The 288,358-nt window shown below is 40.6% G+C and overlaps 1 protein-coding gene and 1 pseudogene across 2 annotated transcripts; both read right to left on the bottom strand.

Moving 5' to 3' along the window:
- Positions 1–45,049: 45,049 nt before the first annotated feature.
- LOC149141957 (adenosine/AMP deaminase family protein) lies at positions 45,050–285,928 on the bottom strand. 2 transcript variants are annotated; one of them, XM_089449110.1, is made up of 13 exons: positions 285,619–285,928; positions 145,987–146,057; positions 145,593–145,684; positions 145,442–145,501; positions 145,098–145,331; positions 144,864–144,940; positions 144,669–144,738; positions 144,362–144,475; positions 144,177–144,243; positions 46,469–46,573; positions 46,152–46,375; positions 45,977–46,016; positions 45,050–45,722 (listed from the first exon to the last, which is right to left on the bottom strand). In XM_089449110.1, the coding sequence occupies exons 1-11, from the start codon at positions 285,708–285,710 to the stop codon at positions 46,212–46,214; spliced, it is 1,146 nt and encodes a 381-aa protein (XP_089305236.1). In that variant the 5' UTR covers positions 285,711–285,928; the 3' UTR covers positions 45,050–45,722; positions 45,977–46,016; positions 46,152–46,211. The 2 variants fall into 2 exon arrangements, with proteins under 2 accessions (XP_089305236.1, XP_089305235.1); XM_089449109.1 differs by having other exon boundaries at positions 45,977–46,047; positions 285,619–285,927.
- LOC149141958 (kinesin-like protein KIN-4C) lies at positions 48,736–53,662 on the bottom strand (annotated as a pseudogene).
- Positions 285,929–288,358: the final 2,430 nt, after the last annotated feature.

Genomic DNA, 288,358 nt, shown 5'->3' with positions numbered 1-288,358 from the left:
TTTTGTTGATGCATGACAACATTATGATAGACAGGTTGATGTCTTAAATGATGATGACTTAATTAGCTTTCATTTAGGGGGAGAAACTGTCCATATTTTCTCAAAACTTGTTATTATTTATAGAAAATGAAAAGAAGATTTTGAACATGAATAACAATCTGATGTTGTTGAAAAAAAATTGGCAAGTTTTGATTTGAGCAGAGAAGGTTTCTCCTAGTCCAAGCCCCAACTGTTGGGAGAAAGGCTTGAGGGTGTGGTTATAAGCCTCCCAACCGCATGAAAGAAATCCTATGGGTTGGTTGAGCCTGTAATTTACAAAATCTAAATCCTCATGCACGGGATCAGGAGCACACCAAATGTATGACAGTCTTACAAACATGGAGTAGATGATGGAGAGTTCTATGAGCAAGGAATTTTTTAAGATCTACATAATGTTTGAATTATTATAGATGTATTGGGCAATCTTTTGTTTGCGAGGGACTGAAATATGCATATCAATCTGTTGTTAGTCGTGACTTGATCATTTGAGCTAGTATATGACAATATTTGGTAACAGTTGCAAGAACTTGACAAAATTTGGCTTATTGACTTGACTTAATATAGATAAGTAGTATTAGAATTTTGACATGATGCTTGACAGTTCATAGATAAGTTTTGGCTTATGGATTGATTGAAGTCACAATGATAACAAGTTAGGATTTGATACTTGACAATGGTGATTTTCCTTGATGTGACATGACAACATGGGCATAGTAACTCTCAGTGATTAATATTGGTATTCAATATTGATTCTATATTGATATCATTGGCATTGGCTCATTGGTTGAAGTATAAACAATTGTGATTTAGTATGCAATGATTTTTATTGTAGAAATCTCACAATAGATGGCAGAAACTTATATGACTTGTCCTTGGTATATGCATTCATATTTAGTGGCAAAAATTATTCATATTATGATCATAAGGATGACTTGATGAAGTCTAGCTTGATGTTATAAATGAAAATTGTTGACATAGACATGGTTTCACCCTGGTACTTGGATGTGAGCTCTACCTGGGGACTTGGATTGAAAAGCTAAACAATGATATTGGCATCAAATTTCATGGTTTTGATAATAGTTTTTTATTTGACATTTAAGGCCTAATAAGAAAACTTGTTTAATTTGATTGCACAATATTGATTTCTTTGAGGCTCAGTCTATTGATTTGGTCAATATTATGTTTGCAGAAAGCTTTGTATGGTTTTAAGCAAATCTTCCTGAGCATGGTATGTCTGCATTGACAGTTATCTCGTAAGGCCTAAAAGATGTGTTGATTTCAACCTCAACATCAAAGTGGTCCAAGGTATGCCTTTGATTTTGGTTTTATATGCCAACGATCTATTCTTGACAGAAAATGAGCCTCTGATGATCAAGGTAAGTGTTGAGAAATTTAGGGAATTACTATTATTTAATTTCTCTTCTTTGATGATTGCTTGTGAATTATTTTTATTTCTTTAGGTTAGATTCTTATTTACGTTAGATTCTTAGTGTTCTTCTTCATCAAACCTTAACCAATACAAGAACATAAATAAATAAGAGACACAACGTGTAGGCTATGAGCTAAGGAAAAAACCTCTCACTCGTTGAGAGGAAAACCTGAACAAATTCTTCTTATAGATATTTCAATTGATGAATACCAAGACCAAAACCCTTAACCTATTAGCCACTCCAAGACCAAGACACATATCCTCTGGATAGTCAACCTCCTTCTTCATTCTTCTTCGATTTTGACCTTCATGGCATCATCAAAATCTTCTTATTGTCGTCCTTCTTGTTGTCATATTATCTGGACCTTACTTCTATGATGGCACCGAGCCATTTCTCTTAACATAGCATTGATATCCTTCTTCTTAACATAGTACTGAAATTTATACTTAAAACCCACAAAATCACTGTGATACGTAGCTCCTTTAGTAGTCTTTGTTGTAGTACCATATTCTACCTTATCCGAACTGTTGTCTAGCTGACATGACATCGAGTTGTACTAAGATCTGAATGCATCACTGTAGTCAACCATCTGAACTTGTCATTTTGCTTTTGGTTACCTGAATTTCAAAGGGACCTTGACAGTAGTGACATCTGAATCCTTCACTATCACTATTCACCCGAATTTCAGAGGGATATCTAAATTCCAAACTTTTGTTACCCATCTGAAATCACCAAACTTCTCACTATAACTGTTATGTGAAAATCTTGGAAACATATATGAATTCTTTGTGTCCTAATGCGAAGAGCCTAGCTAGGTATATATAGTAGTTTGTCCATCCTATTAAGCTCGCATGAACCAGTGAACCGATGTGTCTTTATAATGCAAGTTGACGTGATCTTTACTTTGCTTGGAGGCCGACTTTAAGAGTGGAGGATTGTGCTTGTCTTTTGGAGGGTTTTCTAGACACTAGGTTGACTCATATACATTTTACATATGCTCAAGAAGAGCTCTTCATACATGACATTAATTCTTTGACCTTAATAACAAATCAACACTCTCAATGGGATCCATCTAAAATAAAATTACTTGCTCATGAAACCCATGAAGCAAGGGTTACAAAAATAATTTTATTTCCTTTATTACAGCATTTACAAAAGTCACAATTACATGTCATTATGAATACCAAACCTAGTTACACTTTTCAATAGTAAGAGGGAGTGGGCCTCTGAAGTTCGAGATGAAGGATCTTGGTTTGATGAATTACTTTCAAGGATTAGAAGATTGGAAAGAGAAAATATGTCATAAAGTTATTTGGCATGATGGAATACAAATCCTTGGACACCCCGATGGAATTGAATTTCAAGAGGATATGTAGAGACATTTTTGAATTGGAAATCATCATTTGATTAAGCATTGATGTTCCTTGTAACATACATCTAGACATATGTTGTGCACAGAACGACCTGATTCAATTCATGATTAAGACACTTCATACACATTGGGTTTCCAACAAGCACTTTTTGAGATATTTGCATGGGATGATCATTCTTCATCTAAGATATACTATAGGAGATGTACAATTATGTGGATGAACTAATGTTGACAGGGTTGAAAAGCATTATTGATATAAAGAGCACATCTAGGTGTTGCTTTAGCTTGGGATATACCATGACATTTTGATGAGCAAGAAATAGAATTTCGTAGCTTTAAGCTTGGCCGAGGTTGAATACATTGTTGCTAGCATGGCTAGTTGTGGGGCGGTTTCGCTGAGGAAGCACTTTGGAGAGTTGTTTGAGCAGGTTATGGATATGACAGTGATACATTGCGACAATAAAGGTGGGATCTGATTGGCAGAAAATCTTGTATATTGTTGGGACTAAGAAATCTCCTTGTGTTCAGACAACGTTGTTGTATGAGACAAGCTTTGGCTTGTGGTTGCTACCTCCTTGAGATGGAGAAAGGAAGAATAAGGTACCCTTTTGTGACATGTAGTTATTGTGACATAATATTTGATGTAACTAGAGGACTACTGCTCTTGGTAATGTATGAGGTAGTATGATTGAACTCTTAAGTGAGTTGTTTAAGAAAGTACCATATATGAGCATGTTGATATGTTTTTTTATATATCGAGAGTAGGGTTGATCGAGGACACTAAGCCATTCTTCCCCCCTTTCTGAGCTCCCAGGGAAAGGAATTGAGATGTAGGGCTCCTGGGGTTGAGGGATCTCTGGACAATAAAGTATCATCCCTATCTGTCACCCATAGGGTGGAATATGTTGCTCCCTTATCTTGGTCTAGCAGATTATACCCCAGTTTGCATCATACCCAAAATTTGGGCTTGTTGGGATTGTAGCTCCCCGTCCAGACAATGGGTTGAGAGGGCTTGGAGGTGTGTGATCCTTACCTTTGGTAAGTCAGGTATCTCACCCAAGCTTATGGTGCAAGGTGTCCTACGACATGACTCTTGAGGGTCATTATTAGGAAGATCAACTTGCAATAAGATGGATGATACATTGTATCTCCCTTATTGCACAACATAGGGTGGAAGGCATATGCTCCCCTATGAAATGACTTGACATGAGAGTGCCCCATAGGACCTTCCTCATTTTCATTGAATTTTGGGTTGAGATGTGCTCCCCGATGGATAGAGGGTGGTAGCTTGGATTCCCCTCTAATGTCAAATTCTTCTTCTTTTATATTCGAGAGTGTTCAACATATGAGCAGAGATATGAAGACAAGCAAAGATAAGCAGGGATTAGCAGATATGAGCAAGGATAAGCAGAGATGAGCAAGAGATGAACAAATATGACATTTGATGATGAGATACTTATGATGAGACATATGTTGCAGTGAGTAATTTCTCCCTAGCTGAGAGGGAGTGTTAATTTGGAAGCTCGGGGACATTCCCTCCATTGGACAACCTTCCTCATCAAGAAAGACCCCTCCTAACCCTTGGAAGAATTTAATTTGGTTAAGGGAAATTATATTTTTAATTTGGAATCCGACATGTGCAAAAAAGGATAGGTCGACCCTAGGAAGAATATGGAAACCCTTAAATGTCTATAAATACAAGTCATGTGACCCTCATTTGTAGATCATCAATCATTCTTATTTCTTTGATTTCGCTCGCATAGTTATGAGGTAGTTCACGGAGATTGGTTCGTACAGGTTTGAAATTACAGGGTTTGAAGCTCACATTTGTGATTAGGGTTTTTGGATCCTAGCTGCAGGAATGCTACATGATAGTTTTGGTCACAACCGCAGGTACGAAAGCTCATGCATGTGGTTAGAGAGTTTTAGCAGCATGTACGTACACTCTCTTTGTACGGATGGAAACTAGGGTTTGATTTTTACAGTTGCCCACAAAGTTCAACAATTGACCACAAAGTTTGACATTTAATCGTAGACTTCTGAATCAAAGTTTTAGTTATCAACATTATTGGGTTCATCTCTTGGATGTTGTTTAGTTGATTTTACCAGATAGTTTTGTGGGTGAAGATATGGATCATTATACTCTCTCTTTGTTGAACATTTTATGAAAATCTAATAAGAAGAAGAATTTGCAAAGGTTTTCCTTGTAGTGGGTTTTTCCCTGGTCTCCAACAAATCCTAGTGTCTCTATGTGTGAATGTTTTTCTTCTATTGTTCCTTTATGTTTCGTTGCATTGATGATGATATTGTTCTTTCTATATAATTGCATATGTTGTTGAATAATGTTGTAAAATTAAATATTGTTATGATGTTGTGGGGTGAATTCTATATGTAAATGATGAAATGCAATTATCTTAAGCAAAGAACAATATAGCCCTAAAAAAATTTAGCATGGTATTAGAGTTGGGCTAAAAAAAAGTCATTGAGACCACCCCTATAAAGACACCATTGATGGGAGCAAGAGAAAATGGAGACCTAAAAGAATACTAGGGTTCGAAGGAAACCCTAGGAAATTTGATTATTAGGGTTTGATGATATCATGAGGTTAGGGTTTGGAAAAAACCCTAGAATATGATAAAGGCTTGAATTTTGCAGTCTAGAAACCCTAACATGATCAATGAGGAGTTGTTCTAGCACTTGTGGCAGATTCAACATAACCCTAGTTGGGTTAGTCTCAATTAGGCCTTGGTTATTGATGAAGTCAATGGATGTATTGAAGGCAACATTGTTATATGGATAATGGATGGTAATGACTCTTGAAGGCTAGTTCAAGAGGGAGATGATCACCTCCCATTGAAGATAAGTAATCTTAAGATTTATGTTACTTCTTTGTGACTATTCTTGTTTAGATTTATTAATTTGATTATTGCTCATACTTCATGAATATTTGAGTATGTGAATACTTCTAACCTCTAGATGAGATGTGATAAGTAGATCATTTTTAAGGATCATCTAAGGTGCAGGAAAAGGGAGCTAGTGAAGAGAAGAGAAAGTGTTGGAAAATGAAAGAGGCACTTCATGAAAAGCTAATAAAGTGTTTCAACTGCCAATGTCAAATAAAAGCTACAAGATTGCAAAGGTATATGAATGCTACAAGGTATGTGTAAGCTACAATATTGGATGACAAGGTAAGTCCTAAGGTATGACGATAATATCACCTTCATAAATGACTCATATATGCATATGAAAGTAAGATTGATTTATGGTACATGTGGTGTGTTGGTGCAATTGGTATTGGGCAAGTATCTCACACTTTATTAGACATAGTGGATTTCCTAATTTTATAATGTTGACTAGAAACATTGATTGTTGATATATGGTAACTTGATGCTATTGTTAATACTTCCAACAAGCATGATAACCATGGTGATAAAAGTGTGACATATGATTGATATTCAGTGTTACCTTCTTTAGGTTTTGATAAACTTAGTAAATTTGACAATGTGATATATCTAGATGCCCTGACTCTATGGTTGAGTAATGTGATAAAGAACTGATGTTGTGAATATGATCCTTAAAGTATGATGATACACTTGTCAGTTATCCTAATTATATGACATTAACCCTTGATGAATGTATGTTGTCATGTTCATATGTGATGATAAAGTAGTTGATGCTGATATGCTATGAATATGATGCATATATGTTTGAAAACTTGATATAGTTTGATTTCATGATCTAATATTTTTTGTTAATGCGTCATATTCATAGAAAGGTTGATGTCTTAAATGATGATGATTGAAGTAGATTCCATTCAGGGGGATATACTCTCCATAAGATCCCAACACCTATTATTATTTATAGAAAATGAAAAGAAGACACTTGACTATTGAAGAAAGGATTATGAACATGAATAACCATCTAATGTTGTTGAAAACGTTTTGCTAAGTTTTGCTCTGAGTAGAGAAGGTTTGTCCTAGTCTAAGCCCCAACCAGTGGGAGAAAGGCTTGAGGTTCCGGTTATAAGCCTCCCAACCACACAAAAGAAAGCTTGTGGGTGTGGTTGAGCATGTAGGTTACAAAATCTAAATTCCCATGCACGAGATTAGGAGCGCACCAGGTGTATGAGAGTCTTACAGGCATGGAGTAGATGATGGAGAGTTCTATGAGAATGGAAGTTTTTAAGATCTACATAATGTTTGAGTTCTTAAAGATGTCTTGGCTAATCTTGTGTTTGCATGGGATCGAAATATGCATATCAATATGTTGTTCGTTGTGACTTGATCATTTGAGCTAGTATATGATAGTATTTGGTGACAGTTGCAAGAACTTAACAAAATTTGTCTTATTGACTTGACTTAATATAGATAATCAGTATTAGAATTTTGAGATGAGGCATGATAGTTAATAGATAAGTTTTGGCTTATGGATTGATTGAAGTCACAACGATAAAAAGTTAGGATTTGGTACTTGAAAATGGTGATTTGCCTTGATGTGACAGCATGCGCATAGTAACTCTTAGTGATTAATATTAGTATTCAGTATTGATTCTATATTGACATCATTGGCATTGAATCATTGGTTGAAGTGCAAACAATTGTGATTAGTATGCAGTAATAGATGGCAGAAACTTATATGACTTGTGCTTGGTGTATGCATTCACATTTAATGGCATAAATTATTCATATTATGATCATAAGTATGACTTGATGCAGTTTGGCTTGATGTTATAAATGACAACTGTTGACATAGATAAGGTTGCAATCTGGTACTTGGATGTGAGCTCTACCTGGGGACTTGGATTGAAAAGCTAAACCGTGATATTGGAAAAAACTTTCATGACTTTGATATTAGTTTTTGATTTGACATTTAAGGCTTGATAAGTAGACATGATTAGTTTGACTGTAGAATATTGATTTGATGCTGAGTATATTGGTTTGATCAGTTTTATGTTTGCAGAAAGCATGTATGTTTTGAATCAAAGCATCCCAATCCTGTTATGTCTGTGCTGACAATTATCTGGTAAATCCTGGAAGATGTGTCAATTTGAACCTCTACTTCAGTGTAATCCAAGGTATGCCTTTGATTTTGGTTTTATACGTTAATGATCTATTCTTGATAAGTAATGAGCCTCTGATGATCAAAGTAAGAGGGAGTGGGCCTCTGAAGTTCTAGGTGAAGAATCTTGATTTGATGATTTACTTTCACAGATTAGATGTTTGGAAAAAGAAATGATGTCATAAAGTTATTTGGCATGATGAAATACAAATCCTTGGACACCCTGACGGAATTTAATTTCAAGAGGATATGTAGAGATATTGTTGAATTGGAAACCGTCAGTTGATGATGTTCCTTATAACACCCATCTAGACATATGATGTGCAGAGAACGACCTAAGTCAATGCATGACTAAGTCGCTTCATACACATTGGCTTGCCTACAAGAACATTTTGAGATATTTGCATGGGACGATCATTCTTGGTCTATGATATACTACAGGAGATGTACGATTGCATGGATGCACTAATGTTGTTTAGGTTGAAAATCATTATTGATAGAAAGAGCACATCTCGGTGTTGTTTTAGCTTGGGATCTATCGCGACATTTTGATTTGCAAGAAATAGAACTTTGTAGCTTTAAGCGCGACTAACATTGAATGCATTGTTGCTAGCATGGCTAGTTGTGGGGCAGTGTGGCTGAGGAAGGTCTTTGGAGAGTTGTTTGAGAAGGTTTAGGATATGGAATTGATACATTGCAACAATAAAGGTGGGATCTAATTGGCAGAGAATCTCGTATATTTTTGGGACTAAAATATCTCCTTGTATTGAGATAGTTTCATTGTATGAGACAAGCTTAGGCGTGTGGTTGCTACCTCCTTAAGAGGGAGAAACAAAGAATAAGGTATCATTTTGTGACATGTTATTCTGACATAATATTTGATGTAATCAGAGGATTGTTGCTCTTGGTAATGTATGAGGCATAATTATTGAATTCTTTAGTGAGTTGTTTAAGCAAGTACTAGATATGAACATGTTGATATGTTTCTGATCTACATAGAGAGCAGGGTTGATCGAGGACACTGAGCCAACTCTTCCACCCTGTCTGAGCTCCCAGGGTAAGGAATTGAGATGTAGGACTCCTTGGTTGAGGGATCTATGGATAATAGGGTATCATCCCTATCTGTCACCCATAGGGTCGAAGATGTTGCTCCCCTATCTTGGTCTAGCAGAGTATACCCCAGTTTTCATCATAGCCCTAAGTTGGGCATATTGGGGTTGTAACCCCCGGTTTGGCCAACGGGTTGAGAGGGCTTGGGGGTGTGTGATCCTTACCTTTGGTAAGTTGGGCATCTCACCCAAGCTTATGGTGCAAGGCGTCCTACAACATGACTCTTGAGGGTCATTGTTGGGAAGATTAGTACGCAATACGATGGACGAGATATTGTATCTCGTCTATTGCCCGACATAGGGTGGAAGACATATGCTCCCCTATGAGATGACTTGAGGTGAGAGTATCCCATAGGACCTTCCTCATTGTCATTGGATTCTGGGTTGAGATGTTATCCCCGATGGATAGAGGGTGGTAGCTTGGAATCCCCTCTAATGTCAATTTTTTCTTCTTTTAGATTCAAGAGTGTTCATCATATGAGCAGGGATACAGAAACAAGCAGAGCTAAGCAAGGGATGAGAAAACATGAGAAAGGATGAGCAAGAGATGAACAAAGATGACATTTGATGATGATGAGATACTTTCGATGAGTCATATGTTACATTCAATTTCTCCCTAGCTGAGAGGGAGTGTTAATTTGGTAGCTCAGGGACAAATTCCCACCATTTGACAACCTTCCTCATCAAGAAAGACCCCTCCTAGCCCTTGGAAGAATTTAATTTGGTTAAGGAAAATTATATTTTTAATTTGGAATCCCACATGTGCACAAAAGGATAGGTCAGCCCTAAGAAGAATCTGGACACCCTTAGATGCCTATAAATACAAGTCAAGTGACCCTCATTTGTAGATCATCAATCCTTCTTCTTTCTTTGATTTGGCTTGCACAGGTCTAAGGTAGTTTATGGAGATTGGTTCGTACAAGTCCGAAATTGCAGGGTTCAAAGCTCGCACATGTGATTAGGTTTTTTGGTTCCCAATTGCATGCATGCTACAGGATATTTTCTGTCGCAATCGTAGGCACACAAGCTCATGCATGCAGTTGGAGAGTTTCAGTTGCACGAACATACACTCTCTTTATGTGGTTGGAAACTTGAGTTTGATTTTTAAAATTAACCGCAATGTTTCGTAGTTAATCAAAGACTTTTGAATCAAGGTTTTGGTTATCAGCACTGTTGGGTTCATCTCGTGGATGTTTCTTAGTTGATTTTACTGGATATTTTTGTGGGTGAAGATATGGATCTTTGTACTCTCTCTTTGTTGAAAATTTTATGATAATCCAATAAGAAGATGAATTTGAAAGGGTTTTCCCCATAGTGGGTTTTTCCCTGGTCTTCAACCAATCTCGGTGTCTCTATGTGTGAATGATTTTCTTCTATTGTTCCTTTATGTTCTGTTGCATCGATGATGATATTGTTCTTTCTATATAATTGCATATGTTGTTGTATAATGTTGTAAAATTGAATATTGTTATGATGTTGTGGGGTGACTTCTATATGTAAATAATGAAATGCAATTATCTTAAGCAAAGAACAATATATCCTTAAGAAAACTTTAACACAAACTCCAACTTGGTCTACTTCAGGATTCCAATCCTCTCAACAATTTAGGCTTTGACATGGTTTTCCACAAGGCTCCAACCTTGCATGAGGACTCCAATCCTCTACTTCAATTCTTTAAGATGGTTTTAGTGTTACTTCAAGCCTTCCAATATCTTCTTTAACAAGCCTTGAAAATGGCTCCAAGATCAACTTCAATAAGTGCCTCAAATACTCTCCAAAATACTTAGGGCTAATTCATCAAGGTCAACTCCAACAAGCTTAGTATGTGTCTCCAAGGCTCTTCATGTCTACTCAGAGTACTTCGCATTTCTTTAATTATTCAACAAGGTATCGAAAGCATCTCCTCAACAACTCTAAAGGATGTCTTCAATGATACTTCAAGAGAAAACTTCAAATATTTCCTCAAATGCTTTAATAGGTTGTTCCAAGGTTGTCTCCAAGTATCCTCCAACAAGATGTCTACAACGGGTCTTCTAGATGCACCAAGCATTGTTTCAACAAAAGACACATACCATATCAATAAATATTTAATAAGGATGCTTCAAGATATTCTCCAGGGTCTGCAAAATTCTTTACCACCTTTTTTTTTAGTGTCACATCATCAAAAGGGACTTCAACAAATGTTTAGATCTCCTTCAATAAGGCTTCTTTAATAAGCCTAGTTTTATCCAAGAGAAAGCCCAAACTCTACTCCCAATTGCCAACTCGATTGATGTTTTACAATTGTTTCTAAGTTTCCCAAGAAAGTTACCACCATAGTCCACATGGGTTTACCAGTTCTAAACTGTTATATAACCATAGGTCACAGTCTAAAAACAAAGGTTCCACAGTTTTGAAGTCTAGGGCTCCACAGGGCCAAAATTTTAGATGTTAAAGGCAGAGAAACCTGAAGTTGCAAAGAAATGAAACAGGTCTAAAGTTTCAGATAATATAGATCTGAAGTTGCAGAGATGTGCCTTAGGGTCAAGCTTACCTCAGAACATAGGTTGAAGGGTTCAGGTCCTTTAGTTGAGGTTGAGGTCTTATTTCTTTAGTGTCAAAGTCCTACATAGTAAGGACAAATTTCTACAAGATGACCATAGAAAAATAAACTTAAAAAAAAGAGAACTCATCTTATCTTCCTAATCCAACTCTATTTCCTTGAGTAGCTCCTAGTTTGAGTTGTGAACTCCCATTTCTCGCCTCAGACTTGCTTGATAGAATATATGGTGAAATGGAGGAATCTTAGCTCCTATTTATACTTGTTTGACTATGATGAATATTCATGAATTTTCAGGGGATTCGACCTATGATTTAAATATTGAAGTCGACCTGTCTTAAGATCAATTAAATTTTTGTATTTAGCTCATCAAATTATCTCAGCCAAATCTATCTCTGTGCTTAGGTTCATTAGTGGCCAACCCTGATATTTTAAGGCTCTAAAGAGGGAAAATGTACAGATTTAAATTACATTTAATTAGTAGGTGTACACCCAGTCTCGGTATCTTAACATTACTATACAATGTAATTTCAAACATCGCTGACATAATATCAAAGATGAAGGTTTGAAGGATAGTGTGGTGTCATCTTTACGTGAAGTTGTGCTTTAATATAGTGCCTTTCGGATTGGCCTTCAACTCTTGCAATTCCGCAACTAGCATGGCAATATCTAGTTGTTCATCCATATTTTGGCCAATTAGGGCACTAACAAAGTTGAATCATAGGTACATCACCACCCCCATTCCTCTGGCATTAAGCAAGAGTAGAGAGTTCTTGCATGACTGGTTTTGGGCGTGTTCCCTCCTTATCTCTCATTATTCACCATTTCAACCATGGCAATCCTATTTGTCATTATGATCATGCCACTAATTCGACATGCTTAGGGATTTTTCCATGCATTTCTTATTATCAAAGATTTGTTCTTTGTGCTTATGCCATCAATGTCAATAACATCTCAACAAACTCGTTGTCACAGAGTATTTTAAGCCCTACGGCCTACGATCTACCTGAATTGTAGACCTTTAATCTACCTCATACACACATTGAATTACCTTTGTTGCTCCAGATATTCATGGAACTAGCCCTTGTTTCCCTAACATGATGACCCTTTGGGATGCCTCAGAGATGACTCTCATTCCACATAAATGACTTCGATGTCTCTAAACAAACTCGTAGACTTCATTAAATCCACTTCCCTGCTTACCAAATAGATCAACATGCTTCAAAATATTATTATTGTCTAGAATAGAGAAGAAAAAAGGAAACTAGCTAGGGTGGGATCATCTCCACCAAAACTAATAAAGGGAAAAGGGATCTTAAAACCCTCAGAGATGTAGCTCAAAATAAATAGAGATTTCAATCTAAATCTATGATGATAAAATGATTCTCTCTCCTTTATCTATAGATTCTTCATGGGGGTCTCTCTTCATTAATCTAATGTGAGGGGTTACAAGTGTAGCCCCAAATTTTGGCTTTTTGCCCCAACTACCCCAAAATTTATCTAATGTCACCCCAAACATTGGATACTGGGTTTCTTCTTTTCTCAATGATTATAGCTTACGGGGTTGGATAGGCTACTTTGTCCTTCCCTTAGGCAATTAATCCATAGGGAACATTATAATCCCCCCTTTCTAACATTGCTTATCTTCAGACAATTGCACGTTTGAGTGTTGTACAATTTGTCCTTCTATTTTCAAGAATGAAAGATTGCTCACTAATCTTATATCCTTCCTTCTGGTCACTTTCAAATTTTACACCAGCATAACTCTTTCTCCAGCCTATCTTAGGGAATTTTGGGCATGTAAGAGGTATCTTCTTCAACTCAACCTTCGATGGAGTTACTTCATGATAGAATGATGGCATGGGAGATGCTTTAAATGTCAAACTTCTCCTAAGAATATTTATCTCTCCTTCTTGCATCCCCTTTATTTTAACTTGCAACTGGTTTTTCTTTGCTTCCTTTGCATTCAATTTTGCCTCTAATTTTGAAGAAAAACTATTTATCCTTCTCATCCCTCTCATTACATCTAAATCTGAAAACAACTACATAAGGAGCACTGCTAGACTTTCTCTTAGAATCTCTGATTGATTTTGCGCTTGTAGTTGAGGAAGAGGTACAATGAGCATCTTCCTTTAGCTTTGTACTCGCATGGAAAGATTCGCATTTTGGTCATGTAGATGTATATTTTTAGAGAGCAAAGGATTGCAAGAAACTTGTGTATCTAGTTTCACTTATATCTTGTCCCTTTTAGGAACTGAAGAAGATGGGGTACCTCGTGCACCCATCCACTTGTTCATGTTTCTTAGCTACAACATCGACATGTCCTACTTCTGTAGAAGCCCTTTTGTCAGTTGCAAGAACAAATGGTTATGGAACAATATACTTCAATCTTTGCAGTTCCATTTTTTGTTGGCAGACAAACCGAACTATCAACAGCTGACACTGTGACTTCCATATGTTCCAATCGAGACTTTCCTCTCATATTCTCATGTGAACTCAGTTTAATGCTACCTCTTGGTGTAACCTTTGCAACCCCTTTGATAGAAGCACTTAGATGAAATGGTATTGACTTCTGCATTTGAGAACATCCATTTCCACCTTTATCAATCACACTTGAATTGGGCCTATGTGAATTCAACTCTATGAAATGTTGGCTTGACATACTTAACTTACCCTTAAAGACTCCATTCTTTTTCTCATGTGCCACATTAGATTGGCCTACAATTGAATCATGTATTTTAGACTCTTCAACATTTATATGTTCTACAGGCTCAACGTTGTTCTCTATGATCCCTCCTTGGGGGAGATTAGGATTTGACTCATGACTAGCCAATGTGCTAGTATTTTGCAAAACATTTTTAGACTACATATTTTCAAATCAAGTAGAAGGTAATTGTTAATCAATAGAAAATATCTTATTATCATTAACCTCTGACTTGTCATCAAAACCACCAATAACCTCTAGCTTGTCATCAATGGCACTAGCATCTTGTGTTGTACTTAGCATCTCTTCAAGGTACTGACAAGAACCATTCTCCTCTTCTCTCATTGTTTCCCTTTCAGGTTGTTTTTAATCAAAATATTCCTACTCTTTCTTCAAAGTTTCGAGTCTACGTTATCTTTGATGATAATTTCCTTAGTCTTCTTTTATCACTACTCCATCATGTTGCTCATGCTCCCGAATCAACTATGTTTCTTCTTTTTAAGTTGATTAAGATGTGGTTGATTTTTTACAATTCTACTCACTTCAAGTTTTGTTGATACATTTTCTACACATTAAGAATTATCTAGAGTAACTTGATTAGCCTGCACAAGCTCCATTTGATCTCCATCACCACTACTTATTCCTTTCAAAGCTTCCAATCCAGACTCTTCTTGATTAGAGACTTCTTTTGTTGCTTTCATTGTTAATGTTTCAAGTCACTCCTCCTCCTCAAAAGACTCTAGTTGTTCATTTTTAGGCTAACTCAGATGTGGCATATCTTCTTGTGTTGTACTCACTAAATTTGTTGTGGGTACATCTACGTTTTGAGAATTGTCTAGAATATTTAACTGCATAAACTTCATTTTACCTTTGTCACCAATGCCAATATCAAATTCATCTTTAGCTTCACTTGCATTTATGGCATCAATTTGAGCCAATACGATTATTTTCTGAACCCTGGGCTTCGCCTGTATCCTTTATCTTTGTACTACTATGCGTTGATTATTCTACTATGGAATTTTTTATAATCTCTTCTTGAGGCAAGGACAATAAATAAGGAGCTTGAGCTTTTGCTTCTGACTCCACTAATGAATCACAAAAAAGGGTCATCATATTGAGGAAGAATTGATTTCACAATGTTCATATCAATTTGAAATTTGTTTCCATAGATCCCAGTGTCCCCAAACCTTAAGAAGCTCTCTAGTTCATGAGTTTTATCATAGTGATCTATTTTGCTTGCATAGAAGCACTCATGCACGCTCTTTTCCCTTTTAGAAACTAGCTAAGAGTTGTCTATTTTTGTAATATTACATGTTTGCAAATGTGGCAATGTTGCAAATTGTCTATTCTGAATTGTTTCTAAATGAGCATCCTCTTGTTTGTTAACCTTTATAGTCATGGCCTTTGGCAACTATCCTGAGATCTTATTATATACATGTATGCCTGCTCTGATTTAGGTTGGTTTCCAATCCATTTTGACTTAATATCATGAGTTTCAACATGAGACTACATAGTTCTGGAAACTGCGACCTCTTGCAAGGAGTTGGCACTATGAACTTCACCACTCTCTTGACCATGAGAAGCTTTATTACTTTTACTAATTTCACTTGAATTTATCTGATGCCAAGAAACAATTTGTTTTGCAAGTTTGTTTCCTACTATATGGTCTTTATTTTAACCAACCACTAGGTGTTGTTGTTGTATTTCAGCAATACCTGCATTTTCAGTTGTACCCTGTTGAATAGATGATTGATAAATTTGAACTTAAGTTGATATTGATGCCGCTGCATTTTGGTGGTAATTCTCAAGAATTTGTCCCTACTCTTTGAAAACATGTTTTGGGACATATCGCTCCATCTCGTCCTTTCAATTCTTCATAGGGTTTTGTACCACCACCTCACTACTAACTCCAGAAGGTCATACTTCGACACCAGTTTGATCCAATTTCTACTTATCAATGCTCATAACATTTGGATTCACAACACACACTAGTGCCCACACCATAACTTCATTTCCCTAGGATTCATCAACTAAACACTAGGGCTCAACATCACTAGCTAGATTTTGTTCATTGGATAAACATTGTTCAGACTTCTCATCATTTCTAAACTTATATTGAGCACCAACACTATCGTAAGGTGAAGATTTTGAGTTGCCCCATACCATCAAATTCAAGAGATTGAGGTCATTTATTCTTTTTAGGAGGGTATAACCATGACCAATCATTTGGGTGTGCCTTTTCCCATGCTTGAACTCCTCTTGCTAGGTACTTGTGATACTCTTACACACTTACAAAAGGACTCTACACACTCCTTCCCCAAAATCAATTCCAATAACTCCATATTTCAAACAAACCCTTGAGGCTAGTAAGAGAGCCAACTTTGATACCATTGTAGTGTTCCAAGGGGATTTTTGGCCTTAGGGTTACAAGGTTTGCGAGATAGACTCTAGACAAAGGTAATATTGAGTACACAACAATACAATTGAGCAATAAGTCCCACAACACATCAATACATCAGAACAATTTAGTTAACAACTAATCCAACAATTCTAATTGTATAAAAATGGCAGTGCTTCTACATAAACAGTAGCAACACATTGATCCTTCAATACAAGCCCAACTACTAAATGAACTCGCCATAGGTTTGTTGCAACATGAGGACAACCCTGATAATAATACACTAATTGAATCTAGTTTTGTTATTAATACAAATCAGTATTTATTGGCTTGTAGAGCTTCCAAGCACCTTGTGATCATCTTCTTCAATGTCAAGTAAATTTTTAATAGGCTTTGATCATTTTTTATCTTGTTGGTTGCAGTCTAGATTGGCGACTTGATATATTGTTGCCTCAGTTCAGTCTAGACTGCTTGCTGAGAGCCCAGATAGATTCTTGGAAATAATCGTGGCTCTAAGAGGCTCTGATTGCTAGTTTTCTACCTTAAGTGGCTTCAGGAATGACCTCATTGTCTAGAAAATGACCTTAGCCAAGAAGACGACCCTCAAACATACTTTCAATGCACTCATTGTCACGTAGAACTTTCGGCCTTATGGCCTATGGTTTGCCTAACTTACAAACCTTCAAACTACCTCACACCCACTGAATTGCTTTGGTTGCTCCAGATATTCATAGAACTATCCCTTGCTACCCAGACTAGAATTTCAGTAACCAGATAACCCTCAGAGATGCCTCAAAGATAACTCTCGCTCCACATAAATGACTTCGTTGTCTCTATACATACTTGTAGACCTCAGTAAATCTACTTCCTTGTTTGCCAAATAGATCAAGATACTTCAAAATATTATTTTTGTGTTAAACAGAGAAGAAAAAGGAGACTAGCTAGGGTGGGATCATCTCCACCAAAACTAATCAAGGGAAAGGGTGTCTTAAAACCCTCAAAGCCACAACACAAAAGAAACAAAGATATTCCAATCCAAATCGATGATGATAAAATGATTATTTCTCTACTTTATTTATAGATTGCTCATGGGAGTCTCTCTTCCTTAATCTAATGCGAGGGGTTACAAGTTTGGCCCCAAATTCTAGCTTTTTGCACCAGCTACCCCAAAATTTACGCAATCGCCCCAAAACATTGGATAATGGGTTTTGTTAGCTACCTATACCAATAGGTTTCATATTTCATGATTGGCTATGGAAGGTCCAAATATGCTCTGCTTTGATGATTCAAAGATCACATATTTCCTAGAGAGTCTGATCTGTGCTTATAGCTTGGTATGGACTTAAAATTTTTGATGGATGGCCCAACAGTCTAATCTGGATCATTCCATGGTTTAAATTTGCAGTTGTAGAATAGAGAAAGGAGTCTGTCCAAACTGTTTAATCTTGGCAGACAAGTAGTTCAGGTAGAGAAGAAAAGGCTCCCAACAGCTTAATCTGGGACCTTGGAAGAGATAAGGGTAGAAGTAGATAGAAAAAACAAAGAAAAAGCCAAAGAAAAGAAAAGGCAAGTAAGGGTTTGCAAGTCCAAGTGCAAGCTCTAAGAAGAAGCAAAAAATGTTAGGCAAGTAGTTGGGTAAGTAGTTGGGGGTTGCAGAAAGGTTATCTTTACCATTACAGATGTGTGAACTGTGTTTTCCAAGGCAAAGTTTATCAATTGACAAGGTGTTCACCTTCATCAAGTTACAGCAAGGAGCATGACTAACCTCCCTCTTTCTCCCTTCTATTTCATTACTAACATCCCCTCTCCAGCTGAGATCCATGGAAGAAGATCATGGTTTCATGGTGGTTCTTGTTCATTCAGAAGCCACATTTCTTGTGTAAAAATCTTTTCATTTTGATCTACTCTTTAAACCAAGTGTTTTGCAAACAAATTCAGTGTTTTCCCCCTTCATTTACCCCCATCCATATTAACTTTAACTTTACTATGTAAATCCCTATATTACCTTTCCCCTACTAGTATTAAACACCATGGTGTATAAACCCCAGAATTTGTATAAATATCCCTCCTTTTGGCATTATAGCCAATAAGTTCTCTATCAGGGATCAAAGTGACATCTGGCCACTTGGATGAACCTACACCTCATCTACCCTCCCTTTCCTCAAGTCATTCCACTCACTAAACTGCTATTTGCCAAGAAAAACCTTATAAAACCCCTTTACCCATGAAAACCCTTTGAAACTACCAAAAACCCCGAAAACCCACTTTTGACCGCTTAACCAAAGTTGGCGCATATGTTCGATTTTTGGAATATATTGAAAAAACATTAAATAATTATATGTTTATTCCTCCGCCCGCTGCCTTATCCACCTATCACGTCATCGCCCCGACAGCCGCCCGATCTGATCCAGAGCATCCAACGGCTCTTATCACATCGGAGCGGCTCCGACGTCCGCCGTTTACCCACCGTATATACCGGTCACGTCACTCCCCCGATAGCCGTTGGATCGAGCCCTCCAGATCCGACGGTCAGCATCAATATCGGAGCAGGTCTCACGTCCGACGGATATCGTCCGATATCCGTAAAATGGTTACGTCATTCGGCTGCCACGCGTCCTCGCCACAGCTCGTCGGAGGTACGTCTGACAGATTCCCCCCCCGTACCATAAGCGGTGCGATATGAAACCGCTCGCTGTTTCCGGTTTCGGCTTTTCCGCCTATGCTACGTCACCTCCGCGTCATCCCACGTCACTGCCACCATGCCGACACGTCAACCCTTGCGCCCGACCACCTGCCGACCTGGCATGCCACTTCACCATCCCCGTGGACCAATCAGAGCCCGCCACCTCACCTATGACGTCATCCGACCTTGACCCCACCAATGACGTCATGTTGATGTCATCACAGAAAAGGCGCCAAATTGTCAAAAAGTCTATATTATGGCCGAAAAACATGTTTTTACGTTCTTTTCGCTCATTTTTTCTGCTGCATGCTGTTCACGTCCGACTTACCGCCAACCTGCTAAATCAACCAGGAGACCTCCAGAGCACCAATCCTGCCTGCTCATACAAACTCTGCTCGCTATTTTACCAGGTATTTTTCATCATTTATCCTCCGTACGCATGGAATTCTCTATAAATAACTCAAAAAGCTTAAAAGACGGTAGAACTTATAAATTCACCGGTGAATTCCTCTGCAGAGCCTCTAAATTTCAACTACCACCTCGAAAACTACTAGCCGAGCCTTGTTTTACCTACATTTTATTGAAAAACTAAGTTCTGTCTGCGCAATCGCGGCAGACTCACTCAAACCAAATTTAACCACTGAGAGAGACAAGGAAAGGCCAAACATTGGTCCTAGTTGCACTATAAATAGTATTTCAACTGCTATTTCCTAGAACCACTCTCTATTCCTGATAATCTCACCTCCCTGGTACAGAGGCATTCCTCTGTACTGTCCTGCTCAATCAAAGTCACTTTGCACTTAATTCAAAATCCTCCTGTGCAATGGAGACACCTGTAGTACTAAATGTTCAACCTCTGAATGCCCCTCAAAAGAACTTGAAATGGCAAACCTTGGCAGATATGGATTACCAAATTACAGAAGAGAAGCTTATGAGCAGCAAATTCCACATTCATCTGTTGAATGAGTTAAAAGCCAAGCATGAAAATGGGACAGATATATTGGGCTTATGGGACTCTTTCCTCCCTATTTTCAAACTCCCTCAGGTCAACCAGTTCCCTGAACTAATCCACCTCTGTGCTGAACAATATGATGTTTCTCAGAGAGCTGTTGTTGACCCATCTGGTTCTGTGCTTTTCTATGTTACCCCTCAAGCTATCAGAGACATGCTTTGCTTCAACCCTCAGAAGAAGTTGGTTCCTTTATCACTGGTAAACCTGATAAAACAAGGGGATAAACTCACAGATGCTCAAATTGTCAAATTTAATCAATTATACATCAAAACTAAGATTGTGATGGGCCCTCCAATTCTTCATGTATATCTCAATGAGCTGGGCAGAGACCTTGCAGATATGATTTCTCCCATCTTGGGATATAGTTCAATTGAGCATATTGATGCAACTGTGCTGGTAATGATGCTTATGTTTGCTCCTGGCAAGTCACCAATCTGCTATGACTATGCCACCTACATATCAGACAAGATTCATGAGCAATTGATGAATTTAAGGAGAGATAGGATGTTCAGATACACCTCCTACATTTACCATTTGATCTTGTACCATCAACATGAGAAGTTTCACTTTTCAATCAAAAGAATGGATGCCCAAGGCAATCCCAGATCAGTGGTCTACTGGTCATCTATCTTCCACATTAGACCTGAGTCTCCATACACTTACTGTGAATTCATGGATCTGTTCATCCATCCAGCTATGGCAATGCTGATGAGCTCACCTCCTCCAAGACTCACTGATGACATGCAGAGAATTCTTCAGCTATCCAAAGCTTACAGCATTGGGGATTGGTACTTCTACCAAAACCACACTGTCATCAGGATATATGGGTGTGATCTACCTCCATTCAAACTACCTAAGTATGTGCCTATGAGGCTATTTGCCCTAGAGTACTTTAGGCAATTTGGCAGAGTTGATGTGCTTCACTTTTCAGGAAAAGGTAAAAAAGCACAGTTGAAGGTCAAAAGCCAACTTGGCCATTTTATCTATAATGAGAGGGAGCAAGGATGGAGGGAAGCAGAGAGAATGCTTGAGGCCCTTGGCCTGCAAACCAGTTTCCTATGGGTTCCCTATGACCCTAATCATTTCATATCTACGAGGAGGCTCAAATATAAGTTATCTGCCTATGATCACCATAATATCCCTCACATTGAAAAGTATGCAAACCAAGACAAATGGAGGAGAGGGACCTTAGAAGAGCCCTTGTCACAAGAAGAGCTGAACAAGAGGGCACTAAGGAATCTAAAGAAGATGGCTGACCTTGAGCTTTGTTCACAGGTATTCACACTTCCAAGCACACAAACGGGAGCAGCTGAATCCTCCTCAACTGCCAAGCAGCAAACTACCAAGGCCACTGAGAATATATCCAGCAGAGGCAAAGAAAAGGAAATGGAGATAGAGCAGACACATCAAGAGAAGGAGCAGTCACCTCCAGTGACTCAAGAGCAGACAGATAAAGAAGAGCAGCAGCAAGCAGAGCAACAACAGCAACAAGATCTGCAGCAAGAAGAAGGGCAACATGACAGACAGCAGCCCTTACAGCAGGAGAGAGTAATTGATACTCCAACTTCCACTGAGCAACAGGCTCAGAACATAGTGCCTCCTAGGCCAGAAGTCACTACCGATGCCTCGGTCCTCCAAACTCCTCAAAAGGAGGACGTAAGCAGAAAAAGGGATAGAGAAACTCCCCTCACTTCATCTATCAACCAGGGAGAAAAGAGACAAAGATTAAATGATTTTTCAGAGGAGGACATAGCAATAAGACAGGCATTGGGCATGGGCCCACCCAGCAGAGAAGCTTCAGCAAGTTCCTTCCAGCAGGAACAGGACAGGACTATGGGAGGGGAGGTCAGCTCCTCCAGCCAGCAAAGAGAAGGACAAGTGAGCATCAAACAACAATTTATAGACATCAAAAGGAGGAATGAGCCTATCAAAATACAGTTGTACAATCATCTGCTAAACATGGCTCCTACTAATCAGCAGAGACTTATGTCTGCCTTTGATGTAGGTGAAGGCAAAATGATTATGAGCCATTTTTTGCCCACAGCACTGCAGCCCCAATCTGCCTCAGATTACCTCAGGACCAACCTGGAGGTCATGGCCAAAGACATACACCCAATGGACAAAATTGAACTGCACAAACAAACTGGTGAAATGGTGTATGCCTCCTTAGCAGATGAAACATTGGAAAATTATAAGCTAAAGAGCAGCCTCAATGCCACAGCCTCTCAACTGGAATTGGAGAAGGCATCATCCCAGGCAAAGGACAACAGAATAAGGTCCCTGGAAGACATAATCACTGAAATTGGGCATGATCCCAAAGATATTTCAGGGATACAGGAAATCTTGAAGTTGAGGGATGCTGACATGGCTGCCATGAGAAAGAAAATCAAGATCTCAGCTACCATTCACCCTCAGACAGATGAGGTAGCCCAACAAAGGCATGAGAACGACACCACAGATTTGTTGATCTCCATTTATAAACAGCTGGTTCAAGCACAAGGGAAGTTGGGAGAATCAGAGGCTGCAAAGGCAGCATTACAGGCATCTCTGAAACAAAGAGAAGAAGGGCAGACTTCTCAGCCTCCTCCTCAGATCATCAATCTGGAGGAAACTGCTCCTATCACTGCCCCTCCTCCTCAACAGACCGAACAAACAGCAACATCTACTTCAGCAGCGCCAACAACTACAGAGCAGGCCCAAAGCCTAGATATGCAAAAGCTGAAGAACGAAATCCAAGTCCTGGAAGCTCAAATGTTGGAGCTCAATTCAGCCAAAGAATCTTTGGCTAAAATCAATGATAGATATGATAAATCCAAACAAACTGTGGCAGAGAAAGAAAGGGAGGTGAAAGCCCTCAAAAACAAAATAAAAGAGCTAGAGAATGAGCTCAAGTTGGATAAAGTGGTGGCTGAATTGAAAATAGTGCTATGGGCTAACATTGGTCAATCTATCAATGAGCAATGGCCATACATTGAAACTATCCATGAGCAACTAGAGCTCATCCCAAAGGCACAAAGGGAGATTCACAGATCAAGAGCTCAATTGAGCAATATGCCTGAAGTGGCCACTAGAATGATCAATGTACTTAACCATAGAACAAGTTCTCAGTTAACTGCCATGGGAATTGCAAACAGAACTGAGACTATCCAAATGGTCAAAAGGGTTCTCACACTGAGAAATTTAGTGCAGACATTGGAAAGAAGAACCCAGGATATGCAAACTGAGGTGAACAAGTTTCTGGAAAAATTTCAAGTGTTAGAAAGCAGAGGACTCCCTGGCTTACTGAACAGCGCAGGGAGATTATTCACACATGACCAATATGCTAAAAGGGTCAATACATTTGCCACTAGCCAGATCAATGATAAGCCCAGCACCGTAGAAGAAACAGGGCCAGCCACAGGACAGTCTCTTTACAACAGAGTCGAGAATCTGTTTTTTATAATGAATGAGATCAATCACCTGTTTGGGGTAGCTCCCAATTTCTTCAAATACACAGAGGCAGAGGAGACAATGGATGCTATTCTCAAGCATCAACTCCCTACGCAAGAATGGTGGACACATGCAATACAGAAGATTTTGTAAACAGGGAGCCACTTAACAATTTTGTTTTTTAAAGAGTATCAGTTGTCATGCAGAACACAGTTCAACAAAATCAGCGTGCATTATGAATTAAAGCTGAGCCAACTCAGCAGATGCATCGGCCAACAAAGCAGAAATAGAAGACTACAGGTGGCAGGGCCGAGAAAATACAGCGCAGCAAGAAATAAAGACGCATCATTCAGCGTTAAAGCAAAACGGCTCAACCGACTCAATGACCTCCAAAGGTCAAATTACCCTCTCACAGACATAAAGAGCACTTATGCTGCATTCAAAGTTGCAATAACTTCTTCTCCTACTTTCTGTACGCATCTATGAAGATATTTTCTCTCTCAGATGACTCAATACCTGAGATATTTTGTATAAGCATTGCTATAAAGTCCCCTTCGCATGAGCTTGCAAGGGTTGTTGTTGATTTCTCCTAAAGAAATTCTTATGTTGTAATCCTTTCTGAAGTCTAATAAAGAAAGTGATGGAATTTCTCGGATTTCTGAAGTGCTGAATGCGTTCTGGTGTCTGTTGATAACTGTTGGATTCCTGTGTATTTCACCATACAATAAGTCTCTGTAACTCTCATCTGTTAATTAGTTGTTTTGTTAAAATCCATATATGTTATCTGATTTTCAATACTAAGCAACAAGGAAAAAGAATAACTTTCAGGATTTATTCACTGAGTACCCTGAGTTCAATCTGTGTTGTTTATGAATGTTTTCTTCAGCTGTAATCTAGATAAGTGTAATTCTTAATTGCTGCACTTTCAGAATACACCTTTCACAGTGGCCTTTGTCACAGGAATTCAAGTTATGCTCCTGTGCAGTGTGTTCACCTTCACCTCACCAATTTTAATAGAAAATTCTTAAATGCTTTCTATTGGTTGACATACATCACCATTTAAGCTAATTTTGTTTGTCTAAAATACACAATAGGCCCTGCAGTTTGAACACCACCAATCCCGCATATCAAGTCATTTCACAACTCCAGACTCCATTGCCCAATGGTATTTCACTATCTAAACACTATATCATAAGACTTGAAAGAAATCCTTCAACCAAAACATAAACCAAAACCTGAGCATAATAACTAGCCTAAAACACCATCATAACAAAGATAAATCATAAAGAGAGAGCCCTCTCTGATCACAGTTTGGCTAGAAACGGTGATCCAAAGATTGGTTAGTGGTTACCCCGGTCGTATTCCCTTGGGAGTCATAGGGAACAACCTGGGTGTTAACAGGTTTCCCCCTTTATCAATGACTGCAGCCTACGGGGTTGTATTTCATCTTTCCTTGGGCCATTAATCCATGGGAACATTACATCAATCTATGTTAAACATTGGGTTGCTAGGATAGAGTTCTATTATTTTAGCATTATACTTGTTTCATAATTGAGTTGAACATCCGAGGGTGAAATTTGAGAACAAGACAAAGGAGGAAGAATATTCTCTAGCATACATTCATCCCACAATATGTCATAGGGAACTCCATAGTGAGTGCCCCCTTCTTTGTACTGGCATTGTCCATAACTGGAGAAAAGGAGAGGAGCATAGGCCTCACCTTCTAGCTAGGTTCTCTTTGGCTTCATGGTTTCCAAGATACATCTTGTGTTCATTTGTGTTGATGTGTTCATTAGCTTGTACATTCATTTTTGAATTTCAATTATTTATAGTTTTGAGTAATAAGCTAGTGATAAAAAATCTGAGATCTAAGGAAATAAATTTGCATAATAAAAGAGTTTATAATGATACAAAATCTATTGTAACGAACTATTCCAGTGGAATATCCACAACAAATTACAAATCACTAGAAGTTTTTAATCTCATTGCACTCAAAATGTGTGAAAAATCCTTCATTGCATTTATTGGAAAGTTATCTCCTTATTGTTTAGCAGTTTATTTGTTATTACGACAAATGTCAATAAACTCACAATTGCAATCTTCACCAAAAATAAAATATGTTGCAAAAAATAAACTGGACACTGAGAAAATATGCACACACAATAAAACAGACACCAATATTTTTGGACTAATTCCCCCATAAAAACCCTAAAGGGGAAACCAATGTAGTAGATGAGGGTTTATTTTATTAATATGCAGCAGCAAAAACCTAAGTATGATATTTGGATGTCCAACTAGCAATCCTCCAACAAATAATTTAGCAAAAATAATTAGGAAAAAAATTTCCCTCTACAAAATAACTTGGCCTCCCTCTGACCTGCTCGCATGCCTCTTGGTTGCTCGCATTGATGGCATGTGCAAGTCTAGACGACCCCTAAATCAACCTCAAATTGGGCCATCTAGCCTCCTCTTGCCTCTACAAAAATTTGTTTTGCCTTCCAGATGATCTTTTCCGCCTCCGACAACTGAAACAAACCCTTCCGAGCAATTCGCTCAACTAGACTACCTAACTCGCACAACCTAGACAACTTTCTCTGCAGAATATTTCGACCTCCCTCTTCCAGCCTCTCTGACACTGCAAAACTATTGAGAAACTCCTCCAAAATTCTCTTTGTTGCTCCCTCTCTCCAATGCTCTCCCTCTGGCTTGAACTCTTCCGTTCTTGAATCTCTACGCACTAGGTAGCTCAATCTAGCTCTTGCTCTTGCAATTGTAAACTGCATATATCTCCATCCCATCGACTTGCTCTTATAATCTCTCGTTAGAGCTTCAATGGCCATGATTATATCCTCATCAATGACTAATATCATCTTAGACTCGATTTGTGTGAGTCTCTAGAGCATTCTTGATCATCCTTAATTAATTCTCATTAATCAATCAATTTTCGTAAGTTAGACTTACGCATTTTTTTAATTATTGCTCAATTAATTTAATTAAAGTGTTTCGCAAGCTTATCTCGCAAAACCTTTTATGGGTTTTGGAGATCTTGTGTTCCTTGGTCTCTTAGACTCAATTCAAGACTATAACACTTGTCTGATGCTACCAAAATCTAACACTCCTTCTTAGTGAGAAAGTTGTTCTCTCCTAAACATCTCCCCTCTATAATTGTACCACGTTGTTGGTGTCTAACATTTGCAACATGTCCTTGTCCACCAAACTACTGCGCATACTTTGATTCAACTGCTAACCCTTGCTGACACTGCACCATACCATCCTGCATTGTCGCCAACACTACATGTGCTGCATTTGATCTCATGTTGTTGTTGTCCTTGCAACTACTACAACTGAGAGATGATCTATTATCCCTACAACTGGCTTCTGCAACTGTCCCTTGAGTTTATGACTGCAACTAGCTTTGCTCTGTCTACTGAGTATCTGTTAATTTTAGATAACAATGGTATGTTCTACACTTTAGCACAATTTGCTTCAAAGGTCCTTATCAGCGCAATGACAATTTCCAATTATATCCAACATTAATCACATTAATTTAAACGCACTGATAGTAAATGCAGATAGAACATAAAAACATGTGCAAAAGACAAACCAAGACAATAGGACACAAGATGTGGCAGATGCCAGGGACAAACCCCAATGTGGGGAAACCCTTTAATCAAATATTCTTGTTATTCTTCAATAATTGAGAAGAAAGAGAGAGAGAGAGAGAGAGTACAAATATCAAATTAACTTGCCCAAAACAATCCTATCAAATCAGCAATCAACAACAGTCAACTGTAGCCATAACCAGAAAGTGAATGGTGGTCAAAGCAATGCCAAAATGTCCTCTAAGTAGCTCAGTGAACATCAAAAAAATTTGGCCTTCCAAGAGGGTCAAAGTCAACCCCAAAATAGTTTAGTCAACCCAGTCAAACATTTTTGTAATTTCTATAGTCAAACGTTGAAGTCAAACCAAACAAACTGTCCCAATCACCTTGAAAATTGTGCCAATCAATGCGACCTTCAAAAACCAAAATTTTGCCCTCAAGATCGAAGTCAACAATGGTCAAAATTACCCAAGTCAACACTACCCTGTTTCTTGAAATTTTCAGCCTCCAAAACAGTCCTGAAATTCATCCTCCTTTCACACATGCGACGTACGGAAGGTTGCCGCCAAACTGTACGAACCAATCAAGAGTGGAGAGAGAGATGAGTGATGTCCAAATGAGAGAGGGATCACTCCTATCTATACACTTCGTTGAGGGTAAGGAGACATGTCTATTGGGCTTCATGACCCTACATTTGACAGAGGTCGACCTTGACAATTTGTGCATGAGAGAAAATAAATTCAAAATTCCATTTACGCAGGTCAGAATGTGATCTTTATATCAAAATTGGACCTCTCGAAAAGAGGAACTCAATAAAATAATTATCTCCATCATATGAGTTGTCCTAAGGTGGAATTTGGCCCTAGGGAGAATTCCACCTACCAATCCATCTGTCATCATCATGCCATCATGTCATCATGTACCATCCATGTCATCATTGCCCTGCTCTACTCTGCTCTGTTGAACAACGAAGTAATAATGAAGAAGTGATCGAGAGTGAGTCATAAGATCATACCAGTCTCCACTGACAAAAGTTAGTGCTTGATCCCAGATCAAATTGTTGAAAACCATGCATCATAGTCATAGGGAGTATGGCACTACATGATGCATCCATCAGTAGTGCTTTGGTCCCTAACCATCTTTTCCCAACTCATTGGCCAAATGAGAGATACTTTCCCATGAAACCCAAAGTCCATGGGTAGGATGTGTGTTGGGGCATCGACAGGAGAAGGTGAACCATTCATCCTACTCACATGCCATTAGGAGAAGGTGAACCACTCATCCTATGCATATGTCAATCATAGGGGAAAGTGGGCCACTCACTCTACATGCATGTGTCGGGGTAGGTGAAGGTGAACCACTCACCCTACACACATTTCAACCATAATGGGGTATCACAGGGAAAGGTGAACCACTCACCCTATGGTCACTCATAGCTCCAAGAAGTACCCCAAGCCCCCAAGAACTCCGAGAGCTCTGTGTCCAACTCATACGGGACCCTCATAAGTGGGTCATTCCACGACTTCAAGTCTCTCTCGGAAGGTTAAGAATTTGACCTTCCCCAAAGGCTTCGTGAGCATGTCTACGACTTGCTCATCTATTCTAATGTGTTGGAGCCTTATTTCTCCCTGCTGTACCATATCCTGGATAAAGTGGTACTTGATATCAATGTGCTTGGAGCGATCGTGGAACATAAGATTCTCTGATAGGTGAATCCCACTGTAGTTATCGTAGAATATTGCGTTGGTATCCTTCACGTGCTCAAATAGCTCACTGAAGAGCTTGCTCAACCAAACAGCTTCACAACAGGCCATACTCACAGCAATGTATTCAACCTCGATGGTGCTTAGTGCAACCAAGTTTTTCTTCTTGCTCATCCAAGATATTGAAGAAAACCCCAAAGAGAAGCAGCACCCAAACGTGCTCTTACAATCCACCACACTACTAACCCAATCAGCATCTGAATATCCATGTAGCCTCAAGTTTCCTATAATGTATCTCAACCCATAGTGGATTGTGTCCTGGAGAGATCTCAAGAGATTCTTAGCAACAATCCAGTGAATGTGATGAGGCCCAACCATAAATTGACTCAACGTGTTCACAGTGAAGCATATGTTAGGATGGGAGTTGACCAAAAACATCAAGTACCCCACAAGTTAGCGATACTCGGAAGGGTTCGCTAATCCGAGCCCAACAACACTTCCACATAGCTTCTTAAAGTTGAGTTCCATTGGAGTAGTCATGGACTTGCAATTCACCATCCCACATCTCTCAAGTAGCTTCACAATGTATTTTCCTTGAGAAAGGAAAATCTCACCTGGATTTTACAAGACCTCCAGCCCCAGGAAGTAATGCACCAGTCCTAGGTCCTTCATCTCGAATTCAGAAGCCAACTCCCTCTTGCGTTGATGAATGAGAGGGTCATCACATGTCAGAAAGAGATCATCCACATAAAGGACCAGAATGAGAAGTTTGTACTTTTCAACCTTCAAGTATAGGTTTGGGACAGCATCGCTCCTTGTAAATCCCAGCTTCATAAGATAGCTATCAATCCTCTCATACCAAGCCCTTAGGGCTTACTTCAAACCATAGAGGGCTTTCTTCAACCTACATACATGTGTTTAAGGATATTGAACTTCGAACCCCTCGGGTTGTTCCACATAGACTTCCTCTTTAAGCAAACCATGCAAGAATGCAATTTTGACATCCATCTGGTGTAGGCTCCATCCTTGCAAGGTAGCAATGGCTATAATCAAACGAATAGTGATACATCGAGAAACTGGTGCAAATATCTCATCATAGTCTACTCCTTCATTGAGAGAAGCCTCTAGCAACATATATGGCTTTGAATTTCTCAACGCTCCCATCAGCTCCATGTTTGATCTTGTAGAGCCATTTTGAAGTGACCACAAACTTATCGTTGGGTCTACGAACCACATCCTAGACATCATTCTTCATGATTGACTCATATTCCTTGTTCATTGCATCCTTCCAAACTTGTTGCTTCACGGTTTCTTCGAATGTAAAGGTTCAAATTGTACAATGGTACTCATGGCAGCTAAGTACCCTTGGTACCTATTTGGCTTCTTGCCTTCACGAAATCTCCCCCTCGGTGCAATATGTTTCTCAGCATCTTTAAGAGTATCTTTGAGTCACAAAGACCTTTTTCTTGAAGTAGAGGGTTCACTAGGAGGTGGATCAATGGGATCCATCAAAGCTTGAACATCGGGCATCGGTTCATCAGACAAAGGTTCATCCTGCTTTTCTACATCAGCATCATCATTATCCTTCCTAGGGATACGAAGATCTCAGATCTTTCTAAGAGAAGAATCTTCATCGAAAGTGACATCATGACTTAATTCCACTTCCCTTTGACCAGGCACATAGATCTTATATGCCTTAGAAGTTTCATTGTAGCCCACAAGCGTTCCTTTCTTCCCAGATGCATCTAGTTTATTTCTTTTCTCTTTCGGCACATGAAAATATACGGGGCAATCAAAAATTCTAAAATGAGAAACATCAATTTTCTTACCGGTGAAAACTTCTTCGGGTGTCTTGAAGTCCAATGCTTGATGTGGGCATCTATTTTGAACATATACATCGATGTTGGCAACTTCTCCCCATAAGAACTTCGGTAGACCTTGGTCATGAAACATGGCATGGATGGCTTCTATGATAGTACAATTCTTCCTTTCGGCAAGATTGTTTTGTTCAGGAGTATATGCAGTAGTGGTCTCCCCCTTAATGCCAACTTCTCTACAATAGCCTTTGAATTCATTTGATTCATATTTGGTCCCATTATCGGTCCTCAATAATTTAATCTTCTTCCCTGTTTGATTCTCAACCAAGGCTTTGAAAGAGCAGAACCATTTGAATACTTCATCCTTCTTTAAGAAATAGATCCATGTTTTGCGGGAGAAGTCATCCACAAAAATAGCATATAGTACAAATATCAACCCAGAGATGTCACAGGCAACATAACTGTGACCATTGGATTTGAAAATGAAGGTGACCAAATCTCTGGTGCCATAATTCGGATTGAAGAGAAGTATCACAAGTCATTGCTCCTAACAAAATTCCTCCAACCTGATAGAGACCTTCAACCCTGAATCCAAGAGTGAATGCATCTCTTGGGTTCCTTTGCCAAACACGAACTTTCCCATCAATGAATGTCACCTTGAAACCTTTGTCTTCCATCACAAAAATAGAGACCAAGTTCTTTTTCAGATCAAGTACATATAATACTTCTTGTAAGTGGAGGGTTTGACCTTGATTTAAGTGAAGAGTAATAGTCCCAATTCCTTTCACGGGATAAGTGGCATTATCCCCAAGTATAATCTCCATATTCGTCTTATTTTCAATCAAGTTTGAGAGAGCTTCTTTGTACCCAGTGAAGTGCCTTGAGGCACCACTATCAATCAACCAATGATCCAATGTATCCGGAGGAGAGGCGATGGTGAGGACAAAAATAAGATAGAATTATTTTTGCTTTACAACATTAACTTCTTCATAACTGGAGTTTCTCAACCTCTTGGGAGTACGACCATTTCCCTTTCAAGTAGTGGGAGCATTCCTCTTTCCTTTGTTATTTGTTGGAATTTCTATGTCTCTCTGTGAAAAAATCTCCCTGTACTATCTGATTTATTTCTTCCTACTTGTTCAGTTACTTAACAAGTTATTTACCATGTAAATATTGAAAATAAATACAAGTACAATATCAACACATACAGATCATCCACTGAAGGAAACAAGCACACAAGTGACACCGTTATTTTTGGGCTAATGTCCCCGGAAAAACCCAATGCGGGAAAACCGGTGCAGCTATTAGAGGGTTTTATTATTAAGCAGTTTCAGAATACAATATGAGTGTCAGAAATGGCTCACCCAACAGAGAATGCCCTCGGTAGTAGTACCTCTCAGTCGGAGACAGATATTTCGGCTAAATCACCGAATGAACAATCCCACAGCAACACTGCAGCACTTCTACTACTCTTTGTCACCCTGATAGGGACTGTGTCACCCTATCCAGCTCTCCAGCTCCAATCTGTCCCACAAAATCTGCCAGCGTCAGCCTCTAGGGTCTGTGTCAACGTCTAGGATCTGCGTCAACCTCTTTGGCCCAGCGTCAGCCTCTGGGACTCTGCGTCAGCCTCTGGAGCCTCTGCTTCTCCCATGATTTCCCTCCTCAGGCACTGCGCAGCTCCTAGTTGCCTCTGCATGGCCTCTGGCTATCTCTACGTGGCCTCTAGCTGGCTCTGCATCAACCCTCTCTCAGCGTCTGCGTTGATGCTCTTGGTACTATCTTTGCCTCTCTGCTACTGTATTCACTGCCCCTTAGTTGCAACTCTGATCACTCCTTCAATTTCCTCAGCAAGCCCTGCCCTAGAAAATCGAATTCTTAATCAACTCGGTGTGTTCTCCAATTGACCCTCAAGCCTCTTCTTATACTTTTCTCGTTGACAATTCAACGGCCGAGATTAAGTCCCTAATCAATGGCTAAGATTAGATCTGGCTTGATCTGTGACTTTTGGACCATTCTAACTCAGTTTTATATTAATTCACATTAATATTTTTTTCCTAAGTTTAGATTTAGGAACTCCATTAAAAATATTAATTATTTTAATATCTCCCAAACTGATTAGATTCTGCCAATTTTCGTGGCTAAAGCACATCTGGTGCTACCCCAAATCAACATTATTGAACCTGTTGTTCCTCTGATTTCCATTGCCCTTGAAGTTGTTGTTATGGTTGTCATCATCTCTTGGAGTATCCTTCTTGTGAGGACACTCTCTAGCGAAGTGGCCAAACTTGTTACAATTGAAGCATCTTCCTTTTCTTCCTTCTTTGAATCCCAACTTGAGCCCTTGACCTTGATTTCTTGGACCAACGTTGTTCCTCCTCTTAGAATGAGCAGAAAAGGCGGTAGGATTGTTTCCATTTGAGGGTTCGTCTCTTTCCATCATCCTTATTTCTTCTTGAGCGCATCTAGCCAATAATTCATCAAATCCTGGAATCCAATCATTGTTGAGGATGGTGGTGTTGAACACATCCCATTCTCTTGTAATGCCTCCAAGAGCAATAAGAGTAAACTCCCTGTCACCAATGACTTCTCCAATAGATAGGAGATCATTCTTGATCTCAGTAATCCTCATGAAGTAGGATTGGATGGATTCTCCTCTATCCATCTTGATGTCTTTCAACTTGTTCTTGAGAAAGAGAACTTGATTTGCATTATTTACTTTGAACATCCCAGCGAGCGTGTCATACATCTCCTTAGATATTTCCAAATCTGAAATATAGGCAACCAAAGGCTTGTGAATAGAATCAACAATAATTTTCTTAGTTTTAACCTCACGTTTCTTGTACTTGGTTTGTGCAGTTGTGGATGCATTTGAAGGAGGCTTCATTTATCTTCCTTTGACATAGTCCATGGCATCATTTTCTTCCACTGTCAAATCTAGAGTCATCTTCCATGCATGTTAGTCAGATTTGTCCTTAAGCTTGTCCTTGGATTTGAAGAAAGATGTAGTCGTCATTGGCACTAGTTCCAAGTCCTTGTCCAATAACTTCCCTTTGTGATTTCTTTTCCTCACTCTTGCTTGGGCTTTGTCTTCACCTGAGCTCTGATACCATGTTAATTTTAAATAAAAATGGTATGTTCTACGCTTTAGCACAATTTACTTCAATATTCCTTATGAGCCTAACGACAATTTCCAATTATATCTAGCAGCAATCACATTAATTTAAACACATTGACAATAAATGCAGATAGAATGACTGCATTCTCGTTGATTTCCGAACACTCACAACGCAGCGATGGTTACGATGGTCCTGGAGGCAGCCGGCGGAGAACATCTAGGAACAAGTATGGAGCTTGGCCTAGTAGACTATATCGAGGACTCGTTGGAGAATGTAAATATCTGGAAAACTCTTCGCCCCGCCGCGAACAACCTCCTACCCTTCTGTTGTGATCTATCGGCTACCATTGCGGGTCTACCCTCGATCTCAAGACCATCCTGCTCCACAGTGACTTTCTCTGAGCCTCCACCAATCTGGCTGATTCCTCCCTCGTCGCCTCAGTCACCCTTGGCTGCAAATTTTGCATCTGCCTGCTTCCACCCAAACCCTGAGGCTGCAAGCTCACAAACCCCCCTCTCATCCCTCCCTGTTGAATCCACAAGCGACCTCCCGAGACACCTCAACTCAGCTCAGGGTAATCTACAAGCTAATGTACCTGAGGCGCTTCCATCTAGTAGCTACGTGGCGGTACCTCCACTTTCGGAACCAATTTCAGTGGATGACCATCTTTGCCCTAATAACCCTGCTACAAACCCTAACCAACCAGAGGAACGATCGGACGCCCCTGAAGAACCGACCCGATTGAGAAAAAAGAGGAAGTGTTTCAAAGCCAGAGGCGAAGACGTTATTCTCAAACTCAGGGAGGATATACAGTGGGGCGACACCATGGACATGGCGGACCGAGTGTTGGTTGGAAGGATTCGCGGCCGAAGCTACACAGCGGCTAGGCTCAAGCTGTGGACCTCTGAGGTATGGGGTCAGCACCTGGCGGATCTCCCTTTTGTTCAAACCTTTGTTAGGGGTTGGTTTGCTCTGCGCTTTGCCAGAGTTGAGCACACAAATTGGGTCTTGTCTTCTTTCTGGCATTTTGAGCATGCTCCAGTTCTTCTCCGGCATTGGAACCCTCTTTTTGATCTGAAAAAAGAACAGATAGGAGTTGGGCCTATTTGGGTTCGGCTACCCGGACTACCCCTTCAATTCTGGTCGGAGGATATATTCCGGCGCATCGACAACACTCTGGGAACCTATCTAGAGCATGATAGATCATATCTGGCTACCGGCATGATGGCATATGCCAGGATACTTGTTCATCTAGATACTCGGGGCGGCCTTCAGGAGCATATCACCTTACAGTGGAAAACCTTCTCCCGTCAACAAATTCTAGATTACGAAGGAGTCCCTTTCCATTGCAAACATTGCCACAAGGTGGGACACTTGTTCAAAGACTGTCCTCTGAATAAGAAGGCGAGGGAGGGAGCTAAGGGGAAGGAAACCCCGCAGAAAAGCTCACAAGCTCAAGATAGCCCTACAGTGGCGGAAGAGGCTGCAAATTTGGCACATTCTGATGCAGTACCTGCACCTGCTAAGGAGATCAGAAAGAAGCGAGGAAAGGCACCCATCGGCACACCCTCTCCTCCTCTAACCAGGGCAAGGGCGGCTGCTGAGGCTGCTTTCTCTACGGGTATGTCGAATACAATCTCCTCCTCTGCTTACTCTATTGTTTCTCTACACTGCATTGATTCAAGTTTTGTTCAATCCCTTACACACACCTTCAACCCTCCCATAACTGTGGATTGCCCTATCAAGCCCTCCTCACCCATCATCTCCTGCACTCCGCCTTCCTTTCCCGAAGAACCTCTTCCCAAACCCCTCATCCATGCTCCCCCCCTCATCCCAGCCCTCCATCCTTCAGATACCCCACCCGCTCTTGGCTTCGATCACAGGCCCCTGACACTCTGGGTATCGGCCTGATCATCCCTCCCCCTCCTCGTACGCTGACTAGAGGCAGACCCTCCTCCCTATCCAAAGCTAAGCTACAAGCTGGGGAAGAGATTGTTGCAGGCAAACAACATGCCATCAATTGGGTACTTAGAGCAGTGAATACCCACGAGCACCCTCCTCCATGAAATTTCTCTCCTTCAACTGTAGAGGGTTGGCTAGCCCTGACAAAAAACTAGCCATGAGCAGATTGCTCTTATCTGAACCCTTTGATATCCTTTTTCTTCAAGAAACCCTAGGTCAGGGTTGTGTTATTACCCACCTTCTTGAATCATGGCTACCTGGTTGGACTTTTTACACCCTAGATGCAACAGGGCGTTCTGGGGGCCTCGCCCTGGGTGTAAACAATCGTTCCATCAGAATCTGTAATACTTGGGGGAGCTCAGGCCACCTAGGAGTAGACATATACTCCTCTGAACTCAATTCTGAGCTTAGGGTTATCAATATATATGGCCCCTGTCACAATAGGGAAGATTTTTGGAACAAACTGTTAGAATCACACATCCTTCAAAAGGACAAGCTCATTTTGGGGGGGGACCTAAATTTCTCCATTGGCTTTGCAGAATCATGGGGGCACAATGCACAAAGAGATAACCTCTCAGATTTTTTTGAGACCATTTTGGAGGATCATAATCTCATTGATATCCCCTCCTCAAAAATCCTACCTACTTGGAGGAATAATAGATCAGGGGAGAACAGTCTCTCCAGAAGACTAGATAGATTCCTCATCAAGGAGCAATTGCTAAACTTGGGGCAGGGAATTAGACAGTGGGTGGGCACAGGGGGATTATCGGACCATAGGCCGATCTATCTGGAAATCAGAGGGGGTATGAACAAACCAAAAGGACCCTTCAAATTCAACGCTGCATGGCTAAGAGACGCAAATTATATCCGTCTAGTAACTAATTTCTGGAAGGCTCATCCCCCTGCGGCAGAAAGGACTATCTCAGAAGGATTTGCAAAAAACCTAAGAGAACTAAAAATTATATCCAAAAAATGGCCACATAAGAAGAGAACACAAGAAGACCATATACTCAAATTCACTGAAGAAGCCATAAAGGATTATGAGAATGAATTTGGGGGGATCTTCTCTTCCCTAGAACACAAAGAACAGATAACCTCTCTTCTGGCTAAGAGAAGCCAGATTCTTAAGGATAGGGAGGAGAGTTGGAGATTGAGAAGTAGAGCCATCTGGCTCAAGGAAGGAGATGATAACACCAAGTTTTATCATAAATTTGCGAATGGGCACAAAGCTATAAATATTATTTGGCAGCTAGCAGATGAACATGGAGAATCGGTGAACACCTTCCCCCAATTAGCAGCCATGGCCACAACCCACTTCAGGAATATCTATAAGGCTCCCCCAAATGCCACCCTAGTGGAAATCATGAGGACTGCACAATTATTTCCAAGGTTTGTTGACCAAGAGGAAGCTTTGGAATTGACAAGGGAGGTCTCCCTAGGAGAACTGGAATCCACCCTTAAATGGTTTAAGCGAGACAAAAGTCTAGGCCCAGATGGCTGGAATGTGGAATTCTATCTAGCTTTCTTTGATACTCTGGGTGGGGATCTCCTACAAGTTATAGAAGAATACAGATCCTCTAGTAGAATGTATGAGGCCTACAACTCTACCTTTATCGCCCTCGTACCCAAATCAGATAACCCCACCTCCTTCAATGACTTCCAACCCATTCCTTGTGTAACTATATCTACAAGATCATAGCCAATCGCCTCCAGCGGATCTTATCAAACCTCATCTTAGCCAAACAATTTGCCTTCCTTCAGAATAAACAAATCCATGAAGCGGTCAGAACTACTCAAGAAATTCTTCATTCCATTCAGACCCAGAAGCTCAAAGGTATGGTCCTAAGTCGACCTCTCAAAATCCTTTGAGAGAGTAAATTGGCTATACATTAGAATGATATTAACACACCTAGGTTTTCCATTTGAATTCATAAGATGATGTGTTGTGTTACTAATGTAACATTCAGTGTTCTTATAAATGGTGCGGCCTCTCCTTTCTTCCACTCCAAAAGAGGTCTCAGGCAAGGATGTCCACTGTCCCCGCTTCTCTTCTTACTCATCATGGAAGGACTCAGTTTTATATTAAAGGAAGAACACCGACGAGGTAGGCTAAGGGGTATCCGCATCACAGAAGGATGCACATTGACACACTTGCTCTTTGTCGATGATGTGCTGCTCTTCCTAAATGGGAGTATTGGTGACGTGACTGCTCTACTCAACTCTTTCACTATCTTTCTAGCAGCTACTGGCATGTTGGTTAATGATACAAAGTCCACTATAACGGCTATAGGATGCTCACCATACGAGATTCAATATGCCCTGCGAAGATTCCCATATACCCTCCAGCACCTGGATGAGGGACTCAAATATTTGGGCTATAGATTAAAGCCCCTTGGATATAAGAACGCTGATTGGATCTGGCTTATAACCAAAATGGAAAAAAGGCTAAACATCTAGTTCCACAAATACTTATCAAGAGCAGGAAGGTTGATCCTCATAAAAGCAGTTCTGGAAGCAATCGCAGTATACTAGATGTCATTAGCTTGCATTCCAAGGGGAAAACTGGCCAGAATAAAAAAACTTATGTTGCAGATTCTTGTGGAAGGGCAAACAGCCGAGAAGGATATTTGCTTGGACCAATTGAGAATCCCTGGCACTCCCAAAGAAATGGGGAGGATGGGGAATCAAAAGCCTTGGCACTTTCTCCACAACCCTGGCAGCAAAACTAGGGTGGCAACTAGTCACATCTCACACCTTGTGGACTAAGGTGGCTATCTCTAAATACATAGCTCCTTTAAACCTCATGGATTGGCTTCGACAACCCCTGTGGATTCAAGCTGAAAGATCAAACATATGGAAAGCAGTCTTACAAGCAATGCCCCTCATCAGGGAAGGCCTTACTTGGAGAATAAAGTCGGGAGATGCCATCAGAATAGGGATTAACCCCTGGATTGGATGTGGGAACGCTCACAGACTCCCACAGGAGCTTAGAACTCACCTCACTTCAGGAGGATAACACATCTTAGTCAAATAGCGAACAATGAACGCTCTACTTTTTTGCAACAAGCCTGGAAATCTGGGGGGACTTTGCAGATCCCTCAACCATGGCAACAGCACTAGAAAGATTACACGGAGGCCCTCACGCAATCTCATATCAGGATACAGGAAGGGGAGGATGAGTTAATCTGGGCACATGCCAAGCATGGGAAATATACACCAAAAGTGGGTTATATAACTCTTATGAACCCAATGAAACCTCCACTGTGTGAACCTTGGTGGTGAAGCTTATGGAAACTAAAAGCACCTCCCAGAACGAGGCTCCTCATGTGGACCATTCTAAGATATAAAATCCCAACAGGAGAAAATCTTATCAAAAGATCCTTTCATGGACCCTTTTGGTGCGGCCTTTGCAAATCCGACAATGAAACAGTGGATCATCTCTTCCTAACATGCCCATCCATAAAAGAACTATGGACTGCTATTCACTTGCATATACCCTCGCTCCCACATTGGCAGGGCACTATTGTTTGGGAAGCCTGGGAGGGATGGTGGTCTACAGTACCCTCAGCGAAAGCCAAGAACCTCCCCTTACTTGTTGGGCCATATGGATTGCCCGGAATAGAGTTATTTTTCAGAACTCCCTCCCCCACTGGCCGGCCATCACTGCTCAAGTATTAGCTGACTATCAACTGATCCCAGATGAGGAACCAAATCCAACCCCAGACATATCATACCTGAGAGCATTAACCAATCTCACCCCTGGGCATATTTTGACGGCTCAGCACAAGACATAGGATGTGGGGGGGTGCGTTGTCTTACATCTTATATCTTCTCATTATTTCAAAATTCAAATGGGACTGGGCAGAGGGACGAACAATTTTGCTGAGCTTTTAGCAGCAAAATACACCATACATTTTGCTCTGGAAAAACAACGCAGAAACTTACAACTTTTTGGAGATTCAAAAATAGTATGCAATTGGATAAACAGAAATTCAAATTCTTATTTGTTTTCTACGAGACACATCATGGAAGAAATCCATAGACTCATAAACTTATTTGACACATTTAATTGTCAACATATATACAGGGAGCGGAACACAGCTGCCGATCTACTATCCAAGGAAGCAGCGCACAAGCCTATAGGAACATGGAGCATACTGGAGCAAAAGGATGGAACCTTCCATCAATACTATCATCGACCTTTTATAGACTTATCAGAATAGCTAGCTCCAAAGGAGCTTGAAACAAATTTTTGTTAATTTGTCTTTATATAATCTTATATATATGCATCATCAAGCAGACTTATACATGACAGTTATTTTTTGATACTCTCTGCGTAGAGTAAGTACATATCTTATATTGAAAATCCCAGTAACAGAGTAGTGTCTCCCTGCGTGGAGTACACCTCAAATTTTGATTTCTCAAACAAGATAGGCTTTCTAACCCAAAGTACAGTATATGCCATGGGCATCTGCAAAATGTAATTTTCCTCATTAATGAAAATTACGCCTTTTTTCCAGCGGATGAAAAAAAAAATGCAGATAGAATATAAAAACATGTGCATAAGACAAGCCAAGACAAGAGGACACAAGATGTCGCGAATGCTAGGGACAAACCCCAATGTGGAGAAACCCTTTGATAAATCTTCTTATTATTCTTCAATAGTTCAGTAGAGAGAGAGAGAGAGAGCACAAATATCAAATTAACATGCCCAAAACAGTCTTGTCAAATGAGCAGTGAAGTGCAACCCTAACCAGAATGCCAATGGTGGTCAAAGCTGCTCCAAAATTTCCTCTAAGAAGCTCGGTCAACCGCAGAAAAACTTGGCCTTCCAAGAGGGTCAAAATCAACCCAAAAACAGTGTGGTCAACCCAGTCAAACATTGTTGTAATTTCTAAGATCAAAGGTTGAAGTCAAACTAGACAAACTATCCCAATCACCTCGAAAATTGTGCCAATCAATGCGCCCTTCAAAAATTGAAAGTATGCCCTCAAGGTCGAAGTCAACGCTGATCAAAATCACCCAAGTCAACATTGCCTTGTTTCTTGAAATTTTTGGCCTCCAAAACAGTGTTGAAAGTTTTCCTCCTTTCACACATGCGAAGAAGGGAAGGATGCCTCCAAGCTGTACAAACCAATCAAGAGAGGAGAGAGAGAGAGATATGTGATGAGATGAGTGACATGTCCAAATGACAGAGAGGTCACTCCTATTTATACAGTTTGTTGAGGGTGAGGAGACACATCTAATGGGCTTCATGAGCCTACACTTGATTGAGGCCGCCCTTGACAATTTGTGCATGAGAGAATAAATTCAAAATTCCATTTCTGCTTGTCATATTGTGATGATCTTTATATCAAAATTGGACCTCTCGAAAAGAGGAATCCAATGCAATAATCATCTCCTTAATATGAGTTGTCCTAAGGTGGAATTTGGCCTTAGTTTCCAATTTTACTAGTATCTGACTATTCCCAACTGTCTTTGTGCCCCTCTAGTATTTAAGTGCCACTGGCTTTGCACTGTCTCTCAAGATCTGACTTCGCCTAGCTAACATCTCAATCTCATTGCTACTAAATAATGTGGGCCCCCAGTAGCCAAGGTAATGATCCAAGAGGAAACACCTGTCTGATGTTGTCCTCCATGAACTCGACCCAATCCTGCAACTCTGAAGCGCATCACGCTCCTCCTCCATCTAGAGGTATAATTGTTATCAATGCTTTCAAGTCTTGTCCTTACTAGGACCCTTCTTTGCTTTGCAACTCACACCAGACAACTCACACTTCCGGCACCTATCTCCAACAACTAGAATTCAATCTGCTGCCTAGTTCTCCAATTTGGCTAACTCGCATGGCCTCTTCTAGCAATCTTGTACGACCATCTCTAGAAAGTGGCAAAATTCTCCAATACTCAAATAAACTAGAGAACTCTCACTCCAACTGACTAATCGATATGGAAACCCTAGGTCTCCTGCAAAAACAAACCTAACCTCCTACTGCAAACTTGCACCCTATTCTTGCAGCTCACACTAGATCTTGCCACCTACACTAGACCTTGCAATTCGCACTACTCACTGAGAAATGCTACCAGAAAATAGATCCAGCGAATATATTGCCTACCTCGGCCTCTGAAGTTATTCACACCTCTAGGAAATAGGTTTGCCAACTGGAGATGGAATTATTGTGTCAAATGTGATAATTGGGTAATCTGGCTATTTGTTTGCCTACTTTAGTTGCCTTCTGTAGAAACTTGACCTTTCTTTGACTCTGAGAATATTGAAGAAATGAACTTGGAAATCTCCTTCCCTTTCATGCTCGGCCTTTCTTCTACTACTCACACTCCCTTAGGAATGCCCAAATATGCCTCTGGACGTCCTTCTTTGACTAATATAATGCCTTTAGCTTCTCACTAAGACTACTCGCTCTACCTTCTAAATGTCCTTCTTCGGGAACTGGTACACAAATTGCAATCTCTGCAACTCGAATTGGCTAGTCTGGAAAACTCACACTGGAAAATTAATTTGCCTGCTTCAGCCTATTGTTACTAGAAATTTTGGATCTCCTCCTAAAAGTTGGAACTGGAAACCCTCTGAGAATTTTTGGAAATTCCCCTTCGGTGTGCTTCTCTTCCTATCCCTGCACAACTCTGCAGCTGAAACCCTTGCTACAAAACTTCTGCGCCCATAACTACTTAACAAACTAATTGATCTGCTCATCGGAACCCTCTATCTAGCAAATCCATTGCTTGCTGGAATTTTGTTCTGGACAAATCGAACTTTTCCTGCACTCTGCTTTTGGAAATCGATTTACGCGCAAAAATTTGCATTGCCTAGTTGTCCTGTGCAAATCTAGAGAAAGTAGTGCCCAAATCTCCCTCTGAAACTGCACAATTCTGCTCATCTCACTTCTGAGCCTCTGGCTCTGATACCATATGAAAATTCCTTGATTGCAATTACTGGAAATTTATCTCCTAATTGTTTAGCAGTTTATTTGTTATTACAGCAAATATTGATAAACTCACAATTGCAATCTTCACAAAAAATAAAATATGTTGTAGAAAATAAACTGAAAGCTAAGAAAATATGCACACACAATAACATAGACACCAATATTTTTGGACTAATGTCCACAGAAAAACCCTGAAGGGAAAACTGGTGCAGCAGATGAGGGTTTATTTTATTAATATACGGCAACAAAACTTTGAGTACAATATCTGGATGCCCAACTAGAAATCCTTTGGCAAATAATCTAGCAAAAATAATTAGGAGAAAAATTTTCCATCTGCAAATTAACTTGGCCTGCTCGCACTGATGGTTTGTGCAAGTCTAGACGACCCCTGAATCAGCCTCAAACTGGGTCATTTAGCACCCTCTTGCCTTTGGTAAAATTTGCTCTGCCTTCCATATGATCTTTTTGGCCTTCGGCAGCTAAAACAAACCCTTCCCGACGATTTGCTCAACTGCATTGGCTAACTCGCACAACTTGGACCGCTCTCTCTGCAAATTATTTTGGCCTCCCTTTTCCTGCCTCTCCAACACTGGAAAATTGTTGGGAAACTCCTCTGGAATTCTCTCTACTACTCCCTCTGGCTCGAACTCTTCCCCAATTGAATCTATGCGCACTAAGTAGCTCAATCTATCTAATTCTTGCTCTCGCAATCGTAAACTGTGTCTATCTCTGTCCCATCAACTTGCTCTTATAATCTCTCGCTGGAGCTTCAACAGACATGATTAGATCCTCATCAACAACTAAGATCATCTTAGACTCGATCTATGTAAGTCTCTAGATCATTCTCAATCATCTTTAATTGATTCTCGTCAATTAATCAATTTTCCTAAGTTAGACTTAGGCATTTTTTAATTATTGATCAATTAATTTAATTAAGGCATTTCACAAGCTTATCTTGCGAAACCTTTTATGGGTTTTGGAGATCCCATGTTCCTTAGTCTGTTAGACTCAAATCCAGACTAGAACACAGGGTCAATACTACCAAAATCTAACAAAATGTTGGTGCATTTCTTCAATCAACTCCATCAATTCTTCTAAGTTTGAACATCTATGAACCTTTAGCATCTCCATCATCATTTGTGCTACTCCATGCTCTCTCTACATCTTCCACATCACTCTCATTTTCACCATATATTCTTTTTGGCATTGTTCTCCATTGAGCTAGTTCTATGGTTCCATCCTCTACATCATATTCTACAACAATGCTGCAATTGTTTTTCTTCTAGCCACTTTATCTTGTTCAATGCCTCATTATTTACAACCTCTATTGAATGTTCTTCAAGATTGGAGTTGTATCTCCTCTTCCATCTCTACCAAACCCTGCCACTAGAGGTGTGCTTCACTCATTTAGAATCCTCCACCCAATATCACACCCTTGCTATAGTTATCTACACTTTTCCTCTTTCATTGTAACTATTATTCCCTAAAATTCCCCCTTTTGTCATTGTAACAATTCTACCCAATGCCCTTCTTTCACTAGAAATGCCTCAATCCTTCAAGATTCTACTTTGCTTCAATACCACTTGATGCAATGAGGTCACAACCCCCTACAATATCTCACACACATGCAATGGAATTTCTTCCACAATTGCTACAAAAAAATTCAGTTCCATTATTAAATGCCACCATATTCTGCAATTCAACTGAAACAAGCATAAAATTTGCACCATACCACTCAGCATAAATAACTAAACAATTCCACATTTCAATTGAAAACAAGTAAAACCACCACAAAACAAATTTGCACAAGTTATTAAATAGATTGACTAATTTTCTCATGCCTCTTTATATTCGTCACAGATCTTTAAAATCTACAACATTCACACTACACAAACCAAATCAAAGGAAAGGCAAAATCCCTTTGCTCATTCATAAACTTCATATCTATGCTTGTTGCTCCATGGCTTTTGGCCTTGTGACTCTCCTAATCGTTCAAATTCCAAATACAATGGTTCATATTCCGATCATTGACAAAAATTCGCCAAAAACAGTATATACTTCACTACAATACATTTTTTATCACGAAATAAAACCAAAATTAAACAAATATAAAAAGAGGAACAAGATTGATATAGTGCCAAGGATGCTCTCACATTAGCAGTTGCTTTAAAATATACATCTTAATGTCGGGGACTACACTATATAGCATGGATTTCTTCAATTTAAATGCTATGTCTCAGAGGGGACTATTCTGCCAAAATCACCAAACACTTGCATCACATGAACTTCAAGAGGGACAAACCACAGTGAGAATGGAATCATGATAAAGACTTAATAGCATGAGAATGGAATCATGATAAAGACTTAACAGCATGTCACCCTCACTAATCAATCAATGCCCAATTAGCATAATCTAATGATAATCCCTTAAAATGTGGATTGTGCATATTAGTCTCTGGAATCACTTATTGTATTGAGAGAATGTTATAGATAGATATAATTTAAGGGGCGACAGAGATAAGTTAATCTTTTAAGACGAATAAGGCAATTTTCTTAGGATGTTGAGAACAGACCGCCCTCAACACAAGCTTTATCACCAATTTCATGATACGTGGGTGTTGAACTGTGACTGGGATAAAATATTTGAGACTGGGTAGAAAGGAAGCTAGGATTAGTCGATGAATGTGCATACTTAGACTCGGCAGATGTCTGTCCGGCTACTGCTAGATGGCAGAATACAGCTTTCAAAACATGCATGTGCACAAGCTAACCCAGCACACCCTTGCTCAAAAGCAAGTGTCGAGCCTGTAAAAATATAAAGTAGACTGGTGTCAGTTGGGCATATCACCTTGGATGTACAAGCCTATCAAGCCATATTTCAGTTTCAGCAGGCTGATAAAGGATACTCGTGACAACTCCCAAACATGACAGTATTTCCGTCATGGTTTCCTAGCCCAACTTTATTATTTTGTAATTAATTTCCTTTTGTCTTTAGGTGGTAAGCTATTTCTAAATCTACAAGAAATTGATTTGCAATAAATCTTGAGCACAATACTTACAGTCCAAGTTCGAAAGAGTAGAAAAATCCTTCTTCACAAACTGGCCAGAAATGAGTGCCTCTTTGGATCAGCTAAAAGAATAAATATAAGTTCCTTGGTGATGTAAAATAACCATGGAAAACCTTAAGGACACACCTTTTTATGCAATCTCACTGCCTTAAGTAATTTCTCTAACCTTGAATAAGAAAGACGATGCCATAGTCCAATATAATTTATCCAACTTGCCAAGCCTAAATTATTTTTCCGATGGCAAGCAATTTTCAACATCTTCATTGGGTATCAGCAAGTCACACTCTGCTGCATCAATTATGAGACTTAGAGATTGTTTCACTTTATCATCAGCAAATATGAATTTTATTGCGTCCTTTGCCAGTCGGAATAACTCCGGTTTTGTGAGTTCTGGGAAATGCAGCAAGAAAGAGGTAGTGAGAATATAAGCTAAATCAACTTTGAAACAAATGATTCTCAAAGTTCAGTCATTGGCAATCTTACCAAAACATGAAGCAGCCAGAGCATATTCGCAAGAGATTGTAGTGGAGAAGACACCTGGATCGTCTGTGCACAAGATCAAGGGATGTTTTTCCTGGTACAGATCAGCTGCAGAGTAACGCAATCGTGATTTACTTTCTGAACAATCCCATAATCAGGCGCACTGAAGCCATCACAATAATTAGAAAATAAATCGCCAGATTCAGATCTTCAGTATTTATGGTATTTAGAGGATATCACATACTTTTTATTCTAGAAACAAGATAGGTCACATGGATCCCTTTGCTAGATTCAATTATTGGCCTCGGATTGAAGCCAAATTCAGGCCGTTCAGGGGTCCATACAAGGACAAAATTATCAATTCATATCAAGCTCTAAAATCTTTGGAAAGAAATCACAAAGAGACACATTCAAAGAAAAACCTACATCAGGAAGATGACAATGCCCCATTTTCTTTTCTAACTAGGTGACACATAGGCATCTTGCTGGGTTTACCTTTGCAAGCCATAATGGAAAAGAAATACACTATATAGAAGACAGCATTTTCTACAGCCTGACTAAAACTAAATTCAATAGTGTAACTTTTCAGTAGAGACACCTAACCAAGGAGTTGATACATGGCCCTCTGTAAAAGAATCATCGCTCTCCTACCAAAAAAAAATCAGGTTTCTCTAAGATTTTAGAGGGACGAGAAAATACAACCTATTCATAAGAGAATTGTACACAAACTGGAAAGTTCAATAGATTACAAGTACTCAAAATGGTACCAGAAAAATCAGATAGGTTTCTTATGACAGATGGGTAAGGAAATAGAAAGAAATATAATATTTACATACTGATAACAAGAGTTGCTGAGAGAAAAGAGATAAATAGTTGTATTATGCAATAATGAAATAAGAACTAAAATGTTGGAATTTCCATGCACCCTAGGTCTGGTCTATGACTTGACCATAAACACAGTACAGATGCTCAACTATGAAGCACTCTGCACAGAGGAACATAACAGCAAACAGATTGTAATATTCTAGGGCAATTTTTTGTACTTTGGTTTTTCTTAGATAACTAGGGTTTTCCACAAATTTTCCTTTGCTCATTCAGACATGAAACAAAATAGAATGGTAATATCAACAACACAGTCCACAAAAGTAGTACTAACAGTCAATAAAATGTAATACAATATTCTGCAACTCCAGTAAACGTTCCAAATTTAACAGTGCTTCAATCAACCAACAATTTCACCCTGGTTCCTATTCACTGATCTGAATATGTCTGATATAAATTGGACAAGTCACACAGATTTAATCCTTCTGATCAGATATATACCTAAAGACCTTCAGACGAAACCCTAGCTCTACTATAGAAAATTTACCAAGGCCACTGACTTCAGGAATGAAAGCTGAGCTACCACCAGATGATAACAAGCTATTGGAGAGGATGATCAAGCCCGACTTTAGGACCTGCCTTTAATCTGTACTCTGAGATGCCTTAGGAAATCATTTCTGCGTTGATTAATCTTGATATGGCCTCGGGAGTTTGGCCTAGCTGCTACACGGGAGTCTTGGGTGCCTCAGAAGATCTGCATCTTACCTCAGTGAATCTCAGTCTGTCAGATACAGGAGAATTTTGGATTCTTTGGGAGACTTGCGCCCTACCTTGGTGAACTTCGGCCTGTCAGCTACATGAAACCCTCGCATACCACAGAATAATGCCGGCTTATTTTTCCACAGTGAAAACTCGGCTGTCACAGCAACTTGCGGATCTGCCTCAGGAAATTGTGACCTATTTTGTCACAGAAGGGTTTCGATTTCCTTAGAGAATTGGAGGAGTTTCCAGATAAATTCATTAGCTCTTGCCTTAGATCTATTGCCCAGAAATTGCTGTCCTTCAGAATGATGAATTCCCTATTTTGCCAGAACAGAATAGAAAAAATATAAAAAAGGTTTACTAACTAAGGTGGAACCTTTCACCACCGGAATTAGTAGGAAGAAAGGGGTCTTAAGACCCTTGGACCTCAGGCTCAAACAAAAACAGAGACAAATAATCCAATCCAATGATCAAATGAAGTCTAACTCTCTTAAATTTATAGTTTTCTCCATGGGCTACCATATTTGAAGGTTTGTGTAAGCAACCCCCCATTTTGGGCTCTTTTGCCCCAGCCAACCCAATATTTGCATAATGTTGCCCCAACATTGGAAAAATTGGACTTTTACCCCTTTATCAAGACTATAACCTATGGGGTTGGATAGGCTATTTCATTCTCCATTAACCCATCAATTTATAGGGAACATTACAGTCCCCCCTTCCTGACATTGCTTGTCCTCATGAAATGGCAAGTTTCGTTGCTGCTTCTCCAATTCCTTCCTCTTAAGCTAAAGAAGCTCCTTCTCACGAGAAGCTTTCCAATGATACAACTGCTCTGACTCTTGCTTCAGCTTATGTTGCAGTTGTACTTTGTGTCTTAATCCATTGTATTTCTTCTCGAAGTCGCTTTGCTTCTTCATCACTTTTTTGCTTTTGTTTTAGAAGCTGTGCCTGGTTTTCCTGTGTTTTTTTTCCAATTCTACTATCTGTGATTCAAGTGCCTTTAGCTTATGAAGATATCCTTCTCGTATATTTTGTGCATTTTCATCAGTTGTATGTGAATTTTTTTTAAGTTCAGCATTTAATCGATCCATTTCTTTCAATAGAGCCCTTCTTCTCTTCCTCAAGCTCCATAAACTTTTTCTCATAATGCAGCTTGAGCATTGTAGTGTCAACTTTGCTAACTAATTTCATTTCTGCCTCTTTCTTCTTCAGGATTTTGTCTAGTTCTTACAACTCCTTACTCATCTCATCCTGTAACAAAGAATGCTCAAGTTCTTTTGTCACCTCATCTTCTTCTTCACCTTCCCTAGATTCATCACCTCCAACATCAATAGCCTGCAAGTCTGCAATGTCTGTAAAAGCTTCATAAATGACACCACTGTATGATTATCAATATCAAGACAATCAAAAAAACACTGGATTTAGTAGCCCTGGTAGTTTGAGAATTCATTGCAGCTTCTAACTGTTGCACTTCATTTTTCAGCTCTTGTATTTTTGACAAGTAAATTTTGATCAAACCCACACCCTGGGAATCATCATCATCATCAATCTCTTTCCATATCTTTCCATTACATGATTGCTCCAGTTTCAGACACAACTTTTCTTTCAGTATCTGTGAATCCTTCATGCATTCTTCTAAAAGTTTGGACCTTTCATGACACTCTCAGAACTCCTGTCAAAGCTCTGCATTGCTTGCTTCAAGCTAGGAGATTTTATGCTTTAGAACCTGCACCTCATCAGATGAGATACCTCCAGCATGACACAAAGAAGCTCACCTTGCAAATACTCTAACTGATTCCCCATTCTTTGGTGTCACAGTTTATAATGGCCTTGTTCTGAATGTTGCGAGTTCAATTTGCATACTTCAGAGTATTGAGTGTTTTTTCAGCATTTGTGTTAGCAAGGTCGACACAGGCAATCATCACCATTCTGTTGTTTCCTCCAAGAGAATCCTGCAAGAGGCGAGTCAATTTACCATCTCTATAGAGAACATGACCACCTTCTTTGTGCTTTTTCTCATCTCCCAATGCACTTATGACATTTCTGAGTGCCAATAAACCCTTGTTAATGTGAACACCTTCTTTGAAGCAGAGACCATCTTCACCTGCCCTCTTGGCTCGTTCAGAACATGCAAGACCCACTAAGTGAAGCTTTGCACATACAAAATCTTCACATTGATCTTCTGCAGTACCTTGATCACCACTTAATGCCACATCCTATTTCCGCTTATTCACCTTGTTGATTGTAAAGATAGCATGGGAACAACTGGATTGATTATTCATGTTAGTGCTTCCAGTAGCTCGAGACAACGACCCTTGAGCTAAAACAGAAGCCAATTCTTCTTGAGTGGTGACATTTATCTCTATTACACTCGTATGAGTTATTCCACCATTAGTTGCTTTCAGAATTTGTATGAGTGCCTTGACATGGAGAGTTGGCTTTCCACCACCAGGACCATCTAGCTTCGCTGCAGCTGGAGGATTTGGGTCACGTACATCATGCACTTCTTTCAAAATCTCAATAAATGAAACTTTCAACATCATTTCTCCCTTGTCCTTCAACCCTTTGAATTTTTTAAATATGGCCTCCATAACCAAAGGAATAATTCCTTCTGTGTTTCCACCAAGTGTATATTCTGTTCCCATTGTGTACATCTTTCCCTTCAAGCATAACTGCATTGCCTTTGCTGCTCATTGATTTGCAGTTAAGCCTTGTACATTTGATGCACAATCAACAACACTCATCTCATCTTTATAAGAATCATGTGTTCTAGCATCTTACTGATAAGGTGGATTTGGTATAGGCATTTCATCCTTGCCACTGACTGACTGTGAAACTTCACTAATGCCTCTTTCTCTTTCCCTAGAGCTTCCTTGCATCTCGAAACCTACTACTGTTGAGGATATCGTGGTCTTTGTTTTGCAGCTTATTCATACTCTCAAGAAAACTGCCATCATTTGAAAATTTATTTAGAAAAGATGATGTTGTTTGGATAATTTCTACACCTTCTGAACGGACAACATTACCTTTCTTTTTGTTTCTCCAAGATAAGGATTCATTTATTTTAGGTTCTTTCATGTGTGATTCATGAACAGAAATATCCCTCAAATGATATCTATTGTTATCCCTTATCCTCCGATCATCCTTGTCTATTTCATTATAAGTACCTTCATGGCCTCCATTTCCATGTTCACCTCTTTGTTCTCTTTTCCTGTCTTTGATTGCATGCAAATGAGCATGACCAAAATCTGTTCTAGTAGTTGATACAAGTACAATCATTTGCGCCAGTGAACCCCATCACTCTTGGACTACTCCATCAGTCTTCTAACCTTCTCAAGTTGTTTGTTTTTGTGCTCGCTTCAAAGCTTTCAATTGCCAACTTGCACCTCCATCACCAACAGCAGGTGGTGGTGGCAACTTTTCTGCTCCTGCCTTTTCTGGTTCATCTTTATCTTCCTCTGGATAACCTGAACCCCCATCTTTGAGAAATGGATTCAATTTCTTTGGATTTATTTTGAGCTTCTCTTCTTGCATGTCTTGTGAAGGTTCTTCATCTTTTACGATGTTGCAGGTTCAGTCTTCATAATTATCATTGTACTTGTTTCATTGTATATTTCATGTACAAACAAAAGGAGAAAGAAAAATTATTGTTATTATTATTAATAATATTTCATTAGTCAAGCATGGTCTTCATGTTTCTTGGGTTTATTGAGTCAGAATAAAATTTGTCATGAGTCAATATACTGTATTCGAGTCATGTCCCATTTGAACTTTTGAAAGAAAGAGGGAAAATAATTTTATTTGAGTAAAAATAGTCAATTCTGTCCCCACAAGACCAAGTAGGACTTGCCTAGACAAGTCGGCCCTAGAAGGGACCTATTCAATCTCCTGGATGTGTATATACAGAGAGCAGTTCGACCTCATTTGGTCATCAATTGGCATCTTCAATTTTTATGCAAGCAAGAGCAAGAAAACAAGCGAAGGTCAAAGGACAAAGAGAAAATGTCGAAGGAGAGAGAGTGAAGGTCAAGAAGGAAGAAAACTGAGCTTTTTATCTGTCTTTGTTCACACATGTGATGTACTGAGGCAACTCTGCAAATTACAGGGTCAAAATTATATTTCTGCGAAGGTGTTGGGGCAACTCTACGAAGGTTCTCGGGCAACTCTGTGAAGTTGCAGGTCCAAAATTTTGATCTAAAAGAGCCTTGACTATCATTGACTTGGTTGGACTTGACCTTGTTAAGGAATTCTTGAAGGAGAGCTGACTTGGGTCTTGTGGAAGGTCTTGGTCTTGATTTTTGGGTCTTGGATTTCTCACTTTGGTCTGATTCTATAAGAAAAGAAGTTGGTTGGGTTTTCCCCCTGTTGAGAAATCTAGGGCAATGTATTAGGTGATTTCTCTTCTATTAGTAACTGCTTGTGAGTGCTTTTACTTCTTTAGATTAGGATCTTCTTTTACATAGGTTATAAGTGTTATGCTTCACCAAACAGCTACCAATGCATAAACTATAAAGAGACAAGAGACACAAAATATAGGCTGTTGGCCAGAGCTAAAACTTCTCACTCTTTGAGAAGAAAACTCGCACAAATTCTTCTTGTAGAGATTCCAACTGATGAATACCAAGACCAAGACCTTTGACCTATTTTCCCTTCCAAGACTAAGACACAAAACCTCCTTGATAAGATTCTTCTTGCCTTTCTTCCTCTTTCTTGGCTACCCTTTAGAATTTGGTTTCCTTTTCACTACTTCAGAACTGCTCCTTACTTCAGCTTCCTTGAGGACCTTAGAGGACTGTATTGTTGTCCTTACTGTTGCCCTTACCTTCTTACCTTTGCATTGCTCTGCTGCCCCTGCACTACTTACCATACTACTACCTTACCTCACACTATATTGTTGCTTCACCTCACACTACACCGTTGCCTTATCTCACACTGTACTACTGCCTTATGCTTCAGATTACGCACTTTCTTGGCTACCCTTTCTCTGTTGTACCTCGCACTTCTACTTCAGTACTTACCTTGCACTGAACCCTTACTGCAGTCTTATCTTCGCACTGAAATCTTGTCTGACTTGCATACCCCTTAAACTCTTGTCCGAAAATCTGTCTCTAACTGAAATTCGGATGGCTCTATTTATAATGGTTTGCCACTGAAATAAGCCGACCTAAAGAAAGTAAAGCCGACATGACTGTTAAGAGGAGATAATTAATTTCATTTGAAACCAACTTGAAGAGGGATGACTTGTGCTTGTCTTGGAGGGCTACTTTACATTTCGATTGACTTATACATAAGTGTAATATGCCCAAGAAGGGTACTTCATACATGATAGACTCAATTTGACTTTATGACCATTCCTAAGGACTCACAATGGGAGCCATTACTAAAATAGAATTCCTTGCTCATGAAACCCATGAGATTACATTACAGTAATTTTATTTTTTCTTTCTTTTCATCAATTACATAAAATCACAATTACACATGTCATTATGAAGAACGAACCTAGTTACTTTTCAACACTCCCTCTTAACTAGGGAGGTATTCATAATGGTACTTGGTCATTCTCAATCTGAAGTATTTCTCATAAGAAGAATTGGATTGCTAACCCATTTGTATAGCATCATATCAACCAACATTGTCACATAGCAAGGCCTTGACTAACAGCTCTATCTCTCCACGAGATCTGAGCACAATGCTGGCGAGACCAATGATGTATAGACACCCTCATCATTGTCTCTCTCGGAACATACCCCACCCGGGTTCTCAAGGTGTGTTCCACCAGGACTATTCTTATCTTGGATTCCCAGTCCTCAAAGAATATCGGTCCTCTACGACTACTCTTATCTTGGATGCCCTAACACATCCTCAAAGAGCATCAGATGCCAAATGTTTACCCAATCCTCCATTTTGTCTTCCCAAGTGAAGACAAGAATGATGTGTCTATCTCTCCCTCTTAATTAGGGAGGACATATCTATTCCAATAAAGGAATGTACTCATTCCTACAGAAGGAATGTACCTAAGCTCCCTCTTGGCTTAGGAATTTCTAAGTTTCTTCCAAGTAAGAAACTTGTTTCTAGGCTCCCTCTTAATTAGGGACCTACAGCAACTCCTTAGGTGGAGATGATGGGACAACCAGCTGCTTGAAGAACTCCTCACAATGTCATGAACTTATTTTATCTAGGAGTCTTCATGTTTGGGACTTCTACATAGGACACCGACCATCCATCACTTTCATCCATGAGTCAGCCATGTCATCATCGAAAAGTGATCCATTAGTCCATATATGGCCTTCCTTCATGCCATGTTGCCTTCTTTATGCCATGTTTACTTAAGGATCTTTCATCCTACTACATGTGCATCGGTGGTGGAAGACATCCATAGATCTTCCCTTGGCAGCCCTGCATAAACCCATCTAGATATAAAAATAAAGGAATTAAAATCAACATTAACTTTGTTTTGGTCTTTCATCATGACATCTTCTAGTTTGCATCAGCATCCTACATACATATCAACACATCTCCCAAAGATATATATTGTCAAGGGTCTCTTTCTTTTTTAGACTTCATTAGAGTCTTCATATATTCCATGGAGATATCCTACTCAAATCTTCTTGGTCTTTCGGATGTTGATTCCTTTAACATGGTTGCATATTCCATGATCTCTTCCTTCCTTTCTTCGCACATTACATTCCCAGGAGATTCCAATCAGAGTTCCTCAATTGATTATTGTAGTCAACCACCTCATACTTCATATGAGGACATTTTATGTTGATTTCATCTAGTGAATATCTGACCCATGCAATCTTGCATTCCTTTGTGGGAGGAGATCCTTACTTTTAAGTTTTGATCATGATCTAGAGCATTGATCCATGTTACCTGCAACCATATGACATGACTTCCACAATACCAAATGTAAGCATACAAAACCCATTGTTCCTTTGGGTCATCCAAACTTCTTGGAGCAGCTTCCTTGATTGAAAGAGCTTCAATCCCTTGAACTTCTTCACATTTATGTCATCATACCATCATCCCATGAATTCCACAAGATTCGAATTCTTGATGAAACACTTTCTTTTCCTAATGATTGGTGAACCTTTCAATTAAGATTCCATAAGAGAATATTGAGGATCTAAAGTATCCCTATCAGCAGGTGTTTCCTTTTGACAAATGTATGATGAACCTTGTACTAGATGACCTTACCACTTATGTTCCCAATTGAGATTCCCAAGAGCTATATTCTTGACTTCCATATATTCTAACCATCTTTCATGCTTTTTTATGTTGATGTCCCGAGCTCTTGCTTCTATGATGCCTTGATGCATCCCATTTAGTGAATCATGATAGCCATATCTTACAACAGAAGACTTAGGAACTTGAAAAGAACTTAGGTAGGAAGACTATCTCAATAGTGGAGATCTATTACTTCCTCCTTCTTGGATTTCTTCTTTTCAGCTTCCTCCACTTCCTTGGTGATGTGGGTTTCCTCTCTTCTTCTTTTGTTATTGTCCTTCTTGAGCTTAGGACAATCTCTTTTGTAGTGCCCATATTCTTAACACCCACAGCATTGGATTTTGTGCATGTTCTTTTTCTTTTTCTAAGGACCAAACTTTCCAAATTGTCCCTTTCTTCTTGTCATTGCAGCATAAGCTTGATTTTGATCCCCTGTTCCCACATCATATTTGGCCTTTAGTCTAGATTCTTCAATCTTGCATAGTGACCACAGATCTTGGAATGGAGTAGCTTCTTTCTTCCCATAAATAACTAAAGTAAAGTTACCCCATTCCTCCGGTAGTGCATTTAATACCACTATAGTCATTTCACTATCAAAAATGACTTCTCCCAGTTCTTGTAGTTGATCTCGGATCTCAGATATCCTCATAAAGTATGAGGCTATTCCATCTTCCTAGACATGGTCAGCTTGTAGAGTTCTTGCCTTAATGATATGACTTCTCTTGCAGTGCTTACAGAATAGAACTCTACCAGTTTGTCATAGATTTCTTTTGATGTTTCAAGTTTAGATACATATGGAATGAGAGGATCCTTGATGGATTCTATGAGAATCCTTTGAGCCCTAACTTCCCCTTTCATATATTTGGCAAGAGCTTGAGCATCTTCCTCTCCTGGTTTTGTGATAGATCCTTTGACATGATCCATGACCTCATTTTCAATGAGATTTAGATTTGTCCTTTTCTTCCATGCAAGATAGTTTGAAGCCCCAACCAATTTGTTGCTCTCCTTGAAAAAAGACATTTTGACAGATTCAGATAAGGTCATATACTTACTTAGTAGGATTTTCCTTTCTCCTTGTTGCTTCCTTGATGTTGATGATGATATAGAGAATAGAAAACTTCTCTTTGTTGAAGATAGTTTTCTACAATAATGATCCTTGATGTCACAAAGAGGGAGATCCGTTTTGATGGTGAAGTCTTGATGAAGATCAACGATGACTTCTTGGTGATGTCTTTAATGGTAAGGAACTTGTTTCAACGAGAAAATGTCTTGATGACACCGCATTTTGATCTAGCTTCCTTTGGATGAATAGTCCTTACAACAATTTAACTTGATTTGTAGATCTCTTCAATCTGAGTAGATGTAGGATTTTGGCCTTCTTGTCTTGATGATGATCCCAATACTTCTTTGTAGACTTCTTTGATCTAGGGTTATCATGCTTCCTTTGACTTCAAGATGATCTTTGCTTTGATGCCTTCCTTGAAATTTGATCCGTGTGTGTCTCTTGATAAGATGCCCTTCCTTGACTTAGTTACCTTAGCTCTAATACAATGTTGAGAAATCTAGGGCAATGATATTAGGTGAGTTATATTTTATTAGTAACTGTTTGTGAGTGCTTTTACTTCTTTAGATTAGGATCTTCTTTTACTTAGGTTATTAGTGTTCTGCTTCATCGAACAACTACCAGTGCATAAACAATAAAGAGACAAGAGACACAAAATATAGGCTATCAACCAAGGCTGAAACCTCTCACTCTTTGAGAGGAAAACCCCCACAAATTCTTCTTATAAAGAATCCAACTGACAAATACCAAGACCAAGACCTTTGACCTATTTGCCCTTCCAAGACCAAGACATAAAACCTCCTTGATAAGATTCTTCTTGCTTTTCTTCCTCTTTCTTGGCTACCCTTTAGAATTTGGTTTCCTTTTCACTGCTTCAGAATTGTTCCTTACTTCGGCTTCCTTGAGGACCTTAGAGGACTATACTGTTGTCCTTACTACTGCCCTTACCTTCTTACCTTTGCACTGCTCTGTTGCCCCTACACTACTTACTGTACTGCTACTTTACCTCGCATTGTACTGCTGCTTCACCTCACCCTACACTGTTGCCTTATCTCGCATTATATTGTTGCCTTATGCTTCAGATTACACACTTCCTTGGCTACCCTTTCTCGTTGTACCTCGCACTTCTACTTCAGTACTTACCTCGCAACCCTTACTGCAATCTTATCTTCGCATTGTAATCTTGTCCAAAAATTTGTCTCTAATTGAAATTCGGATGGCTCTATTTATAGTGGTTTGCCACTGAAATAAGTCGACCCGAAGAAGGTAAGCTAACATGACTATTAGGAGGAGATAATTAATTTCATTTGAAGCCAACTTGAAGAGGGATGACTTGTGCTTGTCTTGGAGGGCTACTTTACATTTCTATTGACTTATACATAAGTGTAATATGCCCAAGAAGGTTACTTCATACACGACATAGACTCAGTTTGACTTTATGACCATTCCTAAGGACTCACAATGGGAGTCATTACTAAAATAAAATTCCTTGCTCATGAAACCCATGAGACAAGCATTAAAATAATTTTATTTATTCTTTCTTTTCAGCAATTACATAAAATCACAATTACATGTCATTATGAAGACCGAACCTAGTTACTTTTCAACACCCCCTAAGTGGGGTTTTGCCCTGGCTTGGAGCCTATATCTTGTGTTCATTGTCTTTTGTGATCTTCATGGTTTATGTTTTGGTAATTGTTTGGTGAAGAGAACATAATAAAAGTAATAAGAAGCCAACACATTCACAAGCAATTATCAAGTAAGAGAAATCAACCCTAATTTGCTGCCCTAGTGATTTCTCAACATGGTATCAGAGCTAAGGTGAGGAGAAGGAAGATCACTCTTGTTGGCATAAGTGGAAGACAATTCTACAATAATTATCCTAGCTGCTTTAGACGACAACATTTGGGGCATATGGAAGAAGACTCAAAAACCATCATTCATCTATCTCTCTCTCTATCATTGAAGACTCTCGTTCACTGATCTTCATTCAAGAAGTCATCATAGCAGCTTGAAGACCTCTCTATAGAAGATGTTTGAAAGCATCAAGATTCTAGGGAACATCATCTACATTCTTAGAAATATCATCATTCATCATTGAAGCAGCTTGAAGATACTATTGTACCAGCCATCCTAGAAGTCATCATTCAAGGACATCTTTGAAGACCCTTGGAATAATCAAAATACTTGAGGGCATCATCATCAAGCATTTCACTCCTTTGACAAGTAAGTTCTATATTACTCTCCATGTCTCAATCTTCAAATCAAATGACATCATTTTGTAAGGAAGGCAACAAACTCGATGGATCATCAAACTTCCAAGCTTGGAAGAAGAGAATTGATTTGGTTCTCATAGAAAATGAAGTCATGGATCATGTTATAGCCAAAGCTTCAATACCAGATAAAGACAAGACTCGAGAATTGGCCAAGTACAATAAAGGAGAAGTTAGGGCTCAAAGAATTCTCATTGAGTCCATCAAAGATCATCTTATCCCCTTTGTTGTAGATTTGGGCACATCTAAAGGAATCTATGACAAATTGGTAAAATTATATGCTGTCAGTACTACAGGTTAGAAAATATCTTTGAGGAATCAACTTTACAAAACAAGGTTGTCAAAAGATGAAGACTTGGCCTCATACCTTGTGAAAATCTCACAATTGAAAGATCAAATACAAGGGCTTGGGGAAGATATATTTGACTCTGAATTAACTAATTGTGTACTCAACGCTCTACCTTCAAAGTGGAGTAGTTTTGTGCCCAGCATCTATTCAAGAAAGGACACTCCAAACTTCGGTGAGCTATGGGCTTCGTGTAATCTAGAAGAAACAAGAAAAGCCAAGGATGGCATTAAACCTAACAATGAAAAGTCTCAAGCTTTTGCTGCTAGGTCAAAGAAAAAGTTTGGAAATTTGGAAGATTTGAATTTTGAACCTCGTCAAAAATACAACAACAATCAACCATGTGGATGTCGAGACATGTCCAAAGTACAATATTTTGGGTGCAATGAATATGGACATTTTAAAAGGGATTGTCCCAAGGATCCTCAAAACAGGAAGAACAATAAGAGGAAGGAAAGATGTGGAGCTCAAATTTCTAAAGAAAATGAAGAACCTGAAAAAAAATCGAAGATTGAAGATCAGAAGGATCTCTATTATTGAAGAACTCTACGATTACTAGGTCTACTAGCAACTTGTTTTCTCTTTCATTAGAAGATGGCAATTAGAGTAGCATATGCAGTTACATTTGTAGAAGAGTCTTGGACTTTTGCAAAATACAGCATCATAGAAAGAAGCATATAGCATTGAAAGAATTAGAGTCTACATAGTCAGTGGCATTTTATTGGAAGTAGTCATCTAAACATCTAGCATGGAAAGAATAGAAGGATTTGGACCATCTATCACTTCACAGTTCATGCAACAACTACATTGTATCATAGAAGCAGTCTTTTAGCAAAAAAGGACCACAAGGATCTCCTATATTAACCGAACCATCTTTATAGAAAGTTTCTTCAGTGTATGGAAGAATCATAGTAACATGGCAGGAGTATATTCCACTAGAAGATCATGGAAGCAAGCATCAAAAACAATCTAAGAAATTTGAAGATAGTCGAGTTGTAGCGTGAAGGAAGGAATATTATCATAGACATCATCTTCAATGAAAGTTAAAGACGCAGTTCGTTCAAAAGGAAGTCAACTAGATGGCTATATGAAAGGAAGACAAAAATACTTGGAAACATAAACATGACATGTCTTGATCATATTGGAAAGTCAAGACTCTTCCATATGGTTATTCGATATATAGTAGCATGACAAATGGACAAAACACATGGTGATATCGATCAACATCCGATATGGTCTCTTAAAGAACCTAAGGTAGATAGTAATGACACCTTCAAAGGGAGCTAGAAGCACGAAGTAACTTTAAGGACCCTGCAATCTAAAATTTGAAGTAACAACACCTGTTTTGGCAATTCAAATGATGAGGAAAGATGTTTGGGATATGATATGACCCCCTGAAAGAATACATGGCAAAAGTACATTATGAAGGCGAGAAAGGCAACAATTTGATATAGGAAGTCATGAGATAGTTTGTTGATCAGTTGATGGTATGATAGACTCAACACTGATCTAGAATAAGTTCACTTTCCCCAAATAGATAAAGGGTTTGACAAGATACCTTTGACGACAAAGATACTACAAATGGTGGTTAATGGAAAGTGATATAAATAGATGATGGCAAAAACCCTGTCACGAAGATAGATTTTGAAAGAGTTTGGCATCGTAAAATGTTTAACATCCAGAAGGTTGAAACTCAGGTATAATGTGATGTGAGATAGGAGCCTTGCAACTACAACTAGATCTCCACGGAAGACCAGGTAGTTGATGATAGAGACAAGCTAAGGCTTGTGGTTATGTCTCCATGGTTGAAAGGGAGTAAGGATCTCCTCTCTGCTTGATAGGGAGTGATGATAGACACTGTATTCTCCATGTGCCATGCACTAGGCCAAGACTAACAGTCGTAAGTATAGTGAAGGCACTAGTAGGCAGAATGGAGGATTAGATAAGCATCTGGGACCGATATTTCTTAAGGATTTGGGATCCAAGATAGAAGTAGTCCCGTGGACTGATACTCTTTGAGGATAGGACAAGGTATCCAAGAGAAGAGTAGTCAAAGAGGATCAATATCCTTTGAGGATTGGGAATCCAAGATAAGAATAGTCCTATAAGGACATACCTGCTGAACATCCAGATGGGGTATGTTGTTGAAAATTGTAACTAGGTTCAATCTTCATTTTGATGTAAACATGACATTGTATATTTTTTATAAAGAAAGAAAATGAAAGAAAAAAAAATTATATTTTTGGAGTATGGGTTTCATGCTCAAGTTTGAGTCAAAAGCATGTTCTTCATGCTTTTAGGTCTTCTAGGTCTTTCTAGGATAAATAATAATATTGGTCATGTGTCATTGTCCCATTTGGACTCATTGTCATGAAGAAAAATATTTATTTTATCTAGGAAAAGTCGTGGATAACCCCAAGACCAAGTTGGCACGAGATCAAGATCAAGTCGGCCTAAAGGAGGGCTATTCGACCCTCAAGAAAGGTTATAAATAGAAGGGAGCTCGACCTCATTTGGACACACATCTCAAGCAAGTTCAATCTACAATAGTAAAGGAGAAGAAGAGTAGCTAGGAGGACGAAGAAGAATAGCGGAAGTCAAAATTTTGTCAAGGAAGCCTTTTCTCTTGTCTCACTAGGGTTTGCAAAGTTACCAATTGCAAGAGGACGAAATTCTATAGCAGTTACAAGGGGCTGAAATTGTAGGGCTGCAATTCTATTGCAGGGGTTGAAGTTGCAATAGCAGCGAAGCAGTATCAAAGTTTTGGAAGTTGTATCAAGGAAGATATTGCTGGGGGCTGACTTGGGGCTTGGAGGGTTTGTTGGCTTTGGTCTTTGGGTCTTGGAAGTTTGTTTTGTAAGCATATTTTAAAGAAGAAGAGAAGCTTTTTTTGGGTTTTCCCCTTGTAGGGGTTTTTCCCTGGCTTGGAGCCTATATCTTGTGTTCTCTGTCTCTCTGTGATCTTTATTGCTTTGGTAATTACTTGATGAACAAATATAAAGAAGTAATAAAGAACAAAATAACATCAAAAGTACTTATCATGATAAGGAAAATAAGCTATAATCTACAAGTCTTCATATTTTCCAACATGGTAACAGAGCTAAGGTGCAAGAAGGAGACTGAAGATCACATCTTTGTTAGCATTATGACAAGGGTTATAAGGAAGGGTTTCAAGGATCCTGGAAATCTCACTAAATCTATCAAGAACTGTCTATTGAAGATCATCTCCAATCACACAAAGTTAGTAAAAGATAGAAGCTTGTTCTCTTCTTTATCAAGCACATTCAAGGACGAGAATGTATGGGTTATTGACAGTGGTGCCTCCAAACATATGACAAGAGAATGCAGTCAACTCCAAACCCTATCTAAGGGAAACTCATTTCACTCTATTGTACTTGTTGACAACAAGAGCTATCCAGTGAAAGGAATTGGATCTACATCATTGGAGCCTGAGTCAAGTGGAAGCATTCACCTTAACATCTTATATGTTCCATGTTTGAAGAAAAACTTACGTTCTATTTCTTGTCTAGAGGAAAAAGGTGAGAAAGTTGTTTTTGATGATGGCAAGGTTTTGGTTTGGGCAAGGTTTTGGTTTGGGGTAAGCGCTCTAGTATTAATGAAGCAAGAGTGATTGGGATTTGTGAGGGGGCATTGCATAGACTCTATATACCTCTAACTCAAGCCCTACTTCACTTAGAAGTGAGTCCTTCTGAACTATGGCATAGAAGGTATGGACACCTTCATTATAATATTTTTCCATCTCTAAGTCAAATGGTCAATGGCATCCCCGAAATAAAGGAAGATCATGAAGTGATCTGTAAGGGATGTGCTCTAGGCAAGAATGTAAAGAAACCATTTGCAAGTAGTCATACCAAATCTATGGAAATTTTAGATCTCGTACACTCGGATGTTTGTGGACCTATGGTTGTAAAATCTCTTGGTGGCCATCAGTATTATGTAATCTTCTTTGATGATTACTCAAGGAAGGCTTGGCTATATCTTCTCAAAAACAAGGACGAGTATTCGAAAGGTTTCAGGAATTCAAGAATGAAGTGGAGAACCTAACTGAGAGAAAGATCAAAATTCTAAGGTTAGACAATGGTGGAGAATACACCTCCAAAGAGTTAATAGCTTTCTGCAAGGAAGCATGAATCAAGAGGGAGCTCATTGTTCCCTATAATCCTGAATAGAATGGTGTGGCAAAAACGAAGAACCGTACTATTGAATAATGTGTCAGGTCTATTCTATATGATCAAGATCTCCCTCAATTCCTATGGCGAGAGGCATGCATGACATCTATCTACTTATAGAATCGAAGTCCTCACGGATTCTTAACAACATGACTCTGAAAGAAGCATTTACATGAAAGAAGCCAAGTGTGGATCATCTTCGAATATTTAGGTGTCCTATGTATATTCATATACACAAGGACAAGAGGAAGAAGTTGGATCCCACCAATCTAAAGGGAATCTTTGTGGGATATAGTGCTTCATCAAAAGCATATAGAACCTATATAAAGGAGGATCCTCGAATTGAGGTAAGCAGGGATGTCATCTTTGATGAGAGCATTGCTGACAAGAAGTCAAGGGATGTTTCGGTTGACTATGATGATGAAGAGATACCTATTTTTTAGGATATCTCTAGGGATAATGACATTCAAGAACCAGGACTTGCTCAAGAAGATGTTGAAGGTCCTTGTGAGCCTATACAACAAGTAATTGTTCCAGAAAATCAGAAGAGACTTGTTTGGTTAAAAACTACTCTTCAAGAGGTAGAAGGACATACAACATCAAGGACAACTAGGGGAAGTAAGGGACCAAAAAGGTATTCTGGATATGTTGCATACATGACAAGGCCTATTGAAGCAGAATCTTCCTCCTATGAGGATGCGGCTAAGCATCAAGAATGGAGAAGTGCTATGCAAGAAGAATGCCAGTCCCTAGGCTAAGTGACAAATCTACAATCACTTCAAAATGGATTTACAAGATAAAGCACACTATAGATGCGAGTATAGACAAGTACAAAGCAAGGTTTGTAGCAAGAGGCTTCTCATAGAAGGAAGGAATTAATTATGAGGAGACCTTTTCTCCCACAACAAAAGCACATAGAATATATATCAAGGAGGATCGTCGAACTGAGGTAAGCAGGGATGTCATCTTTGATGAGAGCATAGCTTACAAGAAGTCAAGGGATGTTCCAGTTGACTCGATGATGAAGAGATACCTATCGCTGAGGATATCTCTAGGGATAACGATGGTCAAGAACCAGAACTTTCTCAAGAAGACTTTGAAGGTCCTTGTGAGCCTATACATGTTCCAGGAAATCAGAAGAGGCTTGTTTGGTTAAAAACTACCCTTCAAGAGGCAAAAGGACATACAAGATCAGGGACATCTAGGGAAAGAAAGGGACCAAAAAGGTATTTTGGATATGTTGCATACATGACAAGGCTTATTGAAGTAGAACCTTCCTCCTATGAGGATGCAGCTAAGCATCAAGAATGGAGAAGTGCTATGCAAGAATAATACCAGTCCATAATGAAGAATGATGTCTAGAAATTGTCCCGAGGCCAAGTGACAAATCTACAATCTCTTCAAAAATGGATTTACAAGATAAAGCACATTGTTGATGGGAGCATAGACAAGTACAAAGCAAGGTTTGTAGCAAGAGGCTTATCATCGAAGGAAGGAATTGATTATGAGGGAATCTTTGCTCCCACAACTAGGTATACAGCAATACGATCCCTTGTTTCGTTGGTTGCTACTATGGGATGGAACATTCATCAAATGGATGTCCTGAATGGGACCATTGATGATAAGGTTTACATTGAGCAGCCTCAAGGATTTGAAATAAATCAAAGGGAGACTCATATCTGTTGATTGAAGAAGGCTATATATGGCTTAAAGCAAGCACCTAGGCCCTAGTATTCAAGAATGGATGCATAATTATTGAAACTTGGTTTATAAAAAGAGTATTGCAGATCCTAACCTATATATCAAAGTGGTCCAAGATGAACCAATTATCATACTCTTGTATGTGGATGATCTACTAATTACAGGTGTAGAGCATCAAATTCAGGAATGCAAGAAGCATTTAGCAACAGAATTTGGTATGAAGGATCTTGGGATCATGCATTATTATTTGGGCCTAGAAGTATGGAAAAAGCCAAGAGAGATATATCTTGGTCAAGGCAAATATGTGATCAAGGTGCTTCAAAGTATGGCATGATGGATTACAAGCCTATGATGACTCCTATGGTTACCAACTTAAAGAAATTGAGTTCAGAATATAGTCTAATGGATCCTACTTGCTACAGAAAATTGATTGGGTCCTCGATGTATCTAGTAAATACTATACCAGACATTTGTTTTGCAGTAAATGTCCTAAGTCAGTTTCAGATAGAGCCAAAACATGATCACTGGATTCTAGACAAACATATCCTAAGAAATTTACGTGGGACTATATATCACTCCCTCCGGTACATTGGTAATGAAATCCAACTCGTGGGATATACAGATTCAAATTCGGGTGGCAGTGAGACAGACGGAAAAAGCACAATAGGTGCATGCTTCAGCCTAGGATCTTCCATGGTCTCATGGATGAGCAAAATGTAGGATACAGTTGCTTTAAGTAGTGTTGAAGCTAAATATGTTGTTGCAAGATATTGAAAAATGTAACTAGTGTCGGTCTTCATATTTGTATTTGAGTCATGATGTAATGTATTTGTCAAAAGAAAGAAAAAGAAATTTTATTGTAAAAGAAATTGACTTATAAAAGCATGGGTTTTATGCTTGGGTCAATGATTAATAGGTCAAAGCCTCCATTGTAGGCTTCTAGGGTTTGTATTAAGAGCCCTTAACCTTGTCAATATTTAAAAGAACATTGTTGGGATTTATCTGTCAAGAAATAAATTTATTTTAGTGTCAAATAAGTCATTTAGGCCTCTTCCACCAAGTTGGCCTAATTAGGAGGCAAAATCCACTATATAAAGGCAGCAACTCGGCCTCATTTGGAGCACATATTAAGCAAGTTTGATCTGCAGTGGCTAGAGGAAGAAAAGAGAGCAAAATTGTTAGTTTCTGGTAGCATCAAAAGTGCTCTAGCCTTGAAAATTAGTGGACAGGCTAAGGCACATGAGTTCTAAAGAACCCAGAACCGTTTGGTGAAATTCCACCTGAATTGTATTTTATTAAAATAATTAATATTTTTAATGGAGTTCCTAATTCTAAACTTAGGGAAAATAAAATATTAATGGATATTAATCAATATATGGGTGAGAATAATCTAGAAGGTGGATCAAGTCATGTTTTAATCTTAGCCGTTGATTAGAGATTTAATCTCGGTCATTGAAGACTCAGTAGAAAAAGTATAAAATGGAGGCTCGGGGTTCATTTGGAAATACAAAGAGAGAGAATTGATCTAGAGTTCGATTTCTAGTGCTAGGAAGTTGAGAAATTTGAACTAGGTGATCATTCAGCAGCACAGGGGCAGAGAGAATCCGAGAGGACTTTCCGAAGAATACTGACAGAGAGGCGGAGAGAGTTTGCAGAGAGGTAGCGCAGTAGCCGGGAGAGCTGACGCTGGGCTAGTATGGGCCCACGCAGCCCTGACACAGAGCCAGAATGGCAAGCGCAGAGTAGAAAAGCTATCTGTCACATAGAAGTCGGAAATATCAGGAATAGTCGGAACTATCGGGAACTACCGGAATAGTCAGAACTGTCGAGATAGCTGATGTAGAGGGGAGAAGAGGTGACGCAGAGCCTAATAGGCCAACGCAAGGCCTACGCAGGGCCAACGCAGAAGTAGCTGGGGTTAGCCAGTCTTGTGTTGGATCAGCCTGAATTATGCTGGGTGAAGTGAGGAAAAACTCACTCAGATTTTCCACCAGTAAAGGATTTTCTCTGTAAAGGATTGCTAGATGAGCATCCTAGATTTGTATTCAGATATTTCTCCTGCATAATAATAAACCCTCAGAACTGTTGTACTAGTTTTCCCGCATTGGGTTTTTTCGTGGACTATTGTGTCCAAAAATAAGTGTGTCCTATGTATCTTGTTCTTTGATCTATTTCTGTTTCATGAGATCAAATATTTAATTAGTGTAGGCTGCAGAAGTAATTTGCTTCAATATTCAGAAGAATAACTTGATGAATGTAATTTAAAAATCAAGTAGGTGAACTAGATTCAGATTTGCTGCAATAGGGGTTCCTTAGAGTGTAGGAATTTTCACATGGTATCAAAGCATTGATTTTGAAACAGGAAGAGCAGATCCAGTGCTGAGAAGTGAGGCCGAAAGCTACACTTGGAAGCAATTCGAATCCCCTTAAAGGGATTGCGTAGTCCTTAGTGGGAAGCAAATCCGAGGAAATATCTCTTTGAGTGAGATGATAGAGAGGTACGATTTCCAGTTCGTAAGTTTGCAGAGGCAGAGGGAGTGACGCAGAGCCTCAGCACAGTGCTTGAAGGGTGCAGTTCCTGCCAGGGTAGAAATTCGTCGGAAAAAAACAAAGACGCATAGCGGGGAATTTTCTCCTCAGAGAACTTTTCGCCAGAAAGTTCGAATTTCTCACTTGTTGAGTAGCTGAGCAGTGCTAAGCAGTGACTAGAGGAGTTAGTTCGACAGTTGGGTGAAATGGCATCGCATGGGCTCAGAGATCAGGACAGGTTGGAAGGTGCTTCCAACTATGTCATATGGAAGACCAGAATCTTAGTTGTTTAGAGGAATATGATCTCGAGGCCTACATCAATAGTGTTGTAGTTGTTCTTGTTGACAACGATCAAAAGAAAAAGTACAAAGCCGAGCAGGGGAAGACAAAGAGGCTCATTCTCGATGGAGTTCGAGATCATGTGGTCTCACAATTGCAGGGCAAGCATACAGCGAGAGAGATCCGGGAAGCCTTGTCTTCTCTGTATGAAGGATCTTCTGAACAGCGGAAAATGTATTTAGAGCAGAAGTTGCAACAGACCTTGATGCAGAAAGGAGAAGGGGTGAACCTCTATCTTCAGCGTCTTCAAGATGCTAGAGACCAACTTGCTGTAGAGGGGTCCACTCCTCAGCCAATCGCGATGGTGAGGATAGCCCTGAATGGAGTTTCGGATGAATGGAAAGTTTTCATCCAAAGAATAATGGGCAGAGAAAAACTACCTTCATGGGAGGAGATGTGGGCAGCTCTTCAACGGGAGGAGTTAAGGAGGGACCTAGTGAAGGCCAACCTAAGTGGCTGCAGTGGGAGTGGCACAAAGACGAAGGAGGAGGAGGAGAACACAACTCTAGCATCGAAGGGACAGCAGAAGCCGAAGCGAAAGAAAGACATTTCGAAGGTGAAATGTTTCAGTTGTGGCGAGCTAGGCCACTATGCATCCCAGTGCATTTTGAAGAAAAAGGTAAGGATGAGAAACATGATCCTAAGGCTTCTTCAGCAAAGATTGACAAGCATGAGTTTGCCATTAGTGCTCACGCATCTCCAGGAGGGAGATGGGGCAATATTAAGCTGTAGTCTGGAGGACTGCATGTGAGCAGGATCATTGAGGAGTCCACGTGTTGGATCAATTCCTTGATACAAGAGCCCAAGATTCAGCAGTAACAAGATGGACTTAATGTCAGATGATGCAGTGAAGTGTTTGGAGGACAAATGCAATGGCTTGGGACCAGCGACTGATCAACATAGAGCAAGGTTGGTAGCAGTGCAGTTGCCACATTGCAGCAGTCAGCAGCAGTGCAGAAGATTCAAAGGGTCAGAATTAGCAGCAGTCAGATTCCAACATTCATTGTATTATATTGAACATAGTTAAGTTCAGCTAATTTTGGATGTTGTTCAATTGCTTCTATCACCACATGAGTTGCAGTACAGATCTAGTGTTAACAGTGGCAGTGCTAGCAGCATAGCAAATGCTTCATTTGAGGGGGAGTTGTAGTACAGATGTAGCAGTGGAAGGGGTAGTGTCATGGGAAGCAGTACAGTAGCAATAACAGCACAACGTTGGTGGCAGCAGTAGTGTAGAAAGGAGGTGCTTCAGAAACAAAGCAGCATGCAGGTGGACAATGTTGCTAGAACACTTTCCTCACTAAGAGGGAGTGTTAGTTTTTGGTAGCATCGAAAGTGCTCTAGCCTTGAAATTGGTGGAGAGGCTAAGGCACATGAGTTCTAAAGAACCCAGAAACATTTGCTGAAATTCCACCCGAATTGTATTTTATTAAAATAATTAATATTTTTAATGGAGTTCCTGAGTTTAAACTTAGGGAAATTAAAATATTAATGGCTATTAATCAAAATATGGGTGAGAATGATCTAGAAGGCAGATCAAGTCATGTTTTAATCTTGGCCGTTGATTAGAGAATTTATCTCAGTCGTTGAAGACTTAACAGGAAAAGTATAAAATGGAGGCTTGGGGTTCATTTGGAAATACACAGAGAGAGAGAGAATTTCTCTAGAGTTCGATTTCTAGGCTAGGAAGCTAAGAAATTCGAACTCATTCAACAGTAGAGGGGCAGAGAGAATCTGGGAGGACTTTCCAGAGAATATAAACAAAGAGGTGGAGAGATCTTGCAAAGAGGAAGCACAGTAGCCGGGAGAGCTGACGTTGGGCCAGTCTGGGCCCACGCAGTGCTGACGCAGAGCCAGAAGGGCCAGCGCAAAGCAGAAAAGTTGTCTGTCATGCAAAAGCCGAAACTACCTAGAACAGTCGAAACTATCGAGAACTGCCGGAACAGCCGAGATAGCTAACGTAGAGGGCAGAAGAGGTGACGCAGGGCTGACGCAGAGCCTGAAAGGCTGATGCAAGCCCTATGCAGGGCCAACGTAGAAGTTGTCGGGGTTAGCCTGTCTTGTGTCGGATTAGCCAGAATTATGCTAGGTGAGGTGAGGTAAAACTCACTCAGATTTTTCGCCAGTATTTTCTTTGTAAAAGATTGCTAGATGAGCATCCTAGATTTGTATTCATATATTTCTCCTGCATAATAATAAACACTCAGAACTGCTGCACCGGTTTTCCCGCATTGGGTTTTTCCGGGGACTATTGTGTCCAGAAATAAGTGTGTCCTGTGTATCTTGTTCTTTGCTCTATTTTTTGTTTCATGAGATCAAATATTTAATTAGTGTAGGTTGCAGAAGTAATTTGCTTCAGTATTCAAAAGAATAACTTGATGAATGTAATTTAAAAATCAAGTAGGTGAAGTAGATTCAGATTTTTTACAATAGGGGTTCCTTCGAGTCTAGGAATTTTCACAAAAATCCCTAAGAAAAAGGAGGAAAACCTAGCGAAGGAGAAGGAAGTCTTTGTCCAGCAAAAGAAGCTGAATTTTCTCTGTCTACTACCAAAGTTTTTGGGCTGTTGGGAGGGCTGAAATTGCATCCCTGAAGCTAAGCCGAAATTCTTAAGCAACTGGGCTGAAATTCTAAAGCAGTAGGGTCGAAATTTTGTCTTTGATGCAGTTGATCTTTGGAGTTTGGAAGTACAGTTTGAGGGCTGACTTGGTGGAGTGAGGAAGGTCTTTTGGTCAAATCTAAGGTCTTGGTCTATCTCAATTTGATTTACTGGTGAAAGAATTTGACTAGGTTTTCCCCTATAGAGGGGTTTTAGCCCTAGCTAAGTGTCTATACCTAGTTTCGTTGATCTTCATGTTTTGATTTGATGATTGCTTGATGAAAAAAAGTTAAAAGAAGAACATAAATAAAGTTAATAAGACTACAAGAATATCAACATAAGAGAATCTTTCTACCTTTCTGATTTTCTAACACAAGTGAGGTCTATCGGGAAGTTGTTTGGATCAAGAAGTTACTATCAGACTTCTTTGAAGGACCGCTTAGCCCTACATGGATACATTGTAATAATCAGAGTTGCATAAGATTAACAGAAGACCTGGTCTTTCATGCTAAAACGAAGCATATATACGACAAGTACCACTACATCAGAAGCTTGGTATGAGATGGGGTCATGGAGCTGCATTATCTACCTACAGAGAACAGGTAGAAGACATACTAACTAAAATGTTACCAAACAAGAAGCTTGAGTACCTGAAAGGTAAGCTTGGTTTAGTGGATATCTCTTCCCTGATTGAGAGGAAGTGATATCGGATATTTCTTGTCTTTATGGATCAAGCACTAGACTAGGACTAACAGCTGTAAGTCTTAGTGAGGGCCATAAAGACAGTTTGGAGTCTGAATGATTGGATAAACATCTAGATTGGAACTTCTTATGGATTGTCGGATCCAAGGAAAGAAGTTGTTGGCCCATGCTCTTTGAGGATGAGGTAGGGCATCCAAGATAAGAGTAGTCGAAGAGGACCAATATTGATTGAGGATCTAGGTTTGGGAATCCAAGATAAGAATAGTACTAAAAAGACATACCTTGTAGATATTCGAATGGGGTATGTCCTTGAAAGGTAGTGTGGCAGCGCACGTAAAGCCTCCCAGCATAATGCTCATACTTAAAGATGAGCTTGTCTAGTTAAGGGCTTCAAGGATAGTGTTGATTATGATAAAGATGCTTGACAAAAGCTGGCTTATCAATCCGACTCCTGTTATGAGAATGCTTCAAGATTGGGATTCCTTGTACCACGAATACCTCCCTACTTAAGAGGGAGTGTTGAAAATTGTAATAGGTTCAGCCTTCATTATGATGTAATCATGATGTATATTCTCTATAAAGAAAGAAATTGAAAGAAAAGAAAATTATATTTTTGGAGTATGGGTTTCATACTCAAGTTTGAGTCAAAAGCATATTCTTCGTGCTTTTATGTCTTCTAGGTCTTTCTAGGTCTTTCTAGGATAAAGAATAATATTGGTCATGTGTCATTGTCCCATTTGGACTCATTGTAATGAAGAAAAATATTTATTTTATCTAGGAAAAGTCATGGATAAGCCCAAGACCAAGTCGTCCCAAGAGCAAGATCAAGTCGGCCTAAAGAAGGGCTATTTGACCCTCAAAAAAGGCTATAAATACAAGGGAGCTTGACCTCATTTGGACACACATCTCAAGCACGTTCGACTTGCAATAGCGAAGGAGAAGAAGAGTCACTGAGAGCGAAAAGAAGAGCAGAAGTCGAACTTTTGTCAAGGAAGCCTTTTCTCTTGTCTTGCTAGGATCTATGAAGTTGCCAGTTGCAAGAGGACGAAATTTTGTAGCAGTTGCAGGGGGCCAAAATTGCAGGGCCGAAATTTTTTTGCAAGGGTCGAAGTTGCAGTAGTAGTGAAGCAATATCAAAGTTTTGGAAGTTGTCTAAAGGAAGACCTTGTCGAAGATTGGCTTGGGGCTTGGAGGGTTTGTTGGCTTTGGTCTGTAGGTCTTGGAAGTCTCTTTTGTAAGCATATTCTAAAGAAGAAAGAAGCATTTTCTGGGTTTTCCCCTTGGAGGGAGCCTATATCTTGTGTACTTTGTCTCTCTGTGATTTTCATTGTTTTGGTAAATGCTTGATGAACAGATCTAAAGAAGTAATAGAGAACCAAATAACATCACAAGTAATTATCATGATAAGGAAAATAAGTTCTAATCTATAAGTCTCCATATTTTCCAACATATGTGCCTTGAGAGGTTGTGATGGTGGTGTCCAAATGTATGCCTCCCAGCATTGTGCTCTAATCTAGTGGAGAGTTAGAGCTTGTCAATCAAGGCATTGCTATTATTTGTAAATTAAAAATGTTGGTTAGGATGTTGATGCTTGATGATGCTTATCAATCCAAACTCTTCTTATGAGAATATTTCAATTTGAGAGTATCCTTGTATCCTGGTGTGTAATAATGAATACATCCCTAGCTAAAAGGGAGTGTTGGAAAATGTAACTAGGTTCGGTCTTCATAATTATCATTGTACTTATTTCATAGTGTATTTCATGTAAAAACAAAGGAAGAAAGAGAAATTATTATTATTATTATTATTATTTCATTATTCAAGCATGTTCTTCATGCTTCTAGGGTTTATTGAGTCAAAACAAAATCTGTCACGAGTCAATCTATTCTACTTGAGTCAAGTCCCATTTGGACTTTTCAAAGAAAGAGGAAAAAGAATTTTATTTGGGTCAAAATAGTCATTTTTGTCCCCACAAGACCAAGTCAGCCCTGCCTGGACAAGTTAGCCCTGGAAGGGACCTATTCGACGTCCTGGATGTGTATATATAGTGAGCAGTTCGACCTCATTTGGTCATCAATTGGAAACTTCAATTTTTGTGCAAGCAAGAGCAAGAAGACAAGCGAAAGTCAAAGGAGAGAGCAAAAGTCAAAGGAGAGAGAGCGGCGGTCAAGAAGGAAGAAAATTGAGCTTTTTATCTATCTTTGTTCACAAGTGCGAAGTACTGGGGCAACTTTGTGAATTACAAGGCTGAAATTATGTTTCTACTGGGGCAACTCTGCAAAGGTGTTGGGACAACTCTGTGAAGTTGCATGTCCAAAATTTTGATTTGAAAGAGCTTTGACTATCACTGACTTGGTTGGACCTGACCTAGTTAAGGAAGGCTTGAAGGAGGGTTGACTTGGGTCTTGTGGAAGGTCTTGGCCTTGATTTTTGGGTCTTGGATTTGTCACTTTGAGCTGATTCTATAAGAAGAGACGTTGGTTGGGTTTTCCCCTAAGTGGGGTTTTGCCCTATGTTGGAGCCTATATCTTGCGTTCATTGTATTTTGATATCTTCATGATTTATGTTTTGGTAGTTGTTTGATGAAGAGGACATAATAAAAGTAATAAGAAGCCAACACATATTCACAAGCAATTATCAAATAAGAGAAATCAACCCTAATTGCTGCCCTAGTAATTTCTCAACATCCCGAACACTCCTAGGGTGCCCCCATCGTGCTCCCTAGACGCTTCCTAGATGCTCCCTAAAGGTAATGTTAAATTCCCAAAGTAAAAGTGACATTCTTTCATTTTCATCCTTTTACTTAAATTTTTAACATTACCATGAATTAACTCAAGATATTCAAGAGTGGTTTCAACCTCATCAAACTTCATATGGAGAAAATAGAATTTCATATCCCATTCAAAATTCAGCAAACTTCACAGTGTTCAAGATATCAGGATCAATGGGATTGTGGCATTTCATTAGATTATATCATGTATAAGAGTATGTGATTGGCATTTAATCAAGAGCACCAAGCCCCATATGTACCCCAATGTTGGTGGTGTTGAATGTTGAACTCCTTTGTCATGGCCTTTACAAAAATGTACCCTTCACTCAAGTCAAAATCATTGATCAGGCTTTCTCTATCGTATTATAAGGCTTGGATTAGGCCGTTTGATCAAAATTGGGCAACGTTGACTAATATCCCTAGAGAATCAAAGTAGAGGCAAAGACTACACAAGAGGATAGAAATCTAGATTCTAGGTGGTTGATGCATCTAGATGGTTGATGCTCAAATAATTTATTATTGATGTACATGGGATGCCATATCTATCTTGATTTATGTACAAATATGCATGTTTTCATATCTTCTACAACTAATTTGGTATTTTGGATTTTTTTGATATAAAACTATAAATGCAAAAAATATATTAAAAAATATGTATATATAATAGATGCTTCTAAAATGCTTCGCTTCTTAGATTTTTGGAAAATGACACTTCCGATGCTTCGCTTCCAAAAAACATCTCCACTTTGTGCAACATTGATCTTTTAGTATCTATTTTGCAGAAGTTGGCCTTTCTGAAGCTTCTCTTGTACTTTGTTTTCAAGTCTTAGGTTCGCCATCAATGTCACCTAATTTGTTTTCTCGGTAACTAGCCCAAAAATTGTTCCATTTCCTTATACCTACTTTATGTTGTGAGCTCTTATCATTAGGGTCAAGCGATTGATGTCCTTTATTCTTTGCCTCTTCAAGTTGCATTCCTTCCAAAGAACTTTGGAGCTCCCTAATTTCTTGCATTAGATTCTCTTCATAAGAGGTTTCAGCAGCTGCAACCCTTAAAACTTCCTTCAGACAGTGTGCAGCAACAAGCTTCACCTTTTCATTTTTATACCTCCACAACTTATATTCATCCAAGTTTGTTGCTGCTAGAACCATAGTTGCTAGAGTCAATTGACAAGGTGGTTGCCCCAACATTTGTAGTTGCCCTGTCACCTCTTCCAACGAACAAAGGACATCTTTGGATGGAGAGGAGAGTTGATCTCCTGCTCTAAAAAGGTCTCCTTCCATCATTCTTCCCACCATCATATTGTTAATCTGATTTGTAAGAGTGTTGGTCCCTCACCCAAATATTCTAGATTCCATTGTCAATCCTCAGGTTGGAAGGATTCTAGCTCTAATACCATTATTATATTCTAGGGAAATTTTTTGCACTTAGATTTTTCATAGACAAACTAAGGTTTTCCACAAATTTTCCTTTGCTCATTGAGACATGAAACAAGATAGAATATACAGTAGTGTAATATCAACAACACAGTCCATAACAATCATATTGACAACGAATAAAATGCGATACTAAGTTCCCAGGATTCGGATCCGGATCCAGATACGGATTTGGATTCGGATACAGATATGCCAACTTTTTGAAAAGCCAGGATCTGGATATGACAAGGAAACGGCAAGCATAAACGAATATAAAATATTTATAATTATTAAATTTAAATTTATATAAAAATAAAAATAGAAACACATTATTTTTAAATATATAATTTTTAGTACTTATCCAAATAATTATTACATGAATAATATCAAAATTAATGTATCATTTATAAATATAATTAAATTAATATAAATATATTTAAATTTTAAATATAATATTTTTTTTAAAATTATTAATTTAATAATATTAAAATGAATGCATCGTTTATAAATCTTTAAAATTTAATTCATAGTTATTATATTTATACTAAATGGTTATGAAACTTAATTTATAAAACTTACTTTTTTACACTTCAATTTTTTTTTTAAATTTAATTAAAATATCTAAATAAATGTTTGGTGGCTTACCATATATGCATTAAAGCTTATAATAAGGAAAAAGTAACTAGCGGCAAACTTGTTTATTATTCGCACCTTTGATTTTTTTCATTTTGGTTGACGCTCAATTTTCTAGTTTCACGGACACCCGTTAATAATTCATTTCTTAACCATAATCCATTTCTTAACCCGATAGTGGTTTATTATTCCCTCTTCTGATTTTTTTTCATTTTAGTTGACGTTGAATTATCCAGTTTCGCTAACACCAGTTGAATAATGCATTTATTAACACATATTATCGGGTTATCCATTAACTCGTCCGCAGATTTTTTCATTCTGATGTTTGCACTGACGTCTGCTTCCGAATTTTGCGCTGATGTCTGACAACTTAACCCGCCGACCAATGTTGAGGGTGGATCTCCTCGAATCCAGATCCGAATCCATCTCTGATCCAGGGATATGTAGATCTAGCCCTTTGGCCTGGTGGATTCGGTAACATAGATGCGATACAATATTCGGCAACTCCAATATACGTTCCAAATTTAATAGTGCCTCAATCAACTAACAATTTCCCCCTGGTTCCTATCAACTGAAGTGAATATATCTTATACAAATTGAACAATTCACACAAATTTAATCCTTATAATCAGATATATACATAAAAAACTTTAGATAAAATCCTAACTTTGTTATAGAAAATCTACCAAGGCCACTGACTTCACAAATGAAAGTTGGGCTACCACCAGATGATAAACAAGCTATTGGAGAGGATGATCAAGCTTGACATCAAAACCCGCCTTTAATTTGTACACTGAGATGCCTTAGGAAATCGTTTTTGTGTTGATTAATCTCGATCTGGCCACAGGAGGCTCCTCGACCAGACTTGGGAGTTTGACCTAGCTACAACAGGCGAGTCTCGGGTGCCTCAGAAGATCTATGTCTTGCTCAGTGAATCTCAGCCTATCAGCCACGAGAAAACTTCAGATTCCTTAGGAGACTTACATCCTATCTTGGTGAACTTCGGCCTGTCAACTAAAGGAAAACCCTCGCATACCACAGAAGAAAGTCGATTTATCTTTCCATAGTGAAAACTCTGTTATCATGGGAACTTACGGATCTGGATCAGAAAATTACAACCTATTTTGTCACAAAAGAGTTTCGATTTCCTTAGATAATTGGAGGAGTTTCCAAATAAATTCATTAGCTCTTGCTTAGATCTCTTGCCTAGAAATTGTTGTCCTTCAGAATGATGAATTCCATGTTTTGCCATAACATAATAGAAAAAATAGAAAATAGGTATACTAACTAGGGTGCAATCTTTCACCACCAAAATTAGTAGGAAGAAAAGAGATCTTAAAACCCTCAGAGCCTCAAGCTCAAAGAAAAACAAAGAGAAATAATCCAATCCAATGATAAAATGAAGTCTAACTCTCTTGAATTTATAATTTTCTCCACAGGCTTCCATATTTGAAGGGTAGTGTAAGCAACCCCCAATTTTGGGCTCTTTTGCCCCAGTGAACCCAATATTTGCATAATGTTGCACCAACATTGGAAAATTTGGGTTTTTGCCCCTTTATCAAGACTATAGCCTACAGGATCGGATAGGCTATTTCGTCCTCCATTAGCCCATCAATTTATAGGGAACATTACACGAATCAACAATAGTACACAATAAATATGGCCCAAATCACGTTCCCTATTTGTCCATCAATAAGAAAACCTTAGGGCTCCTGTCCTAGGGATCATGGCGCTTTAGAAACCCGGATGCAATGTTATAGTACACAATCTGTCCTTTGACTAAAACCCTAAAGTTGACGCCTAGTCCGTCAGGTCCTCATCTGCCCAACAATATGAATAAAAATGGTTGTCCTTCGCCTACAAAAACAACTAACAATATACTGACTTACTTGGGTTGTTCCTTTAGCCCACAGACTCTAGTACTCTTTCTGTACTTTGTTGTGGCTCCTGTCCTTTGGTTGCTAGACTGCTACAAACTTCCTTTGTGCATGATCTGCTCCTTTAGATCACTGCCACCGTTGCTACCCACCTGGCAGACTCTCCTCAGCCCACAGACTACTTGTTGTCCACAGAAAACTCCTTGCTTCAACCCTTTGTCCTGTTGTTCCAGCCCTACACAACTAAGCAAGACAACTATTAGCCCTTGGTCCCCTTAGAATAACCAGCTATCATACTTCCCCACCTCGAACAGCCTTTTGCTCATCACCTTTGAGGCCCTAACCAAACTTTCTAGCCTTCTATCCAATCTCGGCTCATCTACAGGTGTCATTCGACCCTCCTATTCACAACATTTGAGGCCCTCGGCCTCCTTCAAACACTGAGGTAGCCTACGGTTTGACTTCCAGCAGCCCCGTGACAACCTTTCCTAGGCTTTTTAGGCCCTCAGCCTAATCTATTCACCTTGTGGCCCCTTCTCCCTTAGGCTGAGGCAGCCTGCAACCCTCGACCAAGCCTACAACCATGTGGTCGCCCTTCAACACAGAACAAACCCTTAACACAAATTAGAATCACAGAAACCCTCGACATGTTCACCTAATTGGCTATAGATTTCTCTTTCCCTACTAGGCAATCTACTCAGCCTCTTTTCCTTCAACAAATATCATGAACAGAACACTAACTTGATCTCTTTGCTAGCTGCGACTCTCTCGAGGGCATATAATCTTTCACAAGTGTAGTTCATCACATTTATGACTAGCCTCTCCTTTGGCTCTCTATTTATACTTTTCTAAGGCATGTGAAACCCCAAGGGTCATGTCTCTTGGCCTTGCTGGCCGACCTAAGCCTACATGACTCAAAATTAATTAAATTCTTTTTCTTGGGTTTCAAGCCCACACCTTTCGATCCAAAACCCAAACACGAGTAATTTGCCCAAAAAACTCCTTTTTTTGGGTTTTCTCGTCTCATAAATACCTTTCGAGCTACCCAATTTTAAACACTCCCTCTTAGTGAGGAAGGTATTTCCATATCCTTCTCGTAGAAATCTCTAACTCCATGACTTTCTTTGCATGCCCATGACTTCCTTGCATGAGCCATGACTTTCCCTTGCATGGCCATGACTATCCTCACATGTGCCACGTCTTCTTAATGCTTGATCTGTGAAAAATCGGTTACTCGATTACTACTCCAGCAACTGACGTTAATTCTTCTAATTGTTAATTCGATTAACCAATTTACTTGTTGTGTGCTACGGCAAATATCGAATTAAATACACTGTAGCCTACACAAATAAAAACTACGTAAACTAAATACAGCATAGGAGAGAAATAAACATCACACACATCTACACAGTTATTTTTGGACAAATGTCTCTAGAAAAACCCAACGCGGGAAAACTGGTGCAGCAACTCTAAGGGTTTGTATTATTAAGCAGTAGTAATTTGAATACAAATATATGGATGCTTCAGAACTAACAATCCATGCAGAGAAAACAACTAAAAAACGCCTAGTGAGAAAAGTCTCACTTCCACCGGTGATCCAACATTGGCCTTAGCTCGAGATGCACTGCCCCTTGCTACATCTGCATCAGCCTACGCAGTTCTGCATCACCATGTTGGGACCAATGTCTCTCTCTCTCCTGCTGTTGATTAGTTGTTGCTCTGGGAAATCGATGTTTTGGCTCTCCAAGCTCCCACTCTGGCTCCTACCAGTGTTACTTGGGAGAGGGAGCGACATTTTCAGAAGCTCCTGATTTGGGAGCAAGTCCCGGAGCATTTTTTATGTAATATAGATATTTTTTATATTTTTTATATTTTGATACATATATGTCAACAAAAAAATGTAGAATAATGAATTAGATATAAAAAACATAAAAAAACATAGATTGAACCATATAACAACAATCATCTAGAAGTTATAATCTTCATCAACCACGTCCACAAGTTAGTAACATAGTAACATACAACATATTGAGTCTCATGATTCATCAATCTTAAAGTTTCAAGCTTTCAAAATTCAATATATAACATTTATCACATTGATCACCAAAGTTGTACTTGTAAGCTAAGTGTAACCATTACAACAAATAATATCTAACATGAAATGAAATGTTATAAAATGAAATGAAATGAAACGAAACAACTTTCAACTTTCATGAAGCATCATATTCATAATTCATTACTAATGAGTTATAATTGCCAACTTCAAACTTAAATTTTTATATATTGTTTAAAAAATGTCATAATAAATATGAAAGAGTCAATAGTTATAAAAACTACTAAAAACTAGAAAAGAGAAGTGAATCTATTATCTTTTTCTTATGCTTGGGCCTCTTGCCACCACGAGAAATGTCTAATTTTTTAGTCTTGTTGGAAAATCAGGATCTTTGTCATTAATATCACCCTCTAAGCATTAATATCCAGAGGTATCTTTGTCATTACCTCTGTATCTGTATAGGGATCTTTGTCATTAATATCACCCTCTAAGCATTAACATAAGATAGAAAAAGCATAGCATGTCAAGTCAAGATTTTGTTTGAGTGTTGCGTACATTTTTAGGAGGGTCATGATAGAGGAGTTCAACAACCAATGTCACTAAAATCAAGGTACATAGAGGGATTGGTGCTCTTGATTAAATACGAGTTCCATACCCTAATACATGACAAAATTCAATGGAAACATTGCAATCCCCCAATCGTGAAATCCTAAAAAACTGATAAGTCTGTTGGATTTTGAATGAAATCTAAAATTATACTTTCTCCATTTGAAATCCAATGAGGCCGGAACCACTCTCAAACATCCTGAGTCATTTCATGGTAATGTTAAAAATTTAAGTAAAAAGATGAAAATGAAGATTAAGGAGAATGTCACTTTTACTTTAAGAATTTAACATTACCATGAATATCATATCAATACTAGGGACATAGACTTGATCATTAAGCTGCCCCAATCAAAAATTATTTGTTTCTTTCAAAAAAAATTGCATTTCGAATATTACTACAAAAAGAAAATTGCAAAAAAGGCAAAATGCTCCCAAAAAGGCAGGGAGCGAAAAAAAAATTAGGGAGCGCGCTCCCGGCCTGCTCCCGTGTCGCTCCCACCCGGAGCGCGCATTGGGAGCGGGATCGAGAGGGGGGGAGGCACTCCCCCGCAACACTGCTCCTACCTCTGAAACCCGACTTCTCAATGAATACGGATCTCCCTCTGAAGCTCTGCGCTGCCTCTCTACATTGCGTCAACCTCTCTGTGGAGTACATTGTCTCTCTGTTGTGCACTCCCCGGATCAGGGAAACTTCCTCCGACCTACTATCCCTGCCCCTCTCTCACTGCAAGAAATCACTTCGAATCTCTCTATGGCAACTGTTGCGTTGCTCTCTTCAAAAATTCGATCTTTGATCTATTACTCGATATATTTTCCAAATGCCCATCAAGCCTCCTCTTATAATCTTCTCGTTGAGAACCAATGTCCTAGATTAGATTCTAATCAATGGCTCAGATCATTTTGGCTTGATCCTCGTCTTCTTCTAGAAGTTTCAAGCTCAATTTGATTAATACCCTTTAATTATTTTAATTTCCTAAGTTTAGACTTAGCTTTTAGGCCTCCATTAAAAATAATTAATTATTTTAATAAAACTGATTCCGGGTGGAATTTCCCAAAACAATTTCTAGGTATTGTGGAATACATGTGTCCAAGCCTCCCTACAAATTTTGAAACTTAGAGCACATCCGATGCTACCAGAAATAAACATGATCAAGACTTATCTTGCATGGTGCATGATTGTCTTCACATGTACCATGACTTTTCCTATCCATGATTGTCCTCACATGTACCATGACTTTTCCTTGCGTGATCCATGATTGTCCTCGCATGGTCTATGACTTTCCTTGCACCACCATGACTGTCCTTGCATGGGATGAAAACTCCACTCTCTTGCTTGAATCTGAAGGTTAGATCCACTGGGCGGATGACTTTCCTTCACAATCCCCCTTTGAAGCTAGACTCCCTATGAGCCTACACAACCTCCCTGCAACTGAGCTTGTGTCCTTTCAAGGTCAATCCTAAGTTGTCGTTGAGCACTAGGCCTAGTCCACTCTAGACCACTGCAATTCAACTCTGTATGTGTCTCATCCTCCTAGGTCAAACACCTCATGTGGCTCCACTCTCGAATGTGCAACTCTCCAACCCAGTGAAGATACTATCACACAATCAACCTTCCATCCACACGAAGCTACATCATCCATGCCAAAGCACTACTTACCAAGGCACCTGAATTGTCCCAACATACTTTGACTAGTCAACGATGTTGAGTTTTCAATTGCAATAGATACAAACACTAATTTCTGAAATACTGATAATTACTTCAAATCATATAGATCTTTTTTTAACAATTCCAATTTATCATTAAGCATTGACACTTCAGAAATGTGACCATAAAACCATAAAGACAGTAGAGATCACAATGCAAAAAGAGAACAATAGATTTACCCTAGGAAAACCCACTGGGGGGAAAAACCCTACAACATTTTTCTTAGAGAAATTATTCAATTCAACAAGAGATACATCTAATGCAGCTAGTCAACTATGACATCCAACAAGCTATTGTCAAACCTAGCCAAGCAACCCTCTAGCTATGGTTCACATATTGACTAGATCAAATCAACATAATAAGTCCTCGTATGCAATATGAGGTGGTCGATCAAAACAAAGGAACTATGAATGGAAGTTCCTGAGAAGCAATATGTGAAGAAAGTAAAGAGAGATTGTGAAAGATGCAACTACTGTAACATAGAAAAGGAAATCAACATCTGATAACTAGAAGAATTGATTGTGACATCTCTATGGAAAAGGTATGAAGACTCTGAAGAAGTGCAATAGATACAAACACTAATTTCTGAAATACTAATAATTACTTCAAATCATATAGATCTTCCTTTAACAATTCCAATTTATCATTAAGTATTTACACTTCAGAAATTCGACCATAAAACCATAAAGACGGTAGAAATCACAATGCACAAAGAGAACAAGAGATTTACCCTAGGAAACCCACTTGGGGGAAAAACCTACAACATTTGTCTTAGAGAAATTATTCAATTCAACAAGAGATACATCTAATGCATCTAGTCAACTATGACATCCAACAAGTTATTGTCAAACCTAGCCAAGCAGCCCTCTACCTATGGTTCACATATTGACTAGATGAAATCAACATAATAAGTCCTCATATGGAATATGAAGTGGTCGATCAAAACGAAGGAACTATGAATGGAAATTCCTGAGAAGCAATATGTTGAAGAAAGTAAAAAGAGATTGTGAAAGATGCAACTACTGTCGCATAGAAAAGGAAATCAACATCTGATAACTAGAAGAATTGATTGTGACATCTCCATGGAAAAGGTATGAAGACTCCGAGAGTCCGAAGAACTCTGGAAAGGAAGATGACCCTTGACATTTAATATATTTTTGGAGATGTGTCAATATGAATGCAAGATGTTGATACAACATGCAGATGTCATGATGTAAGACCATCACAGAGGTAATTTGATGTTCATTTTTATTTTTGAACAATATATGGATGGGCTAATGCAAGGCTACCAAAGGAAGAGTTGTAGATGTCATCACCACTGATGCTCATGTGGTGGGATGATAAGATCCTGAAGAAAACATGATGTGGAGAAGATAGTTGCATGAAGGAAAGCCAGATATGGATTAGTGAATCACTTTCCGATGAAAGAAAGGATGACATGGTTGACATGATTCATGAATGAAAGTGATGGATGGTCGATGCCCTACGAAGAAGTCCCAAAAGATGTAGGCTCCATAACAAAGAAGAAATTCATGACATCGATGAGGGAGTCCTAAAAGCCTCTAGTTGACCCATGATCTCCACGTAAAGAGTTGCTGGAAGCAAGTCCCTAGTTAAGGGGAGGCTTGGTCAAGTCCCTAGTTAAGAGGGAGCTTGGGTACATTCCTTTTATAGGAATGGGTGCATTCCTTCATTGGAATCGATATATCCTCCCTAGTAGAGAGGGAGAGGTAGACACATCACTCTTGTCTTCGCTTGGAAAGAAAGAATGGAGGATTAGGTAAGCATCTGGCATCCGATACTCTTTGAGGATGTGGTAGGGCATCCAAGATAAGAGTAGTCATAGAGGACCGATATTCTTTGAGGACTGGGAATCCAAGATAAGAATAGTCCTACTGTGACATACTCTGCGAGAACCCGAGTGGGGTATGTTCTGAGAGAGACAATGATGACGGTGTCTATAAATCATTGGTCTCGCTAGCATTGTGCTCTGATCTTATGGAGAGATAGAGTTGTTAGTCAAGGCCTTGCTATGTGACAATGTTGGACGGTATGATGCTATACAAATGGGTTACCAATCCGATGTGAAAATTCCTAAATCGGAATTCCTATTGCAGCAACTGATGATATTTCTCCTATTTGTTAAATTCATTCAAATCAATTACTTGCAGTGTCCTACGAAAAATATCGAAATACATACATTGCAGCCTTCACTTAATTAAATATTTTGCGGAAACAAGAGACTGAGCAAGAAAGAAAATACAACACAATAACACTATTATTTTTGGACAAATGTTCCCGGAAAAACCCAATGCAGGAAAACCGATGCAGCAGATCTAAGGGTTTATTATTATTCAGCAGTAGCAAATTCGAAATACATCTATGAATACCTCACAGGTTATTCAGTTATAGAGAGAAATACTGGCAGAAATATTTGTGAGATTACCTCACACAATCACTGACAAAAATCCAGGTTGATCTGGTGATTTTGGTCATTGGATGAGGTGCCTCTAGTAGGCCCTGCGCTGCCTCTACGCAGTCCTCACGAAATCCCTGCATCAGCCCCTCTAGGCACTGCATCACCCAACCAGCTAATTGATTTGCTGCCTTGAGACACTGCGCTCAACCTCCCCGTCTCACACCTAGCTCCCGACTTCTGAAACTAACTCTGCTGCAAAATTTCAGACTCTCTCTCACCCTTTGCGTGGCCCTACATGGCCCTGCGACAGCCCCTGCATGAGCGCTAGTGGATCTCTCTCTGCCTCTCTCTGCTAATGATTCTCCGGCTGAGAAAATCTCTCTCTCTCTCTCTCTCTCTGGATGCTATCTTTGCCCTTCAACTGCAAGAAATCTACTCGATCAGAATTTCCTCCTAAGAACTTCTCACTTCAGAAATTTGATTTCTTGATCTCTCGGTGTTATTTCCAAATAACCCTCAAGCTCCCTTAAATAATCTTCTCGTTGAAATTCAATGACCCAGATTAAAAGCTAATCAATGGCTAAGATCATTTTAGCTTGATCCTCGTCTTCTTCTAGAAGTTACACCCACAATTAGATTAATACCCATTAATATTTTTAATTTCCTAAGATTAGACTTAGGGTCCCATTAAAAAATATTAATTATTTTAATAAAATTATCTCTGGGTGGAATTTCCCAAAACGCTCTCTGGATTCTTTGGAATACATGTACCCAAGCCTCCCTAGAAAATTTGAGGCCTAGAGCGCATCCGATGCTACCCGAAATCAACACTCCCTCTTAGCGAGGAATGTGCTCCAGCAATATACATTGCTACATACTGCTTTGACTCTGAAGCATCGTCCCTGTGCTGCTGATATCTAACATGTTGTCCACCAACTACTACATTGTTGTTGCAACTGTATTTCTAGTGACACTACCACTGTCAACACTGCATCCATACTACATATCCCTCTCCAGTGTTGCATTTGCGTTGTTGCTAGCACTGCCACTACCAACTGCCATTGCATTGCAAACTGTTGCTGCTACTCTATCAGCAACAGAAAAACATCCAAAATTATTGAACTAACTGTGTTCAATATGATACCATGTGATTGTTGGAGCCTGACTGCTACTAGTCTATGCACTGACCCTCTGAATGTATTGCGCTGCTGCTGACCTCTGCTATGTGCCATCTGCATTGTTGTCAACTCTGCTCTACGCTGCTCAGACTTTGGCACTCCTAGACACTGCAATTGTCTCACCGACACTCCTCAGCACCATCCAACACTAGTCCATCCTTCTACTTTTAATCCGGGCTCCAGTAGCAAGGAATTGATCTGAGAGGTGGGTTCCTCAAGGATCCTGCTCATCTGTAGATCTTTTGAACTACAACTCCAAATCAGCCCACCTCCCTCTTGGAGGTATCTCGGTTGTCATGGCTAACTCCTCTTTGATCTTCGTGGGCACAGCCTTCGGATCGTGCTTTTCATCCTTGTCCTTCTTCTTGAGAGGACAAGGAGTAGCATAGTGACCCATATCACCACACTAGAAACACTTGAGCTTCAAGACGTCCTTCTTACTTCTCCATTGCTCCTGTTGCCCCTTCGATGCGAGGGTTGCATTATCCTCCTCCCCTGGGGTTCAACCCACTGTTGTTGCTTTCGTCAAGCTTGGACTTGACCAAGTCTCTCCTCAGCCCCTCTTGCTTAAGAGCTACCCACATCTCGTCCCAATTCCGCAAAGCCGCCCTGCCTAGGATACTCTGGACAAAGACTTGCAACTTATCTGAGATAGAATTGAGGGCCAGTCTAACCAACTCTTAGTCTTGAGGTGTAGACTCCACAGCAGATGACTCATCATGGGTGTCCTTAAGCTTTGTGAGGAATGGATCCACACGCTCCCCCTTCTACATCTGAGCAGATCTCAACTTCTACTCCAAGTACATCTTCCGTTGCTCGGAAGATCCCTGATATAACGTAGACAATGTGTCCCACATCTCCTTAGCAATCCCTCTGCTAGCTATGTGACAGACCACATGATCCCTCACTCTGTCGAGGATCATTATTTTTTCCTTTTCCATTTCAACTCGGTACTTCTTCAACGGATTTGCATCTGCAGGCACAACCACAACGTTGTCAACATATGTCTTGAGGGCATGCTCATCTAGAAGGAATGACATTCTAGCCTTCCAGATGACATAGTTGGATGCTTCGTCCAACCTATCCTAATCCTCAAGCCATCAGTTGCCATCTCTGCCAAAAATAGAAAGTCGAATGACCTCCTCTCTCCTTTGTGTTGTTGTTGGGCTAGCCTACGCACTCCCTATTGGAGCTAGTAAACCTGCTGCCCCTTGTTGCTGCTCAGCTCTAGAGAATTCGAATTCCTTGGCTAGGAATTCTCTGAGGAAGAAATTCCCTCAGCCGTGCTTCTCCTCTTTCTTCTGACAATTTTCTGCCTAGCAAACTACTTGCAGAAAAATCCACGTCCCACCAGCGTTCCTCACGCTGAGGCTTCAGCGCTACTCCCTTTGCCCCAGCAAAAATTTGAACTGGAATCCCTTCTCTCAGTCGACTCTCTCGGAGAGAGACTGCCTCGAATTTTCAGCCCCCAGCGAAGAACTATGCAAACCCTCTAGGGTTTCGAATTGTTGCCTCCTGCAGCTTTTCGATCTCCTTCTTCTTCTCAGCGTTGAATCTACCGTCTCTGCTCTTCTTGCTTCACTTGCAACTCTGATACCATGTGAAAATTCCTAAACTGGAATCCCTACTTCAACAACTGATGATATTCCTCTTATTTGTTAAATTCCTTCAAACAAATTACTTGCAGTTTCCTACGGCAAATATCGAAATACATACACCGCAGGAAAACCAGTGCAGCAGATCTAAGGGTTTATTATTATTAAGCAGTAGCAAATTCTGAATACATCTTTGAATACCTCAAGGGTTATTCAATTACAAAGAGAAATATTGGCAGAAAGATTTGTGAGATTACCTCACACAATCACTAGGAAAAATCTCGGTTGATCCGATCACTAGATGAGGTGCCTCTAACAGGCCCTACGCTGCCTTTGTGCAGTCCTCACGCAATCACTGCATCATCCCCTCTAAGCACTATGTCACCCAGCCAGCTAATCGATTTTCTACTGGGAGTCACTGCTCTCGGCCACCCGGTCTCACACTCGGCTTCCGGCTTCTGAAACTAACTCTGCTGCAAAATTTCAGACTCTCTCTCACCCTTTACACTGCCTCTGCGTGGCCCTATGTCATCCTCTGCGTGAGAGTTGGTGGATCACTCTCTACCTCTCTGTTGATAATTCTCTGACTGAGAAAATCTCTCTCTGGATGATATCTCTGCTCCTCAATTGCAAGAAGTCTACTCGATCAGAATTTCCACCTAAGAACTTCTCACTTCAAAAATTCGATCTCTTGATCTTTTAGTGTTATTTCCAAATGATCCTTAAACTCCCTTAAATAATCTTCTCGTTGACATTCAACAACCCAGATTAAAAGTTAATCAATGGCTAAGATCATTTTAGCTTGATCATCGTCTTCTTTTAGAAGTTACACCCACAATTAGATTAATACCCATAAATATTTTTAATTTCCTAAGTTTAGACTTAAGGTCCCATTAAAAAAATATTAATTATTTTAGTAAAAAAGTCTTTGGGTGGAATTTCCCAAAACGCTTTCCGTGTTCTTTGGAATACATGTGCCCAAGCCTCCCTGCAAAATTTGAGGCCTAGAGCACATTTGATGCTACCCCAAATCAACATCCGACTCTTCTTATGAGAATTCTTCAGATTGAGAATGTCCAAGTACCTTGTATGGATTATGAATACCTTCCTATTTAAGACGGAGTGTTGAAATATGTAACTAGGTTCGGTCTTCATAATGGCATATGTAATCATGGTTTTATGTATTTAATGAAAAGAGAAAAATAAATTTATTATTTGTGTTCTTGAGAAATGGGTTTCATGCTCGAAGGAAAATTATTTTTTTTAGGTCAGGCACCCATTGAGTGCTTCTAGGTTTGTCATAAATTCAATTGAGTCATTGTCATGTATTGAAGACCCATTTGAGCATGTCACATATTGTAAAGAAAATTTTCTCGAGTCAAAATAGAGTCAAAAGACCCTCCAAGACCTTGTCATGCCACAAAGATCAAGTCGGCCTACATGAAGGGACAAGTCAGCCTCAAGATAGCAATTCGAGCCCCTCACAAGCCTATAAATAAGGAGGAATTTGACCTCATTTGCACACTCACTCAAGCAAGTTCGATCTCCTCAAGATTTAAGCTAGAAAAGGACAAAGAAGAAGAAGAAGATCAAGATCGAAGTTTTTGGGCCTCTCTCTCTCTTTCGTTAAGGTTTATATAGTTTCTGGGCTAGACGAAATTTTGAAGTTGCATCGAAGTTGTGAAGATGCAAGGTCGAAATTGTGACGCTGCAAGATCGAAGTTGTGAAGCTGCAAGGTCGAAGATGCAAGATCAAAGTTGTGAAGCTGCAAGGTCGAAACTATGAAGCTACAAGGTCGAAACTATGACGCTGTAAGATCGAAGCTGTGAAGCTACTAGGTCAAAGTTGCTGAAGCTGCTAGATCGAAGTTGCAGAAATTTTTGTTGGGGTCGAAGTTGCTGGAGAAGTTGTTGGAAGGCCAAAGTTTGTTAATAGAAATTGTCTAAGGAAAGTTCATCAAGAAGGAAGGATGACTTGGTCTTGGAGGGTCTTGGTCAAGGGTCATAGGTCTTGGAATTTGTCAATTGAAGTTCTATAAGAAGAGAAAAATTATGGTGGGTTTTCCTCTCAGTTGGAGAGATTTTTGCCCTGGTTGATCGCCTATATCTTGTGTCCTATTGTCCAATTGTTCTTGAATCTTTATGATTTGGTAGTTTTTTGATGATAGAGAACACTAATAATAATAAAGGAAAGAATAAGTTAAACAAGTAAAGTAAAAATACATCACAAGTAGTTATCAAAGTAAGAGAAATCACCTACACTTGTCCCCTAGATTTCTCAAAAGTGTCCATATTATTTGCACTTAAAGCATTGAACCTTGGACATATCTTTCTTCTTGGACTTCCCAAACATTCATTTCTTCAGCCTCTTGACTCGAGCTAGAAAAGCTTGAGACTGCTCATCTGATCTAATGTCATCTTTTACCTTGATCCTTAATTCTTCCAAAATGCATTGCTCCCACAGCTCATCAAAGGGAGTTGAATCTTTCTTAGAGTAGGCACTTGTTGCAAAGCTTCTCCATTCTGGTGGCAATGCATTTAATACACAAATGGTCATCTCCAAATCAGAAATTGTCTCTCCAACCCTACAAGTGATCTCATAATTAAGAAATCTTCAATAGAAAGGATGCCATGTCCTCATCCTTTGATTTCTTCATCTTGTATAGATTTTTTCCACAAAGACATATTTTGTTTCATTGTACTTACAAAGTACAAATTCACTAGCTTGTCATACATAGCCTTGGAAGTTTTCAAATTTGCAACAAATGGAACAAGAGGATCCTTGATGGATTCAACTATTATCCTTTGAGCTCTTACTTCCCCCTTCTTGTACTTTGCTAGTTCTTGAGTCTTGTCTTTGCTAAGTTCGGTAATTTCCCCAATTACATATTCCATTACCTCATGTTCTAATAATGTTAGGTCAATCCTTTTCTTCCATGCTAGGTAATTTGATGCTCCAATGAGCTTATTGTTCTCCTTACAAAAAGAACCCATATGACCTGTAGATTCAAACATAGAGTAATAACATGATACTTACTTGATAACCAAGATTCTCCTCTTGATGATGTTTCTATTAAAATTTTGCAGCGCAAGGATGAATTTCTCCTATAAGAAATCATATCTTTCAGTTTTGTTTGAACCACCTATAATAAAATTTCATTTTTGACAAATTCTAATACGACTTTCCAAAAATAGTAAGTCACATCTCAATTTGGAAGTGACTTTTGAAAAATAAAAAGTCACATGTAAATGATCAAGGATGGTCTCAACATATGGAATCCACTTTAAAATCAAATAAATCATGATAATACAAATCAATAATTAATATTTTTATCCTTGCTAGTATTATTGTTATTATGATACTCTTATTTATAAAATAATCTAAATTCATTCACTTTTAATGGATTAATAAAAACAAATTCTCTCATGGAATAAATAATTAAATTGAGAATCTCTTACTTGGAAAATCGAACCTCTGCCTTAGAATAAAAATAGTAACTCCACACTTAACAGAATGTAACTCTCCCTCAATAATTCAATGTATGGCAAAAGTGTAACTCCTTATTAAATGCACTTGTAACTCCCTCATTTAATTTGATTTGTAATTCTCACCAAATATTCTCTCATGTTTAAGTGTAACTCTCTTTCTCCTTCATTCGAATTGTAACTCCTCAAGACATGTGTACCTCTATCTTTATTCTTGGAATGAGTTACACTTCTCCTCAAGTAACTCCTCCCTCATAGAATTTGATTCTCCTATTATTGGCTCAAAGAATTAATTCGTTTTTTAATTTCTCTCATTTCTCATCTATTTAAGCAAGAGCAAGTGAAAGTTGAGAGTATTATGTTCATTGTGAATAAGAAGAGCTAGTGTTGAGTGTCTGCAAGAGAAGTGTGAGAGCAAGTGAAGAGTAAAAGCAAGGGAAGAGCTAGAACAAGTGTGAAGGACAAGATCTGATCAAGAGAAGGAGATCTTCAAGCAAAGAGTAAGAGCATTTCAACTGCAAGATGATCAAACATTGGTGACTTTATACATTCTCATTCTCTCTCTATTTGTGTATTCTGCTGAACAATTGAATAAATCTAATAGAAAATGAATCATTTGGGTTTTTCCCTGGTCATTGCACCTAACTCTCAGTGTCTTATATTTGTGCTTGGTTGTCTTCATACAATCCTTAAGTTTATGTTCTACTTACAATAGTTGATCTGAAAAGTTTTGAAGAAGAAATCTGCATTCTAAGTAATTGCAACACCATAGAACATTCATTTTTCTGCAAAGTACATTCAGCTTTCTACAAAATATATTCAGTTTCATTCAATTTTCTGCAAAGTACATTCAGTTCCATTCAATTTTCTACAAAGTACATTCAGTTTAGCAAATTCAGTTTTCTGCATAGAACTTTCAAGTTTCTACAAAGAATTTTTAAATTTTTGCATAAAACTTTCATATTTTAACATGGTATCAGAGTCTTCGTAAAGACAAGTCCAAGGAGACCAGAGATCACCTGAAGAGACTCCACTTGCTGCCAAAGTTTTTTTTATCAAAATGACTTCGTCCTACTTCAAGGTAGAGGAGAAATTGAATGATGCTTCAAATTTTGGTCCATGGAAAGTAAGGCTAGATATCACTCTTGAAAAATACGAAATTTCGAAGTATGTTGAAGACACAATAGCTGATCCACCAAAGAATTCAAGTGTTGTTGTCAAATCCAAATATAAAAAGGGTGAAATCAAAACTAGAAAAATTATCCTTCATTCTATTAGTGATCATCTCATTACTAATATTTCTGGTTTAAAGAAAGCTACAGAAATGTGTGACAAACTAATTCACATGTTTGTAATTAGTAACTTGAACCAAATTATTGCCTTGAAGAATCAGCTGAATGACATCAAGATGAACAGAGGAAAGACAGTTCAAGCATACTTTCTGAGGGTGACCAAAATTAAGAATATCAACAATGGTGAAGTTGTACCCAACAAAGAAATGGTGTTGATTGCGCTTGTAAGACTTTTCCCTGTTTGGGAGACTTTTATCACCACCATCAGCGATATCAACATTATTCCCACATTTGATAAGCTTATGGGAAGGTGTATCCAAGAGGAGCCCAGAATGATTTCCAGAGGGAGAGTTTCACAACATGTAGAAGGAAAACCTAGTACCTACTGCATTTTCAGCCTATGACAAAAGAAAGAAAGGTAATGAAAAGAAATTTGCTTTCAAATCAACTAAAGGGAATCTAGACATGTCAAAAGTTAGATGTTTTAATTGTCAGAAGCATGGTCACTTTGCTCGTAACTGTAAAGAAAGAAGAATAGCACCTAGATTCAAAAACAAAACTGATTATAGAAAAGACTCTTCTAAAAATCAAAGAAAAAGGCATCCTAAGAAAACAAGAAATCCAAGATATAGAAATAATGCAGCAGAAACTCAATTAGAATATTTTCTTGTTTCTGCTCTTTCCAGTTCTTCTTCTACAAATTCATTTGAAAGTTGGTTAGTTGATAGTGGTGTTTCCAAACATTTTACTAGTTATAAAGAAACACTCTTTAATCTAGTTGCGAGGGAGACTAATTTAAATGTTATCCTCGGAGATAATTCTACTCACCAAGTTAAAGGTTATGATTCAGTTTCATTTCAGTTAGATAATGGAAAATCTATTTTTCTGCAAGAATTTTTGTATGTACCTGGTTTGAAAAGAATCTTGTATCCATATCTACTCTAGAAGATAAAGGAATAAAAGTTGTTTTTATTAATGGAAAAGTTCTAACCTGACCTTTGAACTCAAATATGAGAGAAGATTTCACTCTTGGATCAAGATGTGAAGGGCTTTACAAAGTCAATGGTAAACTCATTCATGCACTGGTCCATGACACTGATCTTCAGTGTGATCTACGGCACAGAAGTTTGCTCACCTACACTACAAAGCCTTAACTCATGTAAGTAAGATGGTTTTTGGAATGCCTGAGATCATAATGAATCATGAAGGAGTTTGCCCGAGATGTGTAAATGGAAAGCATATAAAACGACCATTCCCTTCAAGAAGAACAAATAGTCAGGGACTTCAGCTCATACATTCTGATTTATGTGGACCTATGCTTGTTACTTCTCTTGGTGGCTACTTGTATTTCATAATTTTTGTTGATGATTTTTCTCGCAAGACATGGATATTCTTTTTGAAAAAGAAAGGGGAAGCATTTGCCATGCTCAGAGATTTCAAGGCTCTAATTGAAAATCAAACTGGAAAGTTGACCAAAACTTTCAAATTTGATAATGGGGAGAGTTCACCCCCAATGATTTTAATGATCTTTGCAAAGACACTGAAATAAAGAAAGAAACCATTGTGTTGTACAATCCACAACAAAAAGTTGTGGTTGAGAGGAAGAATATAACCATTATGAAAGCAATGATAGCCATGCTGCATGATCAAAAACTACCAAAGTTTTTGTGGGGAGAAGCTGCAAATATTGTTGTTTATCCGCAAAACAGAACTTCTCATTAAGCCTTAAACAATAAGACTCCTGAAGAAGTCTTCACTGGTAAGAGGCCCGAGGTGAACCATTTGAGAATCTTTGGTTGTTCTGTATACTTCCATGTGCCAAAAGAATAAAGGAACAATTTGGAAGGTCCAGGTAAGAAAGGTATGCTTGTTGGTTAATGTGATAATTCAAAATCTTATAGAATTTATGTACCTGGTCAAAGAACTATAGAGTTTAGTACAGACATAACGTTTGATGAAAATGCAGCCCTTAGAAAAGCAAGAGACTTTCCTCCTCTTGCCATTGTTGAAAGACAAGTTATTAATGAAAAAGAGGCTACATCTGAGTCTGAACTGAAACCTGAGAATGAGCTTGTTGATAATCCAATGGGTTCCATGGATCCACTAGATCCTCCACCACATGATCCTCCTACCAAAAAGAGACCGCTATGGTTGCAAGATACCTTGCAAAATGTTGAACAACATGCTGCCCCAAGAGGAACGTCCAGAGAAAGTAAGAAGCCAAGTCAGTTTCAAGGGTATGTTGCTGCCATGAGCAACATCATTTAAGTAGAACCATGCACTTTTGAAGAAGTTGCAAAAGAACAAGTCTAGAAAGATGCCATGACTGAAGAATACGAGTCCATCATCCAAAATGATGTCTGGGAAGTGGTTCCTAGACTTCTAGGTAAATCTGTTGTCACTTCCAAATGGTTGTTTAAGATTAAACATGGTGTAGATGATAGTATTGAAAAATATAAGGCTAGATTTGTAGTTAGAGGTTTCTCTCGAAAAGAGGGAACAGATTATGATGAGATTTTTGCGCCCGTAGCTCGATATACTACTATTCGATTTGTTGTTGCCTTAGTTGCTAGCCAGGGATGGACACTAAACCAAATGGATGTGAAACTGTGTTCTTGCTTGGCTTCCTCGAGGAAGAGGTATTTGTGGAGCAGCCACAATGCTTTGAAGAGCATGACAGGGAAACTCATGTATGCAGATTGAAGAAATCCTTATACGAGCTGAAGCAAGCACCAAGAACTTGGTATGCTCACATTGATAGCTACCTGATAAAGTTTGGTTTCACAATAAGCAGTGCAGACCCAAACCTCTACTTCAAGACAGTCCAAGGTATACCTTTCATTTTGGTATTGTATGTTTATGATTTATTCTTGACAAAAGAACCTCTTATCCTCCAGTGTAAAGAGTTAGCTTCTGAATTTGAAATGAAAGACCTTGGTTTGATGCACTACTTTTTGGGTCTAGAGGTATGGCAACGACCTAGTGAAATTCATCTTTCTCAAGGAAAATATGTTGCTAAGCTTCTTGAAAGATTTGTTATGGTAGAATGTAAGTCCATGCATACTCCTACGAAAATGAACTTTAAGAAATTATGCGGCAATGTTGCAAGACCTAGTCTAGCAAATCTCACAAAGTATAAACAGCTCATTGGTGCTTTGATGTTTTTGGTAAACACTGGGCCTGACATATGCTTTGTTGTAAACACTTTAAGTCAGCATATGATTGATCCCTTTCATGCCCACTGGATTGTTGCAAAACATGTACTCAAATACTTGCATGGAACTATCAATCTAGGATTAAAATATACTACTAAAAATGTAAGACTTCATGGATATACTGATGTTGATTGGGCAGGTAACTTTGTTGATAGAAAGAGCACTTTTGGGTGTTGCTTTAGCTTGGGATCTGCCATGATCTCTTGGATGAGTAGAAAGAAAAAGTTTGTTGCATTGAGTACACCACTACTAGCACGGCTAGCTATGAGGTAATTTGGCTAAAAAAACTTCTTGGGGGACTATTTGAGCAAGTTCCAAACACAACAATTATATATTGTGACAATAAAAGTGAGATTCGTCTTGCAAAAAATCTTGTGTTTCATGACAAGTCCATGCATATTGAGATCAAGTATCACTATATCCAGGATATGGTGTAGACAAGAGCAATGACGCTCCATCACATCTTCTTTGATGATCAGATAACTGATATTATTACCAAGCCTTTACGAAAGGAAAGATCTTGGTTTTTAGAGAGCAACTTGGACTTATGGACGTGACCCTTCCGAGAAGCGATCACATTTGATTGAGAACACTGAATTGCCTTTCCCCCCTGTCAGAGCTCACAGGATTAGGGAATGATGTCAGAAATCTCTTGAAGATGAGGGACCTCTTGTGTAGTGTTTGCCACAAGAGTAGACCTCAGTATGCATCCAACCCACAGTCTGGGACGTGGGAAGAGTCACCTATTTGGCCAACAAGTGTAGTGAGACTTGTTTATGTAACTTGTCTAGGATGCAGGGGTTCCACCACTTGCCACTTGGTTGTGTTTGATTCATGTCGGTGTGACTTGTTTGAGTCTTGTCTATGTGATGCATGTTTTCTACCGCCAAATTTTTTAGATGAAAATTGGTTGAGTGTAATCCTTGTCTATGTGACATGTGATGATCATTTCCTTTCAAAATTTTTGTCAAGTGGATGATTCTTCTTTAGATTGCGACTTCATTGTTACAGATGTTACAGAGCAGAGTTGAGTTGAGATAAATGAAAGAGATCAGAGAAAGCATAGATATTTGATGCGGAAAGAAATTCCTCCCTAGCTGAGAGGGAGTGTTAAAATTTTGAATCTCGAGGATGAATTTATCCTAGAAAAAATCATATCTTTCAGTTCTGTTAGAACCACCTATAATAAAATTTCATTTTTGACAATTCTAATATGACTTTCCAGAAATAGTAAGTCGTGTCTCAATTTGGAAGTGAATTTCCAAAAATAGAAAGTCATGTCTAAATGATCAAGGATGATCTCGACATTTGGAATCTGCTTTAAAATCAAATCAATCACTGTTATACAATTCAAGGATTAATAATTTTATTCTTACTAGTAATATTATTGTTAAAATCTGAAATTTATATGCAAAATTTAAAAATTCTTCATAGAAACTTGAAAGTTCTATGTAGAAAACTAAATGTACTTGCAAAAACAGGAAATTGAATGGAACTGAATGTACTTAGAAGAAAGTTGAATGTAATTTGCAGAAAACTGAATGTACTTTGCAGAAAGTTGGATGTAATTTGCAGAAAACTGAATGTACTTTGCAGAAAGTTGAATGTAGTTTGCAGAAAACTAAATGTTCTATGCTTTTACAATTACTTAGAATGCAGATTTTATCTTCACAGCTTTTCAAATAAGCAATTGTAGATAGAACATAAACTTAAGGATTATATGAAGACAGCGAAGCACAAATATGAGACACTAAGAGTTAGGTCCAATGAGCAGGGCAAAACCCAAATGATTATTCTTTTATTAGATTACTTCAATTGTTTAACAGAGTATAGAGAGAGAGTGAGTGAGAATGAATAAAGTCGTCAATGTCTGATCAACTTGCACCTGAAGTGCTCTTCCACTTTGCTTGAAGATCTCCTTCTTCTCTTGATCAAATCTTGTCCTTCACACTTGCTCCAACTCTTGCTCTTACTTTTCACTTGCTCTCACACTTCTCTTGCACACACTCAACACTAACTCTCCTTTTTCAAAATGAACACGTTACTCTCAACTCTCATTTGCTCTTATTTAAATAGATAAGAAAGGAGAGGAGTTACAAAATGAATTCATGTCTTGAGCCAATAATAAGAAAATTGAATTCCATGAACCTCTCTCTTGGAATAAAATAGTAACTCCACACTTAAGATAATGTAACTCTCCCTCAGTAATACAAAGTATGGCAAAAGTATAACTCTTCATTAAATGTACTTGCAACTCCCTCATTCAATTTGATTTGTAACTCTCACCAAATATTTTCTCATGTCTAAGTGTAACTCTCTCTCTCCCTAATTCAAATTGTAACTCCTTAAAACAAGTGTACCTCTCTCTTTATTCTTGGGATGAGTTACACTTCTCCTCAAGTAACTCCTCTCTCGTGGAATTCGATTCTCCTACTATTGGCTCAAAGCATGAATCCATTTTGTAACTCCTCTCATTTCTCATATATTTAAGCAAGAGGAAGTGAGATTTGAGAGTGGTATGTGCCAGTGTAGCATGACTATTATAATACCTGCAAGTACCCATGGGCCTTGACAGATTCTATAGCGAGACGAGTCACTCGCATAGGACCTGCAGTCTCTACCCATACTCACGCAAACCTGCATACAACCCGTCTACTCATATTGAACCCGTGAAGACCCACATGTGACCTGCATAGGACTCGCATAAGACCTGTGGACCCACTCAAAATTCACGTCTTTTTTATTTTTTTTTTTATTTTTTTGCATTTTGCTGAGTCTTATACGAATCGTTCATGAGTCTTATAAGGGTCGTCGAGTCAACAGCCAGACAAGTCTTATACGAGTACAATCTGTGCAACATTGGTAAGTTCATTGTGAAGAAGGAGAGCTAGCGTTGAGTGTGTGCAAGAGAAGTGTGAGAGCAAGTGAAAAGTAAGAGCAATGGAAGAGCTAGAGCAAGTATGAAGTACAAGATCCGATCAAGAGAAGGGGATCTTCAAGCAAAGAGCAAAAGAACTTCAATTGCAAGTTGATTAAACATTGGTGACTTTATTCATTCGCATTCTCTCTCTCTATATATATACTTTGCTGAACAATTGAAGAAATCTAATAGAAGAAGAATCATTCGGGATTTCCCCTTGTGAGTTTTGCCCTAGTCATTCGACCTAACTCTCAGTGTCTTATATTTGTGTTTGGTTGTCTTCATGTGATCCTTAAGTTTATGTTCTATTTACAATTGTTGATCTGAAAAGTTTTGAAGAAGAAATTTGCATTCTAAGTAATTGCAATAGCATAGAACAATTAGTTTTCTACAAAGTACATTCATCTTTTAGCAAACTATATTCAGTTCCATTCAATTTTCTGCAAAGTACATTCAGTTTTTTGCAAAGTACATTCAACTTTCTATAAAGTACATTCAGTTTCATTCAATTTTCTGCAAAGTACATTTAGTTTTCTAAATAGAACTTTCTAGTTTCCACAAAGAATTTTTAAATTTTTGCATAAAACTTTCAAATTTTAACGATTTCCAACCTTTCTTGATGCCCTCAAGATCTTTGAAGAAACTTCAATAATGTCCTTGAAAGAATTTTCCTAGGATTCCTCCAACAACAACTTTCAAGAGTGATGAATTATACCAAGATCCTTTTGATACTTCCTACAAAGATGCCTTACAATGATCCTTTAGATAGATCACCTTCTCTCAAGAGACAACCTTTCTTGAAGTCTTCCTCTCAAGCCTTCCTTTGATGATAGCTTGATGTAATCTTGATCTTCTTCAATGTAGAAACCCTCCTTCTAGATCAATAGGTCTTCTACTTCTTTTCTTCCACAAATGATTCCCCTTCACTAGCAAACTCTTCTTTGTGTCCACAAGATGATCCTTCCAGGTGCCTTCTTGTTCATCTTAGCTCTGATACCATGTTGGAAAATTCTAAGTCGCAGCCTATTGAATCAATTTTCCTTTACCTTAATATTTTTTTGTGAACTTAGTCTTCTCGTGTTATTTATTTAGATTTTTTCATCAAAGAAATATCAAAAACAAAAACAGCAACAATAGGACACAAAAATTAGGCTCTCAACCAGAGAAAAACCCCTCCAAGGGGAAAACAGGAAAAGCTCTTCTCTTCTTATAGAATTTTGCTTCCAATGAGACAACAAAGACCCAATCCTAGACCAAGTCCTCCTTGAAGTACCAAGTCAACCCTTCTAAAGAGTACTTCGTTGATCTAGCACCAAATAGCTTCAAACTACAACTTCGACCTGCCAGCTTCAATACTGCTACTTCGGCCCTATTGTAGCTGCAAAAACCCTGATCCAACTTCCTCTTGAAACCTTCCTTGAGCAAGACAGCTCCTCCCAAGGCCAACGATGTCAAGGCAGAGTATTCTTTCTAACACCAACAAGAGACTACACTTCGTCCCACTGCAACTCGGATATGCAATTTCAACCCTTTTCTGTAGTTACAAAAACCCTAGTTTTCAACTTTTCGCACGTGAGAGAGAGAACCCGAAAACAGATTTTTCCTTATCCTCTTGAATTCCTTTTTCTTCTAGACCTTTGCTACTTCTTCCTTGTCTCCTTTTGCCCTAGATCAAAATTTTTCTCTTAATATCGAACTTCTTGATGAGAGAGTACCAAATGAGGTTGAATTGCTCTTTTATATAGCCTTCCCAAGGGGTCAAAATCCCTTCTTTAGGCTGACTTGAAGTTGTCAGGGCCAACTTGTATTTTTGTAGATTCCAAGACTTTCTAGACTCAAAGTAAATTATTTTTCTAATTACATTTTTCCCAAAAGGGTCTTATAAACATGATGTTTGACTCCTTTGACTCATAACAATAAATCGTAAGACCTAAAAAACCATAGAAGCATGAAGAACATGCTTTTACTGTCATGTCCCTTCTCAAACACATTTGTAACAAGGTGTCTCTACATATTTTTGCACATTTTTGGCCAAGGAAAAGGACCCGACAATTTCGACTTAGAGACTTAGGTGAAATTTCGGCTTAATTTGGTTGCTAGCGGAAGGTGGGGGCCACCCACGTGGGAATTCGAACTAAGCCATTCGAATGGTTTGGAGGGAATTCGAAATGTTGAATGGAGGGGCCCACATGAGGCAAGGAAGGCCCACGGAGACAAAAGGAGGAGGAGGCTCTCATTTGCATCATTCATTCACCTTGCAAATCGAATTTACTTGATTGTTCGCTCAGCTGCTTAGCCGAGTCGCGGTTGTTCAGCCACGAATCTCTCAAGCAGGAGATTCAACCTTACCTTTGGGGATCTTGAGTGCCCACCCTAAGAAGGCAGTTCCATCAGCGTTTCAAGAGATCTAAGAGTTTGCTACAGCAACATCATTCAGCCACACTCAGGAAATGTGTATTTCTGGGCCACCAGGAGAATACGTAGGAGGAGATTGAGCCATAGTGGATCAGCCATTCGCCAGGAGAGCCAAGGAATCTAAAGGATAGCATTAGGCCATCATTTCTTGAGAGTTTTGGAGCCAAAAGAAGCCAGCAACCCAGCAGCTCGAATTCCAGTCCTGGGAGACAGTGCAAAGGGCCAGTCCAGCAATTTTGTGGAACTTGGGGGCAAGAGCTACAGCCCGGAAACTCATCCAGGAAGTCAGGAGATTTGTAGGAGGGATCAGCCCAACACTTTTGGACACTTTCCAGGAGGTTTTACAGTCAAAATCCAGCAAGCCGAGTTTTGCAGTTGCAGTTGAAGTTGGGCTCCTTGGGGGTCTAATTTCAGAAGTCTGAACCAATTAAATTCCTTTGTGAGTTTTTATGGGTTTAGACCAAGGAGTTAGGAGCTCGAATCTCATAATTTTATGAGCACATAAAGTCGTGTTTCCAGCCATTTGAAATCAGTAGAAAGGGCAATTTTCTGGGCAGCCAAGTGCAGATTGGTGCAACAGTTGTAGGAGCCATCAATTCAACTATTGCTTACCTGGGTTTGGTCATGTTTGTCCATTGAGACAAGCCCAGATGCACCACTCTATTTACTATTGTATTTTTGTCATGTCCCTTCTCAAATGTATTAGTCACGGAGTGCAGCTACACAATTTTGGCATCATTTTTGGCTTAGGTGGAAGACCCCACACGCAGAACTTAAGAATTATAGGCAATTCGACTTTATTTCTAGCAGCTAGTGGAATGTGGGGGCCAACCACATGAATAATTCGAACTTAACCAAGGCATGTGTTGGAGGGAATCGAATTAGTGGAAGGAGGGGCCCACAAGAGGCTAAGGGGACCCAAGCTGATAAAAGAGGAAGGAGATCTCATTTTGTAGCATTCTGATCATTTGACAAACAAACTTACATTTGTACGCTCTACTTCATAGCGAGTCTACCGGCTGTTTAGCCATGAGTCTTCCGCAGGAAGATGCAACCTCTACTTCAGGGCACTATCCGTGCCCACTCTATGGAGGTTCTTCGACAGAGATTGCAGGAGTTCCAACATCGACATACATTTCCATCCAGCCACGCAGAGGAGACTGTGTACTTTCTGGGCAACCAGGAACACACAGAAGAGGATTGAGCCAGTCGGGAGGTCCCTAGTTTACTAGGAGTTCGGGAGCTGGAAAGGTAGTGGGTTGAGGACATTTTCTCTTAGTTTTGCAGCCATCCAGCGAGTGATTACAGCAGTACACATTTCTGGGCAAAGGGACTGCATAGAGGCCTCTAGCAACATATTCGTGGTTTAGGAGAGCAGCCATCTTGGCCAAGGATCATCCTGAGAGCAAGGAATCAATTATCACAGGTGAACCCAGTATTTGAGGGGTGTTTCCAGGTGGATTTGAGGGCTGTTTCCTACAAATCGAATTTGGCAGTAGCAACTGGAGAGGGGCTCAAAGGAGGCCGAAAATCCAAATCAAAACCAGAGGAATTCCCTTCTGGGTTTTTCTGGGTTTTGTCAAAGGAGTCTAAGCCTGAAAGGACATAATTTTCTGGGCAGTTTTTGGGCACATTATAGTAAGTCGATGTCAACAAAACAGCAGTTTTACTCGGATAGCACAATGCAAAGTGGTGTAGCAACTGAGTAGCCATCACCTAAGCTATTCCATCCCCTGGGTTTGGTCCAACTTGTCCTTGAGACAAGCTCAGGTGCACCACTTCATTTATATTGTACCTATGCTCTCAGATTTTATAATATATGGCTCAGCAGTTCCAGATTTATAGTGTTTTATGTGTGTATAATGCATGTTTTTAATTTTATGTTGATGCATTGTTTATTTGTTTAAAATATCACTTAAATCCCTACTTGGGAACATTACAATGTTGCTCTTGAAGAAGTAATAAAATGGCTCAGCAATTCCTTATTTCCAGCATTTCCATGGGTGCTTAGTATCCATTTCATTTTTCTATTTGCTAAACTGGTTGTATGCTTGTATATCACTTGTATTCCTACGTAGGAACATTACAGTGGTATCAGAGACTAGATGTTGGCTTAGTTGTAGGGATTTTCTCCTACGAGAGAAGGGGACCAGCAGAACATCACATAAAGAAGGCAGAGGTACCGGAGCAGAGAAAGAGAGTTGGAGATTACTCCAGACACGGAGGATAGGGGGGAAGCAGTGGTAGAAGAGGAGGACATGGTGGAACCCAAGAGCAGGGAAGAGATGGCTTTCAACAGCCTCCTAAGGGCTTTGAATGACTTAGCCAAGGGACAGAAAGAGATGTTGGAGGAGATAAAGATGCAAAACAGAGAGAGAACCACTCCTCAAGGGTTTCTATTTCGAGAATCTTCTAGAGCCTCCTAGCCATTCGATCACCCCTCACCAGCAGCACTACACCCACCAGCTAGTGGGCCAACTCGAGCCACACTGTCCTCTTTCGTACATGTGGCACAAATTGAACCAACATGGGGTGAAGACCCCACACAAATGGGAGATCATTTCAGAGAGTGGCAATCTATGGATGCAGACTTCAGGGAAGCACTCCCTTTTAGACATTTCTACAAGCTCAACCAGAGTGAGAAGAACCTGGGTTATGGCAGACAGGGTACACAGAGCTATGAGTTGCAAAGGACCATAGGGATGATGTACTTCCCTACTTTCGATGGCACTGCCAAGTGCATTGTTAGGGCTTGGGTTGAGAAGATGGACACCTACTTCCAACTAATCCAGGTCTGGGTGCGACGAAGGACCCTTCCAAGACCTTTTACTTTCATGATGTGTTAAATTGCAATTTTTAAAAGAACATTAATGAATATCTACATGTTGTAAAAGAAGAGGAACATGTCAATCATCAGCAACATAAACACATAAGCCATTGATAACGGAGTTTGTTCAGGAAGGACTACGTCTCTGGGCCCCAGTGTCAAGATGGAGTAGGCCGCTGCATTAAGTGTTGTCAATAGTGGTGATGTACATAGAGATGATGTCGATATCATACAAGGAAAAATGCCCTCACACAAGAGTGGCTCTAAGAGATGTTCCACTACAGGAACTCTCAGTCAAAAGACTCCTATCAGTATGACACAAAACTCATGCATGATGAGCATCCCGCCAACATGTGGCATAAAGGGATCTCAAAACAAACATGCATGACAACAACATGAGTATCCCATCAACATACAACAACGGATCTCAACACATAACATGACAAATCATGATAGCAAGTACATCACATAGAAGATTCTGCATCACATCAAACAAGGAATCATGAAACATGTAATAAACAAGATCCTACATCAACATCAATCAAGGATCTGTGCAACATAATGCACAAAGAAGAAGTACATGAACCCATCATATACCTCACAACCAAGGGCCATCTGAAGAAGAAGATGCCAAACTGCTGAAGCTATTCGGACCATCAATCTCACGACATCGATCGCATGAAAATGACTGCTCGCACATGAATGTGGACATATGCACTAGCACTTAGAAAAGTGGCTGAAGAACAGAATGAGAAAATGAGAAATCTGAACGCACCATCAGATTTGTGGCGTCGAGTAGTGCAAAATCGACTATCCAAAATCTGAATTCTAAGAAGTTGAGAATCTGGGGCTCAAGGAATCTTTTAGATTCCCCAGGATTCCTCAAAGATTATGCTCCATGGGTGGACTGGAAATCTGCAACTCAAATGGCAAATCTGACCTTGCCATTGCGATCCCTGTGAAAAACTATGAAAAGCAAGTATAAACTTGACAATATTCCAACATGGAGAAAAATTACCTCCTTGGGAAAATTTCAAGGCTCATGGTTCCGCTCCAATGTTCCACCAAGGTTCCAAGATGAGGGAGCGAGGAAGCGAGGGGGCGCAGAAGTGGCCTATGCAAAAGCTCCCCACCATTTTTTAGGAAACATGGGGGAGCGTCAGGGTCTTAAAAACTTATAAATATAAAATATAATTTATTAATTGAGTCCACTATGACAATTTGGTTTGAATTGAAAAGCTGCAAAGCGTGATCATTGATATGAATATCATTATCTAAATTTATAATATCATATAAAATAATAAATTTAAAATTCTAATTTATAAACATACATCAATGATCATACATTATAACAAAATACAAAGACAACGATACCACCATCTTCAGCGTTTTGATAATACACAGCAAACCTCAACAATGTCGTTGTAGAAGATCACTGTAGATCTATTCTTCCTGCATCTCTGTTATCAATAAAAGATCTTAATCTCAGAATCTTAACACTTCTATCCTCGGCAACTTCAACAATATGTTATCAAGGCAACTCTGTTCAGTTCTAGGCCAAACTGCTATAATCATTGGTGAGTTTTGCCCATCTGTACATAGTATCAATTACAAGGATATACAAAACAACAGTGTTGTGTTATGCTCGTGTGAATTCTATTGTCAATTGTATCCTTGTTGAAGAGTGACTGTTGCGCAGACTCTTGATGGCATAACAAGATGCTAATGCCTCTGTCCACTGATGCACATTTGTGTCTAGAACATTACTCATACTTCTATCATAACTCCAAAAATCTGCAATCTAAACCTGTAGCTTCCATATCTGACAATTTGGCTATATATGTATTACAGCTTCTGCTCCCTTACTTTGAAACTCTTCTTTAAATTCAAATTACAATGACCTCAAGGATTACTGTAACTTGATTATACAAATACTTGTAAGACACCAGTTAGGGTTACTTAGAGAAATCAAAAATACTTCAACGTGATCAGTGTGTCTTTTAGAAAGCAAACACTGCCACACAAAAGTTAAGTTAATTTGATGCTGAACTTCTTTGCCTTCTAATATTTCTTATTGTCACAAACTAAATTCTTCACAAGAGGGAGCCTCTGATGTTGATCATCCATAGTGACTCTTGAAGCGCCGATCTTTGAGAGAAGCAGAGAAGCATTGATGAGTAACCACTTCAAGGATGATCTCCTCACAGAATGTGTAGGGTAATATTGAGCAGCAACCACAGATAAATGAATTTGTTTGGATCAAACTCAGAATTTGTCTAATTAGAGGGCCGACGGTTCATGGTGATAGAAATCCTCAAGATCTGTCTTCAATTATGTCTAATATGTGCACTCCAGAATTCCTGCAAATAACCAAATCACATTACCCATGTAATAGCCATATCAAGGGTCCATTCTGCAATCTGCAATGTTCCAACAGATGCCATCGAGGTTCCATGCATGGCAGTGATCAAATCTAGTAATAACAACACACACAGCGCGCGAAGGTTGTGTGTGTTGTTATGTGTTCACCTTGCCGTTTTTATAGCATGAAACAGCTAAATTCCAAAACCCTATGCTTAGTTTAACTGTTAATTAAAGATTAGTATTAGGGTTAAGTTAATTAAAATCATTTTTTTTGCATAAACGTGTGCCACGTCCCCCCACACCCCCCCTCGCCCCCTCTCACCCCCACTCGCCCCCCCACGTCCCACACGTCCCCTTTTTCGGAAACGTCCCCTCAAGAAAGGGAAACGACTCCCTGGCACGTCCCCCTGAGTTTCCTCATTTTTGGGGGCATGGGGAAACGTCCCCTACTCGTCCCCAAGTCCCCGGAGTGCGGGGGAGCGAGGAAACTAGACCCCTGGGGGGGCGAGTCCCCGTGGAACACTATTCTGCTCCCTGTTTTTGCAGCGATCATGGTTCCACGTGCATTCTGAAAAATGCAGAACTCTGATGGAGAAACGGACAGCGCCATTGCGTTCGTGGCGATGAGAGGTGTTGAATCCATATAAAATTTATCAAAATCTGACAAAGTGGAAATTTCGCCCTCTTGCAAAATTCATGGTTCCTGCATTAAAAATTAATTAATTCGCCTCGATTTGTGTGCCCACTCCTGGTTCCTCCATCTGCCTCCTCCACCTAAGCACACTGAAAAATTACGTTTAAATATAAATTCTGGGGCGGATTTCTCAATAAAGTGATTGGCGTAGTTGATTAAGTATTCGTTTAATAGGGAGGAGTTCAGGGGGTCAATCCCCGCCTCCTTTTTTTATACACCACCAACGGAAATAATTTAAAATTAAATAACGGTTGGGTCGAGATCGCCTTGGGCGGCCCGCCCACCGTACCCTCCTCCGCTCTGCATGTTTTGTTGTAATATATTGGGTGGTGGTTTTGGGTTGGGTCCGCACCCCAAGGACAAACCCACCCGTTCATTCTTTTGGTTGTTATTTGTGGGAGCAGCGGAGTTCCATGAGTGAGGTGAGGGCCCCGTGGGAGGGGCCGGGACCGTGGCATGCCCCTCCACCAATTAATTTATTTTAATTTTGGGTAGATCCGGTTGGGAGTTGGGGTGGCGGGGTTGGTGGCCCACCACCCCTTTTTTTATATTTTTTTTTGTTATATAAAACAGAATGGTGCAATTTTGGAAATTCAGTTATTTAGCCGTAGGAGTCAAATTAACAACCCCACAATTTCGCCCGGAATCCGGCTGGAGTTCGCTGGAATCCGGTGGCCGGGTTCGGTCCAAATTGTGGCCTCCTTAAGCTACCCAGTAATCAAAAATTCAACCCAACTTTGACTGTTTCTAACTTTCACATATGGACTCGGATTGACGAACCGTTCACACTGCCGCGATCAGGAAGACTAGATCTACGCTCTTGTCCTAGTTCGAGCATAATCCAAACACTTTGATTTTTGAGCTTTCTTGAGTCATCCTTGTCCTGTGTGTGTCTCTAGAGCCACCTGGATCAATCCTCCCCACTGAGGAGCTTTTGGTCCTCCAAAAGCATGAAAAATAATCTGCAACTTTTCTGTATCATGTCTGCATCACAAGCGTCCTAAAAAGGTCTCGCTTCCATCTCCTTCACCTTTGTTCTTCGGAGCCTTAAGCAATGTGCCGACACCTGCAACCTCGTAATACATTATTTGCAAATTACATGCTTGATTGACATGACCAACTAATGACCCAAACGTCCCACACTTGCCACGAGTTTATAACACATACTCAGTGGTTAAGTTTACAACAAGATGGACACAATACCCCAGCTATGACACAAGGCCAACCTATCATTATTGCTTCAACAAGTGATGGAAAAACACATCATCACTCCAACACATGATTTACATACATAAGGCCAAACACTATGGTTTTAACAAGTGATGGAAACATAACATCATTTCAGAGTGTAAAATGCGACTCAAAATACGACCAAACATCATTGTCGTTGAACAAGTGATGGAAAGCACATCATCACTTTTACATTTTAAAATGCAAAAAATGATTCACAAAAGCATGACCATGAAATGACAACATGTCTAGAAACCATTTTTCACTTATCAAGGTGAATGGGTCACCTCCTTGTGGCGGTTTTGTTGGTCGAACAACTGCTTCACCTGGTTCACGCACCGACGCTTTGTCTTTAAGGCACTGCTCTGGATGGAGCCTCCAACAAGTGGCTCTTTGATGGCCATTTCTATCGCAATGACTGCAATACATCTTCTTCCTCCATATCTTTTTAACTTGTTTCTTTACATGCTGTTGAGAGGGTCTTTCACACCTCATCCTTTTGTGTGCTGCCATTCTTTTCCAACACTTAGAAAATCTATGGTTATGTAATCCACAAAAGTTTCATGCTTTTCGATGCCATGTTTTACGTTCATTATTAACAACATGATCATAATCGAAATAAGCATTCAATGATTGAAAGTGGTTATACCTTCCCTTGTTGTCTCTGATGTCAGTGTGGCGATGAGAGCTTGCCTCAGCTCTCTCCCTACAATGGGCACTGTCGTGGGATGATGGGGATGTGTTCCCATCATTCTCTTTCCTCGACGATTTCATCGATGTCTCGGACGACTCTGACACCTTCAAGCACTCTCCTTTAGTGTATCTCGAGCCTGCAAATCGAAGTTTGTGCACAACCTCCAAAGGTTGAGTTATGCCTTGGTTATTAACACCAAGTTCTTCTTTCTCCTTGTGCCTCATCCTTGTAAGGAGCCTCATGTTTGTCCCTGTAATTAGGATCTCCAAATCTCCAACATAACTCATACTATGTGAAGACGAAACCGAAAGGAAATCAACATGTTTTACCTCCTCTTTCAATTTGGAAAGAACTGATGAGGGCTTCTCATCATCTATTGTTGGTAGTTCACTAGCTGTCGTGGCGCATTCCCCAACTTCCTTTCTGACATACCCGAGTCCTGTTTGACACGGTAATTCCTACTTTGATGGGGTTGATGATGCCTTTGCCATTAACGCCCAAGCCCTTTCCTTCATACCCCATTCTCTTCAATAGTTTGGGCCAATTCCTGAGGTATGATTTTCAAAAACAACGAAATCATCATTACGAAACATACATGAAGATGGACAACTACTTTTTACCTCACATGGGCCTCGCTGCAGCTTTTCCAAGGCCTCGTCCTTTGCTTGCAGTTGTCGTAGAAAACTTTGTTTTTCCTGTTTCCCTTCATGTAGGTGCATCTTCAATTCAGCATTCTCTGTTAGAAGATTATGTTTATTTTGCTTCAATTTTTCCAAGGCCTCTTCCATGGCTTGCAACTGAAGCTGCAATCGCTCATTTTCCTCAGTCTCATTCTATAGAGTTTCATACATTATTTCCAACCTTTTGGAAATGTTGAGCATGGTCTCGTACATCACTTTTTCATCCTATGTCGCTGCACATTCCATTGTTCACACTGCAATTCACATACACGCAAAGACCGCTCTGATACCACTTGATCCAGGTCCAGGTGTGACGAAGGACCCTTCCAAGACCTTTTACTTTTGTGATGTTTTAAATTGCAATTTTTAAAAGAACATTAATGAATACACCTGCATGATGTAAAAGAAGAGGAACATGTCAATCATTAGCGACATAAAAACATAAGCCGTTGATAACGGAATTCGTCCAGAAAGGACTACGTCTCCGGGCCCCAGTGTCAAGATGGTGTAGGCCACTGCATTAAGTGTTGTCAATAGTGGTGATGTACATAGAGGTGATGTCGATATCATACAAGGAAAAATGCCCTCATGCAGGAGTGGCTCTAAGAGATGTTCCACTACAGGAACTCTCAGTCAAAAGACTCCTATCAGTATGACACAAAACTCATGCATAATGAGCATCCCGCCAACATGGCATAAAGGGATCTCAAAACAAACATGCATAACGACAACATGAGTATCCCATCAACATACAACAAGGGATCTCAACACATAACATGACGAATCATGATATCCAATACATCACATAGAAGATTCTGCATCACATCAAGCAAGGAATCATGAAACATGTAATAAACAAGATCCTGCATCAACATCAATCAAGGATCTGTGCAGCATAATGCATAAAGAAGAAGTACATGAACCCATCATATACCTCACAACCAAGGGCCATCTGAAGAAGAAGATGCCAAACTGTTGAAGTTGTTCGGACCATCGATCTCACGACATCAATCGCATGAAAATGACTGCTCGCACATGAATGTGGACATCTGCACTGGCACTTAGAAAAGTAGCTGAAGAATAGAATGAGAGAATGAGAAATCTGAACACACCATCAGATTTGTGGCATCGAGTAGTGCAAAATTGACTGTCCAAAACCTAAATTCTGAGAAGTTGTGAATCTGGGGCTCAAGGAATCTTTTAGATTCCCCCAGGATTCCTCAAAGATTCTGCTCCATGGGTGGACTGGAAATCTGCAACTCAAATGGCGAATTTGACCTCGCCATTGCAATCCCTGCGGAAAACTTTGAAAAACAACTATAAACTTGACTATATTCCGACATGGAGAAAAATTACCTCCTCGGGAAAATTTCAAGGCTCATGGCTCCACTCTCTGTTTTTGCAACGATCATGGTTCCATGTGCATTCTGAAATATGACTGAAAAATGCAAAACTCTGATGGAGAAACGGACAGAGCCATTGCGTTTGTGGCAACGAGAAGTGCTGAATCCATATAAAATTTGTCAAAATCTGACAAAGTGGAAATTCGCCCTCCTGCAAAATTCTTGGTTCCCGCATTAAAAATTAATTAATTCGCCTCGATTTGCGTGCCCGCTCCTGGTTCCGCCATTTGCCTCCTCTACCTGAGCACACTGAAAAATTACGTTTAAATATAAATTCTGGGGCGAATTTCTCAATAAAGTGGTTGGTGCAGTTGGTTAAGGATTCGTTTAATGGGGAGGAGATCGGGAGGTCAATCCCCGCCGCCTCCCTTTTTTGTACACCACCAACGGAAATAATTTAAAATTAAATAACAGTTGGGTCAGGCCTACCTTGGGTGGCCCACCCACCGTACCCTCCTCCGCTGTGCATGTTTTGTTGTAATATATTGGGTGGTGGTTTTGGGTTGGGTCCGTGCCCCAAGGGCCAGCCCACCCATTCATTGTTTTGGTTGTTAGTTGTGGGAGCAGCAGAGTTCCGTGAGTGAGGTGAGGGACCCGTGGGAGGCGCCAGGGGTCGTGGCCCGCCCCTCCACCAATTAATTTATTTTAATTTTGGGTAGATCCGATTGGGAGTTGGGGTGGCGGGATTGGTGGCCCGCCACCCCTCTTTTTTATATTTTTTTGTTATATAAAACAGAATGGTGCAATTTTGGAAATTCGGTTTTTTAGCCATAGGAGTCAAATTAACGACCCCACAATTTCGCCCGGAATGCGGCTAGAGTTGCCCAGAATCTGATGGCTGGGTTCGGTCCAAATTGTGGCCTCCTTAAGCTGCCCAGTGATCAAAAAGTCAACCCAACTTTGATTGCTTCTAACTTTCGCATCCGAACTCGGATTGACAAACCATTCGCACCGTCGCGATCAGGAAGACGAGATCTACGCTCTGGTCCTGGTTCGAGCATAATCCAAACAATTTGATTTTTGAGCTTTCTTGAGTCTTCCTTGTCCTGTGTGTCTCTGGAGCCACCTGGATCACTAACTCAACCGGATGACAAAACTGGAAGCCATCAAGATGGCCACGCTGCACATGGAGGGGGAAGCCCATGACTGGTGCTTTCATGGCTTGGCCACCCTGGGGCGTGCCAATGTGGCTTCTTATGAGGATTTCACCAGGAGGGTGGTGGAATGTTTTGACTAGAGGTATCTGGAAGCCCATTTCAGGGAGTTGACCCAACTGCTCCAGACAGGGAACCGAGAGCAGTTGGGTCACTACTGACTGGAAGAAACTAGAGATGGAGTTTACTAGGCCAGATGGAAAACCAGTAGTTCTCAGAGGCATGCATTCCTATCCACCCCAAACAGTCTCATCCCATAGTATGGAGACAGATCTATGACATGGGGCCATCGCATGGGCAATGGAGTTGAGGATTTCGCAGGTTGTGGGATAGGCCCAACCACCACCACCAAACATATAGACCTTGCTGGACCGATACGCTGTGGTGTTTGGAGAGATTCCACCACGGCAATCGCCAAACAGGGGATTCGAGCACACTATTGAGTTGGAGCCAGGTGTGTAGGCAGTGATCACTATCAGGAGTTGTTGGCATTGGGCCATATCAGGGATGGGACCTTACGCATGTGCATTGACTACCAGGCCCTCAATCGGAAAACACTGAAGAACAAGTACCCCATCCCTCGCATAAATGAGTTGATGGATGAGCTTAGAGGAGCCAAATACTTCTCCAAGATCGATCTGTGTTCGGGGTACTTCTCTAAGATCGATCTGTGTTCGGGGTACCACCAGATCAGAGTGAGGGTTCAGGACATCCCTAAGACAGCTTTCTAGTGCCACTATGGGCACTTCTAGTTCCTGGTCATGCCATTTGGGCTGACCAACACTCCGGCTACGTTCCAGTCGTGCATGAACCATGTCTTCCGGAGACAGTTGAGGAGGTTTGTGTTGGTTTTCTTGATGATATTTTGATTTATAGTAGGACGTGGGAGGAGCATCTCCAGCACTTGGAGGAGGTGCTACGTACTCTGGAAGAGCAACAATTTTATGCCAAGCTATCCACGTGCGAGTTTGGCTTGACAGAGATGCTCTACTTAGGGCATATCATCGTTGCTGATGGTGTGAAGGTCCATGAGGAGAAGATACAAGCTATCTATGACTAGCCAGTGCCCCGAGATGTGACAGCGCTGAGGGGTTTCTTGAGCATTTGCACCTACTACAGGAAGTTTGTCAAGGGGTTTTCACAATTGGCAGCACCCTTGACAGATTTGACCAAGAGAGGGGCTTCCGCATGGACTGGTGGAGCACAGGTAGCCATTGATCACCTCAAGGAGGTGATGAGCAGTTGCCCGGTCTTAGCACTTCCAGATTTTTCCTAGCCCTTCACCGTGGAGTGTGATGCATCTAGGAGGGAGTTGGAGCAGTTCTGTCACAAGATGGGCATCCCATTGCTTTCGAGAGTCGGAATCTCCTACCACATGAGCGTCCATCTTCCATATATGACAAAGAGATGGTGGCCATCATGCATGCATTGGCCAAATTCCGACAGTACTTGGTAGGCAACAGGTTTCGGATGAAGATTGATCACAACAGTCTTCGTCACTTCATGGCACAGCAAGGCCTCAACAACAGGCAACAAAGATGGGCTAGGAAGTTGCAAGCCTATGACTTCGATATAGAGTATGTGCAGGGAAAGCACAATGTGGTGGTCGATGCTCTATCTCGGAGACCTGCGAGTCTATCACTCATGAGCATCTGCCATGATTGGAAGGCTCAGTTCCTAGTGTAGTACTCCAAGCACAGAAGGACATGCGAGATCCTGGAGGGTATGCATGCAGATGAGCGCTACAGAGTGATGGATGAGGTCATCTATTACAAGGGGCGCATTTTCCTGGTGCCCAACTCGCAATTGAGGGAGAGAGTGCTCCAGGCAGCACATGGCTCGCCGTTATCCGAGTACCAAGGGTTCTGGAAGACATAAATGGCAGTTAGGGAGAGATTCGCGTGGAAGGACCTCCAGGGGGATGTGCTGAAGCACGTACAGGAGTATGAGGCATGTTAGCGGACCAAGGGGGAGTTGATTCACCCTGCAGGATTGCTACAGTCGCTTCCCATCCCTGAGGGGAAATGGGAAAGCATATCTATGCATCACAGGGCTCCCCACAATGCAGGACAAGGACTGCATTTATGTAGTGGTCGACCGGTCGACCAAATATGCCCACTTTTTCGCCATCCCCACCAAGTATTCGGCTGCACAGGTTGCAAAGTCGTTCTTTAGGGAGATCTTCAGGTTGCACGAGCTTCCTATGAACATTGTGAGTGACAAGGATCGCAGGTTCATAGGAGGTTTTTGGGAGGAACTTTTCAGATTGGTCGAGCTCACTCCTAGCACGAGCTACCACCTCTAGACATATGGCCAGACAGAGCAAGTTAATTAGTGGCTAGAGGGGTATTTGAAGAACTACGTAACAGAACAGCAGATGGCTTGGATCCGGTCACTGCATTTGAGCGAGTACTACTACAACACCACCCACCACATCTCCATTGGTATGACTCCTTTCTATGCCTTGTATGGAGATGATGCATTATCTTTTGCTCATGTTGTTTTTGGAGATAGTCGGGCCCCAAAGGCCAAAGATTGGATCCAAGAGAGCCAAGACATCCTCAAGGCTCTCAAGGATAACTTGGTGACAACATAGAACCAACAGAAGGTGTAGGCAGACCGGCATCGGACAAAAAGGCATTTCGAGGGGGACTTGGTGTACCTTCAGCTACAACTGTACAGGCAGTCCACATTGAAGCAGAAGGGGGTCAAGAAGCTACAGCCCTGCTTCCATGGGCCATATCGGGTGATCAAACGAGTTGGGGAGGTGGCCTATGAGCTACAGCTGCCTCCAGGGAGCAGGATTCACAATGTATTTCATGTCTCGTGGCTTAAAAAGGTGTTGGGGCAACGGGTGACAGCAACAACAGAGTTACCCCCACTAGATGATGAGGGCCACTTGGTTTTGGAGCCTGAGACCATCTTGGAGAGGAGGGAGAGGAAGTTGAGGAGCAAGACCATCAAGGAGTTCTTGGTACGCTGGAAGAACTTGCCAGATGAGGATGCCACCTGGGAGGGTGAGCACATTTTGGAGCACCCAGCGAAGGGTAAGCAACATTTGGGAGGGGAGGACTGTCATGTCCCTTCTCAAACACATTTGTAACAGGGTATCTCTACACATTTTTGCACATTTTTGGCTAAGGAAAAGGACCCAGCAATTTTGACTTAGGGACTTAGGAGAAATTTCGGCTTAATTTGGTTGCTAGTGGAAGGTGGGGGCCACCCACGTGGGAATTTGAACTAGGTCATTCGAATGGCTTGGAGGGAATTCGAAATGCTAAATGGAGGGGTCCACATGAGGCAAGGAAGGCCCACGAAGACAAAGGAGGAGGAGGCTCTCATTTGCATCATTCATTCACCTTGCAAATCGAATTTACTTGATTGTTCGCTCAACTGCTTAGCCGAGTCAATTGGTTGTTCAGCCACGAATCTCTCAAGCGGGAGATTCAACCTTACCTTTGGGGGACCTTGAGTGCCCACCCTAGGAAGGCAATTCCATCAGCGTTTTCAGGAGATCCGGGAGTTTGCTACAGCACCATCATTCAGCCACACTCAGGAAATGCATATTTTTGGGCCACCAAGTAGGAGGAGATTGAACCACAGTGGATCAGCCATTTGTCAAAAGAGCCAAGGAATCTGAAGGATAGCATTAGGCCAGCATTTCTTGAGAGTTTTGGAGCCAAAGAAGCCAACAACCCAGCAGTTCGAATTCCAGGACTAGGAGACAGCGTAGAGGGCCAGTCCAACAATTTTGTGTAACTTGGGGGCAAGAGCTACAGCTGGAAGTCAGGGGATTTGTAGGAGGGATCAACCCAGCACTTTTGGACACTTTCCAGAAGGTTTTACAATCAGAATCTAGTAGGCCGAGTTTTGCAGTTGCCGCTGAAGTTGGGTTCCTTAAGGGTCGAATTTCAAAATTTTGAACCAGCTAAATTCCTTCGCGGGTTTTTCTGGGTTTAGGCCAAGGAGTTAGGAGCTCGAATCTCATAATATTCTGAGCACGAGAAGTGGTGTTTCCAGCCATTCGAAGTCAGCAAAAAGAGCAGTTTTCTGGGCAGCACAGTGCAGATTGGTGCAGCAGTTGTAGCAGCGATCAATTCAGCTATTGCTCGCCTGGCTTTGATCATGCTTGTCCATTGAGACAAGCCCAGGTGCACCATTCTATTTACTATAGTATTTTGCTCTTGAAGAAGTAATAAACGGCTCAACAATTCCTTATTTCCAGCATTTCCATGGGTGCTTAGTATCTATTTCGTTTTTCTATTTGCAGAACTGATTGTATGCTTGTATATCACTTGTATTCCTACCTAGGAACATTACATTTACCTAGAATACCATCAATAAGAAGCATGAAACCCATGCTTTAATAATTATAACTTTTTCTCTTCTTCTTTTGTTTGTTACGTAGGATACATATTGAAATGACTACAACAACAATTATGAAGACCACAGAGTTCACCAATGTATTGATATTGTCATTGTGGACATTCTGAAAGCTTATGGATTGCTTTTGAGTAGAGACTAGTCTAGCACGTTGTAGGGACACTTTGCTACAGACTGGTCATACTTGTGGCTTCCTTATAAGGGCAAGAACAATCAGATCCGAGTAGAGAGTGAACCTTTCATGAAGCATATTGATCACATATGTTATCTTGCGCAAGCATCCCCTATACCACCAAATACACAGTTGGAACTCCTTCCTTACAATCCAACTGGTGCTAATGACTTTTGTAATATAGATGTAAATAATACTAGTGTAGGAACTAACCCTATTGCTGCTAACATTTGGACTTTGTATTTTGACAGTTCGAAAACACGGGAGGGTTCTAGAGCTGGTTGTATTTTGATTGACCCGCGAAAGAACCAAGTATTTAATCTCATGTCGACCGGAATTTGAGTGCACAAACAACATTGCTGAATATGAAGCACTCATTCTGGGTTTAAAGAAAGTCATAGACCTCAAAGTTGAAACATTGAAGGTAATGGGTGACTCAAAAATTATTACACGTCAGGTACGAAATAATATTCATTGTGTCTCACCTAATCTTAGAAACTACCAACAAGAGGTATGGCATCTCATTTCATTTTTTCAAGCTTTTGATATCAATTTTGTTCCTAGAGTTTGTAATGCAGCCGCAAACACATTAGTTAACATTGCTGCTACATTATCATTACTTAGGGATTATTTTTCAATTGAGATAATGTCACTAATTTTCGTGGTTTCAATGATCACCATAAGAGACTAGATTTTATGGCAAATGTTGATGTGTTAAAAGATGCGGCGATAGATGAAGTTGAGCGCAAAAGGTTTTGCAGGAATCAACTCAGGCACACAAAGGGAACCCCATGCCCAAGGGTGTTGTATCTTTAGAAAAGTTGTATGACCTGTAAAACCGCTTTAAGGGACCAACCAATGCTAAGACCCACAGTTCCACACTATTGCACAAACAAGTTAATATGGGTATGAAAGAAGATCTAAAATATGTTAGTCTTGATACTTGTTGTTCTCCCCAAGAGCGACAAGCCTTGGTCCATCTTTTCAAACACTATTGAGATGTGTTCGTATGGACGTATGATGATTTGAAGACCTATGATACACAAATTACGCAACATGTGAAACCCATCAAGGAAGGGGTAAAGCCATTTCAGCAGAAGTTCATAAAAGTTCATACTATGCTTGAACCCCTCATTCAAAAATAATTAAGAAAATTGTTGGATGCTTGGATCATATATAAAGTTCGTCATTCTACCTGGTTCTCCAACTTGGTTCCTGTTATAAAGAAGTCCAGAGAGATACGCCTATGTGTTGATTTCTGCAATCTGAACCGGGCTTCAGATAATGATAATTATCATGTGCCATCTATGGAGCAAATACTTCAGACGGTATCTAGGTCAGAGATGTTCTCACTATTAGACGAATTTTTTGGATGCAACCAAGTTCTAGTAGCAGAACCTGACAGATTCAAGACCACTTTCAGGACTAAATGGGGTACATTTGCATTTCGACGGATGCCTTTCGGACTTATCAATGCGGGTGCCACCTTTCAACGGGCTATGTACATCGCCTTTCACAGTTTGATTGGACCAAGTGCAGTGGTGTACTTAGATGATGTTACAGTATTTTCTAAGAAAAAATCTAATCACTTTCGTCATCTAAGGCAAATCTTTGAGAGGTGTCGAAGATATAGCATATCTTTAAATCCTAAGAAGAGCATCTTTGAAGTGTCTGAGGGCAACCTCTTAGGACACATTATAGGTAAGAGCGGAACTAAGTGGACAAGGAGAGAGTAAAGACTATTGCTCAAATTCCCTTTCTCATGAAAAAGAAACCCATGTAATCCTTCTTGGGGAAAATCAACTTCCTTCGAAAGTTCATCTCGGATTATGCACATATTGTCAAGCTATTACAAGAGATGATCAAGAAGGTTGTAGTTTATAAGTGGGACCAAAGTGAGAAAGATGACTTCGCCTGAATTAAGCAAGCGATTGTCGATTCCCCAACATTATATAGTCCAGATTTTAGCAAAGATTTTTGTTGTATACCTTTGCTTCTGCACATCTCTTTGCAGTTGCAGCTGAAGCTAGGCTCTAAGGGGGTCGAATTTCAGAAGTCTAAACCAGCCAAATTCCTTCGTGGGTTTTCTGGGTTTTCTGAGACGAGTCTGTGGTTAAAGTTTCAGTATTTTCCGAATGCTATTCGGGCCTGAAATCCTAATTCTTATAATAGGGCGAATTACTAGTTAGCTGGGGAATTCACACCATTTTGTGGGTTCGACTTTGGCTTGGAGATAGGCCAAACCCTTTCTGGGTTTTTGTGGGTTTTGGTCAAGGAGCTTGAGGTTAAATTTGCAGCATTTTCTGAGCATCGGAGGTGGAGTTTCTTGCAATCCCTTTTCAACTAGCAGTGTAGTTTTCTGGGCAGCACAAAGCATTAGAGGAGCAGTGATTTCCAGCATTTGAGATCATTTTATTATCACCTGAGTTATGTCACGCTTGCCATTGAGGCAAGCTCAGGTTCATTCCTCCATACTATTTTACTTGCTCCATTGATTAATAGAATGGCTCAGCTGGTTATTACTTCTGGAGTTTTTATGAGCATTTGTTGATTGTTTAAAAGTTATGTGTTGTAAATCGTTTTTGCTTTGCATATCACTGTTTATTTAAGTTTGGAACATTACAGTGGTATCAGAGCATGATCCTGGTCCAGTTGTGGGAAACTAGCCAGAAGATCGTGGAAGCTTTGGGTATGGGTGCACAGTGACGAGGGGTAATCAAAGACAAACCCATGGCTCAAGGGAAACCCAGTATGCAGAAATTTTGGGGTAGAATTCATTGGGACGATGAGAGGTTGGCCCAGTTCAGGAGGGTGACAGACCAAACCCATCTTCACCCTTACAACAGAGATGTGACAGATGTGCAGGCCATGGGGGTGCAGCCATCTACATCATGTGGGAAAGTTGACCAGATCAGGGCACCAAATCTTCTGAAAGGGAGCTGGCAGGACAGAGACAATTAAAGGGTGAGACTAGGAGGCGCTTTTGATGGTGGAGACCTAGCTTCGGAGATTAGGAGTCGGAGAAGAAGGTTGAGCATGATGTTGAGAGCCCACAAGATGGTGAGGAGCACATCGATATACCCAGTGTGGCACATGAGTCAACTTTATTAGAGACCTCTTTGATAGCCTCAGTTGACACCTTGGTGGAGAAGATAGAGCCTACACACATAGAGCCATTTATTGAGGAGAAGTCACCCATGGACGAGATGCCAACAGTTGCTAAGGTATCTGGAGTTGTGACCAAGTTTACAGGTGATAGATGCCCACGGCAGTTCCACCAGTTTCAGGCCAACCTTCTAGCATTAAAAAGGAAGGTCACATTAGTGCGTGAGGCTATTCTGCAACAGAATGAGGAGCTGGAGGGCATGAGAGCAATTTGTGCCAAGTCCATGGCCAAATTGACTCACGTTGGGGAGCGGTTGGATTCCCTACTGGTGCAGCTAGAGTGCACATTGGAGCATGAGAGCAGCCCTCTTCGAGCATACATGGACGGGGCTGGCAACACTGTTAAGTTACCTTGGCCCATTGGACAGAGAGAGACAGAGCTACGTAGTCAGATTTTATGCATTGACCAGGATAGCGAGATGAGACGACCTGAGTTGCACAAGATGCAGCACTCGCATGCTGGGAGTATTCTATGTGCAGGAGTGCATGCAGTCGATCCCTCTCTTGGGGTTGGGTGGCAGGAGATTTTGAGTTGGTACCCGATGGAGTGGAGTATGGAGATGGTAGTGGAGCCAAGTGGAGCTCAACAGGAGTTTCAAGGCACTGGGGATGTTGGAAGCCCCAACTGGCATTGGATCCTGGAGGGACCACCTATCATTTCCCAAGTATACCAATTGACTACGACCTATAGGGTATAGTTGACCTAGCAGTCAAGCGTGCACCTCTGCTAGGAGAGTTTCGGTCAACACCAGTGGCCAACCAGTTCTTGGGCAAACTCCTTGGGTTGTCTTAGTATGACAATTGTACACGGGGTCTTAGGATGATCAACATACTCTGGCAGGAGTTTGTCGGAGGAGGTGGCATTGGCAAGCCACCAAACAGTGCCTTGTATGGAGTTGGGGATTCTTCACATTTGTGTGAGACACAGAGGAGCAGAGCAGTGGTGGCATCGCTGCTGACACCTAGGGAGATTCACTTCTTGGGTCCCTTAGGGAGGACTTGTAGCGGAGGTCCCCTCATCGGAGAGCATGATGATGTGACAGTGGAGGTGATATTCCGGGTTGGATGCGAGCTAACGCATTTGGACATAGCTTTAGGCCATCTCATTCAGGGAAGGGTAGGAGCATCTAGCATGGAGCAGTGGTCTGCAGATGGCCATGGAGACGCATGGGAGTGTGTTGTAGTATGTTGGACTGCGCTATGGAGTGGGAGTGCCTCACATTGCATTGAGTACATGCGGGGGGTGAGAGGTACAGTGACACAAGCGGGACACAGGACGGTACAGGATGGCATAGCCATAGCCGAGGGTATCCAGCTGTGTATAGGAGTAGGCCGCGGTGTACAGTGGCATGTCCAGGAGTATTGGGATGATCGATGGTATGCAAGGGTCTTGGAGTGTTGCCTCCAAGGAGAACCTTGGACGGAAACACCGAGCATACCTTTGGGCGTAGTTCACCCAGGATCGATGGGGACACAAATGAGCGATACTTGATGGTATCCGTGGGGACTCACATGCATGAACCTCTTCTACATCCCTCCCAGGCACAGTTGATTTTGCTATCGACTTTCTGCACTCTGGGCATGAGCATCAGGGTACGAGGAACTCACCCGAGATATTTGGGTGACACTCAGCACACTAGGGGAGGGACTTTTCAGCAGTGACATTGGATTGGTGCGTCAGTTGACAGCCACAGGTTAGGGAATGAGGTGATCATCTGCAGGGGTGGCATATCATTCATCACGAGCCTATGTCCAAGGAGCTAGTTTCGAGGGAGACATGTGTCACTCTTTTCTCAGGGCATGTTAGGACCAAGCATGAGCAGAGAATAGCAGGTACGGCTGAGGTAGTTTCCCAGTGTGTGTCTGAGCTCCAAACCTTATATTGGCACATTACCAAGAGGGCGGATGGCAGACCCAAGGGAGATGGTTGGCCGAGACAGGAGGGATCGACATACCCTGAGTCGATTACAAGTATCGGATACCCATCTTTTGGTTGCATTCAAGGGGTAACTCTTTGGCACACGTGGCTTCCAGCAATCATCAGTACTACACAGTGGCAGGCACAGGACAGATTAGCATGCATCAAATTAACCCACAATATATGGAGCCTATATAGTGATCACATGCAGGGACTAGAGATGAGAGCCATAGGGATTCCATCGGTTGACAAGGCTATGCCGCAGCAGGTCTGGCTATGGGATGCAAGGATTCAGTTGATTGATAGATCACTCGTGATGAGCGGAATCGTGGTAGAGAGTGATATAGTTCGCTCTTGGGATGACACATGGGAGTTCACAAAGGGTTTCATCATATGGGGAGGCAGACATTTTCTGTTGTTGCACAAGTTTGGCCTTAGATTTGGATGGGTAGGCCTTGGGGCCATGGAGATGCCCAGGCAGGACGTGTCTCACCTCTTTCAGTATTCCACCATCGATTTCAAGGAGAGGAGGATATTGACTGCGCACGATGGGGAATTTGACATTGTCAGAGTAGCGCAGCGTCATCATGGTGGCACCACTCTGGAACTAGTAGGGAATTGGGGCATCACAACGCTTCATAGCTCAATAACCTTTAGGGATGTGTCGGCTACTGCAGGGGGAGATCATACAGATCTCCCATTGGGCTTTAGCGAGTCACCGATGGAGCAGGGGACTTCTAGTACTTTCACCGGGAAAGATAGTGAGTGGAGTGAGGGAAGCTTCATGTTGGACAGGATTGCCTAGGATCCTGGTATTGAAGGATTCTTTCATATCAGGATAGTGCAGAGGTCAGGCACAATCCAATGGCACATCTGGGACCCTGGCACATTTTGCAGTGACAGTGGGTTGCAACAATTAGAGAGGATGCTTGCTCAGGCATTGCTTGAGGACAAGCGATTTTTGGTGCATTGGAGGAGCTTGCCGGATGAGGGTGCCACCTGGGAGGGTGGACATATTTTGGAGCACCCATCTTTGAGGTTGCTTGAGGGCAAGCAACATTTGGGAGGGGATCACTGTCATGTCCCTTCTCAAACACATTTGTAACAGGGTGTTTCCACACATTTTTGCACAATTTTGGCTAAGGGAAAGAACCCAACATTTTCGACTTAGGGACTTAGGAGGAAATTCAACTTAATTTGGTTGCTAATGGAAGGTGGGGGCCACCCACGTGGGAATTCGAACTAGGCCATTCGAATGGCTTGGAGGGAATTCGAAGTGTTGGATGGAGGGGCCCACATGAGGCAAGGAAGACCCACAAAGATAAAAGGAGGAGGGAGCTCTCATTTGGATTCATTCTTACACCTTGCAATCAAAATTACTTGACTGATCGCTCTATTGTTTAGCTATGTCAACCGGCTGTTTAGACACGAATCTCTCAAGCGGGAGATTCAACCTCTACTTCAGGGGACCATTTGTGCCCACCCTAGAGAAACAGTTCCATAAGTATTTCAGGAGTTGCAGGAGTGTGTTACAGCACTACCATTCAGCCACAACAGGGAGTGTGTATTTCTGGCTAGCTAGAGAATACGCAGGGGGGAGTTTGGAGCTATCAGGGATAAAGCATTTGCCGAGAGAGTTAGAGGATTGGGAGAGCAGCAAAGGGCTAACCTTTCTTGTGAGTTTTGGAGCCAACAGAGCCAGCATCCTAGCAATTCGAATTACTGGGCTTGGAGATAGTGTAGAGGGTCAGTCCAACAATTTCGTGGAGCTAAGGAGAAGGTGCCATAGGCTGGAAGCCCATCTGGGAAGTCAAGGGATTGATAGCAGAGGTCATCTTGGTACTTTGGGTCCATTTCCGGGAGGCTTTACAGGCAGATTCCAATAGGTCGAGTTTTGCAGTTGCAGCTGAAGTTGGACTCCAAGATGTTCAAATTTCATAATTCTAAACCAGCCAAATTCCTTCGTGGGGTTTTCTATGTTTTCTGAGAGGAGTCTGTGGTTAAAGTTGCAGTATTTTCCGGATGTTATTCGGGCATGGAATCCTAATTCTTATAATAGGGCGAATTGCTAGTTAGTTTGGGAATTCTCACCATTTTGTGGGTTCGACTTTGGCTCAGAGATAGGCCAAACCCTTTTTGGGTTTTTGTGGGTTATGGTCAAGGAGCTTGAGGTTAAATTTGCAACATTTTCTAAGCATCGGAGGTGGAGTTTCTTGCAGTCCCTTTTCAGTTAGCAGTATAGTTTTCTAGGTAGCGCAAAGCATTAGAGGAGCAATCATTTCCGGCATTTGAGATCATTGTATTATCACCTGGGTTTTGTCATGCTTTCCATTAAGGCAAAGCCCAGGTTCATTCCTCCATACTATTGTACTTGCTCCATGATTAATAAAATGGCTCAACTGGTTATTACTTCTGGAGTTTTTATGAGCATTTGTTGATTGTTTAAAATTTATGTGTTGTAAAGCGTTTTTGCTTTGCATATCATCGTTTATTTAAGTTTGGAACATGACATCTTGTCAGCCTAAAAGGGTTTCCACAGTTGATGATTCCAAGAGATGAAGAGTACATAACTTATAGGAAGAAAAAGAAGGAAAAGGAGAAACCCTACTTAGAACAGGAGGAAGAAGAAGGAAAAACGGGGGACTCTGAGGAACAACCCTAGGAAAGCTTCAGACACATGTTGAGTGATTTAGCCAAAGGGCAGCAGAAGATAGTCCAAGAGATATCCAGAGGACGACGCAACATGACCAAGGAATTAGCCAGAGGACAAAACAAGGTGTCTCAGACAATAAACAATGGACAAAACAAGGTGGTCTAGATGATAACTAGAGGATAGCATGAGATGGCCTAGGCCCTAAAAAATGTTGCTCAATCTATGGCCATCTTTCATTGGAGTCAACCCAATAATGAAGCAGAAGGTTCACACAGAAATTACAACTTATTTGAAGGAGATGGTAATCGCCATGCTAAAGGCAGTAATTCCTCCAATCCAATTCCCCCGCTAAAACAAGCTTCATCAAGACTACTAATGCCCAAATTCTTGGAGGAACCAGCAGATAACCAGCATAGGCGAGATGAAAATTTCTTGGACTACATGAGGGAGTATCATGAAATGGGAGCAGAGTTCTAGGCCCAAATGTCACTCCAGGATTACTGTGCTATCAAGCATAGGAGTAAATCAAGAGATCACAACAAGTGGTGGATGAACAATGATGTGCCAAAGAAGGCAAGGAAAATAAATATACCAACTTTCAGTGGCACAACTAGAGCATGGGTACAGAAGTTGGATACATATTTCCAACTTAACCCCATGAGGAAGTAAGAGGCAATCCAATGAGCCACACTACATTTGGAGGGAAAAGCACATGAATGGTGGTATCATGGGTTGTCCACACTCAGGCATGCCAACATCACCACCTATTTGGAGTTTACCGATAGATTAATCTAGAGATTTGATAAGAAGATCCTGAAGCTACATTTTAATGATCTAGCATAACTTAACCAGACAAGGAGCCCAACCAACTACATCACGAAGTTCCAAAGATTAGCAATGATGGTGACAGATATATCTCATGATCAATTGGTGATGATATTCTTGGAGGGGCTAAATGATCCATTGTGGGGCTCATTGAAGGCTTTTAAGACTAATACACTTCAGGATGCTATTACCAAAACTAGAAATATGGAAGATGCAGTGCCCAAAAAGGAACTAACTAAATTCATTCCCCCACAAAAGAATGTGGAGAAGAAGCCCTGGCAAGGGAAGAAATGAGTGGAAGAAACCAGAGACGAGTTAAAAAGAAAGAAGCTTTGTTACAGCTACAAAACACCTTAGGTTCCAGGACCCAAATGCATGGGAAAAGGGAAGGTTCACTAGATAGAGGTGATGTTGGACAGGAAAGAGGATGAACAGGTACGTCTCGAGAAGAGCATAGCAGCAGCGGCAATGACAAAGAGCCACCAAAAAGAAATTGTTTGGGGCTACTATAGCCAACATCTCATGCAGCCCCAAATACAACATTTTTATAGTAAGGGGAGTCATACAGGGGTAACAGGTTACAGTCGTCATTGATGGAGGATCCACTCATAATTTTATAGATGCATCCTTGGTCGCTAGGAGACATTTGGCTACAGAAGAGTTCAAGGGTTTTCATGTAGAATTTGGAGGATGAAGGATGGCTTGTTTGAATATGGTTCCTCAAATAGAGTTGAAGATAGGAAATTACACCCTAGTGGATGATTTCTATGTGGTAGAACTTTTTGATACAAATGTGGTGCTAGGGGTACAATGGTTCATTTCCATAGGGAGGCATTGGAATGATTATCCTACCATGAAAATGGAATGGGTCACACCAAAAGGACAAAGGGTACGACTAAGAGGAATGTCCACCGACACTCCAAAGGTGGTCACGACTAAGAAGATGGAAGTTATTTTTTGCCATGGAGACACAGCATGGGTTATGCGGTGCATGATAACGTAACAAAAGACATAAGATGGGGACGGACATTACTAAGCAAATATCCATGACTTGTTGGATAAACACTAGAAGGTTTTTGAAGTTATCCCTCCCAGTAGACCACCAGACAAGGGTTTTGAACACTGTAGAATTAGAGGAGGGGTCCAAGCTAGTCATCACTACATTATATAGGAACCCTAAAAGATTCAAGGAGGAGATCGAGAAGACTATTAAGGAATTGTTGGATATGGGGCACATAAGACCCATCACTAGTCCATTCGCATCCTCTGTGGTACTAGTTAAGAAATATGGGACGATGAAGATGTGCATAGACTACAAAACCCTCAACAAGAAGACAATTAAGATAAGTACCCAATACCAAGGATCGATGAGCTCTTGGATGAACTACATGGAGAGGTGTACTTCTCCAAAATCCATTTGAGGTCAAGTTATCATCAAATCAGGGTTCAAGAGTAGGACATACAAAAGACAGCTTTTAGATACCAATTTGGACATTATGAAGATTGTATACTTTAGGCACATTATCGGCACAAGAGAAGTACAAGAAGATTCGAGTTATTAGTAAGTAACCAACACCCAAGAACCTCACAGAGTTGAGAGGATTCATGCGTATATGCAATTATTATCAACTATTTGTTAAAGGCAATTCTCATATGGTGGCACCTCTGATAGATTTGACTAAAAAGGGGGCTTTTAGATGGATAGAAGAAGCACAGTGTACTTTTGAAAGGTGCAAGGAGGTAATGAGTTCTTGTCCTGTTCTTGCACTCCCATATTTTTCATGGCCTTTTGTTCTCGAGTGTGATGCCTCAGGGGAAGGCATTGGAGTAGTATTGATGCAAGATGGGCATTTGATCGCTTTCAAAAGTTGAAGGTTAAGGGAGCCAGAGAGGGTCTACTCTATATATGACAAGGATATTTTGGCCATAATGCATGCACTCGCAAAGTTCGGGCAATACTTGGTGGGGGGAAGATTTGTAGTCAAAACAAATCACAATAGCCTGAGATCATTTTTGGAACAAAAAGATCTCAATTACAAGAAATAGAGATGGGTTAGCAAAATTCAGGACTATGATTTCGACACTGAGTATGTGAAGGGGAAGAATAATGTGATGGTAAATACTCTGTCTAGGATGCCAGCAACTTGCTCTCTCATGGAGATCAGCAATGATTGGAGGGCACTTCTACTATTCGAGTGCTCAAAGAATAAGTTTGCATGTGAGTTGATGGATAGAATAACAGTAGATGACAAGTACAAGGTCATCGGCGATATTATCTATTACAAAGGAAGGATATTCTTGGTCCATGAGTCAGCACAAGGAGATGATCATGAAGGCCATGCCTGACTCACCCCTGACCGAACACCAGGGATTCTTCAAAACATACAAGCAAGTACGAGAGAGATTTGCATGCAAAGGCCTCAAGGAGGGTGTTTGGAGACATGTAGTTGAATGTGCCATCTACTAGCAGAATAAAACAGAGCACACCCATCCAATGGGACTAGTACAACTATATCGATCCCAAATCAAAAATGGGAGAGCATTTCTATGGATTTCACCACAACGCTTCTGAAGGTGCAAAGGAAGGATTGCATCTTCATGGCAGTCAATAGATTAACAAAATTTGCCCATTTCATTGCCATATCTTCCAATTACTTAGTGACATAGGTATCGGAGACATTCTTTCAAGAGGTGTTCAAATTACACGGTGTCCCCAAGCACATTGTCAGTGATAGAGATAGAAGATTCCTTAATGCATTTTGGCAGGAGCTATTTAGATTAGTCAGCATGGAGCTAACCCTAAGTACCAGTTATCACCCACAGACTGATGGCCAGACATAAATAGTCAACAAGTGGGTGGAAGGATACTCAAGGAACTATGTGGCAGGCTAGCAACAGACTTGGATCTAGTGGCTACACTTGGGTGAACTTTGTTATAATACCACCTACCATATGATGCCAGTGCATTGTATAGGTATGATGCTCCCACATTCTTAGAAATGACACTAGGAGACAATAGGGCACCAATGACCAGGGATTGGTTGCAAGAGAGTCAGGATATTCTTAGAATCCTTAAGGAGAACCTACAGGTAGCCCAAATCAGCAGAAGATGTACGCAAATCGCCATAGGGTGGGGCACAGTTTTGAAGAGAGTGATCTTGTTTTCCTAAGGCCATACAGGCACTCATCCTTGAAGAAGAGTGGTCCTAAGAAATTGAAACCATGATTCTATAGGACTTACAAGCTGATTAGGAAGATTGGGGAGGTTGCTTATGAATTAGAATTGTCGGAAGACAACAAGATCCACAATGTTTTCCATGTATCTTTCCTTAAAAAGGTACTTGGACAACAAGTTAGAGCCACAACAGAGCTTCCACCATTAGATGAGGAAGGACAATTGGTCCTCATTCCAAAGGAGGTCATGGACATGAGGGAGAAGAAGTTGAGGAGTAGAGTCATCCAAGAGTATTTAATTCAATGGAAGGGCTTTCCGGTAGAAGATGCTACATGGGAAGGCGGACGAGTGTTGCAGTTGCTTGAGGACAAGCAAAGTTGAGAATTTAGGACTGTGATGTCCCTTTCCAATCCGTAGAAGCATCAAAGGGTTGGAATCATAGCCTAATTGGATCTCGTGGGCTATTAACAAAAAATAAAGGGGTCACTAGAATAAAATATAGAGTTCAGGCTTCTGTGATCCATATCAAGTTTGTGAGAGATTTTTCCGCGAAAATCACATGGGATACCACACTAGTTGGTTCGAAACGCGTCGACAAATGGTATCCCATGTGATTTTCGCCGAAAAATCTCTCACAAACTAGAATAAAATAAATAATAATTAAATAAAGGTGGTAAATGTCACTTCAAGAAAAATAAAGTGACCCATGGTTTTTGTTTACCACCCATGGTTTTTAGAGGAGGAACATATTATCAAAAGGAGGAGACCCAACAGGAGGGTGTCAAGAACTTATTTGTGAATTATCAAGGAGCTAGAGCACCTATCTGAGTGAGGGAAAAGCTCTTGTTGTTTCCCAATTTCAGTGTTGACATACACATCCTAGATGATGGTGGTTGGTTTCAATGTTTGTAAAGCCACCCTAGCTAGACATTGTGATCTTTGCAGAAATTGAGTCAAATCCATCAGGGGGTCGAATTGTCAAAGAAGGGGTTGAAATCCTTGAGTAGCAGCGAATTGATTTATAGGTGGGTGGAGGTTGAATCCAATTGATCCTGAGAGATCGAATTGCATATTTGTAGGGAACGAATTTGTGGTGCTTCAGGGGGGCGAGTCAATTGAATTTAATGAGACAAATCATCAAATTCTTCAGGGCCAAATTATTGTTGCATTTGCCAAAACTAATTGAGGGCCAAATTGCCAGGCCAAGTAATTGAGCGAATTGTTGGAGAACGAGTTGTTGAGATTTTTGGAGGTCAAGAGTGTGATATTTAGAGACTAAGTCTGCAATTTTTTTTGAGGCCAAGTTCTCTTCTCACAATGGCCAAATTTCATTTTCTAGGATGGTTGAAATTTCCTGTAGTAGGGGATTCAAGATATTTGGTGAAGCCGAAATTATCAAAGAGATCAAGTGCAAGCATTTTCAGGAAATAAATCCCCATGTTTTACTTAAGTATTTATGTAAATTTACTCCTAAGAATTTCGTTAACAAAATATTGTCGAAGCTACAACATTCATTTAATTTTTGGGTTTTACATTATTTAAATTGCTAGCAACTTTATCGTGTGAATTTGTGAAAATTTTATGGTGTCTTTGGAATGGAAATTCATGGTATAATTTTCTGAAGTAAATTCCCTAACAATTTTGCGAAAATAATATCAAGGGATATTACAACATGTGGCTTATTATGCTTCATAACCAAACATGTGAGGTTGTTGAAGTGGTTTATGAGATGGTTATAGGTGGTTGTAGTTTGTTACAGGTTAAGAGTTGGTTATGACCATTTGACCAGTGTGTTCGGGGAGTGCTTGGCTTGTGGTGCCACACATGCCCTTCAACAGCCTTCCCCATATGCCAAAACACATGCAATTCATTTGGCATGTTGGCAGAAGATAAACTAAGTTGCAATAAACCCACAAACCCCAAACAAATAAAACCCCTATTCTTGTTGCAAACTTTAGCAAATATCATGAGCAAAAACATACCTAAGATATGCTTATTCTATGGAATAAACTCTGAAAAATCAAATGAAATTGTTTCTGAATCGAAAAAAGGATTCTTACAGATTAAATGCCACATTTCCCCTCCTACATACATGCTCAATAGCAGTTCTTAGAGACAGAATTGAAAGTTGCAGGCAAAAGAGAGGGAAAAATAACCCGAAATTTCAATTTTTAGACATATTTTTAGACTCGTGAGATTTTCTAATAACTTGCAAGGTGTCATCCTAAGATAAATCATAATATATGCTTGCAGACTGGTGCATAGCGTACTTTGTGATATTATCAAGTACTTGGGTTTGGTCCAAAACCCGTGGGTCCTTTTCACTTTCAATTATTTTGTCCCACCTCATATTGACTGGCAATTGTGCAGGCACAAGGTAATTTGTCATATTATCAAGTAATTGGGCTTGTTCCAAAAAAACATAGGTCACTAGTCTATTTCAATTATTTTGTTACATTGCCTCATTCTTCAAATGAGGATAACTAAATCACCTCTCTGAGATCGAAAAGATGTTGCAGAAGTACAGCAAACTCTATATACTTACATATAGAAGACTTTGTTCTTTTATGATTATCAACATTGAAGGAATTTTTTTCAGTGTCCCCCTTTCTGTAATATCCCTAAGGAAAATTTATAGTAATAAACAAAGCATGCATAGAGAAAAACACACAGAAAATTTGCCAACAAATGAAAACATGAGATAGAGCCAAAAACTGCAATGCTGAGTCATTTTATTGATAATAAAACATGAGGTTACAATGAGTGCTTGGAAAGTATGCACCTGGGCTTGCCCAAGGCAAGCTAGCTAAGCCCAAGTGATGAAGATGAAGTCCCCCAAGCGTACTGGCTGATCTCCCTTTGGCTCTGCGCTGAAATGCCCACAAAATGAGCTGTTGGCTGTGAAGAATAGCTGCTAGGGCCTCCTCCGGTGCTAAGAAAATTCCAAGAAATTAACCCCGGGCTCTCTACCAAATACCCACAAAAACCCATGAAGGAATTGGCCAATTGCTAACTTTGGAATTTTGGCCCAATTTCCCTCAATGGCACTGTTGCTGGGTAATTCGACCCACCTGATAATCCTGTTGCTAAATGCCCTCAAAATGACTGCAATCACCAACAAATCTCCTCCCCAAGTTTCATCCCAAAATTCCCTCTCCTCAGCCCCCACTTGAGACACTACCAAGGACTGCGTAGTGTCTGCGCTGTTGCTGCTGGAAACTCCCACACTCATACCACGCTGCTCCCAGATTGATCTAAAAAGGATGAGACTCCCTCCTTGGGCTGGCACTCGAAGTCCACTGAAGCAAGGGGTGAGATTTCCGCCTGGAAACCTCTTGTGCTCAACAGCACTTGCAGACTTAGCTTCAACTCAAGCGTGCTAGTCTAAGAGAAAACTCAAATAATCATGAATGACCAAAAATGATTGCCTCCTCTTTTTGTCAAAGAGCCTCCCAAATGCCCATGTGGGCCCAACTTCGACTTTCCCCCACCAATCTCCCTCCAATGAGTGCGTATTTCCTTGTGGGCTGTATTTCTCTATGGATGGCCACCACTTACCACTAGCAGTTCGATTTTTCTCCTCCTTTTCTAAAGTTTAGGCCTCCCTTTAACTCAAAAATTCATGTGGGACCTCTAAACCCACCTTTCCCAAGTGCAAGTGGAAATTAATCCAAAACTGGGCAAAATTGATATTTCCCCTTAGCAATATTGCTAAGTGGGAATATCATAGTCCTCCCCGCTAAAATGTTGTTTGTCCTCAAGCAACTGTAATGAAGGATGTTGAAGTATCTACTCTCCCTCCCAGGTGGCATCCTCATATGGTAGGTTCTTCCATTTGATCAAAAATTTCTTGATAACCATGTTCCGCAAGTGCCTCTCACGGGTGTCCAAAATAGTCTTCAACTCCATAACTAAGTGCCCCTCATCATCCATGGGTTGTAGCTCTGTAGCTGCAGTCACCTACTACCCCAATACCTTTTTCAGGAAAGACAGATGAAAAATGTTGTGTACTTGGCTCCCCGAGGGTAGCTCCAACTCATATGCTACCTGCCCGACTCTCCTAGTGACTCAGTACAGCCCATAGAAGCGAGGCTTGAGCATCTCGGCCCCCTTCTGCTTGAGTGATGGTTGTCTGTACGGCTACAGCCTCAAGAATACTAAGTCCCCAACCTCAAATTGCCTCTCTACTCGGCCCCTATATGCATAGAGCTTTTGTTGGCTCTGCACAGTCAACAGGTTATCTTTGAGAGCCCGCAAGATATCTTGGCTCTCCTGTATCCAATCCTTGGCCTTAGGGGCCTTACTGTCTCCAAACATCATGTCAGCAAAAGATAATACATCGTAACCATACAAGACTCTGAATGGGGACATACCTATGGACATGTGGTACGTGGTGTTGTAGCAGTACTCGCTCAAGTGCAACCACCGTATCCATGCACGTTGTTGGCTTATCACGTAGGTACGTAGGTAACTGTCATGTCCCTTCTCAAACATATTAATCACAAGGTGCATCGACACATTTTTTCTCCATTTTTGGCTTAGGAGGAGGACCCCACACATAGACTTAGGAACTATAGGGGAATTTGACTTTATTTTTGTAGCTAGTGGAATGTGGGGGCCACCCAGATGAGTAATTCGAAATTGGCCATTCAATGAGCTTGGGGGAAATCGAATGGGTGGATGGAGGAGCCCACATGAGGCTAAGGGGGCCCAATGTGATATAAGGAGGAGGAGCTCTCATTTTCGACCATCTTGAACATTTGGAAACAAACACACTTAGTACCCTCTGCTGCTTAGTGAGTCTACCGGCTGTTTAGCCACGAATCTCTCAAGCAGGGGATTCAACCTCTTCTTCGAGGGACCATCCGTGCCTGCCCTTAGGAGGTTGTTCCACAAAGATTTCAAAGAGTTCAACTCAGTCACACACTTCGTATTTCCTGCGCAGCCAAAAACACGCAGGTGGAGTTAGAGCCAGCGGGGAGGTCCATTGCTTGTTGGGAGTCCCGGCAGCGGAGGAGGTTGTTTGTTGAGGGCATTTTCTCTAGGATCTGCAGCCAACTAGACCAGTGTATCCGTTGTACGACTTTCTAGGCAAAGGGATTGCGCAAAGGCCTCTGGCAGCAATTTCGTGGGGCTTGGAAGAGAAGTAATCTTGGCAAAGAACCATCTGAGGAGCAATGAGTTAGTTAACACAGGTGATCCAGCATTCCATTGGTGTTTTCAGAGGGATTTGCAGGTTGTTTCTTGCAAGTCAAATTCGGCAGCAGCAGCTGGGGAGAGGCTCCAAGGAGGCCAAAAATCCAAAGTCAAAACTAGATAAATTCCCTTCTGGGTTTTGTCCAAGGAGTCCGGGGCTAAAAGGATATAATTTTCTGGGCAATTTTTGGGCACATTCCAGCAGGTCGAAGTTTAGTAGGGCAGCAGTTTACTGGGACAACGCAGTGTAGAGTGGTGCAGCAGCTAGGCAGTCTTCAGCTCAGTTATTTCTCACCTGGGTTTTGTCAAGCTTGTCCTTGAGACAAGCCCAGGTGCACCATTCCATTTCATATTGTATCTAGCTCTCTGATTTTATAATATATGGCTCAACAGTTCCAGATTTGCAGCGTTTTCATGGATGTCTAATGCATGTTTTTATTTTATATGTTGTTGCACTATTTATTTGCTTAATATCACTCATATTCCTACTTAGGAACATTACAGTGGTATCAGAGCCTAGTTCTTGGCTCAACTGTGGGGTTTGTTTCATATGAGAGAAGGGGACCAACAAAACATCACCTATCGTAGGTAGAGGTACAAGAGCAGAGAAAGGGAGTTAGAAATTATGCCAGATACGGAGGAAAGAGGGAAAGCAGTGGCCGAAGAGGAGGAAATGACATAGCCCAAGAGCAAGGAGGAGATGGCTTTCGATGCCAAGGGACAGAAAGACATGTTGGAGGAGATCAAGTCACAAAACAGGGACAGAGCCATGCCTAGAGGGTTTCTATGTGGAGAAACTTCTAGGGCCTCTTAGCCTTTCGATCACCCCTCACCAGCAGCGCAACGCCCTTCAATTAGTGTGCCGACTCAGGCTACACTACCTTCTTTTGTGCCAGTGGCACAAATCAAGCCAGCAAGGAAGGAAGACACTCCTCAGATGGGGGATTACTTCAGAGAGTGGCAAACTATGGACGAAGACTTCAAAGAAGCCCTCTCCTTCAGAGATTACTGCAAGCTCAAGCAGAGTGAGAGGAACAAGGGGTACGGAGGACAAGGGACCCAAAACTATGAGTTACAGAGAACTATAGGGAGGATGTATTTCCCTACATTTGATGGCACTGCCGAGTGCACAACAAGGGCTTGGGTTGAAAAGATGGACACATACTTTAAACTCAACCAGACGACGTAGCAAGAAGCCATTAAGATGGCAGCGCTGCACTTGGAGGGGGAAGCCCATGATTGGTGGTTTCACGGTCTTACCACTTTGGGGCATGCCCAAATAGTTTCCTATGAGGACTTCACCCGAAGGGTGGTGGAGCGATTTGATCAGAGGGATCCGGAGGCTTCTTTCAGGGAACTGAGACAACTGCGCCAAACAAGCAACCCAGAGCAGTACTTCTCAGATTTTTTGCGTGTATCAGTGACGGTCCTGGATTTGTCCGAGGCAAGGAAAGTCTACACCTTCATTGAGGGCTTGCTTGAGCCCCTGGGTGGACTGGTGAAGTCACGCAGACCCTCCACGCTTCAAGAAGCAGTTGTGTGTGCCATAGATTTACAGGGGGGCATCCACAAGACTAGAGCACCATTTCCTGCACGGACCCCTTTCTCATAGAAGGGGCATGAGACTAGACCCTCACCACCGAGGACCACACAGGGGAGGGGGCAGTTAGATGAGGAGACGCGAAAGCACCTCCGAAGGAGGAAGATTTGCTTCACATGCAGAGAGCCCTGGCCACCTGGCCATAGGTGCATTGCAGGTAGAGCACATTACATTGAGGTCTTTTCTGACAGTGATAAGGAGGATGAGGTGGAGCAGGATTATGGTGGGACAGATGGAGAGAGTCTGGCAAACAGAGGGCCACCACCACCACCTCCACAAGGAGGGGCATCTCTTGCCCCATCAGGAGGAGTCCTTGCTTCTTTATGCGGGATTCCTAAGTTTTTGACACTCAGGATCAGAGGCATTGTACAGGGACAGAGGGTATCGGTGCTGGTGGACAGTGGGGCTACCCACAATTTCATAGATGCATAGCTGGTCCAGAGAAGGGGCCTCACCACAGCAGAGTTTGAGGGGTTGTCAGTCCTAGTACAAGGTAACCGTACTATCCAGTGTACCAGATATGTGCCCTCCTTGACAATAGTTATGGGGAACTACTCGATGACAGACCACTTCTTTGTGGTCGATGTGCCAAACACCAACGTGGTGATGGGTGTCCAATGGTTGTATTCCCTTGGGTGAGTCATGACGGATTGGAGGAAACCTGAGATGGAATTGATTGGGCCAGATGGCAAACTGGTGGTCTTGAGAGGCATGCAGTCTTATCTACCTCAGACAGTTTTGGCCCACAGGATGGACACAGATCTCCGGCATGGGGACATTGCATGCGCAGTCGAGTTGAGGATCTCAGAGTTTGGGGGATAGGCGCAGCCACCACCAACAGACATACAGGATTTACTGGACAGGTATGCGGTAGTGTTCGGGGACATTCCACCAAGGCAGCCACCAGATAGAGGATTTGAGCACACCATTGAGCTGGAACCAAGTATACAGCCAATTATCACTACTCCTTACAGGCACCCCAAAGCCTATAAGGACGAGATAGAGAAGGCCATCCAGGAGTTACTATCGTTAGGCCATATCAAGCCAAGTTCCAGTCCTTTCGCTTCTTCAGTAGTGTTGGTGAAGAAGAAGGATGGAACCCTCCGGATGTGTATCAACTACCGAGCCCTCAACTGGAAGACTCTTAAGAACCGGTACCCTATTCCCCGCATTGATGAGCTGATGGATGAGCTTAGAGGAGCCAAGTACTTCTCTAAGATTGATCTGCGTTCAGGGTACCACCAGATCAAAGTGCGGGATCAAGACATCCCGAAGACAGCTTTCCGGTGCCACTATGGGCACTTTGAGTTTCTGGTCATGCCATTTGGGCTAACCAATGCTCCAGCCACATTCCAGTCTTGCATGAACCATATCTTTCGGGGACAGCTGAGGAGGTTTGTGCTAGTGTTCTTTGATGACATCCTAATCTATAGCCAAACGTGGGAGGAGCACCTCCAACACTTGGAGGAGGTATTGCACATTCTGAAGGAGCAACAATTTTATGCCAAGCTCTCTAAGTGCGAGTTTGGATTGACAGAGATGCTTTATCTCGGGCATATCATTGGAGCATATGGGGTGAAAGTTCATGAGGAGAAGATCCGGGCCATCCGAGATTGGTCAATACCCCGAGATGTGACTATGCTGAGAGGCTTCTTGGGTATTTGCACTTACTACAAGAAGTTTGTCAAAGGGTTCTCACAGCTAGCAGCACCTTTGACCGACTTGACCAAGAAGGGGGCCTTCGCATGGACTGATGGAGCATAGGTCGCCTTTGATCGCCTCAAGGAAGTGATGAGCAGTTGCCATGTTTTGGCACTCCCGGACTTTTCCCAGCCATTCACGGTGGAGTGTGATGCATCCGGGGTAGGAGTTGGAGCCGTATTGTCATAGGAGGGGCATCCCATAGCTTTCGAGAGTCGGAAGCTCCTACCGCATGAGTTGTCATATTCCATATATGACAAGGAGATGTTGGCCATTATGCATTCATTGGCCAAGTTCCGCTAGTACTGGGTAGGCAACCGATTCCGAGTGAAGACTGATCACAACAGTCTTCGACATTTCTTGGGGCAGCAGGGCCTCAACGACAGGCAACAGAGATAGGTCAACAAGGTGCAGGCCTATGATTTTGACATTGAGTATGTGTGAGGGAAGCACAATGTGGTGGCTAATGCTCTATCTAGGAGGCTCGTTGAGTTATCTCTCATGAGCATCTACCAGGATTGGAAGGCTTGAATTGTTGGAGGAATACTACAAGGACAGGAGGGCATTCGAGGTACTAGAGGGGGCACATGCAGATGAGCATTACCGCGTGATGCATGAGGTCATCTATTACAAGGGGCGCATTTACTTGGTGCCCAACTCGTAGTTGAGGGAGAGGATACTCCTGGCAGCTCACGATTCACCATTGTCGGAGCACCAGGGGTTCCGAAAGACTTACATGGTTGTTCGAGAGCGGTTCACATGGAAGGGCCTCAAGGAGGACGTGCTGCAGCACATACGGAAGTGTGAGGCCTGCCATCAAAACAAGGGGGAACTAACTTGTTGATTTGGGGTAGCATCAGATGTGCTCTAGCCACGAAATTTGATGGAGAGGTTGGGGCACATAAGATCTCCAATACCCAGAAAGGGTTTGAGCAGATTCTAAATAGTTCAGGAGATATTAAAATAATTAATATTTTTAATGGAGTCCCTAAGTCTAAACCTACGGAAAATAAAATATTAATGTGTATTAATATGAAACTGTGTTAGAATGGTCCAAAAGACATGGATCAAGCTAGATCTAATCTTAGCCGTTGATTAGGGACTTAATCTCGGTCGTTGATATGTCAATAGGAAAAGTATAAGAGGATTGAGGGTCACTTGGAGAGTACACTAGATGATCAGTCATTCTATTCTGTACAACAGGGTTTGCTAAGAGAGATAGAATCAGTGATCGGGAGAGCAACTGAGGGGCATTGAGTACAGAGTAACAGAGAAGGCAGAGATCGTAACAAGAGAGCAACGCAGTAGCCAAGGAGGGTGACGCGGAGCTAGCAAGGGCTCACGCAAGGCCACACAAAGGCAGCCAAGTGTTGCGCAAAGCACCAAGGGGCCAGTGCAACTGAAGCAGAGGCTCCCAGAGCTGAACGCGGGCCTCCTGGGGCTGACGCAGGCCAAGAAAGGCTAACGCAGGGCCAGCGTGAGACAGAGAGGGGCTGACGCAGTCCAGATTGGGCAGACGCTGGGGTTGCAGGAGCAGTTTTGTGTTGAAGAGCTGCTGAAAGGATTTTCTGGGGTTTCAACCAGGAGATTTCTCTCAAACTGTGAGGTATAGCTGCTAAGGAAATTCTCTATTGGGTAGGTCAGTTTTGGCACCCAGATTGTACTTTGATATTGCTTAATAAGAAAACCCTCAAATAGCTGCACTGGTTTTCCTGCATTAGGTTTTTCCAGGGACATTGGTCCAAAAATAATGGTGTCATGTGGTGTGTTTGTTCTTGTTTCTTTTAGTTGTTGATCTGTAATATGTTGAGCATGCATTAGTGTTCATTTCAGTATTTACTTTGTAAATAACTTGTTAAAGGAAAAATAACAAGTAGGCAGGAATAAATTAGAAAAAGTGCATGAAGGGTTTCTAAACTAAGTAAAGTTAGAAACTTCAACATAACTCACCCTACAGGACTACTACAGCCACTTCCCATTTCGGAGGGGAAATGGGAAAGTATTTCGATGGATTTCATCACTGGGCTCCCCACAGTACAGGGGAAGGATTGCATATACGTAGTGGTCAACAAGTTGACCAAATTTGCCCACTTCTTCGCCATCCCCACTAGGTACAGAGTTGCACAGGTTGTTGAGTTGTTCTTCCAGGAGGTTTTCAGGCTACATGGGCTCCCCAAGAACATGGTGAGCGACAGAGACAGCAGATTCATGGGTAGATTTTGGCAGCAGCTCACTCCTAGCACCAGTTATCACCCTCAACCAAACGGCCAGACGGAGCTTTTGGCAGGAGCTCACTATCTTCGTTTGCCCATCAGTCTGGGGGTGATAACTGGTGCTCAGAGCAAGTTTTGTGCCCATTAGTTGAAACAGCTCCTGCCAAAATCCACCCATGAACTTGTTGTCCGCATCACTGACAATGGCCTTCAGGAGACCATGATGTTGAAATACCTCCCGTAAGAACAATTTGGCCACCTGTGAGGTTGAGGATTGGGCTGAGATGGCGAAAAAGTGTGCAAACTTTGTCAATCGGTCCACCACCACGTATATGCAGTCCTTGCTCTGCACTGTGGGCAACCCAGTGACAAAATCCATCGACACGCTCTCCCATTTGCCCTCTGGAATAGGAAGATTTTGTAGTAACCCAGCAGGGTGTGTTTTCTCACCCTTGTTCCTTTGGCACATGTCACACTCTCGGACACGCCTCAAAACATCATCCTTAAGGCCCTTCCATGCAAAAGGCCCCCTGATGGTCCTGTATGTCTTGGTAAACCCCTGATGCCCTAATAATGGTGAGTAATGGACTGCCTACATGATCTTCTCCCTCAACTGGGAGCTAGGCACTAAATAAATCCGGTCCCAGCAGTAAATCACCTCATTCATCACCCTGTGCCAATCATCCACCACTGCACCATTAAGGACCTCACATGCAGAACAGTCCTTGGAATACTCCACTAGCAACTGTGCCCTCCAATCATGTGCAATGCTCCTCAACGAAAGGGTAGTTGGCCTCCTGGACAACGCATCAGTTACCATGTTGTGCTTCCCTTTGACATAATCGATGTCAAAGTCGTATGCCTAGAGCTTGCTCACCCACTTTTGTTGCCTCTCCTACAACTGCTTCTGTTGCAAGAAGAATTTGAGACCGTTATGATTTGTTTTGACCCAAAACCTTTTTCCCACCAAGTACTACCTGAGCTTGGCTAGTGCATGCATGATGGCTAGCATCTCCTTGTTGTAAAAGGAGTACAATCTCTCGTGGGGCGGTATCTTCCGACTCTCAAAAGCTATCGAGTGTCCCCCCTGCATCAAAACTGTTCCTACAACCTCCACTGATGCATCACACTCAAGCACAAAGGGTTGTGCGAAATCAGGGAGTGCCTACACCAAGCAACTACTCATGACCTGTTTGAGGCACTCAAAAGCCTCCTGTGCCCCATCTGTCCACTCGAACGCCCCGTCTTCATCAAATCAATGAGGGGAACTGCTAACTTTGAGAAGCCCTTCACGAACTTCCGGTAGTAGGTACAGATGCCCACAAAACCCCTCAACTTTGTCACATTCCAAGGCTCTGGCCAATCTTGAATGGCACTGATCTTCTCCTTGTGGACTCTCACACCATCCTCGCCAATAATGTGCCCTAAATAAAGCATCTTTGTCAAACCAAACTCACACTTGGACAACTTAGCGTCAAATTGTTGCTCCTCCAAAATAAGCAACATTGTCTCTAAATGTTGCATATGTTCCTCCCAGGTCGGCTATAGATCAAGATATCATCAAAGAACACCAACACGAACTTTGCAACTACCCATGAAACACGTGGTTCATGCAAGATTGGAAGGTGGTCGGTGCGTTGGTTAGCCCGAAGGGCATAACCAAGAACTCGAAGTGCCCATAGTGGCACCTGAAAGCTATCTTAGGGACATCCTGGTCCCTCACCCTAATTTGATGGTACCTCGAGCGCAAGTCAATCTTGGAGAAGAACTTAGCCCCCCTCAGCTTGTCCATCAGCTCATCTATGTGTGGGATGGGGTAACGGTTCTTTTTGTTCTTCTTGTTGAGGTCCCGGTAATCTATGTACATGCGTAAGGACCCATCCTTCTTCACCAGGACAATCGATGAAGCAAAAGGGCTGGAACTAGGCCTGATGTGCCCAAGTGCCAACAACTCATGAATGGCCCTCTCATTCTCATCCATGTATGCCTTAGGATGTCTGTAAGGGGTAGTGATCACAGCCTGTACCCCCAACTCCAACTCAATAGTATGTTCAAAACCCCGATCAGGTGGTTGCCCGGGCGGTATGTCTCCAAACACCACTGGGTACCTATCCAAAATAGCTGTATGTCTAGGTGTGGTGGCTTGGGCTGACCCCTAGCCTCAAAAATCCTCAACTCCACGACCCACTCAATGTCACCATGTCTCAAATCAACCTCCATCCTGTGGACCGAAACAGTCTATGGAGGGTAAGAGTGCATACCCCTCAACAACACCAATTTTCCATCTAGCCCTGTGAATTCCATCTCCAGCTTCCTCCAATCGATAGCGACTCGACCTAGCGAATAGAGCCACTGGAAACCCATCACCGCATTGGTGTTCGGCACATCTACCACAAAAAAAGTGGTATGTCACGGAATAGTTCCCCGTGGTGACTATCAAGGTAGGAACATAGCAAGTGCACTGCATGGTTCTATCTCTCAGCATAAGAACTGAAAATCCCCCAAACTCCTTGGTTGTGATACCCCTCCTCTAAACCATCTGTGCATCAATGAAGTTGTGGGTAGCCCCACTGTCCACCAAAACTGACACACGTTGCCTCTGCACGGTGCCCCTAATCCTCAAGGTCAAAAACTTGGGTACCCCTCACAAAGATGCAAGGACCCCTCCTGTTGGTGCGAAGGGAGCTCCCCTCTCCACACGTGTTATGACGTCATCTCCACCCACTTCCAGCTCTACCTCGTCCTCCAGGTCACTGTCGGAAAAGACCTCAATGTAATGGGCCTTGCCCACTGTGCATCTATGACCTGGTGCCATGGTTCGTGACAGGAAAAACATAACTTCCTCCTCCTGAGGTATCTCCGAGTCTCCTCATCCAGCTGCCCTCGCCCCGGATTGGCTCTCGACCGTGGAGCCCTCGTGTCTCTTCCCCTCTGTTGGAAACCCTGTCTAGGAGGTAATGGTGCTCTAGATTTTGGTAGGGCACCCTGCGGATCTCGAGCCCTCTCCACTGCGTCCCGCAAGGTAGTAGGCCTGTTGGACCTCACCAATCCCTTCAATGGCTCTGCTAACCCCTCTACAAACATGAAGACCCTCTTGGCCTTTGATAGATCAGGGTCCATCACTGACAACCTCAGAAACTTTGAGATGTAAACCTCAGCGCTTCCCGTCTGTTTGAGCCTTGTCAACTCCCCAGAATGTTCCTCCGGGTCTCTCCTCTCGAAACGCTCCAACACCCTCCTAGTGAAATCCTCGTAGGTTTCCACTCCAACATGCCCCATCGTGGTTAGCCCATGGAACCACCAGCCATGGGCTTCCCCTTCTAAATGCAAAGTGGCAATTTTAATTGTCTCTCCTTCCGTCATCTAATTAAGCTGGAAGTAGACATCTAGCTACTCAACCCATGCTTTCGATGAGCTCTTGGATGACCCATCGAAATTTGGGAGGAACAATCTTCGCATGGTGCATTGTAAATCGGTGCCATGGGTGTATCTTCCTCCACCTTGTCCCTTTCCCTTGTTATTACCTTTCAGCTAACAAAAATCTCTGAAGGTAATGGCCTCTTTAAAGTCAAGCCATAAGACTGATACTCCACAAAATAGTCCCCCATGGACATCTCCTCTTGCCCTTGCTATAAATGTGGGAATAGTGGACCTGGGTGGTGTGTTGGGAATGAGGGGTGTGTTGGGCCCATGACCCCCTTGGTGATGTGAAATACTAGAGCCCTCACCAATTTGGAATTCCCCTTGAATTCCTTTGCCCCTGTTGTTACTGCAATTTTGTTGCCTCAACTCCTCAATACCTTTAGACAAATCCTACACAGCCTTGAGAAGATGTTGGCCAAACTCCTCCTCTTTACGTCTTTTGTCTCCCTCATTATCCCCCATGTTTGGCCTTTCGACATCTGGTTCCGCTATCACTAGATCTGGGGTAATTTGTAGTTGTCTCTCTATGCTTTTGTACCTCTCCCCTGTAAGTTACGTTTTGTTGGTCTTCTGGTGTCATGGACTAATGTTGCTCCCCACAGGCTAATCCAAGACTATGAGCTCTAATACCACTATAATATCCCTAAGGAAAATTTACAGTAATAAACAAAGCATGCATAGAGAAAAACACACAGAAAATTTGCCCACAAATCAAAACATGAGATAGAGCCAAAAACTGCGTTGTTGAGCCATTTTATTGATAAAACATGAGGTTACAATGGGTGCTTGGAAAGTATGCACCTGGGCTTGCCCAAGGCAAGCTAGCTAAGCTCAAGTGATGAAGATGAAATCCCCCAAACCTATTGGTTGATCTCCCTTTGGCTCTGCGCTAAAATGCCTTGAAAATGAGTTGTTGGTTGTGAAGAATAGCTGTTAGGGCCTCCTCCGGTGCTCAGAAAATTTCGGAAATTAACCCAGGCTTTCCACCAAATAACCACAAAAACCCACGAATGAATTGGCCAATTGCCAACTTTGGAGTTTTGGCCCAATTTCCCTCAATGGCACTACTGCTAGGAAATTTGACCCACCTAATAATCCTGCTGCTGAATGCCCCCAAAATGACTGCAATCACCAACAAATATCCTCCCCGAACTCCTCCCCAAGTTTCAGCCCAAAATTCCCTTCTCTCCTCAATCCCCACGTGAAACAATACCAAGGACTGCGTAGTGTTTGCGATGCTGCTGCTAGAAACTCCCCACACTCACACCACGTTGCTCCTGAATCGATCTGAAAGGGATGAGACTCCCTCCTTGGGCTGGCACTCGAAGTCCACTGAAGTAAGGGGTGAGATTTTCGCCTGAAAACCTCTTGTGCTCAACAACACTTGCAGACTTGGCTTCAGCTCAAGCATGCTAGTATAAGAGAAAACTCAAATAATAATGAATGACCAAAAATGATTGCCTGCTCTTTTTGTCAAAGAGCCTCCCAAATGCCCATGTAGGCCCAACTACGACTCTCCCCCACCAATCTCCCTCCAAAGAGTGTGTATTTCCTTGTGGGTTGTATTTCTATATGGGTGGCCCCCACTTACCACTAGCAGGTCAATTTTTCTCCACTTTTCTAATGTTTGGGCTTCCCTTGAACTCAAAAATTCACGTGGGACCTCTAAACCCACCTTTCCTAAGTGCAAGTGCGAATTAAAATTGGGCAAAATTGATATTTCCCCTTAGCAATATTGTTAAGTGGGAATATCACACTTTCTTGTAGGAATTTGGTGCTTTGCCCTGGTTTTGAGATCTTCATCTTCTGTTGTGTATTACTTTTTCAGATAACCAGTATATTATTTCAGATGGATCTTTTACCAAAATTGTAAGGAAAAGGCCTTTTATCTTTTTTGAAATCAATCTTTACAAGGACAAGCCATAATCCATGGAAATTCCTTTTATATTGTAGTCAAGAGTCAGTATTCAAAACCTTCTAGTAGATAGAGTCTATTTAATCCAAACTAAGTCTCTTTATTCTAAAGTAGACAAACAAAGAGACGTACTGAAGCAATTGCAAACAATCTGAGGGGTTCAACACAGGGAAAGAGCAAAAGAAAGTCAAACCAAAATGATGGTCAGCTATTGAAGTGACACATTCCGTACGGACATTCGATGTCAAGCAAACCTCAACCTGAATCAATATAATCCACAAACAGAATAATCCAAATCAAAGATGTGTTTGCCTCAAGTTCAGCTCAAAAATCTATAAAATTGCTATTAGAGAAAAGTATCAGTAATAGAAAGTTCACCGGGATATCTGATGCTTTCAATGTTTTCCATTCAAGATCATCAAGGCAGCACACATGACCAAGTCTCTCGGGATGAAAGTCCAGCATACCCTGAATTTCCTGCCGGTTTGGTACCTACATGTACTAGGTTATGAATATATATTTATCAGAAAATAATTAATTGACTGTTTAGATGACTCTATTTACTTTCTTAGCTCACTGTGAACAACACCCACTAATACACTTAATCTAAAACTGCTTTAATCTAGTCATCAATAGGAAATTGATCACATAGATGTATAGATCAACTTTTAATTTTCAAACACACCTCTCCACAATGAAGAGTAATAGGAAGCCCCTGGTTTCTGGCCCACGTCAAAGCCGGTAAGAATGTCTGCCTATAACCATATTTGTTAGCCATTAGTACTGTTCTCATGCTACTAGTACCATGAATAAAGGCTGTTAAATGTGCTTCCAATCATGATAACAAAAGTCCAAGAAAAAAAATGCAGAGTTAATGTACCATTCTCCAACTATAGGGTTTCCTGAAAGATCAATGCCAACTACACCCGAGTTCCTCATATCCAAAGCCAGCTGAACCTGTTGAAAAGACAAAAAAAAGGAGGTATTAAATGGATGACTCATCATTGCTGAACAGTCTTCTAACAAAAGAAATATGGACTGCAGGTTTTGCAAAATTTTCAGACTGGAGGAAGAACCACAATAAAGTGCTACAATCCAATAAACCAACACCTACTGTTTCCATCGCTCCATCTAAATTCTCACGACGATCTATACTTAAAAGCAAGCGGACAAATATTTGGCACATTCTAGGCCCTTTGGCTGAACCATTTTCTTGCACAAGTGGAACAATATGTTGAATATTTCCGTCGATAGGCAGAAAAATTGTTTCCACTGTTTCTACTGCCTTGAACCCAGCAAGAACTGCTTCCACGTATGAACGCTTACTCATACCTATAGCGTCATTCTTCTGTAGGAAATATTAAAACCAACGTTCTATAAATATATCTATCAACTTAACATAATTTTGATGTATGAACAAGAAAAGACGTAAATGGCAGTACTAAAAATGTCAATTGCCTTCGGTGTTGTGCGTAGCTCCAAGTAAATGACATTTTCTGCTGCAAAGTCTTCAATAACCTGTTTAAATATTTTGAATTAGTAAGTCCACAACATATGGATTATCCATTAAATTTTGTACAAGAATTTATACAAGGACTATTAAACATACTTCTTTAGCAACTCTACTAATGGTACCATGGTCCGTGGTGAGCACATGGATCAAGTCAAACAACTTGAAGCATTCCTGCAGGGAGCGATCATCTGCTAACAATCCAGAGATTCAAGCATCAGCCACAGCAGATTAAAGTGGCAAACTGCTATTTAAGTAGAAATTTAACTTAAACAACATACCAACGGCAACTAAATGCAAAACTTATTATAATAAAATAAACAATATACCACTGGCAACTGAATGCAAAACTTATTATAATAAAACCCAATTAATTTCCTGGGTTTTTTTAAATAGAACTTAACTGAATTCTTCACATGCAAGATGAAGATAATTTATCTATACCCTAAATATTAAAGCAATATGAAATCAAGGAATACCAAAAAAAATGCACCTTTTAAGATAACATCTTCAAAATCAGAAAGAATTAATTGGCCCTTCTTGCTCCTCTCTCTTGCAAGTTCTCTGCACAAGAAAATGAAATACATGTGGTATCAAACTTCTTTAACTCTAAAACAAAATATGACCCTATACACCAAGCATGAATATGAATAACCCGTGACACTCTGCAAAGTCCTTATTTATATAAGCATTACCGATTATCAAGACAGATTTGGTTCAGCCAAGGTTTATAATAAGAACTAGCAATAATACGGTCCACCAGAATTATTACTCCAATTATGAATCATAGTTTTGGTCTAATAACCCTTGAGAGCAACTCCAATCATATCCAACTCAAATTTGCTTCCTACTATGAGAAAAATAATAACAAGATGGATTTAGGCATTACATTAGAACTTTTTATCCTCTTTCCCTCTCTGCAATAGCACAGACAGAATTCATGTGTGATCATGAACACAGAAGACAAGCATGGTAGTGTTGCAAACATCCTGATTTTATTTGCAATAAAATCGCGAAATTGCAATTTTTTGGCCTAGCTGATGTTTGCCAATTTTACTGATATTCTGATGATATCTTAATTTTGCCAATGTTTGCCAATGTTTTCCCAATTTTTGCGATATTTTTGGTTTTCTGGACTCTTGCCGATTTTATCCAGATGCCAATGTTTGCGACATTTACTGTCAATGGATATATCTGACCTGATCTGATATAACACAATTTGATGTTTGTAAATGAATCATTCAGTGTTACTAACAATCACACTTGCAAATACAAGTCAATAAAGCTTTTTGTTGATGTTCTATGTATTATGATATGATATGCTGTGAAAAATATGCATGTATCTCTAGTGTGCATCGAGGCCTATAATATTGTGGTCGTAAACACTCGTGAGTGAGAGTTGCAAAGGGAATCCTGTGGCAGCTGTTTGCTAGTACAGTTGTGTTAAAGGACTTGAGAGCTGTTGGGGTTAAATGCTTAGGTTGTGTTTGCCCTATAAGCATCCATTTTTTAAATTTTGGGCAATTGTGCATTCGAACAATATTCTCCCTTGTAATATGCTTAAGCCTTAGACATTGGATTTGTACCATGGTAGTCAGCAATATTGTTAATGTGATGTTCTCACCTATCAAGGGCATTTAAGATTATATTTCACTGCAAGGAGAATACTCTAGCTTATAATTAAAATCGATTTAGATAGAAGTATCTATTGTTCATTCATGTGTAGCCTCATAAGTTGCTCAACCCTTGTGAAGGGCATTTAAGATTATATTTCACTGCAAGGAGAATACTAGCTTATAATTAAAATAGATTCAGATAAAAGTATCTATTGCTCAATCATGTCTAGTGTAACGAACAAGGTTCGTATACGCAGCAAAATAATTCGGAAGAACTAAAATATGTAAGTATCCATCATATGACAAGTAGTAATTGTATATAAGAATTGTTGAATGTAAAAAAGATGTGTGAAATGATTACAATGAGGGCCCGCTTATATGCCTAAGCAGGTGCCCTTTCATGAATGGTCATGTCTCTAAGACATGCCTCTACATTACTAACTAACTAATGATCAGTTAATTAATGATTATCTATTATTATTATTATTATTATATTTATATTTACATTTATTATTTTTTATATGAATTATATTCATAACATTACCCCTCTTCAAAAAGCTTTGTCCTCAAAGCTTACTAATGAAAGGGCTGGATCTCTTTTCCCATTTCGAATATCTTCTTGTCTCAAAACTTTCATCTTTGTTGATACAAGACGATATGATCCTCTGAGTGATAAACAAAATTGTCGGACTGAGAATGGATCTGACCATCCAAGATTAATCTTCTGTGGAATCTTCCAATCGCTGGAAATTTGTAATGAATTGTTATCATAGGACTGGACTCTACAAACTTCAGTATTCCTTGGAACACAAATTTGTTGTTACCGTTCTGAATGGTTCAAATAGGTATGCTGACTTAGTTGTCTACTCTTTTGATTTGGATGTCGATAAGGAATTCTTGCAGTTTTACTTTCTCTTATCATGTGTGTGGCAATTTCCTGATTTACTTCAGGTACTACCATTGTTGAGTTAGTTATTGAATCATCACTTGGAATTTCCATTGTTTGAACTACAATATCTGAATTGGTTTTAACTTCTATAGGTTTTTCTTTTTCTTGAGTTGTGATATTGACTAGATCGGTATTTATTCCTTTATCTTCAACTTGGACTGAAATGACTGGAGACTTCAATACTTCTTCTTGAAGTTATTCTAACTTGTCATTTAGTGACTTCTTGTCACTTTTAAGCTTCTTTATTTGCGTAAGTAGGGCTTGGTTATGATTCCTTAGACGTAAAAGCTCTTCGCTTTCTGGATTGTTGACTTTATTCTTAGTATCTTTCTCATCTTTTAAATTTTTGATTTGTTCTAATAACCTTTGATTAAGGGTTTTTAAACACAAATTTTCTTCTTCCTTTTCTGATAGATTCTTGTTGAATTTCTTCTCGAGACATTCATTTTCTTCCTCTAATTTTTTTTTGGTATCTTTGGACTTCTTGACCTTCTCAAGTAATTTTTTATTATGGTCCCTTAAACGCCAAATTTCTTCATTACTTTTTGTTGACTCTTCATGAAATGGATCTTCGAGATCCTTACATTTATTTTCCGATACCTCATTTTTTTGCTGAATTTCTATGAGCTCTTCTTTTAATCTTTTAATTTGTGTATATGGATTACCTTGACGCTCTTCGGTACTAAATAATCTTCCACACACGCCAACTTAATTTGCAATTCTTTTGAATATATGTATATCTAATTTCGTTTAGACAAAATGGACATTTAATCTAGAATGTTGACTTGTTTACAGGATTCATCTTTAGTTTAAATTCCCCTTATAACTTAATAACTTGATCAACACTGTTAAATTTTTAGGATTGTTTATTAATTTCAATTGACCCCCTTTCTTTTTAAATTTTATTTTTAGATACTGTAATAATTTGATATCGATTTTTTTTTATCTATATAATAACTATAGCAATGTTAAACTATATAATTAACTAACTATATAATAATAATTATATAAGTTAATATAGTTCTACTTTATAGAACTAAACGATACACCTGAGGGGCACAAAACGGCACTAAGGGACGTGACGGGCAGAGATTTACATTAACTGTGACTTTGGAAGAATTCGGTGTGATTACAAATGGTCAAAAAAATGTCGCAAACAAGATGGTGGAGAAAGCGGATAGCTTGGTCGGAACAGACAAAACTTTGGCTTGAATGTCTAACGGTAGGGTTGATGAACGAAATGCGGGGTAGTTGGAATAGGTGCTTGTTGGAATAGTCAGCGGAGAGCAAATGCTGACAATGGGACGGAAATGGCAACTGTGACAACACAGAAGTATCAGGTTTGTCGAGACTAGCACCCAGGAATAGGGTGTTGGGGGTATCAAAGTTGGAGGCGGTGGATGGAGTACGGTGAGGAAACAAAGGTTTCGACAACTGTGTTGGCGTGTGTTGCAACAATGTTGACTGTCAACAAAATGTTGCGTCAATAGCTGGAGATCGAGGATGATAATTGTGTTGACCTTCGGCCAAATGGTGGTTGTTGTGGCAATCGTGGATGTGCTGTCAGGCGTCGACCTCAAAAAAAAATATATCCCTTTTTTTGTTTACCTTTTTTTTAATATATAAATTTATTTTTAATAAACTTTTTTTAACTTATTTCTTTATAACCTCTTTTTTTTAATTCTTTTTTTTAAATAATTTTTCTTTCCTTCTTTGAATATACTCCTCCTTTCCCATTTTTTTTTTAATTTTTACTTTCTATTTTAATCCTTTTTTTGTCTTTTCTCTCTTCTACATTTTTTTTTATATATAATGGTCAAAGGTCTAATGGTGAAACGGGGAAACTCCGGACTTGTGTAGTGAAACGCTTCAATGTTGTGATGACAACAAGGTTGACGAAGACGATGGCCAAAGCCCGAGATCTGCCAATGTGGCTCTAATACCAATGTAACGAACAAGGTTCGTATATGCAGCAGAATAATTCAGTAGAACTGAAATATGTAAGTATCTATCGTAGGACAAGTAGTAATTGTATATAGGAATTATTGAATGTATAAAAGATGTGTGAAATGATTATAATGAGGGCCTGCTTATATACCTAGGCAGGTTCCCTTTCATGAATGGTCATGTCTCTAAGACATGCCTCTTCATTACTAACTAACTAACTATTAGTTAATTAATTATTATTTATTATTATTATATTTATATTTACATTTATTATTTTTATATGAATTATATTCATAACATCTAGACTGATAGGTGCTCAATGTAATGAATATAATTCAAAACATTTAAATAAATAAAATAAATATAAATATTAATTAGGTTAAATACTCATTAAGTTAGGTGAAAAGGCATATCTAAAAGACATGCCCATTCATGAAAGGTCACCTGCTGAGGTATAAAAGTAGGGCCTCATTGTAACATTCATATCACTTATATATATTATTATTATTATTATTATTATTATTATTATTTTAAATACCTGTGTGTATTTTTACATTCAAGTTTCCAAGCTATTAGTTTTCCTACTTCAGCCATAGTTTTTATGATACAGTGGTATCAGAGCCATGGCACACGATATAATCATTGGGGCCTTTGAACGTAGTTCGTCGCACAATGTACCATGACGTTCACATCCTGATTACGTTGAACAATTTAGTATTCAAGAAGCATTTCAGCGTTTAGAAAAATCATTTGCAGAAAATGATCAAAATGATGATTTCGATGAAGCTGATATAAATGAAGATGATGATTATCTTGAGAAACAAGGAGAGGTACAATATCATAACAATGAAGGAGATGTTGTCAATGAAAAACTATCATCCATGACCCCGGAGCAAGGGCAAGTTGTTGTAGATATTGGCAATGAAAGGATATTAGATTTATCCTGGTTGGAAGAAGATGTTAATGAAAAACTGCCATTGGTGGCTCTTGAGAAAAAACAGGTTTTGGAAGATGTGATGATTACTGATTCTGATTTTGATGAGAAAAGTGAAGTGAAAATGGCTAATTCTGATAATGGAGAGAAAAATATCAATTCACATAGTAAAAGTGGAGGAATCAATGCCAATTATGGTGAAGGGGAAGATATCAAAATTGTTGAGTTGGAGGTAAACAAAGAATCTGACATTGATAGTGAGAGTGAGGAAGCTTTTCCCATGTTAAACAACACCTCTTCTCCTACTGATGGCTCAGATGGTGACATTGAAGGTCATTCAGAAGATAGGTCCTCACCGGGAAAGCAGGAAGATGATGCTCTGGCAAGTTCACGGTCAGTAACATCATCAGAGATTTTAGACAATAAGAGCAAAGACATTAATTGTATTGATGGACCAATGGAGTGTCTCCAGGACATATCCAATCCAAATTGCAATTCAGTGTCATTCCGTGATACCTCTACCAACGAAAATGATGATTCTCAGTGGAGGAACCAAAACTTATATTTGGCTAATAAGGGCCAGTAATGTCGTTTGGTTCAGTTCACCAGCGTGAATCTACTATCGAAAGTCAGTTTAGCACGAAGGTTTGCTTTTGTTCCACTAGGGCCATCTCTTCTATCTTACAAGAGCAACTGTAAAGCAATGTTGAAAGCTATAGGTGATTTTGTCCAACTGGAAGTAGACCGTGAATACAAAGCAGGAGAACCAATTGTTGTCTGGTGTGGCCCTCAGCCAAATGCAAGATTGTTGTTGAATTATGGGTTTGTGGATGAAGATAACCCTCATGACCATTTTATAGTGGAGGTATCACTAGATACAAAGGACCCTCTGTACTAGGGCAAAAGAATTATTGCACAGAGAAATGACAAACTGTATGTGCAAACATTTAATATATACATTGGCAGGGAAAAGGAAGTTGTCTTAGATATGCTTCCCTACTTACGACTTTCCTATGTATCAGATCCTTCTGAGATGCAGTCAGTTTTATCCTCGCAAGGTCCTGTCTGTCCACGCACAATAAACACCTCTCTAGTCTGGTCCACGGCGTGGGAAACCAAGCCACTATGCGTCCGCAGATCCCAGCGTCATTCCCGTGGAACGGGCTTAGCAAAGTTTGAGGTCAGACCCCCATCAGCAACCGTGGCCCGTGTCTCCTGGCTCCGTGGCGTGGAGGAACCATGCTCCACGATGTGGATCAAGGTTGTCGTTGTTCAGATTAGGGGTCGATCGAAGATCCCCTTTTCACAAATCCGGTCAACTCTCCACTCATACGACATGACCGTTGGTCCTACACCCATCCGTTCGTTAATAAGGTTTTTAAAAAGTATGTATAGTGGCTCCGCTACATTAAACGCATTCTGTCCATTTTGCTATGACCAGTATGTCCTTTCACTCGTCATTAGAGTTGCACAACAGATCATGTCGGCGTTTTAATAGAAGCAATTTAAGCAAGCTACGTGGAACAGATTTCACCAATGGGATAGACAAGAATCAGAGAAAGTTTATATAGTTACATAGTATATATAAATTATAACCATATAATTAAAAAAAAAAAAAAAAATAATAATAATAATAATAATAAAGCCCGCGGGGCTTTGGATTGACGGTGAATGGGTGCACTATTAAGGCACTCCTTGCGATAGGTCACTGGTTCAAATCCCCTGTGGGTACTTAGGTTAGTCTTAACTAAAAAATAATAATAATAATAATATAGTATATAAAAAATGAGAAGTATAAAAGAAAAATTAGAGTTAATTAAAAAAAAAAAATTATATTATAGAAAACAAAAAACAATTATATATATATATATATATATATATATTATTTAAAAAGAAAAAATTATTACAAAAAATCAGAGTTATAAAAAATAAATAAATAAATTAGACTTATTAAAAGAATTATTAATAAAAAAAAAAATCCAAGGAAATATTACTGATGACCTATAAGACGAGAGGATGGTCAGATTATAGACATCGAGACGACATACACTAAGTGAATAAAACCCTCAGCATTAAAGCTTTGAGGACAAAGCTTCTGAAGGAAGTGGCTATGTTATGAATATAATTCACAACATTTAAATAAATAAAATAAATAAAAATATTAAATAATTAAATATTAATTAGGTTAAATAGTCATTAAGTTAGGTGAGAAGGCATGTCTAAAAGACATGCCCATTCACGAAAGGTCACCTGCTGAGATATAAAAGCAGGGCCTCATTGTAACATTCATATCACTTATATATATATATATATATATATATATATATAAATTATTATTTTAAATACCAGTGTGTATTTTTACATTCAAGTTTCCAAGCTATCAATTTTCCTGCTTCAGCCATAGTTTTTATGCTACACTCAACAGTTTACTTTCTCATATTTCATGTTTACTTTGTAGTACTTCCTAATTCCTATGTTACCAGATTCGTCAAGCCTGATGGTTGGATCCGTGGATCCCCGGATCAGAGACGGATCCGGATCCGGATCCGTAGAGATCCGCCCGTCTTCCCTCCGTGTGTAAATACTGTATGTTGGCAAAAAGTTCTCTCGGTGGGTAAAAAACTGTAATTCAGCACAAAATTTCTAAACAGAAATATCAACGCAAGTCAATTTCGAATGTTAAGAAATGGATTAAAAATCCCAACGCGAAAATAGACTGAGTTGTTGGACGTCATAAAATTTATTATTTTTACAATGAAATGTATTATTTTTAATACAATATATTATAAACTTTAATTCAAGTGAATGAAGTTAATGGTAAGAACGAGCGGATATGAAGTCCGAGAGGGAGTTGGCGGGCCACAATATATTATTTCTATGTTGACCGTATTATAAACTTTAATATAAAGATATATTATAAACTTTATATTATTTAATACAAATACATATTATAAACTTTAACACATGTGATGTCAAGATTATAATCTACTCGTATTTATTTAGAAGATATTTTATTTAGGGTTTAAAAAGTAAGTTTATATTTTAATAAATTTTCAAGTTTAAAAATAGTTTTTCTAAAATAAGTTTAATAATTTGCTTAATATAAATAATTATAACTAATAATTAATGTTTAAATATTTATAAATGATGCATTAATTATATTATGATTAACTTAATATTATTTTTAAAGTATTATATTGAATTGATATATTTAAAAATTTCCATATGTTTTTTTATTTTTATATAAATTTCATTAATATTTATAAATGATACGTTAGGAATTAATTATATAATAATTATTTATTGTATATTAAAATTACATGTTGAAAAATTATGTATTTAATTTTATATTTATATAAATTTTAATTTTAAAAATTATAAAATATTTTATATTTGCTTGTACTTGCCGTTTCCGGACCCTGGCTTTTCAAAAAACTGGCGGATCCGTATCCAAATCCGGATCCGTATCCTGGTAACCTAGCCTGATTCTAAACAGTAAACATTTTAGCTCATTTTAGCAGGAGTCACTGCCTAGAGCTCTACTCGATATGAGAAACTGAAATATTTTGAATGAAATCGATTGACCCTCCTACTGACTGCTGGGCTCACAATGATGGTTATCAGAATTTATAGATGACAAAAATGGACTGCTCCACTCAGCTACACATTGGTCAGGTGCATACATGAAAGGGTGGTGTTAACAGTGGAATTGACCTAAATCCAAGTGTTAATCTACTGTTTGGGGTGAGCTCATTGTTACAAATTTCACCACTCAACATCAACGATTCAGGAGTACATTACAAGGTGGATTGGTCAGTCAGCCCACTAACACAGCATCAATGGTTCATTAAGTGTCATTCAGTCTTGGCACCTAGTCACATGTCTTTATTATTCAGAGATAGATGGTTGGACAGAATTCAGATGAGTTATTTTTATGCAGGTACATGAGAAGGACAATCAAAGGTGCAAGTGTTTAGGTGCTGTGATGGCAGCAGGTGACCCATAGTTACAGATTCAAAGAAATGTTTAAAGTATGGGAGGTTGATGACATTTAGGGGGTGCGATCAGGGTGAGTTTGCAACGTCCTACTTTATATGATTTTATCATAGTTTTGGACACCCTTTGGGAAGATATGCATGGGATTTTGTTTTTAGACAAATCTAAGAAGTTGCTAATTTTTAGCAGTTTTCAGAGACATCCAATTTCGGATTTCAAGGATTCAGAAGGAAGATTTGCCTATGGTGTGAGTTTCATTGGATTCTGAAGCAGGTCTATTTTTAGCAGGTGACTAAACATTTGGGGACCAAGTATGGCATACATCGTTAGTGTATGATTTCAAGGCATTTCAATCAGTTTGAAATTTGAGGGACCAATAGCATTTTGGCGTGGTCAAAAGGGTCTTTCCATGTGACCTTAGCTTAAGGAGTTCTTGGCCTACTATTTTGAAGTTTCTCCTTCCTACAATTAGTCTAGATCATCACACTATTTTATATCCTCACTTCCTACATAATTTAAAGAATAAGTTTAATGGATTCACTCATATGGGTAATCTTAAATTCTAACCCCAGCGACCTGGAGTTAGAATTTAACATGGTATCAGAGCACAACCTCTGAAAAACAATCTCTGAAGTATTGCAAAAGCCAGAATTCGTATAGAAGCGGAAGATCTCAGTAGAGTATGTACAGCAGTCAACAGAAGTGCCAAATTGAGCAACCGTACAGTCACAAGCACAGGACAAAGCCAACCATACAGTGGCTAAGGAAACTGTGTGCAGGGAGCAAAAAGTGGCAAAATGTGGCAGAGTAGTCAGGCTGGCCGCTGAAGACAAAAGTTAGGTAAATTTTTACTATGTGGCTAGCGAAACAGTGGTGGCCATACACAAAATCATGTGGGGAAAAGTTAAACAAAAAAGGCGTGAGTGACTGATACGAAATGTCCCACAACTACAAATTTAAATAAAAGAATTAAAAAAAGAGGTGGCCTATTGCCGCAAAATCTAGCAGGCCTAGGAGAAGATACCCTACAAGGGTATTATTAGACCAAGAGACAACAATTGGGTAGTGGCCCGCTGTCACCACAGCCAGAACACCCTGCTCTTTATGGACCTGCACCAATGCGAGGAGTCCCAGTATGTGTATAGGTCACCTAATCGGTATTCTAGGTTTGAGGTACAAGTGACACAAAGAGGTCTCCAAGGGAAAGACACAATTTCAGGCACAAGGCTCCAAGAGGGGACAATTCGCTTTACTTGAAAAGACAAAGTTAGGGCAATACAAGACCTAGGGCTATAAAATCAGAAATTTGTAATAAACAAGGTATTTACATAAAAACCAGAAATTTGTTCCATACATTAGACATAAAATCAGAAATTTGTAATAAACAAGGTATTTACAAGACAATATGCATAAAACAATCCACATATTGATCCAAAGTGACTTCTGTAAAGACAAGAACAGATGCTCAATAAGATTTTCGCTCCATAGATCACATTTTTCCCATTAAAACAAGAGACTGAAATTCTCAAAGAAGTCGAAATATCCAAGTCCAAGTGATGATGAAAGACGTTCGTGGAGCCCTCCTTCCATACGCCGCCCCCAAACCCCCCGCCCACGGTATCAGCTTGTAAGGTAGTTTTTATGGCGGGCTTTGCTATCGCCGACCCAAGCCCACTACTAGTTACGTGTCACTCATTGCCGGCTCCCCACCAGGTGCTCGACTGTTAAGGACCTTTAGGTACTCGACCATAGGGAGAGGAGAGGGAGAGAAGAGGAGAGGAACTTTAGTTGCTCGACCATAAGGACCGGCAACGGGGCTCGACCTTAAGCCCCCCCCACCCAATAAGTAAATTGAAACTTTAGTTGCTCGACCTTAAGGGACGGAGTCACTCACTATTCATATGGTTGATAATTAACAAAGTGATCCTCTCGTCTATTTATACGAGGAACAATATCAATTTAGCCTAAAAACCCCTAATCTCAAGTAAAACTACAATGATGAATTGGGTTACAAGCCAACCCACTCGCCAAAACAAAAATCAAATGAAATGCCCACATATGTGAGTTGACATGTTGACGCCATCCATAAGTAAGGCTTTGGGAGGCATGCGTTGAGGCTTCGAGGCGCCAAGCAAAGTGTAGAAGCCCTCTAAAATCAGCCTCTAAGGGTGGCCCTCAGATCTCTGTCAATATCCCTCTATGGACCCCAAAATCCATCTTGGGGCAATAAAGGCGGTCTCATGGATGTCCAAATGGTCATAGTGTCAATCGCTACTCCAACGTTGAGGGCTTCCAAGGGGGTGCTAGTCATCCCATGTCTTAAGGGGTCAAACCATCCTCAATTGGTCCCTAGATCCGCTGCCATCACTCATGAAGTGCTAAGCCGGCTGGGGGCTCCTAGGTCCAGGTGCATCATCCCAAAAGTTAGCAAATATAGGGCAAAGTTCCAAAAAGTTGTGGGTGTTGGAGGTACCCAAGGGTGTGTGTGATGCTCTGATTCCGCTTGGAGTCCCATGGCTCTCAACACTCTACTTGTGGGTGTCAATATGCTTCTCTGGAGTCCTGGGCCCTAATTAAGGTGCTCAGGTCATAGCTATGGAACCACCCAACAATCACATCACAAAGTCTAGCAAGCAACAAATCATTCGGTACAATAATCATTTTTTGCATGTAAGTGGACCAAGCTTTAATGTAAAGGGCTATTTGACACCTCAAACAAGGATTCCCTTCCAAATTTGGGGCTTTGAACTTGCAATAGTGTTTCCTCCCTTGGTAGGAATGGCTAAAGGAAAACCATATTAGGTGTTTCAAGCCCCAAAGCGAACAATGACAGTAATGAAGAGGAGAAGACTTCATGGTCAAGTTCCATGGTCAAGGGAATCATCATATGGGGATCCAACGGAGGGAGCACACATGGATGCATGAGTTACCAACCCGACCTTTGTTTTTCCCAATGCTACAAGGGAGCGCCCAAGCCCCCCCCCTCACACCCACTCTCGAAGTGCGCTCTGAATGGAAGCGCTTAGGGAGCAACTCACTGAACACGATCGCAAATTACTCCCATTTGGGAGCAAGTTTTGAGAGCACGCTCCCAAAAAAAAATTGTGCTCCCTAGTTTCTCCAAGAGCGATTGAGGAGCGTTGCTCCTCAAGCAATTTTAACAACGAGGAGTGATGCGAGAGCCCCAAAAAAAGTGCTCCCATCCTTTGAAACTCGTGCACGACGAAGACAAGGGATTTTTTTTAATGAAACGGGAGGGGCCAAAAAGAATAAAAGGCCTCCTCCCCTCCCACTTAACATCATTTTATGAGTGTGAGAGAGATTGAGAGGGTTTGATCCTTGAGGAGCTTGTGGGAGATTGAATGGAGATTGTGGGAGCTTGCAAGGGAGATTGAAGGCTACCATTTGTGAGAGCTTGGGAGAATGAACACTGCCACCACCATTGGAGAGCCAAAGAGGTAGGGTCTAATCCCATTCTTTTTGTTTTTCCATGTAACATTTGTACTTTTTATATGTTGAATGAATCTAGAATCTAGATGTTTTCTTCTCCTACTCTTCCTCATTCCTCCCTCATTTTATTGCACGCAAGAATCTCAAGCTCCAACAAACATGACGGGTATATGGCTTAACTTTATCTTGCTAGTTCCATTTTTTGCCATGATGATGGTTTGGGAAACAGAAGAAGAAGTGATGAAGATGATGAAGAAGTGGGTAGCGGTGGATTAGGATACCCTAGAGAAGAGGAGAACTACAAAGAGGAAGAGGAAAAGACAGATAATGGGAGTGAAGATGATGGGAAGAAAACCAGGGTAGACCAAACACCCTTGTGGAAATATATTAAAAGGCTTGGAGGAGGGAAAGGATTGGAACCACTAAATTTGTATGCCCCCATTGCAAATCTACTTACACAGGTTCATATACCTATGTCAAAAAGAATCTATGGGGGAAAAGGCCATGGGATGGAAATAAGCAAATAGGAATCAAAACCTATGCAAATGTGCCAACACAACAGAGAGCCAAATATATAAGGGAAGAGGAGGAAGCACAATACAAATCAAAAAGATCAAAGGGTGAACATGACACCACTAACACACATAGAGCAAGAGCTCCATCAACATCCACCCATGGTAGTGGATTTGCATCCATAGGCACAAACATCCCTTTAAGCCATAGAACAATATCAAAACTCCTTGATCAAGGTTGTAGGGATAACGTGGATGCAAAAACTTTCCAGTTTCTCTTTGCATGTGGCATCCCATTCAATGTTCTTCGCTCACCTTATTGGCATGAAAGGGTTGCTACCATCAATGATGCCCCTAAAAGATACAAAATCCTTGGGTATGACAAAGTTAGAATAGTGGAACTTGATCGAGAAAAAGCCAAAATAAAAAATGCTTTAGGTAAATTCACAAATGCTTGGGATGAATATGGGGTATCTATTGTATCGGATGGTTAGACAAACGTAAAAGGAAAGTCATTGATAAGTGTTCTTCGTGTGTCTGCTACTAGTGCAATCTTCCTTTCATCTCATGACTACTCAAATAAGTTCAAGACCAGCATCAACATTGCAGAACCGTTAATTCAAACAATTGAAAGTATTGGGCCATACAATATCATCCAAGTCATTGCTAATAATGCTTATAATTGTAAGGCAGCGGGAGCAATCATTGAGGATAGATATCCCAACCTATTTTGGTTTGGGTGTTTGGTTCACACAGTCAACCTTTTGATGCATGAAATTATTAATATAAAGGAACCTCAATACCAATGGATTGGTTTATTGTACAAGAAAGGAAAGTACATGATAATATTTATTACCAATCATAGCAATGCCCATGGCCTTTTCCACAATCACTAAAGGTTGGAATTATTGAAGATTGCAAAGACTAGATTTACTAGCTATTACCTTACCTTCAAGCGCCTTTTGAAGGTAAGAGAGGCATTGACTAGCATGGTATCAAGTGAATCATGGCAGGTATTAAAGGACAGGGCTGCAACCGCATCTGACAATGAAGATTTTCAAGAGGTGGAGAATATCGTTCTTGATGGTCATTTTTGGGCAAGTATGAAGTATGTTTTGCAGTTCACCAAGCCCATTTATAACATAATTCGTTTTGCATATACAAATGTGTCGGTGTTTGGCATATGAGCAGATGGATAGCATGCTAGGAAAAATCAAAGATATTGTGTAACCAAAAGATGCCATCTTGTATGATCATATTCACAAACATGTGGTCAAAAGGTGGGATAATCTTAATGTACTACTCCATGCCTTGGCATATGTCTTTACACCAAAATACTATTCTCCATCTTGGTCGGCCAAACCTGCACCTAGGGATGGGGTTAGGAGAAAACCCTATACAGATTCGGAGGTACAAATGGGATATATGCTAGCATTAGACAAGTTATTCCCTGGTAGGGAGGAGTGTGTTAGATTGTAATGAGAATTAAGCAAATACTTCAGTCAAACTAGAATGTTTGGTTCTTTACATGCAACAGATGATAGAGAGAGATTGGATCTTGTTGCATGGTAGAACATGCATGGTTCCAGGGGACCTTTGGCAAAATTGGTAGTTAAAGTGATTTCACAAGTGGTTAATAATTCTTATGCAGAGAGGTGTTGGAGCACCCATAGCTTCATCCACAATGTCAAAAGAAACTGCCTAAATGAAAACTGAGCAAATAGCCTGGTTTATGTCCACTTCAACTTGAGGTTGCTGACACACTACTGTGAGCGGGCTCGATTTCATAGAGCATATATCACATGGGACAACAACCCGGAAGAGGATAATTTGGAGGGTGCCTTACATTTAGAGAAATTGGAAGCAGAACTTTTGGACAATACAGCAGCAACCGCATCAACAACAATGCCACTCCCATCCACTATCAGTGCTCAAGTTGCAACAACTATGCTGCCACCTCCATCTCCAACATTGTGTGGAGGTCATGTGCCTTATAGTTCTAGATGTGGTCATTAGACTATGGGAGGAGACTCCCATTGTTCATAGATAATGACAAAAGAAATTAGAATTTTCTCATGGCAAGAAGAAATTTTACTAGATAGTAGATTGACTTGTCTTTTCTAGTTTCTAATACTTTTTATAACTATTGACTCTTTCATATTTATTATGGTATTTTTTGTAAACAATATATGACAATTTAAGTTTGAAGTTTGAAGTTGGTAACATATAACCCATTGGTAATGAATTATGAATATGATGATTCGTGAAACGTTTCATTTCATGTTTGAGATTCTTTGTTATAGTTTAGTAATGGTTACAAGGACAACCAATGTGGAAAAAGTCGAAGTCGAGATTAAATCGGCAAGGGTCCAAAAGTTGAAAAAGCCGTTAAAGTTGGGAGTTTTTTGAAAAAGTCGGCAAAATTTAAAAAATACAAAAATATTCATTTTTTTTAAAATCCCGACTTTTTCAATAAAATCCTGATTTTTTCAAAAAAAAATTAAAAAATCGTTAAAGAAACTACCTCATTCACGATTTTTTGGAAGAAGTCACGATTTAATCCCAACTTTTTCGATTTAATCCCGACTTTTTCAACTGAGAAAAAATTGGCAAAAAATCGCATTTTGGGGATTTATTCCCGACTTTTTCCACACTGTAAACATTTTTTTGTACAACTTTAGTGATGACAAATGTTATATATTGAATTTTGAAACTTTGAAACTTTAAAAATTGATAAGAAGCAAGATGTTATAACTTGTGGACCTATGGTTAATGAAGATTATAACTAGTAGATGATTGATGTTATATGGTTTAATCCATGTTTTTATGCTTTTTATAACTAATTCGTCATTCTACATGATTTTGTTGACATATATGCATCGAATTATATAAAAATATATATTATATAAAAAACGCTCCCGACCCAGAAGCTTCTAAAAATTGTGGCTCCTACTCCCACTTCTTGCACTCACTCCCACTTCCAAGCAACCTTGGTTTTTCCATCCCTCTTGTGCACCTTTTACTTTTTCTTGATCTTTCTTTATATTACTACTCATAGCTCAAAGGGTTAGAGATTGCTTTGTATGATGTATAACAATTGTATTAACCCTTGATGATGAGGCATCTCATTGCCTATCAGGGTTGAGACATGCAAGGGTTCCTTTCATGACATATAGGAGCAATGTGGTGCTCAGGAACCGAGTGATGGCCATAATGGGTGAGGTAGAGCTCATGCTAGGCTTTTGCCCACTTGCTAATGTGTATATCCCTGTCATATTTTAGATTCTGATATTCTTTTTGTTTTTCTTTTGTGGCCATTATTTGCTCTTTCCTTTTCATTTAGTTGCATCAACATCCCAGGGCCAAGTTTCGGGCCCTACCCAAGTATGAGGATGTATGGGTGCCAAATCCCAAAGAACCAATGGTCAGTTGAACCTAAAGAATGGAGATGGAATATAGGGCTTGTAACGTAAGATGGAAAGTGGTAAATATGGAATCGGGATAGATGGAACATGCTATCTCAATCAGGGCTTCCCAAGCAGTGCTCTTCTTATGCCCATTGGGCCCTTAGGGGAGGTCCTATTAGACTAGGGTCGAAAATTAACCCCCCATTTAAGGTGAGGGAACAAGATCACAATCAAAACCCCTATTTCCTCCAAGCCACCCCATAATCCATGCCAAAAGCGCAAATACAAACAAGCATAAGCACCCAATTGCAAAAATGAATAAAGTACCTTTTGATCAGAGGCACACCTTTATTCATGTGCTCTTATCGGATGGTTGAGAGGTCATATGGATGATGCAGGTGGCCGAGATGAATAGTGGCACATCATCAGCGAATGGTGGCTATCAGGGGCTGCTAGCTTACAGGTTAGATGTGAGGTGTGGGAGAAAAAATTTCTCCTAAGGTGTCACCCACTTTTGGTGGGTAATATGGCCCATGGTGCAACTACCTAGTGCCACAGCCCATAGCCACAACCACACTGGAAAACGTGGGTCGTAGCCGCAAAAGGAGCCATCAACAAACACCATTTGTGACGTATACATGTGCCACTGGAGGAATAGAGACACTACGACAAAGCCAACACCAACCATGGGGTAGAAGACCCACACATAGGGAGACAATTGTCGAGGGTTTGTTGCAGACGTAGACAAGACAAACCACCAAGCCACAATAAAGTCAAGTAGCTGACAGCTACAACTACTAGCCAATATAGCCGATAGCTAGAGAAAGTTAGGCATACGAGGCCATATGTGGCTGTAGTGTACAACATACAGAGTAGCTGCCATGCAAGAGAAGTTCAGGGCCATACATGTGCAAAGAAGCCAAAAGTACAGTACTGTGCAACAACAACGCAGAGTGACATATAGTTGGCAATGTGGGGGTACGAAGGACAATGCCAACAAAGTTAACCAGCAGCAATTGGTAGAGGTCATCCTTTAGAGGGAAAGAGGGAGACTATACCAATCAAAAAACTAATTTTTGTGGGTGTTTCAAAGGATTGAAACACAGACCCATTAAGAGATCTTAGCAGATCTATAAACCAACAGTGATTTTGTATTCTTATGGGTGCTACAAGGACTTAGCACAAGGAAGAAATTCTTGGAAATATTAAGAGGGGGTTGAATCACTATTTCTTATCAAATAGTAACTTATTAATCTTTTCATAGCATAAACAACATATAAAGCATCAACACATCAAGAGAACAGTTGCACCAGAAGTTTTTAGGTGAAAACCCTTCCAGGATAAAAACCACAGAACGCTTTTCTAATAATTTTGTGTGTACATAGATCCTTCAACTCCAACTGAAAAAGGGAAGCCCCAACTCCCTAGTACTCTAGAAAAGCATTCAATTTTCCAGCGCCAATTGGAAGGACATTCCAATGCCCTAGTTTTATCAGCTAATGTTGAAAGGATGCTCCAACACCCTTGCAAGCTCCAATTTGCCTTAGCACCACCCTACCACCCTGAAGTGAGAATACATTAGATCAACTATTGTGGGCTCTCATACCAGGTGTTGTAACTTTTTCTTGTCCAAGAAAAGTTACAAAATTTTGCTAATTGGTTTCCTGGCCAGACCCTAAAGTATATGTGAACCTCGATGGAAAAATTGGTTTTTATACAAGTTTTTGGGGTATTATTTATAATAGTTTTGATTTTAAATAAAATTTAATTTTATAAAATATATATAATTATATTTTTTATAAAATTATTTATTTAAAATATTAAACTTATTTTAAAAATATTGAGTCAGCCCCAATCTCTAAGTATGAGAACCACATTTGTTACCATGTATTACAGGGGGTCAAAAAGTCAAAATCAATAAGTCAAATCAAACCTATGTCCCCACCCTGCATTTCACACATTAAAACACCATTATATTCATCACCTCGAGATGTGTGAACTAATAAATCTATGGTTTGCGGATGGGGCTGCCTATCCAACCTTTAACGTACCCCCCCCTCGCAAAGTTGTTTCACTTTTACTGCCTTTTACATGTGTTCCCATCTCATGTATTGCGGACCCACCACCCCACACTACCGTTGCCATACTATTTACCACAATGATTTGAACTTATAAATGTGAGGTGGGAAATTTAAAAAATTATAAAGTTTGCATCAAACGTGATAATGGAGGGAAGATTTTTACAGTCGTAATTTTCTGGAATGAGCTTGCAGGTGAAAGCTTGAGGGAAGAGGAGGCTAGGTCAACAATGGAAATATATCTTCGTGCAGGTAAAAATGAAGATACATGTTCCAAAAGTACATTTCAATACAAATCGTGGAGTTTCCAATGTTATAAAGAGATATTTCCTCCCTGTGGAATAATTTAACAGAGCTGAAAATGAAAACAGAGCAGACAAATGAATGTTTTTTTTGCTATAGTATGAGGAAAAGAATTATAAAGAGGTAAAATGCACGTAAACAGAAAATTTGGATAATTTCTTATCCAAAGTTTTTACAGGAGTGAAAAAAGAGGATAGAAAAAATATTTTCATAATTTACCAAACATGGTTGGAGACATGGTTTTCAAAACCATGGGAAGCTAACCAGTAAATGGTTTGCACAAAAAAATGAAAATTATTTATGAAGTTTCATTTATTCATAAGTATACCAAAAGTGGGCAAAACTAAATATGAAAATAGTGGATGGTTTGGGTAAATTGTTTTAAATTTCATTTATGAAATTCATAAACAAATAAATGCTACAATGGAGAAGTATTACAAGACATGGTTTTCAAAACCATGGATGGTTTTACAGAGCAAAGATTATTTAAGGAAATATGAAGGGATTTGATTTATGAAATTCATGAAGAAAAGAACAGTTTTACAGGTCAAAACAAGACATGGTTTTCTATTGAAGACATGGTTTTTCAAAACCACAGGCAAGAATTATTTTTATGGAAATATGATTTTATAGATTTTTGGGAAATGTTTTTATCAAAATATCTTATTCCCAAAATTTTAAAATTAATATTTTTGAAAACTAAAGAGTGACAAAAAATCAATGATTTCCAACTCATTTTCAAATCTTACAACAATGATTAAGCATTTGAAAGATAATTAATTGAATTATCAAAGGACAAGGGATTAATCAATTATATAAAAAGGGATCAGTCAACCGGATTATGGGCATGTTAACTAAGTTTTAGGAAGCAACTTCAACAACCTCCAGATTCTAAGGCACAAGATAAACAGGCAGAAGATTAAGGCAAAAATTTGTGACAAAAAATGGGCAGCCAGTTTCAAGAATAAAAGCAATCAATCAACAATCAGTGAGCCAATTCCCAGATTTGGAGGCACAAGACTTTCAATCAGCTCTAGATTTCCTGCAGTTTTTCAGAGATTCTTTTTATTTTAGTATATTGTTCATATTTTTATTCTGAAAGATAAACACAGTCAGCTAGGTGTAATGTTCTATATATTGTTTCAATTTCAATGTAAAAGGGTTGGCTTTTGATGCCAAAACCCTGCCATTTTGTAAAGACTTCTATTGCAGAATTTTTAATTGAAGTATTATGGCTTTAGTTTCATGACATAATTTGTTTCTCATGTATGTCTTTCCTTATGATTTCATAATTTGTTTTTGCATATGTTCAAGGTAACATAGGAGCTAGGGCAAGACTAGGTTTGAGTATCAACCTCCCTGATAGCCCACTGCAAAGTTATCATCATTATGGAGACTAGCTAATTGAACAGTCTATTTAAAACAACTCCTCTACATCATTTAATTGTTGCCTTTTGTCATCTCTTGAATGTATATTTGTTTGGATGTAGAATTCTTCTACACGCATCTACTATATCTGGTTGATTAAGTATTAAGTATGAATGTTTAATTATCATATATTCTCTTCTATTCCTCTACCAAACTCTTTAAAGCTATGTTATTCTGTCGGAACTGGACGTTGGCACTTCAATCAAGTTTCAGCAAGAGAGGATTTTATTTCTGAGCAAAAATTAGATACTCATCAACAACCACTTATACAAATCATAGATCTGGTCGTTGTGCTTCATAGGCTATTATCCCGTGATAGTGAATATTGTTAAAAAAGGCCTCCTAACACTTGAGGGAGCCCCCTCTGGTTTGAGGGTCAGCATAAACCTAAAGTTTGGTCGAGTTGGTTTCTTAGCGCAGTGTCGTAGCCAAGAACTACCTTCGAGAAACAGATACAACACCAGGGATAATGAACCACTTACAAGATATTGTGGGCTCCCATACCAGGGATAATGGCCCACTTTGCAAAGAATAATCTACTACATAATGATATGGCAATGAAATCCCACCATTGTAACCCTTACTATTGTTCTACTATAAGATGAATCCCTTACTGTTGTATAATAATCAGTCAACCAATTATGAAACCATCACTACCTGCTACAAAGTAAGAGGCACTGCTAATATGACAATGAAGAGACTTGTAGCCAAAATGATGATGAGCCCAAACTGCTTACAGTTGCAAGATATTAAAACCCTAACCACAGACTTCATCAAAAGTGCCACAGTTGTAGAGAACCTTACTCTTGATAGTTAGCCCTTATCACTGTTGGGTCCTTCGTTTTTTGGAGGTACTTGGAAAACAAGCTCGCAGAACAGTTGTGGAGGAAGAATGGATAGATCCATCGGAAGCAGATCACTGGAAAACTGCATGCGGCAAAGAAGTAAACGTTGGGACTCGAGTGGCCAAAACAGAAGGAAAACACACCCACGAAAGCAGAAAAGGCTAGATCAATTTTGAAAGAATCAAGAAGGAAAGGGAAAAAGGTACCAGGATTTTGTCAAAGTGGACCAGATCAAAGGCAGAATCAAGGAACCTACACAAGGACCAAATCAAGCGAGCGAACCTATAAAATAAGATGCAAAGGGACAAATTGGGCATCAATAGATGGATCTTTTGATCTGCATGTTTTCCATCACCGTTGTTGATAGCATAGAGAAGTTTGCAGTCTGTGCAGAGCTTTGAATCGTGTATATTAATTGTAATGTTTAGTGTAATGTGATTGGATCTAAGAGATCGCTCAAGTCTATATGGGTTTTGATGTAATGGTTGGGCTATAATAATAATAAAAGGAGTTTTGGGAATATATTGTGTTAAGTGATTTAATGTTTGCATGGCCCCTTTAAAATTTTGTTTCATATGAATATATGAATCTTTGTCTTTCCTTTCATAAATGGTTGTTCCTGTAGTGATACAGTTGCGTAGGTTAATAAGATGATTAACTTCGCAAATAATATAACAACAATTTCAACCTTTCGCAACTAATTTGGATCCCTTATTTCCTCCTTGGTTTTGGCTCGCCTCAGGTGAGACACTCCTTTTGCAAAAAGAGAGTGAAAATGTCAGCGAGAGGCTAGACTATGACAGCTTCCTTTGTTGGCAAAATTAGGCCAAACCCTGGGTCTTCGTTGTTCTAAATTTTATGCCAACAAATGGTTCTGTTGTCGGGACCCTAAAATCTTAGAAGGGATCTAGATAATGGTATCGAGAATTCTTAGGAGAGGTATTTTGAACCGGTGGCATGAGAAAGTTAACCATTTTATTCTGCAACAAGCTCAACTGAGACAGAAGCATCTAGATTGGGTTAAAGAAGAAGTTTTATTTGTTGAACCTGCTTGTGACCAATACGAAATCTTTTGGTGCAAGTTCCCTGAAAAATTACAGAATTGGTTAAGGCAACCGCAAGTTAAAGCAGGATTTGAAAGTCACCCTAGGCTTCGTAGACAATGGTCGATAGTTGATTTCGTTGAACTCCACCGATTAGAAACAGAGCTAATAAGGTGTTGCAGTACTCAACAACCCCCCCATTATCCTTAGACTTAGAATAACAAATAATGGGGACCCTTTAAATTTTTAGGAAAGAATCCTTTCTTGATTTGAAAAAATAGGACAAGTTTCATATTTTTACCTTTTTTTATATAAATAAAACAAAAAAGCTTTCAAAAAGCATATATAGCGAACCATAATCTTTTTCTCTAGGCTTAAAAGGCCTTTTCATAGTTTCTTAGGAAATAATATGCAAGTCTAAAAAACCCTGACAACTATGTTTCCATTGTAAAACCTTTGAATAACATTGCAAAAGTTTCAAAAGGCTTTTCAATGATAAAACTCTTCCCCCTTTCTTTATGAGCACCTATGTCATGGACGCTATTTGTTTCTCATATGATTTTCCATCTATAGGATGGAAATGGACAATTCAATACCCTACCCCCATTCATGTTTACCTTGATATCTTGTGGGAATCCAAGTATCATTCTCATTTTTATAAAATTTGTCATGAAATTATCCTCCCCATTCACCAAGAGGTCTTCGACAGCAAAGCGCCCAGACTCTCTACAGAAGCTAATAATGACTTAATGTCATTAGGAAGGTGGTTCGGGGAGGATTCATTTACTTATATTCAAGTGTTTGGCAGTCTTGCCAGTCCTCATGTTTTGCCTCTTTTTGTCCCTGATAAATTATTGGCCAAAGAAATTGCATACCAAATAGTTGGGAATGGTTTGACTAAAGTATTGAAGGATGCCAAGAAAACTACTTGGCCTTCTTTCCTATTTCTTGTGGTATATATACATTGGAAAATTTCAGACATGCTCTTGTTGAAATTGACCAAATTAAAGCTTTAAGTTTTCCAACCATCCCAAACAGACAATACGATCCCAATGGGGTCGCAAAAGATGTCACGACACAAGCAAGAATTAGGCAATTTGCAAGCAAGCCTGATAAATTTGATGATTTATTTGAGATGGTTCCAAAGTATTCCATGGTTGAAAAGTTAGCGGCAGATCGACTAACTCCTGAAGAATTGATTGAGTTCAATCAATATCGTAGTCGGAGAATAGCCCATTTGCCAAAAGTTTTGTTAAGACATTCTCAACAGAATCCTGAAGTTTTAAATACATCAGCCTCCTCATCAAAGGATCCAATTATTTCTCAAGTCTCCGAGATAGCTACTTTAGTTGTTGAGCAAACGAAGAAAGTTCAAGAAGAAAATAAATTGGATGAAGTTTGGGAGGAATTTAATTGCGTCCTGTCAACTGAAGAAACTCAAGATGTAAACACTAGAGTCAACAAAGAAACAATTCAGATTCCACAAATTGAAGGCGCAACCTCGTTCACCGTTGAGTCTCCTGATAAAACCATTGTTGCTGAAGATACAGAAATTATCCCAACATTTCCTACATCGGAGATAGTTCTAAAAATTGAAGAAATCCCTCCTTTGGATGTGTTTTATAGTCCAAAACACAAAGTAGTTATGAGCAGGTCAAGAAAGAAGAGAAAGTTGGAACAGGCACAGGCATTAGTTTCAAACGAGACTCCTTTTCAAGTTCTCTAGAAAGGAACCCAAACAGCCCCTGATGAAGAATTAAACAGACTTTCACAATTTGCAGGAGCTTATGCTAGTGCTACTATTGATAAAGTAGCAGAAATTCAACTACTTATGAAGGAAAAGGACCAAAGGATTGTTCAATTAGAACAAAGTCTCCAGAATGAAAGGCAAGTGATTGAGCAACAATGGCAAGCAAACCTTGCCGAATTATAGAAAAGTTTCAATGACTTGAAACTACAATTTGAATTTGAAATCAAAGATAAAGATGCACAGGTACAACAACTACAACAAAAGATTAACCAGTTGAAAGAAAATCCAGAAATAAATGAAGTTTGAAAAGAAGCAAGAGAATTGGATACACTCCTTGCTAAACAACATGTTATCTTTTGTCATAAATTAACTTTAATTCATGATTTGTGTAAGACCAGTGATTCTTTGGTTAACCAGTTGTCTGATCTGAGGACATTCTATGAAGAAGTTGATGAGAAAATCTCTGAGCATATAGATTGGCAAGACAGTGTTGAAGGAAGATCAGTTGATCCTTGAATTGAAGAATCTCAAAAAGATATCGTTTTCAGTGACTAAGACATCAAGATGAAGCAAACAGAAATGGCTATCATCAGGGCCAGAAATCTTGCTTCTAATTTCACTGAATATATTAGCAATACCTTATTGCAAGCCAATCTAATACAAGAATGCCCGAAGGACACCTTGCTAGATGTCAAAACTCTAAAGCAATCATGGCAGGAAACATCAAAGAAAAAGGTTGAATACATCCAAAGTTTATCAAAAGTAAACCTCGAAAGTTATTGGAATTTCTTGGTAAAGCCACATAGTCAATGGTTTGTGCTGAGGTGTCTTTCTAATGCAACAACTCAACTTCTTCCAACACTCAGCGATGCAGTATTTACGAGGAAAATGCGCATGCAACCGATTCATCCCCCTCAAATGAAGCCAATGACGAACATATGTGGACTCAGAGAACGAATGAAGAATCAGCCTGCAACACAGTCATGAATTTCTTGTTACAACAAAATGCTATCTTTATCTTTGCTTTATCTTAGCTTAGTTTGTTGGAGCTTTTCTGAAGACTTTTATTTTTATTTTACTATTTTTGTAATATTAATAGACTATTTAAACCCCTCTCATGTATTTAGAAAGGGGTTCTGAATTTTTGATAGACAACTTTGAACTTGCACTATTGTTTATTCCAAAGTTATCTAATTGAAGAAGCTGAACCGGAAGCTATCTTTTTCATGAGCAGAGTCTTGATGTATCGAGTACTATTATCTTTATATTGTTGCTATGTTTCATTGAGATAGATAGTGAATTTCTTATAAGTTGTTTCATTATATATATACTTTTGCAAACAGTTAGACATTGTCAGTTGTCACTATTGATGTGTAGGATTGTATCATTCATGATTGTATATGAAATAACGAGGTCTTATATGTGATTAGTTTTAATTAACTATTTAAAAATTTAGTTTATTTTATCTGTTTTCTTTTCATAAAGTGTTTAATGATCTATATTGTTGCATGCTTTGTGAAATCTATTTATGAATCACATATAAGGAAATATTCCCCCGGGATATACGTAGAATAAGTTTATTTATTAATATCATCTTTAGTTTTAAATCACTCCATTATTCTCATTTTATTTCCATTATTCATTTATATTTCTTTAACGGGAAACTGGTCCCTTTATCCCCAGTCAGAGCCACCAATTCCAATGGAAACAGAGTTGTCTTAAGTTCCTGACCGAGTGGTATTCCCTGATGATGAGGCAAAAATTTTCCAGCCTTCAACACAAGGTTATTGATTTTTAGGTAAATGCGACATTAGAAGGTTATATTATTGAGTTTGCAGTCGAAAATCATCAGTCCTTTTCCAGAGCGAAAGCAATGTTTAAGTTTGGGTTGCAAGGAAGATTGTTGAAAGACATCCCACTTTGGATAAAAATCTTGATGGTTGAAGAAAATCTGCTACCGTTCCAAGAAGATCAAATGGACGCTTAAAACCCTTACTGTTGAGGGTTGGATCTAAGGGGAGAAATGTTGTGCATTTGTAGAAAATGAGGGGTTGTTGCGAGAAAAAGAGTTGAATAAGGCACGAGATTTTAGAGCATTGTGGATGACAAGGATAGTTGAGGAGTGGAGAGAAAGGAAGTTACGGTAAATTAGTTGTAGAAGAAGGGAATTACAAAGGATAGAGGCGATGATAAGTTCAGCGTCGCGGAGGAATAGCATGGAATGTCCCGAATTGCGAGGAAAAGGAGAGAATGAGCGATCTCCTTTTGGCAAAATAGGAGGCACCAGCGGAAGTGTTACACGAAGTTTGGTTGAGACCGGTAGACCCCACTCAAAATGAGGAGGATTTCATATTCCTGAGCCATTTGTATAGCCGATTATGATGTCTGGTGAGGATACTCTAGTAGATGATGACATGCACTTTGTAATGAGGCGATTATTCTTTGTAGACGAGTCGGTCCCTGCTAGTGGCAACCTGCAACATAGTGGTACAACTCCTCTCCCTAACCTTCCCTTGGTACTGTATCAAAACCCAAATCATTTCTTTTCTAAATTAAGTAAGACAATAAAATTCCAACAAGTACATTCTAGATATAGTATTGGTAGTTCTAGTGAAGGAAGTAGTTCTAGAAGTGGTGTTCAATGAAGTTCAATCAGTTATTCTCAATCTGGTTCCAAGGAATTTATAATAGTTCAACCTAGGCAAACAATCATCGCTGGAAATATGGTTAACCTAGTATCTAGAGTTTTCAGGACGAGGTGGCGAAGATGTTGAACAACGTTGGTATCTGTGTGAGGCTATTTGGAGGGCTAGACAGACTCATGATGCCACCAAGCTTATTTAGTTCAAAACTACTTTAAGAGATAGGGTGCTTCAATGGTTTATTAAGTGGATTGATGCAAATCCTAATGTCACCATGGATATAGTTAAACAATAATTTCTTCAAGAATTTAAGTTACCTCAGTCTAATCAGCAAGGCTTGGTGGAACTATTGGATATCAGACAAAGGGAGGGAGAATTTGCTTAGCAGTGTATGCAGAGATTCAAAGATGTTATTAGTAAATTATCTTATCCCATTGATCCCCATCATCAGAGAGATTGCTTCATTAAGGCTTTATTACCAATGACTAGGATTCCGTTGTCGCAGCAAAAGATTCACAGGTTGCAAGATGCTTTGGAACAAGCGATGGAGATTGAAGCAATGGTGGGATACCCTCAAGATTATAAACTGGGCACTTCTTCTACTGATCCTGCTATTATGGGACTTCAGAATCAAATTGCCAACCTGATTGAGAAATTAAAGGATCTTGCTCCTACGTGACCTATGAGACCTCAGGTTTGGTGCACACATTTCCAAGTTGAAGGGCATCATGTCATGGAATGTCCGTGACTCAGGGGTCTGGGATCGTCTAGCATGGAACCTCCTCCACTGCCACCACATAGTCCTGGGGTTGCGCAGATTTCTTTGGCAATGCCTTTCCAAGGTCTGACTCAATATCAAGTGTTCCCACCTCATCAAGGTATGTCTATGAATGAGTTTTGCGAAATTTGTAGGTCCTTTGGCCATTCGCCTTGTTTATGTCCTATTCTACAAAAGTATTCCAATGTGCCCAACAACATATTTTGTGAATTTTGTGGATCGCCCACACATCATACGGATCAATGTCGATATTTGGATGCATTGGTTGATCGCCTGGATCACATAGCTTTCCAAGTCAATGAAACTCCTCAAGAACGAGGAGGATGAGCCTCAAGGGGAGGAAGGACGGGAGGAAGAGGCCCAATCAAATGCTATAACTGTGACCAAGAAGGTCATGTCGCAAGGGAGTGTCCAATGCCGAGAAGACCTTGGTGTTCACACTGTGAAGTGAATACGCATGCTACAGAGGATTGTCCAGAATTTATTGCTCGCTAGGAAGAGTGCAACTAAATAAAGGGAGCTAATCTGATTAATGGTGAACCTTGAGAACCAGAACTAGTTGTGCAACCGAATATTAACATTGTGACCAGAGGAGGGAAAAGAATTGGTGCTAATATTGGAACCTCTGAGCAACCAACTGTCATAAAGTTGGCGTCACCTAAAAAGTCCTATGATCCCAATCAACAGAAAGAATATTATCGAGATGCAGTTGAAATATTCCGACAATTATTTTCTTCTCATGGTCCCCGTGTTGAGCAGCAAGAACAAGTACAGAATAAAAGTCCCATACCTTCACAAGAGATATTCCAACCAATCTTAGAATGGCTTAAGTTATTTCTACAGATTATAAATGATGAGCAACTAACTGGTCAGTTGCGTAAGAAATTAAAAGCCATTGTAAAGGATGATCCATTCTCGAAAGAGACTATTTCTGCTAATCTTCCTGAAAGGCATTCTAGGAGCGTTCGAAGAAACAAGAAGAGAACAGGAAGAGAATTATGAGTTGATGCCCAGATTGCTAGATACCAAATCAAGGACTCCATGTTAGATCTCAGCTTAGATGTGAACATTTTACCAAGGAAAACTTGGGAGGTGTTAAGGAAACCTAGAATAGTGTTTTCACCAATTCAGTTGCGGATGGCGAATCAGTGTTGTATTCTTCCTATTGGGAGATTAGAAGATATTAAGGTTGATATTGTAGGTGTTAAGACCGATGTAGATTTTGAAGTAATAGATATTATGGGTGTGGAGTATCAACGCTCAGTAATAGACAGAAATATATATATATATATATATATATATATATATATATATATATATATATATATATATATATTATTAATAAACTGAATGATGGTTTTTACAATGAGGGTCCCTGGCTTATATACTGCCATGGGTACCTTTTCGGGAAAGGGCATGATCTTATGATCGTGCCCTTTCATCTAATTACACTAAATAATCTTTACAAAATAATTTTTACATAACATTGCCTCCCTCTTGAAAACATGGTTTGTCCTCAAAGCATAAGTAACGATGGGTGTTTTTGGAAAAATGTTTTCGTCTCCCAAGAGGCTTCTTCTTCTGGTAGATTCTTCCACTTGATAAGGTATTCTTTACTTACTCGTGAATGTAACTTCTTCTCCCTAGTGGTGACGATCCCTTCCGGTTCTAGAATGAGCTTGCCTTCATCATCTATCATTGGCAGGGTAGTTTGTGCTAATTGGTGTTTGCCCAATTCCTTTTTAAGACAAGATACATGAAAAACGTTGTGAACTCGACTATTATCAAGAAGGCTTAAGCTATATGCCACTTGGATGATCTTTTCGTTGATCTGGTACAGTGCATAGAATTTCGGTGCCCGCTTGTTTTTACCCTTCTGCTTTAGGGATACTTGTTTGTAAGGTTGAAGCTTAACAGATACCCATTCTCTAGCTTCAAATTCTCTTTCTGATCTATGCTCGTCGGCTTGTTGTTTCATGCGATTCCTTGCAATACTTAGATTTTCTTTCAACGTTTGAAGGATTTTTGGATCTCTTCCAATTGGTCTTTAACTACCGGAACTCTAGTTTCGGTGAAGTTCAAGTCCTTCCATTTAGGAGGTTCATAGCCGTACAAAGTTTGAAATGGGGTCAACTTTGTGGAGGTGTGATACGTTGAATTGTGCCACCACTTAGCGAGGTGTAACCACCGAGCCCACTTATTTTGCTTATCTATTGCATAACAACGAAGGTAAACTTCTAAGCAATTATTGACAGTCTCGGTTTGTCCATCTATTTGAGGATGATATGTCGAACTCATTTTGAGGTATGTCCCAGCATATTTGAAGAGTTCCTTCCAAAAATTCCCTTTAAATTTGGCATCTCTATCACTAACAATGAATTTGGGAAAACCATGTAATCAGTAGACATTTTAACAAAACATCTCAGCGATCTATTTGGCTGAATTTGCTTTCTTCATCCCTATAAAGTGTGCATATTTTGCGAGTCTATCAATTACTACGAGAATTTTTCCCTTTCCTTTTGACATGGGTAATCCCTATTGGAAAATGTAACTAGGTTCAGTCTTCATTAATATATTTGAGTCATCATGTAATGTACTTGTCAAAAGAATAAAGAAAAGAATTATTATTATTATTATTATGACCTATTAAAGCATGGGTTTCATGTTTGGGTCATCATGTTTTAGGTCAAAGTCCCCATCGAGGACTTTTAGGATTTATTCTAAGTCAACAGAATCATTGTACTTTTAAAGAGACCCTTCTTGGGCTTTTGAATCATGTAAAAAGGTTAAGTATTGAGTCAAATATGAATTATGTTACCTCCACACCAAGTCGGCCTTAAGATGATCAAGTCAGCCTCAAGGAAGGTTATTCGACCTCAACTAAAGGCTATATATGAAGTAGTTCGAATTCCATTTGGAGGACAATCAACTCAAGCAAGTTCGATATCTCCTTGAAGCTGGGAAAAAGTGTGAAATAAAGGAAGGAAGCAAAAGGAGTGTGAGTTTGGTCTAGAAGAAGGAAGGGAAATCGAAGTTTTGGTGCATCTATCTCTCTCTTACATGCCTTAGTTTGGAAGATCGAAGTTCTCTTATTGATGTCGTAGCCAGTTGTCGCATGTTGCTGCTGCCAAATCAAAGTATAGGTCGAAGTTGTTGTTGCTAGGTGTTGCCTCCTCTAGAAGTTGTATTGGGCCAAGATCGAAGTTTCTAAGTGAAGATCGAAGTCTTTCAGTAAAGATCAAAGTCTCCAAACCAAGGTCGAAGTTGCTAGGTCCAAGAAAGTGCTACCACTATTATTGTTGCTACCAGGTCAAGTAGGATCATCTGCAATCATAAAAGAAGGTAGACTTAGTGTGGAGGAAAGTTTGTGTCAAGGTCAAGAGTCTTGGAATATCTCAAGAAAACTATTGAAGGAAGAATTATTGACTAGGTTTTCCCTAGAAAGGGGTTTTTCCTGGCTATGTGCCTATATCTGGTGTCCATTGATTTATGTGCTATTGCTTTGGTAATTGCTTGATGAACTAAATGAAAGAAGATATAAAGAAACCTAATAAGAAATCAAGAACATCACAAGTAATTATTAAGTATAAGAAAATCCTTCTGCCTTTCTGACTTTCTAACATCAATAAAATCCATTGATACTTCTTCCCGCTTTTGATTAGGAATATTCAAGGGATGGAGTAGGCTAGGGGTCTTAACGCTTTCACTTTTATTCCTTTGGCATTGATCATATTTTGCTACATATTTTTGAATGTCATTACTCATTCCTTTCCAGGGAAAAGACTGACATGCGTTATAGTAGGTTTTAAAGAAACCTACATGTTCGGTTGACAGTGAATCATGGGTCTCTTTAGTTTGGCTTTAAATTTGCAATTTGGACTTAGGTAAATTCTCCCCTTATACCACAGAATATCATTTTCCCATTCAAATTTTGAATTTTGAGGAGGGTTATTGATTATAGCACTTGTTTCTGAATCCTTTGCATGTTCACTTTGAATTTCATTAAGCCATTTTGGGACAACAACTAAAATTGCAAGTAATGATGATTCTTCGTCTTTCCTAGACAGAGCATCTGCTACTACATTGTCTTTCCCTTTCTTATGTAATATATCCATGTCGAATGCAACAATTTTTTCGATCCATTTTTGTTGTTTTGTAGATAGAGTTTTCTGCTAGAGGAAGTGTTGAACACTGTTATGGTTTGTTCGTATTAAGAATTTACTTCCCAAAAGATATTGTCTCCACTTGGCTAATGCATGCATAATGGCAAGCATCTCCTTGTTATATGTAGACTTGAGACATTCTTTCTTGTTGAGCTTCCTGCTTTCAAATGTGATTGGGTGACCGTCCTGCATTAATATTGCTCCTATGCCATAACCTGAAGCGTCACACTCAATTGCAAATGACTTTGAAAAATCTGGATTTGCCAATACAGATGCATTAGACATAATTTCCTTCAAATCTTCAAAACACCTTTCTACTTCCTCATCCCATCGAAATGAGTTCTTCTTTAGAAGGTTCGTTAGAGGTGCAATTACATGGGCATAGTTTTTAATAAACCTTCAATAGTACCCAATAAACCCTAGGAATCCTCTTAATTTGGAGATGTTGACTGGTTTGGGCCATTCTTTAATAGCCTTGATCTTATTAGGATCTAATTTTACTCCCTCCTTGGATATTATGTGTCTGAGGTACTCTACTTCTTCTTTTCCGAAGGTGCACTTGGACATCTTTGCATAGAACTGATGTTCTTCTAATATAGTGAGAACTTGCTCCAGATGTTGTAGATGCTCCTTCCATGTTTTGCTATAGATTAGAATATCGTCAAAGAACACTAACACAAACTTCCTTAGATATGGACAAAATACCTCATTCATGGTGGCTTGGAAGGTTGTCGGGGCATTAGTTAATCCGAAGGGCATTACCTTAAATTCATAATGACCTTCAAGCGTTTGAAAAGTTGTTTTCGCTATGTCCTCTAGCCTTATTTTGATCTGGTAATATCCTGATCTCAAGTCCAATTTTGGAAAGTATTGGGCCCCATGAAGTTCATCTAGCATTTCATCTATAAAAGGGATCAAAAACTTATTCTTAATCGCTACCTTGCCCAGTCCTCGATAATCTACACACAGTCTAAAGGACCCATCCTTCTTTTGGACAAGAACCACTTGAGCAGCATATGGGCTTCTAGTTTTTGTAATGATTCCACACTTTAAAAGGTCTTGGACTAATCTTTCGATTTCGGTTTTTTGGTGGTATGGATACCTGTATGGCTTGATGCTGACAGGGTTTGATACTGATTTGAATTTGATTATGTGCTCGATTTCTCTTTCAGGCAGCATCTTCATAGGAAGATCTTGGAACACCTTCTTGTGTTTTTGGATCAATTTTTGAACTTTAGGTGCTTGTTCGCTAACCAATCTTGAAACAAACATCTCCATTTGAGGACACTGTACTACATATGTCGATGCTCCCTTCCGAATCATTTTCATCATTTGGGACGATGATACAATTTGATTCTCAAGGCGTTGGAACCCGCATAACTTGTATTTCTACCCTTCCCATTTAAATTTTATAAATTGCTTTTGATGGTTGACAAAGTAAGTGCCTAGGGTTTATAGCCATTGGATACCTAGGACCACATCCACTCCTCCTAATGGTACAGTGTAGAACGGAGATTCTAGATTATAGTCTTGAATCTATAATTTGACTTTATGGCATTTCCCTACTTTTTCAATTTTCTTACCGTCAACTACCATAACTTTCATGTTGGGCATGGGAAATGCGAAAATGTTGAGCCTTTTCGCCATAGTTGAGTCCAAAAAGTTGTGGATGCTACCGGTATTGATTACAACCATTACATGCTCTTTTTGATATGTCCTTTTAACTTTAATGTTTGGGGCTGCGATATACCTGTCATGGCCGATAATGACACTTGCAGAATATTCTCGTTATCTAGTTCTAGAGAAAATTGTGGAGAATATTCAATTTCTTCTACGTTTGTTTCTTCACTGTCTGAATCATTGGTTGCTTCACATGTATACAGGTTCTTGGTTTCTTTTCCCTTAGCACATATATGTTTAGGGTACTATTTTTCACCACAATGTTTGCACTTACCTTCTTTCATTCTTTGCATTTCTAGATTAGTTGTCTCCTTCACGAAGATGTGGTGGAACATATTTTGTATTATTCGTGTTCGCAGTTTGGGGAAATCTTTGTCTCGAATATACTCTCTCAACTTTTGGCCACTGCATCTTTTCATGCTTCTTTTTAGCAACTTTTGCTTTCTGTCTTGCTTCTTCTATAAAAGTGATGTCATAAAGCTCAAGCTCAGCCTGGAGATGGGGTTTAAGTCTCATGATGTATGATTGAATGAGACGAGTTTATGATAATACAGGTAACTCCTTTTTGTTGCAGTCTGGTGAGTGCTGAGAAGAACTCTTCTTCCTTGACACCTTGGAACCTCTTAAAAAATGCATTTTTGAATTTCTTCCAATTGATAGCAAGTGTCGTCTTTTTCCACCACATATACCAATTATATTCTTCGCCTTCCATTTGCATGGATGCATGCCTGATCTTTTCATCATCATTGTCAATACCGTAAATCTCGAAATATTCTTCCACTTTATTCAACCATGCGACACTACATTTCTCGTTACCGTCAAATTTGGAGACCTCCAGTTTTTCTCTTCGTTGATATGTAGCTACTAGTGGAGTGTAGAAAGGGTATTGATTCAAGAACTGCATATTTGAGTATTGATTCCAAAGCTGTATATTTTGAAAATTTGTGTTACTATTTTGTTGATTGGGCATGGAAGATGCTTTTGGAGACTCAAGGGTCTCATGTGATTCTAATGAGTTTGATGTATCCGAAGAATTTGGATGTTGAGTAGCTTCGTTATTCTGGGGTATTTGATCAGGTGTAATCTTCAACTTGTCACAAATACAGGTCAACATTGCCATTGCTCGATCATGAGCTATTGATGTTGCATTATGATTTTGATCCACCTTATTTGAAAGGATTGCATGATCCTTTTTAAATTCGTTATGATTCTGCTCGAGCTAATTCTCTATTCTCTTCGTTGAATTCTGGAGTTCCTCAATTTTTTTGACATGTCCTTTGACCTTAGTCTCAAGATCTATCAATTTTTTGTTAAAATCAATCGTCGACATTGATGAAGACATTGGTCGGGTGTGTGGTGGAGTATATTTATCCATCTTAACTTTTTTCTTCCTTAACTTAACCCCTTTTTTTATTATTATTAACTATGTAGTAATCTTTCTTTTTTTCTGTTAATATAAATATAAACAATACAACAAACAAACAAACAAACAAACAAAAATTTAATCACTTTATAAATATTAATTAATATATATAGTTATTAAATATTAATTAATTAGATAGTTATAAATCATATAATAGGTTAATATTACAACTATATAGGAATTAATATAACTATAAGTGTGACTTGTTGAATTAATTTTTTTGAATCGACCCAAACAAATTCGACGGAGGACTCGGTGTTCAATGGCGACATCGGGTGGAATGCATCTATCGGGGAGGGGATGTGTAGTCGGTGAGCCACGAAAGATAGGTTGTCGGCGAGTTGCGGTGGATGTGTTGGTTGTCGGCGTGGACGAAGGTGGGGTAGACAGTGAGTGAGACTAGATGGGGCAAAAAACGAACGAGATAGCGTGGACTAGAAGAATGTTTGATGGATGAACAGACACAAGACAGAGAATGTATGGACAATGGAAATGGAGGCAGCGAATTGGGAACAGCGGTCGAGAGAGAGAGGGCAGATGAGGATAGCAGCAGAGGAGATGGGAGAACAGCGCAGTGGGGTCAGTGGTGAAATACCAAGGTAATAGGGAATGAAGACAGCGACGGCTCAGTGGATGAATTGGACACAGTGAAATACAATAGAGAGAAGAATGGTGACAGCGACGTAACTAGATCAGCAGTGAACCTAGGAGTGACCCACTCTGATACCAAATGGAGTATCAATGCTCAGAAATAGACAGAAATGTATGTATGTATATATATATATATATATCTATATATTATTAATAAACTGAATGATGGTTTTTAGAATGAGGGTCCTTGGCTTATATACTACCATGGGTACCTTTTTGGGAAAGGGCATGATCTTATCATTGTGCCCTTTTGTCTAATTACACTAAATAATTTTTACATAATAGGGTGACAAAGATTCATACCTAGCTTTATTGGGAATTGGTTGGGCATTTGAAAACTAGGTAGTCATTGATCTCAAACGAGAAACCATGACCCTTGAACTTGATGGAGTTCAGGTCATACAACCATTGGATCCATACCAAAGCCCAAGATTTATTGAACTTGTAGATTATGTTGAAGAACCTAACTTGTTAGATTAGCTATATCAACTCACTACTAGGAAAAGAGAAGATTACATTAACCTGACGGTTGTCGGATCTATTAGTTGGAGAAGTGTCCAAAGTACAGAGGTGGGGTCATATGTTACGATGGACGATTGTGTAGAAATTATGGTGTAGATATGCAACTGCTTATGAAGTTTTAATCAAAATCACAAGACATAAACCTACTCTACTGCTCTGCGAACATTAATTCACAATTTAGAACAAAAATCTCAGACATGCAATAAGAAATCACACACATGCAAATAGTATTTTTCCCAGGGAAAGCAAACTGCTAAAAAACCCCAATGCTTACTTGCATTAATCTAATGAATAGAGATGTATTACAATTGCTTTGTTCAACTGAGCACAACCTACAAGTGCATAACCTATCTCTCTGCTCACTAAGAAGCTCTGACCCAGACTTAGTCAATTTTTGCCTCTACTTGAGCCCCTATTTCCTTGCGCAATTCCTGAGAAATTAGGCCCCTACTATTTAGGAATTTCTCCAAAATGGATTGGGCAATTCCCAAGACTGATCATCTGACTGCATGCAACACCTATACACTCAAGACAAGTCTACCACTGATGTTACGCCACATTGGAATCTCCACCACAACTAGGGAACTCGAATTCTCTGCATGCACTAGCTATTTTGGGTTGATTGATCAGTTAACTGGATGATCATTGAGTTTCACTGAAGTCCCACTGCTTAACTAACCTTCCACTAGTTCCTCCAAAAGTTGGAACTAGTTTAACTGAAAACAACCTGAGATAATTGACCTTGATTGCTACAAATTAGCAATCAAACATGCTTAATTGAACTCTAATTCCTCCAACTTGATGTTACTGAGTAAATTGGGTGACACAAGCCATGTCACACAAGTTAACTGCATTCAAGTTGTTTGTTGATGTGGAAAATCTTATCTTCTCAATTTAATCAAAGCAAAATCAAATTAAGAATTCCTTGTTGCATTTTTCAACAGAATGGCAGCAAGGAGATCATGAGCTTTATTTGCGACACTACGCAATTGTCTTATGCCTTCGATGGATTGGTACTGTAGTACGTGATTATCCTGCTTTTAATGGTACTAAACCTGTTGTGAATTTTATCCAAGAAGTTGATTCCAGAATAGAAGAGGGCAAAAGATCTCTTTGATGAATGTTGCCTTGCAAGCCACCCCTGCAAGATGGTGGGCAACCCATCGTGACCAACTTCATGATTGGGATACTATTAAGTCTGCTATGATGCATAGATTTTCGACTCTAGGGAGTACCTTTAGCAAAATTCCTATCTATGATGGACGTATTAGCCCGCAAAAGCATGTAAAGAATTGTTTCTCCATCTGAACATTGGCTTACCCGCTGCGATGTGGATGCATCAGTTTATTCATACATTGGATACTATTCTGCGACATTTGTATTTGACAAAGGAATTGAAAAGACAAACGGCGAACTGGAATATAATTATTGATCAATTCTGTAAGGATTTCTCATTCTTTGATACTGATGCAAAGATAGTTGAAGCTCTAAAAGCTATCAAAAGGGTGTTATTCTCCTTTGGAAACACTCTCGAAGAATGTAGCAGGTATGGTGATTTTGCACATTAATATGATTCAGCCTTCCATGAGGATGTAGCTTGCAGGAAAATCAACAAGGAAAAACTTGATGATGATTTGGAGGAATTGAGGCACTTGTCTTTTAAAGAATCTGAAGGAGAAAGGGGGATAAAGGAAGATTCTGTTACAAATGCACCGCATTTTCAGCCGATAAAGTTGAAAAAGCTAAATATTGGGACCGAAGAAAAGCCTAAAATTGCTTCTATTGGTGACTATTGGGACGAGAAGACCACTAAAGAAGTTTTTGATTTGCTAAAGGAATATGAAGATCTGTTCCCTGCTTCAGTCTCAGAATTGAAGGGCATTAAAGGAGATTTGGGGGAGATGAAGATAGCTTTGAAACCAGATGCAAAACCAATCAAACATTGACCTTATAGATTAAATCCAAGAGTTAAAGAAAAGGTGAAGAAAGAGATTGACAAGATGTTGGTTGCAGGACTTATATTTCCGGTTGATGAGGCTAAATGGATCAGTCCAATTATCCTCTAAGATAAGAAAGATCCACTGGAGTGTTCATTATAGAAGCCTTAACAATGCTTGTGTCCATGATCTGTTTCCCACTGCTTTCAGTGATGAAGTCTTGGATAATGTTGCAGGCAATGAAGCTTATTCTTTCACCTATGGCTTTTCTGGTTATCACCAAGTTAGGATTGCAGAAGAAGACAAGAAGAAACTACGTTCACGATCGAATGGGGTTCTTATGCTTACAATGTCATGCCTTCGATCTAAAGAACGCTCCTGCTGTATTTTCAAGGATCGTGATCGTTGCCTTTCGAGACTATATTCATAAGTTTCTTGAGGTTTACATGGATGATTGGACAATATACAATTTGTTGAAGAAACATTCTAGTTTGCTCAGAGTCATGTTCGATAGATGCAGGCAGCTTCAAATCTCCCTAAATTTGAAGAAATGCATTTTTGTTGTCCCTTTTGGAATCTTGTTGGGCCACATAGTGTGCAAGGAAGGGGTATGTGTGGACCCTGCCAAAGTTGTAATACTGAATATGCCACCACCAACTACTGTGAAGCAGTTGAGATCGACTCTAGGCCACACAAGATATTATCGCAGATTCATCTGGAACTATGCTCTTATCACTGCACCATTAGAAAACCTTTTAAAGAAATTTGAACAGTTTGTTTGGTCTGTTGAATGTGATTCTTCATTTGACACCCTCAAAGAGAAACTCGCAAGTGCACCCATTTTGGTTTATCCCGATTGGAATAAAGAATTCCATGTTCACATAGATGCATCCGAGATTGCATTGGGAGTTATTTTGACGCAACTAAGAGAAGGTAACTTGGACCATCCCATTTATTTCGCCAGTAGAAAACTTTCTACTACAGAGAAGAATTACACAACCACGGAAAGGGAAGCTCTTGCTATGGTGTACTCACTCCAGAAGTTCCGACACTATCTGTTGGGGGGTCCATTTAAGTTTTTCACAGATCATTTGGCTCTAAAGTACTTAGTTAATAAACCTATACTAGAAGGGAGAATATGTCGTTGGCTTCTATTATTTCAGGAATTTACCTTTGAAGTCATTGTCAAGCCAGGACAATTGAATGTGGGTCCAAATCATTTATCTCGCCTAGAATCACGAGAATTGGGAGGCTCAAATGATGATCAATTGTCGGATGCACACTTATTTAAAATTGAAGCAGTTCCAAATTATTTGGAGGATATTGCATTGTTCCTCGCAACAAGTAAGTGCCCTGATGATTATACATCCACTCAAAAGCAGCATATGGTTGTTCGTGTTGTTGACTATCAATTGATTGCAGGACAGCTATATAAAATGGGGTTCGATCACATTTTGCGAAGATGTGTATTGGATCATGAAAGGGACGATGTTCTATGGGAATGCCATGCGAGAGTTGTAGGAGGCCATGTTGGAGGAAAATCTATTGCTCAGAAAGTCTTACAAGTTGGCCTCTAGTGGCCAACCTTATTCAAGGATGAGAAAGAATATCCAAAGCAGTGAGATACTTGACAACGGGTTGGTCGAACGTCTTGGCGGGATGAACTACCTCTGCATCCGATTAGGGCACTTGAAGCATTTGAAAAATGGGTGATTGATTTCGTTGGATTGATCAATCCACTTGCTCGTCATTCGCATTCTAGGTATAACATTACCACAAAAGACTATCTAACACGTTGGGCAGAAGTTGCTCCAGTTAAAGATTGCATTGTTGATACAGTTGCACGATTCATCTTTGATACTATAGTCACCAGGTTTGGTTGTCCTAGAAGCCTTACTAGTGATCAAGGTTCTCACTTCATTAATGAGACGATTCAGTCGCTACTACAAACTTTTATGATCCAGCATCACAAGAGAAGCCCTTATCACCCGCAAGAAAATGGAACTGTTGAAGCTTTTAATAAAATCTTGGAGAAGGGTCTTACCAAAATATGTTCTGCAAATAGGGATGACTGGGATGAAAGGATTCCAACAACATTATGGGCTTATCGCACTACAACTAAGCGGTTGCATAAGTATACACCATTTCAATTGATTTATGGCAAAGAAGCAGTGGTTCCAGCAAAATTTATGGTCCCTAATCTCTTTATTGCTCATGCTACCAAGATGTCGGAAGACGAGTCTATCCCAAAGAGATTGCAAGAGTTGTGGAAACTAGATGAACAGTGGTTCCTTGTAGATTGCCATCAAACTGTCAAAAAAGAAAGGCAAACAGTTTGGCATGACAGGCACATCAAGAAGTCATTTTCAATTGAAGATCGAGCATTACTTTATGACAGCAAATACTTGAAGCATCCTGGTAAGCTACAAATGCATTGGCTTGGCCTGTTTTATGTTGCGAAGGTTCGAAATTCGGGAACTGTTAAACTTGCTCAGTTAAATGGTATCCTTTTGCCTGGTTGGGTGAATAGCGCACGCCTAAAACCCTAGGTTCATGAACTTACTTTTTGAAACGCTCTCTAAAAAGGGAGTATTAGTTAGGTTTTTACATTAGGATAGTTGCGTCAATTTTAGTTGGAGTCTGTTTCTTTTGTCAGTGGCGTCAGTTTTAGCCAGAATTGCCCTTTTTTGTCAATCGCGTCAATAAAACCTTTTAGTTGCAACCCACTGCAAGTAATTGTGGTCGGGGAGGTCTTGTCGTGTCTAATATGTCACTTCATTCATCATTAATACCTGTCTCTTTAGTCATTAAGTCCAGTCTTGTGGCAATTGTTAGCAATCAGATTTGAACGTATTTTTGTAGTATTTTCAGTTAATTCTTGATTTTGTTAGTCAGTCATTTAAGTCTTCTAGGCAAGTTGAGTGATTTCTGTCATAATTGTGGGGGATTTCGGGTCCATGGCGAATTTATGAGATAAAGGTCCAATCGTTTCAAACTTCCAATGCACATTTCTAGATAACCCTTGCTATTTGTCATTTGCATGTCATTCCACCTGTGAGTTTCTAGAGTCTTTCATCCTGTCTTCTATGTCATCTTCCTCTGTGTCTCCACCTTGCTATCACCCCCTGTTCACTTAGTTTACAGTCATCGTTCTGCGACCATGGGTCGCCCATCTAAAACTGTCGTTTCTCTCTTTCCTATAGATTCCCGTATTCATACCTTCAATGATCTACTAGAGAAGTATGATAAAGCTACCCTACTTGATAATTCCATGTCCGACCATGTTCTCTTCCCTACACTTCGCACAAATGTCTTCATGGAACCCAATGTGAGACCCGGTGCCCGCACTTCTCTTAAAATCAAACCTGACTTTCGCCCGCTGAAGCAGTCATCATTGTTATTTTTGCACAAATTCCCTGTTTTTGGTGCCACAGAAGAAGTTATGCGTTGCACTAAGTTTTTAATTAGCTGACTTCAAGGAGGTTCGTTGTGGTTGAATCAGGAATATTCAATCTATGTCCACGATATTTACAGGCTCACCAAATTGTCAGCATATGGCTCTGATTTTGCTATGATATTCCAGCGTGTTTCGAAATGGGGCAAGAAATCTAGCACTAATAATCTTTATACAAAATATGGCACTCAGAGAAAGGGTCGAAGAGCTGTCATTGAAATGATTAATAATACAAATCAAGCTCGCCTGTTATATCATCAACCAATCAAGCTCGCATGTTATATCATTGCTAGTAAGCTCATGCTTCATTACATAAGGGGGGGAATGCTCGCTCGACGCCATATCTGTCGGAGAGGCCTATGTCAAGGGGGAACAACTTAATTGGTCTAGTTACCTACTTAATGAGTTATTTGAAGCCTATGAAGATGTTCATGCAAGAGCGACATATTTTATTTTCGGATATTTGGTCATTCCTCTTGCCATGCTGAAATGGTGCCCGCCCGAAGGAAGAGATCTAGCACCCATCCTTGATGATGCGCTGCTCACCTATGCCTATGCCCCCTGGCGAAGCACTGAAGGTCAAGCGAATAGAAATTTTAATGAGCATGCCTTTGAGCAATGGTACAATAAAATGGTCGCCATCACCCGTAATGTTTCCAAAGTGCCTCTTACGTTGCTCGACCGTTACGCTCATCCGATATGGTTTGGAATCAGCCACAGTAATTCCTATGTTTGGCCTCTAACTATCAATCCTACAACCTTTTCGATGCGCAAGATGTCATTTTATCTCAATGAGAATGCCTTCCACAATAAGGTACTTTCATTGCCTGGAATCATAGCTATGCAAAAGGATGGTGAAGCTATATACTTGTTTGATGGAATGCACCCTAAGGACTCTGTTGATGACGCTCCATCATCATCCTGGAAGTGCTCTGTTGATACTAATGAAGACCTACAGCGGCTAATGAAGAAGGTGCAGGAGCGTATTTCTTTTGCGCACATGACTTGGTCGGAGGTAGATTCTTTAGTTCATAAAGTCACTACTATTCATGTTGTTGCACCCGTGTCTCTTGCGCCACCAACCGTCGCTTCCACTCTTCCTTTGTTCACCAACGCCACACTGCATTCCCCTCGGTAGCCCCATAAAAATCCCAAACCCTCCACATCCACCCTGATTGATCTCACGGACAAAGGTGTTGCTGCTACTTCTCAGCCCGCCATTCCCGTTACTGAAGAACAACCCCTTCATCACATACTACCCCCAGTTCCTCGCCTAAGACTTCTAAAGAAACAATCTCTAACCGACCCAATTTTTATATTGTCCTTGATGAGAGCGCGGAGATGGAAATTGAATCGGTCTTCGTCAATATTGCTGTTCCACCTCCATCTGCTAACCCTCCTCCACCTCTGCCAGTTGCAGAGCCATCTGATCCCAAATCATTTGTTCCTTCATCACCACCCAATTCAATTCTTTCTGCTAAGCAAGTTGCTACCTTCGTTAGTGACCCTGAAAACTATCGTCATGTCCTTTCTCTCGATGCACAACAGGAAGATATAGTTCCTCTTTTGTCGACATCTATTATTGCAAAACTCCGCCAAGATATACATAAGGAGCACAACCAGGATCAAGAGTCATCTCCACAAGGCCAATCAGAAAAATCAGTTGCCAGCGGAAAACCCTTACAAGCTAGATTTCCACTGTCAGATATCCTCTCGGCAGACGATCTCCAAACATGGTCTAGTCTTCAATTGTTTCAGTTCATTCGGGCATCTACTACCCAGCTAGAAGACAGCTTGGTTCATGTGGAACCAAGGTGCACAAACCTCTCTACCACTAGTGAACAACATCAGCAGCAACTCGCCATGGTTACAAGCGAGCATGATCAATTGCGAGAGGACAAAGCCCAATTAGAGAAGCAGATTTCGAATATGAGTTCTAAATTTCAGTCCATGTGACCCACCCTTGCAGGATTTGTTGATGAGTAGCCAGAAGACTTTGTCACCTGTTACCCTATCAAACATTGTGAATTTGTCAAAGCGGCATGCTTAAAATTGGTTGCAAAGGATACATAATTGCAGGATGTTGTTAGTAAGATTTCCAAGGCAATCCCAGATCTGTCTACCCATTATCATGAGCAGATTGCTCATGAGATCGTTGAAGCATCATCTGTGAAAGAGAATCTCCAGCACTTCATGAATGACTCTCAGTGTATTTTCAGTGAAGTCTCGGACTGAAGTGGTGTCCTTCCTAGAAAGAATCAGCCCATGTATCTGCTCTGGGAAAATGTTAAGCAACTCTTTGATCGGGCTATGAACACTTCAAACTTGGAACACCAGAAGGAGTTGTTGGTGCAAGCAGATGCATTAGATGCTCAAATCAATCAAATTGAAGAAGCGTCACAGGCCACCAAGCGAGTACTCCAAGACCTTTGTCCAGTCGTGCAACGACATTTTGTCACTTCGAAGACTCTCAATTCGAATGTTGATAGCCAACTTCAGGAGGTCATCAAGCCCTGGCCCGCAAAACTCAACACCGATACTATAGAACAGTTTTTGGGCAAAGTCTCTGTTATTTTAGAAACATGGAATATTGTTGTTTTTGCCTATACAAGTTTTAAAGATGATGTGTTGCAATCGGTCCCAGAGTTGGGTCCTTCATTTGAAAGATACCTCCACAGACTGGGTCCTTCAGTACTGTATGCTCATACCTCCACAGAACCTTCTTCACATTTGTTCTTGCTTGCTCAGAATTGTGACATAGACGAATTCAAGCAATCTATCCAATGCAAGAGTGCAACATACCTCTTTTATGTCTAGCATTAGCTTGATGAATGACCAATCATAGAAAGCTTACGTTTGCATTGTACGAATCAAATGATGCAAGAGGAGATGTTGTTCCACTGTTGTTTTGATTCTCCAAACCACAAGCCACAAATGTATAGTGCACAGAGGTTGGCTCAACTCCTTTTATAGGGTCGTAGGCACATGTATAGGCATACATATAATTCCAATGAACTCAAGATCACACAAACTTTAGAAACCCATCACTGTAGTATCATCAACAAAATTAAGTTTAGGCATTCGCTACTTTAGGATTGATTAAGACTCAGATTGCTTTTATTCCTTGTAAAGGAGTTTGCATTATTCCACAAATGTAAGTCCAAGTCCACAACAATTAGGTCAGTGGTCTTGGATACTTCTTCATTGGTCCTGAAACAACTCAAACCACAGAAAAAAGATCTTTATGCTTAGAACTGCAGGCCTAAACAAGTCTCTTATTCAGAAATTAAACACCAAGAAGAGCCACAGGCACAAGACTTATGCAAGGTCTTTGATATTCAATTGTGTGACTTTAGATGTCGTAAACCAAGGTTGCAGGTATCTCCAAACATTACCAAACCTCAGAGATAGATTGATCTATCCACAATGCCCAAAAGAATAGTCGTAAGAGAGTTGAGACTTTGTTCTTTGAAAATACTTCAAGGCCGCAAATATTTAGGGGTTTGCAAGCCTATCAAACTTTAGAGATAGACACTCAGAAATCAAGGCCGCAAACAACTTTAGGAAGTCACTTTCTTGAAGCTACAATTCAACGAATCCTCCTTCCGAACTTTTCTGGAATTTTGGATCATAGTTTATCATGCCAACAAACCTCTATCCTTTTCAAAGGATGGCAGTCTTGTACCAAAAGAAAACCTCACTATTCAGATAAGCCACAAAAACAAGAGGTCGAGCCTCATCATTAACCCTCTGCCTGCAAGATGAACAAATAAATCCCAAGCCAATATCAAAAACAAGTACAAAAGGCCTGTTGTCTAATCTAGCAATCCTACACAAGGTTGAAAAAACTATTTTAGAGCTCAAACACTAAAATGATATCCATTCAAATGCATGGCATGGAGAGGTGATCAAGTGCTGTTATATAGATTTTGGATCGCACCAAACATGGCAACCGACTTAATATTTTAGGAGGGAAAGCCACATGTAAATTTCAAATATTGTTGGAGGGAAAACCCCTATGAGGGTTATTTGCTAAGTTGCAGGAAACGTTGGAGAAGGGTCCGTTTCCGGCCGGAAACGAAACGGAAACAAGGAATCTCGTACCGTATGGCCTAGAAACTCGTTTCCGGCCGTACTGGCCTGTTTCTCGAGGAGGAAACGTGGCCAGTATGGCCGGAAACGAGTTTCCAGGTCGTACGACGGAGTTTCCTCTTCTAACTTGACTTTTTCTTGTATTTTTTTTTTTTTTGGCTTCTAATTTTTTTATTGGGCAACTAAAATATCTTATGGATGCTTCTAGATGCCTCTCAACTTATAAACAGAAAAGGATTTCTTTTAGTGAGGCAGCGTATGGCCCTAGTGTTGATATGCAGTTCATGGTAATGTTAAATTCTTAAAGTAAATGAAAAGGATGAAAATGAAAAATAAAGGAGAAAGTCTCTTTTACTTAAATTTTTAACATTACCATGAAATGACTCAGGATGTTTGAGAGTGGTTTCGCCCTCATTGGATTTCATATGGAGAAAGTAGAATTTTAGATCTCACTCAAAATCCAACAGACTTATCTGTTTTTCAGGATTTCGGGATTGGGGGGATTGCAATGTTTCCATTGGATTTTATAATGTATTAGGGTATGGAACTTGTATTTAATCAAGAGAACCAACCCCTCTATGCAAGGGAAACTCCCAATAATCAAGAGCATGTAGGGTGCTAGGGTATGGAACTTGTATTTAATCAAGAGCACTAAGGTCGTTCGACTATGTAGGAGGAAACTCCCAATCAAGCACGAGACAAGAAATTAGAAATTTCTCGTGGCTGATTTTGGATATTGCTATTTTCATTATGTGATCATTCATGAGTAAATCTGATGTAAATTTAGAGACTTATAGTTTATGCATTGACAATTGACAATTTAATCATAATGTAATAAATTAGAATGTATCATATATGCTTTATGATTGCACATTATTTCTTAAATGTCCTAATATATATATATAGAAATATATATATATATAGATATATATTGTGTTTCCCCGTTTCCAAAATTTGGGGGGTCACATTTCATACCCGTTTCCCCGTTTCGTGCAACTTAGGTTATTTGTATTTGAAATCAAATTGCTTTTGGTGCCAAAACCCTCTTCTAAATTTTGATTTTTAAAATAGATTTCAAAAACCCTCCAAAAATAACCTTTTGCCTTAAGAAGGATTTTGGAGAAGATCCTCATTACTTAAACATTTGTCTTGGCCAAAGAAGAGCTGCCACATCATCATCCATTGGGGTTTTTGCCCACAAGTTGGGGGCTTCATCTTCAAACTAGTATAACTCCCAAACCGTGAAGGCTCTTGTGGCATGCCACATACCACTGGAATCGGCTCAATGAGAAGAATCCAACAAGGATGATTTGGACTCAAAAAGCTATGATTTTCCATGTCATTTTGCTCAACAAAGGCGGGGCATCTTTTGGTGTTGCTTGGGTTCACATCAATGACAACCACATTTCAATAGAAATTATTAGATCTAGAGATGGCAGCAACCAATTTGAAATTTGAAGATCAGTTGGATGAAGCATCTAACTTCCTACCTTAAAAGGGAAGGGTCACCTTGCTATTGAAGGAACATGACCTTTGTGAGTTTGCAGAAGAAGTTTTTTCTAAACCTACAGATCCAACAAATAAGGTGACTCATGTGAAGAAGGATCAGAGCCCTGGCGATTATCATGGATGTCATGAAGGATCGTTTGATCCCTCACTTGGCCGAGAAGAAGTCAGCCAAGGAGATGTTCAAGGCCCTAGTGGACCTATTTTAGATTAACAACATGAACAGGAATATTATCTTGAGAACAAGCTCAGATCCATTCAGATGTCAAGGTCTAATAATGTTACTAGTTACTTTATGAGGATCAACCACACACAAGATCAACTTGCAGCCATTAGGGAGAAAGTGGAAGATGTAGAGCTTGTAAATGTGCCACTGAATGGATTCCCCAAGTAATGAAAACCATTTCTCAAGGTGATTTGCAATAGGGAACACCTTCCCAATTGAAAAACGCTTTGGGATGACTGCACCCAGGAAGAGATTTGGGAGGACTTTAAAGCTAGCAAGCAGGGAGATGGAGAAGAGAACCTGGCCCTAGTCAGTATGGCCAAGAAAGGTTCCAAAGGTAACAATGAGTGGGTAACTTCTCAACCAAGAAAGGAGGACTTGAGCAAACGCAAGTGCTTCATTTGCCACAAGAGTGGGCTCTATGCATTACAATGTTCAGAGAAGAAGGGGAAGGAGAAGTCACACCAAATAATGAAATTAACAGAGGTTTGCCTTGATGAGTTTGCATTGAAGTTTGAGGACTTCTCATTTTTCTCCTATCTATCTACCACTGCCATCACAATGGGTGCTTGGTACTTGGATAGTGGTGCATCACATCATATGACAAATGCATGGCGGTTATTTAGCAATCTTACAGAGAGAGACTCAAATTTACATGTCGAACTTGGTAATGATGCCAAGTACGCAGTTAAGGGGGTTGCAACCATTAAGTTCCTACTAGAGTCTAGAGGGACATTGAAACCCAAGGATGTGCTATTCATACCAAGACTGAAGAAAAACTTTCTCTCACTTTCCATTATAGAGATGTTCAAAGCTCTAGTGGACATGTTCTAAAGTGACAACATAAACAGGAAGATGATCTTGAGAAACAAGCACAGATCCATACAAATGTCAAGGTCTGTATCATTACCAGTTATTTCAAAAGGATCACCTAAACATGTGATCAGCTCACAGCCATTGCAGAATAAAGTGGAGAATGTAGAGCTTGTAAATGTGGCACTAAATGGTTTTCCTAAGTCATGGGAACCACTTGTCAAAGGGATTTGCGCTCGGGAACACCTTCTTAATTGGGAAATATGACAGAAGCACAGGAGCTATTTGGCAATCTTACAAAGAGTGACTTGAATTTATTTGTGGAGCTTGGTAATGATTCCAAGAAAGCAATGAAGCATGGTGGAAGCATTAAGTTCCAGCTTGAGTTAGGAAGGACAATGGAAGCCAAGGGCGTGTTATTTGTACCAAGACTGAAGAAGAACTTGCTCTCAATCTCAATAATCGAGGACATATGTTATGTAGTCATGTTCAAGAATGGGTAGGTGCTCACTCGTCCAAAGGAGTCCAACCCAAACACAACAATGGCTATCGAGATTAGAGAGAGCAACTTATAAAAATTGATGGGAAAACTTGTACAGGCATTGATACATGGTAGTGAGAACCTATGTGAGCTATGGCACAATAAGATGGGACACTTGCACTATAAAGCATAATTGATTCCAAGGCAGATTGTTAGTGGTCTCCCAAGGTCCAGTATTAAGTAGTAGGGCGTGTTAAGAGGGTGTACACTTGACAAGAATGTCAAGGTTGCTTTTCCAAGCAACGAGAGTAGGTACAAGTGTTAGTTTTTGTAGATCGGATAGGTGTTCTAGTCTCAGGACATGTCAATGAGGCTAAGGGCACAAGAGATTAATTATCTCCAAGCCCAGTTTATTTTGTAAGTGAAAATGTCTTAATTAAATTATTAGCCAGTTTTAATTATTTTCCAAAACTTAGGAAAAATGGTTAATTGATCAAAATCAATTGAGACAAGTTAATTTCTCTCTAGTGACTTCTAGAAAGGTGACTTGATGGAGTCAAGGTGATCTTAGCCATCGATCGCGGTTAGACCTTGGTCGTTGATTGTTCAACAATAGATTATAAGAAGCAGTCGATGGGTATCTTGGAGACACACAATTCGATTGAGCAAGGCCACAGTGATAGCGTGGGACACCAACAACAATTTCAGCAGTGATTAAGGAGATTTGCAGAAGAGATTTATTTATAGTGATGTCCAGTTTCTTTATAGGGAGGTCGAATTATTCTGCAGAGGGCCAAATTTTTGCAGTGGTGTTAATTGCCAGAAGGAGGCCGATTTGCCAGAGAGTGGACAAATTTGCCAGAAAGGTCAATTTGCAGGAGGAAAGTCCAGTGTGTCAATAAGGATCGATTTTCCAATGGAGGCCGAATTATTTCTCCAGCGGGTACGAGTTGCCAGTGGAGGCCAAGTTTTCTCTAGGTTGCATGTGTGGGCTAAGTTGAAATCGTACAGGAGGGCTGAATTGATTTTGTGAGGCCGAATTAGCTTGCAAAATTCAAGAAAATAATGTCGGTGTTTTGCCATTTTACTGTAATATTCTTAAAGGAAAAATTTACAGTGATAACAAAAACATGCAAGACAATTCAGCATAAAAAAATTCGGTAAACAACAATACACCATAAATGCTCCCAAACACGCCAAAATGGGCAATTTTATTATATATAACTGCGAAATAGAAAGAGTGCACCTGGGCCTGCACAAAGCAAGCTAAAAGCCTCAGATTGTCGATATATCAATGCCCAATTGCTACAAGAGTTTCTCTTCCAAAAATTTGCACTAGCCCTAGTAATTCTACACTACTAGTTGTGTTGAGACCTTGATTTGACCCCTCAAATCTACCCAGAAAATTCTGCAAAATTGGATCTGAGATGCTTGTCAAAAACCTAGAAAAACCCAGATAGGGATTCCTGTAGGTTTGACGCTCCAAAATTGACCCCAAATTCTCAACACTTCTCCACTGCTTGTAAATTTCGGTCTGCAGAAGATTTTGTCTTTCCTGCCCTCCAAAAGAGTGGAAAATCTCCCCTAGGCTCCCTTCTAACTCCCACACAACAGCCCAGCTCCAAATACCTCTGACCAAGACCACCCACAACAGCTCCTCCTCAACCACTGGGCAATATTGCGTAAGCTTCAGCAAGGGAAGCTCGTACTGATGAGATGGCTCCTTCTGCTCTGCAAATTCTCTCCTCTCCTCTAGCAAATTCTGAAATGCATTTCCCAACAACTATGTGGCTTCTAATTTCCGACGCCAACTCCCAAAGGACAGCATAGCTCTAATTCAGTGTCCCAGCTGAGCTCAAAAATTTCGTGGTACCTGTGTTATGCCTCTCCCTGCCTCCTCAAGACAATAGTGAAGCCTTTCTAGGGTGGCACTCATAGTCCACCGAAGAGAAGGGTGAATTTCCTCCTTGGGAAACTCTAGTGCTCAACAGCGCTTTGTGACTCAGCTGGCTTGAGCAACAATGTAGTTTGTCAAATGATCAAAGCCCCTAAAATGAAAGTCTCGCCTCCAATTTATAGCTAGCCATCCCTCATGCTCCTTATGGGATCCACCCATCAAATTCCCTCTCTCACCCAATTCGAATTCCTCCAAGGGGTGTGTATTCCCTTGGAGTGGCCCCCACTCTCCACTTCCCATCGAATTTATTAGCTTTTCTAATGTTTGGGGGTGGCACTACAAACCAAGAAGAAGAAGGACCAAGTGAGCCTATACAACCTGTGATCATTCCTGAAACAAGGAAAAGGCCAAATTGGTTAAAAGCTACACTTGAAGATGACGAAGGACATGGAGCTACTAAAGGAACCTTTAGAGAAAGAAAAAGACCAAAGAGATATTCAGAATAGGCAGCATATATGACAAAATTGATAGAAGTTGAACCAAGTACATTTGAAAAAGTTTCTCATGAAGAAGAATGGAAGAAGGCGATGCAAGAAGAATATCAATCCATCATGAAAAAATGGGGTTTTGGAAATCGTTCCTAAACCAAGTGGCAAATCGGTTGTCACTTCAAAATGGATTTTCAAAATCAAACATGCGATTGATGTAAGCATAGACAATTACAAAGCGAGATTCATGGCAAGGGGTTTCTCACAAAAGGAAGGCATAGACTATGAAGAAACCTTTGCTCCTACCAAGTATACTACTATAAGATCATTGGTTTCACTAGCTACTACTATGGGATGGAATATCCATCAAATGGATGTCAAAACAGTGTTTCTAAATGGAACCATTGATGAAGAAGTGTACATTGAACAACTAGAAGGTTTCGAAATAAATAGCAAGGATACACAAGTTCGCAGACTCAAGGGGCATGGTATGCAAGAATGGAGGCACGTCTCTTAAGAATTGCGGTCATCAAAAGTTCTCCAGACGCAAATCTCTACATCAAGGTGGTGAAAATGAACCAGTCATCATACTACTATATGTGGATGATTTGTTTATTACAAATGGGGAGTGCAGAATACAAGAATGCAAGAAAATGTTGGCAGCCAAATTCGAAATGAAAGATCTGGGACTTGTGCACTATTACTTGGACTTGAAGTCTGGCAGAAACCCATAGAGATATATCTGGGTCACTAGAAATACATAATCGAGATATTGCAGAGTTCGGTATGATGTATTCCAAGCCTATGACTACTCCCATTATCACTAATCTCAAAGAAGTTAAGAAGCTCTGACTCTAGTCTCGTTGATCCTACTAGCTATCATAAGTTATTGGGTTCCCTGATGTACCTGGGAAATACGAGACCTGATATATGTTTTGTCGTAAATGTTCTTAGTCAATTTCAAATGGAGCCTCATCATGACCATTGGATAGCTACCAAGCATATTTTGAGATATCTACGTGGCACCATACATCGCTGCCTGAAATAATGGAAAGGAAGTTAGTTGACAGGTTTTACAGACTTTGATTCGAGTGGCAATGAGACTAATGGAAGAAGCACTACCGGTGGATGTTTCAATTTGGGATCTGCGATGATTTCATGGATAAGTAGAAAACAAGATCATGTTGTGTTAAGTAGTGCTGAAGCAGAATATGTTGTTGCATGTGAAGTAGGAAAGGATGTTGTCTGGTTGAGAAAACTTTTGTCATATTTGTTTGGAAATCCTCTGGATCCTACAGTGATAAATTGTGATAATCAAACCAAAATCAAGATGTCTGAAGACCACATATTCCATGAAAGGACGAAGCATATCAATAACAAGTACCACTACATTAGGGTCGTGAAGCTACAATATATTCTGACAGATGAACAAGTAGCTGATATACTAACGAAATCTCTTCTGAACAAGAAATTTGAATATTTTAGAAGCACGCTTGGGGTAGTTGATATTACAAATTTGGTCGATTATTAGTATTATCCAATTTTAAGGTCACGACGAAGCCAGACACCAAATTGGTGTATGAGACCTCCTTGTTCGTGGGACAAGGGACCCACTTTCGCAAAGAGATTTGACTGCTAAGTCTACGAAGGCATACATACTCTACCCCGTCTGGTTTTGAACCTGCAACCTCTTAGGAAGAAACACATGCTCTTAACCATTAGGCCCACTCAAGCTGAATGGTGGATGCTTGGGAGGACATATGGTTGCCCTATGTGTTAATGTCTATAACCCAAAGAGGGAGGGCAAAGTTAGTCATGGAGCTACGACCTTGGATACGCACCTAGATCCCTAGGTTGATGGTTAGCAAGTAAGCCTGATTGTACCTAGACTGGCTGAAAGCTTGAGTTCATCTTAGTCCCACCCGGATAGATTACCCTGGCCAAGTATCTAGTCCGAAGCACTGAGTGTGGTAGGACTCTTCGTAGTTCATTTCATTTTGAAATCTTCCATGTACTATCATACGTATGTAATTATGAATACCTCCCTAATTAAGAGGGAGTGTTGAAGAATGCAACTAACTTCAGTCTTCATAATTGTACTTGTAAGAAGAAAATGACTTATTAAAGCATGGGTTTCATGCTTGGGTCAATGTTTTCTAGGTCAAAGCCTCCATTGAAGGCTTCTAGGTTTTGTCTTGAGTCATTAGAGTCATTGTCATTTTTATTAGACCCTTGGGATTTTGCATCATGTAAAAAGAATTATTTTTGAGTCAAAAAAGTAATTTGTCACCTCCACACCAAGTCGGCTTTGTCCCCAAGAAGTTGACCTACATGAGGTCACTTTGACCCAGCAGAAAGGCTATATAAGGAGAGGCAATTTGACCTATTTGTCACATTCACTCAACAAGTTCGATCTTCAAGCAAGAGAGGCAGAAAAAGAGTGAAGTAGCTGGAAGAGGGCGAAGTTTGCTGAGAAAAACTAAGACGAGTTTTGGGCTACCTTTCTCTCACATGTGCGAAGTTTTCTGGGGCCAAAAATCTGTCTATTGTAAATCCAGAATTTTGACGTTGGGGGTCGAAGTTTATTGTTGGGGGGGGGGAATTCTGGACTGAAGCTGTTGCTGGTAAGTTGTCACTTGGAGTATTTTGTCAAGATCATCTATTGCAGGGAAGGGTTGACTTGGTGGTTGGAGGAGGTCTTTGTCTAGGTCTAAGAAGTCTGGAAGTGTCTCATCTTGATTTGAATCTACTGAAAGAAGAGTTCTTGACTGGGTTTTCCCCTTACAATTTGGTAATTGCTTGATGAAAGATAAACTAATTAATAAGTAAAGGAAGCCAACATAATTCACAAGTAATTATCAAGAAAGAGGAATCAAACCCTAAATCCTACAAGCATTGATTTCTCAACATATTGCACTTGTTGGAGGTCTCACATCACCATCTTTCAAGTCCTTTCGCATAAGAGAGAAACTTACCTAGTGTAAAAAGTATATCCATCCACTATATTTGCAAGAGCAAAGCTCCAAAATAGAATAGCGTCAATCCTCAATAGCTACTGCGAAATTCTCAAGAAGAGATCCCAATCCAAATCCAAGTGATGATCAAATGAAATGATCATCACATCAATATATATCCTAACTAAGGGGTTCGATTTGTCTAATAAGGCCTAATAATGCCCCAACTAATAAAATAATGTGCAAAAATAACATTCCTTGGTGACAAGCCCACCAAGATAGCTCCATAATACAAAAATAAGCCTCCCAAGAGGGCAAAATAATAGATACAATAGGTCGAAGGGCCATTGAGTAGGCCTAATGGAATCCAATGTGTGCTAAGGTGAATGAATGAGCTCCAAACATAGTGATAAAGGGGTTGGCCCTTTGATATCCAAGCAAATGACCTATAGTGCCCCAAGTGGCTATGGGGGCACAAAACATCGTCATGGGTCTCCAAATGGATCGAACAAGCCAGTGTCCCATCTGTAAGGGCTAGAAGAACGATGCAAGCCCTCTCATTATCTCTCATGGCAAGACACATCCTCATCTGGGCCCTGGATCAGCTGCCAAGTGTCTGGTGCAAGAATGTAGTCGGTTGGACAAGGTGGTCCAGGAGCATCATCATCGTCAAATAAATAGAACACGAGCAATCAATGAGTGGAACTAAAGGATCCCATGATGTGGAAATCTTCTCTCTATTATGGTGGAGGCCCATGGCTCTCAACGCTCACCCTACAAATGCCAATATGACCCTTTGGAGAGCTTGGCCCCCGTATAGGGAGACCAAACACAAGATGAAGACCCACCTGCAATCCTGCATAAGATTGAATGTGTCCCCTCACCTTCTAGTACAACCAAACATTAGTGCAATTGAGTAAATGAGCTTTAAAATCATGGACTCAAGTGGACACTTCATAATGGCATGCCCTTCCATAGTGGGCTTTTGAACGTACAAGTGTCTCCAAGTTCAAGAAGAAGGTTAACCCAAGACCCTATTAGGTCGTTTCAACTTTCAATGGGAGTGACATGTCCATGGTACACCCATCAAATGGTAGGTGGCATCTGATACAATAATGGAACGGAGTGGTGCATCAGGGGAAGGCTTCAAGCCACGTGCCACAACACAAGCGTAGCTATAATAAGGGAAGCCCACACTTAGGTGTATGACTGTAGGAGGGAGCAATCGTGGTACATGAGTTAACCCGACCTTTGTTTTTCCACTCTTCTTCATATGCTTTTTGTCTTTTATTGATTTTTCTTTTAGAATTTCTCAGGGCTCCAAAGGATGAGAGCATATTGTGTAAGATATAGCAGTGAATTCCCCCTTAAGGTGGGGCGATTCAACACCCACCGGTGGTTTGGGCAATCATGGGTTCCTTAATGATATAAGAGGTTGATATGAGGGGCCCTATGAACCAAGGTGATGACCATAACGATAGGGGTAGAGCTCATGTTTGCCTTTTGCCCACGTGCTAAATTTGTACGTTCGGGCCATCTTTTGCATTTTATGGTACATATCCTATTGAGTGTGGCCAAGTTAAGCTTTTTCTTTTCTTTTTAGCTGCATAAACCTCTGGGGCATCATTTCATTCCCGACCCAAGGTGTGGACAAGGGGAGGGAGAAGCTAAGTCCTTGTGGACCTAATGGACAAATGTGGACCCGAATTGGAAATGTGGTGAATGGGGTTATAATGAGCGAAGGGAAGTGATGTATATGGTGTCCGAAAGCAGGACCACGCAACCAAAATCGGGGTTTCCCATGTAGTGTCACCCCTAAAGCTAGTAGCCAATAAAGGAGATCCCACAGGACTAGGATACAAGGTTAACCATCAAATTGGACAGAGGAAAACAAGAGTACAAACCAGGCCCCCTCTTTCCCCCGAATCTCCCAACTAATCCATGCCCAAAAGTTTCCATGATAAGTAAACAAAAATACCTAACTACACAATTAAAATCCATACCTTTGGGGTTGGAAGGCCCACCTTCAAACACACAATCATAACAGATGGGCGAGGGAGCATATGGCTAGCTCAAGTGGCGGAGATAGTGGAACATTGAGCTATCTAGTGGTTGCAAGGGGCTGCTGGTTGTTGGTTGAGGACCATCTAGGAGAAAAAATTTCTCCTATGGATACTACCCACAGGTGGTGGATCACAAGAACGAAGGCACCTAGGTGCTTAGAACCCCACGAGAGATATCGTTAATGAGGCCATAGCCTCCTTCATTTGGGATTCTCTCTACTATTTGCGTTTGTGACTAGGTCCAAAAGAATTGAGGAAAAGGAATCACTTAGAGTAGACATATAATTAAAAATAACCAAGAGCTTGCATCCCACATGGCTTTAACTTTTTCACTTCATATAGGATAGAATTTGCATACTGCAGCAACTATTCATCGAGTAGCTTGGACTCTAATCCTAATTGAGAAAGTAATTAATCTCCAAAGGCACTGATCTCTAACTTAAAATCTTGCAAAATCTAATCAAAGTGTGCTTAACAATCATACTTGCCTCTAAATTCCATCCAAGTTGCTAGGCCATTCAGTTGGGTCTCCTTAACTTGTTCATTCCCAACAAATTTTTTATCATCTCATCCACAAGGACTACCACCCTAAGTCTACAATTAGGAGAGGGAAACAACATGTTCTAAGTACTTGAGTTGCTCTAGTTGTCGTTGTGGTCGCTACCACTGTAGCCCTTGAGCTCATTTATCGACTCACCCATTGCTCGCCTTTGATTCACCGCGATTTCAACTCAACTGTGATATCTTTGCAATTGAGGCATCTCAAAGTGACAAACCAACACTAGCAATGGAACTCGAGCAACCCAAGTCATCGTTGTGGTTACCACCCTTGTAGCTAAAGAGCCAGTGCTATAACTGTGTTTGGGACTTGTGTTGTGGTATGGAACTATGCTTGAAACTAGAGGTAGTTCCCACGACTAAAGACAGTGCCCACAATATTGGCTTGCAAGTGGCAACATTATCTTAATAGAGTTACCAGGGCCATGAGGATTATAAGCCATGCAAACTTAAACCAACCCATCAGAGAATTTGCATCAAGGGTTAGCAAAGGGCTTGTCACAAGGGTTGGCAAAGTCGTGGAAGAGTTGTGCGGGTAACCTCACATGGTTTAGGTTCAAGTTCGAGTTCAGCAATGATTAAATTTGATTCAAATTCAAATCTTTTAATAAGGTTAAGACGAGGTTCGCCATTAAGTTCAAATATACATATATATAACTCAATTAAATTTAATAAATAATCTAAAACAATATTGATATATTAAGTTTTTAATGTATATAATACAAATGTAAGTTGGAAAATATAAGTATATATATATATATATATATATATATCATAAATTTTTAAAAATTAATATATATAATTTATTATACTATTAATATATTATAGCTTTAACATATATAAAACAATATGTATATGAAGCAAATATAAAGCTATGTTAATAGATTAAAATTTAAAAGTGATAAAGCCTATAGCCTGACTTTTCAGAGCATCATTCGTCTCTGCATGAGTGCAGGGTAATCAATGGTCTAATAGAACACATTTTATGTACAATCATTGGCTCCTGGAGGAACAATGACCTTCTTACAACACACAACATATGCTACAAGCTTGCATGCATTTTCGATACAAAGGTGAGATTTGGATACAGACGAACATATCGTCTATCATAGAAACCCTTTATCCCATGTCCAAAAACTAAAACTGAATTAGGATGACATTAAATTTGAATTTAACTGAGACTTTAAAATTCGAAGAGATTTGAACTCCAAAACGTAAATGTGGCAAACCCTATAAGGAAAAAGAAGGCAAATGGAAAAGCAAACTTGAATTGAATCTTATCGAACCTGACCTAAACATGAAGATATTTTTGAGGTTCATTGAATTTCAAACCTCAAGGTTCAAATTCAGAAAACCCTATGACATTGTGTATAAGGAATGGAGGAAACCAACCTATTATCACTACTAAAGAACAATAACAACAACAACCACAAACAAATCTATAGCCTTATTACCACAAAATCTAGCAAGCTTAGTGTAAAGCCTCAGTAGACAGGTCCAAACCTCATGGAAACAAGAGATTGGCCACCACTATCACCTTAGTAGCCTTTCTCCATCTATTTAGTTGTATTTAAACCACAAGGGAGGCTTCCCTACGTACATCACTTATGACTATTCAATAAGAAAGGTTCAAGGTGATGCATGAGGTCTAATGATTGGGATAGAGATGCTAGCAGAGCCTAGAGGGCTAAGATAGTCATTACCAAAGTGCAAGTACTCCATCCCTAGGCCACTTAAGGAAATTAGAGGGCTGTTATAAGTTAAGGTTTTATTAATTTTCAATGATAACACATGCAATGTCATATAATAGCTAGAGGAAATAGTCTTGCAATGATAAATCAACAAAGGATTAAGACTATCAATTAGATATGCAAGGCTAAGGGTTTGCAATTGAGTTTCTATGGCTGAAACATGCATAAAACAGCAACATAATGATGATGTCAGCCCTAGAAATAAGGTTTTAACATGCAATAAATGATAAAATTTGCTTTCTAACAATTACTTAATGCAATTTCTAATTAGAAGGCAATAACACATTAAATAAAAATATTTTTTAGCAATATTTCAAGGAAACTAGAACACTAACCCTAAATATCTAGACCTTAAGAGAGAAGAGGGAAAAAATAGTAAAAGTAGATGGTTTGAACACCAGCGCCTAGACTAGTGCCTTGAACTAAATGGGCACTAGAGTCATCGAGGGAAAATTCAATGAGGATGGCCATGTTGAAGAGGGTGAGAGGGATAAAGCCTCTTCTTACAAACCGTAGTAGCTTGCTTATTAGGGAGATTTAAATTTAAAAGATGCACAACTCAGAGTTCTCTTAAAGGATTCAAAGAAAACAATATTGCATGACATAGAGGACAAATATTTTTACATATATTTAGCAATTTTAACTATGGTACAGGTAGAAACCATAATTTACACAATATAACATGCAAATATGTTAAATTTTCAAATACAAGCCAAATTTATTTTCTCGGGGCAATTAATTTTATTCCCAGCAATTTATTTATTTAGCCAAATAAATTCTAAAATATCGAAAAATAAGGTCACCAGTGTTTTTAACCTCTAGAAATATCTAGAGATCAATCACACATTGCAAAATAATCTACCCACAACAATTCTCTGTCATTTATTAATTTGGAAACACTAGGTTTTTTACCCACACAGATACAAGGAAAAATACAATAATTGGAACCTAAAACTCGACCCCCACGAGATGAATTGGCAAAAGGAATTCGACCACTTGGAAATCGACCTCTAAAGGAAATTGGCCTAGAGAAATTCATCCCAATCAATTTGTTGGCAATTCGACCCTATGCCTTCCAACAAGCTGGTATTGTGCCCTAGGAAACTCGGCCTCTAGCAAATCGGCTACTCCAATAAAATTGACCTCTCTCCACCAACTCGACCATGCAATCTACACAAATCGGCCTCTTGGATTTTCCCTCAAATTCTCTTGTATTTATTATCCTATGCACTTCAATCTACTGAGCCACTCGCACTAGAGAAAATCACTCTCTTATGTTGTGACTCGCTCTCTTGAGTTCTTGTGTGCCTTCACCTCTTTGCTAGGCTTCTTTTATAACCTTCAATAATCCCTAATCCTAATCTCCCTTCTATAAGATCTTGGAGATCAATGCTTGTGATTATTTCTAAATCACTTAAATAATTAAATTATTTATACTTAGAAAATGACTTGATAGTCCACAATTATTAATTGACTTTAATTATTGTACTTTTCCTAAGTTAGACTTGGGAAAGAAGACATAAATCATTTACTCAACCAAGCAAGCCCCTAAAGAGGAAATAAATCACCTTCCACATGCTAAAACACCAAACCTATGCAGAAGACCTTCTGAAGCTACCACAAGCTTCAACAAAATATAGAAGATATGTAATAAACTTACAAATATTTTACAAGAATCTCTTCAGTCAATCCCAAGAAACCAACTTCAAGCAAAAGATCCACCTCCTACAGCGATTCACACCACAGAAATCACATTCTAGCCGAGTTAGGAGTCAAAGAGCTAGCACACACTTCCAACGAGAGGGAAGTGCAATGGATGATGATCCAAAATGAATAAGACTTCCCTCTATTTATATGAGCGCAGCCAAGCCTTATTTCATTAATTTTACAGGCAAAACCCCTAAAAAAATTTACATGAGCATTCAACTAGGTGAAATGTGAAAAGCCGACCTTAAAATAGCTCTAAGACATAACAAAATGCCAAAAATAGCCCACACATGTGGGAGAAAATAGTCTCCACCATGACATCATCCTCCAAAATAGACAATAAGGCATCAAGGAACATGAGACAAGGGTCCAAGAGTTCTCCTCACTCCAAGAATGTCTTGAAATAAATGTGTAAATCTCAAAATGGTGCCTCCTCCACCGTAACATCATCCAAGAGAGGCCCTACATCATCCCTTGCAAGTGGATGGCAGTGACGTGGAATCTCCAAGGGCAAGCGTTGTGCCTCCTCCACCATGACCTCATGTGGTAGGATTATTCCTATTCGAAGGCATCTCCAATTCCATCATCCTTGTTTCTTCTTGAGAACATCTAGTCAGCGATTCTTCAAAACCTGGAATTTTGTCATTATCGAGAATAGTAGTGTTGAACACATGCCATTTGGGAGGAAGACCTCCAAGGGCAATGAGAGTGAGCTCCCTGTCAGCAATAGCTTCACCAATCGAAAGAAGATCATTTTTATCTCGATAATCCTCATGAAGTAGGATTGAATATCCTCACATTTTCCCTTCTTTATATCCTTCAGCTTGTTCTTGAGAAAAAGAATTTGATTTGCATTGCTACATTTGAACATGCCAACCAACCTGTCATATATCTCCTTTGATGTATTCAAATCGGAGATGTAAGCAACTAAGTGCTTATGAATAGAATCCCTGATGATCTTCTTGGCTTTGACTTGACCCTTCTTGTACTTTGTCTTAGCAGCAGTCGGTGCATTTGAAGGAGGTTCTAGAATCTTTCCCTGCACATAATCCATGACATCTTGCTCTTCTAAAGTCAAACCAAGAGACATCTTCCATGCATGGTAATCAGACTTATCATGAAGCTTATCATCAGACTTGAAGTACGATGTGGAGGCCATTGAGACTTGTTCTTGATCAATGATTGCTCCTCTTAGTGATTGCTCTTCACTCTTGCTTGGGCTTTGTCTTCACCTCAGTGCTGATACCATGTTAATTTTAGGATAACAATGGTATGTTCTATGTTGAAGTGGAGAACCTTACAGAAAGAAGAATCAAGATACTAAGATCTAATAATGGAGGAGAATATACATCCAAAGAGATTATAGCATTCTGTAAGGAGTCTGGGATTAAGAGGGAGTTGATAGTCCCATACAATCCCAAACAAAATGGAGTCGCAGAAAGAAAGAATAGATCTATTGAAGAAAGTGTAAAAGCAATGTTACACGATCAAGATCTACCTAAGTTTTTGTGGGGAGAGGCAACAGCGGTCTACATTTAGAATCGATGTCCTCACAGATCTCTAGATAATAAGACTCTGGAAGAAGTGTTCACTAGAAAGAAGTCGTTTTTAGATCATCTCCAGATCTTTGGGTGTCCTGTGTATATTCATATACCAAAGGACAAAAGAAAGAAGTTGGATCCTTCCGGTATGAAAGGTATATTTGTTGGGTATAGTAACTCATCAAAAGCTTATAGAATCTATATGAAATATGGACATCACATTGAAGTTAGTCGTGATGTCATATTTGATGAGAGTATAGCATTCAAGAAGTCAAAAGAACTTTCTATAGATTTTGATGATGAAGAACTTTCGATATTTGAGGAGGAAGTTGACAAGGAAAGAGAAGAATCACACCATGAAGAAGAAGGGCCTAGTGAACCTGTTCAACCCGTGGTCATTCCAAAAACAAGGAAAAGACCTAATTGGTTGAAATCCACACTACTTGATGCAGAAGCTCATGGGGTAGCGCAAGGATCATTTAGAGAAAGTAAGAGACCCAAGAAATATTCTAGGTATCTTGCATACATGACAAAATTAATAGAAGCAGAACCATCCACCTTTGAAGAGGTTGTATGATCCAGGTGGATATTGATGGCCACCCGCCTATTCCACTTGGACCCCCACCATTGTTTGTCTCAGTTTTCCAGTTTTTCAGTGTCCTTAATTGTAGCACAGTTTACTATTTTTGGCAGCTTTTCGGGTCCAGAACTTCTAGAGCCGTTTTGAGGCCTTAAATGACGCTTTTTGGGAAAATCACTATTGGCAAATATGAGTTTTCAACTTGATATTCGTTGTTCGCAGTCGTAGTCCTCGGATAGATCTTTCTAACAAGGTATCATATGCGTCAAACGGAGATCGTATGCCAAAGTTACGACCCCGGGAAATTGATGTATCAATTTACCCCAACAGGGCCCATAGTTTGGCGTTTCATCTCCTAGGGTTAGGTTTTTGGATGTTTTGGGGTTTTCCATTGTCTCTCAATATAAAAAGGGCCTTCAAGCCTCATTGTAACACAGTTCAAAGGCATCTAGTCACCACATCTCTTCTCAAAGATGAGCTACCATAGCTCGAGCTAGTCTTATTTCCATTCTGTTTGTAAGCATATTTCAATATTTGATATTAATGAAATGAAGTGTTATTTCTGTTGCATCTTTGTATTTATGGTTATATCTGTAATGTGTTGTGTTCCTATTTAAATTCAGATCAGTGGTATTAGATCAGTCTGCTCTTTCTCTGTTTTTCTTTGCATGTCCCCAACGAAGTCGGGATATAAGGAGTTAGGGCTTGAACTGGTTGAACCTTTGCAAGACCAGCCTCGCAAATCCCGACGGCCTCCCATGGGGCAAGAAAAGAAAGATGAGGGAGCAGGAGATCCTATCAAAATATTGCTCGAGGAGGTCCTCAAGAAACAAAGGAACGCGATGATCGATAACTTTGCCCAGATCCTACAACGATTGCCCACCGGCAACACATCCACATCTAACAGCCACTCTGGAGGTGCCACTCCTTTTAAGTCACAAGTAAATTTTGACATTCCCATATTTGAAGGTCAAATAAATGCAGACGTCGTAGATAAATGGTTAAATATGCTACAAGGATATTTTTCTATTCATGATTTTTCCAGCCGAGAAAAGGTTACTTTTTGTTGGAAATAATACTGAGAGGGGGGGGTGAATCAGTATTATCAGATCAGATAAAACTTTTTCAATTTCATACTCAGAAACATATACGCTACTTTAGTTAAGTGAACCCGCGTGTACACGCTACTGTGTCTAATGCAACTAGCGTATATCCAGAGATCTTATGATTCAGTTAGCTTATCTTCAGTAAATGCATCAGAACATTATTAACCATATTAACAGTAAACAGGTGCAGTATAACAAAACAGATCATCACACCAAAGCCACACACATGAACACAAAGATATAAGGTGGAAACCCAATGTGGGTGAAAACCACCTGCTGCAAGTCATCTTAATCTTCTTCTTAATAAGAAAATCCTTTTACAATATTTGTACTGGTGCAATCTTATTCCAGTACGGGAGCTACAACCCCCTTTGCTCTTGTACTAGCCGATCCATTTACTAGTACACAGGCTGCTACCTGCTACAATGCTCCAAAGATCTCCCTTAGCTTTTGTACTAGCTTAGATACTAGTACGTAGGTGCTTGCCTACAATCTTCTCTCCTCCAGGTACCACGTTTCATCAATTTTCAGACTGGATACACTGAAGCACAACACATAATCTGAAAGGCCACATTTCATCCAATTTTCATACTGGACCCATAACTATCATTGAAGCTCAAAACAATCATCAAACTCTGAATCACTGAAACCCTGTTAACAACACCGTCACCAGAACACAGAGCACACACAGAACTCTGTAATAACCATCAGACCCATCTGCAACTTCAAGTATCAAGCTTTACAATGTATACGCTACTTCGATGAATCAAACCCGCGTGTATACGCGCTTTTGCCAAAGACAACCCGCGTACAGATCTAAAAATAATTTCTCATAACTTGCAACTGTACCAGACATCAATCATACTCATAATACTTATAGAACAGTACATGCGTCAGTATGTAGATCTAGAATAAGCATCATAAAGATAGTTCATTTCAAACCATTTGATCTCGATCTCTCCTTAGATCTTGCTCTCCATCAACCGATGAGATCTCTCCTTAGCTCAGATCAAGCAATGCATCATCAACCCATAACCTGCATACTGGATCTAATGCTTCATCAGATATTCAAGACATTTCAGATACACTTGCCTAATGATTTCCTTCTCCTTATATAGCCTTAGGCCTTGTTCAATACCAAGAGCCAAAACCATAGTAACACAATACCATCAACTTCAAAACTAGGGATCAACACGCCCGTCAAGACACAATGGTCCGAAACCCTAGGCACAACTTCCAAGGACTAACCGCCATGGACCAAAGGTACTTTTCCACATACACGCGCTTTTGCTGACGCCAACCTGCGTGTACACGCGACTTGGGCTTAACGAACCTGCGTGTATGAACTTTCTCTTCTTCTTATAGTTTGATCATCAATTCCTTGCTACTGACCTTCTGTACTATGATTTGTCATCAGTGAGGTTTGCCATCAAGGACAACACTTATCTCATAATGCCAACAATCTCCCCCTTTGGACTTGATGGCAAAGCTAACTTGTCACACTTAGAATTATCATCTGATTCCTTTGAGCTAATTATCATCTGATTCCTTTGAGCTATCCTCCATCAGTCACATCTGATATCTCTTCTGAAGATTCATCCAGTTATACATAAGTGAGATATTCTTCTATGAGAGGGTTGCCATCAAGTACAATACATGCATCATAATGCCAACAATCTCCCCCTTTGGACTTGATGGCAACAACACCAAATCACTCTCCCCCTTTGACATCAAGGGCAAAGGGTGGACCAAGATGTTCTCTTCTTTTGCTGAACATTTCGCTGTCCATACTCCCCCTGAGTATCTGTTAAAATCTCTGAATGATCTCCCCCTTTGTATATGCCAAAGTGTATCAATCTGTCAATGCTCCCCCTGAGTACATGCCGAGTCTCTGTACTGCTGAAGTGTGCTGTTCATGCTCTTCCTGACTGTAGGCAAGATCTGCAAAAGATGTTCTTCAAGAAGAACATGACTCTCTACATCATAAAAGACCTTCCTATCACCAAAGGATCATACATACATCCATCTCTCAACTAGGTGAGGATATACAAAAAAAATGACTCATCCACCCAACCAAGTGGGGATACATCAAAAGTTTACATATGACAACCAATAATATTGCATCAATCATCCCAGGCATAGTGGGGAAACCAAAATAGGCCGTTACATGACCTTGACACCATGAAAGAGATACCACAAAAGAGATATATGACATAGAGACGAAAGAACTAGACCAAGACTTATGAAAGTCACCAGCAGCATCTGATTAATCACCATTCAGATCAGCAACCAAGAGATCCTTCTGTTCTCCTCTCGCCTTTGTTCCACCTGAAGCCAACAACAAATGTGAACCAGAACCAAAAGCTTTAAGATAATGCCAACAATGCATCATTGGAAGATTATCTGCTCCCTCTGAACCTGTGCCAGATGATCTCTGTCAGATCCATATCAGACTTTCTGCAACCAACATCTGTCCCTGCTGATTTCCTTCAAAAACTCCATATACGCGTCTGCATCCACATAAACAAGCGTATATACGCGGATAGGCCTTATGAAACTCGCGTACAACCATTTTCATATCAGCAACCTGTAAATGTCCTGCAGCAAGGTATGTCTGAACATAGATGTCAACTCCTCCTTTTAATCATCATCATGAAATCATTCACATTACATGTGAAACCACCATAGCCACTACATCAACGTCAAGATCTACATGATCCAAGTATCATTACTTGGGAACATCTGCATCAATCAACATATGTAAGGATCAACCTATCATCATATAGATAAGAACTCATCACCATGTCTCCAATAAAGCAACTTGAGTAGTCATCCATGTATCAGCACTATGTATCTTGAGCTCAAATTCTTTTGACAAAGATTCTTGATATCATCATCAGCAACAATCCTTATCCGCATGAGTGCCTGCATCATAACTGTATGATATTTATGCATATGACAACAGCAGTATATAAGTGACTCATCATCAAGTGAGGAAGATGTGTATTCAAGCTTTGTACTTCTCCTTGTTCTTATGAAGATCACCATGTAAGCACCATATATGCATCATCAAAGAATCAACCATAAATCTGATCTGAACATCTTCTATGTAACTTCAAGAATCATATGAGAGTTTATCATAGACAACTCACAACCACATCATAGCAAAGATATATCATTTAGCCATATAAGAATCATCACCAAGGATAATGCCAACAATGAATTACTAAAGGCATATGCTCCCCCTCAACCAGTGCCATCTGTTAGATCTGATCATGCATATATCAGCAATAAGCATCAAAACATCATCATCCTCAAGTTAGGATCAAAACACTTCTAGACATCATACAAGTAACAAAACATTTCCACACATCCTCAGTAGACTGTAACCAATAGAGCAAATAATAGACTGAATCATATCAGATCCTTTTTCTGATCCTGTCCCCACTGCTTTTCCTCAGACTGACATATACGCGACTTTGCAGTGTTTAACTCGCGTATATACGCGACTTCCCTTTAAGGAACTTGCGTATAAGATTCAGGACACTTAAGTTTTACACTTTCAGCTCCCTCTGAGTCTGATATGTCTGTGTTGTGCTGTGTCTCAGTACATTGTGCTGACTGTACTTCCTTCTTCCTCCATATCTTCAAGTGTGATGAGGTTTTCTTCTTTTTGTGTGATATCCATCCTTTGTTCCTGCATTCCTTTGCTATATGTCCAAGCTTGTTACATGCATAACATCTAACACGTTTCATGTTCCTCCTGTAGCAATCAGCAGCTTTGTGACCAAACATATTGCAAGCAAAACAATATCCATTAAAGTACCTTGAATGTGATGATCTTTCTACATGATGGTCTTGAACCCTTCTTCTTCCACATCTAGCTGCAACATGTCCAAGATTATGACATACATAACATTCAACATTATTCATAGGAGGAGTAAAAGATTTTCTTTGAGGAGTCTCTTTCCTTGATTGTTGATGGGGTTGACCTTTCATCTCCTTGTTGATCATTTTAAATTTCTCTTTAGAGTTCCTTGCCTCACCTTGTGAACTAGATTCACCTTTAACGGATTCATGAAAACCAAGACCGGTCTTGATAGCAGGAGACCTTTGACTACTAAGAATATCATCCAAGACTTTAGAACTATCTTGAAATCGTAAAAGCTTATCCTTTTCTTCTAGTTTACCTTTCAAGATATTTACCTCAACCTGAAGCTGTTCTTCCTTTTCAAGAGATTGCTTTTTCAAATCTTCTTCATCTTTCCTTCCTTCTTCCATTTGTTCCCTTAGTTTGAGAATCTCCTTTTCTTGTTCTTCATTCAGATCCTGCTGCATTTGACGAACTCGGAAGGCACATTCTAGTTGAGATTTTAAGCTGGTGGCTTCGTTTTCTTGTATTGCAATAGCTTGGAGTAGATCTGTATTCTGCTTCTTTGATTCTTCAAGATCTCCTTTTAGTGCGAGGATTGTAGCTTCAAGATTTTCATAGTAGCTGGATCTATCTTTGAGTTTCTTGATGGTTGTGCTTCTTTCGTTGACTTCTTTTCTTAATGATGTCACTTCATGCTGCAATTTTTGACATTGGTCTTCCTTGTCCTTGAGAAGCTTTCTCACCTTGTTTCCTTCTTCTAGTTGGGCCTTTAGTTTGGTAACTTCTTCTTTGAAAGCACATTCCCTTTTGTTCAATAGATCTTGTTGATCTTTAACTTTGTCTGTAAGCCTTCTAAATACTGCCTCTAATTGATACTTTTCTTGCTCACCCATAAAAGCATGTTCAGTAGTGTCACTATTACTTCCATCACTTTCACAGGGAAATATAGCAGGAACATCAGAGGATAACACATTCATACCTGATAATGATTCTGAATCTAATTCTGAATCTGATTCTGAATCTGAAGAACTTCTTATACCTAATCCCCAATCGACTCTCCCACTGTCATAGATCTTCTGAGATGTCTTCTTCTTCTTATGAGCTTTCTTCTTAAGCTTCTTTCCCATTGTTCCACGGATCTCCTTCAAGCGATCAAGCTTTTACCAAAGGACCTGCTCTGATACCAATTGTTGGAAATAATACTGAGAGGGGGGGGTGAATCAGTATTATCAGATCAGATAAAACTTTTTCAATTTCATACTCAGAAACATATACGCTACTTTAGTTAAGTGAACCCGCGTGTACACGCTACTGTGTCTAATGCAACTAGCGTATATCCAGAGATCTTATGATTCAGTTAGCTTATCTTCAGTAAATGCATCAGAACATTATTAACCATATTAACAGTAAACAGGTGCAGTATAACAAAACAGATCATCACACCAAAGCCACACACATGAACACAAAGATATAAGGTGGAAACCCAATGTGGGTGAAAACCACCTGCTGCAAGTCATCTCAATCTTCTTCTTAATAAGAAAATCCTTTTACAATATTTGTACTGGTGCAGTCTTATTCCAGTACGGGAGCTACAACCCCCTTTGCTCTTGTACTAGCCGATCCATTTACTAGTACACAGGCTGCTACCTGCTACAATGCTCCAAAGATCTCCCTTAGCTTTTGTACTAGCTTAGATACTAGTACGTAGGTGCTTGCCTACAATCTTCTCTCCTCCAGGTACCACGTTTCATCAATTTTCAGACTGGATACACTGAAGCACAACACATAATCTGAAAGGCCACATTTCATCCAATTTTCATACTGGACCCATAACTATCATTAAAGCTCAAAACAATCATCAAACTCTGAATCACTGAAACCCTGTTAACAACACCGTCACCAGAACACAGAGCACACACAGAACTCTGTAATAACCATCAGACCCATCTGCAACTTCAAGTATCAAGCTTTACAATGTATACGCTACTTCGATGAATCAAACCCGCGTGTATACGCGCTTTTGCCAAAGACAACCCGCGTACAGATCTAAAAATAATTTCTCATAACTTGCAGCTGTACCAGACATCAATCATACTCATAATACTTATAGAACAGTACATGCGTCAGTATGTAGATCTAGAATAAGCATCATAAAGATAGTTCATTTCAAACCATTTGATCTCGATCTCTCCTTAGATCTTGCTCTCCATCAACCGATGAGATCTCTCCTTAGCTCAGATCAAGCAATGCATCATCAACCCATAACCTGCATACTGGATCTAATGCTTCATCAGATATTCAAGACATTTCAGATACACTTGCCTAATGATTTCCTTCTCCTTATATAGCCTTAGGCCTTGTTCAATACCAAGAGCCAAAACCATAGTAACACAATACCATCAACTTCAAAACTAGGGATCGACACGCCCGTCGAGACACAATGGTCCGAAACCATAGGCACAACTTCCAAGGACTAACCGCCATGGACCAAAGGTACTTTTCCACATACACGCGCTTTTGCTGACGCCAACCTGCGTGTACACGCGACTTGGGCTTAACGAACCTGCGTGTATGAACTTTCTCTTCTTCTTATAGTCTGATCATCAATTCCTTGCTGCTGACCTTCTGTACTATGATTTGTCATCAGTGAGGTTTGCCATCAAGGACAACACTTATCTCATAATGCCAACAATCTCCCCCTTTGGACTTGATGGCAAAGCTAACTTGTCACACTTAGAATTATCATCTGATTCCTTTGAGCTAATTATCATCTGATTCCTTTGAGCTATCCTCCATCAGTCACATCTGATATCTCTTCTGAAGATTCATCCAGTTATACATAAGTGAGATATTCTTCTATGAGAGGGTTGCCATCAAGTACAATACATGCATCATAATGCCAACACTTTTGCCCTTCTCAAAGTCGCCCCCCACGTCAAGGACTGGTGGGAAACCTACTGTAAGCAGAAGGATGAAAGTACGCCCTCACTGTTTTCAGCCGCACCCACTTGGAATTCGTTTCGGGATGCCATGAAGGAGCAGTACTACCCTGTCGAGAGCTATGAGGATAAATACATAAAGTGGACCACTCTGCGGCAGGGAAGGGACCAAGACATGCCGGATTTTACCAATGTTTTTCATACCCTTCGCACAAAATTGGGTATCAAAGATTCTGAGAAACATTTGATACTCAAGTACCACAACTGCGAAACTGAAGCAAGGGAAAGGTGCACCCAAACCGTAGAACAAATGACAAAGCTAAGGTAGGGCGACCCAAGACAACCCGCCAAAGTCACAAGCAAAAAACAACACTGCAAAGCCGAAGAAGGACACGAGAAAGTGGTGTGAATTCCATAAGAGCTCCACTCACAACACAAGAGAGTGTCAGGCCAAGTAGTCACTGGTGGTCGAGCTAAAGGCTTCTGAATCAGATGCATGTTCCAACTCTGAGTCAGAACCCGACAAGGGGAATGACAAAGGGAAGCAGATTATCGATGCGGAAACCCGACAAGGGGAATGACAAAGGGAAGCAGATTATCAATGCAGAGCCCAACGCCATCGTTGCCACCACGAAGATCCAGAAGGAGGAACCCAAAGATCCAGAGGAGGATGAGCGCCTCTTCCACTCCCAGATGTGGGTAAAGGGTTCCCGGCTATAGTTCATTGTCGACGGCGGAAGCCAAAAGAACCTCATTTCAGCAGAGGTCGTGTTAAAATTGGCAACTAGGGCCAAACTCCATGTGGGTCATCTTATTAATGGAAGTTGATATTTTTCTTGGATCCCTCTCATCGAGAGGTGTAGGATTGATCTAAATATCATCCGATTCCGATAAGTATTCATGGAGATATGAATTTATGTGTGTTATGGGACAATTCGTCAAGGTTGGCCAGCAACCAAATAAACCCCACATGTGCTCAACGTTTTAGTATAAATAGAGGTGGCCTTCAAAGTCATTTCAACACACTTGGGATCTCTTCCTCTCTCTACTTGTCTTTGGATTTTAGTAGGAGGAGAGATCCTAAGGAATAACATTGCCCTGATCTAGAGGGCAGAAAGCCGGAACTGCAGGAAAAGTCAGAACAGTTGGAATTGCCGGAAAAGCCAGAACTGTCAGAAAAGTCAGAAAAGCAGGAAAAGCAGGAAAAGCCGAAACCGCTGGAACTATCGAAAAAGACGGAACTGCCGGAAAAGCCGGAACTGTAGAAAAAGCCAAAAAAAAAAGCCAGAAAAGCCGGAACTGTCGGAGAGGACGGAACTAACAAAAAAGCCGAAAAAGTTGGAACTGCTGGAAAAGCCGGAAAAGCCAGAACTGCCAAAAAAGCCGGAAAAGTCGGAAATGCTGGAAAAGCCTGAACTGCCGGAAACGCTGGGACTGCCGGAACTGCCAGGAACAACCGGAACTGTCGGAACTGCCAAGAACTGCCGGAACAGCGGAAGCATCTGTCTCCAAAGGAAAGCAGCATGCAAGGGACAGCTAACTAACATTGGGACAGTTGTATGGTACTTAGCAGCAAAATACACCAAGCATGCAATGTTACAGCTAGCATGCAAGGGACAACTAGCATGCAACAACAAGCATGCTAAGGACAACAAGCAAGCAAGGTGCAGCCAACACTTAGGTCAGGATGGCAACATGGTGCAGCAATGGCACATAATGCAGTACAGTGATGGGTACAGTCATGATTAATGAAGCATGAAGAGATGCAGCATAGTGATGATGGGTGCAGCATGGTGCAGTGCGGTGAGGTGCAGCATGATGATTAAATGCAGCACAACGATAGGTGAAGGAGTCACCTTGGAGAATTAGTTGAGGCAGCATGTCTTCAACTGATCTCATCTATCATCTTCTTAGAGATGATCTATGCTCTTATCTAGATAAGTCAAAGTGTTGACTTCTGTTGTGAACGTACTCTCTCTCTCTCTCTCTGCGGAACTATTGAAGAACATATAAGAAGAATTGATCAAGGGTTTCCCCACATTGGGGTTTGTCCCTGGCTAGCGCCACATCTTGTGTCCTCTTGTCTTGGCTTGTCTTCTGCGATTTATGTTTATGTTCTATCTACAATTTACTTTAATGCTGATGTGATTGCTAATCTGGAAAAGATATGGAGCTAACTGTGAAAATTGAAATAAATTGCTCTAAGCATAGAACATAGCTAAAATTAACATGGTATCAAAGTTGAGGTGAAGATAATGCCTAAGCAAGAGTGAAAGAGCAATCACCGAAGACAATGGGGAAAGGACAAAAGGATTAGTGGATTCCTCATTCCTCTTCAAATTCACCAAGGGTGAAGTCGAAGCAAAGAATATTTATCAGAATGGCGCAGCGGAATATGGCCTACCTAAAGATCACTTCATTGGAAGACCGGATCTCAGGGTGGACGGAAACGCAGATAACTAGTTCGGCCATTATGCGAAGGAGTGTCCGAATGGCAGGGACACATCATTTGATGATGATAAAAATCATTCCAGGGACATCTTCAATGATCAAAGGAATGACAGGTAATGCAGGTCATCAAGGAAACGGCCGACTCTTCATAGAAAGCAAGGAACCCCAGGTATGAAGAATCAAATGTTGTTTCTGATAAGATAAAGAAGTGTTATCTTGTATTGGCCCTCTCCTTCAGATTCTTTGGGAATCTGGCTTATAGATTGTAGTGCTTCAAGGCACTTCATCGGATAGATCGGTGCACTCTCTAATTTGGTACAGATGGAAACAATCGTGGGGATGCCACCTATCCCCGAAAGGGTGTAGGGAATGTTAACTCTCAATTGAATAAGGGTAACTCGATTCATTTACAGAATCTCTTTTATGTACTTGATCGCAAGAAGAACCAGGCGTCCATCTCGGAAATGGAAGTCAAAGGTTTTAGGGTGGCATTCATCGATGGAAAGGTACGTGTTAAAAAATATAATTTTCAAAGATGCTTTTTCTCACGGGTTCAGGGTTGGCAATTTGTATCAAGTTGCAGGATGGTCCATTGGGGATCATGTCAATTGACATAGCACATCTATAACACCAGAGGTCTACCTATGGGGCCCTACCTGATGTGAGTCAAATGGTGATAGGGATGTATGAATTCAAATAGAGCATGAAGGTACATGTCTGAGATGTACCGAAGGAAAATCTTATAAGGGGACCATTCCCCTCATGTAGCAGGTCCACAGGTTTGGAACAACCCGAGGAGTTTGAGATTCATGATCAGGAATCTCATGTATACAGGTGGAAGAAAACCCTTTATGGCTTGAAGCAAAACACCCTATGCGTAGTATGAGAGGATCGATAGTTGTTTGATGAAGCTGAGATTCACTAGGAGTGAAACCGATCCAAACCATTTCCCGAAGGTTGTGGATGATAGACCTCTCATACTGGCACCTTATGAGGACGACCTATTTCTGACAGGTGCAGACCCTCTCATTTGTAGAAGTAAGAGGGAGTTGGATTCTGGATGTGGAATGTTAAACTGCAACCCTATGACTACCTCAAGGATCTTAACTTTCAGAAGTTATATGGTAGTGATGTCAGATCATATTTGGGAAATGCCTCTGAGTTTCATAAACTCATTCGCGTTGATGTTCTTGGTGAACTTCCGTCCGGACATATGTTTTGCAGTTAGCATGGTGAGCTCATATTTGGTTGAGCCTCACTAGATTGGTGCCAAGAATCTTCTGAGATATCTTCAGGGCACAATCTCTCATGGATTGAGATACACTGCCGAAAATGTGAAACTGCATGATTATTCGAATGCTGACTGGGAAGGCAGTGTGGAGGATCACTAGAGCACTTCTCAGTGTTGGTTCACTTTGGATTCTGCTTCGATATCATGGATGAGCAAGAAGCAAAATTCGGTTGCTATAAGCACCACCGAGACTGAATACATAGCTACAAGTATGATCTCGTGTGAAACTACATGGTTGCAGAAGCTCTTAAGTGAGTTGTTTGTACACATGATGAATACCACTGTGATTCTCTGTGACAACCAGAGGGGGGATTCGATTATTGAGGAATCCCGTATTCAATGATTGCTCCAGCAGATGGACATCAGATACTGCCTTATCTGCGACATGGTAAGTCGATGAGCGAGGAGGCTCCATCGCATTGAGACTGATGAACAAGTCGCAGACATTTTGTCAAAGCCCCGGGAAAAGGTCAAATCTGTGACTTTCCCGAACGACTTGGAGTCGTTGAGAGACCTTCTTATAAGGGTCCTGCATGTTGCATGCATTGAGCTCTGGGAGCTCTGGGGACTTGGGATACTTACTGGAGCAACATACGACCACAGGGCGACTCACCCTCCCCTGGTGGTGCACTATGAACAGGATGATTAGTTCTTCTGTGGGCTGGCATGATTAGTACTCCCGTGGCAACTGTGGAACAGGATGATTAGTTCTCCTGTGGGCCAGGATGATTTGTTCTTCATGGCGACTATGGAACAGGATGATTAGTTCTCTTGTGGGTCAAGCGACTGTGGAACAGGATGATTAGTTCTCCTATGGGCCAGGATGAGTTGTTCACCGTGGCCACTGTGGAACAGGATGATTAGTTCTCCTGTGGGCCAGGATGATTAGTTCTCTGTGGCATCCACTGACAGGATGATTCGTTCAACTGTGGACAGGATGATTAGTTCCCCTGTCGAGGCAACCTACCCATGTAGTCTGGGACTCATGGAAAGTACCTCTCATCTAATCAATGAGCAGGGAAATGAGGATAGGGACCATAGTAGTACTATTGATGGACACATCGATGTATCTACCGTACTCCCTATGTTAGGATGACCTCCATTGATCTGGGATCAATGAAACTTATCTGGGATCAATATGAGTGGTTTAAGACACTCTCTTGTGATATTGATCTGGGATCAATAAAATTGACTTCGGGCGAGTAAGAGTGATGTGACACACTCTCTTCAGATGAAACTGACTTCGGATCAGTAGAGAATGGTATGAGACATTCTCGATCAATTCTTCTTCTTCATGGTTAAGCAGAGCAAGGCAAAGCAGAGCTTAGCAGAGCAAAGCAGTGCAGGGCACTAATGGCAGATATAGTACAGTCGGACAGATGGATTAGCGGATGGAGTTCTCCCTAGTTGAGAGGGAGTGTTAAAATTGGCAACTAGGGCCAAACTCCATGTGGGTCATCTTATTAATGGAAGTTGATATTTTTCTTGGATCCCTCTCGTCGAGAGGTGTAGGATTGATCTAAAGACCATCTGATTCCGATAAGTATTCATGGAGATATGAATTTATTTGTGCTATGGGACAATTCGTCAAGGTCGGCCAGCAACCAAATAAACCCCACATGTGCTCAACATTTTAGTATAAACAGAGGTGGCCTTCAAAGTCATTTCAACACACTTGGGATCTCTTCCTCTCTCTACTTGTCTTTGGGTTTTAGTAGGAGGAGAGATACTAAGGAATAACGTTGCCCTGATCTAGAGGGCGGAAAGCCGGAACTGCTAGAAAAGCTGGAAAAGCCGGAAAAGTCTGAACTGTCGGAAAAGCCGGAATTACCGAAAAAGTCGGAACTGGCGGAAAAACCGGAACTGCCGAAAAAGCCAGAACTGCCAAAAAAGCTGGAAAATCCAGAACTGCCGGAAAAGACGGAACTAACAAAAAATCCAGAAAAGCCAGAACTACCAGAAAAGACTGAACTAACAGAAAAGCCGGAAAAGTCAGAACTGTCGGAAAAGCTGGAAAAGCCAGAACTGCCAGAAAAGCAGGAAAAGCCAGAAATGCCAAAAAAGCCTAAACTGCCGGAAAAGCCGGAAAAGCCGAGACTGTAGGGACTGCCGGAACTGTCGGGAACAACCGAAACTGCCAGAACTGTCGGGAACAGCCGGAGCATCTGTCTCCGAAGGAGCGCACCATGCAAGGGACAGCTAACTAACAATGGGACAGTTGTATGGTACTTAGCAGCAAATACACCAAGCATGCAATGTTACAGCGAGCATGCAAGGGACAACTAGCATGCAACAACAAGCATGCTAAGGACAACAAGAAAGCAAGGGGCAGCCAACACATAGGTCAAGATGGCAACATGGTGCAGCAATTGCACATAATGCAGTACAGTGATGGGTACAGTCATGATTATTGAAGCGTGATGAGATGTAGCATAATGATGATGGGTGCAGCATGGTGCAGTGTGGTGAGGTGCAGCATAATGACAAAATGCAGCACAACGATACGTGAAGGAGTCACCTTGGAGAATTAGTTGAGGCAGCATGTCTTCAACTGATCTCATGTATCTTCTTAGAGATGATCTATGCTCTTATCTAGATAAATCAAAGTGTTGACTTCTGTTGTGAACGTACTATCTCTCTCTCTCTGTTGAACTATTGAAGAACATATAAGAAGAATTGATCAAGGGTTTCCCCACATTGGGGTTTGTCCCTGGCTAGCGCCACATCTTGTGTCCTCTTGTCTTGGCTTGTCTTCTGCGATTTATATTTATGTTCTATTTGCAGTTTACTTTAATGCTGATGTGATTGCTAATATGGAAAAGATATGGAGCTAACTGTGAAAATTGAAATAAATTGCTCTAAGCATAGAACATACCTAAAATTAACAGGTCGTGAAGCCGCTGGGCTTACCGACCATAGCACACCCACAACCATACACAATCGAGTGGCTTCACCAAGGACAGGATCTTCGCGTCAGCTAGCAGTGTCACCTTCCATACAGCATCAAGTCCTTCACGGACAAGGTAATATGTGACATTGCTCCTCTTGATGTTTGTGATGTATTATTAGGTCAACTATACTTGTTGAAGCGACATGTTGTGTATGAGTCAAGGCCTCGCGCTGTTATTGTTACCTTGGGAAATAAGTTGTACAGGATACTAGAGGTAGCACCGTCTACCGCCATCTCTTTGGTTACTGCAAAACAATGCAGTAAGCTCATTTCCAAAATCGGTAAATTTGTTTTCCTGATGATACGCCCTCAAGGAAAGAAGAAGACGATGGCCACAACCTCCAGACAGGGCCCCTTTGCACGACAACAACAGATGGACAAGGTCATGGAGGAGTACGAGGACATCTTCACCTCCCCTGCAAGGGTGCCTCTGCACTGTCAGGTCAAGCACTCCATCAATCTGACCCCAGGTGCGTCGTTGCCCAATGGACCAATCTATCGGCACTCTGTTCTGGAGAACGACGAAATCAAGAGGCAAATTCAGGAGTTGTTGCAGAAAGGTCACATCTGGTCGAGTTCATTACCCTTTGGGAGACTGATCGTGTTGGTACAGAAGAAGGATGGGACTTGGAGACTCTGTATTGACTATCGGGCGCTGAACAAGATCAGTGTCCAGAATAAGTACCTGATCCCACGGATTGATGATCTTCTAGACCAACACAAGGGGGCCAAATATTTCAACAAAATCAAATTGAAGTCTGGATATCACCAGGTACCAATAGAACCCTCTGATGTGTGGAAGACTGCCTTCAAAGCCAAGGAGGGCCTTTTCGAATGGCTGGTTATGCCTTTCAAATTGATGAATGCTCCCGCAACTTTCACGAGGCTGATGGATGACATCTTGCGGCCATTCACCAACTCATTTCTAGAGGTATACTTGGATGACATCCTGATCTTCAGCCAGAGTTGGGATGAGCACCTCCACCACATCCGACAGGTTCTCCAAACACTGCGGCAACACAAGTTGTGTGGCAATTTGGAGAAATGCACTTTTGCCATGACCCGGGTTTAGTACCTAGGATACATTATTGATGAACGAGGGGTGCACGTGGATCCATCCAAGTCATTCGAGATCCAAGTCTACCGCAGGTTCATGTAGGGGTTCTCTCATATCACTTGGCCCTTGAGTCAAGTAACCAATGGAGGAGCGAAAGCAAAATTCTTTTGGTCTAAATCTCAACAAAAGACGTTCACAAAGTTGAAACATCGCCTCTACTCTGCACCGGTGCTCACATTACCAGACTTGCAACAACCATTCGATATCGAGACAGATGCCTCTGACTAAGCTATTGGGGCAATCGTTACTCAACAAGGACATCCAGTGGCATATCACAGTGAGACATTTTTAGACACAGTCCAGAAGTATCCCACTTATCACAGAAACGTATTCCATTGTGCAGGCCTACTGACAATGGAAGCATTACATTTTGGGGAAGGAAACGATCATCCACACAGACCACCGACCCCTGCAGTTCATACAAACGCAAGGGAAGTTGCAGAATGATCGCCATCAAAATTGGTCCACATGCCTGCAATAGTTCCATTTGAATATCAAGTACAAGAAGCGCAACAACAATAATGTTGCACACTGCCTCAACCAAACACCAATCATGGCGTTAACCACCATACTCAACTTTTGTGGGCACGAGACTTCTGATTGACCACTTCTCTACAAAAGCGGCCCAAAATTCGGCCACACATACCAGACGCTCTTGGAGAGTCAGCAAGTTCCAGATTTCACCTCTAGTGTAATATCCCTTATTAGGAATATTCCTCAAACACAAGCAGACTCCAACCAGAGATGTACTGGGAGAGCATTTACCAGATATGTCGCCTCTGAAAAGAGGACGAGATCTGGAGGCTACCTGGCCCTTTCCAAACTCTGTCTAAGAGTATAGGAGAAAACACACAAGTGGTATAGTAACCGGGCAAAGAGATAAAAATAACAATGGTGCAACATATAACAATATAACCATAAGCAGATACTCAAGAAATGCAGAGAGAAATGCTAAGCCATTTTATTATACTGAGTAATAGAATGAGTACAGGAGGTTATCAGAAAGATGGCATCTCGACTTGTACAAGGCAAGTGAAGAAATACACTTAGAATAGCAAAGGAATTGCCTCTCTCTGAACTGCGTCCAAGCTGCTAGAGAACTGTCGTATTGTTGTTGCTGCTAGAAATCAAATGAGGATTTGCGGTTGTTCCCCTCCTCAGAAAATGCTGAAACTCTGGAATCAAACTCTACTCAAGAAACCCAGAAAGCTTTTCTGAAATGGCCGACCCCGAAAATCACCCCCTTGAGGACCCACACAATCCCTCAAGGCTCTGCGCTGCTACTGAAATAAACCCACCACAACTCTACCTGAAACTCAGCCAAAATCCTCCAATATGCAAGGGTTGATCCCCTGCTCAACTTCCCAGCACAAATCCCCCTGTAAAACCTCAATCCAGAACTCCTGCCAGAAAGAATTGCGTCATCCCTCTCAACACTGCGCAGTCATCCAAGATGCTCAATCCTCCTGCCAAAATGCTGATGAAACTACTGCAAAAATACCAATGTTCCACCAAGGTTCCGGGACGAGGGGGCGAGGGAGCGAGGGGGTGAGGGAGCGAGGGGGCGACGGAGCGGCCTATGCAAAAGCTCCCTACCATTTTTTAGGAAACGTGGGGGAGCGTCAGGGTCTTAAAAATTTATAAATATAAAATATAATTTATTAATTGAGTCCACTATGACAATTTGGTTTGAATTGAAAAGCTCAAAGCATGATCATTGATATGAATATCATTTGACATTATCCAAATTTATAATATCATATAAAATAATAAATTTAAAATTCTAATTTAGCTTGGTCAAATTCTAATTTAGATTTTGGTCAGACAGAGGGAGAGCTTCAGCTTGATAAGGTAGCCACTGAATTCTGTGAAAAGGTAAACGAACAGATCAGGAACACTGCATTGGCAGTAGAAGGGGCAACTACAATGGGTTGTCCAACTATATTGGATCCAACAGCTAGAAAGTTTTTTATATTATATATAATATAGACAGTACACCATATGCTAAAAGAAGAGTTTTAGTTCCAGGAGAGATGAGAAGATCACATGAAAGAGTTTCTGACAGTTTACTATCAAATGACATTGACTGCAGGATGACCATCTACGAACCAACTTGGGTGACCAACGATGGCATGGATAATTTGTCTACCATATTAGAGCAATGCCATGCAGTTCAAACTTCAAACTAGCAGTGTATTTCAGGGGTGAAAATAATTTTCAGACCTGAGAATTCAAGCTGAGCAACTGTGCTCTATGTAAATTTTGTAACTGTATAAATTCATATATAACGACAGTTCCTGAGATTTCTTGTTGCCCATAGTATTTTGTCATGCTTGCAGTAAACACATGTTAGTCTATAGTCCACCCAATTATTTCCCACATGACATAGGCGCTGCTTCCATAGTTTGTATGTCAAATGTCATGCAAATTAAAAACACAAACTGAATGTCTCATATTCTTTGCCTGTCACTCCAGTTATCTTCCCACTGTAATTGAGCCATCACTTGAAAAAAAAAGGAGAAGTTTTAAAAGGGAAAATTCATGTACGTGCTATATGGTCCAGCAAATTTCCATGATACTGACCCTCTAAAATAATGCTTGTTGAAACCAAAAGACAACACAAGACATTATCCCCATACAAAACATGAGTAGCTTTGTACCATTTTAGGTCTATTAAATCATAAACTATAAGCAAGGTCATTTTTTTGGGAGCGTGGGGAAACGTCCCCTTAGGGAAGGGAAACGTTTCCCTGGCACGTCCCCCTGAGTTTCCTCCATTTTGGGAGCGTGGGGAAACGTCCCCTACTCGTCCCCAAGTCCCCGGAGCGCGGGGGAGCGAGGAAACTAGACCCCTGCGAGTCCCCGTGGAACACTGAAAAATACTGATGGAAATACCTTGCCCAAGCAGGCACTCGAAGTCCGCCGAGGCTAACGGTGAAATCTTCGAACGGAAACACTCAATGCACTAAACAGTGCTGCAGACTAGCTAAACAGTCAGCGTGCTCTAAGTCGAAGTGACTAGCTCAAATGCACATAATCGAATGCCAAAATGAAGAGGCTACTCTCTCCTTTATAGCGTTGGCCTCTCTCAATCCCAAGGCTCACCTCTTCCAACGTAACTTTCCTCTTGCCACGTGTTTCTCACCATCTGCGCAGTCACTCCAAGTGTCTACGTGGGCCCCTCCTCTACGTGGTTCCTTGGCCCCCCTTGGCTCACCTTTTAAGTTACAACATTGTGCTACTAAGGAGTGTCTTTATTCATGAAGTGTGTATGTCCCCCCTCTCCTCGCCTTTTTATTTATAACTAGCCATAGAAGGCAAAATTGAGCAAAATCGAATATTCCAATTAGCCATTGCTAATTAAGAATATTACAGTCTCCTCCGGCAAAATGTTGCTTTTCCTCAAGCAACTGAAGTGATGGATGCTCCAAGATCTTCTCTCTCCCAAGTGGCATCCTCATCCGGTAAATTCTTCCACCTCACCAAGAATTCTCGGACTGTCCTGCTCCGCAGCCGCCTCTCCCTAGTATCAATAATAGCCTCTAGCTGCAACACCAAATGCCCCTCATCATCCGTGGGTGGTAGCTCACCTGTCACTGTCACATGCTGCCCCAATGCCTTCTTGAGGCATGATACATGAAAAATGTTATGAATCTTGCTGCCTTGGGGCAGCTCCAACTCATATGCAACCTATCCAATCCTGCGTATCACCCTGTATGGCCCATAAAAGCGGGGCTTGAGCTTCTCAACCCCCTTCTGCTTCAATGACATCTGTCGGTATGTCTGTAATCGTAGGTAGACCAGGTCCCCTACCTCAAACTGTCTCTCCACCCGACCCCTATCAGCATACAGCTTCTGTTGGTTCTGCGCTATAGCCATATTATCCTTGAGAGCTTGGAGAATATCCTAACTCTCTTGGATCCAAATCTTGGCTCTCGAAGCCTTGCTAGCACCAAACATCACGTCAGCAAAAGATAAAGGATGATATCCATACAAAGCATAGAATGGTGACATACCGATGGACATGTGATGTGTAGTGTTGTAGCAGTATTCCCCCAGATGCAGCCACGTCAGCCATGCTCTCTGCTGCCCACTGACATAGTTACGCAAGTAGCCCTCTAGCCACTTGTTAACTATCTCTGTCTGCCCGTCCGTCTGTGGGTGATAACTGGTACTCGGTGTCAACTCCGTCCACACCAACCGGAAAAGCTCCTGCCAAAACCCGCCCATGAAACGGTTGTCCCTGTCACTGATGATGGTTTTAGGAAGACCATGTAGCCTGAAGACCTCTCTGAAGAACAGCTCGGCCATCTATGCTGCTGTGTAGTGTGCGGATATGGCGAAAAAAAGTGCGTACTTTGTCAGTCGATCAACAACAACAAAGATACAATCCTTGCCCTGCACCATGGGCAACCCTGTGATGAAGTCCATCGAAATGCTCTCCCATTTCCCCTCCGGAATGGAAAGAGGCTGCAGTAATCCTGAGGGATGGCTCATCTCCCCCTTATTCCTCTGGCAAACGTTGCACTCCCAGACATGCTGGAGTACATCCTCCTTGAGGCCCTTCCATGAGAATCTCTCTCTAATGGCCCTGTATGTTTTGGTAAACCCTTGATGGCCTGCCAATGGTGAATCGTGGGATGCTTGAAGTATCTTCTTCTTGAGCTGAGATCTCTCAGTCAAGAAGATTCAGTCCCTGTAGTAGATGATCTCATCGACCACCCTGTACCTGTCATTCGCCACCTGCCCATCCAGAACCTCACATGCAAATCTGTCCTTGGAGTACTCTACTAAGAGTCGAGACCTCTAGTCTGCGTCCAAGCTCATAAGAGACAATGTGGCTGGCCTACATGAAAGGGCATTTGCTACCACGTTGTTCTTACCCTTGACATACTCAATGTCAAAGTCATATGCTTGGATCTTGCTGATCCACTTCTGCTGCCTCTCCTGTCGCTGCTTCTGCTCCAAAAAGAACTTGAGGCTGTTGTGATTAGTGCTCACCCTGAACCTGTTACCCACCAAATACTGCCGATACTTAGCCAATGCATGCATGATGGCCAGCATCTCCTTGTTGTATATAGAATACAACCTCTCGTGCAGAAGGAGCTTCCAGCTCTCAAAGGCTATAGGGTTACCTCCCTGCATCAAAACTGTGCCGATCCCCTCTCCCGACGCATCACACTCCAAAACAAACGGCTGCGTAAAATCTAGCAACACAAGCACTGGGCAGCTGCTCATAACCTCCTTGAGCCTGTCGAAGGCTCGCTGCGCTGTATCCAACCAACTGAATGCCTCCTTCCTCGTCAAATCTGTCAAGGGTGCAGCAAGCTGTGAGAAACACTTGACGAACTTCCGGTATTAAGTACAAATGCCAATGAATCCTCGAAGTTATGTCAAGTTTCTCGGCTCCGGCCAATCTCTGATGGCCCTGATCTTCTCCTCGTGGACCCTCACTCCGTCCATTCCTATGATGTGTCCCAAGTATAACATCTCCGTCAACCCGAACTCACATTTGGAGAGCTTGGCATAGAACTACTACTCCTCCAAGATGCGTAATACTGTCTCAATGTGCTAGAGGTGCTATACTGTCTCAATGTGCTAGAGGTGCTCCTCCCAAGTCCTGTTGTAAATGAGTATATTGTCAAAGAATACCAACACAAACTTCCTCAAGTGACTGCGGAAGATGTGATTCATGCAAGACTGGAATGTAGCTGGGGCGTTGGTTAGCCCGAAGGGCATCACCAAAAACTCAAAGTGCCCATAGTGACACCCGAAGGCAGTCTTGGGAATGTCTTGTTCCCTCACGCGAATCTGATGGTAACCAGATCTCAAATCAATCTTTGAGAAGAACCGTGCTCCTCTCAACTCGTCCATCAACTCATCGATCCTAGGTATGGGGTATCTGTTCTTCAGGGTCTTCTTGTTCAGGGCCCTGTAGTCAATGCACATCCTCAATATGTCGTCCTTCTTCTTCACCAACACCACGGAAGAAGCAAAAGGACTCGTGCTCGGCCGAATGTGCCCAAGAGCCAGCAACTCGTGAATGGCCCACTCAATCTCATCCCGATAGGCCTTGGGATGCCTATAGGGGGTAGTAATCACTGCCTGTATGCCCTGCTCAAGCTCAATGGTGTGCTCAAACCCCCCATCCGATGGCTGTCCCGGCAGAATCTCCCCAAATACTATGGCATACCGGTCAAGGATGGACTGTATCTTCGGGTGCACTGTCTGCCCTATAGTCCCTGTCTTTGATGCACGCAGCTTTACTGCCCACTCTACGTCTCCCTTCCGGAAGACTGCCTCCATCCGATGAGCCAAAACAATCTGAGGCGGATATGTATGCTGTCCCTGTATCTTCTCATGCCTCCCTGTCTTCTCGTCATCCCACTCCATCTCTAGGGTCTTCCAATCTGTCATGACCTTCCCTAGAGTGATGAGCCACTGAACACCCAGTATCATGTTGGTGTCCAGAGTATCGACCACAAAAAAGTGGTCAGTCAATGTGTAAGTGCCCATCATCACAGATAACTCTGGTACATAACGTGCACACACCATGGTCTGGTCTCCTGGGACCAAAACTGAAAACCCATCGAAGCTCTCTGTCTGTATACCTCTTCTCTCAACCATCTATGCATCGATGAAGTTGTGGGTTGCCCCACTGTCAACCAAAACTAATACTCGTTGGCCACGTACTGTCCCCCATACGTGCAGCGTCAAATACTTGGGAACTCCCACAACGCTGCAAGGGCTCCTCGGTAGGTGCAAAAGCTGCACCACCCGCTGCTGGTGGTGGAGGTGGCAAACGATCCTGCGCGGTATGACTACCTCCTGCCTCCTCATCCTCTTCCCCACTGCTCTTGGAGAAGACCTCAATAAAATGTGCTTTGCCAGCAGCACATCTATGTCTCGGTGCCCACGGCTCCTGACAGGTGGAGCACAACCGCTTCTTCTTCAACTCCCTCCTAGCATCATCATCAATCTGTACTCGTCCTAAATTCCCCTTCAGAGGCGGGATCCTCACATCCTTCCCCTTAGGCTGAAAAGCTTGTCACTGGGGGTAAGGTGTCCAGGTCCTGGGTAAGACATCTTGTAAGTCCTGGGTCCTGCTAATAGCATCCTGAAGGGTGGTTGGTCTAGCGGATCTGACTAGACCCCGAAGTGGCTCTGCTAACCCTTCAACATACATGTAGATCCTCCGTGCCACAGACAGATCTAGCACTATCACTGAAACCCTCAAGAAATCTGAAATGTAGTCTCTGGGCTCCCCGTCTATTTGAGCCTCGTCAGCTCCACAAAGTGTTGTTCCGGATCCCTCCGGTCAAACCTCTCCATCAATCTCCTGGTGAACTCGGCATATGTCGTCACTGTGGAGTGTCCGAGTGTAACCATCCCATGGAACCACCAATCCTAGGCCTCACCATCCAAATGTAATGTCGCCACCTTGATGGCCTCCGTCTCCGACATCTAGTTAAGCTGGAAGTAAATGTCCAGCTTTTCCACCCAAGACTTTGTCGAAATGTTTTATGAACCATCAAACGTAGGCAAGTGGAATCTACTAGCTGCACGGTGGGTGTCACCATCATGATAATGCCGGTACCCTTTGTGATGGTCGCGGGGTCTACTATCCCGCTGGAGCTGAACAAAGTCTCTGAATGAGAGAGCCTCCCTGAACTCCTGCCCATAGGCCTGGTACTCTGCAAAATAATCGCCCATATGACTGGGCTCTGCCTCCTGCTGGGTTCCGGCCCCCGTGTTTGCTCCTAAGAAAGTGGGCATGGTAGAGCGTGTAGGGGCATGTGAGGCCACCTGCTGAGTAGTATCATGCTACTCTGGAAAATGGTGGGATGCACCTGATCCCTCACCAACCTGGAAAACCCATGGGCTCTCACGCTGTCTAGCCTCTACTGCCGTGAATCTCTACCCCATCACCTCAATCTGCCTCGACAGATCCTGTACTAATTTGAGGAGCATGTCCGCAAATCTCTTCCGTCATCATCTGCCATCGAATTCTGCTGCTCTGCGTCCACCACAGGCTCCTTCTGTTCTACGTCCACCACAGGTTCCTCCTGTTCTGCGTCCACTACTGGAACACAGTCTCCCTCTCCGTAGGTGTTCTCCAACCTACGCCCAGCGTCTCTATATCTCCTACCTCTGTAACAGATGTAGGGCTTTTCCCTCGGTGTCATAGATTGCTAGCTCCACAGGCTGAGCCAAATCTATGCTCTGATACCACTGTAATATCCCTTATCAAGAATATTCCTCAAACACAAGCAGACTCCAACCAGAGATGGACTGGGAGGGCATTTACCAGATATGTCGCCTCTGAAAAGAGGACGAGATCTGGAGGCTACCTGGCCCTTTCCAGACTCTGTCTAAGAGTATAGGAGAAAACACACAAGTGGTATAGTAGCCGGGAAGCTCAAAGAGATAAAAATAACAATGGTGCAACATATAACAATATAACCATAAGCAGATACTCAAGAAATGCAGAGAGAAATGCTAAGCCATTTTATTATACTGAGTAATAGAATGAGTACAGGAGGTGATCAGAAAGATGGCACCTCAACTTGCACAAGGCAAGTGAAGAAATACACTCAGAATAGCAAAGGAATGGCCTCTCTCTGAACTGCGTCCAAGCTGCTAGAGAACTGTCGTGCTGTTGCTGCTGCTAGAAATCAAATGAGGATTTGGGGTTGTTCCCCTCCTCAGAAAATGTTGAAACTCTGGAATCGGACTCTACTCAAGAAACCCAGAAAGCTTTTCTGAAATGGCTGACCCCCGAAAATCGCCCCCTTGAGGACCCACGCAATCCCTCAAGGCTCTGCGCTGCTACTAAAATAAACCCACCACAACTCTGCCTGAAACTCAGCCAAAATCCTCCAATATGCAAGGGCTGATCCCCTGCTCAACTTCCCAGCACAAATCCCCCTGTAAAACCTCAATCCAGAACTCCTTCCAGAAAGTACTGTGTCATCCCTCTCAACACTGCGCAGTCATCCAAGATGCTCAATCCTCCTGCCAAAATGCTAATGAAACTACTGCAAAAATATTGATGGAAATACCTTGCCCGAGCAGGCACTCGAAGTCCCCCAGGGCTAAGGGTGAGATCTCCGAAGGAGACACTTAATACACTAAACAGTGTTGTAGACTAGCTAAACAGCCAGCGTGCTCTAAGTCGAAGTGACTAGCTCAAATGCACATAATCAAATGCCAAAATGAAGAGGCTCCTCTCTGCTTTATAGCGTTGGCCTCTCTCAATCCCAAGGCTCACCTCCTCCAACGTAGCTTTCCTCTTGCCACGTGTTTCTCACCATCTGTGCAGTCACTCCAAGTGTCTACGTGGGCCCCTCCTCTATGTGGTTCCTTGGCCCCCCCTTGGCTCACTTTTAAAGTTACAACGTTGTGCTACTAGGGACTGTCTTTGTTCATGAAGTGAGTATGTCCCCCCTCTCCTCACCTTTTGATTTATAACTAACTATAGAAGGCAAAATTGAGCAAAATCGAATATTCCAATTAGCGATGGCTAATTAAGAATATTACATCTAAGATGCACTGTTATGCCACCTAGGACACCTTTGTGTTCCTTCAAGCGAGCATGCCAAGATGATTTGGGAAGTGACTACAGTCGGGTCGCTGGGCATTTTGGGGTCAAGAAAACAGTGCCAGTGCTGCAGAAGTATTTCTATTGGTCGAATCTTCGACAGGATGTCGAGAAGTACATCAGATCCTGCACTACATGCACCATTGCCAAACTGACCATCAAGAAGCAAGGCCTCTATACTCACTGCCTACTCGTAATCGACCTTGGGAATCCATCTCCATGAATTACATGTTGGGCCTTCCTTCTACTAAGCATGGCAACGACTGTGTTTTTGTGGTCGTCGATAGATTCTCGAAGATGGCCATTATGGTGCCCTGCAAAAAGAATATCACAACACAAACCACTGCTAAACTCTTCTTTGAATGAGTGTGGGTACACTTTGGGATCCCACAGTCTATCATCTCAGATCGGGGCAGCAAGTTCCTCAGTACATTTTGGTCTAGTATCTGGTCGATGGGACACCAAGCTCACTAAGTCCACAGCTTTCCATCCCCAAACTAATGGCCAGACAGAGGTGGTCAACAGGATGATCGTACACATTCTGCGCATGTACAACTCAAAGCATCCACACACATGGAATGAGAGCCTCCCCTATGTCCAGCACAGCTATAACCGAACTCTCCACAGCTCGACTGCCATAGCCCTTTTTAGGTGGGCTTGGGATTCTAGCCACTATGTCCCATTGATGTGGCCATACCATTTGCAGCTACTCAAGCAGATTTGGATCATATCCAGTCTGAAGCCGACAAGGCAAACAGCTTCATTGAGCACATCCGCCAACAAGTCTATGACATATTGGACAGAGCCAATGCTAAGTACAAGCAGCAGCATGATCAACATCGGGTGCCACACAAGTTCTAGGTGGGCGACAAAGTTTGGCTACATTTGCAGAAGGAGCGCCTCATTGGGCCCCACTGCAAGCTTCGCCCACTCCGATATGGACCATACACCATCACCAAGGCAGTAGGGGACAATGCCTTCGAGCTCAGTATTCCACCATTCCTTGGTCTGCACCCAATGTTCAATGTGGACCGCCTTCGGCCCTACTTTCCACCATTGTTGGACACATCCGACATTGCAGAACAACTCACACCAACAAAGTTAAACCCATACTGCATGGAACAAGCCACAACTGATCAGATCATGGACACACAAATCAAGAACACCCGACAGCAAAGGATCCAACTATATCGAGTTGTCAAAGCAGGCCAACTCCTTCACCAAGGCAAGTGGCTCACCGGGGACCAAATTCAGCAAAAGTTTCCTCATCTCATGGAGGAACTCAACGCAATGGGGACCATTGCTTCCTAAGGGGGGAGGAATGATCTAAGTGGATATTGGTGGCTACCCGCCTATTCCACTTGGACCCCCACCATTGTTTCTTTCTATTTTTCAATTTCCTTAATTGTAGCACAATTGGCAGTTTTTTGGGTCCTAAACTTCCGACGCTATTTTGAGGCCCTAAACGACGTTTTTTGGGAAAATCACGGTCGGTGAATAAGAGTTTTCAACTTGATATTCACTATTATCAGTTGTAGTCCTCAGATAGATCTTTCTAACGATGTATCATATGCATCAAACGGAGATTGTATGCCAAAGTTATGATCCGAAGAAGTTGATGTATCAATTTACCCCAACGGGGCCCATAGTTTGGCGTTTCATCTCCTAGGGTTAGGTTTTTGGATGTTTTGGGTTTTCCATTGTTTCTCAATAATAAATAGACCTTCAAGCCTCATTGTAACACAATTCAGAAGCATGTAGCCACCACAACTCTTCTTAGAGATAAGCCACCATCGCCCGAGCTAGCCTTATTTCCATTATGTTTGTAAGCATATTTCAATATTTGATTTTAATGAAATGAAGTGTTATTTCTGCTGCATCTTTGTATTTATGGTTATATCTGTAATTTGTTGCATTCCTGTTTAAATTCAGATCATTGTAGAACATCGAGAATTGAAAGATGCCATGAATGAAGAATGGAGTCTGGGAGATAGTACCTATGCCCAAAGACAAATTTGTGGTTACTTCCAAGTGGATCTATAAGATAAAGCATGCAACTGATGGAAGTATAGATAAGTATAAAGCAAGATTTGTGGCTAGAGGTTTCTCTCAACTTGAAGGCATCGACTATGAAGAGACATTTGCTCCAACAACAAGATATACAACAATTCGGTCATTAATCTATCTGGCAGCATCAATGGGATGTAACATCCACCAAATGGATGTCAAGATTGCATTTCTAAATGGCACCATAGATGAAGAAGTCTATATAGAACAACCCTTGGGATTTGAAGTCAAAGATAGGAAGGCATATGTTTGCAGATTGAAGAAAGCATTATATGGCCTCAAACAAGCATCAAGGGCATGGTCTGATAGAATGGATGCATACCTACAGAGAATAGGCTTCACAAAAAGTTTTGTTGACTCGATCCTTTATATTAAGGTTATAAATTATGAACCTATAATTATTCTTCTGTATGTAGATGATCTTCTCTTGACAGGTGTAGAAGGTCAAATTGAAGAATGTAAAAAGCAACTGGCAGCAAAATTTGACATGAAGGATCTTGGGTTGATGCATTACTATTTGGGACTAGAAGTCTGGCAAGGACTGAATGAAATCTATTTGGGTCAAGGAAAGTATGTGATCGAGATTCTAAAGAAGTTCGACATGATGGACTGTAAACCTATGACCACTCCGATGATCACAAACTTGAAAAGACTAAGGAGTTCTGAATCAAGCCCTGTGGATCCTTCCAAGTATAGACAACTTGTTGGCTCATTGATGTACTTGGTGAATACTCGACCAAACATATGTTTTGTAGTAAATGTACTCAGTCAATTCCAAGTGGAGCCGAAGCATGATCATTGGATAGCAACAAAGCATATTTTGAGATATTCGTGAAGAACCATCAAATACTATATGAAATATGATAGAAGGAATGATGTCCAATTGATTGGATATACAGATTCCGACTGTGGAGGTAGTGGACCAGATGGAAGAAGCACTACGGGAGGATGTTTCAGTTTAAGATCCTCCATGGTCTCATGGATGAGCAGAAAGCAAGACATCGTTGCTTTGAGTTGTGCTAAGACTGAATATGTTGCAGCATGTGAAGTAAGCAAAGAAGCAGAATGGTTAAGGAAGCTATTATCCGACTTGTTTGAAGGACCGATGAGCCCTACAATAATTCTTTGTGATAACACCAATTGTATTCGTTTGTATGAAAATCCAACGTTTCATGGAAAGACAAAGCACATCAACAACAAGTATCACTATATTTGAGAGCTAGTACAAAACGATGTGTTGCAGCGACGGTATATCTCCACTGGTGAACAGATAGCGACATATTGACGAAATCACTTCCGAACAAGAAGCTTGTATACTTAACGGATAAGGTTGGTTTGGTTGATTTAACCTCTCTAATTGAGAGGGAGAGATAGACATTACATTCTTGTCTTCACTTGGGAAGAAAGAATGGAAGATTGGGTAACCATCTGGCATTCGATACTCTTTGAGAATCTGGTAGGGCATTCTAGATAAGAGTAGTCGTGGACCGATATTCTTTGAGGATTAGCTACCCAAGATAAGAATAGTCCAATGGAAGGCCATACTCTGTGAACACCCAGGTGGAGTATGTACATTGGGAGACAATGATGATGGTGTCTATACATCATTGGTCTCGCTAGCATTGTGCTCTAATCTTGTGGAGAGATAGAGTTGTTAGTCCAGACCTTGCTATGTGACAATGTTGGTTAATATGATGCTAGACAAATGGGTTATCAATCCAACTCTTCTTATGAGATCTCTTCAGATTGAGAATGACCATATACCTCTTATGAATACCTCCCTAGTTAAGAGGGAGTGTTGAAAAACGTGTAACTAGGTTGGTCTTCATAAGTGTGAAATGTATTCTTGTAAATATTACATGAAAATAAGTTATTATTATTATTGGAGCATGGGTTTCATGCTCAAGTCATGCTATTTTATAGGTCAAGCACCCATTGAGTGCTTCTAGGGTTTGTCCTAGGTATAAGAGTCATTGTCATATATTGAAGACCCTATGGGCACATTGTAAATTGTAAAGAAAAAATTATTTTGTCTTTAAAGTGTCAAAATACCTCCAAGATCAAGTCAGCCTAAAGAGCTGTCAAGTCGACCTACATGAAGAGCCACGTCCACCCTTGAAGAAGCCTATATATAAAGGAACTCGTCCTCCATTTGGATCACTCACTCACTCATCTCTTATGCGAAGAAGCAGAAGAAGAAGAAGTCGAAGAAGGAAGTGCGAAGAAGAGGAAGTCAAAGAAGTCAAAGTGTTTATGGGCCTTATCTATCTCTCTTGTGAAGATCGAAGTTAGGGTTTCTGTGTTGGGATCATTTGTGGTTCGATCTTGGAAGAAAAAAAGAAGGGAAGGCAAGCGAAGGTCTCTTAGGGTATCTTATTAGCCCTAAGACTCAAGACAAGGCAAGCGAAGTCAAGAGGAAGGCTATTAGAGGGAGATCGAAGTCTCCAAGAGAAGCAGCAGCAGTTACAACAGTTATTGGGGAGTAGAATTTCGGATCTACTGGGAGGTCGAAGATATTGCAGCAGGAGGTCGTGGTAGACTTGATCTTGGAGGGTATTTGTCTGAGTCTCTAGGTCATGGTATTTGTCAATTGAAAGATCTATAAGAAGAAGAGATTTACGGGTTTTCCCCTCAAGAGGAGGGGTTTTGGCCCTGGCTTGCAGCCTATATATTGTGTCACTGTTCTTATTGTTTTGGTAGTTGTTTGATGTATTGCACATTGGAATAATAACGAACAAAGCTAATAAGTAAAAGATAACACAAACAGTTATCAAGTTAAGATAATTAACATATTCATTGCCCTACTGAATTCTCAACAGAGCTCACATCCAGTAAAAACACTCCACATGCATAGTTCATTACATCAAAATTTGGCTTCTAGAAGGCAAGGCATAAACCATCAATACCTATGACAACAATAAGTCATATCTAATGCTCAAAGGAAGTTCATCATGCTACTCTAATGCTCAGGGGAGCTTATTCTTTTTCTTACCCTATTCTAGCATATACAAGATAAGACTGCTAGGCGAAATCAGAGAGCCAATGTGGCCACCCCCTCCATCAATACAATGGTTTTTTCCTTTGTGTTTGGGTCCACATCCAAACCAAGAAAATATTGAAATCCAAATGTTTGTACGCTGGAATCTCCATCATTGCAGGGCAGAAAATGCAACTAGGTACTTGTAGATCAAAGATGTCATTAAGTGGATGCAAAGGTTGGTACAAGCTGTCGAATGTTTCCTCTATGTACCTTTAGATGGGGCTGCTATAATCACTCACTATTAAACCTCAGAAAATCTCCCGGTTTTATAGTCAAATCACTTCCAGTTGACTTCTGCTGTCCAAACATCCATTGCAAGTCTGAATGGGATATTACAACCTGTTGTGCTAACCAGAGGATCTCTTTTGCAGATCCCATAATTCTGCATCCTTTTTACTCTCAAACACAAGTATCAACAGATCAGCACCATCATGCTTGATATCTAGTACAATATGTAGCTGCAGTCGGTATTTAAGTCAACAAAGTCAAAAGAATAATTATTATTTTCTAAACTGTTCAAGTCGGCCCCAATATGACAGATTGGCCCCACCTCTTGAAGGGGTTTGACCCTTGGTAAAAACCTACTTGGTTTGACCCATATATATTGACATTCGATCCTTCTCATTTGGCATCATCATCACCAATTTTGATTTGATCAAGAAGAAGGTTTCTGTTCACAATGCTGAACAAAAGACACTTTGACCAGCAAAGTTTGACCAGTATTGACATCACATTTTCCGGGCTGCATTGACCAAATCTCTGACTGGTTTATTGGAGCAAATATTCTGGCATCTTTGACTGAAGGTTGACCAATTTTTGGACAGATATTTTGGCATTGACTTTTCTGTTTTGACTAGCTTTCACCCCAGGTCAAACTTGGCAGTTTGATCGAATTTTTCTATGGAGCAGAAAGGGCCAAAATTCGGCCCCTTTGACCTCAGTTGACCAAAAGCAGCAGAAGGCCAAACATCGGCCTCTTTGACAAGATTTGATTTGTAAGCAGAAGTTTCACCTTCTCTCTCTTTTGACATGGTTTGACTTGGAATAAGTATGGTCAATGAGATGATATTTTGACTAGAAAATCAGATGTACATTTTGATTGAATTGAACAATTTCTTTTAAGAAGATTTGCTGGGTTTTTCCCTAGGTTGGGTTTTCTCGGGATAAATTTGTCTCTTTTGCATCATTGTTTTATTGTGATCTCTTTTGTCCTATTGTATTTATGGATGAAATTTTCTGAAGTGTAATTGCTTTATGATCAAGAATGTGCTAAAGATGTAATTGTATCATTGGAAGTAATTATCTGCCAGAAAATTTGTGCTTGTTTTAATTGCACTATAAAAATTGACATTGTATCAGAGCTTTGGTAAAGGAAAAAGGGCATTGAGATCACTCTTGAAGAAATCTACTTCTGCAATCTGATTGTTTGACTAGATCATTGACCATGGGTTCCTATACCAAGACAGAAAACAAGTTGGAAGGTGCTACAAACTTCAGGGCATGGAAGACAAAGACTGATCTTATTCTTGCGGAGAATGATGTTTTGGACCATGTGAAAAGCCAAGCTACTGAAGCACAATATAATGAAGGAAAAGAAAGGTACAAGAAGAATGAAATCATAGCCATGAGGATTATTGTTAAAATCAATCAGAAATCATTTGATTCCATATGTTTCAGGTTTGGATTCTCCAAACAAGATGTATGATGCCCTAGTTGGATTATATACCATTAATAACATTGGACAAAAAATGAGTTTGAAGAATGAACTTCGTAATATCAAAATGACAAAGGTTGATTTGTGGCTTCATTTTTCATGAGAATCTCTCAATTGAGAGATCAACTTCAAGCTATTGATGAAGTTATTCCTGATACAGAACTTGTGACTACAACACTTAATGGTTTGCCTAACTCATGGGATTCATTTGCATCTAGTATTTGTGGCAGAAAGGAAACTCCAAGTTTTGAGGTGTTGATTTGGGGTAGCATCGGATGTGCTCTAGCCACGAAATTTGGTGGAGAGGTTGGAGCACATGAGATCTCCAATACCCAGAAAAGGTTTGGGCAGATTCTAAACAGTTTGAGAAATATTAAAATAATTAATATTTTTAATGAAGTCCCAAAGTCTAAACTTAAAGAAATTAAAATATTAATGTGGATTAATATAAAATTGTGTTAGAATGGTCCAAAAGCCATGGATCAAGCCAGATTTAATCTTAGCCATTGATTAGGGACTTAATATCGGTCGTTGATACATCAACGAGAAAAGTATAAGAGGAGAATTGAGGGTCACTTGGAGAGCACACCAAATGATCAGTCATTCTATTCTCTAGAGTGGGGTTTGCTAAGAGAGATAGAATCAGTGATCGGAGTTGCAGCTGAGGGGCAGTGAGTACAGAGAGACAGAGAGGCAGAGATAGTGTCGAGAGATCATCGCAAGAGCCAAAGAGAGTGACGCAGTAGCAGCCAGGGCTCACGCAGGGCCATGCAGAGGCAGCTAGGAGCTGCACAGTGCTTCAGAGAGGCCTGCGCAGCTGACGCAGAGGACCAGAAGGCTAACGCAAGGCTTCCTGAGGCTGACGCAAGCCCATTCAGGGTGACGCAAGGCCAGCACTGGGCAGAGAGAGGTTGACGCAATCCAGAAAGGCAGACGTTGGGGTTTCTGGGGCAGATTGGAGCTGAGGAGCTGCCGGAGGGTTTATCCGGGGTTTCAGCCGGGACATCTGTCTCAGACTGAGAGGTACTACTGCCAAGGGCATTCTCTGTTGGGTAAGCCGGATTTGGCACCCAGATTGTACTTTGAAATTGCTTAATAAGAAAACCCTCAGATAGCTACACTGATTTTCCCGCATTGGGTTTTTCCAAGGACATTGGTCCAAAAATAACGGTGTCATTTTGTGTGCTTGTATTTGTTTCCTTCAGTTGATGATCTGTAATATGTTGAGCATGCACTAGTGTTTATTTTCAGTATTTACATTGTAAATAACTTGTTAAGTAACGGAACAAGTAGGTAGGAATAAATCAGTAAAGTGCATGGAGGGTTTCTAACTAGTAGACTTAGAAACTTCAACATGGTATCAGAGCGTGGTTGCAGATCACAGGAGAACTGAGGACATCAGCCGAGCGGAGCAATAGCAGCAGAAAACAGCTGTCCCAAGTGACAGAAGTTGTTCCTAGTAGAGTAGCAACAAGGGAAGGGTGACGCAGTGCCTGTGTCATCAAGGGTGAGCCAGGAAGAGGCAGCGCAGAGGCCAAGGGAGGCAAAGGGAGGCTCACACAGAGCCACGCAAAGGGCCAGAGGGCTGTGACACAGTTGGCTGAGGAGGCCGAGTTGCTGGTGTCGGGATTGCGCAGAGCCTAGGAGCTCTCACCTTCAGGTTGCTGGGGTTTAGGAGGCTGTGGGAAAGTTGCAAAGTGGAGCTGGTGAGGTATTGTAGTCAGAAAAGTACCTGACAGGGCAAGACCAAGGAGGAGGGAGTTGTTACCGAGGGTTTCTAGCCGAGAAATCCGGATCAGTGGTGCGGTTGCACAAACGATCAGAGTAGGCGGCATCTCGACATCGGCAGAAGGATTTCCAGGAGGAAAATCGAGACTCAGAGGGAGTCACATCGAGAACTTCCAGGAGGGAAGTAGAAGAGCAACATGGCACTACACGGAGTAAGAGACTAGGACAGACAGGACGGAGTCTCAAACTTCGCAGTCTGGAAGGCCAGAATCTTATCCGTACTTGACAGAAATCATGTCAAGCACTTCGCCTTGAGGACGATAGCGATCCTAGTTGACTCAGCTGATAACAACAAGTACGAGGAGGCAATGGCGAGGGCCAAGAGCATCATCCTTGGCGGGGTCAAGGACCATATAGTACCACACATTGCCAAGAAGGAAACGACAAATGAGATGTGGGAGGCCCTAAAGAAATTGTACCAGCATACTTCTGTGCAAAAAAGGATGTTACTAGAAAATCAGATGAAGTCATATCAGATGAAGAAGGGAGAACCGATCAACACTTTCCTCAGTGGACTGAATGAGATCCGAGATCAGTTGACTTCCATAGGGGCCACGCCAGATCAAGGATTAATGGTAAGGACATCCCTGAATGTAGTCTCAGAAGACTGGGAGGTATTTGTCCAGAGTATACTGGGCAGAGGGACCCTTCCACCTTGGGAGGAGATGTGGGCAGCTCTTCACCAAGAAGAGATCAAACGGCAAACAAAGGCAGGAAGCAACAGTAAGGGGATCAGAGTCAAAAAGGAGGAGGAGGAAGATGTTGCCCTAGCATTTGAGGGAAAGCAAGAAAAACGGAAGAAGAAGGATCTCTCCAAGATCAAGTGCTTCCACTGTGGGGAGCTGGGTCATTATGCGACCCAGTGTCCAAGGAAGAAGAGTAAGGGAGAGTCTTCTGAGACTAAGGCAGTGCCAGCAAGGGCAGAGAAGGAAGTGGAGACATACAATGACTGTACCATGAGTGCACATGCACCACTTGAGCGGAAGTGGGGAGACATCGAGCTGTAGTCAAGCGGACTACACGCGATAAGGGGCAGGATCCTCAAAGTACCCAGCCTCTTGGATTAGACCTTGCTACGGGAGCCCCGTAGAGGAGTAGCAGGAATGGCTGATGTGGGTAGAGATGGATGCGGATGGAGCAGCAGAGAGAGCTATAGTGCAGTAGTCCCAAGACAGCGCGAGGCTAGCAGGCTGCAACAGTGCGAAAGGCACAAGAGTGTTGCACCAGTGTAGGATGGCACAGAGAGGTGTGCAACGGTGCAAGACGTAGGGAGTTGTTGCAGCAGCGCAAAGGTCAGAGAGGAAGCACTTGTCAGCAGCAGAGAGAGCTTCAGCATCACGAGGGTCTCTAGCCCAACAGAGAGGTCAGAGTTGGGAGATCAGTTACTTACTTCTCAGTGACTGAGTTGCAGTGCAGAAGTGGGCAACACGATGCAGCATGATGAGAGGAGTTGCAGTGCGGATGCAGTGTTGGGAGAAAGGAACAGCAGCAGCACAGATGCAGAGGGAGCTGTCATACAGATTCAACAGTGGCAGTGGCAAAGCCATGGGCAGCAGTATAGGATGCAACAGTGTAGAGGATGATGGGCAGTAGGCCTAGCATCAGCACAGGGACCGATGCCAGATGATCAGGGTGATACTCAGTGAGGAGTATTGCTAGAGCACAATCCTCGCTAAGAGGGAGCGTTGATTTGGGTAAGCATGGGATGTGCTCTAGCAACGAAATTTCGTGGAGAGGTTGGGGCACATGAGATCCCCAATACTTAGAAAGGGTTTGGGCAAATCCTAAACAGTTTGAGAAATATTAAAATAATTAATATTTTTAATGGAGTCCCTAAGTCTAAACTTAAGGAAATTAAAATATTAATGTGGATTAATATAAAACTGTGTTAGAATGTTCCAAAAGACATGCATCAAGCCAGATCTAATCTTAGCCGTTGATTAGGGACTTAATCTCGGCCGTTGATATGTCAACGAGAAAAGTATAAAAGGAGGCTTGAGGGTCACTTGGAGAGCACACCAGATGATCAGTCATTCTATTCTCTAGAGCGGGGTTTGCTAAGAGAGATAGAATCAGTGATCCGAATTGCAGCTGAGGAGCAGTGAGTACAGAGAGACAGAGAGGTAGAGATAGTGTCAGGAGATCAGCGCAGGAGCCAGAGAGAGTGACGCAATAGCGGCCAGGGCTCACGCAGGGCCACGCAAAGGCAGCCAGGAGCTGCGCAGTGCTTCAGAGAGGCCAGCATAGCTGACACAGAGGGCCAAAAGGCTGACGTAGGGCCTCCTAAGGCTAACACAGGGCCAGCACTGGGCAGAGAGAGGTTGACGCAGTCCAGAAAGGCAGACGCTGGGGTTTCTGGCGCACACTGGGGCTGAGGAGTTGTCGGAGGGTTTATCCGGTCAGCCGGGACATCTCCCTCAGTCTGAGAGGTACTACTGCCAAGGGCATTCTCTGGTGGGTAAGACGGATTTGGCAACCAGATTGTACTCCGAAATTGGTTAATAAGAAAACCCTCAAATAGCTAGACCGATTTTCCCGCATTGGGTTTTTCCGGGGACATTGGTCCAAAAATAACGGTGTCATTTTGTGTGCTTGTATCTGTTTCCTTCAGTTGATGATCTGTAATATGTTGAGCATGCACTAGTGGTTATTTTCAGTATTTGCATTGTAAATAACTTGTTAAGAAACAGAACAATTAGGTAGGAACAAATCAGTAAAGTGCATGGAGGGTTTCTAACTCATAGACTTAGAAACTTCAACATGAGGAATTACGGACCTCATGTACTCAAGAAGAATCTAGAATTGTCTCAAAAGGAAAAATTCCCAGACCTCAAGACCAAGGTTACTGTAAAATTTCCACGAAATTCTAATTTGATGTTATGAACAATCTGAAAATAAATTTTCTTTTCACACAGACACAATTTCTCTACCAAATAGCAGCGGAATAGAACAGAAATAATTTCACAAAATTCACACAAAAACAACACAATTTTTCTAGGGAACCCAACAGCGAAAAATTCCCAGACCTCAAGACCAAGGTTACTGTAAAATTTCCACGAAATTCTAATTTGATGTTATGAACAATCTGAAAATAAATTTTCTTTTCACACAGACACAATTTCTCTACCAAATAGCAGCGGAATAGAACAGAAATAATTTCACAAAATTCACACAAAAACAACACAATTTTTCTAGGGAACCCAACAGCGAAAACCCTCGCTTGCTTGAGAATTTTAATGAAGAAAAATAGGCTACAGATGTTGATTTTGGGTAGCATCAGATGTGCTCTAGCCATGAAATTTGGTGGAGAGGTTAAGGCACATGAGATCTCCAAGACCCAGAAATCGTTTGGAGAAATTCCACCCGGATGAAGAAATATTAAAATAATTAATATTTTTTATGGATCCCTAAGTCTAAACTTAGGAAAATAAAAATATTAATGTGTATTAATATAAAATGAGTGAGAAAGTTTTAAGTGACGAAGATCAAGCCAATTCTAATCTTACCTGCTAATTAGAAAGTATAAGAGGACGCTTGAGGGTCAGTTGGAGATACACCAAGAGAGATCAAGAATTTGATTTTTTGGGGCAGGGTTTGCTGAGGAAATTGAGTTAGTGATCAGAGTTGCAGTGAGGGGCAGTTCAGCAAGATATTTTCATCCGAGGTTGAAGAATACATAGCAGAGAGGTAGCGCAGTACCGGGAGAGACAACATAGGCCCTAGGAGGGCTAACGCAGGTGACGCAGAAGCCGTAGAAGCTGATGCTTGGCTTCAGAGATAGTGCTGGGGAGATTCTGTGGGGCAAACTGGGAGCAGATCAATGCATTCTGAGCCAAGAGAGGATGACGCAGCTCCTGGAAGAGTGACGCAGCTCCAAATCAGTGCTTGGAGCAGCTTTCGTTGTCCCGCATAAGGAACAGTCAAAGTTGTTGTGGGTTTTGATCATCCGGTTGCCGATTTGCCGGAATATTTGTCTCCATATAGAGGTACTACTGCCAAGGATATTCTCTGTTAGGTGAGCCATTTCTAGCACCCTAGTCGTATTCACAAATCTGCTTAATAATACAAACCCTCTATATGCTGCACCAGTTTTCCCGAATTTGGTTTTTCCAGGGACAATTGTCCAAAAATAATCGTGTCCCTTGTGTTATTGTCTTTGTTTATCTCAATGCATGATCTGTATATTTGTGAAGGTTGCAATAGTAGTTACTTCAATGTTTATGCAATTAATTAACTTGTTAATGTAAAAGAACAAGTAGGAGATTGTAAACCAATAATTGCAATAGGGGTTTCCGATGTGTTAGATTTAGGAATTTTCACAACAGATCTCTTACAAATAACCCTGCTTCAATAGAGAATGCAATCTAATCTCTCAGCCTTGAACTAGGCTTGAAACAACTTTGCAAGAATACTAATTTGCTTCATGTTGAACAGTGTTTGTCAAAATTCCAAGGAAGTGGAAGTACAAATTTTTTCAGCAGGATTGGATCATCTATCAACCGTTTTATATGTCATTGTAAACCCATTCTGCAAATTATGTAATGTAAATGATGCTAGTAAGACTGTGTCTGTATGTAACAACCTAGGTAAGCCTATTATTTTGGCGAGAGTTTCATCCTAGGAAGTTTTTCGTCTCATTGACTCATTTGTGTTTCTAAACACAGATAGTCGGCAGAATTTTTCCTTCCAACCTCACCCCAAAGCTAGGGTGGAATTCTTCGTCAAAGTCTTAGGTGAGTCCTAGTGTTCTAGTCGAGTCTTATGTAAAAGTGATTTGGGAATAATTTAAGCTAGTTGGCTAAATTATTTTATTACAAATCACTTGGTCTACTAAATCATATTGAGTTGCAAAATTGGGTATGTATTTTGAGGGTCTAATCCAAACGGGTATCCCCCTTTGAGGGTTGAAATTGTATATCTTATGTAAAAAATATTTTAATGCATAGTCCCTCATACTTAGACACCATGGTTAAAATATTAGAAGGTGGAAAAATCACTAAATGCCCTCAGGTGCATTTAATTAATTTTACTCGCAAAAAATAATTAAATTCTAAGCCATAAAATTAATTAATTAGAGTCGAATTAAATTGTCTTAAGAATATTAATTCTCCATGTGAAAAAATTCATGGGTCCTAAAAGAATTAAATTTTAGAGGTCCTCCACCAAGGGAATATTGTATATTTCAAGAAAATTTGGACTTTGGTGGTTAGTCAAAGTCAAAATTTTTAGGAAATTAGCTCAAAATCATTAATTTTGAGCTAATAAAAATAAAATTAAATGATAAATTCCAAAATTTCTCAAAAATAAAAAATCAACGACTAAGATTAAAAGATGATCAAGTATTTTTCGACGGCCGAGATTACTTTGACAAGGATCAAAGAAACTAGTCGTTATTTTTCCACTTGGAGGATTTATCTATAAATTAGAGAGTCATTTGAATCTCTAGTCGTCTGATTTATGGCCAAGAGATTATTATTGAAGCTTTCAAGTAAACTATTATCCCGCTGGGAACTATTTTTCTATCATGATAAAGACTTTGGGGTGCAATTCAAGGTGTTCCATGTTCACTGATTTGTGGTATGTACTGACTACGGGCTTTCCTATGTTGTGTTGAATAATGGTAAGATCTGTTTTTCATTAGATGGAGATAAAATTATGCTATTGATAGTTTTGGGCTAATCTTAGGTGATTTGATTCGCCATATGATTAACAGATTGTCTTGAGATAAATACATAGTGTTTGCAGGTACTTCAGTCCTTGGTCTCCAAGTTCACAAACTTGGGCAGGAACCACTATTGCTTGGATCCCGAATATTTATGTGGTGGATTAAATCTTTGCTAAGGCTATAGTGTGCATTGGGGTTTCTAAAGTGTTTTTAGCCATTTATCAAAGAAAATAGGCATAAATATATATATATATATATATATATATATATATATATATATATATATATATTTCAAAACCCTTGTATATGTGTATATTTGTAAATAATTTTGTAAATTAAATTTGTAAATAATTTTGTAAATTAAATTTGTAAATAATTTTGCTAATTGGGGTTTTGGGGTTTTAAGTTTTTGTATATATCAGGGTTTTGGGGTCTTTTAATTTTATTTGTGAAACTTAAATTTGAAGAATTTCGAGGGTTTCAAGAGATTCATTCCTTGGAATATTTTCGTGGAATTTCTAGTGGTGGATCTAGACCTAGGAAGGCAAGATCCACCACCTTTTCCTCCTCCAAGTTCAACGCTTAGGCTCAAGGAAAAACTGTGAGGTTAAGGATTTTTGTTGTGGTGGAACTTCAAGATCTTAAGCTAATCCGGAAAATTTGCGGAAGTTTAACAAGTTTTTACCCTTTGTTAGCCCTCACCGCAACCCATTTTCTCCTTATCCCTCCATTGCAATTCTCCTTCCTGCCTCCTATCCCTTCCGTTGGCCCTTTTCTCTTCCCCATAACCCTTGCCAAGAGCCTCTTTCCCTCACGGTAGGCCTTACCTGGCCTCCTAACCTTCTCCATCGGTATTTCCTTTCCTTTTTACCATTCTAAACCCTTCATTCTCTCCTCCTTTGCCTTCCGTTGTCCCTCATTTTGTTAAAAATGGCAACTAGGGTCAAACTCCACATGGGTCATCTTATTTATGACAATTGATATTTTTCTTGGATTCCTCTCTCCAAGAGGTGTAGGATTGATCTAGAGATCATCTGATTCTGACATGCACAAATGAAGTTATGAATTTATTTTGATTATTGACAAATTGCCAAGGTCGGCCAGCAAACTTATGTAGGCTCAAAAGCCCAATAGTCACGTTTATTCATCCTCAACGTTTGCTATATATACATGATGCCTCATCCTCATTTAGACACACTCACACTTCACACATCTCTCTCTCTCCTCATCGATTGGGTACGCATTTCTAGGCAACGTCTCTCTCCACACGTGCGAAGGAAAGAAGGGCAATTTTCTGTTTTTTGGGCGCTGACCAAATTTCAGGGACAATTTGACCAAGTGTTGACCAGCAGCGTTGACCTGTTCGACGTTGTTTTGTGTGAGGTATTTCTATTTGGGCAAGTTGCATATCTAGGAACATAAATCGAGGCAATCTGTTGACTTTGACCAGCGTTGATTGCGGCTAGGGCTGACCACAGGTTGACTATTTGACCAGATTTTGACTGGGTTGATTTCAGACTGTTTGAGGGTTGATTCATCTTGTTGTTTGGAGGTCGAAGTTGACTGAAGTTGATCGATTTGTTAAGGGTTAAATCTGCCCTGTTGACCAGCGTTGACTTTTCTGGTTAGGGCTCTTTTGTTGCTGTTATAAATTATCAGATTTGTAAATTGTACTATCTCTCTCTATTGAACTATTGAAGACTATAAGAAGAATTGATCAAGGGTTTCCCCACAGTGGGGTTTGTCCCACATCTTGTGTCCTCTTGTCTTGGCTTGTCTTCTACTGTTTATGTTTATGTTCTATCTGCATTTTACTATCATGTTGATGCGATTGTTAATTTGGCTATTGATATTGGGTTAATATAGAAATTGAAGTAAAATTGGTCTAAAGCATAAAACATACCATTGTTGCCTAAAATTAACATGGTATCAGAGCTGAGGTGAAGACAAAGCCCAAGCAAGAGTGAAAAAGCAATCACCAAAGACAGTTGGACAAGGACAAAAGGTTCAATGGGTTCCTCATCTTACTTCCCGGCTGAAGACAAGCTCCAAGATAAATCTGACTATCATGGATGGAAGATGTCTCTTGATTTGACCTTGGAAGAAAAAGAAGTGATGGATTATGTGCAGGGTAAAATCCCTGAACCTCCTTCAAATGCACCGGTTGTTGCGAAGACCATGTACAATATGGTTGAAGTCAAGGGAAGAAGATTATCACGGATTCCATTGACAAGCATCTAGTGGCCTATATCTCCGAATTGAAGACCTCCAAGGAGATCTACGGCAGGTTGGTCGACATGTTCAAGGTTAGTAATGCTAATCAAATTCTATTTCTCAAGAATAAGTTGAAGGATATTAAGAAGGACAAGGACGAGGACATTCAATCCTATTTCTTGAGGATTATTGACATTAAGAATGATCTACTCTTGATTGGAGAAGGCATTCCTGACAGGGAACTTACTCTCACCACCCTTGGAGGACTCCCACCTGAGTGGTATGTATTTAGAACCACTATACTCAACAATGATCGAATTCTAGGGTTTGAAGAATTGATGTCGAGATGCATTCAAGAAGAAACAAGAATGGTGGAGCAAGAAATGCCTTCTAATATAAGCAACCGCACTGCATTCTCTGCTCATGCCAAGAGAAAGAACAATGAAGGTTGAAAGAAGCAAAGTCAAGACTGGGATTCAAAAATGGAAGGAAGGGAAGATGCTTTGTTTGCAATAAGTTTGGCCACTGTGTAAGGGAGTGTCCAAATAGAAGGGACACATCGCATGATGATGATCACAATCATTCCAGGGGCAACTTCAAGAACAACGATCAAAGGAATGGCAGATCCAATGACAAGGGAAAAAGGAATGCAGGACATCAAGGAAATGGTCGAGCCTCCAAGAAATCAAGGAACTCCGGGTATGAAGAATCCAATGTTGTTAACAATAAGCAAAAAGAGTATTATCTTATATCAGCCCTCTCTACTGCCTCTCCTCCGGACACTTTGGGAAATTGGCTGATTGATAGTGGTGCTTCAAGGCACTTCACCGGATACAAGGAAGCCCTCTCTAATATAATAGAAAAGGAGACAAACTTGGAGATCATCCTTGGAGACAATGCCACCTATCCTGTGAAGGGAGTAGGGAATGTTACCCTTCAATTGAATCAAGGTAACACTATTCATTTGCAAGAAGTATTATATGTACCCAATCTTAAGAAGAACCTGGTGTCCATTTCGGCAATGGAAGACAGAGGATTCAAGGTGGCTTTTATCGATGGAAAGGTACATGTTTGGAAAAGAAATTTTAAAGATACTTTTACTCTTGGGTTTAGGTTTGACACTTTGTATCAAGTTGGAGGAAGTTCATTGGGAGCCATGTCTTGCAACACCTCTACAATCTGAACTATGGCACTGAAGGTTCGCGCATCTTCATTATAAGGCCCTACCTGAAATGAGACAGATGGTGACAGGTATGCCCGAGTTCAAAGTAGAGCATGAAGGTGTATGTCAGGGATGTGCCGAAGGAAAACTTACAAGGGGACCATTCCCCTCAAGCAATAGCAAGACCTCAGACATATTGCAATTGATCCACTCCGACATATCTAGTATGATGCCCATAAACTCCTTGGGAGGATAATATAGGATACTTATATTATCTCACCTTTGTGGATGATTATTCTCGCAAGACCTGGATCTACTTCTTGAAGAAGAAGGATGAAGTGTTCACCTGGTTCCGACACTTCAAAGCCTTGATCGAAAACTGTTAAAATTGGCAACTAGGGCCAAACTCCATGTGGGTCACCTCATTTAAGGTAGCTGATATTTTTCCTAGATTCCTCTTGTCGAGAGGTGTAGGATTGATCTAAAGATCATCCGATTCCGACAAGTATTTATGGAGATATGAATTTATTTGTATTTACTTGACAAATTGTCAAGGTTGGCCAGCAATTAAATGTGTGGCACACATGCCCAGTGAATCATATAAATACAAGAGAGGTTGATTCATTTTCTCATCATCTCATCTCACTCATTCTTCTCTCTCTCTCCTTAGCTTTGGGTTATACAAGGAGCAGCTCACACGTGGGAAGAAGGAGGACGCATTAGGGCAAGGAAATGGCAGAATTGCTAAAGGTCTCTTTGACCTGCGTTGACTCATCAAGGGTGCGGTTTTGGTGTGGCTGCCTCTCCTAGGCAAGCCGCAGATTTTGGCACAAAAATCGAGGCAATCCGTCCACAGGTTTGACCAACATTGACTGCCCTAGTTTTGGGCAGCAGGTTGACTTCAGTCAACAGCAGTTTGACTGTGTTTTTTGGGTTGTTCAAGGGTTGTTTCTTCAGGTTGTTCGAGAGCTAGTTGACCAGTAATTGACCAAGCATATTGGAGGTAAATTTCAACTCGTATGACCAAGTTTGACATTGCTAATCTAGGGTTTGTTGCTGCTGATATAAAATTACAGAATTCTGATTTTGTACTATTTCTCTCTACTGAACTATTGAAGATAAAAGAAGATTTGGTCAAAGGGTTTCCCTGCATTGGGGTTTGTCCCTGGCTAGCCGCCACATCTTGTGTCTCTTGTCTTGGCTTGTTTTCTATTGATCGTTTAATATTCTATCGACACTTTACTTAATGTATATGTGATTACTAATCTATGGCTAATAAGAAGAAAAGAAGTAAACTGCTCTAAGCATAAAACATACCACAATTTAACATGGTACTAGAGGTGAGGTGAAGACAAAGCCCAAGCAAGAGCAAGAGCAATCACCGAAGAGAAAGTTGGCAAGGCTATCCTAAAAACTTCATGGGGTCATCAAACTCTTCCCCACCGAAGACAAGCTCGGTGAGAAGTCTGACTATCACGAATGGAAGATGTCTCTCGATCTGACTTTAGAAGATCAAGAAGTGTTGGACCATGTGAGAGGCAATATTGTTGCGCCTCCATCAAATGCATCCGCTGCTGCCAAAAGCAAGTGGTCCAAGGGAGAAGTCAAAGCAAGGAAGATCATCCGGGACTCTATCGACAAGCGCCTGGTAGCCTATGTTTCCGAGCTAGCAACCTCCAAGGAAATCTACGATAGACTGGCAAGTTTATTTAAAGTTAATGATGCAAATCAAGTTCTGTTCCTTAGAAATAAGCTGAAGGAAATTAAGAATGGCAAAGATGAGAGTAAGCAAGCATATTTCTTAAGGATCACCGAGATCAAGAATGATCTCCTATCTATTGGGGAAGTAGTTCTTGACAGAGAAATGACTATCACAACTCTTGGAGGACTGCTACCTGAATGGTATATATTCAGGACTACTCTTCTCAACAATAATGTCATCCCAGGATTTGAGGAATTGATGGCTAGATGTATTCAAGAAGAAACAAGGACGGTGTTGGCATTATGTTTCAAGTGTTGTCCTTGATGGCAACTCACTCAGAGGTTGGTTCAGGTGCTCAGAGGTTGGTACAGGTGATGGCAACTTAATCAGAGGACAGATGAGGACAGATCTTAGTACAGCATGGCAAGAAAGTTCATACACGCAGGTTCGTTAAGCCCAAGTCGCGTGTACACGCAGGTTGGCTTCAGCAAAAGCGCGTGTATGTGGAAAAGTACCTTTGGTCCATGGCGGTTAGTCCTTGGAAGTTGTGCCTATGGTTTTGGACCTTGGTGTCTCGACGAACGTGTTGATCCCTAGTTTCGAGGTTGATGGTATTGGGTTACTATGGTTTTGGCTCTTGGTATTGAACAAGGCCTAAGGCTATATAAGGAGAAGATCATTAGGCCAGAAGAGTGTGTGAGTGATGAAGATCTGAGGAAGTGTGAGATCCAAGTGCTGGTTATGGGTTGGTGATCTGAACCAAGGTTTCACTCATGTGGAGGATGATGAATGATGGAACGAGATCTCAAGGGTTGGAATGATTATCTTCATATGGTTTGACTCTGGATAGACTAGATCTACTGACGCATGTTTATTATTATGATCTGGGTATGTTTTGATGTCTGATATAGCTACAGAGTTTTAAGGTTGAATTTACAGATCTGTACGCGGGTTGGTTTTGGTAAAAGAGCGTATACACGCAGGTTGGGTTCATCCAAGTAGCGTATACAATGTGAAGTATGATATTTGAATATGGAGCTGGATCTGGTTATTGCTATGTTGTCTGGTTGTTGTTGACAGGGTTACAGTGATTCAGAATTGGGTGTTTCAGTGATTGATGATGCAGGTTGTACTACAATGATGATTGTCTTATGGATCCAGTATGAAAATGTATGAAACGTGGTCCCGGGTAGATCGTAGGCCGGCACCTACGTACTGGTAAACATATCAGCCAGTACAAGAGCCAGGGGGTTGTAGCTCCCTTCCACTAGCAGCTGGAAAACGAGTAAAGAAGCATTTTGTAGGTAGGCACCTACGTACTAGTAAATGGATCGGCTAGTACAAAAGCTAAGAGGGTTGTAGCCCTCTGCAGGTTGTAGCCTGCGTGCTGGTAAAGGACTGCACCAGTACATTGTAAAAGAAGTTTCTCATTAAAGAAGAAAGAGACAAATTGCAGCAGGTGGTTTTCACCCACATTGGGTTTCCACCTTATATCATGGTGTTCATGTGTGTGGCTTTTGTGTGATGATCTGTTCTGTTATACTGCACCTGTTTACTGTTAATATGCTTAATAATATTCTGATGCATTTACTGAAGATAAGATTAACTGAATCATAAGATCTCTGCATATACGCTAGTTGCTTTAGACACAGTCGCGTGTACACGCGGGTTCACTTAACTGAAGTCGCGTATATGTTTCTGAGCATGAAATTGAAAAGGTTTTACTGATCTGATAATACTGATTCACCCCCCCCTCTCAGTATTATTTCCAACAATTGGTATCGGAGCAGGTCCTTCAGAGAAGCTTGATCGCTTGAAGGAGATTCGTAGAACAATGGGGAAGAAAGCACGTCAGAAGAAGAAGACAGCTCAAAGGAACAATGACAACCTGTCGTTAAGTGGAAGCAAGTATTCAGATCCTGAAGCACCTCAGATTGAAGATGGACAAGCAAATGAAGCATCAGATCAAATCATAGATCAACAAGATCTACCTAGCAAAAGGGAGAATGCCCTCAAAGAAGAAATCATCAGATTAGAAGATCAGTTGGAATGTGCCTCCAGAATTCGAGAAATGCTGCTAGCACTGAATAAAGAGCAAGAAAACGAGATCCTCAAACTAAGGCATCAGTTGGATGAAGGAAGGAAAGCTGAAGAGACCTTGAAGAAGCAATGTCTTGAAAAAGAAGAACAACATGAAGTTGAGGTAAATATCTTGAAAAGCAAATTAGAAGAAAAGGATAAGCTTTTACGATTTCAAGATAGCTCTAAAGTCTTGGATAATATTCTTAGTAGTCAAAGATCTCCTGCTATCAAGACTGGTCTTGGTTTTCATGAATATGTTGAAGGTGAATCTAGTTCACAAGGTGAGGCAAGAATCTCTAATGAGAAATCTGAAATGCCCAACAAGGAACAACCAAGGAAAGAAATTCCTCAAGGAAGATTCTCTACTCCTAACTATGGACGTGATAGACGATTATTTCCTCCACTGAATAATGTTGAATGTTATGTATGTCATAATCTTGGACATGTTGCAGCCATATGTAGAAGAAGAAGGTTTCAAGACCATCATGCAGAAAGATCATCACATTTAAGGTACTTTAATGGATATTGCTTTTCTTGCAATATGTTTGGCCACAAAGCTGCTGATTGCTACAGGAGGAATATGAAACATGTAAGATGCTATGCATGTAACAAGTTTGGACATAAAGCAAGAGATTGCAGGAACAAAGCTCATGATAAGAAGAAATCATCAACATGCTTGAAGATATGGAAGAAGGAGGTTCAGTCAGAAAAATATGGCACAGCACAGGGTACTCAGCACAGCACAGACATAACAGACTCAGGGGGAGCTGAAGGTGTAAAACTTCAGTGTTCTAATTCTCATACGCAAGTTTCATGAAGGAAAGGCGCGTATATACGCGAAGTCGCGTATATGTCAGTTTGTGAAAAGGCAGTGGGGACAGACTCAAAAAAAATAGGGAGGGGTCTGATATAATCCAGTCCAGTATATGCTCTATTGGTTAACAGTTACAGTCTGCTGAGGATGTCTGGAAATGTCTTGATACTTATGGCACAGGCTCAGGGGGAGCATATACTTCAAATAATGCATTGTTGGCATTATGGTTAGAAGTTGTTGATAAATTCTATGAAGCTAAATGATACATCTTACTGTTTAGGAATGGTATTGCAGGCTGATGCTTATGGTACAGATCATGATGCTGCTGGTGGCTTTCATAAGTCTTGGTCTAGATATTTCATCACTATGTCATGTATCTCTTTTATGATGTCAAGGTCATGTAACGACCTATGTTGGTTTCCCCACTATGCCTGGGATGAATGATGAAATGTTCATGTATTATCATGTATCTCCACATGGTTAGGTGGATGAGTCAATATTGGTATATCCCCACTAGGTTGGGTGATGAATGTATGTTGAGTCTTTTGGTGATAGGAAGGTCTTTTATGATGTATAAGTCTTTGTTCTTCTTGAAGAACATCTTTTACAGATCTTGCCTACAGTCAAGGGGAGCATGAACAACACAATTCAGCAAGAGCAGGATGGATAGATTGGTACACTTTGGCATACACAAAGGGGGAGCACATTTGGAGATTTCAGCAGGTACTCAGGGGGAGTATGGACAGCAGAAGGTATACCAAAGAAGAGAATATCTTGGTCCACCCTTTGCCCTTGATGTCAAAGGGGGAGAGTGACTTGGTGTGGTGGTTGCCATCAAGTCCAAAGGGGGAGATTGTTGGCATTATGTTTCAAGTGTTGTCCTTGATGGCAACTCACTCAGAGGTTGGTTCAGGTGCTCAGAGGTTGGTACAGGTGATGGCAACTTAATCAGAGGACAGATGAGGACAGATCTTAGTACAGCATGGCAAGAAAGTTCATACACGCAGGTTCGTTAAGCCCAAGTCACGTGTACACGCAGGTTGGCTTCAGCAAAAGCGCGTGTATGTGGAAAAGTACCTTTGGTCCATGGCGGTTAGTCCTTGGAAGTTGTGCCTATGGTTTTGGACCTCGGTGTCTCGACGAACGTGTTGATCCCTAGTTTCGAGGTTGATGGTATTGGGTTACTATGGTTTTGGCTCTTGGTATTGAACAAGGCCTAAGGCTATATAAGGAGAAGATCATTAGGCCAAAAGATGTGAATGAGTGATGAAGATCTGAGGAAGTGTGAGATCCAAGTGCTGGTTATGGGTTGGTGATCTGAACCAAGGTTTCACTCATGTGGAGGATGATGAATGATGGAACGAGATCTCAAGGGTTGGAATGATTATCTTCATATGGTTTGACTCTGGATAGACTAGATCTACTGACGCATGTTTATTATTATGATCTGGGTATGTTTTGATGTCTGATATAGCTACAGAGTTTTAAGGTTGAATTTACAGATCTGTACGCGGGTTGGTTTTGGTAAAAGAGCGTATACACGCAGGTTGGGTTCATCCAAGTAGCGTATACAATGTGAAGTATGATATTTGAATATGGAGCTGGATCTGGTTATTGCTATGTTGTCTGGTTGTTGTTGACAGGGTTACAGTGATTCAGAATTGGGTGTTTCAGTGATTGATGATGCAGGTTGTACTACAATGATGATTGTCTTATGGATCCAGTATGAAAATGTATGAAACGTGGTCCCGGGTAGATCGTAGGCCGGCACCTACGTACTGGTAAACATATCAGCCAGTACAAGAGCCAGGGGGTTGTAGCTCCCTTCCACTAGCAGCTGGAAAACGAGTAAAGAAGCATTTTGTAGGTAGGCACCTACGTACTAGTAAATGGATCGGCTAGTACAAAAGCTAAGAGGGTTGTAGCCCTCTGCAGGTTGTAGCCTGCGTGCTGGTAAAGGACTGCACCAGTACATTGTAAAAGAAGTTTCTCATTAAAGAAGAAAGAGACAAATTGCAGCAGGTGGTTTTCACCCACATTGGGTTTCCACCTTATATCATGGTGTTCATGTGTGTGGCTTTTGTGTGATGATCTGTTCTGTTATACTGCACCTGTTTACTGTTAATATGCTTAATAATATTCTGATGCATTTACTGAAGATAAGATTAACTGAATCATAAGATCTCTGCATATACGCTAGTTGCTTTAGACACAGTCGCGTGTACACGCGGGTTCACTTAACTGAAGTCGCGTATATGTTTCTGAGCATGAAATTGAAAAGGTTTTACTGATCTGATAATACTGATTCACCCCCCCCCCCCCTCTCAGTATTATTTCCAACAGACGGAAGAGCAAGAAATGCCCACACTTAAAGGCCATCCCTCTGCTTTTTCTTCTCATGCTAAAAGAAGAAACAATTCTGGAGCTAAATCCAAAGGAAAGGCTAAACCAAAGGGTGGAAGAAAATGTCGATGTTACAATTGCAACAAAATGAGCCACTAGTGCCCGGATAAAAGGGACTCACACCATGACGATGACCAAAATCACTCTCAAGGCAATCAAAGGAATGGCAGGTCGGAAATCAAGGAAGAGGACAACCCTTCAAGAAGGCAAGAAACTCCAGGTATGAATCTAATGTTATTAATGTTAAAATTGGCAACTAGGGCCAAACTCCATGTGGGTCATCTTATTAATGGAAACTAATATTTTTCTTGGATCCCTCTCATCGAGAGGTGTAGGATTGATCTCAAGATCATCTGATTCCGATAAGTATTTATGGAGATATGAATTTATTTGTGTTATGGGACAATTCATCAAGGTCAGCCCACAACCAAATAAACCCCACTTGTGCTCAACATTTTAGTATAAATAGAGGTGGCCTTCAAGTCATTTCAACACACTTGGGATCTCTTCCTCTCTACTTGTCTTTGGGTTTTAGTAGGAGGAGAGATCCTAAGGGATAACGCTGCCCTAATCCAGAGTTTAGAAGCTAGAACTGTCAGAATCGCTAGGAACTGCCAGAACTGTCGGGAACAGCCGAAACTGCCGGAATTACCGGAACTGCCGGGAATAGCCGGGAATAGCCGAAATTGTCAGAACTGCCGAAACTGCCAAGAACTATCGGAACTGAAGGGAAACGCCAAAACTTTCGGAACTGCGGGGAATAGCCGGAACTATCGGGAACTGCTGAAATAGTCAGGAAAGCTGGCGTAGAGGGCAGAAGCCAGAACAGCCAAAACTGTCGTAACAGCCGAGAAAGCTAATGCAAAGGGCAGAAGCCGGAATTGTCGAAACTGTCGAGAAAAGCCGGAACTGCCGAAACTGTCGGGAATAGATGGAATTGTCGAAACTGCCGAAATTGTCGAGAATTGCCGGAATTGCCGGAACTGCCAGAACTGCCGGGAACTGCTAGAACAGGCAGGAAAGCTGACGCAAAGCGCAGAAGTCGAAACTGTCAAAACTGCAGGAACTGTCGGGAACAGCCGAACTGCCGAAACTGTCAGGAGTAGCCGGAACTGCCGAGAACAGTCGGAACTGCCAAAACTGTCAGGAACTCCTAGAACAGCGAGAGCATCTGTCTCCAAAGGAGAGCAGCATGCAAGGGACAACTAACTAACATTGGGAAAGTTGTATGGTACTTAGCCGCAAATACACCAAGCATGAAATGTTACAGCTAGCATGTAAGGGAGAGCTAACATGCAACAGCGAGCATGCTAAGGACAACAAGCATGCTAGGGACAACAAGCAAGCAAGGGACAACAAGCAAGCAAGATGCAGCCAACACATAGGTCAGTATGGCAATATGGTGCAACAATGGCACATAATACAGTACTGTGATGGGTACAATTGTGATTAATGAGGCATGATGAGATGCAGCATAGTGATGATGGGTGCAGCATGGTGCAGCACGGTGAGGTGCAGCATGATGACGAAATGCAGCACAACGATAGGTGAAGGAGTCACCTTGGAGAATCAATTGAAGCAGCATGTCTTCAACTGATCTCATGTATCATCTTCTTAGAGATGATCTATGTTCTTATCTAGATAAGTCAAAGTGTTGACTTCTGTTGTAAACATACTATCTCTCTCTCTCTACTGAACTATTGAAGAACATATAAGAAGAATTGATCAAAGGTTTCCCCACATTGGGGTTTGTCCCTGGCTAGCGCATCTTGTGTCCTCTTGTCTTGGCTTGTCTTCTGCGATTTATGTTTATGTTCTATCTGCAGTTTACTTTAATGCTGATGTGATTGCTTAATCTGGAAAAGATATTGAGGTAACTGTGAAAATTGAAATAAATTGCTCTAAGCATAGAACATACCTAAAATTAACATGGTATCGGAGCTAAGGTGAAGGCCATGCCCAAGCAAGAGTGAAAGAGCAATCACCGAAGACAGTTGGGAAAGAAAAAAAAAGGACCAATGGATTCTTCATCCCTATTCAAATTCACCGAGGGTGAAGTTGAAGCGGAAGTTTTTGATGGCCTACCTAAAGATCACTTCATTGGGAAGCCAGGGTCTAAGGGTGGAAGGAAAGGCAAATGCCTTGGTTGCAATAAGTTTGGCCATTATGTGAAGGAGTGTCCGAATGGCAGAGACACATCTCTTGATGAAGATAACAATCATTGCAAGGACATCTTCAATGATCAAAGGAATGACAGGTAATGCAGGTCATCAAGGAAACGGCCAACTCTTCAGAGAAAGCAAGGAACCCCAGGTATGAAAAATCAAATGTTGTTTCTGATAAGATAAAGAAGAGTTATCTTGTACTGGCCCTCTCCTTCAGATTCTTTGGGAATCTGGGTTATTGATCGTAGTGCTTCAAGGCACCTCATCGGATAGAAGGGTGCTCTCTCGAATTTGGTAGAGACAGAAAAAACCGTCGGATTATACTTGGAGTCGATGCCACCTATCCCGGAAAGGGTGTAGGGAATGTTACCCCTCAATTGAATGAGGGTAACTCTATTCATTTACAAGAAAATCTCTTTTATGTACCTAATCGCAAGAAGAACCTGGTGTCCATCTCGAAAATGGAAGTCAAAGGTTTCAGGGTGGCATTCATCGATGGAAAGGTACGTGTTAAAAAAAATATAGAATTTTCAAAGATGCTTTTTTCATGGGTTTAGGGTTGGAAATTTGTATCAAGTTGCAGGATGGTCCATCGAAGATCATGTCAATTGACATATCACAGCTATAACACCAGAGGTCTACCTATGGGGCCCTACCCGATGTGAGTCAGATGGTGATAGGGATGCTTGAATTCAAGAAGAGCATGAAGGTACATGTCTGAGATGTACCGAAGGAAAATCTTATAAGGGGACCATTCCCCTCATACAGTAGGTCCATAGGTTTGGAACAACCCGAGGAGTTTGAGATTCATGATCGGGAATCTCATGTATATAGGTGGAAAAAAGCCCTCTATGGCTTGAGAGGATTGATAGTTGTCTGATGAAGTTGAGATTCACTAAGAGTGAAGCCGATCCAAACCATTGTTTGAAGGTTCTGGATGATAGACCTCTCATACCAGCACCTTATGAGGACGACCTATTTCTGACAGGTGCAGACTCTCTCATTTGCAGAAGTAAGAGGGAGTTGGATTCCGGATGTGGAATGATAAACTGCAAGCATGTGACTACCTCGAGGATCTTAACTTTCAGAAGTTATATGGTAGTGATGTCAGACCAGATTTGGGAAATGCCTCTGAGTTCCATAAACTCATTCGCGTTGATGTTCTTGGTGAACTTCCGTCCAAATACATGTTTTGCAGTTAGTATGGTGAGCTCATATTTGGTTGAGCCTCACTGGATTGGTGCCAAGAATCTTCTGAGATATCTTCGGCTCACAATCTCTCATGGATTGAGATACATTGCCGGAAATATGAAAGTGCATGATTATTTGAATGATGACTGGGCAGGCAGCGTGGAGGATCACTAGAGCACTTCTCAGTGCTGGTTCTCTTTGGATTCTGATTCAATATCATGGATGAGCAATAAGCAGAAGTCGGTTGCTATAAGCACTGCCGAGACCGAATACATAGCTATGAGTATGATCTCGTGTGAAGCTGCATGGTTGCAGAAGCTCTTAAGTGGATTGTTTTTACACATGATGAATACCACTGTGATTCTCTGTGACAACCAGAGGGGGATTCGATTATTGAGGAATCTCGTATTCGATGATTGCTCCAGCAGACAGACATCAGATACTACCTTTTCTGGGATATGGTAAGTCGATGAGCGAGGAGGCTCCATCGCATTGAGACTGATGTACAAATCGCAGACATTTTGTCAAAGCCCCGAGGAAAGATCAAATCTATGACTTTCTCGAACGACTTGGAGTCGTTGAGAGACCTTCTTATAAGGGTCCTGCATGTTGCATGCATTGAGCTCTGGGAGCTCTGGGGGCTTGGGGTACTTACTGGAGCAACATACGACCACAGGGCGACTCACCCTCCCCTGGTGGTGTGCTATGTACAAGATGACAGGTTCAACCTTCCCCTGTGATACCCCATGGCGACTGTGGAACAGGATGATTAGTTCTCCTGTGGGCCAGGATGATTAGTTCTCCCGTGGCAACTATGGAACAAAATGATTAGTTCTCCTGTGGGCTGGGATGATTAGTTCTCCCGTGGCAACGATGAAACAGGGTGATTAGTTCTCCTGTGGGCCGGGATGATTAGTTCTCCCGTGGTGACTGTGGGGCAGGATGATTCGTTCTCCTGTGGACAGGATGATTAGTTCTCCTATCAAGGCATCCTACCCATGTAGTCTGGGACTCATGGGAAGTACCTCTCATCTGATCAATGAGCAGGGAAATGGGGTTAGGGACCATAGTAGTACTATCGATGGACGCATCGATGTATCTACCGTACTCCCTATGCTAGAATGACCTCCATTGATCTGGCATCAATGAAACTGATCTGGGATCAGTATGAGTGGTTTGAGACACTCTCTTGTGATATTGATCTAGGATCAATAAAACTGACTTCGAGTCAGTAAGAGTGATGTGACACACTCTCTTCAGATGAACTGACTTCGGGTCAATAGAGAATGGTATGAGACATTCTCGATCAATTCTTCCTCTTCATGGTTCAGCAGAGCAGAGCAAAGCAGTGTAGGGCACTAATGGCAGAGATAGTACAGTTGAACATATGGATCAGCGGATGGAGTTCTCCTTAGTTGAGAGCAGTGTTGATAATATCGCCGAAATATCGGCGATATTCGCAAATATCGCGATATTTTCGGCGAGCCGAAATATCGCCCCGAAAAAATCGCGATATTTGCAGGTTTTGAATTTCGCGCGATATTTGCGAGATTTCGGCGATATTTTCGTATATAGCGCGAGACGATGGTAAATATCGCCGGCGGCCTTTATAAATTGGGTTTTTGGTTTTTGATGCGTCATTTCGTTTTCCGATTTCGGGAGAGCTGGAGACGCTGCGAAGGAGGGTTTACAGGTATGCTCCAACGTTAATATGTATTATGGAGTCCCTTGTGAATCGTGATCACTTGGTATTGCAGATTGTAGCATTGATATTGCAGAATCGCAGATTGTAGCGTTGATAAATCATAATAGATATTGTGAGGGTGGCAGCGTTACATGTTTTTCCAGCACCAATGTTAATGTATTAAATTATTAATGCCCAACATTATTGTTGAAAAATGCAACGCTCATCTTGCAATCACTCATCGGTAATGGGCACAAGTTACAACTATGCATGGAGCTTGGAACCTTTACATGGTTCTGCGGCCTGCCTATTTCTAAAGTTTAAACTTTAAACAGATATCATTACACGGCTGCATGGTGTTTTTTGGGGCAAGCTATCATGTAAAAGTTTTAACTTAAAACTAGTACTAATATGATCGTCCTTCTCCATATGATTTGGCCTTTGATAAATATCCAAGGTCTGGACAAGGCTGAAACCAAATCTATCCCCGTCTTCAAGGTGTAACTTCAAATATTTGTCCTCAAAATCATTCTTCAAACCAAGTTTTGTCCCTTTTGGTGGTTGCTCTAAGAACATACTTTGTATCCCCGGAAGTTTTCTGTTTCTCTTAGTTGCATCACCATTTGCACCCAATACCTCAAAACGAGCATCATTTCTGCATATAAGTTCATGGTTTATGACTGATGAATACATTGAAAGATTCACATCTTCTTGATGGGCTGGATAACTCCATTCCTGAGCAGAGGAAAAACTGGTATGGTTGCTGGCATAAATAACAAAGGATCTTGAATTTTTTGGCTGGTAAAATCTAGAAGCAGTAGCAATTTATCACCACATGACTTCTATCTAGACAATTTGGATCTCCATACACAACAGTACGACCAGTTCTGTCTCTCCAAGAGTTGTAGACTTTGCTTTGACCATGTCAGTGTGATACTATTATTGGAATTATCTCCAAATCTAAAACTATGCAGAAAGCCATCTTCAGGGAACATTACAATATTTGTCCCAAAAGCATAATGACTTCTTTATCCAACTAGAGGATATGGACCATTTAATATATGTGATGTTGTTTTGTTTGAGTCCTTGATTGGACAATTATCACTATCAGGGATCAACAGGATATGTGATGTTATTTTGTTTGAGTCCTTGATTGGACAATTATCAATTTATCACTATCAAGGATCAGCAGGACTTGGTATCGCCTTTGAAGTTTGATGTATCATTTCTATTTGACATCATATATATCAGTGTTTTCTTCATATTTATGTGCCAATGTGTTTAGTTCATGTTCTTATTGCTTTATATGTTTAGAAATCTGAAAAAAATGAATATATTATGCATTTTTTATGCTTGCCGATATTTGCCGATATTTTGCCGATATTTTCGCCGATATTTCCGATAAGATATTTTCCGGACCCTCGCCGATATTTTCCCGATACCGATATTATCAACACTGGTTGAGAGGGAGTGTTAAAATTGGCAACTAGGGCCAAACTCCATGTGGGTCATCTTATTAATGGAAGCTAATATTTTTCTCGGATCCCTCTCATCGAGAGTTGTAGGACTGATCTAAAGATCATTCGATTCCGATAAGTATTCATGGAGATATGAATTTATTTGTGTTATGGGACAATTCGTCAAGGTTGGCCAGCAACCAAATAAACCCCACTTGTGCTCAACGTTTTAGTATAAATAGAGGTGGCCTTCAAGTCATTTCAACACACTTGGGATCTCTTCCTCTCTACTTGTCTTTGGGTTTTAGTAGGAGGAGAGATCTTAAGGGATAACGCTGCCCTAATCTAGAGGGAAAAAGCCGGAAATGCCGAAATTGTCGGGAACTGTTGAAACTGTCGAAAACAGCGGGAACTGCCGAGAATAGCTAGAATTGTCGGAACTGCCGGAATAGCCAGAATTGCCGGAATTGCCGGAACTGCCAGGACTGTCGGGAAAAGCCGAAACTTTCAGAACAGTCAGGAAAGTTGACGCAGAGGGCAGAAGCCGAAACTGCCGGAACAGTAGGGAAAGCTGATGCAGAGGGCAGAAGCCAGAACAGCCGAAACTGCCGTAACAGCTAATGCAGAGGACAGAAGCCGGAACTGTCTGAACTGCCGGAACTATCGGGAAAAGCCGAAATTGCCGGAATTGCCGGAACTTCCATAACTGCGGGAACAGCTGGAATTGCCGAAATTGTCGGAACTTCCGGAACTGCCAGGAACTGCCGGAACAGGCGGGAAAGCTGACACAGAGGGCAGAAGCCGGAACTGCCGGAACTGTCGGAACTATCAAGAACAGTTGGAATTGCCGGAACTGCCGGAACTGTCGGGAACAGCCAGAACTGCCGGAACTGCCGGGAACTGCTGGAACAGCCAGAGCATCTGTCTCCGAAGGAGAGCAGCATGCAAGGGACAACTAACTAACATTGGGACAATTGTATGGTACTTAGCAGCAAATACACCAAGCATGCAATGTTACAGCTAGCATGCAACAGCAAGCATGCTAAGGACAACAAGCATGCTAGGGACAACAAGCAAGCAAGATGCATCCAACACATAGGTCAGTATGGCAACATGGTGCAACAATGGCACATAATACAATACTGTGATGGGTACAGTCGTGATCAATGAAGCATGATGAGATGCAGCATAGTGATGATGGGTGCAGCATGGTGCAACACGATGAGGTGCAGCATGATGACGAAATGCAGCACAACGATAGGTGAAGGAGTCACCATGGAGAATCAGTTGAAGCAACATGTCTTCAACTAATCTCATGTATCATCTTCTTAAAGATGATCTATGCTCTTATCTAGATAAGTCAAAGTGTTGACTTTTGTTGTAAATGTACTCTCTCTCTCTGTTGAACTATTGAAGAACATATAAGAAGAATTGATCAAGGGTTACCCCACATTTGGGTTTGTCCCTAGCTAGCGCCACATCTTGTGTCCTCTTGTCTTGGCTTGTCTTTTGCGATTTAAGTTTATGTTCTATCTGCAATTTACTTTAATGTTGATGTGATTGCTAATCTGGAAAAGATATTGAGGTAACTGTGAAAATTGAAATAAATTGCTCTAAGCATAGAACATACCTAAAATTAACAATTAACAATAAGCAAGATGAATATTGTCTACCAGTGGTCCTCTCTACTACTGCTCCCCCAGACCCACTGGGAAATTGGCTTATTGATAGTGGTGCCTCAAGGCACTTCACTGGCTACAAAGAAGCTCTCTCCAATTTGATAGAAAAGGAGACCAACCTACAAATTGTTCTTGGGGACAACGCAAAATATCTCGTGAAAGGCATAGGGAATGTCACTCTTTAATTGAATCAGGGTAGTACAATTCATTTGCAAGAAGTCCTATATGTACCTGATCTCAAAAAGAACCTGGTGTCTGTTTCAGCAATGGAGGACAAAGGCTACAAGATAACCTTCATGGATGGCAAGGTACGTGTATGGAAAAAGAATTTTAAGGAAGCTTTCATTCTTGGGTTTCGAGTCGATTCATTAAATCAGGTCGGAGGAAGTCCGCTGGGTGTCATGTCTTGTGACACATCACTTCAATCCGAACTATGGCATCGGAGGTTTGCTCACCTTCATTATAAAGCTCTACCCAATGCAAGACAAATGGTGACAGGGATGCCCGAGTTCCAAGTAGAGCAAGAAGGTGTATGTCCTGGATGTGTCGAAGGGAAGCTCAAAAGGGGACCATTCCCCTCAAGCCAAAGAAAGACCTCCGATATATTGCAGTTGGTTCACTCAGACATATTTGGTATGATGCCTGTGAACTCTTTGGGAGGATATTTATATTACCTCACTTTTACAGATGATTATTCTCGCAAGACCTGGATATACTTCTTGAAAAAGAAGGATGAAGTGTTCACTTGGTTTCGTCACTTCAAAGCCTTGATAGAGAATCAAACCGAAAAGAAGATCAAGATCTTAAGGACTGATAATGGGACTGAGTGGCGGAAAAAAAAGAATTGTACGATTGTGGGAGTTGTTCGTGCTATGCTCCATGATCAAAGACTTCCGAAGTTTCTATGGGCCGAAGCTGCTAATACCATCATATATGTGCAAAATCGATGCCCTCATCAAGCATTGGGTTTCAAGACTGGGTTTCAAGACTCCCGAAGAGATGTTCACTGGTAAGAAACCTAACATATCTCATTTTAGAATTTTTGGAAGTCCGATATATTTTCATGTGCCGAAGGAGAAGAGGAATAAATTGGGTGCATCTGGAAAGAAAGGAATCTTCGTGGGCTACAGCGAAAACACTAAGGGCTATAGAATCTATGTGGCTGGTCAAAGGGAAATCGAGATTAGCCATGATGTCACCTTTGACGAAGATATGGCTCTTAGCAAAATTGACAATCTTCCTACTCAAAGGGGATCTAAAGAAGCTGACACCAGGGAACCAAAGAAAAAGGAAGATGAGACAATCCCTGATGTGGAAGAACCTATGGATCCTATTGATCCCCCTCTACAAGAGCCTTCCTCTTCTAAGAAGAGGCCTTCATGGCTTAGGGGGACACTTGATGATGCTGAAGGGCACGTTGCACCCAGGGGAACCTTCCGGGAAAGTAAGAAGCTGACCAGGTATCAGGGATACTTGACCATCATGAGCACGATCATCCAAAATGAGCCTTCGTCATTCGCAGAAGTTGTTAAGCATCAAGTATGGAAGGATGCTATGACTAAGGAATATGAGTCCATCATGAAAAACGATGTCTGGGATGTGGTCCCCAGACCCCAGGACAAAGCAGTTGTCACTTCGAAATGGCTTTACAAGATAAAGCATGCAGTTGATGGAAGTGCGGAAAAGTATAAGGCTCGTTTTGTTGCTCGTGGCTTCTCTCAGAAGGAAGGTATAGACTATGACGAGATATTTGCACCTATTGCCCGATATACCACCATCCGCTCGATCATAGCCCTTGCTGTTTCACAAGGATGGAACCTACATCAGATGGATGTCAAGACCGTGTTCTTGCATGGTTCGATCAAAGAGGAGGTCTATGTGGAGCAACCCAAAGGATTTGAAATTCATGATCGAGAATCTCATGTGTGCAGGTTGAAGAAGGCCCTCTATGGGCTGAAGCAAGCACCCCGAGCATGGTATGAGAAGATCGATAGCTACTTGATGAAGTTGGGATTCACTAGGAGTGAAGTCGACCCTAATCTTTACTTTAAGGTTGAAGATGACAATCCTCTCATACTAGTGTTGTACATTGACGACCTCTTTCTAACAGGTGCAAACCCTCTCATTCACAAATGTAAGAGGGAGTTGGCTTCTGAATTTGAGATGAAGGACCTAGGACTGATGCATTATTTCCTAGGACTAGAAGTCTGGCGGAAGCCAAGGGAGATTTTCGTATCTCAAGGAAAATATGTGGTGAAGATATTGGAGAGATTCGGTATGGTGGACTGCAAGCCCATGACTACCCTGATGGAGCTTGACTTCAAGAAGTTAAGCGGTAGTGTTGCCGAACCCGTTTTACGAAATGCTACCAAGTATCATCAACTCATCGAAACATTGATATTCTTGGTGAACTCTCGTCTGGATATATGTTTTGCAGTCAACACGTTGAGTCAACATATGGTTGAGCCTCACCACTCACATTGGATTGGTGCCAAGAATCTGTTGAGATATCTTCGTCCCACAATCACTCATGGGTTGAGATACACTGCTGGAGATGTGAGACTACATGGATATACCGATGCTAATTGGGCAGGCAATGTGGTGGACTAAAAGAGCACTTCTAGGTGTTGTTTCTCTTTGGGATCTGCCTCGATATCCTGGATGAGCAGGAAGCAGAAGTCGGTAGCTTTGAGCACTGCCGAGGCAGAGTACATTGCTACTAGTATGGCATCTTGTGAGGTGGTCTGGTTGCGAAAGCTCTTCAGTGAGATGTTTGGATTTACATTGGATACCACCGTGATCCCGTGTGACAACCAAAGCGGGATTTGTTTATCAGAGAATCTCGTATTTCATGATCACTCCAAGCATATCGATATCAGGTACCACTACATTCGGGATATGATGTAGCGGGGAGCAATAAGGTTCCAACATATCGGTATAGATGAACAAGTCGCCGACATTTTGACGAATCCCCTGGGAAAGGTCAAATTCTTGACTTTCCGAGAACGACTTGGTGTCATTCAGAGACTCTCGTATGAGGGTTGAGTGTAATGTATTGAGCTTTGGGAGCTCCAGGGGCGCAGGGTACTTCTTGGAGCGACATGTGACCACAGGGCGACTCACCATCCCCTGGTGGTGCACTATGTATAGGGTGAAAGGTTCAACCTTCCCCTGTGACACCCCGTGGTGACTGTGGAACAAGATGATTAGTTTCCCTATGGGCCAGGATGATTAGTTCTCCGTGGCGACTGTGGAACAGGATGATTAATTCTCCTGTGGGCCAGGATGATTAGTTCTCCTGTGGGCCAAGATGATTAGTTCTCCATGGCAATTATGGAACAGGATGATTAGTTCTCATGTGGGCCAGGATGATTAGTTCTTCTGTGGCGACTGTTGGACAGGATGATTCGTTCTCCTATGGACAGGATGATTAGTTCTCCTGTCGAGGCATCCTACCCATGCAGTGTGGGACTCATGGGAAGTACCTCTCATCTGATCAATGAGTAGGGAAATGGGGTTAGGGACCATTAGTAGTACTATCAATGGATGCATCGTTGTATCTACCGTACTCCCTATGCTAGGATGACCTCCATTGATCTGGGATTAGTGAGAGTGGTATGACACACTCTGAGACTGACTTCGGGTCAGTGGAGGATGGTATGATACATCCTCGATCATTTCTTCTTCTTCATAGTTCGAGCAGAGCAGAGTAGGGCCAAGCAGTGCAGGGCAGTGCATTTGATGGTTGGGATAGTAGCAACGGTCAGACGGATTGCAGATGGAGTTCTCCCTAGTTGAGAGGGAGTGTTAAAATTGGCAACTAGGGCCAAACTCCATGTGGGTCACCTCATTTATGGCCGCTGATATTTTTCCTAGATTCTTCATCTGATTCTGACAAGTATTTATGGAGATATGAATTTATTTGTATTTACTTGACAAATTGTCAAGGTCGGCCAGCAATTAAATGTGTGGCACACATGCCCAGTGAATCATATAAATACAAGAGAGGTTGATTCATTTTCTGATCATCTCATCTCACTCATTCTTCTCTCTCTCCTTAGCTTTGGGTTATACAAGGAGCAGCTCACACGTGGGAAGAAGGAGGACGCATTAGGGCAAAGAGGACGTAGAACTGTTGAAGGTCTCTTTGACCTGCATTGGCCAATCGTTGACTCATCAAGGGTGCGATTTTGGTGTGGCTGCCTCTCCTAAGCAAGCCACAAATTTTGGCACAAAAATCGAGGCAATCCGTCCATAGGTTTGACCAACGTTGACTGCCCTAGTTTTGGGCAGTGGGTTAACTTCAGTCAATAGCAGTTTGACTGTGTTTTTGGGGCTGTTCAAGGGTTGTTTCTTCAGGGTGTTCGAGGGCTAGTTGACCGGTAATTGACCAAGCATATTGGAGGTCAATTTCAACTCATTTGACCAAGTTTGACTTTGCTGATCTAGGGTTTGTTGTTGCTGATTTAAAATTACAAAATTCTGATTTTGTACTATTTCTCTCTACTAAACTATTAAAGATAAAAGAAGATTTGATCAAAGAGTTTCCCCACATTGGGGTTTGTCCCTGGCTAGCTGCCACATCTTGTGTCTCTTGTCTTGGCTTGTTTTCTGTTGATCGTTTAATGTTCTATCTGCACTTTACTTAATGTATATGTGATTGCTAATCTGTGGCTAATCAGAAGAAAAGAAGTACACTGCTCTAAGCATAGAACATACCATAATTTAACAAAAACCAATTCGAGAAGAAAATCAAGATATTGAGGACTGATAATGGGACCGAGTACGAATCCAATGAATTCCAAGATTATTGCAAAGAAGTTGGCATTAAGAGGAAGACTACAACGCCATACACTCCCGAGCATAATGGTGTATCTGAAAGGAAGAATTGCACTATTGTAGAAGTTGTTTGTGCCATGCTTCATGATCAAGGCCTTCTGAAGTTTCTATGGGCTGAAGCTGCAAATACCACCGTGTATGTTCAAAACCGATGCCCTCATCAAGCATTGGACTCCAAGGCACCCGAAAAAATGTTCACTGGTAAGAAACCTGACGTCTCTCATTTTAGAATTTTTGGAAGCCCCGTATATTTTCATGTGTCGAAAGAGAAAAGAAGCATATTGGGTGCATCTGAGAAGAAAGGAATCTTTGTGGGCTCTAGTAAAAATTCTAAGGGATATAGAATTTATGTGGTTGGTCGAAAGGAGGTTGAGATAAGTCATGATGTCACCTTCGACGAAGATATGGTCCTTAGGAAGATCAACAACCTTCCTATTCTAAGGAAGGACAAAGAAGCTGACACCGGAAATCAGGGTGAAAAAAAGGACGAAACGATGCCTAATGTTGATGAACCTATGGATCCTATTGATCCTCCTCCTCATGAGCCCTCCTCCTCCAAAAGGAGACCCTCATGGCTTAGGGAGACTCTCGAAGATGCCAAGAGACACATTGCACCAAGGGGGACTTTCCGTGAAAGCAAGAAGCCGAACAAGTATCAAGGATATTTGACCGCCATGAGCACTATCATTCAAAATGAGCCTTCATCATTCAAAGAAGTCGTGAAGCAACAAGTATGGAAGGATGCTATGAATGAAGAATACGAGTCAATTATGAAGAATGATGTCTGGGATGTGGTCCCTAGACTCCAGAACAAATCGGTTGTCACCTCTAAATGGCTCTACAAAATCAAGCATGGAGTTGATGGAAGTGCAGAAAAGTTCAAGGCTCACTTTGTTGCTCGAGGCTTCTCTCAAAAGGAAAGTGTAGATTATGATGAGATATTTGCACCTGTTGCCTAATACACCACCATCTGCTCGATCATAGCCCTTGCTACCTCGCAAGGATGGAACCTACATCAGATGGATGTCAAGACCACCTTCTTGCATGGTTCAATCAAAGAGGAAGTCTATGTGGAATAACCGGAGGGGTTTGAAGTACATGATCGGGAATCTCATGTATGCAGGTTGAAGAAAGTTCTCTATGGGTTGAAGCAAGCACCCTGGGCTTGGTATAAGAGGATTGATAGCTATTTGGTGAAGCTAGGATTCACTAGAAGTGAAGCCGATATGAACCTTTACTTTAATATTGAAAATGATGAACCTCTCATTTTGGTACTTTTTGTGGATGACCTCTTTCTGACAGGTGCAAACCCTCTCATTCACAAAAGTAAGAGGGAGTTGGCTTCTGAATTTGAGATGAAGGACCTAGGACCGATGCACTATTTCCTAGGGTTGGAGGTCTAGCAAAAGCCAGCCGAAATTTTCCTCTCTAAAGGAAAATATGTGGTGAAGGTATTGGAAAGATTTGGGATGGTGGACTGCAAGCCTGTAACTACTCCGATGGAACTTAACTTTAAGAAGTTATGTGGTAGTGTTGTCAGACCTGAATTGGGAAATGCTTTTGAGTATCGTCAACTCATAGGAGCATTGATGTTCTTGGTGAACTCTCGTCCGGACATATGTTTTGCAGTTAACACATTGAGCCAATACATGGTTGAGCCTCATCATATACATTGGATTGCCGCCAAGAATCTTCTAAGATATCTTCGGGGCACAATCACTCATGGACTGAGATACACTATCGGAAATGTGAGGCTGCATGGTTATTCTAATGCTTATTGGGCTGGCAATGTGGTGGATCGCAAGAGCACTTTTGGATGTTGTTTTTCTTTGGGTTCTTCTCTGATATCTTGGATGAGCAGGAAGCAGAAATCCGTTGCCTTGAGCACGGCCGAATACATAGTTGCTAGTATAGCCTCCTGTGAAGTTCTCTGGTTGAGGAAGCTCTTCAGTGAGTTGTTTGGACATGTATTGGATGCCACCATGATCCTCTGTGGCAACCAAAGTGGGATCTGATTATCAGAGAATCTCGTGTTTCATGATTGCTCCAAGCATATAGATATCAGGTACCACTTTATCCGAGACATGGTACAACGAGGAGCAATAAGGCTCCATCACATTGGGACTAATGAACAGGTCGCCAATATTCTGATAGAGCCCCCGGGGAAGGTCAAATTCTTGGCCTTCCAAGAACGACTTGGAGTCATGGAGAGACCCTCTTATGAGGGTCCTGTATGAGATGGACATTGAGCTCTGGGAGCTCCGGGGGACTTGGGGTACTTCTTGGAGCGACGAGCAACCATAGGGTGAGGGGTTCAACCTTCCCCTGTGATACCCCTTGGCGACATGTAGGCAAGATGAGTGGTTCATCCTTCTCTTGCTGAGACATCCTACCCATGCAGTCTGGGACTCATGGGAAGTACCTCTCATCTGGCCTATGAGTAGGGAAATAAGGATAGGGACCACAGTACTACCGATGGACGCATCATGTACTACCGTATTCCCTATGCCAGGATGACCGATATTGATCTGGGATCAATGGGAACTGACTCCGGGTTAGTAAGAGTGGTATGAGACACTCTCTTTTGATTGGAACTGACTTAGGGTTAGTAAGAGTGGTATGAGACATTTTCCTTTTATTGGGACTGACTTTGGGTCAGTAGAGAATGGTATGATACATTCTCGATCACTTCTTCTTCTTCATAGTTCAGCGAAGCAGAGTAGTGCATTGATGACAGAGATAGTACAAATTGGCAGATAGATTAGCAAATGGAATTCTCCCTAGTTGAGAGGGATGTTAAAATTGGAAACTAGGGCCAAACTCCAATGGGTCATCTTATTTATGATAGCTGATATTTTTCTTGGATTCCTCTCTCCGAGAGGTGTAGGATTGATCTAGAGATCATCTGATTCTGACATTTACAAATGAAGTTATGAATTTATTTTGGTTATGGACAAATTGCCAAGGTCGGCCAGCAAACATATGTAGGCTTAGAAGCCCAACAGTCACGTCTATTCATCCTCAACGTATGCTATAAATACATGATGCCTCATCCTCATTTGGGCACACTAACAATTCACACATCTCTCTCTCCTCATTGATTGGGTACGCATTTCTGGGCAGCATCTCTCTCCACACGTGCGAAGGAAAGAAGGGAAATTTTCTGTTTTTTGGGCGTTGACTGTGTTGACCAAATTTCAGGGACAATTTGACCAAGCGTTGACCAGCAGTGTTGACCTGTTTGACTGCGCTTTTGTGTGAAGTATTTCTGTTTGGGCAGACCGCATTTCTAGGCATAGAAATCGAGGCAATCCGTTGACTTTGACCAGCGTTGACTGTGGCTAGGGCTGGCCACAGGATGACTGTTTGACCAGATTTTGACTGGGCTGTTGAAGTTGACTGAAGCTGGCCGATTTGTTAAGGGTCAAATATGCCATGTTGACCAACGTTGACTTTTCTGGTTAGGGCTCTTTTTCTACTGTTATAAATTATTAGATTGGTAAATTGTACTATCTCTCTCTGCTGAACTATTGAAGACTATAAGAAGAATTGATCAAGGGTTTTCTCACATTGGGGTTTGTCCCTGGCTGGTGCCACATCTTGTGTCCTCTTGTCTTGGCTTGTCTTCTACTGTTTATGTTTATGTTCTATCTGCATTTTACTATCATGTTGGTGTGATTGCTAATCTGGATATTGATATTGGGCTAATATAGAAATTGAAGTAAAATTTCTCTAAAGCATAGAACATACCATTGTTGCCTAAAATTAACACATTCCCACACGGCAACCACTTTCTCTCCTTATCACTCCAACGCAGCCTTCTCCTCTGCCCTTTCCCCCCTTATCTCCCCTTTTCCTCCCTTCCTCTTACCCTTCGTTAGCTCTTTCTCCTACCTTCAGGCCTGCCGTGAGACTTGAGGCCTCTGCCCTTGCCTCCTTTCCTCTCTGTCTTGCCTTTTATGCCCTTGGCAGCCCTCCTCTAGCTTGCTATAGCCTCCCATCCTTTCTGCTCAGCCTTCCCTGTCCCTTCTCTCCTTCACTTCTCCTCTTTCCTTTTTGTCTGTTCCCTCTCCCCTACATCCGTCCTCATCCTCTTCTGCTGCGTTGGCCTAATCATTACCTCAACTGCCTCCATTTATCTATGTGGGCATCATTGAAGTTTTGGGCTGATCCTTGGGTATTTTTGTTGCAGAGATAGTAGGATTGTTTCGTGTCTACAGGTGGCTCATCTTCTGAGGAAATTTTTGGACAAGTAATCTTCTTGGCCTAAGGCAACTGGTTTGGTTACCTAATGCTCAAAGCTCTCTCTATCTCACGTTTGCAGCATCTGAAACTTATATATCAGTAGCAAATATTTTTGGATAAAATCAATATAGGATCAGCTAGAAAGGTGTCTAATGCATTAACAAATCACACACATAAATTTGACATGTATTACAAGCCAAATTCACAACTGTTACGATATTTTGGGGCAGCATATTGAAATCCGATATAGACAGTGACATTTGTTTCATTAAACTGACATGATAAATTGCTCATAAATTGTCACACCAAAGAATTTGGCATTGTCTGTTTGGTCTAGGTCTGAGATGCATTAGTGACATAAACATATCGTTGCTGTTGCTCTTTAATCTGACTCAAAGGAAAATATATTGCTTATATACTGCTGTCATAACATTTATATGTTGCTCCTATGCTTCATGTTCCAAATGCTCACATTTGAGTCACTGAAGTAAATTATAAGTTCATTGTTGTTTATGAGTTTCAATTCTCTGCACTCGAATTCACTCACACATGTACTTAATCAGAAATTGAATTTCATGGTTGATGTTGCTTAAGGACATTGAAAGTCAAAATTTGTTCAAGCATCTAACTAGCACTATCATCATCTCTTTAATTGCTAAATCATTCAGGTTGTCAACCTTTCGAATAATCAATCTCCTTCTTTTCCGTGTACAAAGAATCATTGGCAAAGAAGATCTAGTTGTACTGATACTGAAATCTAAGTGCATAAAGGAGGCTGAGGTGATATCTGTGTTTGCTCCTAATCATACTTCAGATTTGGTGATCACTGACATTTTGCCTGTTGAGGTTGCAAACAGGATCAATAGCATTTAATATCTTGTTACATGGTTAAACATTTCATGTCACGTCACTCGTGATCTAATTGTCTTGGCATTTGAGGTAATTGAAAGAGCACTAAGCCATCCATCTCTTAAGTGTTTAAAATCATTGGCATTATCTTGGAAGACTCCTAATTAGCATTAATATTTCTATCATTCGTAGACAGGTGCTCTTGTTTCTTTACTTGGTGAATATATTTATCTTGAGCATATTAATGATTGATCATATCGTGGATATCTCTTGTTGGCATTTGATAACCTGGCACCTATTCTTGTTGTTAAGATTTCCTTTCTATTCATCAATTAAGCACTCTTGTCATAGGATAACCATAGCTAAGTACTTAGACAACAGAAGCAATCTTAATTTAAGAATCACTCACATCCTTTGCGTAAGCATCCAAGCAGCAGTTGTCCATCTGGTTACTTGGCATCTAATTTGTAAATATGCGAGAATTTGACTCCATAAGGCACTGGTCTCAATAGTGAATCCAATCTCATATCTTGCTTAAATTATCCAAGTAGCTAGGCCACTCGACTATGTCTCCCATACAGCTTGGTTCCCAAATTGTCTCTCTTTTTGTTCGCGTAGCGACTACCCTCCATAGCCTGTTGTTGGGAGACAACTAAAATGGAGTGGGCGGGGATTAGAGTGACAGCCCCCACCCTGAGCGGTTGTCGCAGTGCCTATACAATCCAAGCGACAATACTTCCCAAGGGAAATTCTCCTCCAACAATTCGCACAAGATAAATCCTCTTGCTTGTTCCTCTCACAAGCTCCCTTGCTCAAGAATTGAATGATCAATTGTGTGCCTTCGATCTCCTTATAAGCTTTTCGATTAGGCTATTGTTAGTGAGTTTCTAAATTAGGAGTTGAACTGGAGCTTTTCTAGTTAACAAAAGTCAACACGCTTAGTTAATTGGATCCTCCTAAAATTTAGGAGGCTAACTCCACTTGTTCACTCAATTCCCAATTTAACTCACACTAGAAGACAATTAACTTAGTCTTCCACAAACTCGCACTAGTCAAACTGCTTCTTGAACTCATCCTCATCACTGGAACTCGTGCATGATTAAGAAGATCACAAATTTGATTCGTTGGATTAAGGAACAAATCAAGGAATCCATTCCTTCACTATTTTCAACACTCTCTCTTAGCAAGGAAGGGATTCTATACAACTCCCAACTTATCTTTGTGATGAACAAAATTGCTTCTTGTCAATGCCTTGGTCAAGATGCCTGCAATCTTCTCCCCTATTGGAATGTACGGTAGCTTGACTATCCCCTTCTGCATGCAATCTTTAAGATGGTGATACCGGATCTCAGTATGCTTTGAACGATCATGAAACATTGGATTCTCAAAAAATTTAATGCAACTCTGATTATCACAATGTATCATGGTAGGCTCCATCCTCTGTCTAAAAAGTCCCACAAGTAACTTCCTCATCCAAATAACCTCACAAGTTGCTTGACTAGCAGCCATGTACTCGACCTCTGCTGAACTGAGTGCAATTGATCTCTGCTTCCTGTTGTACTAAGAAACTGCAGCTGACCCAATGTTGAAGATGCCACCTGAAGTACTCTTCCTGTCTGTGGAGCTCCCTGCCCAATTTGCATCAATGAAGCCCTCAAGCTTCACTCCATCAACCTGTCTGTACCACAATCCATAGTCCGTTGTGCCTCTGAGATATCTCAACACATGTTTTGCAACAACCCAATGCACTCTGGTTGGTTCAACCATGAACTAACTCAGTTGGTTGACTGCAAAACAAATATCAGGTCATGTGTTAACTAAGTACATCAACAACCTAATGAGTTGCCTGTATACTGTATGATCCACTCGCTTCGTTGTAGTAGCATCCACTTTTCTCCAATTTGTGACTAGAGGTGTGGCCATGGGCCTGCAATCCTGCATATGAAATCTTCAGAGAATCGTCGTTATGTACTTGCCCTATCCCGCGAAGATCTCACCATCGCCCTACCAAACCTCTAGGCCAAGGAGATAGTGCATCAACCTCATATCCTTCATCTCAAACTCCCTTGCAAAGTCCTGCTTGCAATCCTGGATCGAGCTCTCATCTCCAGTCAGTATAAGGTCATTGACATAGAGAACTAGAATGAGCGGAAGCCCTCCAACCATGATGTAGTACAGGTTGGCATTTGCGTCACTCTTAGTGAAGCCCAATCCTCGAAGGTAGTTGTCAATCCGAGTTTACCATGCTCTCAGAGCCTGCTAAAGTCCATAAAGAGCTCTCTTCAGCCTGCACACATATGTGTCTTTGTTGAACTGCTCGAACCCCTTTGGCTACTCTATATAGATCTCCTCCTCAACAACCCCATTAAGAAAGAAAGCCCAATCCTCGAAGGTAGTTGTCAATCCGAGTTTACCATGCTCTCAGAGCCTGCTAAAGTCCATAAAGAGCTCTCTTCAGCCTGCACACATATGTGTCTTTGTTGAACTGCTCGAACCCCTTTGGCTACTCTATATAGATCTCCTCCTCAACAACCCCATTAAGAAAGATTGTTTTCACGTCCATCATCCATCTAGTGGATCCTCCACCCCATCTATGCTGCAAGTGCTAAACTAGACTTGATGGATGAATATCGTACTATTGGGGCAAAAGTCTCCTCAAAGTCTATGCCCTCAATCTGTGAGAAGCCCTTGGCCACAAACCTGGCCTTGAACTTCTCCACACTCCCGTCTGCTCCATGCTTCAATTTCTACACCCATCTGGATCCAACTATTAATTTCCCCTCAGGTCGCGGAACAACCTCCTAGACATCATTCTTCATGATAGAGGAATACTCCTCCACTATGGCATCCTACCAAACCAGCTGAGAAGTTGCCTCCTCATAAGAAGAAGGCTCAGTGCCCGCCAACTCTATCATCAGTGCCATATAACTTGTGTACCTCTATGGTTGTTTACTCTACCTAAACATGGTGCTAGGAGACTCGACCTGCTCCTGAGCCTCTTGGATCAACCTCTCGATCTGGCTTGCCTTCCTCATCCTGCTGCAAATCCTGTTGTGCTACCCTCTTGCCATTGGACTGTTGTTGTAGCTGACTTTGAGGTGTTGGTTGTGCCTCTTGTTTGGAAGTGAGTAGCTCCTCCTCGGGTATTGTAATTTGCTCACGCTCTAAGGAAACTCTCAGAGCCTTGTCCTCCTGGAATCTCACATCTCACCTGAGAATTGTGTTCCTAAGTCCTGGAAAATACACCCTGTATGCCTGAGATGTCTCATTATACCCCACAAAGATACCCTTCTCTATTGTGGCATCCAACTTCTTCCTATTATCTTTGGACACATGACATTAGACCTCTGTGCCAAAAATCCAAAAGTGTGAAACATCAAGCTTCTTGCATGTGAAAGCCTCCTCTGGTGTGACTCATCCAAGCACCCTGTGTGGAATCTATTCTGCAAAAATACTGCAGTGTTGCATGCTTTTGCCCACAAGAACCTAGGCAGATCCTGATCATGCAACATAGCCCTAGTTGCTCTAACAATACTCAAGTTCTTCCTCTCAGCCACCCATTTTGTTGAGGGTTATGAGGTGCTTTCAACTCTCTCCCAATACCTTCCTTTGCACAAAACTCCTTGAAGGCATTGGAGATGTATTCTCCACCATTGTCACTTCTCACTGCCTTGATTTTCTTCCTAGTCTACTTCTCTACCAAGGCCTTAAACTCCATGAACCTATCTAAGACCTCATATTTCTTTTTCATGCTATAAGTCCAAGTTTTCCGAGAAAAATCATCAATGAAAGTAACATAATACTTGTGCCTCATCAGTGATGGAGAAGAGAAGGGCCTGCACACATCTGAATGCACCAGCTCCAAAATACCTTTGGCTCTGCTATCCTGACCATGGAAGGAAGACTTGGCATACTTGCCAAGCGTGCATCCCTTGCACACTCCACTCTTGTCAAGGCCTCCTGCTGGTAATCCTGTGGCAATCTGTTGAAGAATCTTCAGCGCCCCATGACATAAGTGTCCCATGCGCCTATGCCAAAGTTCACCTACATCTGTACATCCTGCCTTGCTACTCAAGGTTGCACCAGTCTCTACATGCAACTTGTAGAGATTTTTCACCCTCACACCTATCTACTTCTTACATCTAGAAGCCAAGTGTTGGAGGTAAGCCTTACCTTTGCTGAAGATGACATCATATCCTTTATCCTCAAGGATAGCTACTGAAACCAAGTTCTTCTTCAACCCTGGAACATAGAGAACATCTTTGAGATGAAGAGTATTACCTGACTCCCTCTCAAAGATGACAGTACCAATTCCCTTGGTAGCATACTTGCCATTATCTCCAAGCTCGATATTCACCTGCATGTGTCCTTCTCATCTAGCTGGCTAAAGTGCTCTCAATTTCCAGTCATGTGGAAAGAGGCTCTTGATTCAATGTACCACGTACTACACCCTACTGAGCTTTCCATGCAAGCTATCAATGAGAAGTCCTTCTCAAACTGAGAGGCAAACTCATCTACCTTAGCTAATGTAACTACATGCTCTTTATTCGACCTTTTCTTCTTTCGATTAGGACACTTGGAAGCATAGTGTCCAAATATATGGAAATGGAAGCATTCGATCTTACTCAAATTTGTCTTCCTCTTGTCACCCTTTTGACTGCTTTCACTCTTCCCTTTGCCTTTCTTGCCTTTCACCTCATTTGCAAAAGCAAGATTCTCCTCCTCCCTCTCAACCTTGGAACCCTTGCCACTACTGCTAGAAGTCTAAACTAACCTGAGCCTTAGCTCCTCTTGGATAAAGTCACTCCATAGGCATTCCCAATTTGGCAACTTATCTCGTCCAGTAATACTCTAAACAAAAGTATGTCAATCTTTGGTAAACCCACTCCCATTGAACTAGCTCTGTGTCTATGGGATTCTCTCCAACAGCTGCTAGTTCATCACGGACTTCTTGAACTCTGGTGAGATAGGCAGTGACGCTCTCACCCTTATGCATCTTGATTGTCCTCAGCTTTTCTTGGAGGACCATCTTTTGGTTCTCTAAAGAGTTCTGGTAGAGCTTGACTAAGGCATCCCACATGTCCTTAGTTGTATCTTTACTTGCAACATGAGGAACTATATGATCCCGAAGTCCATCCAAGATCATTCTCTTGGCCTTGGCCATTTGCCTTTGGAAGAGCCTCAATTCGTCTGGATCTGAAGGTTCTGCAACACCTTTCTCAGAAAAATCTTTTAGCACAAACACATCCAACAAAAACAATGTGGACCTTCCAAACACCAAAATTTGAAGAGCCATCCAATCTATCCTGCTCTCTCAATCCTAAACCTATGTGAGTTGTCATCTTGCAAACTTGAAGACTATGTGCTGATAGATTCCTGTTCAAAGCTCTGATACCATGTAGAATTTCCACGAAATTCTAATCTGTTGTTATGAACAATCTGAAAATAATTTTTCTTTTCACACAAACACAGAATTTCTCTACCAAATAGCAGTGGAATAAAACAGAAATAATTTCACAAAATTCACACAAAAATAACACAATTTTTCTAGGGAACCCAACAAGGAAAACCCTTGCTTGCTTGAAAATTTTATTGAAGAAAAATAGGCTACAGATCTCTTACAAATAACCTTGCTTCAATAGAGAATGCAATCTAATTTCTCAGCCTTGAACTAGGCTTGAAACAACTCTGCAAGAATATTGATCTACTTCCCAAGGGAAATTCTCATCTAACAATTCACATAAGATAAATCCTCTTGCTTGTTCCTCTCACAAGCTCTCTTGCTCACAAACTCGTGCTCAAGAATTGAATGATCAATTGTGTGCCTTCGATCTCCTTATAAGCTTTTCGATTAGGCTATTGTTAGTGAGTTTCTAAATCAGGAGTTGAACTGGAGCTTTTCTAGTTAACAGAAGTCAACACACTTAGTTAACTGGATCCTCCTAAAATTTAGGAGGCTAACTCCACTTGTTCACTCAATTCCCAATTTAACTCACACTATAAGACAATTAAGTTAGTCTTCCACAAACTCGCACTAGTCAAACTACTTCTTGAACTCGTCCTCATCACTAGAACTTGTGCATGATTAAGAAGATCACAAATTTGATTCCTTGAATTAAGGCACAAATCAAGGAATCCATTCATTCACTATTTTCCACAATTACTTGGGAGTGGCAGTGGGAGCAGGGAGCGGGAGAGGGAAGAGACATTTTCAAAAGCTCCCAGGTCGAGAGTGAATCTGGAGAGAATTTTATATAATATATCTTTTTATATATTTTGATGCATATATGTCAACAAAAGCATGTAGAATGATGAATTAGTTATAAAAAGCATAAAAACATGGATTAAACCATATAACATCAATCATCTAGAAGTTATAATCTTCATCAACCATGTCCACAAGTTACAAGTTCTCATTTATATAGCATATAAGGGTGCACATAACCAAAATAGCATCGAGTGCAATCCATTTCTGAACCGAAAATACATCAACAAATACATTGTAGATGGCCTCTAGTATCCAAAAAAGTCATGCTACAACAAATAGCTACACATCAATAAAACCATTGCCTCTCTTGGAATCTTTGTCATTAATATCACCCTCTAAGCAATTAACATAAGATAGAAAAAATATAGCATGTCAAGTCAAGATTTTGTTTAAGTGATGGGTACATTTTTAGTAGGGTCATGATAGAGGAGTTCGACAACCAATGTCACTAACATTGAGGTACATAGAGGGGTTGGTGCTCTTGATTAAATACGAGTCCCATACCCTAGTGCGTGACAAAATCCAATCGAAACATTCCAATCCTGAAATCCTGAAAACTGAAAAGTCTGTTGGATTTTGAGTGAGATCTAAAATTCTACTTTCTCCATATGAAATCCGATGAGGTCAAGACCACTCTTGAGAGAAATTCAAAGGGGGTGGGACGAGGGGAGGGGCGTTCCCCCGCAACCATGCATTGGATTGCAGTGAAACACATATTGAGATATCTACATGGCACTATTAATTATGGATTGAGATATGTATCAAATGGTGAACTACAATTGCAAGGATTCCCTGACTCTGATTGGGCTGGAAGTGCAGAAGATAGGAAGAGTACTTCAGGATGTTGTTTTAGTTTGGGCTCCGCTATGATATCCTGGATGAGCAGGAAGCAAATGTCTGTTGCACTTAGTACTGCTGAAGATGAATATATTGTTGCTTGTTTGGTGAGTTGTAAAGCAGTGTGACTTGAGAAGTTACTTGTATGAAGCTTTCTCAGACCCAGTTTTCCATGACTAGTCAAAGCACATCGAGATCAAGTATCACTACATCTGGAGCATTATTCAAAAAGGAGCGGTGAGGCTCCAACACATCTCTACTAATGAGTAGGTTGTTGATATTCTTACAAAGCCTTTGCCCCGGATGAAGTTTATTTACTTCATGGATAGGCTTGGAGTTATTGAGAATCCCTCCCTTGGTGAAAGGGAGTGTTGATGTTGTAGCATCTATGTGTAGAGAATCTCCCTTAGGTCATGGGGCTTGACCAGGAAACCATGGTCTATGGTTAGGGAGATTGGCCTGGACTGCTCTCTTAGGTAATAAGGTTTGACCAGGAGACCATGATTATGGTCAGGGGGATTGGCCCTATATGTATCAAAGCCTGGGTTGCTTCCTTAGGTCATGGAGTTTGACTAGGAGACCAAAATCATGATTGAGAAGATTGGCTTTGTGAGTATCAAGCCTAGATTGCTCCCTAAACCATGAAGTTTGGCTAGGAGATTGGCTCTATGAGTATTGAGACCTGGAATGCTCTCTTAGGTCATGGTATTTAATTGGGAAACCATTGCTTATGGTTGGAGAGATTGGTCCTGTGAGTATTTTATTGCCATGAATTTTTGGCTAATGGATTCAACCCTTTCTTATGAAGAAATTATATTCATCATATGTACATCTATGGAAGTCAAGAAGAAATTACCTCCCTGGCTAAGAGAGAGTGTTCAAAATATGTAGCTACGGTTGGTATTTGAAGTCAACAAGTCAAAAGAAAAAAAAAACTATATATGGTTCATGTAGGCTCCATGATGGACAGGTCGACCCACCAAATGAAGGGTGTGACCCCTGCGTTTATTCCAGTTGGTCAACCACATATATATTGAGAGACTCAACCTCCTCATTTGGTATGATCACACAACAAATTCGGATCTGTTCAAGGAGTATCTGATCACATGTGTGAAGGGAAGAAGACAAGTTTGACCAGAAAAGTTGACCTCTCTATTTTCTGCTTTTACCAAAGTTGACTTGGGCTATTCTGATTTTGTTTGACTGAATATTTTACTGATCTTGGAGGCCAAATATTCCTGGAATCTTTGACTATTTGTTGACCAAATTCTGAAGCAGGAAACTGGGCATTGACCAAACTTTGACTGCAGGTCAAAATCTGCAGTTTGACCTAAAATTATGGGGAGCAGCAGGACCAAATTTCGGCCCCCTTTGACCAAAGTTGACCAGGAGCAGCATGGCCGAAATTCGGCCTCTTTGACCAGATTTGACTTGTGAGTGGATTTTGACTCTCTTTCTTTTGACTTGGTTTGACTTGGATTTTGTCATGGTCAATGGGATGATATGTTGACTGGATTTCAGATGTACAAATTGATTTGAATTGGACAATTTCTCATAAGAAAAGGTTGCTAGGTTTTTCCCTTGGTTTGGGGTTTTCCCAAGGTAAACTGCGTCTCTTGTGCATCTTTATTTTATTGTGATCTCTACTGCCCTACTGGATTTATGGTTGAAATTTTCTGAAGTGTAAATGCTTAATGATTTGAATGTGTTAAAGAAGTAATTGTATCATTGGAAGTAATTATCTGGCAGAAAATTTGTGTTTGTCTTAATTGCACTATAAAAATCTACAATGGACTCTCTGATAATTATTAATGCCCACCTGCCGAAAGAGGACAAAGGACATGAGCCACTGCCATTGGACAATGATAATGATCTAGATCATGATGCACCACCTGCTAGTTGCAATGTATGTGACGATTGAGCGATGACGTTGCCATTAGGCACTTTGACATTTATGATCTCCTCCTTAAATCCTTACAGACATGTATTATGAACATTGAACAATAAATATTGAATTAAGATTTTGATTTTACAATGATTTTTTTCTTTTACTCTGCTTTGAGGTTCAATTTATAAATTGTGTTTTGTATTTTTATTATCTTATGTCTGATTGGAATTATGAATTTGATAAGCGAATTATGAACTTAAAAAGTTTTATTGATGCTTCAATAAAATGTTTTCTGGTCTCTTTTCGCCCGACATTTCCTAAGAAGTCTACCCTAGTTTCCCAAATCTTTCGGACCTTGCCATGCCCATTTTCACAAACCCAATCCCTGTCTTCCTGTCTTTTCCTATAGAAACACATACATTAAACTGATAATGATGATAGACTAATCTTTTATTCATATTTACTGCTGTTGGTCATATAGAGACCTTCATTTAGAAATAAATAAATCGATGATAACAACCTTCTATTCATATTGACTGCTTTTGGTCATATAGGGACATTCATTGAAAAATTTTAATAAAGATTATTTATCTGTGTGGATAGGTTCAAGTCACTGTGGTTGGATACATAAGTGGCACTGGGTTTTGCTGCAGGCAATGTCCTCTGTCTCACTCAATTTTACTTCATATCACTGTCATTTGCAAGCAGCAGCTGCGGTGGTTGCTTGGGAAGATATTTGGCTTACAGCTCCGCATAGAAAAGAAGAAGGAAAAAAGTAAAATAAAAATAAAAACCCCTGGACGGAGTTGGGTTTTCTCCATGGAAGAAAGCCAGCCCCAAGTATCAGTAAAAGTAAATAAATGGAGTTGAAAACTTACAGTAGCGTGGTATCGCGAATAGACCCGTTGAGATGAGCATGAAGCTCCACCTTCGGAAGACAACGGCACCACTCTTCCAACTCTTCGGCCATGCTCTTTCACTTCTTTGCCCCTGCCCTCGCACTAGCACTCGCACTCGCACTCGCCCTTTACTTACCTTCTGTTATCCTCGTCGTCGTGTCGTGGGCTGTGGTTTGTCGAGGATCTCAATAGTGCATAATTTTTGGCCCTATCGAAGACTTATAATCTCCAATCATCATCATGGTGATGGCATGCCTGACTTCCAACCATTCCAAACACTGTCTCGATCAGTCAAAAAGTCCAACGTTGTCGAAAGATAAAGCTATTACTTTAAATGTCATGCGTAGAAACTGTGGACTATTTAATATATAGAGAGGGTACTTTAAATGTCACGCGTAGAAATTGTGGAGTACTTTAAATGTCACGCGTAGAAATTGTGGAGTACTTTTACAAGTATTCTTCGCCTATTGATTTGATGGCAGGATCAAAATTAAGATTGTTCAACTTAGTTGTTTTGAGTGAGTACACTGGGTTAGGTCGAATGGTATTGGAAGGCCTTTGTTAATCAATCTCGGGTTTGGGTTTTTTTCCAGGTTAGAAACTTAGTTTATTTATCTAGTAAGATTTGTGAGTGGTTGTGCTAGGATAAGAAGTATGGTGATAATCTCACTAACTTAATCTTAGATTTCTTTAGTGATAAATGGGAGATTATGATAAATTAACTAGCTTACAACTTAAACAAATATAATCAAATCAATACAATGATTGAAATTAATTTAATATATAATTATTTATAAAGTTAATTTGATGTAATTTAAATTATTGTTTTAAAATTTAATATTAAAATTGGCAAAATAGATGATTTTAAGTTTTAAAATGGAAAAGTAGTTACCTTAATAAATGTAATAGTAGTAGTTATTGTTGTTAAGGTTATGATTAAGCCAAACATCAAATTGGTGTATGGGACCTCTTTGCTTGGGCGATAAAGGGGTCATATTCATGTCTACTCTTTTTAAATTTGAACTTGTTTCTTCTTAGGAGGAAACACATGCTCTTAGCTATTATGCTCACTCATGATGTTAACCATGAGAGTAGTAAGGTGTTATATTATATAGTTTCGATTTGAACATGTGTCCTCTTAGGAGAAAACGCATGCTCTTAATTGTTATGACTACACATGTTGCTAACCATGAGAGTAACAAGGTGTTCTATAATCCACTATGGGGTAGATATTATCACATAACGTAATGTTACCTTAAAATATTAAATAAATAAATAACTACATGGGTGCATGTTATCATGTGTGTAGTTATTTGATTTTGTTTGGTGTAAAAATTAAACTATTCTAGATTCGTCTTAAACCTTGATTTATCAAACACCAAGAAGGATCAAATTATTTAAGGTGTAATTTTTAATCATTTAATATGAGAGAATTAAGACATGACATGGAATTAAATGATAAAAAATACATGTTAAGAAATTTGATCTATATCGATGGTTGATAAATCTAAGTTTAAAATGGATCTATATTGGTTAATTAAATATCATAACATTGATTTAAAAGTTTATTGAAGATTATAATGTAAGAATCTGATCTGATTTTGATAAAGGTATTACAGACTTATGTGTGAAGTTGCCTATGTTACTTAGTGCAACGGATCGATAAGATTGCGAATAACACAGACACTTAAACAATTATAAAAATGCAATCAGACACATCAACACAAGCAAAATTGATAAAGGAGTTCACCAGACTTCCTGGCTACGTCTCTTGGTCCTAGCTTCTAGTGCTTACCTCTTTATTATGTCTTCAAATGGTTGTTATAGGTGTGAGCTCAAAAACAGAGTCTCGAGACAGAAATGGAACTTGCCACTATGTTCCGCTCAAAACTTCGAGTCAAAATGAGCATACACACGACCATACTGGTCACCCTGACCTCCAGACCCCCTGGAACAGTTCACCATACACTCCTCTAAACGCTCTTCTGTCAACTTTTCTGTGTTATGGTTTTTATATAACACACTTTAGTTACGAATTGCAATAAACGTGGAACAAATACGTTTATAATAGAAATTGGCTATAAACGAAAGTACTAGCGGGTGCAGGTGGACCCCGACCGTCCGACCTTTCCCCGGAACTGATCTCGAGAACAAACCATTTGACAGTTGTCGCGTCCCGCTCTTCAACTGATCCGAACAGCCTGCACCATTGATCTGTCCTCTGTCATCCGAAGGTTGTCGCGCAATTTCGCTCTCCAACTAGCACGTTCATTATTTCTCCGAAGGCATGCGATAAAGTGGTTTTCGAGAGGCTATGTGTTGAGCGCTGAGTGCAATCGCGTGCTCCCAGTCTAAAACCACTTCCTTTCTTGAGGGCACGCGATAAACCATTTTCTGCCCTCTTGTCGGAACTCAAAGAGTTTAGCTCCTTTTTCATAGTTTTATCGCATACGTTTTCCCATATAACTTGCCTACATGTTTCGACGCAATATGCATCGATCTCCTTTGATCGGACGGTCTCTGCTCTTAACCGTTGTTCCTCATCGCTTGAGGTATGAACCAATGTTCGATTTCCACATCATCTTCTGCACTGACATCATCACGTACTTGTGACTCTTTCCTGGGTTGCCACATCCTACTGACGTAGGCTTTGACTCTTTGACCTGAATCTTTGATTAGCTCTAATTTCCTTATTTGAACTCGGATTTTCATGTAATTT

This window comes from Pinus tabuliformis, chromosome X (genome assembly GCF_031772625.1).
Source record: "Pinus tabuliformis cultivar Carrire ecotype Pingquan chromosome X, CPIR1, whole genome shotgun sequence".
Taxonomy (NCBI): Eukaryota; Viridiplantae; Streptophyta; class Pinopsida; order Pinales; family Pinaceae; genus Pinus; species Pinus tabuliformis.
The sequence above is the reverse complement of the archived record's forward strand: the minus strand, read 5'-3'. Positions and strand labels throughout refer to the sequence as shown.

Bases quoted from the DNA above. Each gene is read 5' to 3' on its own strand.
- LOC149141957 (XM_089449110.1), bottom strand. From the start codon at position 285,710: ATGGCCGAAGAGTTGGAAGAGTGGTGCCGTTGTCTTCCGAAGGTGGAG. The intron at 145,332-145,441 runs GCAATTGACATT...TATTTCCTACAG, and splicing joins AGCTACGCACAACACCGAAG to AAGAATGACGCTATAGGTAT. The intron at 144,244-144,361 runs GTGAACTTTCTA...ATATTGATTCAG, and splicing joins TGAAAGCATCAGATATCCCG to GTTGAGGTTTGCTTGACATC.